At 47.2% G+C, this 258,359-nt stretch overlaps 2 protein-coding genes, 1 non-coding gene and 2 pseudogenes across 4 annotated transcripts; 2 read left to right on the forward strand and 3 right to left on the reverse strand.

The window, feature by feature from the left end:
* The first annotated feature begins 1,336 nt into the window (after positions 1–1,336).
* Positions 1,337–184,725, forward strand: Megf11 (multiple EGF like domains 11). 2 transcript variants are annotated; one of them, XM_042687634.1, is made up of 25 exons: positions 1,419–1,436; positions 6,702–6,803; positions 13,296–13,396; positions 42,368–42,460; positions 124,622–124,868; positions 126,359–126,479; positions 132,707–132,843; positions 136,109–136,321; positions 142,581–142,755; positions 154,056–154,176; positions 155,382–155,545; positions 157,424–157,526; positions 159,544–159,690; positions 160,844–160,978; positions 164,854–164,982; positions 166,058–166,186; positions 166,556–166,684; positions 167,604–167,732; positions 168,911–169,147; positions 170,275–170,393; positions 172,402–172,468; positions 173,048–173,149; positions 176,360–176,416; positions 183,745–183,951; positions 184,565–184,725. In XM_042687634.1, exons 3-25 carry the CDS (start codon positions 13,336–13,338, stop codon positions 184,723–184,725), a joined length of 3,183 nt encoding a protein of 1,060 aa, XP_042543568.1. In that variant the 5' UTR covers positions 1,419–1,436; positions 6,702–6,803; positions 13,296–13,335. The 2 variants fall into 2 exon arrangements, with proteins under 2 accessions (XP_042543567.1, XP_042543568.1); XM_042687633.1 differs by lacking the exons at positions 170,275–170,393; positions 172,402–172,468; positions 173,048–173,149 and having other exon boundaries at positions 1,337–1,436.
* Positions 56,078–56,902, reverse strand: LOC122114400 (annotated as a pseudogene).
* On the reverse strand, positions 89,066–89,581 carry LOC122114461 (annotated as a pseudogene).
* An 8,250-nt stretch (positions 184,726–192,975) lies between the features above and the next one.
* Rab11a (RAB11A, member RAS oncogene family) lies at positions 192,976–218,754 on the reverse strand. The gene is made up of 5 exons (XM_042687632.1): positions 218,592–218,754; positions 208,724–208,919; positions 207,420–207,613; positions 206,500–206,580; positions 192,976–193,367 (listed from the first exon to the last, which is right to left on the reverse strand). Exons 1-5 carry the CDS (start codon positions 218,629–218,631, stop codon positions 193,228–193,230), a joined length of 651 nt encoding a protein of 216 aa, XP_042543566.1. The 5' UTR covers positions 218,632–218,754; the 3' UTR covers positions 192,976–193,227.
* A 346-nt stretch (positions 218,755–219,100) lies between these two features.
* On the forward strand, positions 219,101–219,172 carry Trnaq-cug. Its single transcript has one exon. It is a non-coding gene; the product is annotated as a tRNA-Gln (tRNA).
* Positions 219,173–258,359: the final 39,187 nt, after the last annotated feature.

Raw genomic sequence — 258,359 nt, forward strand, 5'->3', positions numbered from 1 at the left:
GCATTCTACCACTTGAGCCACAGCGCCACTTCCAGCCTTTTCTGTTTATGTGGTGCTGAGGAATCGAACCCAGGGCCTCCTGCACACAAGGCAAGCACTCTACCACTGAGCCAACTTCCCAGCCCAGGTCTCAGTCTTTTGAGTAACTAGATTTACAGGCATGAACCCATAATTTTTTCAAATCTCTGGGTTTTTGTTTTTGGTCGGTCATTGGGCTTGAACTCAGGGCCTGGCCTCTATCCCTGAGCTTGAGGGTGGGGGTCTACCACTTTGAGCCACAGCAGTCATTTCCTGTTTTCTGGCAGTTAATTGGAGATAAGAGTCTCATGGACTTTTCTTGCCCAGGCTGGCTTCAAACCACGATCCTCAGATCTCAGCCTCTTGAGTAGCTAAGATGACAGGCTTGAGCTACCAGCTCCTGGCTTAGAACTTGTTGTCTGAGCTGGGGCCACAGGATGCTAGAGTCTTCAGTCACTGCCACTCAAATAATGCTCTGTCCTCTTTGAGGAGTCCTGTGGCAGCGATCCCCCTTTTAGTGAACAGGGTTGGCATGGGTGTGTGCACATTGAACATCTGCCGCATGCTGGCACTAAAAGGAATTGCAGCCGATGGGAGGAGACCTTTTCCAGGCTGTGGGGATGGTACTTGGTTCCATCATCCTGAGTATAGGTGGTTGATACCTTACAGGAGGCAGCAAAGACAGTGACTAGCCTTTTGGGCAGCTAGCAATTGGCACCTCCTGGAAGGGGCCCGGATGCCCTTCTACTCTTGTTTGTGGCAAGATAGAGCAAGGAGAGGAAGTGGATGGTCAGGCTTGTCAAAGATCGGGGAGCCGAACAGGAGAAGGCTCTGGGTTTCTGGGTCAAGGCTAAGCTCAGAGCCTGTGCTGATGGCTCCTGCCTGTAATCCCAGCTACTCAGGAGGATCTGAGGATCAAGGTTGGGAGCTAGCCTGGACAGCAAAGTCTCAGCAACTCTGATTTCCAATTAGCCAAAAGCCAGAAGTAGAGCTGTGGCTCAAATGGTAGAGTGCTAACTTTTTTGAGCACAAAAGCACAGGGGCAGTGCCCAGGTCCTGAGTTCAAGCCCTGGGACTGGAATTCCTGCCCTACCCCCTCCCTGGCCCCACTGATCCCCCCTACCCAAGCTTTCTCCTGTGCAGTTCATTACTCAGAACTGGTGAGTGAGCAGATGTAAAAAAGTAAATGTGTATTATACCTCAGGGATGGGAGACTTTGTGAGCATGCTTCCCCTTACCCCAGTACCCAACAGCTGCCCCTATACAAGTCTGGGTTTGAAGTAAGACACCATCTTTCTTTCTCCTTCCCTACAGGCCCTGATGGCGCTCCCCGTGGCCAGCCTGCTGGTTGTCTCTTTCCTGCAAACTGTCTTCACCCTAAACCCCGAGGACCCCAATGTGTGCAGCCACTGGGAGAGGTAAGCTGTGGGCTTCAACTAGGCATCCCTAGGGAGCTTGCCTGGGTATGGCAGACGCAGAATCTGCAGAGACAGCAGCCAGCAGTCTGGCTGTGGCACAGCTCAGATGCTAAAGGACAGGGCCAGGCTGAGATGGAGAGTTGTATTTACTCACTGAACTTGACCTTGACACCGTGCTGTCCTTGCCTGTGTCTGTGATTGTGCTGGTAACTAGGGCTTGCCCTCAGGGCCTAGGTGCGCTGGTGTTCTACCACCGGAGCCACAATTCCATTTCTGCCTTTTTGCTGGTTGATTGGAAACAAGAGTCTCACAGACCGTTTTTTTTTTTTTTTTTCCTGCTTAGATTGAATTCCAACCATGATTCTCAGCTCTCAGCCTCCTGAGTAACTAGGACTATAGGCATGAGCCACCTACGCCTGGCAGCTTCCTACCCCTTTTACAGATGAAGAAATACAGGCCCAGAGGAGCTTTATCCATACTCATGGTCAAATAAGGATCAGAGGGTGGGGGGATGAGGACTCTGGTGTCAAATGTTCCCTGATGCTGGGACCCCCGTCCCTCACTTGTGGGACTGGCATCCACATGGCAGCTGGGCTGAGGCCTGAAGGAGGCTGGATGAGGGCTCTGCTGCTTCATCTGCTAGGGACTGGGGACTGGTTGAGGAAGGGGTCGCTGAGGCCACAGCAGCAGAAGGAATCCCTGCATTCTGGCTGCAGCACTTTGTCCTGTGGGGAGGAGAATGGCTGGGTCCTTGCGGCTGGTCTGACTTTGAAGCACAAGGTGAAAGTATTGATTTTTGGTGAGCAAGAAAGACAGTGACCAGAGATCCAATCAGAATAAAAAAAAAGGGGGGAACACCCCCCCCCCCCAATCAAACCCTGGAATTGATTGGCCATGCTGACCAGGACGACTCTGCCACTTAGATGCTAATAAATCAAATGAATAAAATTAAGTGAAGCCTTGATTCAGGGGTGGGGGAGGGTCACAGAGGAGGGAGGCAAGGGGGGGGGTGGTCATATATCATTCCCCAGAAGGTAAGTGGCTGACCCCATGACAGAGAAAACACCTCACCCAATCAGAGCTGCCTCTGGGGGAGGGAGGGGAGGGGCCTGGACTCTTGTAGACATTGCCTACACTGGTGTGGTCTCTAGTGACTTTTTTTTTTTTGATGCTGGACTTGCACTCTGGGCTTGAGTTCTGTCCCTGAGTGTTTGTGTTCTAGGCCAGTAACTCTACCACTTGATTTCCAGTTCTACTTCTGGCTTTTTGATGATTTAATTAAAGATAAGAGTCTCATGGACTCTTCTGGGCTGGCTTTGAATCTTGATCCTCAGAGCCTGGATCCTCTGATCTCAGGCTCGTGAGTAGCTAGGATGAAAGGCGTGAACCTCTGGCTTCCAATTTAACCCAGCTTGGAAATCCAATGTGAGTAAGTGTGGGACATAAAATGTTGGGGGCAAGCTGATTATTCTGGGGGCTGGGGCCTTCAGCGGAGGTTGTATTTGAGATAGAGGACCAAGAATGAAGAGACAGTAAAACCAAGATCCGGGATCCTTCAGGCTCCCCCTGAGGCCTACTGATGCCAGCTTCCTCCTCCTGCTTGGGTCTTCTAAAGGAATTCCTCTGCAAGTTGTGCATGGGTGGATCTATCTTTCACCATTCACGGCCAGTTTCAGAGACCCCATAGGGCGGCTCTCCCAGCTAGATTAGCACCACTATGGTGGGCTCCTTGTTAATTATTCCCTGCTACCATCAAACCCAGTGCAGCACCCATTGTAGGGTGGTAAAGCCTAGCTCTACAGGCTTCATGGGCTCCTCATTAGCATGTTGGCAAATGAGCAGTGTTAATCCACCCAGCTGTGAAATCAGGGCCCAGGCTACAGGTCACAGACTTGCAAGTTGGTACAAGGCCTTATTGGCAGAGTTGCTCAACCCAGGGAATCCTATGGAAGTGGGGTCCACCCTCAGGACCCCGCCACCCCTTGTTGATGGACTGCTGCCTTTTCTAGGCACCCACTGTCCTTGCCAATGCCAGAAGTGGAGACTGAACCCCCTGCTGCTTAGCAAAGGTGGGGAATCCATTCTACATATAGATCTTGCTTTACTTTCCCTGCCCCCTCCTTTCCTTCCCCTCTCTTTCTCTCCCTGCCTACATGGTTAGGAGGAAAACACATTCAGTGCCGAGATGGCAGGTGACAATGGCCAGCATCTATTAGATACCTACTGTATGCCGGACAAGCACTTGATATGCATGTTTGGTCTTCCCACCACTCTGAGAGGTGTCTTAATCCTTATGATAGCTACGAGAGTCACTGGTATTTATCCTAGATCTGTGTGCAGGGACACAGAGGCTTATAGGAGTTAAATAGCACATATTAAGCCAGGTGCCAGTGGCTCACACCTGTAATCCTAGCCATTCAGGAGAACGAGATCTGAGGATTGCAGTTCAAAGCCAGCCAGGGCAGGAAAGCCCATGAGACATCTCCAATGAACCAGCAAAAGCTAGAAGAAGAGCTGTGGCTCAAGTGGTAGAGCACCAGCCTTAAGCAAAAAAGGTAAGGGACAGTGCCCAGGCCCTGAGTTCAAGCCCCAGTACTGGTACACATACACACACTGAGAAAAATTACACATCTCAAGCCGGGCGCTGGTGGCTCATGCCTGTAATCCTAGCTACTCAGGAGGCTGAGATCTGAGGATCGCGGTTCAAAGCCAGCCCGGGCAGGAGAGACCGTGAGACTCCTATCTCCAATAAACCACCAGAAAACCAGAAGTGGCACTGTAGCTCAAGTGGTAGAGCGCTCGCCTTGAGCTGAAGAGCTGAGGGACAGCGCCCAGGCCCAGAGTTCAAGCCCCACGACCGACGACAAAAAAAAAAAAAAAAAAAGAAAAATTACACATCTCAAGTCATGCTAATAAATGACAAGCTTCTAAGTTGGTCTTGTGCTTTTGTATTCCAGAGCCTGGGTACTCTGATGAACAGGCTTTTGGGCCCTACCTGTGTTTCTGGGGTTCATCTCTAGTGTACTTATTAATGGGGGTACACCCAGAGCCCTGTATCCATCCTCAGCATCTCAGACAGAATTCCCCAAGACCTGGGTCCCTGAGCACCGTTGATGGTGCCTGGCTTGCTACTGGTTTACAGGCTTTTGACCTTACAGACTTCTGAGAACCAGCGTGGACCCACGCATGCGCAGCTGCCTTGCCATTGAACCAACCGCTTCTCCAGGCAAAGCAGATGGGCTTTTATGGCCTGGACCAGACCATCTGGCTCAGGTCAGCCAGACAGCCTTGTGGGGGAAACAGAGCCAAGCCAATAAGAAAATTAATTCCCGAGACCGCAGCTGAGGTGCTATTGAGTGTCCGTGGGGGATGAGGGTGGGAGGGGGCGTGTCCCCCACGTTTCAGCCTTGCCCAGGTCTCTGCCATCGCTCACCTCCCTGCCAGGACACAGAGGGAGACTTTCACTGCCGCAGCTGAGCTCTGGTACCCCAACAATGCTCCCTGCTGGGTCAGGTTCCCAGCCAATAGGCAGGAGCATAATTATCCCCTCTGGGTTTTGTTATTTATTTATTTTTTAACTTGGACTCAAATTCAGTAACGGATGCTTTCATTCATTGGCTGGTGCTCTACCACCTGAGCCACGCCTCCAACCCCTAAAAGGATGGCTATTATTTATTATTATTATTGTTTGCCAGTCCTGGAGCTTGAACTCAGGGCCTGGGAACTGTCCCTGAGCCTCTTTGTGCTCAAGGGTAGTGCTCTACCACTTGAGCCACTGTGCCACTATGGCTTTTTCTGAGTAGTTTATTGGTGATAAGAATCTCATGGACTTCTGGGCTGGCTTCGAACCTCAAATCCCAGCTCTCAGCCTCCTGAATAGCTAGGGTTACAGGCACAAGCCACCAGCCCGCAGCTTGATCTTTTGTTTTGCCAGTTCTGAGGCTTGAACTCAGGGCCTGGGCACTGTCCCTGAGCTTCTTTTGTTTAAGGCTAGAGAGGCAAGCACATTACCACTACACCACATTCCCAGCCCTTTGTTTTTATTTGTTTGTTTTTTAAGTAATTGCGCTTTCTACCACGAGGTCCAGGGCACATCCTCCATGTACCCCAAGAAGCAGAGCAGATTAGAAGGTTCTGGGTGGGATGAGCTTAGGGAAGTCATTTATTCTATCTGACGCTCCATTTCCTCATGGATAAAGTGAGCATAGCAATCCCATGACTTTATGAGACAGGCTGCAAATTAAAAGGAATTAGACAGGAGATACCGGCCAGCTACCTCTCTCAGCCTCAGGTTCTTCATTCTTCATCTGTAAAATGGGACTACTTCTTCTTCTTATTTTTATTTTTATTGATCTTGGGGCTTGAACTCTGGGCCTGGACGCTGTCCCTCAGCTCTTCAGTTCAAGGCTAGCGCTCTACCACTTGAGCCACAGCACCACTTCCAGTTTTCTGGTGGTTTATTGGAGATAAGAGGCTCACAGACTTTTCTGCCCAGGCTGGCTTTGTACCATGATCCTCAGATCTCAGCCTCCTCAGTAGTTAGGATTACAGGCGTGAGCCACCAGTGCCCGGCTTACTTCACTTCATTTGAAAACCATTAAGATATAAACAAAGCTGTATTCTGGTAGTGCATACCTGTAATCTCAGCTACTTGGGAGACTTAGAGTGGGAAGATCATGGTTCTAGGATAGCCTGGGCAGAAGAGCCCTCATCTCAATGGAGGGAAGCTGGACATGGTAACATGGGTCTGTCATCTGAGCAGCCAGGAAAAGCTTAAAATTAATATACTTATAGGCAGGAAGACAAACCCTATCCAGTAATAACCAGCAAAAAGTTGGGGCTGGAGGCATGGCTTAGTGGGAGAGTACCTGCCTAAGTTGTCCAGGTTTACCTTGACTCCTGAGTTCACGATGTTTTCTCTGAGTAGAAGAGACTATAGGAATGTACTGCCGTCCTGGGCTAACAGAAATATTTTTAAACTTACTGACTGTACCTTCAGAACCACACAGCAGAAACTTAAATCCTCCTTTATTTCCTCTCTGGTAAATAAGGGATTTCAGGAAATTAGCAAGCCAGTGTCCTGGGGCCAGCCTGGGGCCAGGGAGGTCTTTGGGCTTGGGTGTCTAGGGCAGGAGGTCGGCATTGTGGAAGAAGAGGACAGAGCGTGGTCTCAGGGCTGTGTACCTGGGGAGGGGAGTGTGTCTTGCTGACCAGGTTGGTCTGTCTAGTGCTGACTGTGATTTCTGTCTCCTCTCTGGTCCTCAGCTATGCGGTGACGGTCCAGGAGTCCTACGCACACCCCTTCGATCAGATCTACTACACAAGATGCACGGATATCCTCAACTGGTTTAAGTGCACCCGGCACCGGTCAGTACCTGTGTCTAAAGATGGGGTGGAAGGGCTGGGAATGTGGCTTAGTGGTAGAGTGCTTGTGTAGCATGCATGAAGCCCTGGGTTCAATTCCTTAGTACCACGTAAACAGAATAAACCAGCATTGGAGCTGTGGCTCAAGTAGAAGAGAGCTAGATTTGAGCAAAAGAAGCTCAGGGACAGTGCCCAGGCCCTGAGTTCAAGCCCCACGACTGGCAAAAAAAAAAAAAAAAAAAGATGGGATGGAGGATTTTGGCTGTAGGGCTGGGCTTGGTAGGGGTCAGGACAAGGCCTTCGTAGCACAGTGCTGGAGCTAGTATCATTGGGGTATCGTCATCCGGTGACAGATGGGGAGTTGGTAGATGAGCACTCTACCTTCCTTATCCTTAAAGTGAGAGGATTTTGTTTTTGGACTTTCCTGCCCAGGCTGGCTTTGAACTGTGATCCTGACATCTCAATCTCCTAAGTAGCTAGGATGGCAGGTGTGAGCCACTGGTGCTCAACTGTGAGTCATGTTCTGCAGTGTGTCCCCAGTGGATGGGTCACACAAGTAATCTGCTCACTAACCCACCCACACTCCTGGCTCCACATCCGTGTCATGGAATGCTTCCCAGAGTCCCCTCCTGAATAGACTGCTCATTTTGCTCCCTTGTCTCCTGGAGGAAAACAGAATCCAGCACGAGCCAATTCTGAACAGATAGAGACCCATCTGGCTTAGAGAACAGAGTTCAGGCTAGAATGGAGCAAAACCTCATGGCACCTTGACCAGGGCGCTCTTAACAATGGCCATTGTGAACAGTGGCATATGGTCATGCTGTACCTTTGTCTGCAGCTCTCCTGAAAATCATGACATATTGTCACAGGGGTAGGGGGCAGGAAGAGAGGACATGTCCTGAGGGATGACCCTGGATAGGTCATTGTGTGTATATGTGTGTGTGCATACATGTGTGTGTTCACGTGTGCACACACGTGTGTGTGTATGTGTGTGTGTATGTGTGTGTGTGTGTGTGTGTGTGCTGATGAACTCAGTGTCTACATGCTGTCCTTGAGTATTTTTGCTCAAGCCTGGTGCTCTACCACCTGAGCCACACCTCTCCTTCCAGCTTTTTACTGGTTAATTGGAGATAATAATCTCAATATTCCTGCCCACACTAGTTTGGAAATGTGATCCTCAAATCTCAGCCTGCTGAGTTGCTAGGATTACAGCTCTGAGCTACCAGTGAGAGGCCAGATTTCTCATTTGCTTTCTTCTTGTCAATTCAGATCCTTTCTGCGGGCTTAGGTGGGGTTCCTGGTGGAAATTTTCTCTGCCCTGTGAGACCGAAACAGTGGTTTTCTTTGATATTTTCTACTAGCTGTCTGTGAGACATTGTCATGGCTATTATATTCTACTTTAAAATTCTTGCCTGCTAATTCCAGCATCTGGGTCATGAGTTGTCATAGACTTCCTTTTTCTCTTGTGTAGGTAATATTTTCCACTTGCTTCATGTGTTCAGTAATTTTGGATTGTATTCTAGGCATTGTAATATGAAATACGCAGTTCATAGGACACTGTCATGTTCCTCCAAAATGTTTTTTTTTTCTTTCTGCTTATGTAGTGCTGAGGAATTGAACCCAGAGCCTCATGCATGCAAGGCAAGCGCTCTACCACTGAGCCACCTTCCCAGTCCCCCTCCAAAATGTTTTAACTTTTTAAAGAAATTATTGTTTTAGCAGCTAGTTAACTTGACTAAACTCAAATTACAAACAGAGGATTCAGGAATTTTAATTAATTAATTAATTTTTTTAGCTGTAGCTGGTGGGCTTGTGATCTGTCCCTCAAGCATGTAATTCAGAGTTTTGGAGTTTGGGGGCATATTTTTTTTTTTTTTTGGAAGAATTTGGAGTTTTCTCTTCGTGGCTTTCTGCTTTTTTTAGATTTCCTTTCTACTTGACAATTATTGGGTCCAGCCTCGGCTCTTCAAAACAGGATGCTTGACTTTTTATTTTATTTATTTTTTTAATTCTAATTAAGTGGTGTGGTGTGGTGTGGTGTGGTGTGGGGTGTGTGTGTGTGTGTGTGTGTGTGTGTGTGTGTGTGTGTGTCTGCCACTACTAGGAGTTGAATTCAGGACCTCGTGTTCTCACTCAAGGCTGGTGCTCTACCACTTGAGCCACAGCTCCATATCTGGCTTTTTGCTTGTTCATTCAATGTAAGAATTTCACAGACTTTTCGGTCTGGACTGGCTTTGAATTGTGATTCTCAGATCTTAGCCTTCCAGAATAGCTGGGATTACAGATATGGGCTACCAGCACAGCTTGTTTATGTTTTCTCTGAATTTCATCTACCCAGGGTGTTGTTGGGTAAGTCTGTCAGGGCCATCCCTTCTTTTACATACTTACTTCTCCCTGCTACCTGTCCATGGTAATTCCTTCTCTGCTGCCCGAGGGAATTACAGTTTGTACTTTGCTCCAAGTTTTCATAGTTATTCTTGGAAGAGCTACTCAGGCATCATTTCATCCTCCTCCTCTTCCCCTGGTGAAGAGCAGAGGTGGGGCCAGATCTTCCCTTCTCCTCTCCCCTGATTTTGCCAGTGTTACTAGCCTGTGTCCCTGGCTAGTGATGTCGGAAGTAAATAGGAATGCTACCAGATGTGGGTAGTTTATGTTTGTAATCCTAGCTGCTTAGGAGGCTGAGATCTGAGGATCATAGTGTAAAGCCAGCCTGGGTAGGAGAGTCAGTGAGACTCTAATCTCCAATTAACTACCAGAAAACCAGAAGTGGATCTGTGGCTCTAGGGGTAGAGTGCTAGCCTTGAGCAAAAAAGCTACAGGACACAGGGTCACAACAAGTTGGAGAGAGACTCGACAAATGGGACTACCTTAAAATAAAAAGCTTCTGCACAGCTAAATCTATCGCAACTAAGCTAGAAAGACAACCAACTAATTGGGAAAAAATATTTACCAGCAATATATCAGACAAGGGGTTAACATCCTGTATATACAGGGAACTCAAGAAACTAATCCCTCCCAAACCTAACAAACCAATTACTAAATGGGCAAGGGAACTAAAGAGGGACTTCTCAAATGAAGAAATAAAAATGGCAAAGAAACACATGAGGAAATGTTCATCATCCCTGGTGGTGAAGGAAATGCAAATAAAGACAACCCTGAGATACCACCTTACCCCAGTCAGAATGTCCCACATCCACAAATCAGCCAACGACAAATGCTGGAGGGGATGTGGAGAAAGAGGAACCCTATTACACTGCTGGTGGGAATGTACACTTATACAACCACTTTGGAAAGCAGTCTGGAGGGTCCTTAGAAAGCTAAAGATTGACCTCCCTTACGACCCAGTCATACCACTTCTAGGCATCTACCCTGAACAACAGGAACCAATATACAAGGACACGTGCACCTCCATGTTTATTGCAGCACTGTTCGCAATAGCTAGGATATGGAAACAACCTAGGTGCCCCACCACAGATGAATGGATCCAAAAATTGTGGTATCTATACACAATGGAATATTATGCAGCCATTAGAAATGACAAAATAATGGCATTTGCAGGGAAATGGATGGAGCTAGAAGGAATCATGTTGAGCGAGGTAAGCCAAGAACGAAGAGACAAACGGTACATGGTCTCCCTCATAAGTGGATGCTAAATCCAAAAGGTTAGTGATACGACAAAACTAACAGGACTTAAGAAACAAAGAACTCCCGCTCATCTGGTTGAACCACTACTAAATATCCTCATGCTGCTGATCACAAATATGGTATATAACATGTGAACACTGTTATATATTACAGACTGTGGTAGACAATTTGCTCCAGGGAAGTTAGAATGAACTTGTGACTTTGAAATTATGTAATCATTTAATCACAATCAAAAAAAAAAAAAAAAAAAAGAACCTCGGGGAAGGGAGGGAGGGAGGGGATGGTAGGGGGAAAACAATGGAGGGGGTAACAATGTTCAAGAGGAAGTGTACTCATAACCTCACTCATGTAACTGTGACCCTCTGTATAGTAGCTTTACAATAAAAAAATAAAATAAAAAAAAAAAAAAAAAAAAAAAAAGCTACAGGACAGTTCCCAGGTCCTTAGTTCAAACCCTAGTTCTGGCACCAAAAATAAAGAAATGAATAGAAATGAGGATGCTGCTTTTCTCTGCCCCTGAGTCCTGGCATCTCTGTGTCAGTGTGCAGTTTGTTTCTGAGGTATGACTACATTGTTTTTTGGAGGTGCCAGCTGCCGTCCATCATCCCTGCATTGGGAGAGTGCCTGGGCTGCTTATTAAAATACACTGTATTCCTGGAACATGAATTATTGGACTAAATTATTGAGTCGGTGCCACTTTCTTGATGACCCAGGGAGAGCATTGCTGACAGCGCCACCATCCGTCAGCTGCGGGTGGACTAGCTTTTTTTTCAGCATCTTTCTCCCTAGAGCAGACCTGGCCCCACCCAGCCTCCTTCTGCTTCTTGTACTTGGGGTCCGGGGTGGGGAACAAGACTAGGTGAGCCAGAGCAGGGTGGGTACCATCTCTCTTTTGAAAGATGCTTGGGATGCAAAGCCTACCTCCCCCGCTTGGAACACTTGGGGTCAATCCTGTGTTGCGCAGAGAATGGACGGATGACCTCCACGTCAACTTGGAGTCATTCTTCACCTGGGAGAGGCTAACAGACTCCCCGTGAACTGCTGGGACTGCCTTCCTGGGCACAGGAAATAGCATCTCAGCCCAGCCAGCCTACCTCTCATCACGGGCTTTTGATGAAGTAGAATGACCTTCGCTTCCTTGACAGCATCTGGGAGGCAGGTGCAGTCCCTCAGGGCCCAAGCTGCTCTCTCGGCGGAGGGGCCACAGAGCTGGTGTGTTGGGTGAGTGGAAAGAAAGAGCTTTGCCTTCAAGACAGAGGATTATGGGCTGGGAAGGTGGCTCAGTGGTAGAGCGCTTGCTTTGCATGCATGAGGCCCTGGGTTCGATTCCTCAGCACCACATGAGCAAAAGAGAAAAAAGCCAGAAGCGGCGCTGTGGCTCAAGTGTAGAGCGCTAGCCTTGAGCTGAAGAGCTGAGAGACAGCGTCCAGGCCCAGAGTTCAGGCTCCACGACCGGACCCAAAAAAAAAAAAAAAAAAAGAAAGAAAGAAAGACAGAGGATTATTTGCTGAGCATGCCGGCTCACACCTGGAATTCTAGCTTCTCAAGAGGCTGAGATCTGAGGATCAAAACCAGCCTGGACAGGAAAAGTCCATGAGACTTTCATCTTCGATTAGCCAGCAAAAAAAGCCAGAAGTGGAGGTGTGGCTCAACCAGAAGAGACTCAGCCTTGAGTGACAAAGAGACAGGGCTCAGGCCCTGAGTGTAAGCCCCAGAAGCAGCACCAATACAAAACAGTACAAACAACAACAACAACAAAACACAAAGGGGGAGAGGGGAAGACAAGGATGTGGAGAAATAATAAGAAAAATGCAATAAAAGATAATGGAATCCTGGGCTGGGAAGGTGGCTCAGTGGTAGAGCACTTGCCTTGCATGCCTGAGGCCCTGGGTTCGATTCCTCAGCACCACACAAACAAAAAGAAAAAAGCGGGAAAGTGGAGCTGTGGCTCAAGTGGTAGAGCGCTAACCTTGAGCTGAAGAGCTGAGGGACAGTGCCCAGGCCCAGAGTTCAGGCCCCACGACCGGACCCCCGCCCCCCCCCCCCCAAAAAAAAAAGAAAAGATAATGGAATCCACAGAGCATACCAGTGGAGATTTCTAGGAGAACTTTTTCTTTTTCTTTTTTTTTTGTCAGTTATGGGACTTGAACTTGAGGCCTGGATGCTGTTTCTGACCTCTTTTGTTCAAGGCTAGCGCTCTACTGCTTTAAGCCATAGCACCACTTCTGGTTTTCTGGAGATTAATTGGAGATAAGAGTCTCACGGGCTTTCCTGCCTGGGCTGGCTTTAATCAGAGATCTTCAAATCTCAGCCTCCTGAGTAGCTAGGATTACAGGAGTGAGTCCCCAGTGCCTGGCAGGAGCCATTATTTTTGGTAAGTGGAAGATTACTCTAGGATCACATCAACTCAGAGATTCTCTTCCTGTCTCTGTACCCCATCTTCAAGTGGGCAGCTAACACCCCAGACTGGAAGTGGCATCTTGGTGGGAAATACCAGGGGTGAGCACAGAGCTCTCTACCCCATACCTTGGCCATTCTAAGGACAGACTGAAACCCATAGCGCTCACCCCACTATGTTACTTACCCCAGCTGGAATCTCCCAGAACCCTTCTATCTTGGAAGAGATTGGAAGTCAGCAGATTTCTCAAACCCCACGTTGGGTAATACATTCTGTGTCACAGCAGCCCACATTGATTTTTCTTTATTGTGGTCCTCCAAATTCAAAGGCGCCATGCATTTTCAAGTAATTATTGAATGGCATCCTCGATAGAGCTTAACACAAATATCATTCTAAACGGGACAGATTGATTTTTCAATATTTTCAAGTGCCTCTCTCCCTTGTGTCTGTAGGATCAGCTATAAGACAGCATATCGGCGCGGGCTTCGGACCATGTACCGGCGGCGGTCCCAGTGCTGCCCGGGCTACTATGAGAATGGAGACTTCTGCATTCGTATGTAGGGGCTTGTCCCAGCTTTTGGCGGGGGTGGGGAGGGCGGGGGAGGGAGTGGGGGGTGGGGGGAGGGGGGAAGGGCAATGGGAGAGGTAGAATAGGGTGCAAGTGATATAATTCCAGCAGGCCTCAGCTCACCCCAGATGTCTCTGCTCTTCCTGTGCTCAGATGGAATCATGGGTTTGGGGTTGGAGGCGTGGCTCAGGTGGTAGAGCACCAGCCAATGAGTGAAAGCATCAAATTAAGAATTTGAGTCCAAGACAAAAAAAAAAAGGAATCATGGGTTTGGTACAAACACGTTAGCGGGGTGGGTAGAAGCTGCAGTCCTAGGGCCTGATGGGGTTGGGGAGACTTGGACATGTGCCTGGATTGGAGCTAGCCCATAGGGGCTGTTCTGGCAGGCTTGGCTGGATGGAGGTGTGGGGAGATGGATGGAGACAGAAGGAGGAAGGCAGGCAGGCTGAGTTGCTGGGTGATGAAGCCACACTCCTTGTAAAAGGAATATATGCGGAGCAAGGCCCTGCCTGGCAAGCAAGGCAGTTCCATGAGATTGGTAAGCTGAGTTGCTGATGGCTGTAGATCCTGTAGTCAGGGGTGGGGGTGGGTACAGATGGGGGAAGGGAAGCAGTGGGGTCCAGCAGGAGGCACCCAGGGACTCTAGTCTTGCTCACTGTGGGCAAGTCACTTAGCCTCCTGTGGAGGATGACTGTGGAGGCCCTATTGGAATCCACGAGGCCCCACTCACCTTAGATGCGTGGAATTAGGCCCATTGGGACTTTGCTCTGGACATTTTTGTTATTTTTCAGGTGTGTGTGTGTGTGTATATGTGTGTGTGTATAGACATGCGCATAGTGGGGCTTGAACTCAGGGCCTTTTTTTGCTTACCTTAGTTCTGTCATTTGAGCCACAGCTGCACTTTTGGCTTTTTGCTGGTTAATTGGAAAGTCTCAGATCTTGTGGACTTTCCTGCTAGGCTGGCTTTGAACTGGGATTCTCAGATCTCAGCCTTCTGATTGGCTAGGATTACAAGTGTGAACTACCAATGCCCAGCGAATATAGGAAAAATATAAAGAGACTCTCAGAAAAGCTAATCCCAAAGGCTGTGGGGTCTTGGGAAGGATGAGGTCTTAGGCACTGAGTAGCTAGGATTACAGGATTACAGGTGGACTCTGGGCACCTGGAATGGAAACAAGGTCACACACTGAGCTTGCTGGCTTCCTTTCTCTGCCCCCTCCCCTTTTTTTTGTTGGTTGTGGGGCTTGAACTGAGGGCCTGGCCACTCTCCATGCTCAAGGCTAGCACTCTACCACTTTGAGCCACAGTGCCACTTCTGATTTTCTGGTGGTTAGAGGTAAGAATCTCACAGACTTTCTTTCCCAGGCTGGCTTTGAACCGCCATCCACGGATCTCAGCCACCTGAGTAGCCAGGATGATAGACATGAGCCACCGGCGCCTGGCAAGCACTGAGTTTTCTGTGGCTCTGTCTACACAGGGTGAGAGAGTCAGGTGACCCTGGGGTCATAGCACCTGTACAGGGCAGGGTGTGGCATCCAAGCCTGAGTGATGGATGCAGTGGGGACATGAATACAAGGCTCTGGGAGGAGGAGAATGAACTCTTTCTAATTCTACCACTGGACTGTCTGCAAACAAAGAGCAGGAGGAAGTGATGAGTGTTCCAGCCTGGAAGGGTTACCCTCACCCCCAACTCCTTATGCAGTAGTCAGGCACCATCTGCCAAGTGGCTGACCACAGGCCAGACCCCAGGATGCCAAGCCTAAAAAAGTTTCTTTCAGTGCTGGGAAGGTGGCTCAGTGGTAGAGTGCTTGTCTAGCATGCATGAAGCCCTGGGTTCCATTCCTGGGTACCACATACACAGAAAAAGCTGGAAGTGGCACTGGGGCTCAAATGGTAGAGTGCTAGCCTTGAGCAAAAACAAAAAGAAGCTTAGGGACAATGCCCAGACCCCGAGTTCGAGCCCCAGGACTGGCAAAAAGAAAAAAAAAGTTTTCTTTCAGACCAAGTGCTGTTGGCTCATACTTGTAATTCTAGCTACTCAAGAGGCTGAGATCTGAGGGTCTTGTTTGAAAGCTTGACCAGACAGAAAAGTCTATGAGACTTATTTCTAATTAATCACTAAAAAGCCAGAAGTAAAGGTGTGGTCCACATGGTAGAAAAAGGTAAGGGACAACACGTAGGCCCTGAGTTTAAGCTCTAATATGAGCAAACACTAAAAAAAAAAAAAGTTACCTTTTCCATGGCATTGACTTTGCATAATTTTATTTCAGTCATGGCTTTTTTTGGGGGGCCATTCAGGACCTGGGCACTATCCCTGAGCATTTTTGCTTAAGAACAGGACTCTAAGCTGGGCGCTGGTGGCTCATGCCAGTAATCCTAGCTACTCAGGAGGCTGAGATCTGAGGATCGCGGTTCAAAGCCAGCCCGGGCAAGAAAGACCGTGAGACTCCTATCTCCAATAAACCACCAGAAAACCGGAAGTGGCGCTGTAGCTCAAGTGGTAGAGCGCTCGCCTTGAGCTGAAGAGCTGAGGGACCGTGCCCAGGCCCAGAGTTCAAGCCCCACGACCGACAAAAAAAAACAAAAAAAAAAAAAACAGGACTCTACCACTTGAGCCACAGTTCCACGTTTGGCTTTGTTGGTAGTTAATTAGAGATTAAAAAAAAAACAAACCTCATAGACTTTCCTACCCGGGTTGGCTTTGAACTATGATCTTCAGATCTCAACTTCCTGAGTAGCTAGCATTACAGGTGTGAACCACTGGCTCCTAGCTCTCAGTCATGGCTATTAATTGCTCAAAGATATCCATGAATGCTTTTCCTGGGATAATGCACACTGTGTATATGAATCTACACACCGGCATATGTATGCACGTGCATGCATGCGCAGAGTCCTCTGCACTCAATATATTTTCAGTGAGCTCATGGATCTCTTGAAACCCTTACGAGGTCCTTGGGCCCTGGTGAGTAATTTGTGCCAGATGCTGGTGTTGCCTACTCAGCATATATTTACTGCTCCCTCTGTAGACCAGCAAGGGAAGAGCTTTATTGTAAAGCATGCTTAAACCAGAAACAGAAAGATGCGCATGTGTGTTTGCACACATGCGCACGCACTCATTACCAGTCTTGGTGCTTGAACTCAAGGCCTGGACACTGTCCCTGAGCTTTTTAGCTTAAAGCTAGCGCTCTACCCCTTGAGCCACACCTCTACTATTAGTTTTTTTTGCTGGTGCTGAGTCTCATGGGCTTTCCTTTCTGGGCTGGCTTTGAATCACAATCCTCAGATCTTAGCCTTTTTAGTAGCAAGGATTACAAGTGGCTGTGGGCTCAGAAGGCTGTTTTAACCCAGTATTCCAGAAACAACAATTATGGCCCACTGAAGAATGGCTGCTACTTGTGTGGCATCAGCATCTTTGTTGGGAAGGGGAGACTAACTTTCTAGAAAGTCATCCCACAGGAGCCCAGAGATGGCAGGAGAAAGATAAGACAGGCAAGGGAGAACTGTCACCTGTGCTTACTCAGGAAGTGTGTCACTTTGGGCAGGGCTATACATGGACATCTTTGGGGTAGGAGAGAAAACCTTTCCCACAAAACTATGGAGATGGGCAGGCATGTGAGAGGTGTGAGCTGGAAGGGACCAAGGCAGCGGAGTTAACATGGTATACGTACTTCTCAGGGCAGCTGTTATGCAGTACTATAGGCTGGTGGCTTCACCAAGTTTATTACCTCACAGTAAACTGGGAGTTAGAAATCTTAGGAGCAAGAAATTAGAGGACTAGTTCCTTGTGAGGGCTGTGAGGTAGGACTCAGTCTTTGGATCAGAGACTCTCTCTCTCTCTTTCTGCATGTGTGTGTCTGTATGCACCTTATACGTTTAACATCTTTAAAAGAGCTTTTTGGTGGTCCTCGGGTTTGAACTCAGGGCCTTAAGCTTGCTAGGTGGGTACTCTAATGCTTATGCTATAGCCCCAGTCCTAAAGTTCTTTTTCTTCTTTTTGTGCTGGAACTGGGGCTTGGGCTCAGGGTCTTGGTGCTGTCCTTGAGCTTTATTTATTTATTTGTTTATTTATTTATCTATTTATTTTTGCTCAAGGCTAGTTCTCTACCACTTGAGTTATAGCTCCACCTCCATCTTTTTGGTGGTTAATTGTAGATGTGTCTCTTAGATTTGTCTGCTGTGGTTGGCTTTGACCCTTGATCCTCATATCTTAGCCTCCTGAGTAGCTAGGATGACAAACATGAGCTACTACCAGCACCCAGCTTACAATAATAGATTTTTAAATGGTGCTCTTGCCATAGAACACATAGTTCATTTATTCACTTATTCACATTTATTGCATACCTATACCAGACACTGGTCTAGGAATTGAGGTACCAGCTGTGAACCCATCGAAGTTCAGGCCCTAAATATTAGGGTGAACACACACACAGGTTAGGGGACTTTGCTGGGGGAGGGACGCTCTGTGGGAACTGGGTCACTGTCTGAAATCCTGAGGCTGTGTTTCTGGGGGTGGTGCTGAGCTTTGGGCTGTGCAGTGAGTAGGGTGGGTAGAAAGAGGATTCCTCAGGCTGTGCAGGCTGGAGCACCATCCTTGGCTCTGGCCTTTGTAGCAGAGATGATTCTAAAGAACTGCCATTAGCAGGGCTGTGTGGTGGATGGACACATCAGACCCTAAATCGCCACTAATGCTTGCTCTTTGATTAAGGGCTGGCTGAGTGGCTCCAGAAGGGAGACAATGCCGGTTATGAGCCTCCCTCTGCCTCCTGCTGGCCCTTTCAGTGTCTTTGAAGAGCCATCAATGAAAGGCCTTGATCAGCTGCTCCCCTTCCCCAGACGTGGGGGTGAGGCCCAGTTGGGAGAGCAGATGCCCTGATGTCCTGCACACCAGGCGTTGCCAGGACTTATGGAGAGCCAGGTTGCTTGTTACAGGCACACATCCCATGGTATCCATTTTGAAAAAGGTTCAACTTCTGGTTTGGCCAGGAAGTTCGAGGGGTCTGGGGGCGGGAGGTCCCTGGGATGTTGGATAATGGGGAAGGGTGGGCAGGCTGGGAATCACTCAGCAAGGAGAATTTTCACACTTGAACACATAGATAGCATTCTTCTACCCTTAGCATTCTTCTAAACTTTAGCTGAGCCAGGGACTGCCAGTGGCTCACGCCCGTAATCCTAGCTACTCAGGAGGCTGAGATCTGAGGATAGTAGTTCAAAGCCAACCTGGGCAGGAAAGTCTGTGAGGCGCTATCTCCAAATAACCACCACAAAGCTGGCAGTGGAGGTGTGGCTCAAGTGGTAGAGTACCAGCCTGGAGCGATAAAGCTAAGGGACAGCTCCAAGCCTTGAATTTAAGATTCCAGTACTGACACCCCTCAAAAACAAACAGACCTTAGTGAAATGGAATCCGTGGGTCTTGCTGATCCTCTGAGGAAAGGCAGTCTTGTTCCAGGTCTGGCGTGTGTGTACCTGTGTGTGGACGTGGGGTGGAGGTACCTCTATGCATGCAGGTCATGTCAGATTATACAAAGGCACGTAGCATAGCTACTCACTGTCTGTGTGACTTTGGGCAAATCACTAAGCCTCTCTGTACCTCAGTGTCCTCAACTGTAAAATGGGGTAGCAGAAGAACCTCCCCAGCATTGGGGATGTGTGATGACCGAATGAGGGAACGCAGGAGAAGAGCTCAGGGCCAGGCACATGCGCCAGGGTGGGCATTCAGAATCACACACGTATATCTGTGGGTACTGGTGTTGGCAGTGTAGAAGGAGCTTCTCCTACCTCCCTATGCTTTCTGTGTTGTTTGCCGTGTATGTCTATTGCATGCCCTCCTATGTGAAAGCTGCTGGTCGGGTGCCCATAAACAGGCTGGAGTATTCAGAGAGTCTCCTCCAGTTCAATGAATTCACTGAATTATCACCAAGGGAGCCATGTTAATTCTCTTGCTCCTGGGGGGAGAAGAGCAAAGAGCAGAAATCCATCTCTTTCCCCAGGATGGCACCCTGGGCTAAGGCTAGACAGGAGGAGAGTTGCTCCTGCTGTTCACCTCTGCCCTGCTCTGAACAGAAAAGACAGGGAAACTCCCAAAGCCGGGGAACAGTGTTCCCAAGCTTTCCCTCCCTTTGGTGTGGCCAGGTGGACCCAGGCTTTGGCCTCTGTTTATTCACAAGATTCCATCTGCCAAACAAACTGTGGAAACCTGATAGTAAATCAGCCTGATTTAGAGCTCTCTGTTTGTTTGCTCAGCTAAGCCTTTGGCAAGGTAAATGCATAAGCTGCAGAAATCTCTTTGAAACAGCCTTAAAAGTTCAAACGCCCTTCAGTCCCTCTATAAAGGGTTCTCAAAATTATATGGACTAGATTAGTATCTCTATTCCATAAAACCATTTTGGTACCTGCTCGGGGCTTTGAGAATAGAGTTGCCAGGATGGAGCTTTTGTCCTGGTGGTCTTGCCCGTACATCGTAATGGAAGATTTCCCTTTAAAAGTGTGTCAGGTGGAAAGGCCTCCTAATTTACTAAGTGGAAAAGCCTTTGTTAGGGAGATGGATGCTTTGTTCTGCCTGTCCCTTTTAATCTTGTTTCTGCACAATGGACTGGCAGAAAGCACTATCAGTGGATGGATGTTGGGGGAGGAAGCAAAGGTACCCCCCCACCCCCCCCTCCCATCCCCCTACCCCTGCCTAGCAGAGAAGGCCCAAGGCGGCCTCTACCTCTCCCATCTGCCTCTCTCTTCCTCTCCTGTTTTCCATCTCCTATCTACCTGGGTTCTATCCTCTTACTGGGTTCTAGAACTACAGGTCAGGTATAAGCCCTAGAGCAAACTGTGCAGCTGGGTACACATGGTCCCCTTCCACCTTGTTACTTTGTTTCTAATCAGGGCACCTGTGTCTGGAAGCCCTGGAGGTTGGATTTAGGTTTGGGGCTCCATTCTCTGCCAGTTGCCAGATTTGGATCGAGCCTGCAAAGTCAAATGCCATCTGGTGCCTGGCAGGACAGTTTGGGGGTGCAGTGGAGCAGGAGCTTCAATGGTTCTGTCACGGGCTCTAGGTGAGGATTTGTGAAGTTGCACCCATGTTTATCTTTTGAGATAATAACCACTTTTTGTGCCAGCAGGAGCCATTTTTCTGAGTATTTGCTTCTCTAGGATTTTTTATTTTTTGGTCAGTCATGGGGCTTGAACTCAGGGCCTGGGCACTGTCCCTGAGCTGTTTTGTTCAAGGCTAGTGCTCTATCACTTTTGAGCCACAGCTCCACTTTTGGTTTTCTGGTGGTCATTGGAATCAGAGTCCCTAGGACTTTCTTTTCTGGGCTGGCTTTGAACTGCAATCCTCAGATCTCAGCCTCCTGAGTAGCTAAGATTATAAGTATGAGCCACTAGTACCTGGCAATATATTTTGGAGGTGGGGGTGGGGGCTGGTCCTGGGGCTTGAATTCAGGGACTGGGTGCTATCCCTGAGCCTCTTTGTATTCAAGGCTAGTGCTCTACCACTTGAGCCTTAGCGTCACTTCTGGCTTTTTCTGAGTGGTTTATTGGAGGTAAGAGTCTCACAGACTTTGCTGCCCAGGCTGGCTTTGAACTGTGATCCTCAGCTCTCAGCCTCCTGAATAGCTAGGATTACAGGTGTGAGTCACAGGAGCCCGGCCAATGTATCTTTTTTTAAAAAAATCATATTATCCTTTCTCAGTTTTCAGCCCACTAATTGGGGCCTGCAGGCAAGGTCAGATGGAGAAAGCTGCTCTTGTTCTTTTTTTCTTTTCCCCTTGTGTTAATGCTGCAGCAAGGGTTAAAACAAAGAAGATAGTGCTCCTGTGTTTCTGAATACACTGTTTCTAAATTCCTGGCTGCTTGTTCACCAGGCCTTATTTCCCCCAATCTGTCCTGCCTCATTTTCCCTAAAAACAAACTTCAGTCCCTTAATCTTAAGGGCAGTTGATGGGTGAAGAGCAATCATCTGTGTTTGCATTAAGCTGAGTTTTGGAACTTTTGGCTGCTGCTGCTCATGCCTCATTTCCCCTCATCCATCCGCTTCAGTCCTGGGCCAGGCCTGGCTTTTGTGGGTCTGACAGTGTCTACTTCGGGTTTTGAGGTATGAGGAGGGCCCCTAGCACCCTCAATGAAAGGACTTGGCTTTTGCCTCTGGCAGAGAGCCACCCAGTTGGGCTTGAGGCCATGGTGACGCTGTTAGCTGTGAGCTCTGGGCTGGCTGAGGGAGAGGTTGTTCATTCCTGCAGCTGGCTGTGGTCTCATGGAACTAATGTACGATCCCCGCTCTGGGCCTCTGTTTCTCATCTATAAAGGGAAAAGACCTTGGGTTCCGATGTTCTGGGAAACAAGCCAGGTATTCACTCTTGCAATGCCAAACTAGTCAGGAGGCTAAGCTCTGAGCAGACCATGGTTCAAAGCCAGCCTGGGCAGGAAAATCTGTGTGGCCACTATCCCCAATTAACCAGCAAAAAATCAAACAGAACTGGAGGTGGTGGTTCAAGTGGTAGAGTACTTTCCTTGAGCTAAAAACCTAAGGGATAGCATCTAGGCCTTCAAGCCCCTGGCCGTAGCACATGTATACAAAATGTTCTGGGGGCTGGGAATGTGGCTTAGTGGTAGAGTACTTGCCTAGGATGCATGAAACACTGGGTTTGAGTCCTCCATACCACATACACAGAAAAAGCCAGAAGTGACGCTGTGGCTCAAGTGGTAGAGTGCTAGCCTGGAGCAAAAGAAGCTCAGGGGCAGTACCCAGGCCCTGTATTCAAGCCCCAGGACTGGCCAAAAAAAAAAAAATAAATAAAATAGAAAACAAATGTTCTTGGAAATGCTTTCAAAGTATGGTTCCACTGTTGAGGACAGTGGAAAAGGTCATAGGAACCCAAGATGAGTGGCATGCTTCAGTGAAAAGCTGACTTGCGGATCTTGTGGAATGAGTGGGAAGAGCCCAGAGATGGAAAAAACGCAGAGAAGCATGCGTGTGTGTGTGTGTGTGTGTGTGTGTGTGTGTGTGTGTGTGTGTCTGTCTGTCTGTCTGTCTGTCTGTCTGTCTGTCTAGGAACTGCCTTTAGTTTTCCTCTAGGTGGCACTGTGCAGATCCAAAGCGTTATCTTCATTAAGTGTCCTGAGCTACCCTGGCCAGACCCACTACTTCCAGGCCTAAATTCTTGAATGGAATCACCATGCATAGCCAACCCTTGGCTTGTATGGTACACAGATCCAAATGTCTACCTGCCAGGAGGGAGTGGAAGAGACCCCCTCATGGAGGGGTGCTTTTTTTTTTTTTTTTTTGCTTCCGGTCGTGGGGCCTGAACTCTGGGCCTGGGCGCTGTCCCTCAGCTCTTCAGCTCAAGGCTAGCGCTCTACCACTTGAGCCACAGCGCCACTTCCGGCTTTTTTTCCTTTTTGTTTATGTGGTGCTGAGGAATCGAACCCAGGGCCTCATGCAGATGAGGCAAGCGCTCTACCACTGAGCCACCTTCCCAGCCCTCCTTTTTTTTTCAAAATGGTGCCTGTTCTAAGGCTTGTATTCAGGGCCTGGGCACCATCCCTGAGCTTTTATGCTGAAGGCTAGTGTTTTACTACTTGAGCCACATGTCCACTTGTAACTTTTTTGGTAGTTCATTGGAGATAAGAGTCTCACAGACTTTTCCTGCCCAGGCTGGCTTCAAACCACAATTCTCGGATCTTAGCCCGCAGAGTAGCTAGTAACTATAGGCATGACCCACCAGTGCCTGGCTCATTCTTTTATCCTTAATATGACCATACTGTGAAATGGGGATAAGTAAGTCAGAAACAGCAGATGAATGGTCCAAGGAGAGCTCACAGATGGGAAGTGGTGGCAATATTTGTGTGTGTGTGTGTGTGTGTGTGTGTGTGTGTGTGTGTGTATGCACATGCCCTCGGACCTTTCTTGTTTGGCTTTTTCACTCAAGGCAGGTGCCATACCATGTGAGCCACGCCTCCACATCTGCTTTTTGCTGGTTGGAGATAAAAGAGTCTCCCAAATTTTCTGCCTCGACTAGCTTCAAATGATGATCTTCAGATCTCAGCCTCCTGAGTAGCTAGGATTACAGGCATGAGCCACCAGCTCCTGGCTGAGACATATTCTTATAAGCCAGTCGAACAGGATCACACAGATTTGTCACTACTGGGAAGGAGGCAGTTGTGGGAAGGGTTCTTGAACAAGCAGAAGTTAGAAGGAGGCACTTACCGGCTCCTCTCTGCCTTCCTAAAGAAATGCTCAGAATGGAGCAAATAAGTAAGACACAGCTTGTAAGCAGCCTGAGCCCTTGACTTTCCACTACAGGTCAATGTTCTGAGGGTTTTTCTTCATAGTATTACCTTCATTGAACAGATGTGTGTGGGATTTATCCATCTCAGTTTGGAGATGTGGCCCAGTGGGTAGAGTACCAGCCAATGAGTGAAGGCATCAGGTACTGAGTTCAAGTTCTCAAACCTAAAATACACAAACAAAAAGTTTTATTCATCTGTCTGAGAAGCCAGGAATGTGGGGTGTGTCTGGCTGAAAGCAGACATCTGGCTAACTCATAAGGCTCTGCAATGCCAGAAAGCAGAGCCAGCTAGCCAACCTCCTTACGGGTGCCCTGCCTGGGTGTACAGACGGAGCTTTAAAACAGGGCTTCTGATGTGTGGACAAACCCCAGAGCAAGCAGTGTCACAGCTGGAGCTCTTAATTACCTGCTGAGAACACAGAGTTGGGTTCTGCTGGTAGGAAGTGGTTTTATTTCTCAGGGTGGGGGTGCAGAGCAAGGGGAGCCATATGGCCCAGCGGTGGTACAGCTGTCTCTGGAGGAGGAATGATGGGGGGGAGCAACCAGGGAGGTTCCCACCATCTGGGTGAATTACAAGGCTTACAATTTTCATGCATGTGTTACAGCAAATTAACCATCCAGCAGTAGAGTAAGTCTGAGATGGAAGGTCCCCTGCTCCCCCACTCCCCAACTCCCTCCCCCATTATGCCTGGTATCCCGATTCCCCTTCTTCCAGGCTATTCCTGACCAGATCGCCAGCCTCGGGGTTCACCTCTTGAGCCTGTCTGCTCAGATCAGGGCTTGGCTGTATCCAGTATCCTGGGACTAGCTGGGGTGGGGTGGGAGGGGCTTTCATTTCCTCTGGGAAATTGACTTGTTATTCTATGAATTGCAGCCTCTTTGGCAGCACTGGGGGAAGTGGAGTTGAAGAGCGCTTTGGTGGTTTGGGGCTGTTATATTTTCTCTGCTCTGTGATCCGTGCTGGGTTCAAAGGACCAGAGCAGCATTTCCTCCCCAGGGAAGATAACTCAGGCTGGACAGCCTCCCTCTGGGAGAGTTAAAGGTGACGAGGACTCCTATTTCCCTGTCATTGTTCCTCCCGCCATGTCCCCCTCCCAGCTACGGGGATGGATGGAGAGATTCTAGCCAGCTCCCATGGCAAATGAGAGTGTTTTCTCCTTGGTGGGTTGGTGGTGATGGTCTGGCAGGGTAAGTTAATATCCAGGAAAGCAAGAAGAGTGCAATGTGGATGGACTGAAGTACCAGGCTCCTGGGGGGGGTGTCACTGTTTGTTTGTTTTTTGGGTGTTCTCCCCCCGCCCCGGAATTTTATAGTAGTGCTTTCTGGTGGGTCTGTGAGTCTCCATCCTCAAGTAAGAAAGCAAAACACAGATCGAGAAATCAGCTTAAACTGGGTGCTGGTGGCTCATGTCTGTGAGCCTAGCTACTCGGGAGGCTTGAGAGCTGAGGATTGCGATTCAAAGCCAGCTGGGGCAAAAAAGTCTGGGAGACTCTTGTCTCCAATAAACTATTCAAGGGACAAAACCCCCACAAAGCTGGAAGCAGAGCCTGTGGCTCAAATGGTAGAGGACGAGCCTTGAGTAAAAGAAGTTCAAGGACAGCACCCAGGCCCTGAGTTCTAGCTTCACCCAGGACTGGCACTGAAAAGAAAAAAGAAAAGAAAGAGGGCTGGGAAAGAGGGCTTAGTGGTAGAGTGCTTGCCTAGCATGCACAAAGCCCTGGGTTTGATTCCTCAGTACAGAAAAAGCTGAAAGTGGAGCTGTGGCTCAAGTGGTAGAGTGCTAGCCCTGAAGTTCAGGGACATTGCTCAGGCCCTGACAAAGAAAAAAGGACCTGCAAAAGGAAGGAAGAAAAGAGAAAGAAAGAAAGAAAAGAAAGAAAGAAAGGAAAGGAAGGAAGGAAGGAAGAAGGAAGGAAGGAAAGAAGGAAAAGAGGCATTTGTTTCTTTTGTCTTTTTGTCAGTCATGGGGCTTGAACTCAGGGCTTGGGTACTGTCCCTGAGCTCTTTTGCTCAAAGCTAGTGCTCTACCACTTGAGTCACAGCTCCATTTCCATTTTTCTGGTGCTTAGTTAAGAGATAAGAATCTCATGGAATTTCCTGCCTGGGCTACCTTTGAACCGTGATCCTTAGATCTCAGCCTCCTGAATGGCTAGGATTACAGGCATGAGCCACCGGTGCCTGGCTTGAGGTGCAGTTTTCTGATCTCCAGAAAGGTTGAATTTGGCAGAGCCAGGGCCAAAAGTCAAAACTTAGTGCTGAGTTATGAGGCCAGCTGCTCTAGAACTCCAAGCCATGAATCATAAGATGTGGTGCTGGATCTCGATTCTTCTCTGTGCCTCTGTTCTTGGGGTTAGGTGGGGCCCTGCTTATCAGTGACCCTGCACTCAGCACCCTTCTTCGGGTGCTCATCTCTACCTGAGACTTTGTGTGGCCATTTCCATTCTTGGTATATGAGCCGTGGCTTATAGAGCTGTGCCACATGGAGACTCTGATGCTGTCACAGCCTCAGCTCAGTTGACAAGGAACTTACTACCCGTAAGGGCATCCAGGTGGGTTTGGAGTACTTTCATCAGATGAACAACTCTTTGTCTTCTTCAGAACAGTTTTAAAGGCATTTAAAGAATGGAATCCCTGGGGCTGCGAAGGTGGCTCAGTGGTAGAGCGCTTGCCTTGCATGCCTGAGGCCCTGGGTTCGATTCCTCAGCACCACATAAGCAAAAAGAAAAAAGCTGGAAGTGGCGCTATGGCCCAGGCCCAGAGTTCAGGCCCTATGACCAGACCCCCCCCCAAAAAAAAAATGGAATCCCTTTTTTCTTGCCCTCCAAAGAATATTCTCCTACTGTCTTAGCAGTTGATTTCCAACTACCTCTATGTACCAATGTCTGGACTTGTGTGCGGGAGAGATAGGACCAATACAATAGCTATTTCCCTTCCCTCAGGTTACTCACAATCTAGTAAAACCCCCCACTTTCCTCTTCAGTACAGGAAGGGCTGCAGGTCGGGCTTGATCCAGGCAGATGATGACAACCCTGCTTTGATTTCCATACTTCTATTCATGTCTTGTGAAACTGGACAAATCCCTTAACTTTCCTGGGACTCCCGAGGCTAACCCTTGCCCACTTATTCACGTGGGCTATGATGGCATCTCACATGGCCTGGATTTTCACTGTGTCACAGCGCATGCTGTCCCACGGGAGCTGAGCGCAGGGAAAGAAAGGTGCTTATTTTGGTGGTGTTCCTATGACAGTAATTACTGTCCCTTTCTATCCATTCAGCAAATACACACAAGAGGCTAAGCAAAGGTTCATTTATTTTTTTTGTTTGGGCAACATATTGAGTGATTGCTGTCCTCCGGCTCAGTGCTGGGGTTGGAAAGGAATAACACATTAGAGATCAACAAACCAGATAGGTTTGTTGATAGCTGCTAGCTCATAGAGACACAGCTTTCAATAATTCTCTCCAAATAAATTTTATAAATGAACGGTTCCTAGTCCTAGTACTTGAAATTAGGGTCTTATATTCTCACTTGGCTTTTGTGCTAAAGGCTGGGTGCTCTACCACTTGAGCCGCATCGCCACTTCCAGCTTTTTGCTGAATAGCTCTAAGAACCTCACAGATTTGTCTGCCCAGGCTGGCTTTGGACTTTGATCCTCAGATCTCAGCATGCTGAGTAGCTCAGATTTTGACAGGAACCACTGACACCTGGCTAAGAGTAACTTTTTTTTGTTTTTTGTTTTTGTTGGTTGTGGGGCTTGGGCCTGAGCGCTGTCCCTGAGTTCTTCAGCTCCAGGCTAGTGCTCTACCGCTTGAGCCACAGCACCATTTCTGGTTTTCTGGTGGTGAACTGGTATTAAGAGTCTCATGGACTTTCCTGTCCTGGCTGGCTTTGAACTGTGATCTTCAGATCTCAGCCTCCTGAGTAGCTAAGATTACAGACGTGAGCCACCAGTGTCCAGCAAGAATGACATTTTTGATAGATGCCATAAGAGAAAAGAACACAGGGTACTACTGAGAGCTAATATCGGGGAGACCTCCCCCGCCTTAGATGGAGGACTCAGCAAAGAGCTATGGAGCTGAGGCTCCCAGAATTCATAGGTGAGGGCAACCAGGCATGGTAGTGCATACCTGTAATCCTAGCTACTTAGGAGGCAGAGATGGGAGGATCATGGTTCAAGGCCAGTGTGGGCAAAGGTAGCTCTCAGATTATCCCCTGCCTTCTTCCCTTGTCTTCTTTTCCCTACAAAACCACTTATGTGGGGGTGGGGAGGGGATAACAATGAGGCACCCACAATAGTGAGGTGCTCTGGTAACTACTTGCAAGTCACCAAGCTCCTAAGAGGTGGATCAAAATGTGCCCTCTGGCTACTCAGGAGGCTGAGGTCTGAGGATAGCAGTTGGAAGGCAGCCCAGGCAGGAAAATCCATGAGATTCTTAGCTCCAAGTAACCAGCCAAAAGTCGAACCACAAGTAGAGATGTGGCTCCAGTGGTAAAGCGCCAGCCTGGAGTACAAAAGCCAATCGAATTGAAGGCCCTGAGTTCAAGTCTCAGTACTGACATTTACACATACACATCAATACAACTTGAACCTGGGAATCCCAGCTCCTGAACTCCTGATCTAACCATTTGATCACCTGCCGACACGTGTGAGGCTCACTGTGTGCCTGTGGCTGCCAATGGCACATTCTCCACTCCCAGGTGGTGACTTAGGTCCAGGCAAGGCAGCCTGGGGGCTGCTTAGCCAGTTCTCTGCTTGAGGGCTGTGATCTTTCTTGCCTTAGTTCTGGGCCTGGACGAGGCTGATTGGGGTTCTGGATGCAGTGGTTACACGAGAGGGTGGACAGTCTTCAGAAGCTCGGACTGCAGCGATGGCTAGTTTCTAGGATGTTCTCTGTGGCAGCGGGGGTGGTGGGGGGAAAGAAGCAATAGCGTTTGGGTTAAAGGGGTTCATTTACTTGTCACTTTGATTGTTTTGTCCTCCAGGGGAAAAATAGAGGAGCTTTTTCTAGACTTTCTGGTTCTTGGGGCCATGGCTGCCCATTGGAGTGCCCTCTCCACAGGCTGGGGGTGGGGGGGGGGGTTAGGCTGGTGCCCCTAACCCAGCACTCAGCAGCTAGCAGGCTGCAGATGGTGTGCAGTGATGGGGAAGGGGGGGTCTGGGCCAAATTCCTCACATGAGGAATAGGAGCCTGAGCCTCAGTGACCCCATCTGTAAATGGGGATAATGACAAGTTTAGAGAACTTGGGAAAGCCAAAGGATAAATATGCTTTAGGTCTTCTAAAATATCACATGAATCGTAATTAGCATATGCTCAGAAAAATGGGGGGCAGAAATCTAGTTTGGTCTTTCTTTTGTTAAAAAAAAAATTAACTGGGTGCTAGTGGCTCATGGCTGTAATCCTACCTATCCAGGAGGCTGAGATCGGAGGATCAGGATTCAAAACCAGCTAAGGCAGGAAAATCCATGAGACTCTTTTCTCCAATTAGCCACCAGAAAACCAGAAGTGGTGCTATGGCTCGAATAGTACAGTGCTGGCCTTGAGCTGAAGAGCTCAGGGACAGAGCCCAGGCCCAGAGTTCAAGCCCCACAAGTGACCAAAAAAAAAATATAATAAAGGTAGTGGACAGGTCTGGGAAGGTGGCTCAGTGTTAGAGTACTTGCCTTGCATACATGAGGCCCTGAGTTTGATTCCTCAGCACCACATAAACAGAAAAGGCTAGAAGTAGTGCCGTGGCTCAAGTGGTAGAGCTCTAGCCTTGAGCTGAAGAGCTGAGGGACAGCGCCCAGGCCCAGAGTTCGAGCCCCACAACTGAACAACAACAAAAAAGGTAGTGGACCAGAGGGGTGACAGTTACATAAGTCAGGTAAAGAGTATATTTCTTTTTTTTTTTTGTCGGTCGTGGGGCTTGAACTCTGGGCCTGAACACTGTCCCTCAGCTCTTCAGCTCAAGGCGAGCGCTCTACCACTTGAGCTACAGCGCCACTTCCGGTTTTCTGGAGGGTTTATTGGAGATAGGAGTCTCACGGTCTCTCCTGCCCGGGCTGGCTTTGAACCGCGATCCTCAGATCTCAGCCTCCTGAGTAGCTAGGATTACAGGCGTGAGCCACCAGCGCCCGGCTAGGAGTATATTTCTTTCTAGACAATTTGTCATCCTCTGTCATCAGTGTCCCTTCCTCTCTCCCAGTTTTTCCCTCCCATCCCCACCCACAAGTTGTATAGTTCATTTTCAATACAGTGTCTAGTGAGTACCACTGCTATATTTGTTTACTCTTTGTCCCTCCATTTCTGTGCCCCCCCCATCCTCCCAAAGACAGAGAAATGAACAAACAAGATGAAAAGAAAAACAGCAACAAAGGAAAAAAACCCTCTTGTTTCCATTTCCTGGAGTTCATCTTGATAAATATTATTTTATATGATCAGATGTACGTAGGCATTGCACCTTTGTGTTCATTCCTCTCTGGAGAGTGTGATTTGGCCTTCTTCTATCCTTTTTTTTTTTTGTTGTTGTTGGTTGTGGGCCTGAACTCTGGGCCTGGGCACTGTCCCTCAGCTCTTCAGCTCAAGGCTAGCACTCTACCACTTGAGCCACAGTGCCACTTCCGGCTTTTTCTGCTTATGTGGTGCTGAGGAATCAAACCCAGGGCCTCATGCATGCAAGGCAAGCACTCTACCACTGAGCCACCTTCCCGGTCCTTCTTCTATCCTTTCTTCTACCTCCTTCCTTTCCTCCCTTCTTCCCCTCCCTCCTTCCCTCTGTTCTTTCCCTCCCTCTCTTCCCTCCCTCCCTCCCTGCCTGTCAAAGCTAGGAGGTTTGGTGGCTACATTGCCAGGATCACCCCAGAGCCAGGCCATGGTTAGAGGTCTCTGATTCATAGCCAGGGGTGGTAAAGGGACTTTCCAAAGATTGCTTGTAAACTCTGAAGGCAGGGCACTCCTAAACACAGCATGGTAAGAAACCAGGGCAACCTATGCTGGTAATTTGGAGGATCCGTCCATAAATACAGACCCTCCGAGACCCTGGGCTGAGCAATGGTACTGAGAAGGATCATAGAGACCTCTTCTCATCCGCTTTATTTTATTTTATTTTTTGGCACCAGCACTGGGACTTGATTGAACTCAGAGCTTCTAGCTCTCACTTGGCTTTTGGTGCTCAAGGTTTGAGCCACACCTTTACTTCAAGCTTTTTTTTTGCTGGTTAATTGGAGATAAGACTATGTTGGATTTGTCTGCCTGGACTGGCTTTGGAATAGCGGTCCTCAGATCTCAGCCTCCAGAGTGGCTGGGATTACAGGTGTGAGCCACCAGCCCTCAGTTTCACATGTTATTATTTGATTAGAGCCCTAAATCAGTGGGGCTTAGAAGCTTCTGATGTTGCATCTCCCGGGTATGAGATTGAGAGCCTGTGGGCACATGGATGCTCGGGGCAGTGCTCGTAAACCCTGGGGTGGCTTTCATTGCCAGGTGAGGCAGCGGTCCTGCATCATACCCAGGAGGCTGAGTTGGAAGGAAGGAAACTTCACTGATGGGTACCATGTTTCCCAGCCACCCCTTGCTCAAAGCTGAAGCTTCCTGTCTCTGAGACTTGCTTCACATCCTAAGTCTTCTGGAGGCTCAAAATCAAAGCCAACAGTGGTGGCTCATGCCTATAATCCTGCCTACTCAAGAAGCTGGGCTATGAGGATCATGGTTTGAAGCAGCACCTTTCTTTGGTGGTGGTACTGGGCTTGAACTCAGGGCTTGGGCGCTGTCCCTAAGCTGCTTTTGCTCAAGGCGAGTGCTCTACCACTTGAACCACAGTACCATTTCCAGTTTTCTGGGGGTTCATTGGAGATAAGAGTCTTATGGACTTTCCTGCCCGGGCTGGCTTTGAACCTCGATCCTCAGATCTCAGCCTCCTGAGTAGCTAGGATGACAGGTGTGAGCCACGGGCGCCCGGCTTGAGGCTGAGTTTTTAAATCAAAGCATTACAGGAAAGCTTGGCAGGCCTCATGTTTTGCTTTCCTTGTAGGTGGTAAGGATAAATTTTCCAAAGGAGGAGAGGGGGAAAGACAATCAATCAGTTGGAATGTATCTTTCTGGAAAATGTCTGGCATCTGTCAAATGGGAGGGGAAAAAAAAAAAGCCCTAGAAAGAGATTTTTTTTGGGTCGTGTGCTGCGGGCTGCTGACTCAGGCCGTATGTTCCAGCATCATTAACAAGTTGAAAAGCTGTTGCTCGCAGGAGCATGGGATTGCTGGTTTGGTTTGAACAGCTCAGCTGGGGTACAGGGAACAGAGCTGAGGCCTACCACATTGATTCAGGGAATTGACAGCAACTTGGGGCTTTTATCAGGTCCCATGGTCCGAAGGATTGCTTTATGAGGGAGCCTGATAGGAAGGTTCTGATGCGTTGGCACTTTTAATTGGCAAACAATGATTACCAGTTAATCTTTGCTGTGGCAAGTCAGGCAGCAAGGAATACAAAGGGGACCTCCCCCTAACTGTCAGCTGTCACTAGCATTTGATAACAGATAATCTACCTGGCCTGGCCACATTTTTGGGGGGTGGAAAGGCCCAAACATGGGTGGGTGAGGGGCTTCCTATTGGGTTCTACCAGCTTGGGGAAGATACTGGTATCTTTTTTTGGCCAGTCCTGGGGCTTGAACTCAGGGCCTGGGCATAGTCCCTGAGCTGCTTTTGCTCAAGGCTAGCACTCTACCACTTGAGCCACAGGGCCACTTCTGGCTCTTTTCTGTTTATGTGGTACTGAGGCACCGAACCCAGCGCTTCCTGCATGCAGGGGAAGCATTCTACCATGAAGCCACCTTCCCAGCCAGATACTGGTATCCTTCTAAAGAGAATTTTTCTGTCCCACCATGGAGGGCAGTGGGGTTGCTTAGCTGAATTATGCGTTCAGGCTCTGGATGGGGCTGGGGAGGGGAGAGAGTACCTTTGCAGCTTCATGCATGTTCAAAATACACAAATACAGGCTTCGGTGGAATTTAGGAGAGATTGGCTATGACCCCGTGAGGCACCCCAGATATTGTGGAAGTCGGAAGGAACTGGGGTGTACCTAGGTGGGGGAAAGGGCTCGTGCAGTCAGGGATTGCTTCCTGGAGGAAGTGATGTGTGAGCGTGAACACCCAAATAAATGGCAGATGATGGGAGGGTCCAGACAAGTATGGAGGCCCAATGTGAGGAGGCCATGGGCTCATTTACAGTAGAACCCAGTGGTCCAAGGGGAAGGGAAGGCTGGGTCTGTGCCTGACGTGTGGGTAAACTGAGCGTCACAAGCTCCTTGAAGTCCTTTCGGTGTCTATTTTTTGTTTGTTTAGTTGGTTGTGGGGCTTGAACTCAAGGCCTGGGTGCTGTCCCTGAGCTTTTTCTGCTCAAGGCTAGCACTCTACCGCTCTCGGCTAGCCACAGAACCACCCTTGGTTTTCTGGGGGCTCACTGGAGATAAGAGTCTCATAGACTTTCTGGCCTGGGCTAAACTTTGAACGGTGAACCTCAGATCTCAACCTCTGGAGTAGCTAGTAGGATTATAGGCGTGAGCCACCGGCATCCGGCCTTTCTGTGTCCTTTTCTATCACCCCAACAGAGGGGAGAATTGCCTGCCCTCCCTTTCCCCCTGTCCCCCCCTCCCCAGGCCCTTTCTGCTCTGGACTGGCTGGAAGTTGTCAGATCTGTGCTGGATGGTTCACCGAGGAATGGTGATTAATCTGCTTCTGGGATCCTCAGCCTCTAGCACGCATAGTAGAGGCTTACTAAATGTCTCTGGAGTTGAGTGACTGCTTAGACTTAGGAGACTAGATGAGGGAGAAAAGCAAGGATCCCTGCCCACACGCTATTCTAAGAAGCAGATGTGTGTGTGTGTGTGTGTGTGTGTGTGTGTGTGTGTGTGTGTATGTGTGTGTATGTGTGTGTGTGCGTGGTGAAATTTTACAGCAGCTTGGGAAATAGGGGACCATTCTCCCCATTTCACCGCTGAAGACACTGAGATCTAGAGAAATACCCTTTTTGTGTGTATGTTGGTGCTGGTACTCAGGCTTTTGGTAGGCTTTTTCACTTAAGACTGGAGCTCTCCCATTTGATCCATAGCACCACTTCCAGCTTTTTTGGTGGCTAATTGGAGATGAGAGTCTCACAGACTTCCTGCTGGCGAATACCTCCTCTCACATCTCAGCCTCCTAAGCAGTGAGGATTACAGGCGTGAGCCATCAGCACCCAGCAATTTATTATCTTTACTTATACAAAAGGGTTTCACTCAACATGTTGGTTGATGAGGGCAATGTATTTTGATCAACTGCACCCCTTTCAGCAAAAGGTTTTTCTTTTTTTCTTAAAGTCAACAATTCATGAGGTAGAAGCCAGTGGCTCACACCTGTAAGCCTAGCTACTTAGTAGGCTGAGATCTAAGGGTCGAGGTTCAAAGCCAGCCCAGGCAAGGGAGTCTCTGAGTCTCTTATCTCCAATTAACCACCAATTAACCATAAGTAGAGTTGTGGTTTAAGTTTACAACACTAATTTACTATAGCTAAGATATGGAACCAACCCAGATGGCCCTCAGTAGATGAATGGATCAAGAAAATGTGGTGTATATACACAATGGAATTCAATACCTCCATCAGAAAGAATGACATTGCCCCATTTGTTAGGAAATGGAAAGACTTGGAAAAAATTATATTAAGTGAAGTAAGCCAGACCCAAAGAAACATAGATCCCATGGTTTCCCTTATTTGCAATATCTAGTATATGTATGAGTCAAGCAGAAAAGATCAGATAAGGTGATGTTAGGGAAATGAACCCTAAGATATGTATTCAAATGTTTTTTTTTTCTTTCATGCATTTGTTTTTATTGCATTTATAAGATTATTTCTTTGTTGCTGGGTATGTCCCTCCTCCACAGTATAACCCCTGCTTTCACTGTATTTGATGTCGGTATAATTTGTGGAGGGGAAGGGGAAAAACAAGTCGTTTAAATAAGAATACAGGTGGACCCGTTGCAACAATGAGAAGTACAAGTTGTCATGTCGAAAACGAACTTTACAACTTTGGTGGGGAGGGGAGGATTGGGTGGGGGGACAGGGGGAGGCTGGGAAGGGGAAACAAAGGAGGAGGCTACAATGCTTGATAAGAAATGTACTCATTTTCTTGCCCATGTAATTGTAACCCCTCTGTACAGTATTTTCACAATAAAAATAAAAAAAATTAAAAAAAAAAAGTTTACAACACTAGCCTTGAGCAAATAGCTAATGAATGTTGCCCAGGCTGGAATTCAAGCCTAAAGACTCCAGTGTAACACACACACACACACACACACACAGTTAACAATTGCAATGGATCTCTGGTTCTAGAGCTTTGTGCAACTTAACTTAGAACTAAATCTGTGGGTGTTTTACAGATGAGGAAATGGAAGAGGAGAGGTTGCTTGAGGAAATGAGCTAATAAGCTTATAGCATGCTTCTAGTGCTGTGTTGTTAGGGTAGCAAGGAGCAGCTCTGGGTCTGCTCTGCAGGCCGGGTCCAGTGGTACCTGCAGACCCTCAAACCCTAGACCAGGAGTGTGTGAGGTCCTCTGTATCCTTCCACTATTTAGGCCCGTAATGAAACACTGCTCCCTTTAGCTTGATTATTCATATCTTAGAGCCAGAAGTGTGACCAGTTGAAACTCAATTAAAAGCCAATTCTATACTGGATACTGGTGGCTCATGCCTGTAATCCTCTACTCAGGAGGCTGAGATCTAAGAATGGTGGTTCAAAGCCAGCCAGTCTATGAGACTCTTATCTCCAGTTAACCACCAGAAAACTGGAAGTGGATCTGTGGCTCAAGTAGGAGAGCGATAGCCTTAAGCAAAAAAGCTCAGGGACAGTGCTCAGACCCTATGACCAACAGCAACAACAAAAGTCAATTCTAAGTGGGGTACCAGTGGCCCACATCTGTCTCAAGAGGCTGAGATGTGGAGGATTGCAATTTGCGCCCCCCCCCCCAGCCTTTGCGAAGAGCCCCTGAATCATTTCTTCCTTCTATTAGCATTCCACACAAGACGACCCTCAAATCCCTGAGGGCTCAGGGTACTATATTTTGCCTGGCAGCTTGCAAATGGCCTCACTAGTTAATGGAACTATAAAAATTACTCACATGAAAAGGTCAGGATAAATAAAAATGACGATACATGCTCCCCAGTCAACAGGGAGACAGAAGATGGGCTGGGATCTGGAGGGGGTGGAGCCTCCCTGTGCCCGCCCCTCACTTCCTGTGGCGGTGGGTCAGCTGGCTTAAGTCAGCCACAAAGTCATCGATTTGCCCAGAACAGATGGGGACATTCTCATTGTGTCACTTAGCCCCCCCCCCCTTTTTTTCCAGATGAAGAAACTGAGGCTCAGAATGGGGAGGGGCAAGTCAGTGGCAGACCTGACTTTATGATCTGGGTGGCAAGGCAGGTCATTTAGCATCAAGCACTCATGGGTTCAAACCTCCATGAGGCCCTGGATCAGTGAGAATTCCAGCAAGAAATGAATACACTTCAGAAAGGCTTGAGTTTAATAATAAAATGCTCATTTATAAAGGCAAAGACAGGGCTGGGAAGGTGGCTCAGTGGTAGAGCGCTTGCCTTGCATGACTGAGGCCCTGGGTTTGATTCCTCAGCACCACATAAGCAAAAAGAAAAAAGCTGGAAGTGGCGCTGTGGCTCAAGTGGTAGAGCACTAGACTTGAGCTGAAGAGCTGAGGGACAGCGCCCAGGCCCAGAGTTCAGGCCCTACGACTGGACCCCCCCAAAAAATAAAATAAAGGCAAAGACACACAGTGTATTTGTGGTATATGATTTTTTTTTCTTTTTAATTTTTGTGCCATTCCTGGGACTTGAACTCAGGGCCTAGGGGCTGTCCCCTAGGTTTTTTTTTCATTTAAGGCTAGTGCTCTACCACTTCAGCCACAGCTCCACTTCCTGTTTCTTGGTAGTTTATTGGAGATAAGAGTCTCATGGACTGTCTTGCCTGAGCTGGTTTTGAACTGCAATCCTCAGATTTCAAATTTGTTCCTGTGAGGCCCTATATGATTTCTCTGAGGAAATAGGACACCAATGTTCTCTAGGGTGACATGAAAAATCAATAACGCTGGCTTTGATTGCATTCAAATCCTTTTTTATTTTTTAAATTTAATACCACTACTGGGGTTTGAGCTCAGGGCCTTGTGCTACGCTCCAGCTGTTACTGCTGAAGGCTGGAACTTTACTGTTTGAGCCACAGCTTCACTTCTGGCTTTCCATTGGTTAATTGGAGATAGGGTCTCACAGACGTTTCTGCCTTGGTTGGCTTTGACCCACGATCCCCGGATCTCAGCCTTCGGAGTAGCTAGGATGACAGGTGTGAGCCACCAGAGCCTGGTGGTATTTGAATTCCATAGGGAGTTAGTTATGCTAAGACAAAAATGCCTCAAAAGAATTCCAGGCCTCTTATTAGCGGTGGATTTGTACTTGTTGCCTAGGCCTGGCTGAGGCCCATTCCCCCAGCACAGGCACCAGTAGAGAACTGATCTCCAGAATGTTCCTCCATGCTGGGTGAAGTAGAAAGACTTCTCATGTGGCCTCCTTTCCGTTTTTAGTCACCATTGTTCCTAGTGTCACCTGAGCAGCTCATCGATTGGAGTATGGCATGCTCTGAATCCCTCTGCCTGGTCCTTGTCCCTGTTCCCAGGGAGGAAAAGTAGCTGAAACGAAGTGCTGAGTCGGCATCGTGGCTGCTGCAAGGTTCGAGACCCAGCTGGACCCCAGGTGGACTGGAGGCACCCCAGGCAGGACTGGCACATTTGGGGCCTGGTCATACTGGAGAGCGAGTAGATGACAGAAAAAGTGACAGGAAGACACTTTGCATGTCCTTTGTCTACTCTTCTCCAGTCCAGGAATAATCCATAGTGGGGGCCGGGGGGGCACATGTCTCCCCAAAGCACCAGGAGAAGGTGTTTTGGACTTTGTTGGCCCTCAGTCTCTGGGGTTCTCTGCCCTGTCCTTGTAGTACAAAGGCTGCCTGAGGTGATATAGAAATGAATGGGAATGGCTGTGTGCTGATAAAACTTTATTTATAAAAATAAGCAGCCAGCTGGTTTTGCTGTGAGACTCATAGTTTACAGGCCCTTGCCCTGTAGACTTATAGGTAAGTCCTCTTGTCCTCTGCTTTGTGTATCAGAGTGGGTGGTTGCTTTACACCGTGGGAACAGCTCCTGGAGCTGTGGAGCCTGCCCAGAATTAGAACTCATGGTCTGTGTTCCAGACTTAGAATCCCGTGCTGGGTTCAAAGAGACAGAGGGAAGAAAGCAGGTCTCTGGGAGGTCAAGAGGACCTTCCTTCTTTCCTTCCTTCCTTCCTGCCTTCCTTCCTTCCTTCCTTCCTTCCTTCCTTCCTTCCTTCCTTCCTTCCTTCCTTCCTTCCTTCCTTCCTTCCTTTTTCTCTTTCTCTCTTCTTTTTTTCTCTTTTTCTCCTTTCTTCCATCTTTCCTTCCTCCCTCCCTACTTTGCCCTCTCCTTCTTCCAAGACCAGAACTTGAACTCTGTATCTGACAATCTGGCGCTTTCACTCATTGGCTACTGCTTAACCAATTGAACCACACCTCTAACCCCAAAAAGTGTTGGTTTTTTTCTTTCTCTTTTTTGGTCTCTCTCCCTCTCCCTCTCCCTTTCCTTCTCCCTCTCCCTCTCCCTCTCCCTCTCTCTCTCTCTCTCTCTCTCTCTCTCCCTCTCTATTCCTCCCTCCCTCCCCCCTCCTCTCTCTCTCTGTTACTCGCTTTCCTCCTCCCTCCCAATACTGAGGCTTGAACTCAGGGCATGGATGCTGTCTCAACTTTTTCCTCTCAAGGCTGGGGCTCCATTGCTTGAGCTACAACTCCACTTCTAGCTGATTTTGTTTGAAGATACTTTCCTTCCCAGGCTGGATTTGAAACCTGATCCTTATTTCCTGAATATCTAGGATTATGGGCACGAACTCTCCCTCCTGTGTTTGACTGCCCGACCCCATCCTGCTGGACACTCCTTTACTTCTTTTTTTTTGTGGGGGGGGGTCTGGTCGTGAGGCCTGAATTCTGGGCCTGGGCACTGTCCCTCAGCTCCTCAGCTCAAGGCTAGCGCTCTACCACTTGAGCCACAGTGCCACTTCCGGCTTTTTTTCTTTTTGCTTATGTGGTGCTGAGGAATCGAACCCAGGGCCTCAGGCATGCAAGGCAAGCGCTCTACCAACTGAGCCACCTTCCCAGCCCCACTCCTTTACTTCTAAGTTGCTCTCTGGCCCTCACAAGCCCTCCCCCAGACCCTGCATCACATGGGCCAGGCACCATTGTCATCTAAAGACATCCATCCTGGACACACCAAGACCCCACAGTCTGGGCTCTCTCCTAGTCCATGCCTTCAGCAACTGCTGTCCCCTACAGCCTCATCCTCAAGCTTCCCCCTTCCTAGCTATGGGCCCCATGTTGCATACGAGGTTTCTAGTCTCAGTTTCTCTGTGCATAAAGTAAAGGAATTGGATGTGAGGTCTCTTCCAGCCCTGACATTTTGCTCTGCTCTTTCATCTTGGCACACACACACACACACACACACACACACACACACACACACACACACACACACACACAAGGTCTTACAGTCAGAAAGTGAGCAGTTGGAGTTGTCACTAACTGGGTTAATCTAATAAGCTGTAATGCAGCTAGACCTAGCTGGAGCATGCAGGGGCTGGTGGGAGGGGGGCAGGCCAGGGCTGTTGCTGATAGACCAAGACGCTGGCCTCTGGTGGGAAAGAGAAAGTGGACAACTAGTGTCCAGCATGTCCTGGGGGCAGTGGCCCGCATGAACTTATTTGCAAAGTCCAGTGGGAAGAAGGGAAACCAGGGGTTTCTGGTTAGGGTCTTGCTAGCACAAAGTAAGTATTTTATTGTGGCCCCAGGTTCGAGACCAGGACTTGGTATCTGTCAGCCCCTTTCATTCATTGGCTAGCGCTCTACCAGTTGAGCTACACCTCCAATCCCAGTGCTGTGTTCTTTGACAAAGCCCTCCCTCGCAAAGTATTTGGATCAATGGCATATCTTTGTTTATGTGTGTGCCTGGACTAGGGCTTGAACTCATGACTTCCCACTCTTTCTTTTTCACTCAAGGCAGACACTCTACCACTGGAGATACAGCTCTACTTCTGACTTTTTGGTTGGCTCAGTGGAGATAGGAGTCTCATAGATTTGTCTGCCAGGGCTGGCTTTGAACCACGATCCTCCCATCTCAGCCTCCTGAGTAGCTGGGATTATAGGTGTGAGCCACTGGTACCTTTGCTATACAGCTTCATGCTCTTTTAGATACCACCTGCCATAGACCGACTGACTTCAGACCCCTGACTGGTACGTCTGAAGTGGCTTGGGGTGTCAGTTCATCTGGGGGCCGGCATAAAGCTCAGGCAGCGGCTACAGGGGCTGCTGCCATGTGGAGGAGCAACTGGAGGACGCCACGCCACCCACACACAGGGCTGAGGTCTCGCTTGACAAGTGCCATCCCCGGGGACATTTCAAGCAAGCAGGTGCACTTTGGCACTGAAGTAGCCCTTCCAAACTCCCTCCGGGGGGCCAACTGCTCCCCAGTCCAGGCCACAATGGGCAGAAAAAAGGTCTCTAGATGCTTCATTAATATATATATATATATATATATATATATAATTAATATATATTTGTATATATATATATATATATATATATATATATATATATATATATATATATATATATATATATATATATCTCCTTGTTGGAGATCCCAGCTAAGAAACTGATAGGGTTTAGCTGGGACCAGCAGCTCATACCTGTCATCCTAGCTACTCAGGAGGCTGAGGTCTGACCCTTGTGATTCAAAGGCAGCCTGGGCAAGAAAATCCTAGACCCTCTTAGCTCCAATGAGCCACCAAAAAGCCAGAAGTAGAGCTGTGCCTCAAGTGGTAGAGTGCTAGCCTTGAGCACAAAACCTCGGGGAAAGTGCGCAGGCCTAGAGTTCAAGCCCCAGTATTGGCCAAACAAAACAACAACAACAAGGCAAAATAAAAACCTGGACAGGGTTAATGGGAGATGCCAATATCTTGAGTTCCTAAAGTTGTTGCGGGTAGAGAGTTGCCGTAATCCTTCTAGACGGTAGGGGAGATCTCTCAGGAGCAAGGATGACCTTGAGAAAATGTGGATTCTGTCAAAAGAAGAGAAATAATCTCCCTTCTTCACCCTGCTGTCAATAATACCTTCTCCAGGAGCGCGTGCGCTAGCCAGCCAGCCAACGAGGTGCGGGTGGATGGGAGCTTTGCTCATTGCTTAGCCTCCTGGCTTTGGGAGGCTGTAGCATTTGACTGCATGATAAGAAATTGCCAGACGCTTTCTAATTACAATTATCATCATCATGGATGTCTCTCTTAATTACTTTCTTATAATTAGCTATGCCTTTCCCCTCAGCATTTGTATACTTTGCAGATTTGCTGACATTTACAAGCCCTAAAATAGGGACATTTTGGGGAGGAGGGAGGGGGGCAAAGTGCCTGTTCTTTTAAGGGAGGCTGGCACATTTTGTGGGGAGCGGGGCACGGGGGGGGCTTTGCAGAAGGAAATTAGGGTAAGCAAAAGATGGGACAAGAGCTTGTGAATATAGATGTGGGAGCTGTGGCTTACAGGGTGGGGGAATGCAGGTTTAAACATTGGTGGCAGTTTCTGTGTGTGTGTGTGTGTGTGTGTGTGTGTGTGTGTGTGTGTGTGTGTGTGTGTATGCACGCTGCTACTGGGTCTTGAACTTAAGGCCTGGGTGCCATCCCTTAGCGTTTTCCACAAAAGGCTGGTGCTCTACCACTGGCATCATAGGTCTGGCTTTTTGGTTTTTGCTGGTTCATTGGAAATATGAATCTTTTGAACTTGTCTGCCTGAGTTAGCTTTGAACTGTGATTGTCAGCTCTCAGGCTTCTGAGTATTTAGGATTACAGGTATGAGCCACTGGTGTGAGGTAGTTGGGTTTTGTTTTTAGGATGTGAAACTGGGATATAATACTTCTTTTTGTTTTTTGTTTTTTTTGCCTGTCCTAGGACTTGAGCTCTGGGCCTGGGCACTGTCCTTGAGCTTCTTTTGCTCAAGGCTAGTGGTCTCCCATTTGAGCTACAGGGCTACTTTTGGCTTTTTCTGTGTATGTGGTACTGAGGAATCGAACCCTGGGTTTCATGCATGCTAGACAAGCGCTCTGCCACTAAGCCACATTCCCAAGCTCGTAATACATTCTTTTTTGTCGGTCGTGGGGCTTGAACTCTGGGCCTGGGTGCTGCCCCTGCGCTCTTCAGCTCAAGGTGAGCGCTCTACCACTTGAGCCACAGCACCACTTCTGATTTTCTAGTGGTTTTTTTATTGGAGATAAGAGTCTCTCAGACTTTCTTGCCCAGGCTGGCTTTGAACCGCGATCCTCAGATCTCAGCCTCCTGAGTAGCTAGGATTACAGGCGTGAGCCACCCGGCTCGTAATACATTCTTATCAGATCTATTTCAGAGTGAATTGAGTTTCACATACCTCCTCCCACACCCACACAGGTCTTGGGTCCTGATCAGCCTTAGCAAGAAGGGGATCTGTAATAAAAAGGGGGATCTCCTTACTGCCCAAATGGTTTGTTCTCACTGTTGGCTCTGTCTCTTCCTCCTGCCCTCCCTACCTCCCCTTCCTTAGCCCTGTGCACGGAAGAGTGCATGCACGGCCGCTGCGTTTCACCGGATACCTGCCACTGTGAACCAGGCTGGGGAGGTCCCGACTGCTCCAGCGGTGAGTTTTGGGAACTGGATTCTTTGGGAGTGGGGAGAGGGGGTGGTCCATGGACCACTGGCTCTGACTTGGCAGGGATTATGACATACACATTGACCTATCATGGCCACCTTCGGGCACTGTGCGATGGTGCTTGCAGTACACAGGTGGGGATGGGTATACGTGAATGGTTCATGGGAATTGTGGGATTTCCGCTGGCAGACATGTCGATCGGGTCTTTGTGAGTTGACCGTGAACTTGACAATACCACCCCTGGCTTGGAACTGAAGGTTATTGTGGGTAGGTCTGGTTCTTTGCTCAGTTTCACCCATAGAGGCCCAAGGGGGACTGCTGTCCCCCAAGCCAAGAGAGTGGGACACTTCTGGGGACAGGGTGCTGCATCCCTACATCTCTGGGCATGAATGTTCTCCAAAGGAGCCTTCCTGGTGTGCGCAGGTATGCGTATGTTGAGGGTGGGGGAACATCTACTCTGGACCGAGTCAGGGGGTGTCATCTTTACTATGGGGCTGGTGAGCGTGAGGGACCAGCTGGTAGCTGCAGGGAATTCTTTGCCAAATCCTTTTTCTCTAGCTCATTTTCTCCAAATATTCTCAGGTTTGACCCCTTCGTGCAGGTAAGTTCTGGCCTGTTCCAGAGATGTTAGAGTGACATTTTTGGGAGGGAAGAGGGTGCCATTCAAGTCCTAGGACTGAACTTATGGGCTAGAAGAGTGGCTCAAATGGTAGAACGTTTGCCTAGCAAACAAGGGGGTGAGTTCAATCCCCAGAACCACTAAAAAGCAAAGCAAAATAAAAGGACCACCATTACTTCCCTTCCAAACCCTTCTCTTCTGAGTTCTTTTTTCTTTTTTTCAGTCATGGAGCTTGACCTCAGGGCCTGGGAGCTGTCCCTGAGCTCTTTTTGCTCAAGGCTAACACTCTACCACTTGAGCCACAGCTCCACTTCCGGTTTTCTGGTGATTAATTGGAGACACTAAGTCTCACAGACTTTACTTTCCGGGCCAGGCTTTGAATCCTGATCCTCAGCTCTCAGCCTCCTGAGTAACTAGGATTACAGGAGTGAACCGCCATACCCAGCTTCTTTCTCTGATTCTTAAGTTATACCTGTTCATGTTAAAAAGAAAAGTCAAAGAATACCAAGAGTATAGACAAAAACGTTGGGGATCCTTCCTCACCCTCAGATGATCCCTGTGGCCTTGGATCTTTGGTCTTCTGTCATTGCTCTGCACAGTTCAAAAGGAGCTGGCTTTGGAGTAAACATGCTTGCCATAACTAGTTTCTCAGTTTTCTCATCAATGCACTTTAATCTCCTTTAAGTATTTCATGGCCTGTAGAATTTCATTTTGTAGATTACCAAATACATTTCACTAACCCTTGGTTGGTGAGCATTTAGGTTGTTTCTGAGTCTTCCCTATTGTTGTTGTTATGATTATATTGCCAGCACTGAGGTTCGAACACAGAGCCTTGGCCCTGTCTCTTAGCTTTTTCACTGAAGGCTGCTACTCTACTGCTGGAGCTACAGCTCCATTTCTGGCTTTTTGGTAATTAGTTGGAAATGAGGGTTTCACAGACTTTCCGGTCCCAGCTGGTGTTGAACCACAAACCCTCGGATCTCAGCCTCCTGAGTAGCTAGGATTACAGGCATCCGGCTGAGTCTTCCCCCTTATGAGCCCATACCATCCTTTATCCAAGACTCTGGGGGTCTGTGGCTTTTGGAATTTGGGATGTGTCACACTTCAAAGTGCACGTGGAAACAGTAACAAAGATCTGGTCTGCCCCAGGGGTAAAGCAGTAATATTTTCTTTTCTTTTCTTTTCTTTTAAATCATATTAGGCTTTAAGTTTGTTTGTTTGTTTGTTTTTGGGTCCGGTCGTGGGGCCTGAACTCTGGGCCTGGGCGCTGTCCCTCAGCTCTTCAGCTCAAGGCTAGCGCTCTACCACTTGCGCCACAGCGCCACTTCCGGCTTTTTTCTTTCTGCTTATGTGGTGCTGAGGAATCGAACCCAGGGCCTCAGGTGCAAGGCAAGCGCTCTACCACTGAGCCACCTTCCCAGCCCCAGCAGTAATATTTTCAAGTGGCATGGGATGATGTCTAGTGACACAATGACAGTACATAGCCCCACAGCTACTCTTTGCAGATTTACTTCCTAAACGGCACAGATATCTTTTTTGGACTTTTCCACAACTTTTGGGTTACAGATGTGGGAAGGGGGAGCCAGTGACCCTGAGTGAAAATGTGTCAGTCATTCTTCTTCTGCATAGATCTTTCCTTGCTTGCTCCAGTTTCTCCTGAGGATAAATTCCTGGAAGTGGAAGGATCTATCATCCCGTTACCTGCCTGCCCTGCCCTTTGTAGCTGCCAACGGATTTATAACTTGGACAGTCCTACGTAAGGGAACTTTCTGTTCTTTTAAAGAAATCCCAAGCCAGGTGCCAGTGGCTCATTCCTATAATCATCACGACTTAGGAGGCCCAAATCTGAGGATCTTGGTTTGAAGCCAGCCCAGGCAGGAAAGTTTGTGAGATTCTTATGTCCAAATAATCGCTAGGAAGCCGGAAGTGGTGCTGGGGCTCTAAGTGGTAGAGCACTAGTCTGAGTGAAAAAGCTCAGGGACAGCACCCAGGCCCTGAGTTCAAGCCCCACAACTGACAAAACGAAACTAATCAACACCCTTAAATCCTGTAGCCTAATTTCTTTAAGGCTGTGACTGATTGCTTTCTGTTCAATAAAGGCAGGATATACTGGCTTTGTGGATAGTTCTGAGCTTTTTCCCTGCGCAATATGGGAAAATGGAATAGTTGTATGTTTGGTCGTAAACCTTCCTCCATCCCATAGAATAATAAAGAGTAAAAAGGATGAAATGTCAGTTTATACTGAATAAAGATGAGAGTGACTCTTATTAAATTGCCCTCATCTCACAAGTGGAGATAAAAAGGCAAAAAAAAAAAAGTTTCGTATATTGAATATCTAGCTTTTTAAAGTAATTAGGGATATTAAAACGCTGACAATGATTGAGATGGAAACATTATTCATAACTTTTATTTCCGTCCCGGGCAACGATCCAGTATATTTCATTTATGAGGTTTGAGCTGTAAGGGGGACGGGAGCCAATTCCTAAATTAAATATGCCCTGTTAACTTTTATAAATGATACCCAGGAATTAACTTGGAAAATTTAAGCTTTCATTGTATTATTTAATTAGTGTGTTTCCTGGTTCTGCTTCTTCTGCCCTCGTGGGCCTTGGTTGGACAGGATTTTGGGTTTGGTCTCAGGACCCCCCAGAAACGGTGGAGTTGACCTTAGTGAGGATACATCCCTCCCACCCCCATACTCCTTCCATTCTCCATATTCTCTTAGAGCCCCCCCCCCAACCAGGCCTGATACATTCATGTGCACCGGAGGAAGTGGGGGTCCCTGCTTAGCATACAACACCCACTGTCTGCTGAGCCCCTCCCTGACTCCCAGGAGCTGGGCTCCTGCCAGATGACAGCAGGGCCTGGCTGAGGCCACCACCAAGTCCAACCCCTCCCTCCCTCCCCCTACCTCATGCCCTCGCTCTCTAATATTGGTACTGGGCCTTGAACTTAGGACCTAGATACTGTCCCTTAGCTTTTTCACTCAAGGCTGGCGCTCTACCACTTGCCCCATAGCTCCACTTGTGATTTTTTTTTTGCTGGTCAAATGGAGATAAGAGTCTCAGGGATTCTCTTGCCCAGGCTGGCCTCAAACTGTGATCCTCAGATCTCAGCCTCCTGAGTAGCTAGGATTACAGGCGTGAGCCACTGATCCAGCATAGAGATGTCTTTAAAACTTGTGAAGCTTCACATGAACTTTCTTTCTTAGCCATTGTTAGGTATAGACTTCTGGTAACTTTGTGTTGTTGTGTGGCTGCCCACTACTTTTCATTCTTCCCCAACTGAAACTCTGAATTCCTTAAACATGAACCACCCCCCCCCCCATCTTTCTAGCCCCAACTCTCAGCAATGAATTTTCTACTTTTTGTCTTTATGAATTTGAATACTCTGAACTTCACAGAAATGGAGTCGTTTATCCATCGGTGACTGGCAGGTTTCACTTGCATGAGCTGTTACAGGTTCATCCATGTGGTAGCCTGGGTCAGAAATTCCTTCCTTTTACAGGCTGGGTAATATTCCTTATCAGCTTATCTGGCAATGGATGCTTGAGCTGTTTTTCCTTTGGGCTATGGTGAATAATGCTGCTGTGAACATAGGTGCACAAATGGTTTATTTGCTGGACATAGGATAATTCTGTGGGTTTTTTTTTTTTTTTTTTGCCAGTCATGGGGCCTGAACTCTGGGTCTAGGCGCTGTCCCTCAGCTCTTCAGCTCAAGGCTAGTGCTCTACCACTGGAGCCACAGCGCCACTTCCTGCATTTTCTGTTTATGTGGTGCTGAGGAATCGAACCCAGGGCCTCATGCTTGCAAGGCATGCACTCTACCGCTGAGCTACCTTCCCAGCCCCAGGATAATTCTGTGTTTAACTATTAGGAATCCACTATATGGTTTTCCACCAAGGCCATGCATTTTATTTTCTTACCCACAATGCATGAGGATTCAGATTTCTCCATATTTTCTCTAACACTTCCTATTTTTGTGTTAATTTGTGTGTGTGTGTGTGTGTGTGTGTGTGTGTGTGTGTGTGCGCCAGTGTGCTAGTGCTAAGGTTTGAACTCAGAGCCTCACACTTTTTACTTATTTGGCTTAAAAAAAATTGTTATGAGCTGGCCATGTGGCTTAGTGGTAGAGTGCTTGCCTAGCATGCATGAAGCCCTGGGTTCAATTCCTCAGTACCACATAAACAGAAAAAGCCAGAAGTGGTGCCATGGCTCAAGTGGTAGAGTGCTGGCCTTGAGCAAAAGCAGCTCAGGGATAGTGCCCAGGTCCTGAGTTCAAGCCCCAGGACTGATTAACTAACTAACTAACTAAATAAATAAATAAATAAAAATTGTTATTATGAAGGTGATTCCAGAGGAGTTATACAGTTACATAAGTCAGGTACTGAGTCCATTTCTTTGTGGACAATGATCCCCTACTTGGCTTTTTTGCACAAGACTCTACTACTTGAGCCACGCTCCACTTGTAACTTTTTGCTGGGAATTGGAGGAGAAAATGAGTCTTTCAGGGGTTGGAGGTGGGGCTTAGTCGGTAGTGCATCAGCCAGTGAATGAAAGCATTAGATTAAGAGTTCAGAATCATGGCCTCAGTTGGAAAAAGACAAAACAAAAAACAACCCAATCTCTCAGATTTGTGTGCTTCAAACCTTGATCTTCAAATCTCTCCTTTCCGAGTAGCTAGGATTACAGGCATGAGCACCAGCACCTGACAGCCTGTCCATTGGATAGACATAGTAGAATGTTAAGAAGCAAGGTGTGGGTTCTAAGTCACCAAGATCTCAGCAGCTGGGCTTGAGTGGGGAACCTCAGGCCAACATTACTTACAAATAGCAAACTGAAGCCCATGGGGGGAAGGGAATTTCCTGCAATCAGCCACATAGCCAGGGAGCAGTGGAGCTGGAAGTAGATCCAGACAGACATTTATGCTGCTGATCTGAGGCTCTTCCGGTCCTATACTCATGGTTGCCACTTAAGCCACAGAATGAGGATTAGAGATTTCAGGGGGCCAATCCTGCTGTCTGCCCACAGCCCATGAGGGGAGGACCCCTGTCTCAGACTCCTGGGAACCTCTTTGAGGACAGAGGCTCACCTTATCTTGGAAGCAGAGCCCAGCCCTTCCTGCAGCTCCCTGCAGCCTCTGAGAAGTGGGTAGTTGTCCATTTACAATGCGGTAGCAAAAGCCCCACAGACTGAGTGGCTGGAACAACAGAAGGTTATTCTTCATAGTTCTAGGGGCCAGAAGGTTAAGGTCAAAGTCAAGGTCCAGCTAGTTCTGTTTCTGGTGAGGGTCCGATTCTAGTACCCTCCTAAGGGTACTAAAACCATCACCAAGGCTTCACCCTCTTGGGCATTATGACCTCCCAGAGGCCTTGGCTCCATACACCACCCAGTTGAATAGGGCTTCAGGGTATTTACTTGGAGACCAAACTTTCAGCCCTGTATTGGAACACACTGGGTCCACCTCTTATCTGTGTGACTGTAACTAAGATCTTCCTTTATCCACAGGTGTTAGTTTTCTCTTTTGTGAAATGGGAAGTCTAAAACTGGATAATCCGTAGCTGGGCGGCTCAGTAGCTCACCCCTGTAATGCTAGCTACTCAGGAGGTTGAGATCTAAGAATGTGGTTCAAAGCCAACCCTGGGCAGGAAAGTCTGTAAGACTGTCACCTCCAATGAACCACCAGAAAACCAGAAGTGGTGCTGTGGCTCAAGTGGTAGAGCGCTAGCCTTGAGCTGAAGAGCTGAGGGACAGTGCTCAGGCCCAGAGTTCAAAACAAAACAAAACTGGATAGTCCAACTTTAAAATTCTCTGTGATTCAGGTACTAGTGGCTCACACCTGTAATCCTAGCTACTCAGGAGGCTGACATCTGAGGCCAGCATGGGGAAAGTGAGCCCACAAGACTATGTACAGTTAACCAGCAAAAAGGCAGAAGTGGAGCTGTGGCTTCCTTGTGTGGCCCTTCCTGTGGTCCTGTCTTTATCCTTAATCAGAAAGTGGGTGGGGCTTTTGTGGCGAGTCATAGGACACATTCTTACCTCCCCAAGGTCGGGGCTCCCAGGAGGCCCTTTATGGCCTGAGCATAGTCTGGTGCTTGCCTGGGAAACATGCGGAGGACACGGTGTCACCAGGAGGCCACGGCCCTCTCCTGGGTTGTGTTTCTCATCTCACCGAGCTGCTGTCAAGGTTAAAGCAACTTCAGATAAATCACTGCAAAGCAATTATGCTTGGTGTTGCTCAGGCTGCTCTACCCAGCCCGCGGCCCCTCGCAGACCCGCCTGGGCAGCCTTCTGCTGGGCATCTGGTATGCCTGGGGGCCTCCTTGGGATGGTGGGCTCCACGGTGGCCCCCCCATACTAGGGCGCAGCCACTGTAACGAGGACAGAAGGGAGCTGCGGATGCCTGGTAAATGCTTTTTCAAGGTCTGTGAGCAAGAGGCGCACGCTTCACCCCCTACCCTCACCCCTTCCCCCTGCGAATCTCAATGTGGAACCAAAAAGGATTCAGGTCTTGACAGCATGGCGTGTTCCACCCTATAGTTCCATTGAATCCACAGCTGCTGAGTGCAGGCCAGCAAGCAGGGCTGGGGGGCGAGGGATGAGGGAGGTGTAGCTTTCATCATCATCATCAGAGAGAGGAGGGGGGAGGGAAAGGGGAGAGAGAGAATATGCCTGGAGCTGAAGCAGAGCCCCCTGCATAGAGACAGGAAGGGAGAGTAGACCAGAGTTTCTGACTTGTACGATCGTGGGGATGTGGCTTAGTGGTAGAGTGATTGCCTAGCATGCATGAGGTCCTGGGTTCGATTCCTTGGTACCATATAAACAAAAAATAAAATTTAAACCAAAACAAAAACATCACGGGAAGCAGAAGGAAGTAGAGGATAGAAGGATCCAGGCACATACGAGAGTCTCCATTTTGTTCTTTTTTAAATTCTATTTTTTATTGTAAAGATACTGTACAGAGGGGTTACAGTTACATGAGAAAGGTAATGAGTACATTTCCTCTTCAGCATTGTTACCCATTTTGTTCTGTTTCATTATGTATTTATTTTGTGCCGGTACTAGGGCTTAAACTCAGGGCCTTGCACTCTTCCCTTGGTTTTTGTTATTCGTTGTTTGTTTTCACTCCAGGCCTGCTCTCTCCCAGTTGAGCCACAGCTCCACTTCCAGCTTTTTTTTTTTTCTTTTTTTCTGGTTAATGGGTGGAAAGAGTCTCATGGACTTTTCTGCTTGGCCTGGCCTTGTCTGGTGATCCTCAGATCTCAGCCTCCTGAGTAGCAAAGATCACAGACATGAGCCACCAGCACTGCCAGGCAATCTAGTTCCCATTTTAGAAGCTCAAACTAAGGCACAGAGCGGCCAGAAGCCCCCACAGTTGGAGCATGTCTCCACCCCCGTTACCCCCCCCCCAAGCTGTGAGTAAGAAAAGGAGAAGGAACTTAGGAGAAGAGTAAGTCAGAGCCAGAGGACCCCTTGAAGAAGGCTAAGAAAGCCCAGCCCTGTCCTGAGTCCTGGGAACCTGGGATTGCAGGACAGCGGGAAGACGGGTCCACCGGCCGCCTTGTCCATCTTTTTGCTCTTAGCCATCACCTCCCGCAGTCCGGCCTCCCTTTTTCTGAGCCACCCAGCCTCTAGAAAGTCCTTTCATAGATGGCTTCCAGGGATAACCGGAAATGACCAGGAGTGGGTGAAGAGTGTCCCACTATTAGGGGCTGTCTCCTTCTAGGATGAGGGTGAGACTGGGTGGGGGGGGGGAAAGGGGAGGGAAGGGGAGAGGAAGCTCACGGAGACCCCAGGACTGAAGCAGCCCCCTACTGCATGTCTATACTCTGAGCCATAGACCTCTGATGTCCCCCCAACACCCCAAGAAGAATGGGAGACCTTCCCAGAATCCTCAGCTGCCCCCGGGACCAGCTCTGTGCCTCACTGTTTACCCTTCCAGGGTTACTCTGCACCCCTAGACTAGAAAGGTCCTGAGATGAATAGGCTCTCAATGTGGCCACACCTGCCTCTCCTGTATCTCGAGAGCCACAGAAGCTGCCAGCCATCTCTGGGTTGTGTGTGGAAAGGGGGGGTGTTGCCAGATGCCAGTGGCTCATGCCTGTAATCCTAGCTGCTCTGGAGGCTGAGATCTGAGGATCCTGATTCGAAGCCAGCCGGTGCAGGAAAGTCTATAAGACTCTTAGCTTGTTAACTACAAAGCTATGGCTTAATGTTAAGAGTACTAGCTAGTGCCCAGGTCCTGGGTTCAAGCCCCAGGACACACACACACACACACACACAAGCCCCAGGACACACACACACACACACACACACACACACACACACACACACACACACACACACACACACACACACACACACAGTGTTGTTGATAGAGGAGGGGAATATATTCTGCCCAGCTCAGCTTTAGCCATCTGCTCCCTAAGGATAGAAATCATAAATGGCACGCAGACAGGCTCAAGAATTGGCCAGGGGGCGGGCGGGGGGGGGGGCGGGGATGCTTGCCTAGAAGGTGACAGAAACAGACTGGCAGGGGCTGAGCTGGCATCGTCATGTAGGGCTGGCAGCCATGCCAGCATCGCCCCTCCCTGCACTGGGTGGGCAGCAAAAGGGCACGGTACTCCCAACACGCTGTGCACCCAGCGTGGCGTGGGCAGGACGCTGTGGGAAACATTATTCCTCCGGGGCCGGGAGTCACGAGCCAATACTTGCGTCTGCCAGCCTGGCATTGCCAAAAGGGAGAGGCGTGTTGGTTCTCTCTGCCAGGCCTGGAGGATGGCACTGTCCCCAAAAGTAGCGTACAGATGGATGGGAAAAACCCTACTGCACCCCCAAAGAGTAGATCCTGGGATTCCTTTTGTTTTTGTTTTTTTTTCTGGACCTGGTGCTCGAACTCTGGGCCTGGATGCTGTCCCTGAGCTGCTTTTGCTCAAGGCTAGCGCTCTCTACCACTTGAGCCACAATGCTACTTCCAGTTTTTTATTGAGTAGTTTATTGGAAATAAGAGTCTCACAGACTTTCCTGTCTGGGCTGACTTTGAACCGCAGCAATCCTCAGATCTCAGCCTCTTGAGTAACTGGGATTACAGGCGTGAGCCACTTGCATCTGCTCCTGGGACACCCCCCCCCCCCCCGCCCCCATGCTAAGCATATCCAGGCCCCAGGAAGACTTGGCCATTATCCAGGTGCTTGGGTTCCAAGAGGTGAGTTCTTTGGGTGTATTTTGGCCAGAATGAAAGGAGAAAGGTTGACAGGTTGGGCTCTACCCTACTCCCACACTGTCAAGGTAACTCATCCCTGATACCCCTATCTTTTAGACGCGGGACTGAGATCTGAGGTCATGATAGCTCGTACGTAGCAGAGCCAAGATTTGAACCAGGTATCTGTCTCACACATGACTCTCATGTCAATGCTCACTTGCTTGTCGCACGTTCTGTAAGTCCTTCCTCAATCACTAGACCCCTTTGTCCATTGACTCATTACTCCTGTGTTCTCTGCTGGGAAGAGCCCTCCTGACTCCCGCAGGCCTCCGCTTTGCACATGGCTCCTTTGGTCCTCTCCACCCCCAGAGGGAAGTTGTTTGGTCACAGTTGCTCTCCTGCATCCTCTCCCACTGAGACCTTCTCCATGGCAGGTCCAGATCTTACCTGGCTCTGTGATGCTGAACTCCCTCGTATGCCTGGCACCTGGGGGTAACTCAGTATGAAACCAGGTTTTTAGATTCCAGGCTTAAAGTCCAGGAGTCCCAAGTTAGGTCTGACCATTCATTCCCACATACCAAATATAAACAGACATGGTGCAGGGCAGAGAATGGAGATTGATGAGCCTGGTAGCCATGTTTGGGAAGACAGCACTTCAGTACATCTTCAGCCATCTTTAGGGGTTCAGGCATTGGCTTTAGATTAAACAGGGTGAGTTGAGGGCAGGGATGAGGAAGGTACATAGAGTTAAAACAGTCTCAAATCACAGGTGAGGCCTGGTGGACCATTTGCTTAGTCTTGGTCCCTGGAGGAATTCCAGGGAAGTGATCACTTTATTACTGGAACAGACCAAGAACCAAGATGGTCTCCTGAGTTTTTGCTGTTTGCTTTAGGATGATAAGAGGAAGGCATTGCTGGCTTGAGGAGCAGTTTGTTTTCCACAGGAGATGGTTCTCTCACTGAATCTGTAGTCTTGGTGATCACAATGCTGACTGTATCAGAGAATTGTTCAAATGAAGACACAGATAAAGCTCAGTGCTTAAGCACTGAATTCCAGCCCCAGGACCAGCACTCCCTTCCCCACCCCCAGAAAAAAGGCACAGATACAAAGTTGGGGGGAGTTTTAGTTCATTCACAGGACCCAGCAGAAGCATCTTTTCAGTGGCCTTTTATAAGCACAGGGTTATCTGGGATCAGGCAATTTTGCTGTCCTGTCCAATCATGCCTTTTGATCCTCCTTGATGGTGTCCTCATGGTAGGCTGGTACTGGGGGGGAGAGGCTGGGTACAACTCAGAGTCACGATGCTTGATCTTCTAAAGCTTTGCAACTTGATGCCCCAAGGTTGTAATGCGAGCTACAGTCAAATTGATCTTTCAGAAGAAGCAGAGATCGCAATCATCTGGAGGGTTGAGAAAGATGCCAGGAAGGTGGGGGAGGAAGGAGGCAGTTGAAGGATGCTGTAGCCAGAGATTGCAAGGAGTGAGAGGGGCTGTCCTTGCAGGTAGACCATAGAAACAAAGGTGCTGAGTCGGGCTCACATCAGTGTGGATGGAGCAGGAGGTGCCAAAGGCCTGGGAGCCAAGTTGGAGAGGCAGGCCAGGCCCGACCAGATGGTATGGCTCTCTTAAACTGGGAGCTTGGACATGACTCCATGGGCCACCAGGCAGCCCCGATAGGTGCATTTTACATTCGTCATTGTTCCCTGATGGGTCAAGCCCCTCTTTCTTCTCCCAAGTAACCTGTGATCAGATCTTGACCCAGGTATGAGCAAAGGAGACTGCTAACACCTCTGATCTATGCGCATCCCCCCTCCCCCCCCCCCCCCCCCCCCCCCGCCTCCCCACACACACACTGTAGCCCTGGCCTGTCCTTTGGGGCCAGCTAGGCTGTGTTCACTCACTTCAGTTCCCAATTGGAGGTAACTAAAGGACATATAGCAGGCTCTCTTGGCCTTTGTCAGGCAGCAGATTGGATGAGGGGAGCCCATTGTAATTAAGAGTTGGTGAATGGTTCTGGGCAGGGGGTGACCTGCAGAAGCCAAGTGGGCATATCCTGGCCTTGACATCCTTTTCCCTCCCTCGCAGGACCAAGGAAGGCAGACGTGACTGGCAGTAAGATGGCTAGGGGAGGGCTTAGAGCAGCTCACTTTGGGGGGTCAGCCCTGTCCTTTACCCCCAGGCTTCAGATCATAGTGGGTCTCCTTAGAGACCTACTAATCCACTCAGAGACCTAGAAGCTGCCTAGCTTCTTCCCAAAAGTGCTATGGCAGCTGAGGCAGCCATAGCACTGGGGAATCTGTCACCCTCTAATAAGAGATGCCCATTCTGGCAGGCTGGGTAATAGGCCTCAAATGGAATAATTAATAAAGTTATAAAAATATGTCTACTGTATGGCCAGAATGATTCAGTCCAATTAGAAGCAATTATTTCTTGCCGTTCTGCCACTTAGAACTTTTTGTATGAATAATTCTAGTACCCAAGATAAGATTGTCGGGGTTGGCTCTCTGCTTGCAAAGTTGTACTGAAACCAACTCTTCCCCTAGGGCCTTATCTAATTGGGAAACAGCCATCTACCCATCTATTATCCCAAACATCATTTCAGCCAGCTATCTGCCTGTCTGATCATGTATCATTTTATTCACCCACATGCCCATCATTCTGTCTGTCCATCCTTTGATCCATCATCCATCTACTTATCCATCCATCTTCTCACTAATCGCGCCATCTATCCATCCATCTAATTATCCATTCATCTATCCACTTATCCATCCATTCATCTATCCATCCACTCATCCATCCATCTACCCATCTATCCATCCATTTACACACCCACCCACCTATCCATCCATCCATGCCTTCATCCATTCATCCATCCATCTAGACGTTTTTTGAGTCCTTGCAGAAGTATGCTAGGTTCTGGACACTAGGAGATGCATGAGACCTGTCCCTTCCCTTTTTCAAGGAGACTGCAGCCCATGCAAGTGACCTTTGAGTCACAGGAGCTTGTTTCTGATCCCTTTTGACAGATCCTGCTAAAAGTGGCTTTTTTGCCCTTCATCTATTCCCTTTCATTTCTCAAATACGTAAGCAAATATTCAAGTTAAACCTGACCTTAAGCTAAAGAATAAGCCACCTGTTCTTGAGATGTCAGAGAGCTTCAAAACACCTACTGGGGTTGGGTGCTGGTGGCTCACGCCTGTAATCCTAGCTACTCAGGAGGCTGAAATCTGAGGATTGTGGTTCAAAGCCAGCCCAGGCAGGAAAGTCCATGAGACTCCTCAGTGAACCACCAGAAAACCAGAAGTGAAGCTGTGGCTGAAAATGGTAGAGCAGCAGCCTTGAGCAAAAGAGCTCAGGGATAGCACCCAGGTCCTGAGTTCAAGCTCCACAGCTGACAAAACAAACAAAAATACTCAGTGTTCTGGACTTCAACTTTTTGTCAGGTGGTAATCAGGAGATGTAGGATCTGCCTCCACCCTGGTCAGAGAAAAGACATTTCCTTTTTCTTTTAATAAGTTTTTTTTTTTTTTAATTGTGAAAATACTGTACAGAGGGGTTACAGTTACATGAGCAAGGTAATGAGTGCATTTCTTTTTTTTTTTTTTTACATTTCTTTTTTGTATATACATAAAGCTTTTGTTTTAATAAATAAAGAATTTGGGTGGCGTAGGTTTTAAGTCACACTTACAGACCAAGAAAAGTGAAGCTACTACGACCCTGGGAGATGTGCATTCTGCATGCATGTTACACCGCAGCAGGGGGGGAAATAGACATTCCGGACATGCCTACGTGAGACACAGGAGCAGCAGGACAGCAGAAGCTGTCCTGGTGTCCACAGGGCACCATCTGATTCCACCTCCCTGCTGCCGAAGCCACGGAGAGCTGGGATACAGCAGAGGAGCTGGGAGTGGAGGCCCCGCCCAGTGAGCCTCCCGCTGCTGGGCTATGAGGTCCAGCCGGCTTTCCAGGTGTTGGACACCTTTATCTTGCAGTCCCCATTGTAGATCTCAACTCCACCAGCTACGTCCTCAGGCAGGTAGGCCTCCTGATCCATCTGGACATCAGCATCTTTTTTGGTGGCAGTCTTATACATCGGAATTGCTTTCTGCACTGCAGCCTTAACCAGAGGGAAGTCTTGCTTCCTGCAGCACACAAACATCCAGGGCTCCAACAGCCGGTACAGGCCCTGTAAGACCAGCCCATCCAGCAGCACTTGGTATCTGTTTGTATCCTTCACCACCTTGCTGAGTCTCTGTTTTGCCTCATTCAGCAGATCAGTGATAAGGTCGTCTCTAGCTCAGAGGACCTTCAGCCTTGCTTGATTCATCAAATTGGACATCTGAATTTTCCTTTGCTGCTCGATCTGCTTTTCTTTCTTCTCATAGTACTCCATAATCTTCAGTCTCTGGGTCTGCACAAGACGCCCTTTCTCAATGTTGAATTCTTCTTCGGCCTTTGCATCGATTTCTTCTGCTTTCTCATTGGCTTCTTGTTCAATAAAAGCCATCATGTGCTTCATCTGCTTCTGCACGTCAGCATGGCTGAGGGCCATGGCGGAAGCGAGGCGAGGTCAGTCGGGCGAATGACCGAATTCAAGACCGAAGGCCGGACAGGACGGGATGGGACAAGAGACGCAAACCCCAGTGCATTTCTTATCAAGCATTGTTGCCTCCTCCATTGTTTTTCCCCTACCATCCTTTCTCTCCCCACCTCCACAACTACATTTCCCCCTCCCCCTGACATTTCCTTTTTCTTGGCCAATCTATAAAATATAAATAACCACTGCTTCCACGGCTGATGAGAATCAAGAGGCTTTGGGCTACTTGTGGGACACCCGTAATTGCTTCTAGAACATTGGATAGAAGTCTAATTCTGACTTAAGTAGGCATCCCGAATGAAATTCTCATCTGTGCTGGCCTCATCTGACAGAATGTTTTCGTGAGCTATTTTATGGTTACCAAATATGTATCAAGAGACAATCTAGTAAAATGTGTTTGTGATACTTTAAGTGTCACTATTGCACAATACTGTGAAATATGTACAATTTATGTAATGACCTAATATCAATTTTTTAAAAAAAGAAGAAAGGTAAAATGAGAGAAGGGGTGGGTTAGGAGCCATGAGTAACAATGTTATCAGACACTTTGTATTGATATACTGCTTTGTAGAATGGGAACTTCCTTGTACAACCGCTTAAAGATAATACATTTTGTTTGAAAAGAAATGATCTAGGCCCATGTTTGGTGAGTCAGGAGATCAGAGCTGACCAAAGCTCTTTGACTCTGTGCAAAGTGAAAAGAGAAATCACAGACTGGGAGATGATATTTGCAACATGCATGCTATTTAAGGGTTACTGTTCAGAATATATATTTTAATTCCTGTACACTAATATGATCAAATACTGGTTAAAAATATTGACAGCTGGATATTGGTGGTTCACACCTGTAATCCTAGCTACTCATGAGGCTGAGATCTGAGATCCCTGTTTGTCACTAGCCTGGGCAAGAAAGTCCATGAAACTTTTATCTTCAATTAACCAGCAAAAAAAAAGCCGGGCGGGCTGGGAAGGTGGCTCAGTGGTAGAGCGCTTGTCTTGCATGCATGAGGCCCTGGGTTCGATTCCTCAGCACCACATAAGCAAAAAGAAAAATGTCGGAAGTGGCGCTGTGGCTCAAATGGTAGAGCGCTAGCCTTGAGCTGAAGAGCTGAGGGACAGCGCCCAGGCCCAGAGTTCAGGCCCCACGACTGGACCCAAAAAAATAAAATAAAATAAAAAAAGCCGGGCATGAAGATGTGGCTCAAATGGTAGAGCATCAGCCTTGAGTGAAAAAGCCAAGTGAGAATGTAAGGCCCTGAGTTCAAGTCCTGGTATTAGCACGCATACACACACACAAAGATTATTAACATACGGCTCCCAGGAAAAGAATAATTTTGATAAGCAATAAACAGATATATTCACCTCTCTTATAAACATGAAGTGGAGGTGTGGCTCCAATGGTAGAGCACCAGCCTTGAGCAAGAAAGCTAAAGAATAGCGCCCAGGCCCTGAGTTCAAGCCTCATATAAGGGCATTCTCTCTCTCTCTCATACATGCGCGTGCACGTGCACGCACACGCACACATACACATACACACACAGAATCTCTTTAAGTTTTCAAATGGTTGTTTTTACCTATGATATATTTTTTATGACTTTCCTCTGGGTTAGAACCTGAAATTTGTTCAGAGACCCTCTCTCCCTCCCCAACACACGCAGCCCCGAATCACAATTCATAGTGGGGAGATCTGCAGTAACACCGCGGTCCCTTCAGAGGGAAATGGATAAGTTGTAATGTATTCCCACGATGGCGTCTCCAGAGCTGTTACATAAATGAAGAAGTGCTGTACCTGTCTTGCGGGCTGAATCTCAAATATATCACAGTTGGTGGGAGCAAGCAGAGGGCTGTGATCATTTCATACAGTTCCGTCTGGGTATGTTTACAAGCATGCAAAATAAGGAACATGGTGTTTATGGGTATGTCTGTGTGTAGTATACACAGCAGACCCCCCAAGTCAGAGAGAGAGAGACAGACAGACAGTGAAGCTGGAAGTTCTGAATTTCTGTCTATCCAGGGGAGGAGGATGAAATGGACCTTGGGCAGATGAATAGAGATTGATATGTTAGAGACATGGGAAGAATTAGAACCTGGAGCTCCCTGGTATGCTGGGAGAAAAGAGGACCAGGCAGTCCAAGTCTCCAAGCTGATGAAGCATTAGAGTCAGACACATCTGGACAGCCGTGCCCACGAGAAGAGCTGATAGAGCAGGGTGGGTCTAACAGAGATGAATCTAATTCATCACGAACACTTAGAGGCGCTGGGTTCCCAGAAACGGCAAGACAGGAGAGACAACCCGCCTGCCCAGGAAGCGCATGGCCTGTCTCCTCGCTAATACCTTCCCTCACCCACCCTCACCCCACAGAGAGGCGAGGTGACAAAGGTTTGCTCAGACACCAGCCTGCACATTTATCTGACCAGCTCCCAATAAATTCCTCATGCCAGAGGCCTCGCCATCCATCTTGGGGGGCAGGGCGGAGGCAGCGATGGGGTAGCGAGCAGAGGAGCTGTCTGTCTTCCATTGCTTGGGGACATGGCCACATGTCTTGCTGGGAGGCAAGCCCCTAAATCCTCCTCTGACTTGCTTCCCTCCTAGTAAATCTGAATAGTTTAAAATAACTCCTTCTGACCTTGAGGCTGGTGCCAACTTTCTGCCATCCATCAGCCCCGGCCGGCTTCTTATTAAAGTTCTGCTGTTGCCTGGGAAAAAGTCGCCACCTTAAATCAAGGGGCCGAGAGGGCGATGGAGAGACAGAGGATCTGGAGACAGTGGGGCGACAGCAAGTCAGGAAGATGAGGTCCCAGCATGCTGCCTGGGTGAGCCAGGTGACCTTTGGGGGCTCGATCTGCAGAGCTGGCCCCAGGGGTGGCGGGTAAGATGCAAAGCCCAGAGGCTGGATGCTCAAGGTGAGATTTTTTTCCCCAGGTCAGGGTAGCCTCAGTACTGACAGCATCATTCATTTCCCTCAGTTACTCACCCTGGGGATTGCAGACTACTGATTATAAGCTTTGGTCATCAGCCTTCCTCCATCCCTTGCAAGTTCCCTCTCTTCCTCCCTCCCTTCCCTTCCAATCCCCCTCTCTCCCTTCCTTCCTCTCTTCCCTCCACCCTCCCTCCCTCTCTCTTTCTCTTTCTCTCTCTTACTCTCTTCCTTTCTTTCTCCCTTTCTTCTTCCATCCCTCCCTCCCTCTCTCTTTCTTTCATTCCTTCTGCGTCTTTCTTTCTTTCTTTTCTTCCTCCCTCCCTCCCTTCCTTCCTTCCTCCTTCCCTCCCTCTCTTCCTCCCTCTCTCCCTCCCTCCCTCCCTCACTTCCTTCCTTCCTTCCTTCTTTCCTTCCTTCCTTCCTTCCTCCCTCCCTCCCTCTCTCTCTCTCCCTTCCTTTCTTCCTTCCTTTCTTCCTTCTTCCCTTCCTTCCTTCCTTCCTTCTTCCCTCCCTCCCTCCCTCCTTCCCTTTCTCTCTCTCTTTCTCTCTCTCTTTCTTTCTCTCTTTCTTTCTTTCTCTCTCTCTTTCTTGCTTTCTTCTACCCATCCTAGGGCTTGAACTCAGAGCCTGGGCACTGCTCAAGGCTAGTGCTCTACCACTTGAGCTACAGCTCTCTCTTCTTGGGTTTTTTCTTTTCCTTTTGGTGGTTAATTGGTGAGAAGAGTCTCATGGACTTTCCTGCCCCAGGCTGGCTTTGAATGGTGATCCTCAGATCTCAGACTCCTGAGTAGCAAGGATTACAGGGGTGAGCGACTCAGATACCACTGGAGTTGGGAAAGAGAAGGTAGTGCTCAGACAGTGCTCCCGATTGGTAAGAAGAGCAGGCGATTATCAAGCATCCTGTCAGTGATGTAAGTGCTGGGGAGCAGACAAGACTGACAGTGGCAGCGTAGAGTGAATGACTTGGGCCTGGGGACTTTCCCTCCCCTCCCCTCCCTTCCTCTTCCCTCCTCTCCTCCTCCCTCCTCTCCACCCTTTCTCCTTTCCTTCTCTCCCTCCTTTCCCCTGCCTTCTTCCCCCTCCTCCTGTCTCCTCCCTTCCCCTCTCCCCTCCTCTCCCTACCCCTCCACCCTCCCCTCCTTTCCTTTCCTCTTCCCTCCCCTCATTTGAATCCACACCTGGGTGGCCAACATTCATTTTCCCCACATTTTTTATTTCACAGAACAAAATTAGGTTTGTGTGGGGTGGGGGTGGGGTAGGGAGTGGGTTGTTGTTAAGCCAGACTCTGAGGATTTAGAGATGAATAACCCAAGGTCAAGTTCCCGCCTCCAGCGTGCATTCACAGGATAGGTGTGACCCAGGATCGTGCTGGAAATGCAGGGAAGACACAGGTCAGGCTCCCCAGTGTGGCCCATCCAGAAGGATCCACGCCGGGTCCCATGGTGGTCATTTATTTGGGCAGATACTAGTCCTGGGAGAGCGTGTGGAGTGTTCCTTACCAAAGTGAGCTGGGCCATTTCTTGGAGTAAAAGAGTGAAGATGACGAATGTTACTTCAGCAGAAGTACAGGGCAGGGAGAGATATGGAGCAGGAAACAGCTTTCTGTTAATACCTGTAATCCTAGCTCTTCAGGAGGCTGCGATCTGAGGATCATGATCTGAAGCCAGCCCGGGCAGACATATTTGGCAGACTCTTATCTCCACATAGCAAGCAAAAAGCCAGAAAGGGAGCTGTGACTCAAGTGGTAGAGCACCAATCTTGAGTAAAAAAGCCACATGTGAATGGTAGGTAGGTCCTGAGTTCAAGTCCCAGCACACACGCACCAAGAGGCTTCTTCTCTCTCCTGAACTGTGTGTCTCTCTGCTCTGGGTCTCAGTTTGCAGAGGAAGCAGGGCCCTCGGGTGTACAGGTGACAGGAGTGACAGATCCCTGATGCCACTCAGGGTGTCTTCCAGGGAGGACATACACTGGCATAGACCTGAAAAGAGCAGACTTCCTCCATGAGTCAATACAATTTGCTTAGCAAATCAAGATTAGCAGGGCTGACTTCTCCGGGCTTGCCCTCAGCTTGAAACATCTCTCGATGTCAATCGCAGCCAGCAGGGCCAGAGAATGATGAAGAAATGCAGTGACGTTGCATGCTTTGGGAGCTGGGTACCTGTTGTGTTCCTGTGGGGGGGAATGGGGGGATGGGGGTGGGGGGGGGTAGGGCTGTGGCCTTGGGCTGTGGGCATAGCTGGCACTGGGGAGGGAAGGAGAGCCCCTGCCCACAAGGAAGGAAGGTCAGAACTGGTGGCTCACACCTACAATCCCAGCTACTCAGGAGGCTGAGATCTTGAGGATTGAGATTCAAAGCAATCCCAGGTGGGAAAGTCTATGACATTCTGATCTTTAATTAACCAGAAAAAAAATAAGTGGGAAGTGGCGCTGTAGCCATGAGCATAAAAGCTCAGAGACAGTGTCCAGGCCCTGAGTTCAAGCCTCAGGCCCACACAAACAAGCAAACAAAAACCAAACAAGGAATGGAAGGCACTATAGAGAAGCAGGCAGGCAAGTGAGATACTGTTCTGAGTGCTGGGCAGAATCGAGGCCGGGGCAAGGGGATCTTCTCTCAAGCGGATTTTTTGTGGATTTCTATTCTCTCTCCATGCCTGTGCAATGCTGGGCACAGACCAGAATCAAGAATGTAGGTGCCATGGTCACTAAGCTGGACCAAGAGAGCCTGAAATGAGTAACTCCATCTTAGTTCTTCGGAGTAGGGAAATTGCTCTGAAGCCAACACAAGGTTTCTCTCAATTCTGTTTATCTTTCTAAAACCTTCCTATAACCTTTGATTTCTGTAACTACGTAACTATTTTGGAACATAGGGAAGGGGATGGCATTTTACGAAGCACCTACTATATGGCAGAGTATGGGCTGGGCACTAGGGTGTTGGCTTTATTTTATCCTCCCAATGTCCTGGCTGTTTTTTAAAATTTTATTTACTTACTTGTGTTTATGTATGTGCACGTGTATGCACTCACATACATACATGCCAGTACGAGGCTCTGAACTCAGGGCCTGGGTGCTGTCCCTTAGCTTTTCTGTTCAAGGCTGGTGTTCTACCATTTGAGCCATACCTTCACTTCCAGCTATTTGCTGGTTAATTGGAGCTGAGCATCTCAAGGACTTTTCTGGCTGGCCTGGCTTCAAACCCTGATCCTCAGCTCTCAGCCTCCTTGAGTGGCTAGGATTATAGGTGCCCAGCCAAGGTTAACAATTTTTAAAGTGCAATACATGTATAATGAGATTGAACAAAGAAGTCCATGAATGTCAGATGGTTAATTGGAGGTAAGAGTCTCCATGGACTTTCTTGCTCAGGCTAGCTTTGAACCCCAATCCTAAAATCTCAGCCTCCTGAGTGAAGTTACACTGGTGCCAGATAGAACTTGTTTTGTTTTTGTTTGTTGTTTTTTTTTACTTAGAGCCACACCTTCCCTCCACATCCTGCCACACACGGGAAGACAGGGCCAGGCAGCATGGATGGCTTGGCCCTGTGGACTCTTTATCATTGGAACCATTTAGCGCACTGGAAAAGGGCCTCATGACTATAAACTAGCTGGTAATGACCTGACAGGCAGAGGGGGCTGAAGAAGTGTTAGGGCTACGGAGACATTAATCTGCTTCTAACTGCTGCTGCTTACAGACATTTGTTAGTGCAGTTCTGGGAGCCATAAAAGACAATTTGACCAGGTCCCTCTCAACACAGGCCCCTGGGCGAGGAGGAAGGGGCTGCCGGGGGCTCAGGTGTTGGGACTTTTACTGACGTATATAAAATCTTCCACCTCAGGTAAGATGAAAGTGGGGCTGCAGCAGGAGGGCTGGATTCTGCTGCCCCTTTGCTAAAACAGTCCCCAAGATCTCCCACAAGTCCCACAATTACTCTGGACCTCAGTGTATTCAACTGTAAAATGGAGCTATTGATGTGTATTTCCTAGGGCTGTTTGGAGGCTCTGTCTTCTGGGGAGCTGTTAAGCATTATTACCATTTGTGGCCACCAAGAGAGGAAGAGGGATTCATTCATTCATTCATTCATTCATTTAATGTTGGGCTTAGTGTGTGTGTATGTGTGTGTGTGTGTGTGTGTGTGTGTGTGAAGCCTGGGGCTTGAACACTGGGCCTCATGCTTTCCCTTAGTTTTTTCACTCAAGGCTGGGACTCTACCACTTGAGCCACAGCTCCACTCCCAGCTTTTTTGCTGATTGGAGATAAGAGTCTCATGGACTTTTCTGCTTGGACTTTCAAACCTTGACCTCAGATCTCAGCCTTCTGAGTGTCGAGGATTATAGGTATGAGTCTTCAGCACCTGGCTTGCAGAGCCTGGTGCTCTCTCTCTCTCTCTCTCTCTCTCTCTCTCTCTCTCTCTCTCTCTCTCTCTCTCTCTCCCTGCTCAAGGTTGGCATCTACCGCTTGAGCCACACTTCAAACGTGTGCTCTGCCCACACTCATCCGTGGGAACTGGAGTGCGTTGCGGAGTGGCCGGCAGATGGCACAGCTCCACTGCCCTCCAGATTAGGAGACATGAGGGTCTCTGCTGTTCCGGGGGCTTCCTCCAAGGAAATGGTATCCTGCTTATGTCTGGGGAACTTCCCTTTGGGGGCTAACTTCAAGCCCTGGTTCAAGTAGTGGTGGAATCCCCATGGGATTCCTAGTAAGGGAACATTCAGGTGACATCCAGAGGAGACAACGCAGCCCCACAGAGACCCAGCCAGGAGATGCAGGATCTCACTGCCTAGACACCTGGAGCTCAGAGAAACCAAGGCCGCATGGTGGCGAAGTTCCCCACTAGGAGCAGATGGATGCTGGACAGCTCCTGGGTAGATCTCCCATAATCCTCCAGATTGGGTGTCCCTATATCAGATGTGTCATGTTGAAGATGATCACTGTAGATGGGCAAGTGGCTCACACCTGTCATCCTAGCTACTCTGAAGGCTGAGATCTGAGGATCGTGGTTTGAGGTCAGCGCAGGCAGGAAAGTTCATGAGACTCTTATCCCCAAGTAAGCACCAAAAAGGATGGAAGTGGATCTGTGGCTCAAGCGGTAGAGTGTTAGTCTTGAGCAAAAAGAGCTCAGGCACAGAGCCCAGACCCCTGAGTTCAAGCCCAGGACTGGCACACACACACACACAAAAGATTATCAATGAGATAGTTTTAGAATTCTAGATTGTTCTAGTCCCACCACAGACGTGCTGTCTCAGGTGAGTCCTGGTCCTGAGGGTCATGAGGAGGCCTGTGTGGAGGGAGGGGAAGAGCCAGCACCCGACTGGGGGCTCTGAGGTAGAATTAAGGGTCTTAGATGTACCCCTCCACTCCGCGTCTCAAGGCCCTGGCAGCTCAGGGCCTCCTCTTCTGTCCCCAAAGAAACATCCCTCCTCAGGCTTTTCTTCTAGCATTCAGAAAGTTCTTCGGCCAAGGCTTTCCCTTCAACTTCGCTGTCCATTCCGATTCTGCTCAGAACCTTCTGGAATGAGCATTGGATGAAATGGCTTCTGTAGCCCTCCTCCTGTGAACTTGGTGTGTCTGCAAAACAAAAGCCTCTTCCCTTCAACACCCAAAGCAGGGTCCTAAGCCCTAGCCCAAGAAAGAAGAGGAGGGGACCCCCACATGCTCCTCCATCTTACTTGGGCTTCTCTTCAGTCTCCTCCAGCAGTGAACCATGAGCGGAGATCTTGGTGTTTGCCTAGTAGAAAAGATGGGGAAATCAATAGGGCAGGGGCGGGGGAGGGGGGAAAAGGCGGGGGGGGGGGGGGGGGGGGGGGGGGGGAAGATGATCTCATTTTCAGGCTTCTAAGCAGGGATTGCAATCAATAATACAAAGATCAGTGGGAAGCCATTAAGCCACATGGCAGCATGGTGGTGGGCTGGGGAGGGGGGAGACAGGATTTGTGTGCACAGGAACAGGACCCCAAAGTGCTTAGCACCCCTAAGAGCTCCCTACCCCCCACCACAGTGTGGACAGGGCTTCTCTGGGGAACCAGCCGGGGAAGAGAGTTAGCCAGCCCTGAACTCCAGCGGGGCTGCTGCTGGCATAGGGCAAATTGGGGTCCAGACCTGGGTGGGTCCTTTACCAAACCTCTGTGTCCCATACCTACTCTCTATCCCCTGCCACTTTTCTGTCCCTTGTCCTATCTCTCTGATTCTTGTCCAGATCTACGCTGTCTCCTCCCCCATTTCTCTGCCCTCTCTCTCTGGCCCCTACCCTGGCTCTCTGCCCTTTACCCCGTTTCTCTGTCTCCAATGCCATCTGGTGATCCTTCTCCCATTTCTATGCATCCCCGCTCTTGATCCTCTGCCACATCTCTCTGTCCTATCTTCGTGCTAGGGACCAAAACCCCAGGACCCCACTACCTGCCCCACCCCTAGCCATGTCTCCTGGGACATCCTCCCTCAGATTCCCCAAGCCCAACTTCCCCTGTGCCCCCGGCAGGGTGGAGTGACTCCTTGGTGAATAAGAGAACCGATCTGCCTGCTTCCAGCCTGTTTGTTTTGCTCTAATTAGGTAAATAAATCAGCACTTTCGTTCCCCTGCTTGGGAACCTGGTGTCTTCTAGAAGGATTTGCTCTGACATACACACAGGGGACTGGGTGTCAGGTGGTCCATGGAGGTCTGGGGCTCCCAGCCCTCTCTCAGGCCTGCTGGGTGGCTAACACTGGGGTGGGGTCTCCCTCCCCCACCCCTACCACTCGGAGCCTGTGCAGTTCTCCAAGGGCTTGGGGTTCACTTCATCCTGGACTGCTGTGGAACTGAGCAAGGTGAGCAGGTAATGAGGGGCAGGTGTTGTTCATTATGTCTCCACCTAGAGTGGGGAGCATACATGGCATCCCGTCTCCCCTGCCCAGGGCTATTAAAACCCAATTATCAGAATGAGGTCTGCCAGGCAGAGCTATGCCTTCCTTCATCAGAAAGCGGGGGTCGCTTTCAGAAGGGGTGGCGGGGCTCTAATGAGATTGGCAAGATTGGATCCACGGAGAAAGAGGAGCCCAGAAGCAGCAAACACTTGGGTTAGAGCAGGGGAGGACTTCCTGGAGGTGAAGACTTGGTGGCAGAGAAAGGGAACCGTTCTGGTTTGGGCTCACCAGGCTGGGCCTCCCTTGGCCACGCCCTCCACATGAAGGGGGAGGAGCCAAGTCCGAAGCAGTTCCTCCAAGGTCACTCAAGGTGATGGGCCTATAATGGGGGGGGGGGGGGATGAGGGATTCTGACCCACCCAAAGTCAAACCCCTTAGGTAAAGGGTGCAGTTCTGGAGGGGACGGCCTAGGGAAGGGACAGGCTGGCCCTGTCATGGGGCGATGGCACTGGAGAACTCTGGGCAATGGTTCTTTGCAGCTAGGATGGGAGTCATTTAGGATGGTACCATGGACCAGAGTGAAGCACTACTAAAAGTACCCCACAGGATCCGAAGCGGCCACTGTCCCCTCCTCCTTGGCTGGGGATATTACAGAACCAGAGCTCGCCACTGGGCAGGGGACTAGAGGGGGTGAGTTCTGCAAAGATGGAGAGGTAGCTAGATACTCAGAGGTACTTCCCACCCTTCCCCAGGGCCTCTGGGACAGCAGAAAAGGTGCTGGGGGTGTAGGGGAGCAGCACACCCCAATCCTATAATCCAGACCCCACATCTGTCACCACCCGGCTGCACTTGGAGCTCTAGGAGCCCAGCCTAGAGCTGCCCCTCACACCCGTCCGTCCCGGGGCTGTTTGCATCGGCTCCCGAAACTGCCTTGTCAGCGACTAGCTTGTCTTCACCTAAGTGGGCCTTTGGATTTATTAGTTCTGGTGGGGAGAGTGGTGGAAAGAAAACAGCTTCTTGCAGAAGTAGGTTTAATGCTACATTTCAGACTTGCAGGCTTGATTGAAATGGTAGTTAAAACATTTCAAGGCTCTTAGGGAAAGTTGCGTTTACCTTCAGTACAGCTTAGATCCCGATAGTCTCCCGTTATTGTAGTGGCCCTGCGAAGACTGCTAGAAGAAATGCTTTATTGAGATTTGCGGGGATGGGAGCCTGTCAGTGAACCTAATGCATCAAACCCACCAGGACGGAAGAATAATGTGCTTTGTTATTGTGCCAGTACTGGGGCTTGAACTCAGGCCCCGGTTTGCTCTTGCTTATTTGTTCAAGGCTGATGCCCTATCACTTGGTTGACATCTTCACTTATGGCTTTTTTTTATTTTTTCTGGTTTATTGGAAATAAGTACCTCTCCGATTTATCTGCTCAGGCTGGTTTTGAACCACAGTCCTTAGCTCTCAGCCTCCTGAGCAGCTTTGATGACAGCACCCTGCCTACCTGTGCATTTTAATTAAGCCGCTGCACACACCGTTGTAAAGACGCTGATATTAAAAATTCTTCGTGGGAAGCTGGGATGTGTGTTTCCCACGTCATTTTTATATTCCTTTCATGCAGCAATTAATATTTAAACTCCTGGGAAATAAAGCTGCCACCTGATACCATTTTTTATGGCCTTGCATTAAAACAACTGTTCCTGATAAACTCTTGTAATAAAGTCTTGGGAAGATCCTGCTGGAAGGAGGTTTTACACAGGTATTAATTCTACTCAATAGGTTCTCAATGGGTCTTTTTTGTTGTTGTTGTTCTACCAGTACTGGGGCTTGAACTGCAGGCGTGGGCATTGTCCCTGAGCATTTTTGCTCAAGGCTAACACTCCACCGCTTGAGCCACAGCTCTCCTTCTGGCTTTTTGGTGGCTAATTGGAGATTTAAAAAAAATCTCACAAACTGTCTCCACCAAGCTGACTTTGAACTGCAGGCCCCAGATCTCAGCCTCCTGAGTAGCTAGGATGACAGGCGTGAACCACCAACATTCAGTGAGTCTTTCTTTTTTTTATTCTGACATTTCTTCCCTCCCTCCATCCCTCCCCCTCTCTCTCTCCTTCCTTCCTTCCTTCTTGCCCTTCCCTCCCTCCCTCCTTCCCTCCCTCCCTCCTTCCCTTCCTTCCTTCCTTCCTTCCTTCCTTCCTTCCTTCCTTCCTTCCTTTCTTCCTTTCCTCTCTTTCTCTCTTCCTTCCTTCCTTTTTCTCTATCTCTCTCTTCTTTCTCTCTTTTCTTTCTTCCTTCCTTTCTTTCTTTCTTTTGTTCTTTCTTTCTTTCCTTCCTTCCTTCCTTCTTCCCTCCCTCTCTCTCTCTTCTTTCTTTGTTTCTTTGTTTCTTCATTCATTCCTTTCCTTCCTTCCTTCCTTCCTTCCTTCCTTCCTTTCTTCCTTTCTTCCTTCCTTCCTTTCTTTCTTTCTTTCTTTCTTTCTTTCTTTCTTTCTTTCTTTCTTTCTTTCTTTCTTTCTTTCTTTCTTTCTTTCTTTTCTTTCTTTCTTTCTTTCTCCTGGGTCTTGAACTCAGGGCCTGGGTTCTATCCCTGAGCCTCTCTGTGCTCAAGGCTAGTGCTCTACCACTTGAGCCACAGTACCACTTCTTTTTCTGCTTGTGTGGTACTGAGGAATGGAACCCAGGGTTTCATGCATGCTAGGCAAGCACTCTACCACTAAGCCACATTCCCAGCCCCTGACATTTATTTCTTGATGATATATCACAGAGATGCCAAGGTATATGCATTTAAGGAGTTGGAGGACTTGACCATCTTCCTGTTTTACCCAGTTAGGTAGCTGCAGTTGGCATAATCACTGAGTAGCTATGGCACAAGAACTTGACCTTGTTCTGCTACCTCCCCTGGAGCCAGGATAGGTCTTTGAAGGTGGGGGGAAAAAACACATTTGTAGTCACTGGTAGCAGCCCAGTTCTACCTGTTCAACTGAAAGACCTAATTTGAGTTCACATGTGATTACAAGCAGGTCTCGTGGGACCCTGCTTACCGATAAATTCTCAAATACATTGCAGAAACAGTGACGAATGAACTTGTTATGCTGTCAAAATCAGTTAACGTGGAAGACAGCTTAACTTTCTTGGCTCCTTTGCAGGGCCCCTTGAGCCATCCTGGGCTGCCCTGTGCCCTAGAAGAGCTGACCAAGGTGACCTATGGGTCCCAGCCACCTGTTACCCATCCCCTGGGCACCCACCAGGTCTCCTAGCTTTGCTGAAATGTCTGGCTTGGTTTGGGAGAAAGTGAGTACTTGGGAGCATGGGATGGAGTCAGGCTGAACTCTGTCCCTCCTTCTCATGCCACTCCATGAAAGCTGGGGGGAGAGGGAGAGGAGATTGATTCTTGCTGTGGCTTTGAGTAAGATAAACATCTGAAGGCCTCCTGATCTTGATTTTTGCAGCATTGAATGGAAGGGACCATTTATAAATGTTCCCTTAATATTTCTGAAACAGATTGGCCGGTAATTTATAGACTGCAACAGTGAGGGCTGAAATAATTTTTCAGTGAGTAAAGTCTGGTACAGGCTTGGGATGAGAAAGTGCTTCTAGCATCTTGGAGCAGAATCAGAGTGGACAGAACCGGAGGTGGAGCTTTGCCTGCTCTGGGTCAAATGGGGAAAATGAAGCTCTCAGTCACACAGCCAGAACCCAGGCTGGAACCCCAATCTAGTGATCTTCATTGCCTCTGGAGATGGAGATCTCTTTGCCTTCAGCAGGAACTAGAAGCCTAATGCTCAAGATAAGAACCCCTGTTTCTAACTCATGGCTGTCTGTATGGGTGTGTTAAGTGCATGTGGGCTTGGAACACATTAGTAGAGACGCCAGACACAGAGCTCTCTTATTTATAATCTTGAGAATGGTCCCATGTGGGACATGTGTTGGATGTCCCATTTTATAGATGGGAAAAATAAGGCTCCACTGTTAAGTGCTTCCTCTCCTCTTCCCTTTTGCAGCCCTCCTTCACCTCCTCAGCCCAGAGCAACAAGAAATGGAATGAGCCGGGCACTGATGGCTCATGCCTGTAATCCTAGCTACTCAGGAGACTGAGATGTGAGGATCAGGGTTCGAAGCTAGCCCAGGCAGGAAAGTTTGTGAAGACTCCTATCTCCAATTACACACACACACACACACACACACACACACACACACACACACAGAGAGAGAGAGAGAGAGAGAGTAATAGAACTGAGTAAGACATTTCTAATGAGGGGAACACTGGATTGGGGTTGGGGGGAGCTGACTGGGCTGGTGCTTCTGACAGTGTATTGTGCCTATGAATTATCTAGGGATTTGCTAGAATGCAGAATCCCATTCATTGGTGGGGGCGGGGCTGAGTTTTATACTTCCTCTAAGCTCTGTTATGATGTTGACCCCACTGAAGGGTCACCCTATGAGCTGCCTGCCTTGGGTAGCTCCTCCCTGAGTCCTCTCTTCCCCCAGGTCCAGCCTTTACAAGCCTTGCTGCCAGCAGTGCCTTCTAAACCACCAGATTGCCATTCCCCCACTTTTGAGACTTGGAGCTGTTGTTGCCGCTGAGTCAGTGACTAGGGGAGAGAGAAAACTCTTCCCCAAAGCCTCCCAAACCGTGCTGAGGCTAGTCTGTTCCTACCACGGGAATTTAATAACCAGGAATTGAACAACCCATCAGTCCCTCCCATTTTCTCCCTCCTGGAACTTCAGAGCATGCTTAGGGCAACGCTCTTCCTTGTGAAAAATTAAGTTGTGATCTGTATGTTACCAAACATTATAAATTAGTGAGGCGCCAGTGGCTCACACCTGTCATCCTAGCTGCTCAGGAGGCTGAGATCTGAGGAGCCAATCCAGACAGGAAAGTTCATGTGACTCTTATCTTCTTCTAATAACCAGTAAAAAGCAGGAAGTGGAAGTATGGCTGAAGTGGAAGAGTGCCATCTATGAGCAAAAAAAAGCCAAGTGAGATCGTGAGCCCTGAGTTCAAATCCCAGTAACGACACCCCCCCCCCACACACACACACTAATTACTGCAGTGCACGCTTTCAAACTCTTGTCATTATGATTGTAGCTCACGTCTGAATATCTCCTTGTACATGACATTTACGAAGAAAAACACTTGCAAATTAAATGTTTGATTAACATTACATCTCGTGCAGTTTAAAATGGGCGAGCATAATTGAAAGCTGCATTAGCTAAAGAATATGAACTTTCTATGAGCTTTATCCTGGGCCCATGAATTTCGATAGTGTTATTGAATCTTTCGTGCCAGTGGCCCATGTATGTATTTATCACATTGCACACGATCCTCCACAGGCTCATTAGTTTGCAGGCTTATCGATGGAAATTGGTGCCGTTTGAGCATAAGCTTTGTCAAAGGGCAATGGGCAAGTCCTGTTGGAATTTTGAGTATGTTTTATGAAGACTGAGTGAAATTTACTCTTTCTTGTGTAGCTCAGTCTGGGAGGGTGCCTGCCCGGCTATCTATGTTTACCCTTGCCATATTTCCAGATTCTTGGTTTGTGCCAAAAATACATCTTGTTTGTTTGTTTTTTTTATTGCCTGCTTCTTTTCTTTGTTCTTCTCCTTTGTTCTTTTTCTTTTTGAGAATACTTTTTTCTTTTGCATACCTGCTCTTTTTTCGTGTGTGTGTGTGTGTGTGTGTGTGTGTGTGTGTGTGTGTGTGTGTGTGTGTGCATGTATTGGTTCTGGGGTTTGAACTCTAGCATGTCTCTCTGGACTAAAACTCTCAGCAGGTTAACCATCTGTCTCCTTGCTTGGTCCTGGGGCTTGAACTCAGGGCCTGGCCACTGTCCCTTAGCCTTTTCACTCAAGGCTAATACTACCAATGGAGCTATGACTTCGCTTCCAGCGTTCTGCTAGTAAGTTGGAGTTTCACTAACTTTCTTGCTGGCGTCAAATTGCGATCCTCAGATCTCAGCCTCCTGAGCAGCTGGGATTACAGATGTGAGCGCCTAGCTCCTGGCACATGAAGAAGAGTTTCAAATGACCACTTTGTTCTGATTAAGAAGGTAATGTGTCTCTTCGAAAAGGAGTGGTAATGCGAACGTGGGGATGACGGATGCCAGTTCCCCACGCGCATAAATCTCACCTGTGTGCCTCTGTTGTCTCCTCAAGATGCACGTATGAGATAAATTCTCCCAATCTATTTCTGTACGTTTGCCAGCAGCTTGCTGATGGAGTAAATAAGAGTTATAGACACCATAATGGCATCACTTATGAGAAGCCGGGGCGGGGTGGGGGGTGAGGGGAGAAGCAAACATGTCCACATGGTTCTTATAAATCTATTAGAAATGTGAGCTCGAGTTTTCCAAGGAAGTTCCACTACATTGCTCAACTTGATTCCTGGGAGTCTAAGTAGGGACTCCAGTAGGTAGGGACCACATGGTAGCCTAAAATGATCGGTGAGGCCTTCCTTGCATCCTTCTTTCCCTGAGTCCTGAGCTCCAGTCAGCCACATAGATCCAAGGAGCCTTGTCCCTAAGCTCCAGCCCTACTGGCCCCAGGCTATCCCTTAGCAACTGTGTGGTCTAGCTCTGGGCCTGGCACGGCAGAGAGTAGCCATCTTGTTTGCCTGTTGTGGGTGGGGCACCTGGGACTCTGTCAGTGATGGCCAATTCAGGAAAACCCAGCCTTCATCTTCCCTCTGCTTTTCTCAGTTTCTCAGCGGGGAAGTTGGGTCCTCTGTGGACAATGAGGGTTGAGCTATTGGTTCTGGGATGGCTTAGACCTGAGTCCGTGTCCTGAGAGTCTAGAGGTTCATGGCCTGTTCCTTTGCTTCCTGTCTCACTTAAAGGGAGAAGGGAATCCTTAATGTAGAGGCCAGGAGGCAGTGAGAATCAGATTCTCCTGTGTCCTGGGTCCTTTCCTGCCATGCTCATCTCCCAGCTGTTATTCCCTGTATTTGCTCTCTGGCCTGCAACAGAGGCCTTCATTTCTTTACCTGCAAAATGGGCATAGGAAAACAATACTGAGATCTAACCTGCTGGGTAGTTCCAAGACACCCTTGGGTAAATGCAGGTGACAGTACTGTGTCATTTTGCTCTCTAGTCTCTGTCCTCTGGGCTTATTATGATTACAGGGGGAATGCCTGAGCCCAGTTTCTGAGGACCTGAAGCCTCAGGGGTTCTGCTAGGGGACCCCACTGACTGGCAGGATAAGATAATACGCTGCTGCTGCTGCTGTTTCCTCCTCCTCCTCCTCCTTCTTCTTCTTTTCTTCTTCCTTCCTTCCTTCCTTCCTTCCTTCCTTCCTTCCTTCCTTCCTTCCTTCTCCTCCTCCTTCTTTCTTCCTTTCCACTTCCTCTTCCTCCTCCTCCTTCTTCTTCCTCCTCTTGCTCCTCTTCTTCCTTTTCTTCTTCCTCTTCTTCTTCTGTCATGGAGCCTGAACTCTGGGCCTGGACACTGTCTTTCAGCTCAAGGCTAGCACTCTACTACTTGAGCCACAGCGCCACTTCTGGCTTTTTCTGTTTATGTGGTGCTGAGGAACTAAACCCAGGGCCTCCTACATGCAAGGCAAGCACTCTACCACTGAGCCACCTTCCCAGCCTCCTCCTCCTCCTCCTCCTCCTCCTCCTCCTCCTCCTCCTCTTCCTCCTCCCCCTCCTCCTCCTCCTCCTCCTCTTCTTCCTCCCCCTCCTCTTCCTCCTCCCCCTCCTCCTCCTCCCCCTCCTCCCCCTCCTCCTCTCCTCCTCCTCTTCTTCCTCCTCCCCCTCCTCCTCCTCCTCCTCCTCCTCTTCTTCCTCCTCCCCCTCCTCTTCCTCCTCCTCCTCCTCCTCCTCCCCCTCCTCCTCCTCCTCCTCTTCTTCCTCCTCCCCCTCCTCCTCCTCCTCCTCCTCCTCTTCTTCCTCCTCCCCCTCCTCTTCCTCCTCCTCCTCCTCCTCCTCCCCCTCCTCCTCCTCCTCCTCCTCCTTCTCCTCCTCCTCCTCCTCCCCCTCCTCCTCTTCTTCTTCTTCTGTGTGCTGGTCCTGGGGCTTAAACTCAGGGTATGGGCACTGCCCCTTCAGCTATTGTGCTCAAGGATAATGCTCTACCACTAGAGCCACAGCTCCACTACCACCTTTTGTGCTGATTAATTGGAGAAAAGCGTCACATGAACTTTCCTGCCTGGCATGGCTTTGAACTGTGATTCCTTGAATTGAACACCTTATCCTAAGTAGCTAGGATTACAGTCGTGAGCCACCACCCTTGGCTTTGCTCAGGCATCTTCTAGCCCCAGGCAGCTTCAGGATTTGTCCAAGAGTCCTGGGATCAGCTGTTGACAAACTGGCTTCTCTCTGATGGTCAGCCTGGACCCTGATGAGGACTTGGACTCAGCTTTTCCAGACTGCTGCAATGACTGTTCACCTGGACTCCACCTCAGGCTCCTCACTGTTCTCCATCCTTTCTCAGTAAAGTCCTAAATCTTTCTCTTCAGCTGCCAGAGCGGGCCTTTCAAAGCACTGGCAGATCCTGCCAAGCCTTGGGGCTCCCTGTCAATGCTCAGAGCAAGCACCAAGGGTTGGATGGAGACACCTAATATCCCGAGGGCTTACTTGGTCATCACCAGCAGCCCTGACTTCCTTCCTGTCCCTGCGCATGGCAGGTTCTCTTGGGAAGCTCAGAGTCTCTCCCTGGCTGTTTCCCCTAGCTTCCTATGGCTCACTACTTTTTGCTTCAAGTCTTGATTCAAATGTGGCTCTTGCTAAGGCTTTTCCTGTGACTATATCACAGTACAAGTCCTCCTCCCCAGCACTCTGCCTTTCCTGCTGTGTCATTCCCCTAAGCACATTGTATAATCCATACTGCACACTGTATTTGGTGATTTTGCTTATTCTCTGTCTTCTCCACTAAAAAGGGGCTCTGTGCAGGCTGAGATGGGGTCTGTCATATTCTCTGCTGAATCCATGGTACCAGTGCCCAGCACATAGTCGGTCCTTGAGAAGTGTGAGTTCATGATGAACCGATGGCTAAATAGACGGGGAAATGGGTTTATGGGTAGAGGAATAAATGCATAAATGGATGGGTAGATAAGAGGATGGATGATGAATATATAGCTAAATAGGTGGGTAGAGGGGTGGATGGATGGATGGATAGATAGATGAATGGATAAATGAATGGATGGATAGATGATTAGATGAGTAAATAGATGATGGATAATGGATAAATGAGTAGGTAGATGAGTGGATGGATGATGGATGGATAGATAGATGAGTAAATGGGTGAATGGATGAAGAATGATGAATAGATAGGTAGATGAGTGGATGGCTATCTGGCTGGCTGGATAATGAATTATTATTATTATTATTACTACTATTGCTGATCCTGGGGCTTGAACTCTGAGCCTGGACATTGTTCCTGAGCTCCTTTCATCCAAGATTAGCATCTACCACTTGAGCCACAGTGCCACTTCTGGCTTTTTCTGAGATTAATTGGAGATAAGTCTCACAGATGAGGCTGGGAAGGTGGCTCAGTGGTAGAGTACTTGCCTTGCATGCATGAGGCCCTGGTTTCGATTCCTCAGCACCACATAAGCAAAAAGAAAAAAGCCGGAAGTGGCGCTGTGGCTCAAGTGGTAGAGCGCTAGCCTTGAGCTGAAGAGCTGAGGGACAGTGCCCAGGCCCAGAGTTCAGCGCCCAGGCCCAGAGTTCAGGCCCCATGACTGGACCCCCCCCCCCCCCAAAAAAAAAAAGTCTCACAGACTTTCCTGCCTGGGCTGGCTTCAAACCATGATCCTCAGATCTCAGCCTCCTGAGTAGCTAGGATTACAGGGATGAGCCATCAGTGCCTGGCTGATAATCAGTTATTGAACTCATGATAGAACAGTCTGAGAGGGACCAGGATGCTGGACATAGTAGCCATTGGAAAGCAAGGCCTGTCTAGGAGTAGGGTGGATTTCTGGCCATGAGGATGGCAGGGTTAAGGGAACCTTCTCTTCTACCCTTTAGATCCTAAGGGAGAAAAGCCCCGGTTTAACCCAGTTCTGAGCCTCTCTTTCTGCCTCCTCTGCAGGAGAGAATGCTAAAGCTGGAAAGCATATGTATACTAATTCACAGTCACTGACACTCACTTTCCCAGAAAGCCAACAGAGCTGTTCAAATGCAGCCGACCTACACTTGGTAAAGTATGCAAATGGCACTGAGGGGGCTGAGGAGCAGAGCTGGAACCCATTAAAAAAACATTGCCTCCCTTAACTGTGGCACTTGACTTGCAGGTTCCAAATGTCAGTGGTTCCCCCAGTGGTGGCAGGTAGAAGGTTGAAAGGTCAGCCCTTTTAAGACACTAATTGCCATCAGTAAATCAGAACTATGAACACACCAGCCCTTCTCCTCCATCACCTCTCCCCTGACCCTGGCCCTGAGTCTGGCCCACAGGCCCCAGGAACAACACAGTTTATACCCCAGAGCTGAAGCCTATATAAAGTCTTTTCTGTGATGAGGAAATAATGGGGAATAAATTTCCACTCTCTTTGGAATAAGTGGATACTGGTGTCATTTGCAGCCTGTCCAGGAACAAAAGGCCAATCTGGAAATCACCACTTACCCGTTCCAGGGGCAGGTGTCTCTGGCATGTGTTCTGTTGAGTGAAGGAGGCTTTCGGAGGGTGAGGGATGCTATTTGGGTGCTATGACTGTGTCCCCCAGAAACGCCTACCTTGCCATCCCTTTTCTGAGAGGAGTTGGCTCTTGAGACATACAAGTTGTTTGAATGGAAGGATGGATGATACATGGATGATGGATGGGAGGGAGAGAGGGAAGGAAGGAAGGAAGAAAAGAAGGAAAGGAAGGGAAGGGATGGGAAGGGAAGGGAAGGGAAGGGAAGGGAGGGAGGGAGGGTAAATGGGTAAAGATGGATGGATGAACAGATGACAAGAACAAAGAATCCCTCTCTGATCACAGACTTATTTAACCTCAGCTGTAAAATGGGGTGAGGACAGCACTCCCCACAAGGCTATCCGGAGGTCTTCAGAATACCCAGAAGTTCATCAGGGTCATTTATTAGGACTTACCTGCTCGTTCTGGTGCTGCCTGGAGAGGACAATGTCTGTTGTGAGATCAGTTAGCTTTCTGTGGCCTCTCTGCCTATCTGGGATGCTCAGAAGGGGTCAGTTTGCCATCCTTCCCATCAGGCCAGACACTGGGCACCAGTAGATCCAGCCTATCAACGGTCTCTGCTCTGTTGTTGTATGGATCATGGTAGTGAATTGAGGAAGGTTCGTAGGGGTTCAGAGGCAGGTGGCTCAGGTTTAGAAACCGATCCCCATGGTCACGTGGCTGCCAGGCCTCTAGTCTGCAGAAAGGTTTCTCTCTCTGGTTGTCTGCCTTTTCACCTCTCAGAGCCAGAGACCCTCCAGTCCCCATCACTGGTGGCTGAGCAGCGCCTCTGGCCTCTGTCACTAGGGGGCGCTGCGTGAGTGAATGGGGCAGGGAGAGACAGCAAGCATACTTTCATAGTGATGACTTAGATTCTCCTCAGGCAGCTCTGCCCAAGAACCAACATGGCGCCCTCTGCTTCACGTCCACTGGCTGGAGTGACCAAGGACCAGCCTGGATGAGGAGCAAGGATGTCCCTACCTGCCTTGGCCAGCCTGACTGGCATCAGGAGCCTCTCTGCTCCCCATCCAGCCCTGCCAAGCTCTCCACCTGCAGTCAGGCCTTTTGATTGTCAACTTTCCAAACAACCTTCCTTCCTTCCTTCCTTCCTTCCTTCCTTCCTTCCTTCCTTCCTTCCTTCCTTCCTTCCTTCCTTCCTTCCTTCCTTCCTTCCTTCCTTCCTTCCTTCCTTCCTTCCACACTGGGCCTTGAATGTGGGGCTTCATTATCTTGCCTGGCTTTTTCAGCTGAAGGTTAGCACTCTACCACTTGAGGCACACCTCCACTTTGAGTTTTTTTGCTGGTTAATTGGAAATAAGAGTCTCACAGACTTTTCCTGCCCTGGCTGATTTCCAACCATGATCCTCAGATCTCAGCTTCCTGACTAGCTCTGATTCCCAGGCGTGAGCCACTATTACCCAGCTCACTCTCTCTTCCTGAGAAGAGGATCGTGGCAGCTCTCTGGGGTGCAGGCCCTCAGTTACCCTCAGGATTATGCAAGTATACTCTTTCCTGTTGCCTTGAAGGCGGTCACAGGCAGCCTGAAGCAAGCCATGAACAGTGGCTGGATAGGTGAGGGATGGAGGGACCCGCCACTCCAAGTGGATCCATCGCATTATGGATGGATGTAAGAGTGAGATTTTCATTGATTCAGGGCCTACTATGTTGCCCCTTCTTTTCCATTATCTTCCTTAAGGTATGGATCAGTCTGTGAGATTTTGGGGTAGGATTGGAACTCAGGCCTTAGAGATCCCAGAAGATGAAAACCATCTTCCTCTCACATCACCTGGCTATGAGATGTCTGTTACTTTGCATGAGTCCTCACAGGGAGAAAAGTTCCTCTCCTTTCCCAGGTGAGCCCCAGATTGCAGTCTCCTCTGGGAAGCACTCTGTAAACTCTTCTTCCTCCCCATCCGCCACTAGACGTGATCATCTTTTCTTTTTAGTTTTTCTTTCTTAAAACTCTCACTGAACTGGGAGAAGTGGCTCACACCTGTAATTCTAGCTACTCAGGAGGCTGAGATCTGAGGGTTGAGGTTTGAAACCAGCCTGGGCAGGAAAGTCTGTGAGACTCTTATGTCCAATTAATCAGCAAAGAACCTGGAAGTAGAGCTGTGGCACAAGTGGTACAGCACCAGCCTTGAGTGAAAAAGCTCAGGGACATCACCCAGGCTCTGAGTTCAAGCCCTAGGATTGGTTAAATAAACAAACAAAACAATTAGAGCAAAACTGGGCTGAGGGTGTATATTTCAAATACAGTCATGTATCATCTGGTGACAGGGATAGGTACTGAGAAATGTCACAAGTTGAACATCACACACAGTAGGGTAGCTGTGACGTCACTAGGAGATGGGTTACCACCATGGCATGTGCCCTCTGCCGTCGACTTAATCCACATCCCATGAGAGGTGTGGGATGGTACCTACAAGAGTCACATGATCCATGCCGGGTGTTGGTGGCTCTCTCCTGAAATCCCAGCTACTCAGGAGGCTGAGATCTGAGGATCATGGTTCAAAGCCAGCCCAGGCAAGGAAAGTCCATGAGACTCTTATCTCCAACTAACCACCAGAAAACTGGAAGTGATGCTATGGCTCAACGTGGTAGAGCACTAGCCTTGAGCCAAAGAGCTGAGGAACAGCGCCCAGGCCCAGAGTTCAAGCCCCACAACTGACAACAACAACAACAACAACAAAGTCACATGGTCCAATAAATCCTATGCATTCACCCACAGCTTCCACAAGCCTCAACCTGCCCCCCCCCCCCCGCATTGTCTCTTCCCATCTTCTCTACTGCCAGGCAGAGTGGCCTCTCTGCTCAGGCTGGTTGTTAACTAAACAAATTAATAATAGGCCTTATGGGGCCCTGAATAGGTTCCTGGTACCAATGTCTGTCCCCCAAAACAGCTTCAGAAGGATCTGGCTTACTGGTGAAGCCAGTGCCCCTGGAGTGCTCATGTTGGGTGAACCTCTTTGGCACAGCCATGGAGGACTCTTTGGGTAGCTCATAAGACTTTCTCAAACATGGATTCTTTCGTGTCAGCATCCCGCGGGCATAATTACATTAGCTGTGCAAACACACAGTGAAGGCCACTGGGCTGAGTAGAAGCTGGCATCCGTGCGGCCTGAGCCCAGACGTCCCTCAGAAGCCCTGCCAGGATGGCAGATGGCACTGGTTTAGGGCCCTCCTCCTGCAGGATGCCCCCTGGCATCCCAGCTGCTTGGCAGCCTAGCTCATTTGCATGTGACTTCAGCCCCTCCCCTACCCCTCACCCCGAAAAGCTACTGCGCCCTCCAACCCTGGGGCTCCATGGCCCTGTGGCCCCTATGCATCTCCAACAGAAGCATGGAGGGACAGTTTGATGGGATCAATGGGTTACCAACCACTATTTTTTTTTTTAAATTGGTCATGGGGCTTGAACTCGGGGCCTGGGCGCTGTCCCTCAGCTCTTCAGCTCAAGGCTAGCACTCTACCACTGGAGCCACAGCACCACTTCCCGTTTTCTGGTGGTTTATTGGAGATAAGAGTCTCATGGACTTTCCTGCCCAGGCTGACTTTAAACCATGATCCTCAGACCTCAGTCTCCTGAGTTGCTAGGATTACAGGTATGAGCCACCGGTGCCTGGCTACCAACCACTATTGAGCACCTACTGTGTACCAACCCCAGCTGGAATCAGAAAGAAGAGGACTTAGTCCCAAAGAGCTCTCATTCTGGAGACAAGGAAAGTTCTAGAACAGTACATCTTCAGTGAGAACAATCCAGAGCTTGTTCCACCTGGGTTGACTTCTTTTTTTCTCTGCCTTTAGCTGGCTCCTGGATTCAGAGAAGGATCAATGGGGTAAGACAAGCCTAGTGGCTCACATCTGTAATCCTAGCTCTTCAGGAGGCTGAGATCTGTGGATTGTGGTTCCAAGCCAGCCTGGATAAGAAAGTCTGTGAGACTCTTACCTCCAATTAACCTCGATCCTCAGATCTCAGCTTCCAGAGTAGCTAGGATTATAGGCATGGGCCACTGGTGCCCCACACTTCAGTCACTTTGAGTTAGGTGTTCAACCTACTCTACTCTAATTGGACCTCATTTTAATTTAATTATGTCAGCAACAATCTTCTTTACCAATGAGGGCTAGGGATAATGCATCTTTTTTAGGAGCGACAGTTTATACTGGAACAGCAAATATCTACTCTGTTTTGTGGTTTTGTTCGTGTGTGTGTGTGTGTGTGTGTGTGTGTGTGTGTGTACTGGGGCTTGAACTCAGGGCCCTGGTGCTTTCTTTTACCATCTTTCTTTCAAGGCTGGTGCTCTACCATTTGGGCCACACCCCCCACTTTGAAGTAATTAATTGGAGATTAGACTCTGCTGCCCAAGCTGGCTTCCTTCTGCTGAAGGATCAAGTGCACCTCCAGTCCCAGTGTACCACATTTGCATTAATGTGTGTGATTAAAAGATAATTATAGAATGGGAAGGGGCTGGGAAGCATTGAGAAACATCTGGAATGGTCCTGACAAAAAGAGTCTGTCTGAAGTATCTCGTTTTCTGCAGCCACTGCTGCCCCAACACTACATCTGAACCCCAAAGGCATCCCTCTTCCCCATAACTTGCCAGCTCACCTGGAAGCCTGCCTACCCCACCCCCAGCTGCTCCAGCCACACTTTTCTTTGGCTTTCAGCTCTCTCCCCAATTGGCTGTAAGCCTCCTGACTCCCCATGGGGCACTATCAGCCAATAAAAACCTCAGTGAGTTTTACAGGCCAAGACCTCTCTCACCTGTCCTGCTACCAGGAGGCAGTTGGAGAGAACTCTGGTCTCCCAGGACCTTGGGCAGGTGGCTCAGCTCTACGCTCTCTGCAGACACCAGGCTCAAAAGAAGGGCTGGCTTCTTGGCTGCTGAAATCGGACGATTATGGTTCTAAGCCAGCCAGGGCAGGAAAGCCCATGAGACTCTTTATCATCAATAAGGCACCCAAAAGCAGGAAATGGAACTGTGGCTTAAGTGGTAGAGTGCTAGCCTTGAACAAAAAAAAAAGCTCAGAGACAGGCACCAGGTACACACACACACACACACACACACACACACAGAGTCATTCACACACACACACACACACATAAACACACAGAGTCATTGAGATCATGTTTCCTTGGACCACCCACTGAAGGGGTCTGCTTAAGGACATGTTTTTCAGTGGAGTGAATTTTTGCATCCCTAAAATCACATCCAAGGCGGCCACGCCATTATCTTGTAGTGTTTTTTTTTGCTGTTTATTACCGGGTACATAGCCGCAGACTTTGCCTTCTCAGCAAGCACATAGAAGCTGCTCATTCTGGCCCACGCTGTTGGTCTCTGTCCCACTCAACCTAGGCCACTTGGGCAGGAGTGTGCGCCATGGGCATACTGTCAGGTCCCATGGGTGCAGAGGGGTTAAAGCCTTCCCATTGTTCCTGCTTCTCCTCTCCCCGGTGTGGCATCCAGGTGCCAGTTGGCACAGGTGCCAGGGAGGCTAGGTGATTGGATTAGCTATCTTGGCTTAGCTACCTGTCATCTGCCCCCACAAACGGCATCTGGTGGGAAGAACACGAGCCTCAGAAGCAGAATTGGGGCAATCTGGCATGTACCCCACAGCAAGAGTGACCTTGGGCTACTCCTAGCTGTAACAGAAGCAAATAGCCTTGCTCACCTGGGCCTCAGTTTCTCCTCTGTGAAAGAGATAATGCCCATCTCTAGGCCCACTTCCCATGTGTTTATGGGAAGTTTGTATGTGTGTGCGTGTGCATGTACATATGCATGCTCGAACACATTCGCATCTGTCGGTACTGGGACTTGAACTCAGGGCCTGGCTCTTGTCCATTTGCTTTTTCACTCATGACTGGAGCTCTATCGCTTGAGCTGTACTTCCAGCGTTTTTGTTTTGGTGGTGAATTGGAGATAAGAGTCTCATGGACTTTTGTGCCCAGGCGAGCTTTGAACTCTGAGCCTCAGATATCTGCCTCTTAAGTAGCTAGGATTACAGATGTAAGCCGCCAGCCCTGGCTTGGAAGTTTCCATTAGCAATCATGTTCATTATGAGTCTCTTTCCTCCCTTTTGTTCTGGGCTTGTCTCCTTTTCTGCCTCTCCAAGCCAAGACTGAAACAATAAAAAAGTTTTATTACATCTAAAACTGCCTTGGTAAGTACTACCATTAGCTGATGATAAAACAGGTTTTGGGGGGTTTGCAACAAGTTGCCTTTATATTTCCTCTAGTCAAGAATCCACTGGGGCTGGGAAGGTACTCAGAGGTAGAGTGCTTGCCTTGCATACATGAGACTCTGAGTTCGATTCCTCAGCACCACTTAAGCAGAAAAATTTGGAAGTGGCGCTGTGGCTCAAGTGCTAGAGCATTGGCCTTGAGCTGAAGAGCTGAGGGACAGCGCCCAGGCCCAGAGTTCAGGCTTCATGACTGGCAAAAAAGAATCCACATCATGGGGTTAAAGAGCCTTTGTCCTTAGCCCCATGGCTGTCCCGGCTGGAATCTGGGGCTACAGCCAGGCTGCGAGGGACCATGCTCTTGGCTCTCACTCTGATAAGAAAGATGGTTTTTCCCTCTTCCCTATGGGTCTGCTTTTTGAAGGTCCCCAGGATGACAGGAGACACTGGGAAGGGGGCGGGATTGCCTGGCTGTCAGGGCCAGCTAGAACTCATTGCCTGCTGGAGCAGATCTCAGAGCTGGAGTGGCATTACTATCTTTGCCCTCACAATGCCCTGGAGGACATTAAGCGTCTTCATTCCTGTTCTGCCGCCGCCGAGGGAACTGAGTTATGAGGAGGTTGAGTCACCTTCCTGAGCCATTCACCCAAAAGCAGCAGAGCAGCCGGGCGCTGGTGGCTCACGCTTGTCATCCTAGCTACTCAGGAGGCTGAGATCTGAGGACCATGGTTCAAAGCCAGCCCGGGCAGGAGAGACCGTGAGACTCCTATCTCCAATAAACCACCAGAAAACCAGAAGTGGTGCTGTGACTCAAGCGGTAGAGCGCTCGCCTTGAGCTGAAGAGCGCAGGGACAGCGCCCGGGCCCTGAGTTCAAGCCCCACGACCAACAACAACAACAAAAAAAGCTAAGGGAGAGTGGCAGGGCCCTGAGCTCAAGCTCCAGGACAGCACTCAAGCCATGAGTTCAAGTCCCTGGACTAGCATTAAAAAAAGGAGGGAGGGGCTGCCTGATTGTTCACAGCTCTTGTCCCTTGCTAAGTTAGGATTGTCCCCAAGAAATCCATCTCCTTCCTCCCCCCTTCCCCCCACCCCCCTCTTAATGGCTGTGCCACTTCCTGGGACATAAGGCAGGAGAAAGCAGAGGCTGGTTTGTACAATTCCTGGGTTTGAACTCGTGGCATGAGTGTTGTCCCTGAGCCTTTTTGCTCAAGGCTAGCGCTCTACCACATGAGCCACAGCTCCACTTCTGGCTTTTTTTTTTTTTTTCTGATTAATTGGAGATGTCTCACAGCCGGCTTGGGGCTGGCTTTGAACCTTTAGCTCTCAGCCATCTGAATAACTAGGATGACGGGCATGAACTACCGTCACCCAGCCCTTCCTGTGTTTGTGCTATACTAGAACAGACAGACTGACAGACGGGGTGCAGAGTTACACTACAGAAAGCATCTGCCGGAGATCTCATGCACACACAAGGCTGCACATGCTCAGAGCCACAATGCCAGTCAGCATATGAATGTATGCCAGATAGGAACGGAAGGCAGCCATGACTTTGATAACCATGGTGTTCAGGACACTGCTTGTGTCTGGGAAGAACAGAAACTCCATTGAGGAGCAAGCCGCAGAGATGGCAGTGCACCATGGCTCAGCTTTTATCCATGAAGGGTCTGGATCGTTGTTGCTTCATTCCTTTTATTATGCCAGTCCTGGGTCTTGAACTCTGGGCGCTGTCCCTCAGCCTTTCAGCTCAAGGCTCACACTCTACCACTTGAGCCACAGCGCCACTATTAGTTTTCTGGTGTTAAATTGGAGATAAGAGTCTCACGGACTTGGCTGCCTGGGCTGGCATTCAACTGCCATCCTCAGATCTCAGCCTCCTAATTAGCTAGGATTACAGGTGTGAGCCACCAGCACCCGGCTTTCCCCCCTCCCCCCTCTCAAGGCTGGCACTCTACCACTTGAACCACAGCTCTGCTTCCAGCTTTTTGGTGATTAGCTGGAGACAAGAATCTCACAAGCTTTACTGCTTAGACTGGCTTCAAACCAAGATCCTCAGATCTCAGCCACCTGAGCAGGTGGGGTTCCAGGCATGAGCACCAGCACCCTTTGTTCCTTTATGTTGAAGACATTTCTTCCTCATCACAAACACCAGAGAAGTACACCTGGAGGGGTGTAGTAGTCCCATGGAGGGAGGGGCTGCTCAGGGGGAAAGTTGGATCAGGGTTTTGGCCTTGGTTGGAGAGAGGAGAAAGTAGGACTTCCTGGATGAGGCACAGCAGTGGAACAGAGCCCAATGGAGCCCTGACACCTGTACTGGGGAAATGAAAGGTAGATATGTAGGTAGGGCCATGGCTGCCAGGTGTCAAACACCACACTGAAGAGTTTGAACACAATCCCAATGTCTGAATGGCAGTAGCAGGGCAGAGGTTCGTAATGCCACATGAGAACCAAGAATGGGCTCTTCCCTCATCAACATAAGCTTCCTATACCAGGCACAGGCTCACACCTGCAATCGGAGCTACTTGGGAGGCTGAGAATGGGAGGATTGCATTTCAAGGCCAGCCTGGGCAGAATAGGTCATGAGACCACCCCCCTTCCCAACCCAGAGCTGGGCGTAGTGGTGCACAACTGTCATCCCAAGCTGTGGGGGAGGCTGAGATTCAGGTGGTTTGTGGTTCCAGGCCAGCCTACACAAGAAAAGTCCAAGAGACTTTTTCTTTGGGGTGCGTGCCAGTGATCTCAGTGACAAAGTCTGAAAGTAGGCGGATCACAGCTCAGGTACACGGTGGGTGGGGTGGGGGATGAGACCCTATCCTAAAACTAACCAGTAAAAATTAGGACTGGAGGCGTGGCTCAGCAGTCTTATACAAGCCTAGCAAGTGCAAGGTTCAACCCCTCAATACTGAAGAAGAAAGAGAAGGAGAGAAGGAGAAGGAGACAGACAGACATACACAAATGGATAGAGCCATCCTTACTCAGAGGATTTAGAGGCTCATAGGAAAGCCAGCTTCCTCCACCCAAACAAGACCTATGCCCGCCTCTCATCCACGGCTTTTAATCTGGGGACCACACAGACAGACATGAACATGTGGGCCCTAAGTCCTACGAGCTAGCACACAAGACCTATTAGCTTTGTATTTTATTTTCCCTGAATGGAAATTGGGTCCCGGGTCAGGTCCTCAGGCTGAACGTGGGAATTAATTAGGCATGTAATACTCATTAGCAATAATGGATGTTCCTCCCCGAAGTCCTTGCGCAGCGAGCGCAGCATAACTTGGTGGGGGAACATGACGTCTGGGGTGAGAATCGAGCATTTTTCTCTGAGTGGAATCTAGACATTGCTGGCTGGAGTCCCAGGGTACAAGGCTGTCAGATATAGGGGTGTTTTGTGGGGGTGTGTTTTGTGGATACGTAGTCTGAGATGCGTTAGATACTTGTATAGTACAGGTCATGTGTGGTCTCATAGGTCTGAAGGATGCTGGGTGATGACCTAGGCTGGACATGGAAGGGAAAGGCCTAGAATTCTTCATGTGGCCTGTGCCCCGCACATGGCTGGCAGAGGTAACGTGTGCATGTGTGTCTGAATCTACCCATGAGTGTGGGCTGGGGTGTCCAGGCCTGAAGGGCTTTTGTTACTGTCAGAGCGATAGATTCTTGAGAAATCTCACGGCGTAGGGCAGAATTATGATCCCGCTTAGCACTAAGATAACATTGGTTAGAGAGCAGACAGGTGACAAATGTTCTCAAGAACAAAGAGAGGAATTCCACAGGCTCCACAAAGCATGAGCTAGGGCCGGGAGACAGACTGATTAACATCTCAGCGGGGTGCTGGTGGCTCATGCCTGTCATCCTAGCTACTCAGGAGGCTGAGATCTGAGGGTCGCAGGTCGAAGCCAGCCAGGGCAGGAAAGGCCGTGAGACACACTTGTCTCCAATAAACGACTCAGAAAAAGCCTGAAGTGGTGCTATGGCTAGCCTTGAGCAAAAGAAGCTCAGGGACTGAGCTCAGGCCCTGAGTTCAAGCCCTAGGATCAGCAAGAAGGACAAAAAAAGGAAAATCTCCAAAGCTCAGTAGAGGGAAAGGAACAGCTCAGGGACAGGTATGGGAAGCAGGAAGCCCGGGGAGGGTTGCTCATATTGGTGGGAAGATTAAGGAAGAGTCAAGCCTGTGAAAGGAGAAGGGACCACAGTGGCCTCATGGGAGCTAGGATGTGGCTATAAATGGCCCAGGACCCATTGAGAGCATTCCTTTAGTGTGTGTGTGCCAGGACTGAGCCTTGAACTCAGGGCCTGGGTATTCTCCCTGAGCTTTTTTTGTGCAACACTAATTCTCTACCACTTGAGCCACTGGTCCACTTCAGGTTTTTTGGATTTGTTTGGTTTTTTTTGTTTTGTTTTGTGTGGGGTGTTTTGATGCTTAATTGGAGATAAGAGTCTCTCAGACTTTCCTGCCTGAGTTGGCTTCGAACCAACATCTCAAATCTCACCCTCCTGAGTTAACTAGAATTACAGGTGTGAGCCACCAGTGCATGGCCATTCTGAATTTTTTATTTCACTTTTTTTTTTTTAAATCTTAAGCACTTTGTTTTGTAACACAGTTTTCGTCAATATTTCAAATAGCCACAAAATAGTTCGTTGAATTTATATGCAGTCATTACTCCTCAATTCCCCTATTGTTTAACACTTAAGGTTGTTTTCTATTTGGGGCTGTTATAGGCAGTGATGCCATAGACATCTTCCTATACACATGACATGCGTCAGCCTTGTGAATGAAGTCTTCGGATACGAGGTTACCAGGGGAATTAATTGGGTCACAGTAAATGAGCATTTTTATAACCCTTGCCATGTGCTGCCATATTGCTTTTCAAATGATCATTGCAATTTTCAACATTATCAGTAACGTGTGTCCTGGTTTCAACATAACATTGTCAGTGATACTTCTTATCATTTTCCCCCTAAATTGCTAATTTAGGAGGCAGGCATAAAATAGGACCTCCACATTGCATTGATTTGCATTTATTAGCTTTCTGGCAAGGGCAGATGTTTTTTTCTATTTTACAAAAGACCTTTCGTTTGGTGTGTGTGTGTGTGTGTGTGTGTGTGTGTGTGTGTGTGTGTGTGTGTCTTTTCTTTTTTCTTCTTTTTTTTTGCCAGTCCTGGGGCTTGAACTCAGGGTTTGGGCACTGTCTCTGAGCTTTTTTAAAATTTAATTTAATTTAATTTTTTACTTCTTTATTAAGCATATATTAATTGTACAAAGATGATTTGTTGTAATGTTTCCATATATACATCTTCATTCTTAAAATCTAGGCTATGATAGCCCCCAAACAATTTTCATTTATCTTTGTAAAGGTACAATTACATGCCAAGGAAACACCGTAAACCTCCCTTTACAAAAATAAGCAGGGTATCTGTGTTGGTTCTTGTAGGATGACCATGAATGACAAAAGAAACATTGAAGTAGGCCAGTAACACTAGTTGGGAGCTTTGAAGTAAAAAAGACTTGGAAGACAACAAATTGTAAGGCTGCCTGTGGACCCGAAAGTCCAATCCTACCCACAAATACAGTTTTTCCCAAGATAAATGCAGAAAAACCTACTTAGTATCCACACAGAGCTTTTCTGTCAAACAAGAACAAATGTCTGCCTAGCCCTTGTTCAAGTTAGGCCAGAAGCGGATGGGTGACTTTCATTGACCTCCAAACCTAACACAATCAAGAGCTCTATACACAAGTACTTTAGAAGACTTTGACCTCGTAATCACTATGTTCACTGAAGTCAGCTTATTTCTGTTTCTGGAGCCTCAGCTTCTGTTTTCTGAGAAGCTAAGAAGACTTCACGCGCTCGTTTCCTTCGCAGTCTCTCAGCATTTGTAATCATAGGATGCAGAGGGAAAAAACCAGAAAGATCTAGAAGCTTCTCCATAGGTTCAGAGAAGTGCCCATCCAGTGCCCGATCCTGTCCAGGTTGAGGGCAATGAGTTTCTTTCCATGGCTGTTGGGCAGCGGGTCATAGGAGCCCAACTGCTCCATGAAAGGGCCATCCCCGGGACATTTGTTATGAGCAGCAACAATGTGGTAAAAGGGCCAGTTGGTGCAGCCTCTGGGAGCAAGGTGGATGGTCAGGTGGCCCCCGCAGTAGGTCTTGCAGAAAAGAGCGGTGAGGCGGACCATGGGCAGGGCGGGCAATCGGGGTGCCCGGCGCTCCACTGTTCCCCAAGATGAGCGCCACCATCTCACAGGAACCCAGGTTCCAGAATCTGAGCTTCTTTTGCTCCAGGCTAGCACTCTACCACTTAAGCCACAGCTCCACTTCTGGCTTTTTTTTTTTTTTTCTGAGGAATTGAACCAAGGCTTTATGCATACTAAGCAAGCACTCTACCACTGAACCACATTCCCAGCCTCTTGCCTCTTGCTTGGCTTTTCTGCTCAAGGCTGGAGCTTCACCACTTGTTCCACAGCTCTGCTTGTGGCTTTGTGCTGGTTCATGAGAGATAAAAGTCTCTCAAGATTTGTGTGTTTGGGCTGGCTTGGAACTCTGAGCCTCAGATCTCGGCCTTCTGAGTAGCTAGGATACCACACGTGAGTCATCAGTACCTGGCCACAAAAGGCCTTTTATTTGGGTACTTACTATTGCTTGGTTCTGCCTGACTGCAGGATGCTGGGAAGAGGCCCTGCCCTGTTTTTCAGGGGGTCTCATAGTCTGGTGCTATGGCTCTGTGGTTAGCCCAGGAGATTGGGTATACAGCAAGAGATCCTGGAAAAGCTGCCATTGGGTTGGCTACAGAAGGATGATGGGTGAATTTTGGATCTGAGAAGGGAGAAAGGACCACCCAGTCAGAGATAGCAGATGGAGGAGACAAAGTGGGAAAAATTGGCCCTGGGATCTGGGATTAAGGGTGTGGAGAGTCAGGTGCAAGCTGAGGCACAGCCAGCAGGGGGGGCAAGCACTGCCAGTCCACAGATTTCAATTCTGTCTTTTTTTGTGGGGGTGGGGGGAGTGGGGTGGGGTCGGTCGTGAGGCTTGAACTCTGGGCCTGGGCACTGTCCCTCAGCTCTTCAGCTCAAGGCAAGCACTGTACCCTTAAGCCACAGCACCACTTCCAGTTTTCTAGTGGTTTATTGGAGGTAAGAGTCTCACAGACTTTCCTGCCTGGGTTGGCTTTGAACTGTGATCCCCAGATCTCAGCCTCCTGCTTAGCTAGGATTACAGGCATGAGCCACCAGCTCCCGGCTTTAAACTTTTTTCTTTTCTTTGAGACTGGGACTTGTTATCTGACACTTTTCCTTCATTGGCTGGCATTCTACCACCTGAGCCATGCCTCCAGTCCCTGAATTTTTTTATACTATTTTTTTGGGGGGGTCTAGTCGTGGGGTCTGAACTCTGGGCCTGGGCGCTGTCCCTCAGCTCTTCAGCTCAAGGCTAGTGCGCTACCACGTGAGCCGTAGCAACACTTCCAGCTTTTTTTTTCCTGCTTATGTGGAACCCAGGGCCTCATGCATGCAAGGCAAGCGCTCTACCACTGAGCCACCTTCCCAGCCCCAGTCCCTGAATTTTTTTGACCAAGACAATTTATGTTCATCATTAGAGGTGAGGAAACAGAGGCTCATCTCTGCTGCTGAGCAACTCACCTTTGGCCATAGCTTTAGAAGCCTCAGAGCTAGAACTCAAGCCTGGGGCTTACGGTTCTAAGCTCAATGCTGTTAAATAGACACCAGGCCCCGAAGAAGGGAAGGGGCCAGTTCCCAGTCCAGACTGTCCCTGTTTAGAGCTTTAAAAAAATTGGGCTGGTGTAACTCAGTGGCAAAGTGCTGGCTCAGCAACATCCTAGGTTCAAACCCCAGTACCAAAAAGAAGAGACAAAAAAAAGTCAGCCAGGCACTGATGGCTTCCACCTGTAATCCTAGTTACTCCGGAAGCTGAGATCTGAAGATTGTGGTACAAGGCCAGCCTGGGCAGGAAAGTCTGTGAGACTCTTATCTCCAGTTAACCACCAGAAAACCGGAAGTGGTGCTGTGGCTCAAAGTGGTAGAGTTGGCTGAAGAGCTCAGGGATAGCGACCAGGCCCTGAGTTCAAGCCCACAACTGACCGAACAAACAACAGTCAACTCTTGCCAGCCTGGGCAGACAAATCTGTGAGGCTCTTATCGCCAATTAACTAGCAAAAACAGCAGAATTGAAGGTGTGACTTAAGTAGTAGGGGACCAGCCATGAGACCAAAAAAAAAAAGCCAATCAAAGTGTGGGGTCCTGAGTTGAAGATCTGAGGTGTGACTTTGGTGTCTCCAGCCTGCTGTGCTAGCCAGGTCTCTCCCGCCACTCCCTTCCCCCTCTCTTTTCTCCAAGGCTGGAGGCATGGTTGTTAATTAGCATATCCAGGAAGTAGATGGGCCAGAATTCCCTACCTGTGTGAGGTTCACAGAGATTAGGCCTGGTGCCTGGGAAGCAGGTACCCGGATGTAGGTCAGTTTAGGCCTGTGTAAGCCCAGCCTTGGCTCTGGGGAGAATTAGGGCAGAGAGGGGTGCACCAGTGAGGATTCCTACCGAGAGGCTGCGCCTAGATGTGTGGCAGGGTCCGTTTTCATTCCCATATTACAGATCTTAGAAATGGAGGCTTGCAGATTCTTAGGGTTTTGTTTATGGTCACTTAAGTCTATAAGATCTAGGACTTGATGCCAGGTCTCTAAGTGTGTTGGAGATAAAAGAGGACACCTAGCCGAGTGCCAGTGTTCATGCCTGCAAACCTAGCTACTCAGGAGACTGAGATCTGAGGATCACAGTTAGAAGCCAACAGGGCAAGAAAGTCTGTGAGACTTATCTCCAATAAACTACCAAAAAAACAAAACAAAAAAGCTGAAATTGGAGCTGTGGCTCAAGTGGTAGAGCACTAGCTTTGGGCTAAGAAATTCATAGATAGCCTTGAGTTCAAGCCCCAGGACTGGCACCAAACAAATCAAAATGGGGTGCAACCCATGGGATCAACCTTCCTCCATCCCAGGCCTCCTGCGCCCCGCTCAGCTCAAGTCTGGCCAAGATCCAACCCTGCCTGAGTGTCCATGAACCAGGCTAAGCTTCAATATGGAGACCAGGCTCCGGCCCAAGAGGCCTCTGGAGACCAGCCTCCCCTGTCCCCCTCCTAGTGGTAGCAGGGAGGAGGAGAAGGAGGAGGAGGAGGAAGGAAAGAGTGCCCAAGCGTGCACGTAGGCGTATGTGCCCCCTTTCTTGGGCACCAGCCCAGCTCTTTGCATCTACTTGGCTGGAAGACAGAGTTCCATTTGGCCCCAGTACAAACTCCCCAGTCACCAAACTGCCATCTTCATTTACTTAACGGTCTTTCTGGGCAGACCTGGCTGGGAGTCATCATCATTTTCAAGTGAGGAGGGGGTTTCGCCCCAGGCCAGGCTTTGATCTTCCAGCAGCAGAAAAATCACCTCTTGCAGACAGTTTTCCCAAAAGGCTGTTAGCAGGGGGTTGGGGAAGTGCATGTAAGGGGGTGGCTGTAACCATCGCCCACCAGCACGGGGCCCCAGCCCCAGCTCCGCCCAGCCCAGTGCCTGTCCACCTCCAACAAGCTTCCAAATCCCTTCTGGCCTTTGCTTGGCCGGGAGGGGCTGACGCCCAGATTCTTCCTCTTTCTTTCCCTATCGTGCGCCCTGCCCAGCCTGGGTACTGCTCAGCAGCCACCAGCTAAGCACTTCATAAAATCCCTTCTTCACATTTGATTTTGTACAAAGGCCAAGCCAGATTCACAGTGTTCAAACTGCCGCTTGATACTTACCCAGTGACCGCAGGCCATTGGCTTCGCCCCTCTCTGCAAAAGGGACGGGCGGCACCAGCTTCCGCCCTTCTTGAAATGAGTCCACAACATGATGTCTGCAAGGGCCTGACACCGTGTCCAGCCGTCATGGGCAGTAGCTGGCCTGACCACTTCCTCCCACACACACCCATGCAAGACTTCCAGACTGGACTCCATCCCTCATCCCTGCATCCCAGGCCCCAGGGCTGGCTGCCAGCCCAACCTTAGGCCTTTCTTTCTCTGTAGGCCTCACCCCCAGCTGGTTTTAATCCCCTGTGATTGGCACTCGCTGTCTGCCAGGGCTGGGGAAGGACATTTGGTGTGAGCCACTGGCCCTTTCATGCTATTATCTGCCCGGGGACGCGGGGTCTGTAATCCAGCCCATTGATTCCAACCGCTTTTCTTCTTCTGCACACTCTCCTGGGTGTGCTGACCCCACGTGGATTTGCCCACAGCCAGCAGAGACAGAGAGGCCTTTTCACAAGCGGGCTGTGAGTGTTTGAGAGGCTTGTCCCTTCCGAAAGGCCAGAGAGAAGGGATTCATAAAGTGCTTCAGAAACCCAAACAAATGCCTTGTGTTCCCCCAGCGTGGGGTTCTGGCTGGCTTCCTCGCACCTGACCACCCATTAATCTGCCTTTTAACTGGATCTGCTTGTGGCTGAGGCACAAGGTTCCTGTCTCCAGGCCCAGCTGGGCTTCCTAACAAACTGGGTCAACCCTGCAGGGCCAGCTTTAGCAGCAAGGAGATAAGAGTCCTGCTTTCTCCAGCCTGCCTCCAACCCCAGGCTCCTGACCTTGTCGGGCAGTTTCAGTTGCAACCTGGGATTGAGAATAAAGTAACTTCTGCTGCTGGCTAGCCAGAAGGTGAACGAAAAGATAGGATCTCTGTCCTGGCTTTTCTTTTAGTCCAGAAGATCTAGGAGGGGGGGAAAAAAGGATCAGACAAAAATCCTTGTAGGGTTTTGAAGTGGGGATTGAACTCAGGGCCCCCTTGCTTGGTAGGGCAAGTACTCTACTACCTCATTCAAATACCCAGTGCCCAAACAGAAATTTTCTCTTTCCCTCCCCTTCCCTCCATCTCTTCCTCCCTCCATCTCTCCCTCCCTCCCTTCCTTCCTTCCTTCCTTCCTTCCTTCCTTCCTTCCTTCCTTCCTTCCTTCCTTCCTTCCTTCCTTCCTTTTTTTCTAGTCCTGGGGCTTGAACTCAGGGCCTGGGCACTGTCCCTCAACTTCTTTTGCTAAAGGTTAGTGCACTTTCACTTGAGCCACAGCGCCACTTCCAGTTTTCTGGTGGTTAATTGGAGATAAGAGTCTCATGGACTTTCTTCCCTGGGCTGGCTTCAAACCAAATCCTCAGATCTCAGCTTCCTGAGTAGCTAGGATTACAGGAATGAGCCCCTGGTGCCTGACTTTGTGTGTGTGTGTATGTGTGTGTGTGTGTGTGCGTGACTGGAAATTGAACTCAGGCCATTGGACTCTCACTTAGCTTTTTGTTGTTGCTGTTATTGTTGTTGTTTGTTGTTTTGCTTTTGCCAGTCCTGGGGCTTGAACTCAGGGTCTGGGCACTGTCCCTGAGCTTCTTTTGCTCAAGGATAGCACTCTACCACTTGAGCCTTAGCACCACTTCTAGCTTTTTCTGTTTAAGTGGTACTAAGGAATGGAACCCAGCGCTTCATGCATGCTAGGCACTCTGCCACTAAGCCACATTCCCAGCCATTACTTAGCTTTTTTGTTGTTGTTGTTTTTGGTGCTGGTCCTGGGGCTTTAACTCAGGTCTTAGGCACTATCCCTGAGCTTTTGTGCTGAAGGCTAGTGCTCTACCACAGCTACACTTCCAGGTTTTTTTGGTGATTAATTAGAGATCAGATGCTCACAGACTTTCTTGCCCAGGATGGCTTTGAACTTTGATCCTCTGATGTCAGCCTCTTGAATTGCTAGGATTACAGGTGTGAGCCACTGGCACCCAGCTTCACTTAGCTTCTTTTACTCAAACCTGGCACTCTACCATTTGAGCCACGCCTCCACTACTGACTTTTAGGTGGTTAATTAGAGATCACAGTCTCATGGATTTTCCTGCCTGGGCTGGCTTTGAACCCTGATTGTCAGATCTCAGCCTCCTGAGTAACTGGGATTACAGGGCTGTTTACAGGTGCCTGGCTGCTTTTAACTTCTTAAACCTACCTCCAGGACAGAGTCGACTGGGACAAGTCAGCAGAAAGTTCCAGCATTTCTTCCACCCTGATGCCCCACTTTCTCTGGAGATTTCTCTGGGGAGGACCAAGGCCCTAATTTAATGTCATGAAAAGCCATGTTTCACATCCCAGGCTTTTAGGGGGACTTTTGTTTTTACAAATGACAGAAATCTAGCCTGAGGATGAGGCAGATAGTGGAAAGACTGGCTATGTCACTGTACAGCTTCGGGCACAGCTGTATCAGGGGGATGTGGTTCTGTCTTGCTTTGTGTTGGCTTCATCCTCCATGGCTCTTTTCCCAAGTAACAGTGGCTGCTTCAGCTTCCTATGCACCAGCCTAGTTGCTTGGCGGAGCATCGTGTATGCCTCACATTGCCATGGGCTTCAGCATCTCCTTGGTAAAGTGTGGAGAAACCCCTACCCAGCTATTCTGCACAGGTCCAGACCTGAATCTCTCACCAAGCACCAGTGACTCACGCCTGTAATCCTAGCTACTCAGGAGGCTGAGATCTGAGGATCACAGTTCAAAGCCAGCCCAGGCAGGAAAGTCCATGAGACTCTGATCGCCAACGAACCACCAAAAAGCCAGAAGCCGAGCTGTGATGCAATTGCTAGAGCACCAGCCTTAACCAACCAAAGCTAAGGGACAGAATCCAGGCCCTGAGTTCAAGCCCCACTAACTGGCACAAAACGAAAACAAAAGGATTATCACATGCTGGAGAGATGACACAGTCAAGACTCAAACCCAGTTCTCTGTCCTCAACCTTCATGCTTGAAGCAGTGCCAAGAGCTGGCTGATGACAGCTGGGAGATCTGAAGGGCCTGCCGTTTTCTTTCTGCTCTCCAAGCTGCTCAGGTGGCTGCGGTGGGGGCCTGCCCTTACTCCAGGGGAGGGGGAGGAGGACAAAATTGGCTTGGGCCCAGTACGCAGCCTGGCCATGTCTTGCCAATGAAATATTCATGATGGTTATTGAATCAGGTTTTATTGGAATAAAAATACACTTGCTGAATACATTTATTTCCCCTGGTTCCTTTCAACCCTCTTCCTTCCCAGAGTGATTTGATTTGGGGACCAGGGAAAGTTGTTCCCCCCCCCACACACACACACACACAAGTAAATTGCACTTAGGTCAGCAAAAGAAGGATGGAGTGAGACCAGAAAGAAACTCTCTGGGGCTGTGAATGGCCCCAGGGACTGGGAGGCAGGGCGTAGCGTGGCATAAACCCTGTCCCCCATATTGTCTGAGTAGTCACAATTGAGTGCTCTCCCCCGACCCATGCCCCTCTTTTTCCCTGGTTTCAGGCCCAAGGTAACCCTCCAATAATACAGGGCCATAATCCAGGGGAAATACAGCTGGTTTTAGCCAGGTGCTAGTGGCTCATGCCTGTAATCCCTGCTACTCAGGAGGCTGAGATCTGAGGATCGCGTTTCAAAGCCAGCCCAGGTAGGAAAGTCTGTGAGATGCCTCTTTCCACTTAAGTAGCAGTAAACTGTAAGTGGAAATGTTGCTAAAGGGGGAGAATGCCAACTTTGAGTGAAAAAGCTAAAGGACAATGCCCACGTTGATCTTCCTTCTGCTGAGATTCCATCTGTTCTAATCACAGTCTTTCTTCCTCCACCTAGCTCTGGGTCGTTTTTCTCTCCATCTCCACAGACCTCCATTTCTCTCAATCCTTCTTCTTCTTTTTTTTTTTCAGTTGGTCCTGGGGCTTGAACTCTGGGCCTGGGCACTGTCCCTGCGCTCTTCAGCTCAAGGCCAATGCTCTACCACTTGAGCCACAGCACCACTTCCTGTTTTCTGGTGGTTCATTGGAGATAAGAGTCTCATGGACTTTCCTGCCTGGGCTGGCTTTGAACTGTAATCCTCAGATCTCAGCCTCCTGAGTAGCTACGATTACAGGCGTGAACCACTGGCTCCTGGCTCCATTTCTCTCTCTCCCTCTCTCTCTCTCTTTCTTTTTGGTTGGTCAGGGGGCTTGACCTCTGGACCTGGGTGCTATCCCTTAGCTGAGTAGCTAGGATTACAGGCGTGAGCCACTGGCACCTGGCTCCATTTCTCTCTCTCTCTCTCTCTCTCTCTCTCTCTCTCTCTCTCTCTCTCTCTTTGCTTGACTTCTGGACCTGAGTGTTATCCCTCAGCTGAGTAGCTAGGATTACAGCATGAGCCACCGATGCCTGGCTTTCCATTTCTCCTTATTGTATAGAGTTCTCAGCCTCTTTGGGGCCTCCTGCCCTCCAGATATTTTTGTGGCCTCCCAATCTCTTGGGCTGTCTGTGATTGCCCAAGTGTCTGTCTATGAAGGTCTCTTTGTGTGTGTGTGTGTGTGTGTGTGTGTGTGTGTGTGTGTGTGTGTGTGCGCGTGCGCACGCATGCACGTATGTGCCAGTCTTGGGGCTTGAACTCAGGGCCTGAGTGTTGTCCTTGAGTTTTTTTTTTTCTTTACCACTTGACTCCACTTCTGGCTGTGTAGATCCTAAAGGAAGAAATGGGCTCAGCTCACCGAAGAGCACACTGAGTGGCAGTTACCATAGTTACCGCCACTCAGAGCATCCTGAGCATCCTTGGGTACCATCAGAGCCCACCAGCCAGGCTGTGTCTAGCAGGCCTGTACACCGCAGTCTGGCTTCCTGGGACAGCTCCATTGTAGTGCTCCCAGCCTGGCTGTTTATGATCATTGAATTGATCAAACACCCGTGGCTGTGCTTCAATTCTTGGCTTAATTCAAGAAGGAAAAGAAAAGAAATAAAGAACCCCTGGTGGGCATCCCTATAATTAGGAAGTTTGGCTTTTCCCTGAGTCAGGGACATCTCTAAGGGGTCTCCCCATGTTAGGGGTGTCAGGGAGGAGAGACCTCCTCCCCCTGCCCAACCCCAGGTCCCTCTTGGAAGTACTTCTGGTCTCTCTAGGCTTCCCTTTCCTTCTACACAGGGAGGAGCAGATAATTAAACCAGAGTAATGAAGATACCTTCACTGCTCATTCCTACATGTTGGAAGTGACTTTACATTCCTGTACAAAAGGGAGAGAATGAAAAAAAAAATTGGGGGGTATGTGAGGAGTAAGTAAAAGCTTAAATACTTGGCTAGGGCTTTCTGTGTACTAGACATGCTTTTGAGTCATTTTACAAATAATAACTCATTTAAACTTGTGGTTTTGAAGGTGATACTCGGCTGTCAGCTTGGATTTGTAGCTGGCGGCTTTGTAAAAGAAGGCAGCCAGGATCAGACACAATGTGTCAATGTTGCAGGTTGTCAAGGGCGTTGCTAAGCCGAGTTGCTGTGTTTAAATGTTGTTTAACTCTTTGCTTCCAGGAGAAGACATTTGGATAGGTAGAAAGGAGATGGTTCTTTGTACCGACAAGGCTGAGCCCAATACTCTGGTCATTGGTGGCCCACACCTGTCATCCTAGCTACTCAGGAGGCTGAGATCTGAGGATCTTGGTTTGAAGTCAGCCTGGGCAGAAAAGTCTGTGAGACTCTTATCTCCAAGACAAAAAGCCAGAAGTGGAGCTGTGGTCTAAGTGGTAAAGCCACCAGCATTTAGCCAAAAAACGCTATGATAGTTCAAGCCCCAATAGTGGTGCCACACAGGCACACAGAGTTCACTGGACTAAAACAATAATTATATCAATAAACTCCAAATTCTTTGCCCTGCCTCATTCTGTGCTTTAATACTACAAATGTGGAAGAGCTAGCCTCTCTCTTTTAAATTTTTTTATTGTTATTATAAAGGTGATGTTCAGAGGGCTTATAGTTATGTAAGTTAGGTAAAGAGTACATTTTTTTTTTTTTTTTTGGTCGGTCGTGGGGCTTGAACTCTGGGCCTGGCGCTGTCCCTCAGCTCTTCAGCTCAAGGTGAGTACTCTACCACTTCAGCTATAGCACCACTTCTGGTTTTCTGGTGTTTAATTGGAGATAAGAGTCTCACAGACTTTCCTGCCTGGACTGGCTTTGAACCACGATCCTCAGATCTCAGCCTCCTGAGTAGCTAGGATTACAGGCATGAGCCACCAGCGCCCAGCTAAGAGTACATTTCTTTTTGGGTATTGTCACCCCTTCCCTCTCTCTCTCTCTCTCTCTCTCTCTCTCTCTCTCGCTCTCGCTGTTTTTCCCCTCCTGTTCCCACCCACAAGTTGTACAGTTCATTTTCAACATGGTGTCCACGGCTGCAGCTCAGTCCTATAACACAAAGATGATCTCTTGCCTACACACCCCAAAAGAGCAGGCTCAGAGGAATATTCCAGAGTGACCTCCCTCCCTTACATCCCTGGGAAAGTAGATATTGTGAGGCTAACAGGGTTCTGGGCAGGGGACAGTAGGGGCTTCAACCCCGGGGCCACGTTGCAGCTCCCAGGTGCCTACATTAGTCTCTGCCCACAGCTGGCATGTATCCAGCCATACAGTGACTCAGTTCACCAGTCAGCCCTGCTTCCTCCATGTTGGGACTGCATAGTTGCTAGGCCCCTGTGTGTTGCGGATACTAAGTCGAACACTTTCCATGTGCTTTCGTTTGATTTTCTGGCGGTGAATCCCTTGCTCTATTCAGATGAGGAAACCACCGATGCTAATGTTTGAGCGGTGGCAGGTAATACATGTATGCCGGTCCTTGGAATTAAACTCAGGGCCTACGCACGGTTCCTGAGCTTTTGTGTTCATGTCTAGCACTGTAGCACTTGAGCCCTAGCTCTACTTCTGGTTTTCTGGTCGTTTATTGGAGATAAGAGTCTCACAGACTTTCCTGCCTGGGATGGCTTTGAATCTTGATCCTCAGATCTCAGCCTCCTGAGTAGCTAAGATGATAGGCATACAGCACCAGCACCTGGTCAAAATATTATTGTTTTTATGACTCCCTTCTCCATTGTTTCTTTTTTTCATCTGCATTTCTCCGTGCTAGATGGACAGTGTTAAATGACCGATGGCATGAGTGACCAATTATCCAGCAAGGGGTTACCAGGCTTATGTGGCTGTTACTGGGCTGATCTGGATTCCAGTGCAGCCCTTTTGATACATCCAGGCTGCCTACGTGGCCCTCACCTTCCTCAATTAAGAGGTTTTGCTTTTTTTTTTTTTTTTGTCAGTTGTGGGGCCTGAACTCTAGGCCTGGGCACTGTCCCTCAGCTCTTCGGCTCAAGGCGAGTGTTCTACCACTTGAGCCACAGCACCACTTCCAGCTTTTTCTGCTTATGTGGTGCTGAGGAATCGAACCCAGAGCCTCATGCATGTGAGGCAAGCGCTCTACCACTGAGCCACCTTCCCAGCCCCATCCATTAGGAGTTTTTACAGCTGGGCACTGGTGGCTCACACCTGTAATCCTAGCTGATACTCAGGAGGCTGAGATCTGAGGATTGTGGTTTGAAGCCAGCCTGGGCCAATAAACTACCAGAAGGAAAGAAAGAAAGAAAGAAAGAAAGAAAGAAAGAAAGAAAGAAAGAAAGAAAGAAAGAAAGAAAGAAAGAAAGGAAGGAAGGAAGGAAGGAAGGAAGGAAGGAAGGAAGGAAGGAAAAGCTGGATGTGGAGCTGTGGCTGAAGTAGTAGAGCAAAACCTTGAGCAAAAGAAACTCAGGGACAAGCACCCAGGCCCTGAGTCCAAACCCCAAGACTGCTCCGCGCATGCGCGCACCACCACCACCACCCCCAATCGGCAGTTTCTAAGTTTCTAAAAGCTACCTGATGGATCTAGTAGCATGCGCTGGTGGGGGGGACACAGGGCCTGCAGTGTAGGCCCTGCGGTCTGGTCCCCAGACACTTGTCTGCACCTCCTGAGAACTGAGTGTAACCACTCCATGTCAATGGCTTGAACCCCTTATGGTAGTGGCAGGAGTTACACCATGGGAATAGGCTGACACTACCGATCCAGACTTGAGCTGGTCTCTGGGCACTTACTATCACAGCTGGTAACTGGAAGTGTTTGATGTGCTACCATGCTCTTTGTACATGACCCTGAGGTGATCAGCTGTTGCTCAAAGGGCTGTCAACCTTTATTTCTTCCCTGACTAACACAGGTGCAGGTGTTGTAATGCTGAAGGCAATCCACGAAGGAAGAAGAGGAGAATTCCAGCTGTTCTTACTCATTTTTTCCCCTAGAAATTGGCATCTCTGTGCCGGGGAGGGTTTGTGGGGAGAGGAGACCATGATGCTTTCTGTTCTTGGAAGATGTATTTTCCCAGCATGCTTGTGGAGACATATAAACTGACAGGCACACCCTCCTCCCCCGCCCCTTATTTTTGTCGGTTGTAGGGCTTGAACTCAGGGCCTGGGCTCTGTCTCTGAGCCCTTTTGCTCAAGGCTAGCACTTTGGGCACCGGTTTCCTGGTGCCCTTCACTCTCAGGGACCAAAGTTCAGCTTGTCATATGAATCCTCACCCCTGCTCCATGATCTGGCCCAGCCTCCCTCTCTGGAGCCATCAGTGGCCAAACTGAAGCATTGCTACTCATTCCCTCTACCTTGCTAACTCTGTACAGTTCAGTTTCACTCTTCTGTGCATTGGCCGGGGGTCCTCTGAGAAGGGCCCAACCTATGGCACCGTGGCTGCCCCAATCTCCCTATTCCCTGCTTTTCAAAGAGGCCCAAATCAGTGTCCCTCATTTCCTCAGGCGCGCCTCCTTGATCCCTAGCTCTGCCATGAGCTGTGGAATTAGATTTGGTCCAGGATGTGAGGAGCCAGCCCAGAAAAGGTGGTCAGGAAATGGGGGCTTCCTCTGGACCATCTCCCCCCCCCCCCCCCGCCCCCCGCAGGACTCAGAATTACAGATGTGTCACAGAAGTCACCATGGTAAACAAATAAGTCACCATGGTCAACAAATACCTGGAAATGGAAACATGGTATTTAACGTATGTATGCGAAAATGGAATCAGGTGACCAGAGGGGGTGGGCGGGGTTGGGAGAGATGGAGAATGCTGGGAAGGGTGGCATCGATCAGGATGCATTGAACTCCTAAATTGCTATGTTGAAATCGAAACCCCCTTGTACAACTCCATCAAGGTAATTTTTAAAAGGAAAAAAAAAATAGCCAGATGCTGGTGGCTCACGCCTGTCATCCTAGCTACTCAGGAGGCTGAGATCTGAGGATCCAACTTTGAAACCAGTCTAGGCAGGAAAGCCCATGAGACTCCTCTCGCCAATTAACCACCAAGGAGTTGGAGTTGTGGCTTAAGTGATAGAATGTTAGCCTTGAGCAAAAAAAAAAAAGCTCAGGAAAAATGCCCAGGCCCTGAGTTCAAGCCCCAGGACCAGCACCCAAAAGAAAAAGAAAAAAAAAATAGAAGGAAAAAGTTAGATAATAAAAAGGGAGACCTGTTTCTCAAGACCAGGGAGGAAGATGCCCAGAGACAAGCACAGAGCCAGAAAGGAGGTGAAGACCAGACCAGGGCCATCTCATCCTGACCGCCGTCAATGTCCCCGCTTCGTGATGATCCCCATAGTATGGGACAGAGCTATGCCTCTAACCTCATCTTCCTCGGCTCAGCCTCCCCGTGGGTGGAAAAAGGCATGGGACACCAAAGACCAACATTTCAGTTCTAGCTACCATCTTGGGCAAGACCCTGCTTCTTCTTGGGCCTCAGTTTCCTTATCTGCAAAATGGCAAGACAAGAGAGGAGAATCCCTTAGGAATTTTTTGTCTACAAGGAAATGACAGTAATGGGTAAAGGCGCTCATGCCTGTAATCCTAGGTATTCGGGCCCCCAAATGACCCTGAATCAAATGACCCCTAGGAGGGCCAGAAAAAAACACAGGAAGATGGGAATGACTCCCCCACCCCATGAATCTATAACAGCAGATTCTAAACCCATGCTCAGACCTGCTGAAGGGTATTTTCTGCACAGACCCTGTACAGGGCCTGCCCACCTGTGTCACCGGGACTGCCATTCCAGGGCTCCCAGATGCAGCACTGCCACCTAGTGGCCATGGAGATGGTGGCCGCTGGGTGGGTGCTGAAGGGGTGGCAGAACTCTTCAAGGGCCCAGTTTAGGTCTCTTAGCATCAGGGGGCTGACAGCCGCATCTGCCCTCCGTGTGTTTTCTTATTTGTTCCCAGCAGGAAATCGATGGTGTCAGAAACTGTGGGATAACTCTGCAGCCCCAATCAATAGACCCTGATTAATTCAGTCACGGCTGTTGGGTAAATTTGCTGCATCATAATTAGAATTATTAATTAAAAATAGGAAATCGATTGACACAAATTAAGCAAAAGAGGAGTCAGCTGGACCGCTTTGACATTGCTGGGACAGGATTTGAGGACATTCGTGCTAAACTCTAGCTTAGTGGGGGGTCTGCTCTTCCCCACATACACAAAAACCACCAGAGCTCCCCCACACTGAGAGCTAGCCCTCAGGGCCTGGTACTAACAGGGGGCCGAGAGTGTCAGAGTTGGAAGTTCCCAGAAACCTTTGACCATTACTTTATGTGTGTGTGTGTATGTATGTATGCATGCATGCATATGTATATGCATGCATGTGTGCGTGCATGCATGTGTGTGCAAGTGTGCATGCCAGTCCTGGGGCCTGGGCCCTGTCTCTCAGCTTTTCTGTGCAAGCCTGGCATTCTACCGCTTGAGCCACAGCTCTACTTCCAGCTTTTTGCTGGTTAATTGAAGACCAGACTTCTGAGTAGCTAGGATTATAGGAAAGACACCTCCAACCCCTGGCTTCACCTTTATTTTTTATAACTGAACAAAGAGGGGTTTTCTTTTTTATTTTAAGAGGGGTTTTCTTTTAATGCATTTGTTTCTTCTCATTCTTTTACCTTCTCTCTCTTCACCAGCAAACCTTACTTTGTCATCATAATGTCTGCATAGGTATGTGACAGTGTGTCTTTCCCCCTCCCCCCTTAACAGCGGGGCATAATCATTCTTTCATTTGCTATATAATTACCTTTTTAATGGCTGCATAATATTCTGTGGATATGTCATAATCGGCCTAGGCAGTTCCCCGCTGTTGGCCATTTAGGCTGATTGAAGACGACAAGAATGATGATTGCTGCTTGCGTTCACTAGCGCTCTCCCCTCCCTGTTCACACTGTGGGGTCCACATGCAAAGTTTCCTGTGACACAGCACTCTTATTAACCCCTTCTGATGAGGAAACTCCGAGGGGATGACTTGTCCCTGGGACCTGTGGGTCGTATCATACGCTCCGGCTCTGGAGTGGGTTGTATGGGGCTCAAGTGTATACATAAGCAGGTGGTCGCACATCGCCTCCCATATTCTTTTCCAGGTTGGTTTCTCTTTTCCAAATGTCATTTTTCACACATGAGGAAATGAGCGTCTTTGGGAGGGGGAGGGCTGAAGAAATTTGGCCCAAGTCCTCCAGTGGGGCAGTGACCCACCCACCAACTTCCTCCTCATCCCCTCTCTCCTCATGTGTCCTCAGAGGTCACCTCTCGGCACGGCAATCCCTGAGAACATCTGTCCCCAGCTGGTTGCAGGGGTTGAAGCCATAAGAAGCACCCTGCCCTGTCTGGCATGCCTATACCATTCCTGCCAGCACCCCTCTTTACACGCACTGCACCCCCATATGGTACCAGGGAGCCGGAATGTCACCCAGAGAGCCCTGCCTTCCCCTGCCACTCTTCCCACTGCTATACCTGTCCTAAACCAGGAGCTAGAGGTGCACACCTGTAATCCTAGCTACAGAGGTGGTTGAGATGTGAGGATCGCAGTTTGAAGCCAGATCAAGAGACACTTATCCCCAATTAACCATCAAAAAGCCAGAAATGGAGCTGTGAGTCAAGTGGTAGAGCACTAGCCTTGAGTGAAAAAAGCCAAGCGAGAACATCAGGCCCTGAGTTCAAGTCCCAGTATTGGCTCACACACACACACACACACACACGTACACACACCAGCCGTCTGAGAACATCCATATAGGTGTTTTTCTCAGTCTTCCACTGAGATGCAGGAACACACTCTACCCACAGACTGGACCCCAATTCCGTGGATGACGGTTCGTGGTCCTGGAGTCCCATTCTTTCTCCTCTGCTTGGAAACACATTTGGGCACGCGCGTGCCAGCGGGAATTTACACACTTACACCACTTCTGCTATTTAGCAGGAAAATAAATTATTCGCCCGCGTGGCACTACATTAATAGCAAATCATTTGTGACAAACTTTACAGTCTATTGTGTTTGGTGGATAATGGTAATAATGATAATAATGAAATTACACACAGCAGCGGCCAAGAGCACTTAGGCTAAAACTATAGATTGTTCCACACTGGCACCCCAAATTATTTTCTAAAATAACTAGAGATGTGTACCAAGTCTTTCAAGCCTTCCCTCCCTCCTCCCCTCTTTGTTTAGAAAAATCAGACGTGACCAGCATTCTTTCTGGGCCCCAGTAATCCTGCTTCTGCTTTGGAACTGCCCACTTCCACCATGGGACAGAATCCGGGGGAACGTGGTACCCAGCCTTAGACCTGGGCCTGTCCAGCAATTCACCTACCCTACTCCATGTCCATCCTCTTCTTACTAACTCTTTCGGCATCCAATCCCTCACCATGCTCTGTCTTTGGATATTGAGCTTCTTGGTCCCCAGTGACCATGAGGAAGTATTGTTCAAGGATTGATGAGTGTGTGTGTGTGCACATACACACACACCAGTCCTGGGCTTGAAATCGGAGCCTGGGCACTGTCCCTGAGCTTTTTTGTTCAAGTCTGGCACGCTAGTACTTGAGCCACAGCTCTACTTCTGGCTTTGGGGTAAGCACTTAATTAGAAATAAGAGTCTCGTGGACTTCCCTGCTTGAGCTGGCTTTGAACCACCATCCTCTGATCTCAGCCTCCTGATTAGCTAGGATGACAGGCGTGAGCCACCGGGGCCCAGCAGGATTTCTCTTTCTTCCGCTGGTAATTTACAATACTTGTGTGCTGTTTAAAAATAAATAAATAAAGTTAGTTTGAAGTGTTCTTTAACCAACTTAATTACTGCTAGTCTCTTTCCAAAAGATCGTTCCAGCTAGTGGAATATTAATCTGTAATTCAAAGAGTCCCCAGGTGCAGATTGCAAGATCACGTACACGCAAATAATTAAGACCATGAGCAGAGAGACTCCAAAGAGCCAGGGGTTTTCTCAAAGAATCCAGGAGCAAAAACCACTCAGGAGCTTCAGGTTCTGGGGGTGGCTTTCCTGCCAGCCTTCTAGCTCTCCAGGCATGCTGGGCCAGGCTGGAAATTCAGGTTCTGATGTTTTATGAGGTCAGGATGACAGTAGGAGAGCACCGGTCTGAGAGTCCAGAAACCTGGTTTACAGCCCCAGTAATGGATCTTGTGCAAGTCACACTCCTCCACACACAACAGCATCCTTATCTATAAAAAAATCGAAGCTAGCTAGGTACCCGTGGTCACACCTGTAATCCTAGCTACTCAGAAGGCTGAGAACCTAGGATCAAGGTTCGAAGCCAGCCCAGGCTGGAAGTTTCAGGAGACTCTTTATCTCCAATTTAGCAGCAAAAAGCCAGAACTGGGGTGGCTCAGGTGGTAAAGTACTAGCCTTGAATGAAAAAGCTTAGGGATAGGGCAGAGCTCTGAGTTCAAGCCCTAGTACCAGCAGGAAGGAAAGGAAGGGAGAGGAGAGGGAAAGGAGAAGAGGAGAGGGGAGGAAGGAGGGGAGGAGAGGAAAGCCTCAAAGCAGGCTGGCACAACACTTGTGTCAGAGTGCATCCTGTATGAAAAGCGGGAGGGTGGCACCCCTTTCTTCCCAGAAAGCAGTTTCCTGGAGACCAGGCAGGCTGGGCTCCCTCCCAGCCTCAGTGCGCTCACTGGCTGCTTCAGTCTTTTTTTTACAAAGAGCTTTTATATACAGGTCATTTAATGTCGCTCAGATATCTTATTCCTGGGATATAGACTGGAACAAAAGGCAGAATGACAACAGCCATTAATTTTCCTGTCCAGGATGCCAGCAACAGACAGAGCGAGGCCAGGACCAAGATGCTCAGCAAAGTGCCAAGACTAGAAATGCGCAGCCGGCCTGCGCGCGGCTCAACCACACATTGTGGGACAGGTGTGTGTGTGTGTGTGTGTGTGTGTGTGTGTGTGTGTGTGTGTGTGTGTGTGTGTGTGTGTGTGTGTGTGTGTCTAGACCAGTGTGGGCCCACAGCACTCATTAGAGAAAGGCCTGGTGCTTGGGGACCTAGAGCTGGAGGTGACCAAGTCCCATCCTTTATTTTAGAAGTGTGGAAGCCAAGGAGAGTCATGCGCTCTACAGGGCACCCATTTTGAAAACTACAGCCCCATTTCTTGCCTTCCAGGCCATATCTCTGTATTGTCCCATGGGCCTCTTTCCTCTTTTTTTTTTTTTTTTAGTTGGAGACTACAACTCAAACTCAGTACCTGATGCTTTTGCTGATTGGCTAGTGCTCTACCAACTGAGCCACGCCTCCAACTCCCCCACCTCCACCCCCTTCACTCAGAGGGAAATACAAATTCTACATGCAGAGCTTTTCCCAGTCACCTATGAACGTCTCCATTCTGTAAATGCTAATGTACAGAAAGGTTCCAGAATGCAAGGTGCCAGTGACTCATGCCTTTAATCCTAGCTACTCAGGTGGCTGAGATCTGTGAGGATCAGAGTTCAAAAACACCCGGGGCAGAAAAATTCATGAGACTCTTTATTTCTAAGTACCTAGCCAAAAGCTGTAAATGGAACTGTGGCTCAGGTGGTAGAGAATTAGCCTTATACAAAAACAAAACAAAACAAAAGCTAAAGGAGAATACATGACCTTGAGTTCAAGTCCCAGTACTAGCACCGGAAGGAAGGAAGGAAGGAAGGAAGGAAGGAAGGAAGGAAGGAAGGAAGGAAGGAAGGAAGGAAGGAAGGAAAGAAGGAAGTATGTATGTATGTTAGGTTAAAAAACCAACAAGTGTTAGTGCCACAAGTAGACTACCTGTTTGTGTTGGACTCCATCCTTATGGGCAGGTTTTAATATATTCATCTTTCACTAGAGAAAACAGTTGGGGGCTGGGAAGGTGGCTCAGTGATAGAGCGCTTGCCTAGCACGCATGAAGCCCTGGATTTGATTCCTCAGTACCACATACACAGAAAAAGCCAGAAGTGGTGCTGTGGCTCAAGTGGTAGAGTGCTAGCCTTGAGCACAGAGAGGCTCAGGGACAGAGCCACAGCCCTGAATTCAAACCCCAGGACTGGCAAAAGAAAAAAAAAAAAGGAAGAAAGAAAAGCATATAGTTGGGGAAGTGAAATGACCATCCCAAGGTCGTCCAGCTAGTCAGTGGGTGGTTCGGACTTGAGCCCAGCTGCAGTTGGCCACGTGAGCAGGTGAATGGCTAAACCAGTACCAAAGATGGGCCTGACATTTAGCCTGCCTTTTGTTTGTTTGTTTATGTGCTGGTAGCTAGAACTCAGGGCCATAATGCTTCTCCCTTGGCTTTTTTGCTCAAGGCTGATGCTCTACCACTTGAGCTTTTTGTTATTCAAATAGAGATAAGAGTCTTACAGACTTTGCTGCCCAGGCTGGCTTTAAACCGTGATCCTCAGCTCACAGCAGCTAGGATTACAGGTGTGAGCTACTAGCACCCAGCTCTTCCCTTTAAACTGATGAGTGACCCCCATCTCCTGACTCTGAATCTGCCCCCAGCTCAATGAGGCCAACCACACCATGCCATCCTTCCTGCTGTCCACCTCCACGTGGAAAGCCTGTGGTGTTACAAAAGTCACCGAACACCATCTGCAAAAATGTTCATTTACCCACAGGGAAGCCAAGTAGACCTTTTCCCTGAGCATGTGCTCGTGGATTCATTCAGCTTAACATAACGCTCAGCATCTTCCTTGCTCCCCACCCTGAGAACTAATGCCACCCCCTTTTACTAGAGCAGAAGTCATGCTAGTATAACCCAGTAATGATATTGCACTTACGGTGTGTGTGTGTGTGTGTGTGTGTGTGTGTGTGAAAGAGAGAGAAAGAGAGAGAGAGAGAGAGAGAGAGACAGAGATGATCCTTGGGCTTGAACTCAGGGCCTGGGTACATCCCTGGGCTGTTCTACTCAAGGTTAGCACTGTACCACTTGAGCTAAGGCTCCACTTTTGGCCCTGTTTTTGGTCTGTCATGTGTCTTGAACTCTGGGCCCACTTGAGCCCCAGCACCACTTCCAGTTTTCTGGTGGCTTATTGGAGATGAGTCTCATGGACTACTTTCCTGCCCAGGCTGGCTTTGAACCAGGATCCTCACATCTCAGCCTCTTGAGTAGCTAGAATTACAGGCACGAGCCTCCAGTGCCTGGCACTTTTGGCCTTTTCATGGTTAATTGGAAATGTCTCAAGGACTTTCCTGTCCAGGCTTGGTTCAAACCACAATCCTCAAATCTTAGCCTCCTGAGTAGATAGAATTACAGGCATGAGCCACTGATACCAGGCCTTTTTTGTGTGTTTGCCGGGGTGTAGCGGGGTGTGGAGGGATGGGACCCTAACAAGAGGCAGAGGTGGGGGGCAGTCAGGCAAATGCCAGACTCTGTATATGAAGGTGTTTTACTGTAGTTTTGATCACTAAAATGCCCCAGGAAATAAGTATTTGTTTGCATCTTAGACACAAAGGGAAAGAAGCCAGGCACTGGTGGCTCACATCTGTAAGCCTTGAGCACAAAGAGGCTCAGAGACAGCGCCAGGCCCTGAGTTCAACCCCACAACTGACAAATACACACAAAAACAAAACCACCAAGTCTCGAAGGCTTGCTTTCTTGGTGGACTTTTTGTGCATTATCTTCTAGTGAATTTTATTCCAGTTTTTGTTTGGGGGTAGGACATGAGTTGATTGGCATTTGTGTCTTTAAAGTCTTGTGCGTCTATCTTTTTAGCTCTCTACTACAGAGTCCACAAAAATCAATCCACCAGAAAAGCCACAGCTGGAATAATTCCTGGGCTTACCTACATTCCACATGACAGATCTGAGTCATGGTCAGGGTTACTGAATAAAAAGAGAAATCAAGCTGGGTGCTGGTGGCTCACACCTGTAATCCTAGCTACTCAGGAGGCTGAGATCTGAGGATTGCAGTTCAAAGCCAGCCTGGGTAGGAAAGTCCGTGAGACTCTTCAGTTAACCAGAAAACTGGAAGTGGCACTATGACTCCAGTGGTAGAGCACTCACCTTGAGCTGAAATGCTGAGGGACAGCACCCAGGCCCAGAGTTCAAGCCCCACAACTGACTGCCCCCCTCCCCAATAAAAGATGCTCAGTGACTGCACCTGGGTCCTGAGTTCAAGGCCCAGGATTGGCACAGAGGGGGTGGGGAATCAAATTGATGAGCCTGGATGGAAAGTAATCTAGCATGAGACTGTAAAGGGGGAGAAAGGGCCAGGGGCATGGTGCTCAGGGACTTGAACCTGTGGAGCTCAAGGCAGGGCAATAGGTAGGCAGGGACCATATACCTAAGGTTGCTCATCGAGAAAAGTCACTCTGGAATTAGGCAGAGGAGGGATGGAGGCAGGCTAGTGTGCAGCTCTGCTTGGAAGCTCATTAGAACCATCTGCAACTTCCCATGGTTCCTCCCAGCGCTGTGGGACTTGGGGGGCAGATTGCAGCAACTCCTAGGCCCCTGTAGCTTCTCCTGGATCAGGCCCACCCCTTAGACCGCACCTGCCACTCTTGGGGGCAGAACATCTGTTTGTGTGAGTCTTGAGCAGATAAGAGGGAGCGGTCTAGAGCCTGCCAGAGAAGGCCAGGCATTCTGGATGATGGCTTTCTGGCTCAGCTCTGTTTCAGCGCAGATGCGGCAGTAGAGACAGCCCTGTGCCAGCCCCCATTTCACTTCCCCCACATCATCGTGTGCCTGGAAATCATCGCTTTCCCTTTCTGAGTCTTTGCTTCACCTTCAAGGAGAAAATGGGATATGCTGATCACAGAGGGGCCTGTGGTTCTAATGCTTTATACTTAGGTCCTCCTCTTCACCCTCTGCCAGTCATCTCTGGGACTGTTGTGTGAAGTGTGGGTACGAGTGTGTGGGTGTGTGCACGCATGCGTGTGCATGCTGTTACTGGGGCCTGGATGCTTTCTTTTAGCTTTTTCACTCTAGGCTGGTGCTCTACGACTTGAGCCATAGCTCCAGTCCTGGCATTTTGGAGATTCATTTGCAGATAAGAGTCTCATGGGGGGGTCGGGGGGCTGGGAAGGTGGCTCAGTGGTAGAGCGTTTGTCTTGCATGCCTGAGGCCCTGGGTTCGATTCCTCAGCACCACATAAGCAAAAAGAAAAAAAGCCGGAAGTGGCGTTGTGGCTCAAGTGGTAGAGCGCTAGCCTTGAGCTGAAGAGCTGAGGCACAGCGCACAGGCCCAGAGTTCAGGCCCCACTACCGGACCCCAAAAAAAAGAGTCTCATGGACTTTCCTGCCCAGATGGCTTTGAACCATGATCCTCAGGTCTTAGTCTCCTGAGTAGGTAGGATTACAAGTGTGAGTCATGAGCACCCAGCTATCTCTGGGACTCTAATTCTAAGGTCTACAAATCGTCTGCTCTGCTCATAATTGCTACAATTAATTGTGTCTTTTTTCATGTGTTTGGCTCTGAACTAAGTACTAATGTAATTTTATTTCCTTACAACAACTGCCCAGCCAGATGTGGTGTGTGTGTGTGTGTGTGTGTGTGTGTGTGTGTGTGTGTGTGTGTTCACACTGGGGACTGAACTCAGGGCTTGGACACTGTCACATCGCTTTTTGTTTGTAATTTTGCCAGTCCTGGGGCTTAAACTCAGGGCCTAGGTTCTGTCCCTTAGCCTCTCTGTGCTCAAGGCTAGCACACTACCACTTGAGCCACAGCATAACTTCTGGCTTTTTCTGTTTATGTGGTACTGAGGAATCGAATCCAAGGCTTCATGCATGCTAGAAAGTACTCTGCTACTAAGCTACATTCCTATCCTTGTCACATGGCTTTTTGTTCAAGGTTGGCACTTTACCACTTGAACCACACTTCACTTCTGGCTTTTTGGTGGTTAATTAGAGTTAAGGGTCTCTCACAAGCTTGGCTTTGACCCACGATCTTCAGTTTTCAGCCTCCTGACTAGCTAGAACGATAGATGTGAGACACTACCATCCTAGAAAGGGCTATTTCTAGGGGGGAAACTGAGGCACAGAAAATTCTAATAACTCACCCAAGGTGACTCTGAAGAACCAGGATCTGCAATTCGGTCTTTGGGTCTTTCTAGCCTTCAGTCTGCATTTCTACACTTTAATGAATGCTTTGCCCAACTTCAGTTTGGGCCTGGTGCCATGGGAGCACCTTCCAAATTTTCCTTGGCTCACATGAGAGGAAAAACAAATCTGGGGCCCCCCTGAGCTTTGTGGGTGACCAGAGCCATTCTGGAAAGCCCTGTGGAGGAGTCTGCCCACTCCCTTGTTTGCTCATTTTAGTAAGAACTATCTCTCTCCTGAGCCTGAATAATGACAGGTAGCCAGCTAGAACTAACGACAGTGTTAACTTTTTTCTTGAAATTCTCCCAGGTTCCCTAGCTAGAGACAGCGTGAGCCATGAGCTCATTAAGTACCAGAAGCTGGTCTTCCCGCCGCCCAGATACATACCAGAAAATCTGATCGGTTGCTTTTCCATCTCCAACAACTGGATTGCAAGTCCCCATTCCACTTCCCCTCTTTCCCGGTATCCAATTAGCTGCCAATTAGGTATCCAGGCGTTACCCACCCCTATCCCCGGCCAGCCCCCTGCCAGAGGATGAAGGAAGGACCACAGTGCTCCAGACCAGGTTCAAAGGCATTGTGCCTGGGTTTATCCCGGCTCCCTTCTGGGAGACATGGATTCCTTTGAAAGTGAAATATTAAAAAAAAAAAACCCCACACATGGGGGGAGGCCCACCTGGGACCCCATTTAATTCAATCACCCAGTTTAGAGGGCTGCCTGCCTCTTTTATGTCCCCGTCTGCCAGTCTGGACAGCCCAAACCTGCCCACCCAGCCCCCCAGGGACCAAACCACTTTGGGAGGGAGAAGAAAGAGCTGGGTGGGCCAGGGGAGAGAGGTGAAGGAAGAAAGAGACAGCAAGCAGGAGACTGAGAGGAGGAGGGAGACACACTAGCAGCAGCAGCAGCAGCTTCTGAGTCTCCTGTCTTCTCAGTGCACGACTGAGCTTTAGAATGACAATCATCTTTGTAGTCCTCCAGCCTCCTGGGAAGGCTGGTGGTGACAGCATCTTCTGTTGGGAAGGCTGGTCTTCTGAGGCCGGAGGGGATCCCAGTTTTTTTCTAGGCTGAGGAGGTACGCTTCCTTGTTTAATTTCTAAGCATCCATCTCTGTGATACCAGCTCCTCAGAATTGCTCTGTACAGATAGATGCTCAGGTTGGAAAGGTAGAGAAACTTTTATGGAGATAACAGGGGTGAGTTTGGGGGCTCCAGCCTCCCTACTAACCATGTCTGGAGGAACAGGAAGCCTCTCTTACATTCATATACACAACTATTTTTTTTGTGTGTGTATACATGGTCCTGAGGCTTGAACTCACAGCCTGGACACTGTTTCTGAGCTTTTGTGTTCAAGGCTAGCGCTCTGCCACTCGAGCCACAGCTCTACTTCTAACTTTTTGTTTTGTTTTGGGGTTTTTTTTTGGTCGTTAACTGGGGGTAAGAGTTTCATGGACTTTCCTGCCCAGGCTGACTTTGAACCTGTATCCTCAGATCTCAGCCTCCTGGGAAGTTAGGATTACAGGTCACCAACACCTGGCCCTCCTAGCCTTCTAGTGTGATTTATCCTTTATCTTTTGTCATGTGTCTGATACCTTTCTAGGGGAATGGGTTTGTTTCTCTACCAATTAATGAAGGAAAAGGCAGGAACGTGTTTAGAGCAGAGCAACTTTATTTGAAAGCAGAAATTTAGAGTCTGCTCAGGGAAGGGCCTCAGATCTGAAGATTCCATGGGGTCTGCCTAGAGCTGGGTTATTACAGTGATTGCTTGATGACTTTTCATTGGTTGAGCAGGCACCCCAGGGTATTATGGGAAGAAGAAGCACCACGATGGGGCCCATATTATTTGCCATGAGTTATGTCCGCCACTTCTAACAATTCCTTTTTCTTTCCCTCATGTTGTTGTACCATCTCTACCCCAAGTTATAAGGACCTGAGGGCAGAAACAATACAATTAGTATCCATTTTATCCTAGCTATGCTAATCATTTGTCTTTTTTTTTTCTTCCTTTTTGTGTGTGTGTGTGCCAGTGTCCAGGCTTGAACTCAAGTCCTTGCATTCTTGCTTGACTTTTTTTCCACTCAAGGCTGGCACTCTACCACTTGAGCCACACTTTCAGTTCTGGCTTTGGGGGGGCTAATTAGAGATCAGAGTTTCACAGACTTACCTACATGGACTACCTTTGAACTGGGATCCTCAGATCTCCACCTCCTGAGAAGCTAATATTACAGGCATGAGCCACTGGCACCTAGCCTCACGCCAGTTCTAAGTGAAGCTCATTCCATTCCCTCTGAAGGCCCAAACTCCACAGAGATTCCAGAAGCATTAAATGTGGATGTCCTGTTTAACGAAGCTGCTCCAGGCAGCAAGCCATGTGGTCACCAGAAATCCCAAGGGTCATTAACCCCACCTCCTACTCGAGCACTGTCCTGTTCCTGGCTGACTGGTGCAATGGGCCTCCCCCTCTCCCCCCACCCCCTCCCCCAGCCTTTAGTGATGGCGTACACAGAATCTGGGAATCATAAATAAGGAAGGGAGCTATATTTAGCAAGGGCCTCGCCTCTCCTAAAGAGGAGCTCTGTCATTTGTGAGGTCCTGGTTCAAGTGTCAGCATATTTTTGGAGTCACCTGGATGCCAAGGAGCCTGCAAGAAGCCTGCCCTGTGGGACTGCTTCCCTCTCCACAGTCTGCCCTCTGTGTTGGTCCTGCCACCCCACCCCCCACCCCTGCACCCCCAGGCAGTTCAATGGATCTAGGCATGCTAGGAGCAAACCTGAGACACAAAAGGACTGGGGCTTGTTTTTAGTCCTTCCCTGCTTCCCTCCCTCCCCTCCCCTCTCTCTCTGCTGTCCCTCCTCCTCCTCCTCCTCCTCCTCCTCCTCCTCCTCCTCCTCCTCCTCCTCCTCCTCTTCCTCCCTCTCTATTTTTCACTTTATCAGTTCTGGGGCTTGAACTCAGGTCTGTGCACTGTCCCTGAGCTTTTTCTGCTCAAGGCTAGCACTCTACCACTTTGACCCCAGCGCCACTTCCAGTTTTCTGGTGGTTACTTAGATATAAGAGTCTCACAGATTTTCCTGCCCAGGCTGGCTTCAAACCACAGTCCTCAGATCTCAGCCTCCTGAGTAGCTAGGATTACACGTGTGAGCCACCAGCATCCAGCCTTGATAATGTTTCATTAACTGAATGAACAAATAAATGATGAGCTGACCAGACCTCCCTGGCTGCCATAGATCTCAGGAGCAGCCAGATCCCGTCCTTGGATAATAAACTTTCAGGAGACAGGCTGGCCATTTGTCACTCACCCTCGAGCCTTTTCTCTGGGGAAGCCGCAGGTCACCACCATCAATGATGGATGGGGCATCCTCTGATGAGCAGGCCAGGTCCCTCTCCCACTCAGGGACAAATGGAGCATGACGCAAATGACATCAATAAGAAGACAGAGATGAGCAAGAAGTTGCATTAGGAAAGAGATTGCTTCCTGTCCTCCTTGCAGAAGTAGTGTCTGGAGAGTGGTGGGTAGGTTGACAACTGGAATCTCCACTCTTCAGCCAACTGAGCCAGGAATTGCTGCTTCAGTTCCCTGGCTCATTGAGAGCAATGGGAGCATCACACTTTTGCTTGGGGAGGGATAGGCAAGGGGGAAAGGGTGGTAGGTCAGAATTCCTCTATTGAGCTGGGTACTAGTGGCTTAAGTCTGTAATGCTAGCTGCTAAGGAGGCTGAGCTTCTGAGGATCGTGGTTGGAAGCCAACCTAAGCAGGAAAGTCCGTGAGACTCTTATCTTCAATTAACCACCAAAAAAGCTGGAAGTGGAGCTATAGCTCAAGTAGTAGAGCACTAGCCTTGAGCACTAAAGCTCAGGACACTGCCCAGGCTCTGAGTTCTTGCCCCAGGACTGGTGTGTGTGCAGACAGATACACACACACACACACACACACACACACACACACACACACACACACTATTGATATACAAGCTTGTTCCACATACCAAGTTTCCTGTAGAATCTAAAAGGTAATCTGAGTTGGTGGTGTAGTTCAAATCATAAGGGCAAAGTCCTGAGTTCAAACACCAGTAACACCAAAAAGAAAATTCAATAAGGTTTACACACACACACACACACACACACACACACACACACACACACACACAATGAATGGAGCCGGGCTTACGTCTGTAATCCTAGCTACTCAGGAGGCTGACATCTGAGGATCAAGGTTCAAAGCCAATTCAGGCCACATCTGAGATTGTCTTGTTTCCAATTAACCAGTTAAAAGCCGGACATTGCGGGTGTGGCTCAAATGGTAGAATGCCAGCTGTAAGCACATTGCCAAGGGAGAGACACACCTGACCCTCAACCCTGCTTTTGCAATTAGAGGTGACTCTGTCCCCAGGGGACATTTGTCACTATCTGGTTGTCTCTGGATGGTGCAGTGATGTCAGGAGGAGGCTACAGGCATGTAGTGGGTAGTGGTCTAAGGCTGCAGTACACAGGAGAGCCCTACAACAAACAAACAAACATGTTCTAGTTCAGTATGTGTCTGGAAGCAAGGTTGAGAACCCTTGCTTTGTTATTTAATGGGAAATGGGAGATGAGGTGGTCTTACTTGATCTTCGGAGGAGCCGGCTGGAGCTGAACACATAGCTTGGGGGACAGTAAGAAGAGTAGGTATGGAGGCCCAGGTGACGTGCACCAGCTCCCAAACAGGCACTCAGGGCTAGAATTAGTTCCCTCTGCCTTTAAGGGACCCCTCCCCTTGTTCCCTTTGCCCTAGAGGATGGAGGGACACGCTGCCTACTTGGGGGTTAAGGTAGCTATAGTTGATACTTAAGTAACTGCGGAGGGAAGAAGTGTAATAAAGAGATCACTAAGAGCTAATGATGCATCGCAGGAATTCTGAGTCGTCAGCATCTTGCAGACTTAGGCATGGTGTCAGGAGATTTGGGTTTTAATCTACAGCACCTTGGTCTATGAATATTTAATTCTGACCGTGGGAATAGGGGAGAGATAGGGAAGTGAGCGATGGCTCCGTTCAGAGCTTGGATAACTGCCTGGCATTCGTCTTTTCCACATAGACAAAACATTTGCCTCTCGCCCCCTGATCCTCTGGACCATTTCTCAAGTGGAGACAGAGCAGAGGCTCCCTGTATCAGCACCCCAGCAGGCCCTGCCTTGCCCTCCTTTGTGATGACCTGACCCTCCCTCCACTTCCAGGCTCCCTCTTGAGAAATGTCCCGTACTCCAGGCAAGAACAGAGGGACAGGGGCTGCCCAGGGATGGATAAGAGCTTCGGCCCAGCCACAGGGGCTCAGGGTGAGGGCTTTCCACTCAGCCTCTCAAACTTCACTGCCACAGGCCACCCCTCCTCCCCGTGGACTCCCGTGTCTATAATAGGGAAGAACTATCCTTCTTTTCCACTCCCTCATTGGCCCAACATCCTCCTACCCATTTCCCCATGAGGACCAATGAGAACCGAGGCTGTAGGGGGCAGGAGGTGGGGAGAAGCAGTAAGGGAAGGAAGTGCTGGCCTAGAACTTTTCTCTCTCTCTTTTTTTAATGTCAGTTGTAGGACTTGAACTCAGGGTGTGGTCTGGGTACTATCCCAGAGCTTTTTCTGCTCAAGGCTAGTGCTCTACCTTTGAGCCACAGTTTCACTTTTAGTTCTTGGGTGGTTAACTGGAGGTAAGAATATCTTCCTAGACTGGGGCTGGGAAGGTGGCTCAGTGGTAGAATGATTGCCTTGCATGCATGAGGCCCTGGGTTCGATTCCTCAGCACCACACAAGCAGTAAAAGCCAGAAGTGATGCTGTGGCTTGAGTGGTAGAGAGCTACCCTTGAGCTGAAGAGTTGAGGGACAGAACCCAGGTCCAGACTACAACCGACAAAAGGAAAAAAAAAGAATCTCACAGGACTGGCTTCAAACTACAATCCTCAAATCTCAGCCTGCTGAGTAGCCTGGGTTACAGGCATGAGCCACCATTGCCTGGCTGGCCTAGAGCTTTTCAAAGATCTTCTGCTCTTTCCCTACCACCTTTGGTCATTTGGTTTAAATCAGAATGGTTAACGCTGAGTCAAAAGGAATGCGTGCTGCTTTTTCTTTTTCTTTTCTTTTTTTTTCCTGTGCCAGATCTGGCACTTGAACTCAAGGTCTAGGCACTGTCCCTTAAGCTTTTATGATCAAGGCTAGCAGTCTAGCACATAAGCCATAGCTCCACAGACTTTCTTTCTTTTTTTGGGGGGGGGGGGGGTTTCAGTCGTGGAGCCTGAACTCTGGGCCTGGGCGCTGTCCCTCAGCTCTTCAGCTCAAGGCTAGCGCTCTACCACTTGAGCTACAGCGCCACTTCCGGCTTTTTTCTTTTTGCTTATGTGGTGCTGAGGAATCGAACCCAGGGCCTCAGGCATGCAAGGCAAGTGCTCTACCACTGAGCCACCTTCCCAGCCCCTCCACAGACTTTCTTGTCCAGGCTTCTAACCTCAGATCTCAACCCCTTAAGTAACTAGGATTACAGGCTTGAGCCCCTGGCACCTGGTCTTTGGAGACAAGGGGTCTCACTATGTCACCTAGGCTGACTTTGAACTCAAAATCACCCTCAGTACTGGGATTACAAGGGATATATCTTGATGTCCATCCAACTAAAGTATCAGATATGTATGAAGAAAGGTTTTGTTTTTCTTATGATGGTTTTTCTTGTTAGATCTTGGGATTGAACCCAAGGCCTTAAGCATGCTAGACAAGAATGTTACCACTGCGCTACCTCTCTAGCCATGTCTACAGGTTTTATTAGGTCCTTAAAAACATGTAACAGCAGCTCTGACCCAGTGGGAAGCCATGCAAATAAACAGAAAAACATTTGTAGATTGAAAAAGCAAAGCTACTTGGAGCTCATATCCAAATGGACAGGAAAAGGTCACACTCCATTTAAAATATTCTGATTAGGGAAGCAGGGAAGCGTGTAGTGCAACTGAAAGATATTTCTCCCCAGAGTGATCAAATGGGGGAAAATGTTAGGGTTCATGAGGATAAATGCCAATTATGTACAAAATTTACTTAAAGCATGATGGACACCAACGGGGGGGGGGGGGGGGGGGGGGCTTCTGCCTGTAATCCTAGCTATTCAGGAGGCTGAGATCTGAGGATCATGGTTTGAAGCATGGGCAGCAGTTGGTGAAACTGTCATCTGCAATTAACCAGTAAAAAGCCAGAAGTGGAGGTATGGCTCAAGTGGAAAAGTTTGAGACTTGAGACAAAAAAAAAAAGAGAAAGAAAGCTAAGTAATAGCTGGGAATGTGGCTTAGTGGTAGAGTGCTTATCTAGCATGCATGAAGCCCTGGGTTTGATTCCTCAGTACCATATACCAGAAAAAGCTGGAAGTGGCACTGTGGCTCAAATGGTAAAGTGCTAGTCTTGAACCCATAGAGGCTCAGGGATAGTACCCAGGCCCTAAGTTCAAGCCCCAGGACTGGCAAAAAAAAAAAAAAAAAAAAAAGCTAAGTGAGAGTATAAAGCTCTGAGTTCAAGCCCCAACTACCAAACACACACAGAGCTAGGCATTGGTGGCTTCTACCTGTAATCCTAGCTACTCAGAAGGCTGAGATCTGAGGATCATGGTTCAAAGCCAGCCCAGGCAGGAAATTCCATCAGACTCTTCTTTTTTTTTTGAGGGGTCTGGTTGTGGGGCCTGAACTCTGGGCCTGGGCGTTGTCCCTCAGCTCAAGGCTAGCGCTCTACCACTTGAGCCATAGCACCACTTCTGGCTTTTTTAAATTTTCTGCTTATGTGGTGCTGAGGAATTGAACCCAGGGCCTCATGCATGCAAGGCAAGCGCTCTACCACTGAGCCACCTTCCCAGCCCTCCATGAGACTCTTATCTCCAATAAACCATTAGAAAACCGGAAGTGGCACTGTGACTCAACTGGTAGAGCACTGGCCTTGAGCTGAAGAGCACAGGGACAGAGCCCAGGCCCAGAGTTCAAGCCCCATGACCAACAAAATAAATAAATAAGTAAATAAAATAAATAAATAAATGAAATCCCACTCACCAGCAATGACAAGAAAATGAGACAGAGCTACTTACCCACTGTCCTCAAGGTGAATGAAAGGGTCATGCCATGATTACAACAGGTCTTGATCTTCTCTCACAGATACAGTCATACACCCTGGCCAATTCTGCCTTGGACTGTCACCTCACACTATTGTGTCTTCCTGTCACACCTTTCCCCAATTATACGCGCCTTAGGCTGACCTCCAGGTACTTGCGTTTTCTCCGGGCAGCTGCTGGAGGATCCAGGGGCACCCAGACGCAAAGCCTGGCAACTCTTCACTTCCTCCTTGACCCTTCCAGGCTTCGGGATCCTGGCCTGTGTGCTCCTTGATCCTCATGAAGGAGCAAGACTTGACCATTCTCCTCCCCTCTGACCTCCCATGGACAGGTTTGTTGATTTGTAGCTAGGGTTGATTGACCAGTTATTACATACCAGGCCATAGGATAAAGGTATAAAGTGGATTTTCTCGTTTATTATAGAGGCTGCTGTTTTTATGAGGAAGAAAAGCACGAAGTTACAAAACTTACCCCAGTCCCACAGCGAGGAAGTGGCTGGAGCCCAAGCCACTAACACCTGCTGTCTTGCCAGTGATGGTGTGGTGTTGATGGGAGAGGGCCCAGGATGCTGGCAGGCAGCCTGGGCTTAAACAGCCATCCTTACTACTCCACGATGACACAGTACCTGATGGTTTTCCATTAGTGCCTGATTCAGGGGTTCGTTTATGTGTGAGATGTGGTCCCAGGTTACACAGAGTCGACTTGTATTTCCCATAACTTTTTCCTCTTGAGTTAATTTAGTTACTGATCTCTTCCATTTGGGGGAAAGATATATCACAAACCAGGCAGTTGGTTCTCAACGCCTGTAATCCTGGCTACTTAGGAGGCTGAGATCTGAGGATCATGGTTTGAAGCCAGCTCAGGCAGAAAAGTCTGAGATTCTTATCTCCAATTTAACCAGCAAAAACAGACAGACCAAGAAAAAAAGTGGAAGTATGGCTCAAGTGGTAGAACCTTAAGCAAAAAAGCTGAGCAAGAGTGTAAGGCCCTGAGTTCAAGCTCCATAGCCTGCACAAATAGAAAAATGTAGATCCCACCATACGAATGCGCCCATGCACATGCATGCACACACAGTATAAGGTACGAGAGAAGCCATTGGCATCAGGCTTTCTAGAAGTGTGTGTACATGAGTTCTCCAATGTCTGAAGTCACCCCCATTCCAGCACTTTCATACTGGTCTGTTCATCCCAAGAAGGAAGTCACCTCTCAACACGAGTAGGTGCTTGGGAAAAGGTGAGTGGACAAGTAGAGTAATGGAAGTTGCAGGAACCAGGAAGCATTTTTGTTTCCTACTGGGTCTGGCCAGGCCAGGTCAGGCAGGTCCATTGGCAAGACAGGTATAGCAATATTACTGGGTTGCACCGAGGACCAACTGGCTTCAGATTCTATTTTTCTTTTTCTTTTTTCTCATCATGGGGCTTGACCTCAGGGCCTGAGTTCTGTCCCTAAGTTCTTTTGCTCAAGGCACGTGCTCTACCACTTTGAGCTCCACTTCTGGTTTTTGAGTGATTAATTGGAAATAAGACTCTATCAGACTTTCCTGCCCAGGCTGGCTTTGAACTGGGATCCTCAGTCTTATGAATAGCTAGATTTACAGATATAAACCACTGGTGCCTGGCTGGCTTCAGATTCTTTTTTTTTTTTGGGGGGGGGGTCCGGTCATGGGGCCTGAACTCTGGGCCTGGGCGCTGTCCCTCAGCTCTTCAGCTCAAGGCTAGCACTGTACCACTTGAGCCACAGCACCACTTCCGGCTTTTTTCTTTTTGCTTATGTGGTGCTGAGGAATCGAACCCAGGGCCTCATGCATGCAAGGCAAGCGCTCTACCACTGAGCCACCTTCCCAGCCCCTGGCTTCAGATTCTTAATGCTTTCTAATAGCGCCAAGGCCTTGGCAGGAGCTGTGGTCCCAACAAACAAAATGGAGCCCGGTGTGCTTGATCCCAAGGTGTCCATGCTGGTGAAGTGTCTGGTCTTGGCAGAGTCCCTGCAGCCTGTGCCCTGTCCCCATGCTACCTTTAGGTCCCTCCTTTGGGATATTCTCTAGAAAGAGTCCCAGTTACCTGAAGTGGGAACTGGGAACCCAAAAACTTGGGCCTGCCCTGCTAGAACCTTCTCTGAGCCTTTGTCTCCCTGTCTATAAAATGAGGAAAGCAGATCTTAATCACATTTGAAAGGAGTAAGTTTCATTCCTGTATGTCAGAGGTTCATGCATGTATGATATCCATGTATGTTAGACATTCATATATGTAAGGTGGTACCTGGCCAGGAATTTGTTTTTATTATAGTCGAGTCACATCATAAACACACTAAACTCAGTGAATCAACTACATGTTCGTGGCAACAAAGGAGGTAGAGAAATGCCAGTGTGGCGGGGCGCTGGTGGCTCACGCCTGCAATCCTAGCTACTCAGGAGTGACCACATGACCCAGTCAGCCAGCAGGAGGGACTTCCAGGAGATTATGGAGCTGATGGAGTGATCCTACCACCGATCCTTTAGCTGCCAAAGTAGTTCCACTCTATCCATAATGAGCCTACTGACCCCAGTGACACTTTCCAGCCCCACCTCACCCCCATACCTGGCATTTCCTTTCTGAGTGCCTAAACCCTAGAAACCTGGAGCACAGAGAGCCACCCCAATCATCACCCCAGTGTACAGGTAGAAAAGTGACTAGCAGCTTTCTCCCTCCCGCCCCCAGGACTGATGGGCTTCAGGGAATGTGGGATGTTTTGTGCTGAAAGCTAGGTACCAGTAGCTCACACCTGTAATCCTAGCCACTCAGGAGGCTGAAATCTGAGGATCATGTTTTAAAAGTCAGCCCACAGCAAAGTCTGTGAGACTCTTATATACAATTACCCACCAAAAAGCTGGAAGTGGAGCTATGGATCAAGTGGTAGAGCATTAGTCTTGAGCAAAAAGCTAAGGGACAGTGCCCAGGCCCTGAGTTGAACACACATGTGCGTGCACGTGCGTGCGTGTGTGCGCGCACGCACACACACACACACACACACAGAGCAGTCACCTTATCAGACTTTGAAATGAGACAATCTTTAAAGCCCGTGGCCCTGCTTTCTCTCTTAGGAAGCTTGCCTAGTCTCTTTAGCTGGCTACAATACATTGGACCTCTTCTCCAATGGGTCCTTCAACCTGCCCTCCACCCTCCAACCCTATTCCAGAATTCCAGTGATTGAGGCCATAGTTTGCCACACCTATATGCATATATATATGTATCCTATATGCACATATATATATATATGTATCCTATATGTATATATATATGTATCCTATATGTACCAGGAGGAGGGCAGGGGGGGCAGATGACTGGGCAGCCCTCCCCTGGCACTGTCATTCCGTCCCTCTCTACAGCTGCCGAGTACTCTTGGAAACATTTAATTACAGGCAAAGATCTCAAAGGCTGGTCTATTAACTCCAGGGAAGCATTTCTTTCTCCTTCTCCTTGGGATGCTGGCTGCTTACACAGTAATGCAATTAAACTGAAGATCAGACAGCCTAAGGCCTGAGGTACTGGTGAAATGGAGAGACATGGGGGGGGGGGGGCTGGGATGGACTGAGCAGTAGGGTCACAGAAAACAGGGGGTGCCAGAAAGGATCCGGGCTAAGGGGAACAGAGAAAACCACCAACCATGAAAAGGGTGGTTGATGGGCCGACCTGGGGACTCCAGCATTGCAAACCTGCAGAGGAGGGGTCGGAGGCGTGGTTCAGGTGGTGGAAAGCCAGCTAGTGAGAGAAAGCATCAGATGTAGAGTTTTGAGTCAGACTCGCCCCCCCCCCCCCAAAAAAAAGGGAAAAGAAATAAACCTGGACCGGCACTTGGAGGTGGCGGCGGAATTACAGATGTGGGTTACAGGTGTCCACGCTGCCACGCAGACACCCCCGCACGCAGCCTTCTATCTGGTCGGAAGAGGGACGGGAAGATCGCGTGGACATGGGGTCCAGACTCCCCTCCCCCCTCATTCCAGGGGAACCCGCAAGCCCTGACTGCATCCTCCCTTGCAGGCTGCGACAGCGACCATTGGGGTCCCCACTGCAGCAACCGCTGCCAGTGCCAGAACGGCGCCCTGTGCAACCCCATCACCGGCGCCTGCGTGTGCGCCGCCGGCTTCCGAGGGTGGCGCTGCGAGGAGCTGTGCGCGCCGGGCACGCACGGCAAGGGCTGCCAGCTGCCGTGCCAGTGCCGCCACGGCGCCAGCTGCGACCCGCGCACCGGCGAGTGCCTCTGTGCTCCGGGCTACACCGGCGTCTAGTGAGTAGCGCGGAGGGGCGGGGCCTGGGGGCGGGGCCTGGGGGCGGGGCCTTGAGAGGGGGCAGGGCTTGGGTGGAGCCCGCGAATGGGCGGAACTTGTGTGAAGAGGTGACGATTGGTGGAGCCAGCAAAGGGGGCGGGGTTTGGGAAATGGGGGTGGGTGGATGGGGATAGGGCCTTGTGAGGGGCGGGGCTTGGGTGGAGCCTTTGAACGGGTGGGGCTTGGGCGAAGGGGCGGGGATTGGTGGTCAGTAAATGGGGCGGGGCCTTGCAAGGAGCTGGATCTGGGTGGAGTTTTGTGAATGGAGCCGGATTGGGGTGGAGTCAATGAATGGGACCGGGCCTTGTGAGGGGCGGGGTTTTGTGAAGGGGCGTGGTCTGGTCGCCCCTCACCGCGCCTTCTGAGTTCCCAGGGCCTTACCTCTGGGTGGTGGGAGCTAGAGGAAGGGCTAAATAATCTGGGCTGTCACGTCTGCATTCGGACCCCAAGCCTAGCAGTCTAACATGCCCAGGTTTGGCCCACACATGGGCTCAGATCTACGCCTCGGGGTCACTGGTGGTCCTCCAGAGACTGCATAGGTGGCAATTCTCAAGACCAGAGGAGCTCAGCGAACAACTCCCACGGGCCCTTTCCTGGCACACTGCCCAGACTTCAGCTTGAAATTCTTGACTTTAACCCCTGAACCACTGTGATCAGCTGTGCCTGATGGACCCTTCCGGATCTAGAAAGGGAAGGAGCGAGCCCTCCAATGGATGATGTGCAGATTAGAAGGTTACTGTGTTTGTTCCCCCTCCCCCGCCCGCCTCACCACCACCACACTTTCTCTGGTGAGACCCCCCAAGCAGCCCCAGTTCCCTGGAGAATCCTCATTGTCTGGGAACCTCCAAAGCACTTCAGCTGAACCCTGACTGAGGTTCTTCTAGGTCTTGTTTTTGGCCAGCTCCCAGGACAGTTTTGAGCCAAAGGTTCTAGCCTAAGACCAAGACCCAGGCAGATTGTCCCCCCACCCTTCAATAGGGTCCAGAGCTCACCACGGCAGCTAGCTAGGAACCTTCTGGAGCTTGGAGGGGACATCACTTAGATTGTTCCCATCTGGACATAGGAAGTCTTAAAGGCAAGACCCAGTGTCCTAGCTCATGCTGTTTCTTCTGCTGGATATGCCCTTCATTCTCAGTGAAATTAACTTTGCCTTCAAGGCCCAAGTGAAGTGTGTTCCTCTGAGGGAAGAATGCCTCAGCCTCCTCCACAGAAGACCATTATACTAAGGACATATGTGAGCTCATCTGTGTTGCCCCAAGCTCGCTGCACCTTAATATATTATCTCTAAGCTCTTCTGCCCCCTGCTGGCCTGAAGCAGTACTGCAACCTTCATTGACCCTGTTAGGGTTCTTGCCTGTGGGGTACACCAGTTCTTAGCTCTGGGCATGGGGATTGGCAGCAAGGGGCTGCAATGGGAATGTGGCTGTTTACACCTTGCTTCTCCATGTAGCTGCGAGGAGCTGTGCCCCCCTGGAAGCCATGGAGCTCACTGTGAGCTGCGCTGCCCCTGCCAGAATGGGGGCACCTGTCACCACATCACCGGCGAGTGTGCGTGTCCTCCAGGCTGGATGGTAAGTGGACCTTCAGGATCTGTGTGGGTGCTGTAAAAGGTCTGAGCATCTCTCACATATACCTTGAGAAGGTCAATTCCTTCCCCATCCTGAGTACTCCTACCCAGTGATAGTCACAAGGCCCCATTAAACACTGGCAGTAGCACCATGAATGGACACCGCTAGGTGCTGTGTTGCCTAAGGAAAGTGACTTAACCTCTCTGAGTCAACAAAAGAGTTGAACCTGTCTCATAAAACTGGCTCTGTCAAACCGGGCACCGGTGGTTCCCATCCGTAATCCTAACTACTTGGGAGACTGAGATCTGAGGATCAAGGTTCGAAACCAGTCAGGAAAGTCCCATGGATTTTTTTTAATCTCCAACTAACCACCAAGAATCTGGAAGTGGAGCTGTGGCTCAAGTGGTAGAGCTCTAGCCTTGAGCAAAAGGAGCTCAGAAACAGGGCCCAGGCCCAGAGTTCAAGGCCCAGGACTGACCAAGAAATTTTTTTAAAAAATGGCTCTGGAAGGTAGCTCAGTGGTAGAGTGCTTGCCTTGCATGCATGAGGCCCTGGGTTCGATTCCTCAGCACCATATAAGCAGAAAAAGCTGGAAATGGCGCTGTGGCTCAAGTGGTAGAGTGCTAACCTTGAGCTGAAGAGCTGAGGGACAGTGCCCAGGCCCAGAGTTCAGGCCCCACAACCGACAATAAATAAATAAATAAATAAATAAAATTTGACTACGTCTTTAGGCATAGGTACTCATCTGGGCTGCCAGATATGACCAAAAGGGCTGGGAAGGAGGAGACACCACCACAAAATACAATTCACTTGAACTTATAAAATGTCACCCTCTCCTCTCACACTCCTCTGGTTTTGTGAGGTTCAGAATCTGTATTTTCTCAACTTCTCCAAGTGCTTCTGAATGCAGACTTGAGCCGGCTGTCCCATAGAGGGGTGACCCATTGAGCGGGACTCATGGAGGAGAGGGGAGGAATCATAACTTCACATGAGGCCCAAAACTTTAGGACTTAATGTCCCATGATGACTCTGTCAGAAGCTTCCGTATCTTTGGTCTCTGCTTCTCCAGTTCAAACCAGATCTAGCTACAGCAAGCCCTGTCCTGTAGGGCTGCCTTGGTGGTTGGGAGCTCAGATAAGATAATGTGTGCCTGAAGTGCTCCAAAGACACAGTTTACAGCCAGGGACAGTGGCTCATGCCTGTAATCCTAGCTTCTCAGGAGGCTGAGATGTGAAGTTGGAGGTTCAAAACCAGCCCAGACAAGGAAAGTCCATGAGACTCTTATCCCCAATGAACCAACAGAAAACTGGAAGTGGTGCTCTCGCCTTGGGCTGAATTGCTCAGGGACAGCACCCAGGCCTAGAGTTCAAGCCCTACAACCGACCAAAAAAAAAAAAAAAAGACACAGTTTACAACTGTTGGTTTTTTATTTTTATTTTTGTCAGCCGGGGGCTTGAACTCAGGGCCTACGTGCTATCCTTGAGCCTTTTTTGCTCAAGGCTAGTGCTCTACCACTTGAGCCACAGCTCCAGTTGTGATTTTTCTGGTGGTTTATTGGAAATAAGAGTCTCACAGACTTTCCTGCTGGGGCTGGCTTTGAACCACGATCCTTAGATCTCAGCCTCCTGAGTAGCTAGAATTACAAGAATGAGCCACCAGCATACAATTGATTTGTATCTGTGGATACCACCTTCTACCCGTAGAGACACGCCTTGCCCCTACCCCCAGCCCTGTTCAGCCACCAAAGTCCTGTGTGTGCCTCTTCTGCAGACCTAAGATCCTCAAAGCTGGGCAGGCTCACCAAGGCTGCCTTTTAGGCTAAGGCTCTGTCTGTGTCTCCCATGATGTTCTTTATTGGAGGGCAGGTTCTGGGACACACCCGTCTCCCTCCCCAGCGTTGAGACCAGGCTGCTGAGCAAAGGATGGTATTTCTGGAGGCCGAGGACACCAGAGTCTGGGGCAGACAGGAGAGACACCTACAGCCATCTCAAACCCGGCAAGAAATGACCTTGGAGATCCTCTGACCCAGTATTGGCCAAACATGAATACAGAGGGGGCGGGGCAGCTCTCGCAAGCCCTTCTGGGATCTCTGTGTAATAAGCTCCCCAGATAACTTTGAGGAAGGCTATGCGTCTGCACTGGAAGTAATTGATCAAGACCAAAGGATTTCTTGTGTTCCCCGTGGAAGCCTATGGCTCCTTGGGGGTAAAGGTGGAAGTATGGAGCCTAATAATTAGCAGTCTGGCTCCCATCCCACCTCCACGGCTTCATTTTAATCAATTTTCTGCGTGGAGAACTTTAGGTAACAGTTCCCATAAAAAAAAAAAAAAACGAGATCCAGCTGGGAATGTGGCTTAGTGGTAGAGTGCTTGCCTACCATGCATGAAGCCCTGGGCTCCATTCCTCAGTATAAACAGAAGAAGCCAGAAGTGGTGCTGTGACTCAAGTGGTAGAGTGCTAGCCTGGAGCACAGAGAGGCTCAAGGGCAGTGCCCAAGCCCTGAGTTCAAGCTCTACCTCCTACTGCCAAAGCAGTTTAGATAGCACTGGTCTGTCATGACCTTTCTCAGATGAGGAATTTGAGGCCAGCAGAGACTAGTGACTTAGGTTAGACCAGTCTGCCAGTTAGAATGCAGTAGAGTTTGATCCAAATCTTTTTTTTTTTTTGGCTTGTTTTGAACTCAGGCCTGGGCGCTGTCCCTGAGCCTCTTTGTGCTCAAGGCTAGCACTCTACCCCTTGAGCCACAGCACTATTTCCAGTTTTCTGGTGGTTCATTGGAGATAAGAGTCTCCCAGAATTTCCTGCTCAGACTCGCTTTGAAATGTGGTCCTCAGATCTCAGCCTCCTGAGTAGCTAGGATTACAGGCATGAGCCACTGGTGCCCAGCTTGAATGCAAATCTTTGTTTCCTTAATGCCAGGCTTTTGGTATCTGGTTGTTTGTCTGTCTTTTTTATATTTGTGTGTGCTGGGGTTAGAACTCAGAGCCTGAATGCTATCCCTAGCTTTTTTTACTCAAGGCTAGCACTTTACCACTTGAGCCACACCTCCACTTCTGGCTTTCTGGTTAGTTGAAGATAAGAGTCTTACAGATTTTTCTGCCCAGGTTGGCTTTGAACTGTGATCCTCAGATCTCAGCCCCCTTTATAGCTGGGATTACAGGCGTGAGCCACTTGCACCTGACTCTTCTGAAGAGAACAGAGAGGCAGATGTCAGGTTTTTTTTTCTTCCCACCCTGAATAGCTCTGTGGAATGGTCCAGACATCTCCAGCCAGGTTCCAGTGATCCCCAGCTAGGCAGGCTGGGGTTTGGAGGTAGACAGTAAGGTGGGATGGGACGGTGCGGGGGAGCAGCAGCATGTGGCGGTGAACCTAGAAAGGTGTCTCTGGAGAGGATGCTGTGCACAGGTCTTGGTCAGAGAGGGAGGAGGCCAGATCAGAGAGGTATTTGTCACCCCCTACTCCAACGCAGCGAGAGATTTTTTTCTTGCAGAGGATGAGAAAGTCTGTCCATAGAAACCTTTGGATGTGAGGACTTTATATTTTTAATTTTATTGTAGACAACTGCATTTCTATTTCTGACATAGCATTTAACTTGCAAATTTGCATGAATTATTAATACCCCTGGTGCATGCCGAGTCATGGTATAATGAAGCAACAGCTTGGGCCTGAGGAACTTTCCAGGAAGGACTAGGGCCAGGGAGACAGCCAAGGAGGGGAAGGACTGGGAGCTTCTGTCATCTCCCGTGGTCTTATTTCACCCATGGCCTGCATGGGCTTCAACTCTACTCAGAGGCCTGGGGGAGTATGGTTGCTTCCTCCCACTGTGCAGCTCCCTAAGGATTGAGATACTGAAGAGATGGAGAAGAGTTGTTGGGAAGTCTTGTCTTCCAGTGTCTCCCGTGCCCCAGGATACCTCGGGCCATGCCCATTTGCCCAGCCATAGTGAGTCCTTGCTAGGAGGTCCTCTATCTAGAGCCTGAGCCAGGCACTAGTAGCGCACGCCTGTAATCCCAGCTACTCAGGAGGCTGAGACCCGAGGATCACAGTTGGAAGCCGGCTTGTGCAGAAAAGCCTATGAGAGTCTTAATCTTCAGTTAACCAGGAAAAGGCTGGAAGTACAGGCATGGCTCAGGTGGTAGAGTGCCTGCCTTGAGCAGAAAAAGCTAAGGGACAGTGCTTAGGCCCTGAGTTCAAGCTCCAGTACTAGTGCTTGCGTACACACACACACACACACACACACACACACACACGCAGTGTCTCAAGGTTTCTGATTTCTTGGGAATGCTAAATATGCTTTCCTCCTGGCATGATTCAGAAGTACTGGCTAGGCCAGGAATCTGCAGCCTTCTAGCCAGTCAAGATGGATGAGGAGGAAGAGGAGGAGAAGGAGGAGGAGGAGGAGGAGAAGGAGGAGGAGGAAGAGGAGGAGGAGGAGGAGGAGGAGGAGGAGGAGGAGGAGGAGATGTGCACAAGAGCTTTGTACTACTCAAGGATGGGGAGAGGAGGCATGAATATAACCCCCTCAAGTTGCCTTAAAATGTTTCCAGCGTTAGAATCTCCACGCAGCTCCAACAGACTTGAACAGTAGCTAAGAAAAGACTCATCCCTCACACCTCCTCAGGACTTGTGGTGTTCAGTGAGAGAGGTCTGTCCCCAGCACGCATCGCCACCCCCAAGAGGCTGAGAGGCCGCTCCTGGGATGTAGGCCCTCATGCAGCGGTCTGCTCTCCTGGGCCTGCCCCCAGCCCCGCCCCCAGCCTCACTGTCTGGTCTGTGTAGCTGAGCTGAAAACCTCCCATTCATCCATTCCAACTCAATTACCTGATGGTGACAGATGACTGGCCTGGCAGGCTTTCTCATCAAGGGTTGGCGGTTTATTGGTGCTTAATAATCATGTGTTGAACTGATGGATGAATTCATCAGAGGATGATCCTTGATCTCCATAAGAGAAATGATCATTACTGCTGAGGGAGGGAAGGAGGGTGGCGGAGGACCGGAGTGGACTCGATGTCTGATGAAGATCTAACACTCCTATGAACAGCGTAAGTTACAGAAAACTCCGGGCTAAGACTGGAGGGAGAGAGCAAGAGGAGAATAATCCTGTCCATCCCACACACTCCTCTAAGCAGCCACTTCCAAACCTTCTAGATGTTTCCTCTAGCATCCATTTTTCTACATGACAGGCATTCCATTTTTTATTTTTTTTCTTTGTGCCAGTGCTGAAGCTTCCACTCAGGGCCTGGGTGCTTAGCTTTTTTTCACTCAACGTTGGCACTCTACCGCTTGAAGCTCGGCTCCACTTCCCATATCTTGCTGGTTTAATCAGACATAAGAATCTAGCAGACATTCCTGCCCAGGTTGGTTGCAAACTGTGATCCTCAGATCTCAGCCTCCTAAGTAGCTAGGATTATAGATGTGAGCTGCCTGCCAGCGCCTGGGCCTCTGCTGTTCCTTGACTTTTTCGTTTTAGACATTTGTAGCATCTATTGACTTCGTGTCATAGAGGAAGATTTAGCACCACATGAACACACAAACAAAACACAAGCAAGCCTTCTCCTACAGACCCAATGGAATTATAATTCTAAGTTTAAGTTAAATGATTTTACATATTTATATAAATAGGCCCTAGATGTTTTGTTTAATTTATCCCTACAACTCTTGAACTGAAGTCCAAAAACTCATAGCAAATAGGTCAGTCTTTGGTTTTTGTTTTGTTGCCAGTCCTGGGGCTTGGACTCAAGGCCTGGGCTCTGTCCCTAAGCCTCTCTATGCTCAAGGCTAGCGCTCTACCACTTGAGCCACAGCGCCACTTTCGGCTTTTTTTTTTCTTTTTGCTTATGTGGTGCTGAGGAATCGAACCCAGGGCCTTGAGCATGCAAGGCAAGCGCTCTACCACTGAGCCACCTTCCCAGCCCCTTACTCATTTTTTTCTAACACCTCTAATCTCTAACACAGCACTTGGTATACAGCAGGCACTCACTAAATGAGTGCTGAGTCACTGATGAGCAAACTGGCCTTGGGGTTCCCATGTGGAAGATGAGGACTTGGGAGCCAGTGTGTGTGTATGGCTAGCTCTCTGTGTATAGGGGAAGCAGAGAGTGTGGTTGAGCCACCAGGGGTGTTTGAAGGGGCATGTTCTAGTGGGGGCGTGCGGTCAAGGAGTGTCCAACGGGCGTGGTTTCCAGGCCTGTGGAAGGAGGCGTGGCATCTGTGTTGTGTCTCTGTTCCAGGGAGCAGTGTGTGCACAGCCCTGCCCACCAGGCACGTTTGGCCAGAACTGCAGCCAAGACTGTCCTTGCCACCATGGCGGGCAGTGTGACCATGTGACTGGACAGTGCCACTGCACAGCCGGGTACATGGGAGAGAGGTAAGTTGGGATCAGCTGGCCTCCTCCCTGTTCACTGCTTCTATCTGAACCTCAGCTTTGCTGAGGTTTGTCAGCCCAGGAAGCTCTCCGCAAAGTGTTCTGAGGCCTCCTGTCTACCGCAACTCACCTTTCCTCATCCTGGGCAAACAGAGTTTAACCTCTTACATCCAGGCCTTGGATTTGTTTACCTGGGGAAGGAATTGAGCACCTGCCACCACGCTGTGCTAATAGAAGCAAATAGAGTGCAGAGCACCGTAGCTCCTGCCTGCAATCTCTGCTATTCAGGTAGGCGAGACAGGAAGGTGATAGTTACAGGCCAGCTCAGGCAAAAAAAAAAACAAAGTTCACAAGTCCCCATCACAACCCATAGCTGGGTGTGACCATGTATACCTGCCATCCCAGCTACATGGAAAACATAATTAGGAAGCTCAAGGCCCAAGCCAGCCTGGGCATCATAACTGAGACCCTGTTTGAAAAATAACTAAGGCAAAAACAATGGACAAGTCACCAGTGCCCAACTCAGCTTCTCTTCTTAGAATCTGGCAGATGATCATAAAACAGAGAAGCCTCCCGAACCAAGGAACGTTCTAGCAAGCTCTGCCAATCAACCACAGTAGAGTTCATTCCAAGGACCAGGTAGCCATGTGGGTTTTCCATTCTAAACGGGCTGCCTGGTGTTTAACATTTTGTAAAATTGCCTCCATTAATTTTGTGGGTGACAGCTGTATTAGACCACCCCCAAATCATCGCGAGCATATTACAGTTGAGCGGGTGTAATAACGCAGGCCTCTGTGGATAGGCAGAATCCAGTGCAAATTAAACACAAAATGTAACGAGGGTTTTTGCAGCTCATTTTGTAATTTAATTGAGCAATGTATCTGGTGGTTAATGGCAATATCGGACGCATTAGACTGATAGGTTGCGAAGGAAAGATGTTTAAGTAGAAACCTAATTCCTGCTGTGATTACCCTTCTGTTCCGTGGCTCTCGTGATTAGCATGCTTTGTGTAAAATTCATTAGCAGTCATTGCTTGATCTCTAAATAAATAAGTTGTTTAAATTGTGAGTCAGGGAAAAAAAAATAAAAAGAGGCTGATTATGTAAATGGATTAGGTTGTCGATATTTCATTTCTAGATGGCTTTCCAGGGGGCTGTGCATTCATAGCCCAAAACATGGCTAGGTATACATCCTGTGGAGGAATGTCCCTGTGAGAGGGAGGTGACTTCCTGTCCTGACATTGAAGACACTTGCAGCCAGCAGGGATGGATAGTGCAAACAGGGATTTGGCAGGTTTTCTTTTTTTTAAATTTGTTTGTTATGTGCCAGTCCTGAGGCTTGAACTCAGGGCTTGGGCGCTGTCCTTGAGCAAGTTTTGCCCAAGGCTAGCACTTGACCACTTGGAGCCACAGTTCCACTTCTGGATTTTTGGTGGTTCCTTGGAGATAAGAATCTCTTGGACTTTCCCACGTGGACTGGCTTCATATGGAGATCCTCAGATCTCAGCCTCCTGAGTAGCTAGGATGACAGACGTGAGCTATGGGGGCCTGGTTTCTATGAAGGCTAACTGGTCTTGGGCCTTCCTTTCTGCCTCAGTTTCCCTCCTGCCCTCCTCCTTCCTGATTCCTATCTTGTCCCCTTATCCACCATTCTCCTTTCTCTGTCTTGTCTGCCTGTTTTCTCTCCATGAGGCCTCTGATGCACGCACACACAAAATTGACGGGAAAAGATGTCTTCTGAGCCATTTGCCAGGATGGAAGCCTCTCCTTCACATCAGACTCTTCAATTTCACAATGAGACCATCTACTGCCTCCAAGGCTAAGGATGGGGCTGGGGTCGGAGGCCACTAGAATCTATGCAGGACACAAACAGGGGTTCACAGACTTCAGGGAGAGACCAGCCCTGCATCGAGCGGTTCGCTGCTCCCAGGAAGGAAGAGGAAATTAGCCCTTGTGTGGGGACCTCTCCCCTCCTGGGAGAGCAAACACATCACCCAGTAAGATGAGAGAGCCCAATGTGGCCAAAAAGTTTCCCCCAAAATAGTACATTGATGTGAAATCACCCCCCACTTTATCAAGCCTAAGATGCACCAGTGATAAGATGCCTTGTAATTTCAGATACGGCTGAGAATGAAAAACACCAATAATTAAACTGTGTCCTGCCATCCTTCTAAGACCTATCTGATTTCTGAGTGCTTAAAATGTATTTTTAAGCACATGGTTTATCGTTAATGGGTGGGGGAGATCCCGTTTTTGACAATGAGAACATTGTGGAGATGGATGGTGGCAATCGTTGCAGGACCGTCTGAATATATTTACTGCTACTCCACTGCGCTTAATGGATTCAAAATGATAAATTTTCTCTTGCGTATTGTCTTAGTCTTGTCTGTGCTACTATGACAGAATACCTGAGGCTGGATAATTTATAAACCCAGCTTTCCAATTTTCACAGCTCTGAAGCCTAGGGACCTTGGGCTCAAGGTCAAGGTGCTGGCAGGTGTGGTGACTGGTGAAGGCCTGGTCTCTGACTCCAACATGGAGCCTTAAACTCTGGGTCCTCAGGTGTGGGAAGGGATGGAAGGACCAAGAAAAAGCCTGTCTTAATTCCTTCCAACTCTTCTATAAGGGCTTTAACCCATGGCCTTTGAGACCCAATCATCTCCCCAAGAAGGTGCCTCTTTTTACTGTTGCATTGTGGTTAAGGCTTAATGGGAATTTTGGTGGAACCATCAAGATTCAAGCCAGAGCACATTTTTCTTTTTTGTGTGTGCCGGTCCTGGGACTTGAACTTAGTACCTCATGCCCTCATTTGGCTATTTTTCCCCTCGCTCTACCACTTGAGCCATAGCTCCACTTCCAGCATTGTCATTGATGAATGAAAGACAAGCATCCCAGGGTTTCTGCCCGGGCTGACTTTCAACCAAGATCTTCCTATCTCAGCCTCCTGAGTAGCTAGGCCAGCACCCAGCACCATAGCACATTTTGTTTTTCTTCAAAATGAAAGCAACAGATAAGTCTTTAGCATCACTGAAATCAAATAGCACACATTCATTGCTGCCTCCCCCCCTCCCCAAAACTGGGGAGACCTGGCAGGAGAGAGGCTTGACTGGAGTAAGCTTCCTAAAAGAGGGGAGGAATTGTGGAGGCTGCCCAGAGGTGTAGAACACATCAGGCCATGCCTGGAGGCCTGGAAGGTTGCATGCTGGGCAGAGGGAGAAGGGCAGAGATTGAGAGCCCACCCAGCCTTAGCCCAGTCTGCTGTCCCACAGGTGCCAGGAAGAATGTCCCCTTGGAACCTTCGGCTTCCAGTGCTCCCAGAGCTGCGATTGCCACAATGGAGGCCAGTGTTCACCCGCCACCGGCGCCTGCGAGTGTGAACTGGGCTACAAGGGTCCAAGCTGCCAGGAACGGCTGTGTCCCGAGGGCCTGCATGGCCCAGGCTGCGCCTTGCCTTGCCCCTGCCATCCGGACAACACCATCAGGTACAACCATGGACAGAAGCCCCTGGGACAAGGGACAGAGTGGACTGTGGTAGACAAGGCTTCCTCAGACCATTCAGACCGGTCCTCTATCCATTTCCTGCCTCCTCGGTGGCTCAGGGACACCTGAGCGGTAGCTGGAGCCCAAGCCTGGGAAGGAGAGGCGCAGGCTGCACCCCGATGCTTCTCCCAGCATCCTTCCCTGTCTGTTTCATAGCACCCACTGCCTTCCTTTAATAAATGGGTGGTTAGTGCCAAGCACTGGTGCCTCACGCCTGTAATCCTAGCTACTCAGGAGGCTGAGGTCTGGGATTACAGTTTGAAGCAGCCCAGGTAGGAAAGTCAGTGAGACTCCTATCTCCAATTCACCAGCAAAATGCTGCACATGGAGGTGCAGCTCAAAGTAGTAGAGCACTAGCATTGAGGGAAAAAGCCAACCAAGAAATAAATTCAAGGCCTTGTGTTCAAGCCCTTACACTCTCTCTCTTTCTCTCTCTCTCTTACACACACACACACACACACACACACACACACACACGGTCCCAATTGGCTGTTCAGTGGATTGGCAGCTGACTCACACTGCAGGGGTGGAGGCTAGCCCTGGGACAGCCCACCCCTGCTGCTGAGAAACTGAGGAAGGACCCTCCGAGGGTCAGGAAGTCCAGCAACTACTGGGGCCCAGTACAGGGAGAATCTCCATCACAGAGAGCCAAGCGAGCCCCAAATTAAAGAGCTATTGTTTTCCTCTGCGCCTGAGCCAGCGTGCCCTGCATAATTTATCTTCCTTGGAAGGAACCCTTGATGCATTATTAATCTGGACGGACTCCCTCCTCTCCGTCGCTAATCTCAGCCCATCCAATATTAATGGCTATTTGCTTTACTGTCTTTAACACTTGTCATGTTTCAGGGGCTGAAAGCCATAGTGGTTCTTAGGAGTGGGGGTTCAAGGGTGCCTGCCTAGCCCAGCCCCGGGTAGATTGCTCAGAATCTGCAGCCCGAGCCTCCTCCAGAGAGGCTGACCCCCCCAGCCTGGGGCCCTGAGGGTACAAATAGTCTCTGTCTCTCAGACTGGCACAGAGTAGGCCTTCAGCAAAACACATTCTTCTGTCTGTGTGTGTGTGTGTGTGCGCGCATGTGCGTGCATGTACGTGCAGTGCTGGGCTTGAACTCGGGGCCTCCAGTTCTCAATTAGCTTTTTAGCTCAAGACGGTAGCTTTGCCCCTTGAGCCAAAGCTTCACTTCCAGCTTTTTGGTGATTCACTGGAGATAAGAGTCTCACAGACTTTTCTGCCCAGGCTGACTTCAAAGCATGATCCTCCTGATCTCAGCCTCCTGAGTAGCTAGGATGGCAGGCATGAGCGGTCTAACTTGCATGGTAAGTCTCCAGAGACCAAATCACTGATTCACCCAGGACCTTTCCCCGCCCACCCAGCCCTGGCCACACTCCCTGCCCCTTCCCTCTGGCCACACTGCTCCACCGAGATGGAAGGGATCGAAGGAAGACATTCATCAGGTCGGTGCGGGACCCACACAAAGAAGCCATCTGCCTTCACAAAAGCGTAATCTTGGGACCGGTATTGGGGTGCCGGGCTGCTGCCACGTCCCTTCCAACAATTGCATTGTCATAGATGAGTTCCAGCAGCCGCGATTGTGGATTCCCTTTGAAAGATTTGACGCGGCCCACGGGATGCAGCCGTGATAGAAATCACCAAGCGGCCGACAGAAAGGCAGGAAAATGCTTTCGGAAAAAAGATTTCCTGCATTGTGCAGCTTTCAGCTTCTATCCACTTGTGATTAATCTGTGTCCGGGCAAGGCAGAGACTAATGAACCAGCCTCGACACCTGCCATTGAGATTCTGGCCTGAGCCAGCCCAGCATGACCCAAGGGAATTGGGAGCCTTGCTGGGAGCCAACGCTGCCTGGGCCAGGGTGGGGGCCATGTGTGGATGCCGGCATGATCATTTTCAAGGCACATCCAGCAGAAGAAAGGCTACTGTTGGACCCACAGGGAGGTGCCTGAGACATTTTAAAGAGACATTTTAGAAAGAGACCTGCTGGCTCTTTCTAGGGTAAACATGTCCTGTCTTTGTGACTGTTACTCAGTGGGTCCTTCTGACTCTAATCCTAAATCCCAGAAGAGGCCCCCTTGATAGTTGAGACCCAGAAAGGCTGTGGGGCACAGGAAGGCCAAGGGTGGGAGGAGAAAGTATGTCCCATGATGCACCCCTCCCAGTCCCACAGGACATGGGGCTCAGGGAGAAACATTTCCAGAACTGCCAAGGTTGGAAAGTTTGTAGCACTCATGATTCATACCCATGCTTCTTTGCTATCTACTTACCATTTCATTTGTTTGAGGTTTTTTTCTTTGCTTGAACTCAGGGCCTGGGCATTGTCCCTGAGCTTCTTTTGCTCAAGGCTAGCACTCTACCACTTGAACCACAGCACCCACTTTTGGCTTTTTCTGTGTATGTGGCACTGAGGAACGGAACCCAGGGCTTCCTGCATGCCAGACAAGCACTCTACCACTAAGCCATATTCCCAGCCCTCTACTTACAATTTTAATGCTTTACATCTGTTTAGAAATTAGGTAGACACTCAGTGGGGGAAGATTAGAGAAAACAGATTTTTTTTTCTTTCCTTTCCTGGCAGTATTAGGGCTTAAACTCAGGGCCTCATTCTCCTTCTCTGATTTCTTGCTCACAGATGGTGCTTTAGCCACTTGAGCCATGGCTCCAAACTGGTGGTATTCTTCTTTGTTTGCTGTTTAACTGGAAATAGAGTCTTCCAGACTTTTGTGTCCTTTGTTGGCTTTGAACCATGATCTTCAGATTTCATCCTCCTGAGTAGCTAGGATTACAGGTATAAACCACCAATGCCTGGCTAGACATAGGCATTTATTTATTTATTATGTTTGTACCAGTACTGGGACTTGAACTCAGGGTCTAAGCACTGTCCCTGAGCTTTATTGTGGCACTCTACCACTTGAGCCAAAGCTCCACTTGTAGCAGCTTTTTTTTTGGTAGTTAATTGGAAATAAGAGTTTCCAAGACTTTCCTGCCTGGGCTGGCTTTGAACTGCAGTCCTCAGATCATAGTCGCCTGAGTAGCTAGGACCAGAGTAAACCGCTGGTCTCTGGCTGTACATAGATATTTTTTTTTTTTTTTTTTTTTTTTTTTGGGTCCGGTCATGGGGCCTGAACTCTGGGCCTGGGCGCTGTCCCTCAGCTCTTCAGCTCAAGGCTAGCGCTCTACCACTTGAGCCACAGTACCACTTCCGGCTTTTTTCTTTTTGCTTATGTGGTGCTGAGGAATCGAACCCAGGGCCTCATGCATGCAAGGCAAGCGCTCTACCACTGAGCCACCTTCCCAGCCCTGTACATAGATATTTAAAGAAGTAATTTAGTCCCTCATAATTTCTCAACAAAACAGGCATTGTCTTGTAATTTGTTCATTCTTCATCAGTGTCTGTATTTTTTACATTTTGGATCTTGGCTGAATGTAGTTATTTTATTTCACATGGTATTATTAGATACTCTAGAAAATGATGAGCTTTCTTCCCTTTTACTTCCCTTCCTTTCCTTTTCTTTCTTCCCTCCCTTCCTTTCCTTCTCTTTTCTTTTCTTTCTTGTGCTGTCCGGGGCTTGAACTCAGGGCCTAAGCACTGTCTCTGTGCTTTTATCCTCAAGGCTAGTTCGCTACCACTTGAGTCATTGCTCCACTTCTGGCTTTTTGGTGGTTAATTGGAGTGATAAGAGTCTCATTAGCTGGCACCAGTGGCTCATGCCTGTAGTCCTAGCTACTTAGGAGGCTGAGTTCAAAGCCAGCCCAGGGAAGGAAAGTCTGTGAAACTCTTTATCTCCTATTAACCACCAGAAAACTGGAAGTGGTGCCATGGCTCAAGTGGTAGAGCGCTAGCCTTGAGCTGAAGAGCAGAGGGACAGCACCCAGGTCCAGAGTTCAAGCCCCATCACCGATCAAAAAAAAAAAAGGAATCTCATGGACTTTCCTCCTGGGGCTGGCTTCAAACTATAATCCTCAGACCTCAGACTCCTGAGTAGCTAGAATTACAGGCGTGAGCCTTTGGCACCTTGCTAGTATCTTTCTTCTATTTATCCATAATTCATATAACAAGGAATCTGTTGTTAAAAATGACACCGATGGGCAAGGAAGCAAATGTGGACAGACAGACCTGCATGTGACTTGAGTGTGTGACACTGGAGTTAGTCACATAACCTCCAAATGCCATTTATGACATAGAGGCTTAAATGACTAATTAATCGGCTTACTGAAGATTAGAAATATGTGTACACGATGCCTGGTGCTTTAATAGCCAGCTCACATATTATTTATTATTATTCAAATTGCTTCCATTTTCCACTGTTATAAATAATGCTTCAGGGAACATCTCTGTGCATAAATCTTTCTCTACAACTATGATTATTTCCTTAGGAGAGATTCTTAGAAATGGAATGACAAGACAAAGGAATCGGAATATTGTTAGGCCTCCTGATGCGTAACCCCAAGCTGCTTCAGAAACCTTGGCTGATGGTTTTTTAGATCTCCACTGTTTTTATAAAGCGTTTTCCAATTGTTGTTTAGACTCTGTGTGTGTGTGTGTGTGTGTGTGTGTGTGTGTGTGTGTGTGTGTGCGCGCGCGCGCGCTCGCTGATACTAAGGCTTGAACTTAGAACCTGGGCACTGTACCTGAGTTCTAATGCTCTACCACTTTGAGTCACAGCTCTACTTCCAGCTTTTCAATAGTTAATTGAAGATAAGAGTCACTTGGACTTTCCTGCTTAGGATGACTTTGAACCATGATCCTTAGATCACAGCCTCCCGAGTAGCTAGGATTTACAAGCATGAGCTACTTGCATCCAGCCCTTGGTTAGATTTGATGGTTCAGGAGACTAAACATTTTTCCAAATGGACTGCCAGCTTTTTGCACTTACTATTCAAGACTGATCTATTTCTGTCTACCTCCTCATTTGTTCTGAGAGAACCCCCACCAAAGAGAAGTTGTTTGGCTGGGCTGTGGACAATTAGTGTCCATTAATTCATCTGCCAAGCCAGCACTCGGCATCTTCCAGGTGCCACAGCCCTGCAGGGCCCTGCTGGTGACCATGGACAAGGGCCAGTCAGCCAGCAGGGCTGACAGGACAAACAAGTCAACAGACACCTAAACACACACACACACACACACACACACACACACACACACACACATCAGCGAAGGTGGCATGCACTCCCAAATAGGTACCTGCCTCCTCTTGGATCACCAGGCGGTCCCTCCCTCCAGCCAAATGGTCCATTCTGTGATTTAAACAAACTGGGATGGAGGAGAACTTGCTTCCTGGGCAGGCAGGGACTTAGGCTGTACATAGAGCGCCTCCCATTGGTAGAATCTCAGATGTCATTGTTTTCTTCCCCTGCCTGGCCTCATTAGTTATCTGTCTTGAGGGAGGCATGAGGAAAGCACCAAACCCCCAAGGACTAAACAGGCCACCCCTAGTTTGGTCTCTAGATTTGGAAAGAGCACAACAAGTTTTAGCCAGGCACCAGTGGCTCACTTCTGTAATCCTGACTACTCAGGAGGCTGAGAAGTGAGGATCATAGTTTGAAGCCAGCTCAGGTAGACAAATCTTAGAAGTTTTTAATCTCCAATGAGCCAGCAAAAAACTGGGAAGAGCAGTGTGAATTAAGTTAGAGTTCCAACCTTGAATTTAAAAAAAAAAAAAGCCAAGTGAGAGCTAGAAGCTCTGAGCTCAAGTCCCAGTACTGGCATCAAAAAAAATTAAAAAAAACACACAAAAAATGTGGGAATGAGAAGTTCTGGGTTCTAATTCTAATGTGTGACTTTACATTGCATAACCTCTCTGATCCTCTGTGGGGACTAACAAGATCACCTACATGCCAGGTGGTTCACACCTATCATCCTAGCTACTCAGGATGCTGCGGTCTGAGGATCATGGTTTGAAGCCAGCCCAAGCAGGAAAGTCCATCACACTCTTATCTTCAATTAACCTCCCAGGAAACCGGAAGTGGCATTGGGCTCAAAGTGGCAGTGATAAAGCTTAGGGATGTGGCCAGGCCCTTAGTTCAAGCCCTATGACCGGCCACACAAATAAAAAGATCATACACACGGGCATGTTCTGAGGTCCTGTGATCCTACCACCTAGGCAGACCAGCTTTGGGGCAGGCAGAAGGGAGGGACATGACTGCATCTATAACTATCTTGTCTCTCTACCTTTCTGTACGCTGCTCAGCTGCCACCCGGTAACCGGAGCCTGTACCTGCCAGCCGGGCTGGTCTGGCCACCACTGCAATGAGTCCTGCCCTGCTGGCTACTTTGGCGATGGCTGCCAGCTGCCTTGCACCTGTCAGAACGGCGCCGATTGCCACAGTGTCACTGGGAGCTGCACGTGTGCCCCGGGCTTCATGGTAAGGTGGGAGGAGGCTCCCGTGGCTTCTCTGGCCCTCACCAGGCCCCTTCTAAGACCCCCTGGCAGTCAGGAGTGTGGCAGCCCTATGTGCTCTGAGGACTGTGGTTATAACTAGGGTCTCCCCATTGTCCGCCTATACTGAAACACTGGCTGTCTTCTTGTGCTCAGCTCTGTCCCTGTACACATAGTACTTTCACATCATAATACCCACAGCACACTCAGCAATTTTGCAATCCGCTTTCTTCTGCATATACGTCTTGGGGGATAGAAGAAAGCAGAATGCAAAATAGAAGCTGCTGGGCTTCTCGTTTTAAATGGCTGCATGCCAGGCACTGGTGGGTGGCTCACACCTATCATCCTAGCTACTCAGGAGGCTGAGATTTGACGATTATGGTTCAAAGCCAGCCCAGGTTGGACTCTTATCTCCAATTAACCACCCCAAAGCTGGAAGTAGAGATGTGGATCAAGCACCAACCTTGAGTGAAAAAGCCAAGCAAAAGTACAGGCCATCCAGTGCTGGTGGCTCATGCCTATAATCCTAGCTACTCAGAAGGCTTAGATCAGAGGACCATGTTTGAAGCCAGCCCAGGCAGAAAAATCTGTGAGACCCTTATTTCCAATAAACTACTAGCCAGAAGTGGTGCTGTGGCTCAAGTGGTAGAGCACTAGCCTTGAGCACAAAGAGGCTCAGGGACAGCGCTCTTGCCAGCCAGGCTGTGCTGAGTTCAAGCTCCAGGACTGGCAAAAAAAAAAATTACAAGGCCCTGAGTTCAAGCCCCAGTACGGGTGCTCATGCGTGCACACATACATACACCTTAAGTGGCGTTTAACACAGAGGGAGCTGATAAATCGCATTTACCCAGCCATTCCCTCATTGCTAGGTAGAAAGTTGTCCCTATGTGTCCACTCAGTGCTACAGTGAGCATCTGTGCACAAACACCCCCCACCCAGCCCCTTCCTTACCATTGAATTATTTCCTTGGGGTGATTTGCGGGTCAGTGGGCACACCATATTCACAGCTCCTGATGGATGCTGCCGTCCTCAAGGGTTCTATAAATCCACTCTGCACGCACCAGCTCTCAACAATTTTGCTTTCTTCTTCTTTTTTTTTTAACATTTGCTAATGACTTAGGTAGGAAATGGCTCCTGGATGTTGCTCTAATTTGCATTTCTCTGATTACTACACTTCCCCCCATGTGTTTGTTTACTACTTGTCATTATTTCCTCGTAAATTATGTTGGTTTTAGTGAGGTCTGATTCTGAGGAACTTGACCCTGGGAGGGTGAATCCTGGTGAGAAATGGGGCCTGCCCTGTGGGTCCAAGCAACCCTACAGTCGGGGTTCCCCCTCATTCCCCAGGACTCTGTTTATTTGCTTTTTTTTTTTTTGCTGTGCTGTGGGAAGTGGTTTGTGCAGTTGAGAGTATGTGGCCTCTGAAACCAGATCTAGGACAGATCCTGGCTGATCTGTTCACTCCGTGTAGCCTGGGACCAGTAGCCTAAGCTCCCTGTGGATCCAGTATCCTTAAACTTCCATGGAATGGAACATTGCCTTTCAACATAGCTTCCAGGGCTGGGAATGTGGCTTAGTGGTAGAGTGCTTGCCTAGCATGCATGAAGCCCTGGGTTTGATTCCTCAGTACCACATAAACAGAAAAAAAAAACAGAAATGGCGCTATGGCTCAAGTGGTAGAGTGCTAGCCTTAAGCAAAAGAAGTTCAGGGACAGTGCATCAGCCCCAAGTTTAAGCCCCAGGACTCACAGAGAGAAAGAGGGAGGGAGAAAGATTGCTTCCAGGCTGGAGACTCACTGATGGCTCATGACTATTATTCTGGCTACTCAGTAGGTTGAGATGTTAGGATCAAAGTTCAAAATCAGCCTGGGTGGGAAACGCCACAAGACTCTTACCTCCACTAAAAAGCTGGTCGTGGAGCTGTGGCTCAAGTGGCAGAGTATCATCCTTGAGCAAAATTTAAGTCAAGCAAAAGTGCAAAGCCATGAATTTGAGCTCCGGTACTGTGGCACAATTTTTTTTTCAAAAATTATTTTAAAAACTGAGCAAGTTGGGTGGTGGTGGAAGCTCATGCCTGTAATTTTAGCTAGCAGGGAGCTGAGATCTTAGGATCACAGTTCAAAGCCAGCCCAGACAGGGAGACTCTTATCTCCAATAAACCACCAGAAAACTGGAATGAAGCTGTGGCTCAGAGTGGTTGAGGGCTAGCCTTGAGCGAAAAGAGCTCAGGGACTGAGTTCAAGCTTCACAACTGACAAAAAAGAAAGAGGGGGGAAGGGAAGGAGGGAGGGAGGGAGGGAGGAAGGGAGGAAAGAAGGAAGGAAGGAAGGAAGGAAGGAAGAAGAGCTGGGAGAAATGAGCAGAAACAATGGTTCTGGGTTGCCAGTTATTCCACTGGGAGTTTACAACTGTGAGACATTGCTTCAGCACCTTGGATAGAGCCAAGATGATGGTCAGTGCCTGAACCTTGTACTGAATCAGGAAACGCACTCCTCCTGGGTAAATAGCTGTGAGAAGGTGTGTGCATCCATAGTCTGTCAGGTCCTTGGGGGCTTTTTGATCCGGTTGTGTATATTGTCATGGCTCCCTTGAGAGCCCCAACTCACCTGACTGCCTGATTACCGCTCCTCAGCAAGGGGAGAATCAGAAGGCCCTGGGAAGGCTTAGAGAGGCTTGCAGCTACAGCTGAATATTTTCAGCCACCCATCTGCGATGTAAATGATTTCCTGTCCTTGAACTTCGGGGAAGAGGGGGTTGGGGCCGGTGGAGTCCTGCCTTCCTGAGGACCAGGACTAAGATAGATTGTGAGACACACTGCCCCCATTGACACCCCCACCAATTCTCACTCATTTTCCTTGCAAAGGCTTTTCCTGAGCCATCTTGGGTCAGCAGGATGCTGCTGGAGGTGATTACAGAATGGACAGTGAGCCTTGGGATCAGCCGTGGCTCCTGACCCCCAGCTTCTGAATGAAAGAGACTTCCTGCAATTAGCCAGTCCGGGTGAGGTAGGTGGGGCAACCAATCAGCAGAGCAGACTCAGCTGAGGCTCCCCACAGAGTGCTCCTTCCAGTCAGTAATAATTAGCAAGGCCTTGTCTGTTGGATGGTTTGCAAATTGATCTCTTTGCTCGTTTACTGCAAGGTTTTACGATAGGGAATTAGTGAAGGGCTAATTAGAAGAGCTGCTTTCTGAGTGTTCTGGAGACTTCATTCTGGGCTTTGTCACCTTGGACTTGATCCTTCACCCAGTTGGGCCTTACGATCCTCATCTGGGAGCTAGGTGGTCTTTTAGTCTTAGATGGATGTGAGTAGCCCACATGGGTGTCCTGCTGTCTCCTCTCTGCTCTCCTTCTCCACCAAGAGCTGTTGAGGGAACGTGTGGGAGAAGCTTTAAGAAAGCGGACTCTGGACAGACATCGTAGCACACACCTGTAATCCTAGCTACTCAGGAGGCTGAGATCTGAGGATTTTGGTTTGAGATCTGAGGATCACAGGCAGGAAAGTCCATTTTGAGACTCTTAGCCTCCAATTATCCACCAGAAAACCAGAAGTAGACCTGTGGCTCAAAGTGGTAGCATGCTAGCCTTGGGTAAAAGAGCTCAGGGACAGTGCTCAAGTCCTGAGTTTGAGCCCCACAACTAACAAAAATAAAGCCAGAACTAGAGTTTGTGATTCAAATGCAGAGCACCAGCCTTGAGTGGAAAAAAACCCAAATGAAAGTTCTAGACTCTGAATTCAAGCCCCAGTACTGGCACAAAACAAACAAAAATAAATATTAAGAATACTGGCCAAGGGCTGGGAAGGTGGCTTAGTGGTAGAGAGCTTGCCTTGCATGCATGAGGCCCTGGGTTTGATTCCTCAGCACCATATAAGCAGAAAAGGCCAGAGGTGGTGCTGTGGCTCAAGTGGTAGAGCGAGCACTAGCCTTGAGCTGAAGAGCTGAGGGACAGCGCCCAGGCCCAGAGTTCAGGCCCCACGACCGGACCAAAAAAAAAAAAAATTATACTGGCCAATTAAATTCATTAGTATATGCCAAGCACTTAGAATGCCTTGTGTATTAATAATCATCCAACAAGGCTTAGCTATTGTAACCATCTTTAAAATATGGATGCTGCACCCAGTGCTCGTGGCTCTTGCCTGTAATCCTTGCTACTCAGGAGGCTGAGATCTGAGGCTCGAGGTTCAAAGCCAGCCCCAGCAGAAACATCTGTGAGACTCTTATCTCCAATTAACCACCAGAAAACCAGAAGTGGCACTGTGGCTCAAGTGGTAGAGTGCTCACCTTGAGCTGAAGAGCTCTTCCTATTTGTCCCATTGGGTCTCTGGCTGGGGAGAGGGGGCCTGGTTTATTGGGGGCCCAAGTGGAAGTATGGTGAGAGGAAGAAGCAGAACAAGCTACATGTAGCCTTTTCTGAGCTGGGAACTGCAAGGTTACTGGGGCTCCTGGATTGCTCTGGGAGGTTGGGGCAAGTCCAATTTCTAGATCCCCCATAATCCTCTGCTGACCAGTGCCCTATCCCTTATTTAAAGCCTCACCTGGCAGCCAGCCTGATGGCACCCCTTGAACTGCTCTGGGACTAATTGCTGCCCCTGTGGTGCCTGCAATGAGAGTTCTGTGAAGTCACTGACCATGGTCTTCTTGGCCTCCTCCCAGCATGGAGCCCTTGTGGCTGGGAGATAAAGGGCCCTTGGACATCCTTTGGTCCAGATGCTCTCTTCCAGCCTTGGCTGTAATGGGGACAGGGAGTTCAGGAGGCGGGAGTGGAGGGGTGGGTGGGGGTAGGGAGGGAGGGAGGGGAAGGGCTCAGTGTCCCCTCCTGGGGGAGTAACAGAGGCCATATTTCTCCTCAGAACGACAGCATTTCTATTACCTTAAAGGGCTCATCTATTTATGCGGCAATTTTTTGTGAAGGCCTGTCTGCCATTATTGAACCCTGCTTGCTGGTGAGGGGGAGTGAGCACTCCATCACCCAAATGAACAAACTCCTTTCCACATTTTTTTTCCCCCTCTTCTTTCTCAGCTCCTGTCTGTCCATCCGTCATGTGCAAATCTGAGCTGGGAAAGGTGGGGTAGGGAGTCAGGAAAGCCAGGATCTATGGGGCAGGGATTGGATTTCTGACACACAAGGTTTCCAGTGTCCTTTAAAGACATTTCCCCTCCTACAGGCCTGCCGTGGTGGGTGGTGGGTGGTGGGTGGCGTGTGTGTGTGTGTGTGTGTGTGTGTGTGTGTGTGTGTGTGTGTGTGTGTGCGCGCGCGCGCGCGCTTCTCGGGTGGCTTTTGAACTGGAACCACAGACAGAAGGCCAGTCACAGCCAGGAGAGAAGGTGGGTGGAGAATGAGAGGCAGATGATGGGGATGGGATTTGTGGGCACTTCCTGTTGTCATTGTTCCATTCCTTCATATAACTGAGGTCTTTACACTATTAGCTCTAAGAGTGGAAAACCAGCTTCTCATTTCCTGCCCCTTCCCCGTCACCACACACCGATTTCCTAATTGTGATTGTAGATTTTCGTAGGTGCCGTGTTGGACATGCCACACAGAAAACAGAGCAAAATATACACAATATCCACATATGCACGTGTGTGTACAGACACACACAAACACATACACTAGGTTCTTTTAAAAAAATGTTATAGGCTGGGCACCAGTGGCTCATGCCTGTAATTGTAGCTACTCAGGAGGCTGAGATCTGAGGATTGAGGTTCAAAGCCAGCCTGGACAGGAAAGTCTGTGAGACTCTTATCTCCAGTTAACCACTCAAAAACTTGAAGTGGCGCTGTGGCCAAGTGGTAAAGCACTAGCCTTGAGCTAAAGAGTGGAAGGACAGTATGTAGGCCCAGAGTTCAAGCCCCATGACCAACAACAACAATTATAAAGGTAGCTTACAGAGAGGTTACTATTACATAAGTCATATAAAGAATGCATTTCTTTTTGGACATGTCATCCCTTCCCTCAGCTTCTCTGTTTTTCCCTCCTGTCCCATGGAGGCATGTGGAGAGGGAACTAGTGATGGAGATTGATAGATAGGGAGAAGGCAGGGAGGAGGTGTGGCCATAACAGATACAGATTGACTTCAGGGACTGGGGGGGGGCACCATCCCCAGGTGCATCAGTGACCTGGGTTACAGCTGCTGGGTGGGGACTTTTAGAGGAGAGTCCTGTGCCCAGAGGGGCCATTTCCCCCACCCCCTACCCCTGCAGACCTAACACTTAGGGAGTCTCAAATTTCAGAGATTTATTTATTTTTACTGCTCTGTTGGCCTTTTTCTTTTCTCTTTTCCTTCCTTCCTTCCTTCTTTCTTTCTTTTCTTTCTTTCTTCTTTGTCAGTCATGAGGCTTGAACTCAAGGCCTGGGCACTGTCCCTGAGCCTCTCTGTGCTCAAGGCTAGCACTCTACCATTTGAGCCACAGTGCCACTTCCAGCTTTTTCTGTTTATGTGGTACTGAGGAATTGAACCCAGGTCTTCATGCATGATAAGAAGGCACTCTATCTCTAAGCCACATTCCCTGCCCTCAGCCCAAATTTTACTTATGTGTAAGAGGTTTGTAGCATGAATGCTCTCCCAGGACCAGCCCAGTGTCCCAGCCTGGTTGTAGCCCAAAGCTAGGAGAGACTCAGTGAATTCTGTTTGATCTCTAGGGCATAGTGTACTGGTCTGGGTAGGTTAAACCTACCCAGCACTGATGGCACTGATGGCTCATACCTCTAATACTAGGTACTCAGGAGGTTGGGATCTGAAGATCATGGTTCAAAGCAAGCCTGGGCAAGAAAGGACTCTTATCTCCAATTAGCCACCAGAAAACTGGAAATGGAGCTGTGGCTCAAAGTGGTAGAGCTCTAGCCTTGAGCAGAAAATCTCAGGCCCAGACCCTAAGTTCAAGCTTCATGACAAAAAAAAAAAAAAAAGAAGAAATTAAAAAATAAAAACCTGTCATTCCAAGAACTATTATCTATCATTAACCTGGGATGAAATTTTATCATCGCAGACTTTGATTCCTATCATTAATCCTTAATGGGTGGAGCTGTGACTCAAGTGGTAGAGCATCAGCCTTGAATATAAAGAAACCTAAGGTACCACCACACAGGTTCTGAGTTCAAGCCCTAATACTGACACCAAAAAACCAAAAACATTCTACTGTGTTTGCTGGCAAACTGATGCTGTACGCAAATCTATACTGAGTGACAGCTCTAGAGTTGTGCAAATGCCCACCCTGTGGAACTGTCCAGGTACCGTCACTGGTGGCCTATTCATTTTGGACAGATGTGAGACTATGTTGCCGGTGTTTTCAGTTTTAACATCAGCCTCTTCTTTCTCTCTTATGGGTGGCAGGTGGCAGGCTTCAGCCCTACTGGCTCCCACGAGGAGGCAGGATGGGGGAATCAATGTGATAGTGGCCTCCATTTCTCCCCCTCTCTCTCTTATCCCCCTGGCTCCTCTCTGCTCCTCATGACTCATACAGAGCTTCTTTTCCCCAGCCTCGCAGCTGCTTTATCAGTGACACATTAATTAGGTCCAGTGAGGGTTGGTATGCATTGGAGAGGCCCCTATGCCTCCTGGTGGACCAAGCTTGTTCTTCCTTTTTGTGTTGTGCATCTCTTTCTCAGGAAACATCATAAATGAGGCTCCCTACCTGCGGTCCTGCTGTCTGCCGAGAATGGCAGAGAAGGGAGAGCAAGAGGAAGAACAACCCCACGGCTGCTGGATCAGGCCAGGGGGCTTTGCACACAGTAAAGCTCACCACACAGGTGCTGCTAGCACTGAGGTGACATTGGACCCCAAAGGTGCCCTCTGGTGGCCACAAAATTCCAGGAGTCAAAGGGGAGAGAGGCAATGGAAGCCACCAGACAGGGCTGCTCCCAGACCATTTCCAAGTAGTGAAGTCCCTTCACCCAGCTGGCTGTTAGTGAATCCGAGCTCTGTTCTCACCTGGTAGCTTCTGGACTTAGCATAGCATGTGATACATACTAGTGCTTTGATTTCCTACAGGGCACTAGTGGTTCACGCCTGTCATCTTAGCTACTCGGGAGGCTGAGATCTGAGGGTCACAATTCAATGCCAACCCCAGCAGACAAATCCATAAGACTCTTCAGTTAATCAGTCAAAAGCTGGAAATGGAGGTGTGGCTCAAGTGGTAGAGCAGCAGCTATGAGCCAAAAGGCTCAACAAGAGCACAAGGCTGTGAGTTCAAACTCCCAGTACGAACACACACACACAAAAGATTCCCTGATGTATGAATTAATCCAACATGCATGAACTGAACACAGGTTACAGGCAAAGACATTGCTACTTGGTAGGCTGGTTAAGCCCACCCTAGCCTCACCCGCACAGAACTTTCAAAGTGCTTCTTTTCCAAGAGTGGAAAGTGCCACACAGGGGTGTAAGAAGATGGGCAGAGTTGAGGAACAGGAAGAGAGCCTTGATCTATCATGGTCATTAGCAAGACCCGGGGTAGTGGTGATGCCTGGCCTGTTGTCAATGCTCAGCACATGTTTATGGGATAGAGGGATGACTGGATGAATGGATAGATGATGGGTAGGTAGGTGGGTAAAAAGATGGATGGATGAATAATGGATGGATGTGTGGAGGGAGGGAGGAAGGATTGGTAGGTGGATGGATGGATGGATGGGTGGGTGGGTGGATGGATGGATAGGTAAATGGATGGATGATGGATGAATGCAAAATAGATGGATGGGGTGGGTGGCTGGTGGTTGGATAGATGATAGATGGATGGATAGAAGGGTACGTAAATAAATAGATGAATGGGTGGATGGATATGGATGGATAGATGGGTAGGTACACAGATAGATGGATGGGTGGTGGATATGGATAGAGGATGAGTGAATGGATAGATTGGTAGGTAGATGAATGGATGCTGAAACCTATGTATTCTGACCCAGGCTCAGGACCGCTTCCTTTCTGACCTATTCTGCCTCTTCCTCACATCCTCTCTGCTGATCTCTTCTGGACTGGCAGGTTGCTGCCTTAGTTGGGACCTAGAGAACCAGATCTGCTTAAGCAGAGCACACTTAAGGGAGTCCAAAATAAACTTCCAGAATAGCCTCCTTTTGTGTGAAGAAGGGTCAAATGCTCTCCTCCTCCTCCTACTCTTCCTCTGCCCACTCCAAAAAAATCTGTCATTAACCTCCTGCCCACTGTAAGGGGCACAGTGATCAACAGAAGCCCAGCTGTTGATTAATTTTCCCAAACAGGAACAAACTACAAAGCAGCATATTGCAGAGGAGAAAATTCAATAAACAACATTTGAAACAAATTTAATAGAACATATAACTCATTACCCACCGGGCACTGCCTCACTGTGCAAGGAGGGAGGAAGGTGGAAGACTGGAAGAGAGATTTGCATCTCTTTACAAGGACTAGCTCCAAGGGTTCTGTGCTGCCAGTAGCTCCTTCAAATCAAGTTCAGGGTGTTAATAGCCAATGCTGCATCTATAATTAACAGGCCTTTGAAAGGGAGGAAGAGTTCACAGCCATCTCTTATTCACAGAATGAAGACACAGAGCAGGACTGGGAGGTGCAAGCCCCGCCTCCCTTTCCCAGCAGACATCCTCTCCTGGGATTTGTGGTGTTGGGCTGGGGAGATGGGATTGGGGTGGATATAGAAACAGCCAGACAAGCTGGGCTCTGGTGGCCCCCAAGCTACTGAGGGGCCTGGGATCTGAGGATCAAGGTTCAAAGCCAGTGTGGGCAGGCAAGTCCATGTGCCCTTTTGTTGTTGTTTGGTGGTGGTGGTTGTGGGCCTTGAACTCAGGGCCTGGACACTGTCCCGGAGCTTTTCCACTCAAGGCTAGCCCTCCACCACTTTGAGCCACAGCGCCACTTCTGGTTTCCTGGTGGTTCATTGGAGATGAGGAGAGTCTCATGGACTTTTCTGCCTGGGCTGGCTCTGAACCACGATCCTCAGATCTCATCTCCTGAGTAGCTAGGATTACAGGTATGAGCTGCTGGTGCCTGGCTTTAATTTCTCCTCTGTGAGCAACTAGTGCTTTTAGTTTGATGGTGTTTCCTGGAGGCGCAGCAGGTACTTAAGAGTCCCACGTCCCCTGGCAGGGAGGGGAAGAGTTCTCTAGGAGCTCCATTGGTAGACCCAAGGCTGGGCCCACAAGAGTGGGAGGGCACTGGGAAGGGGCTGGGAGATAAACCTGTTCTGTCTTCAGCAAACCCAAGTGGAAAGAGGCTTACACTGTGCCTACAGTTCAAACCCAGGCTGAGGCCCTGTGAGAAATGAGAGTTCTGCAGACAGCAGGGGAGCTGACAGACCACAGTCAGGCCTGGCAAGGGAAGGAGATGGGGCCTCTGGTGCAGGCCTGTGTGCTTGTTTGTCTATCCTCCTGGCCTAGCCTGTCTTTGTGGTCCTGGCACACAGGGATAACTTACTGTGTGTGTGTTATGGAGTTGTTGGTAAGAATTAAACAAGATTAGGAGGCAAAGAGTAAGCTCTATGCTGCTCGGACCTAACATGGACTCCTGGGGTCAGTTCCTTAGGTACTTCTGGTAAGGGCTATTGTATTAGCTTTCTACTGCTGCTATAACAAAGATTTAGTGGTATAAGACAACATAAGCTAGGACTTGAACTCAGGGCTTGTGCACTGTTCCTGAGCTTTTTTTAACCCAAGGCTGGCACTCTTAACACTTGAGCCACACTTCCACTTTTAGGCTTTTTGGTAGTTAATTGGAGATAAAGAGTCTCACGGACTTTGCTGCCTGGGCTGGCTTGGAACTGTGATCCTTAGACCTCAGCCTCCTGAGTAGCTAGGATTATAGGTGTGAGCTATTGATACCTGACTTTGTCTACTTTTTTTTTTTTTGGCTAGGCCTGGGGTTTTAATTCATGGCCTGGGAGATGTTCTTGAGCTTCTTTGTGCTCAAGGCTAGTGCTCTACCACTTGAGCCACAGAGCTACTTCTGGGCTTTCCTGAGAAGTTTATTGGAGTAAGAGTCTCATGGACTTTTTCTGCCTTGGCTGGCTTCGAACTACAATCCTCAGATCTCAGCCTCCTGAGTAGCTAGGATAACAGGTGTGAGTCACCAGCACCTGGCTGATCGTCTGCTTTAAGGACTCCTGTGATTGCATTAAGCCCACCTGGGAAATCCCAGCCACTCTCTCCATCAAGTTTTCTCATCTGCACATCTGCAGAGTCCTGTGTGCCATGTAAGGGACCATCCTGACAGTCTGGGAAGAGGACATGAGGACATCTTTTCTGCTTGCCACAGCACCCAGCGTGAGGCCACCTCTGATCCCCAAATTCATGCCTTCTCTTTCTAGGGAGAGATCTGTACAGTCCCCTGTGCAGCAGGGACCTATGGCCCCAACTGCTCCTCTGTCTGTAGCTGTAACAACGATGGCATCTGCTCCCCCATTGATGGCTCCTGCACTTGCAAGGAAGGTAAAGTGCCTGGCCCAAGCCCCGCCCCCAGGCCCAGGTGATTGGTCCACTTCAGGCTCTGGCAAGGCAGCTTCTTCCCACCCCCCCCACCCCCCACCCCTCCCATTTCTGTTCAGGGCCAGGAGACCTGTACAGGTTCCAGTTAAGGAAAGCCAGTGCCAGGAACCTGGATGGCAGGAATGTGTAAGGGAGAGACAAAAGGTGGAACTTCCAGATTCTGGGGGTGAGTGGGGGAGGGGGGAGGTTTAGGTGGTAAGAGTTTGACATGAACTGGGAAGAGGGGTTGGAGCAGTGTCTGTGTTCCAAAAAAGACACAGCCACTGCCATCAGACTGGGCCAAGCTGGGTGGAGTGGTATATACCTGGGATCTTAGTACAGGGGAGGCTGAGAGAAGGATCTGAGTTTGAGGCTAGCCTGGGCTACACAGTGAACAAAGCCTTGTCTCAAACCCGAAACAAAGCTGGTGCCAGTGGCTCATACCTATAATCCTAGCCACCGAGGAGGCTGAGATCTGAGGATCACAGTTCGAAGCCAGCCCCAGGCAGGAATGTCCATGAGACTCTTGTCTCTATTGAACCAGCAAAAAAAGAAAAAAAGAGTTGGAAGTGGAGGCGTAGCCCACATGATACAGCACCAGCCTTAAATGGAAAAAAAAGGTAGGAGGGGGCGGGGAAATAACGCACAGGCTTTGAGCTCAAACCCTAGTACTTATCCTCCCAAAAAAAGCGTAGTCCCAGCCAAAGAAATAGCAGGAGAACTTGCTGCCTGGCTTCTGTGCTGTCCCTGGTTCTTGGCCCAGGTTCTTGGGCTAATCTATCAGTGGCCAGCTTCCAGGAGCCAGGGAGCTGCAGGATGAGCCCCTGTGTGACAGGTAGAGGAGGGGAGGAGGGAAATACATGGAGGTGAGGGCAGCTGCCAGTGGCCACTTCAGAGAAGGGGCAGCTGCCTGTCACCAACCAGCACAGGGTCCTGATGAGCTCAGCTGAGCCCCCAAGGGAGAAGAAACCCCACCACTCTGTTCTGTGCTGGGACCCAGCTGCCTGCAGCAGAACAGACTCTTTACAAGAAGCCCTGGGCCCCAAGCTCTCCAGACCTCTGTGCTGTGTTCTCCATGGAACATGGGGAAAGAACAGCACACAGACAGAAAGCCCTGCAGAACCTGCAGAAGTGATGGTGTCCCCTTTCTGTTTCCCCCCTCCCCCCAGGATGGCAGGGCCTGGACTGTTCCCTGCCATGTCCCAGTGGGACATGGGGCCTGAACTGCAGCGAGAGCTGTACCTGTGCCCACGGGGCATCCTGTAGTCCCACCGATGGCTCCTGTGCCTGTACCCCAGGCTGGCTGGGGGAGAGCTGCGAGCTGCCCTGCCCGGTGAGTTCCCTCCCCCCCCTCTCCCCTGGGGTGATCCTGGGAAATGCACACAAGAGAGCACTGGACGAGGTGGCGATGTCGGCTTCAGGTTACAGCTGCTCCTTACCTCTGAGTGGGTTTTTGCTTTCCCTACCTTGGCCTCAACCTGCCCATCTGTAAAATGGCAAGTCTTGGGCAGACAGAGGTGCCGCTCTTCCCACTGTTCATGATCAGCATGGTTGTCAGCTGTGGCCCGGGGGTCATTCTCAGAAGGGCTCTGGACAGTCCCCAAGCCAGCAAAGACGCTGTGTCCTGACAGGCCATGTCCAAGTGATATCCTGGCAATGTCTGTTTCAAGGGTCTGTACTTCCCTGATCTGGTTTTGGGGGTATTGTCCAGCAAGAACCACCCAGACTTGCTCACTGCGGGTCTCCATCTTTTAAGCCAACTGCTGTGAAATTGAATGCAGATGGGCTCCTGCGTCCTGGATTCAGATCCTGACTTTGCACATCCTGTTACCTTATAAGCACATGACCAGTGATGGTTACCATTTTCTTCTCCCCCTCCCCCCCCAGGAGCAAAGAATAAGCCACAGTCGGCCCCCACAGTGGATGTGTGTCATAACCAACGACATGCGTTATCATTGACTGTTTATGATGCCAGTACTTGGGTCTGAACTCAGGGCCTGGACACTCTCCCTAAGCTTTTTCACTCCAGGCTGGCGTTCTACCACTTGAGCCATGCCTCTGCTTTTGGCATTTTGGTGGTTAATTAGAGACAAGCATCGCACTGACTTTCCTGCCTAAGTTGGCTTTGAACTGTCATCCTCAGACCTTAGCCTCCTAAGTAGCTAGGATTACAGGCGTGAGCCACCAGTGCCTAGCTTCATTGACAGTTTAATATTAACCAAATTGTCATCATTACATTACTAATAATCTTAGCCCTCTTAACCTAGCATTAAAAAGTGGGGTAAAGGCCGGGCGCTGGTGGCTCATGCCTGTAATCCTAGCTACTCAGGAGGCTGAGATCTGAGGATTGCGGTTCAAAGCCAGCCCGGGCAGGAGAGACCGTGAGACTCCTATCTCCAATAAAAACCACCAGAAAACCAGAAGTGGCGCTGTAGCTCAAGTGGTAGAGCGCTCGCCTTGAGCTGAAGAGCTGAGGGACAGCGCCCAGGCCCAGAATTCAAGCCCCACGACCGACAAAAAAAAAAAAAAAAGTGGGGTAAGACTATCATCTTCTTCTCCAGTCCCCATTCTCTTGTTAATATGACTAAATAGTTATTTGGAGTGACTTTATGCCCATTTTATTTTATTTATTCATTTTTTTTTGGGGTCCGGTCGTGGGGCCTGAACTCTAGGCCTGGGCGCTGTCCCTCAGCTCTTCAGCTCAAGGCTAGCGCTCTACCACTTGAGCCACAGCGCCACTTCCGGCTTTTTTCTTTTTGCTTATGTGGTGCTGAGGAATCGAACCCAGGGCCTCAGGCATGCAAGGCAAGCGCTCTACCACTGAGCCACCTTCCCAGACCCCTTATTTTATTTTTTGTGCCAGTGTTGGAGCCTCACACTCTCCCTTGTCTTTTTTTACACTCAAGGCTGGCACTCTACCACTTGAGCTTCACCTCCACATCCAGCTTTTTGCTAGTTAGGTAGAGATAAGAGTCTTCTCCGATTTGACTGTGCAAACTGGCTTGGAGCATGATTTTCCTATCTCAGCCTCCTGAATAGCTAGGATTATAGGAGTGAGCCACCAGCCCCGGGGGACATGACCCTCTTAATGCCCAGTTGTAAGAGGCCTTCCCACTGTGTTCCTCTTGTGGGGGTTGTGGCTCAGTTCTGTCATCCCAAACCAATAACAGCCTGGAACTTTCTGGTCATTTCTCTCCCCTCTGCTCCGCAGGATGGCACATTTGGGCTGAACTGCACCGAACGTTGTGACTGCAGCCATGCTGATGGTTGCGACCCTGTCACGGGCCACTGCTGCTGCCTAGCAGGATGGACAGGTAACCTCTGCCCAGCCAGAGGACCTGGGTCCTGTGGAACTGGACCCTTGCTCTTATACCTCTCGATAAACTTTTTGTTGTTATTGTTGATCGTGCTACTTGAACTAAGGGCCTGGGCTTTTGTGCTCAAGGCTAGTGCTTGGAGCCACAGCTCCACTTCCTCCTCTGATCCTTGGTTTTCTCATAAAGAAAATGGAAGTTAGACACCAGCGGCTCACACGTACATAATCCTAGCTACTCAGGAGACTGAGATCTGAGGATCATGGTTCAAAGGCAGCCAGGGCAGGAGAAAGTCTATGAGACTCTTATCTCCAATTAACCACCAGAAAACTGGAAATAGAGCTGTGGCTAAAAGGGGTCTCTACCACTTGAGGAAAAACAAAGTAAAAACAGAGCATGAGGCCCTGAGTTCAAGCCCCAGTACCAACATAACAAATAAAACAATGGCAAGGTACTAGTGGCAAATGCCTTTAATCCTAGCTTTAATTTTTCATTGTCTTCATTTTGAGGGAGCTGACCAGATTTTAATGACATTACACACAGTTTTTAAAGCACTAAACTTAAGTCAGCTACCAAAAACCCCACACAGACACAGACACCTCCATCACTGGAGATAGAACTGCCAGATTCTCACTGGGAAAGGGGGTCAATCCCTCCCTGCCGCATCCCTTACCCTGGGAAGCCCCTACCCTGTTTCCCAGAGAGCAGCAGCAAGTCTCAGCAAAACTGAGCCATTCCAGGGAAGGAGGGAAGCCTGGAGGGTAAGGAGAGCGAGCTGTGCCCCTCCCTGGCGGCCTCTTCCTCCCTTCCCCTCCTGGCCTGCCAGGTGGGCCTGTGCACTGGGCTTCAAATTGGTCCCACTGCTACTCTTCTTGCTACTGCTGCATGTGTGCTGGGATCTAAGTCTTTCTCCCTCTTTCTTTCTTGGGCCTCTGTTTCCTTGTAACAAGGCAGGCATGATTTTTAAACGAATTCTGCTCTTCTTAGAGCCTCAGATAGTCATCTTCCAAAGCCCCAGCTAGTCTCCTGAGTCTCTGTTCTGTTCATCTAATGCCTAGCAGACTAGGAGCCTTTCTACCTGGGAGGAAAGCCCGCCTCAGAGCTGGGCATCCAGCCTAGGGCCTTTAAAATTCTTTCTTAGCTTTCAGGCTGAGATTTCCTCTACTTAAGCTCAGAAGGACCATAGATCTTACCTTACCCCCTGACCCTCTCCCCCTCCCTCCCTCCCTCTTTTTCTTTCCCCCTTTCCCTTCCTCTCCCTTTCTTTCTCCCCTTTCTTTTCCCTCTCTAATTCTCCCCCTCCCTCCCTCTTTCTCTCTCCTTTCCTCCTCCCTTTCTCTCTCTTTCTCCTCCTTCCCCACCCAGGTACTGTGGCTTGAATTCAGGGCTTCACACTCTCATTTGGCATTTTTGTTCACAGCTGCTGCTCTACCACTGGAGCCCTACCTCTACTTCTGGCTTTTTGCTGCTCAATTGGAGATGAGTCTCCAGGATTTGTCTGTCCCAGCAAGCTCACAATACATTACACAATCCTCAGATTTCAGCCTTCTGAGTGGCTAGAATTACAGGTGTGAGTAACGGCACCTGACTTACTTTTCCTCCTTACTGGGATATTCTATCCAGGCCCTTAGACGCTACTAATTGTCAAACCGAGGCTCCTTAAAATCAGTTTGTTGGGTTCTGACCCATTTAAAACAAGTCAATAATAGTAGATTTCTTCTATACATAAGTGTATATATGATGCAACATATATGCATTATATTGAGGACTATGATCTAAAGAATCCGAAAGAGCCTACCCACTCTGCCCAGGTGACTGCAATGGGGCCCAGCAAGGCCCAGCAGCCCTGGGGCTAACACAGATGCGCCTCCTAAGGGCACTCACTACTCATGTCCACTTCTCCTGGGGCAGGTGAGGTGGAAAAGGCAAGGGCCACCATCATCTTCTGTCTGGTCACGGTGTCTTCTCCCTGCTCTCCTCCACTCACCACTGACTCATGGCTGCCTGTGACCCCCAGGCATCCGCTGCGACAGCACGTGTCCCCAAGGTCGCTGGGGCCCCAACTGCTCCATCTCCTGCAGCTGTGAGAATGGCGGCTCCTGCTCTCCGGAGGATGGGAGCTGCGAGTGTGCCCCTGGCTTCCGAGGACCCTTGTGTCAGAGAAGTAAGTCTGAGCCCCCCCCCCCCCCCATCGAGGGACCTCAAGACCTCACACAGTGCCTCATTCCCCAGCCCTTCCCAGTGGGAGCTAGTGCTGGCCTGGGGGCTGGGCTCCGGGGGCTAGTCCCCTTCTTTCTCTAGTCCTCTCCCTGCACAGGCTGCTGTTCATGGACCAGATAGCTCCTTGGTAGAAACAGGACCAAACTGCAGGGCCTGTCTAAATTACCAGGCCCAGTAGTGCATACCTGTAATCCTACCTTTTTTTTTTTCTTTTCCTTCTTCTGGTGTGTGTGTGAGTGCCGATACTGGGGCTTCAATTTTGGGCATCATGCTCTCCCTTAGCTGTTTCCCTCAAGACTAGTGCTGTATCACTTGTATCAGCCTCTACTTTTGGCTTTCTGCTAATTCACTGGAGACCAAGGACTCCTGGATTTGTCTGTCTAGGCTTGTTTTGAACAGTGATCCCCAGATCTCAGCTTCCTGAGTAACTAGGACTACAGGTGTGAGCCACCAGTGCCTGGCAATCCCAGTTACTTGGATGCAAAGGGAGGGGAGGGGAATCATGGCCAGAGGTAGCCAAGGACTAAATTGCAAGAGCTTGTCTGAAAAAGAAATTAAAGCAAACAGTGTGGCTCAAATGGTGAAATACTTGCAAACTTGAAATCTTCAAACCCCAATAACACCACAAGACAATAATAATAATAATAAAATAAATGAATTGGGCCTTCCAAGTAGAAGATACAACTCTTTACACTCTGTGTGTGTGTGTGTGTGTGTGTGCGCGCACACGCGCATGTTGTAGACATGTGTGTGTACACCAATACTGGCGCTTGAATTGAGGCCCTTGCACTCTTGCTCAAGTTTTCTTGGTGCTCAAGGCTGGTACTCTATTACACGAGCCACAGCTCCACTTCCAGCTTTGTTTGGTAGTTAATTGGAGATAAGAGTCCCAGACTTTCCTGCCTGGGCTGGCTTCAAACCTGGGATCCTCAGATCTCCAGCCTGAGCAGCTAGGATTACAGGTGTGAGCCACCAGCACCAGGCTTCTTCCCACATTTTTGAAGCCCTCCCTTTGTCGCAATGTGCAACAGAAGGGGTGGCCCGACTGCGTGGGGCTCCCATCGGGTTACTGATCACCCTCTCCCTTGCACCTTCAGTCTGCTCCCCCGGATTCTATGGCCATGGCTGCGCCCAGCCTTGCCCCCTCTGCGTGCACAGCAGCGGGCCTTGTCACCACATCAGCGGTGTCTGTGAGTGCCTCCCGGGCTTCTCTGGAGCCCTCTGCAATCAAGGTACTGTCACCAGCTGGGGAAAGCACAAGGCAGGTAGGGAGGGAAGATGATTGAGTACCACATGGCAGGAGACAGTGAATGCCATTATGTAGTGAAAGGGACAGGCACAGAGAGGTAAAATGACACCTGTGGTCTCAAGGCTAACAAGTAGCAGAAATGAATTTGGACTCTGAACACCCTTTGTCAGAAGCAGGGAAAATAAACTGGACAGTGGTGGCTTACACCTGTCATCCTAGCTATTCAGGAGGCTGAGATCTGAGGATCGAGGCTCAAAGCCAGCCATGGCAGGAAAGTCCTTGAGATTCTTAACTCCAATTAACCACCAGAAAACCAGAAGTGGCGCTGTGGCTCACGTAGGACAGTGCTAGCTTTGAGCAATAGAGCTCAGGCTTAACCCCCAGGTCCTGATTCAAGCCCCATGTCCCACCCAAAAAACAAAAGGCAGGGGAAAATGACATGAACAGGTACCCAGCAGAAGAGATACCAAGTGTCTGTGCTGAGTGTCAGGCACAAAGAAAGGCAAGAGAAGCTGTGGGAGCATGGGGACAGCTCTAGCATTGGCTGGAGACAGACTTCCCTGGAGCTCAGGATGCTGCCCTACCTCACCCTTGACTCCATACCGTCAAGTCCAGGCTGCCACCACCCTCAGCAGGAGTTGGATAGGGAGGTAAAGCTCACCAGTATTGGTTTGCCAACACACCAGCCATCTATATAGAAAAGCCATGCTTTGTTTTCTGTTTTGGGGGGAGGAGATGTTTATTATGTAAAGTAATTGTACAAAAACATGAGGGGTTTCAATTCAACATATCCGTTTATGAGGATAATGCATCTTGATCACTGTCGCCCTGGAAATGCCATGCTTTGTAATGTCTGCAGATTTCTGAACGATAAAATATTCCCGCCATGGCTTCAAAGTGCCAGTAGTTATTATTTGTTTATTTATTTTGTGCTGATACTGGGGCTTTTCACTCAAGGCTGGTGCTCTACCACTTGAGACACACAGCTCATCTTCTGGCTTTGTAGTAGTTAATTGGAGATAAGAGTCTCATGAATGTTTCCTGCCTGGGTTGGCTTCAAATGGTGATCATCAGATCTCAGCTTCCTGCATAGCTAGGATTATAGGTATGAACCAATGGCACCTGGCTATACTAGTGGTTTTTGTGTGTGTTTGTGCAGGTGTGCACATGTGCTGATCCTAGGCTTGAACTGAGGGCCTGGACTCTGTCCTTGAGTTTTTGTACTTAATGCTGGCACTCTACCACTTGAGCCACAGCTCCATATTTGGATTTTTTGGTGGCTATTTGAAGAATAGAGCCTTGCAGACTTTCCGGCCCAGACTGGCTTTGAACTAATCCTCCTATCTCAGCCTGCTGAATATCTAGGATTACAGGCATGACCAGCTCCCAGCTATGCCCCACTGGGTTTTTATGTTTGTTTGTTTTTGCTAGTCCTGGGGCTTGAACTCAGGTCTGGGCCTTGCCCCTGAGCTTCTTTTGCATAAGGCTAGCACTCTACCACTTGAGTCACAGCACTACTTCCAGCTTTTTCTGTGTATGTGGTACTGAGGAATGGAACCCAGGGCTTCATGCATGTGAGGCAAGTGCTCTACCACTAAGCCACATTTCCAGCCCAGTGTTTTAGTAACACCATTCACAAAGATTCCTCACCATTAGCAAGAAGTGGGGAGGCCAAGAGCTGGCCCCCAACACACACTGCTCACATGTGGCTACTTAGAGCCAGATCGTCACATGTGGATGGTCTGGGGAGGTGCAAGGCTGTGCAGGATTTTAGCTGGGCTCCAGGCCATGTAAGTGAAAGGTACAGCTTGGGAGAAGCACAGAGACTGGACCTGGACCTGCCCAGCCAGTCGTGAACGGCTGGAGATGGAAGGGGAAGGTGGCTGATAAAAGTAGGCTGGGGCCTTGAGAACATCTTTGGATATAACCTTGAACACCAGCTGGAAGAATTTAAGGGATCAGAGGTAAATGTAGAGCTTATGGCAACTTACAAGGTCACCTCAGCAAGGATCACATCTGGCCTCTGCTGAAATACTTCTCTTGATGGAGAGCTCACTACCTCTCAGGGGAAACCCATTCTTTTGATGAATTATCCCTGCTGAGCTTGGCTATTTGAGTCGGGGAGGCCTGTTAATATGTATGAGTGGAAAGTTGATTCCACGATGCATTGAGGTCATGAGAAGTTTAGACCCCAGGGAAACAGATGTGACAGTTTCATTTGCTTGAAACCCTCCTAGGAGAGTTTAATCATCACCCGACAGGCTGAGGTTTACTTATTAAACATCAGAGACTCAGCCCGTCAATATAGCTAGGCCCGGTCTAAATTAGGGCCCGGGCAGCCCGAGGAGTCTCTCTCGCATCCTCGTTGTCTGATTTATTGCCCATTGGCCTAATGAGTATTTTCCACATATAGATCTAATAGAGTTTGCTATTAATGGCAACTGCCCTGGTTAAGTCTCAAACCTTGTAAAAAATTGAACTGACACTTTTCTAATGACTGGCTTTCCACCGAGTTACAAATTACAGACACTACTTGTGCAGAATCATTAAACATAGATTAAATCTATAACCAGATGTTTTCTTTGCAAGAGACCTCTATTCCCAGCCATGCTGCCCACCCACCCCTGGCTCGCTCTTGATTCAACTAAGAAGTCGACCAATTAATGTATTAGACTGATCGCATTAGCAGCTCTGCGGGTGAATGTGTCAGTCTTGTGTATGTGAGAAAGACTTCAAAGAAAAGACTGTCCTGATAGAGAATCTTAAGAGTCTGTGTTGGGGGTGGAGATTTAGAGGAGTGGGGATAAGCTCCAGCATCCTGTTCCCCATGGAAATAAGTCTAGGGTTTGGTAGGTTCCCCCATACAAAGCATCTCCCAGAGGCAAGGAAAGGGGGATGGGTGATTTTTGATTTTTCTGCAAGCTTTGAAAGGTGAGTCTGAGCTGCAAACAAGGACGGCGTGGTCATCCTGCCCATGAGAACCTGGCTGGAAATTAGGGAAACCCTTAACCAGGTTTGGTTCCTCTCCCTGTTTCAAAGGCCAAGAAACAGACAGGCTGATGTAGTTGGCTCAAAGGTACTGAGCTGCCAAGGCACTGTTCTACTCCTAGCTACTCAGGAAGCTGAGATCTGAGGTTCAAAGCCAGCATGGGCAGGGGAAAAAAAATCCATGAGATTCTAATCTCCCATGAACCACCAAAAAGCCAGTAGAGCTGCAGCTCAAGTAGTAAAGTGTCAGCTTGGAATGAAGAAGCTAAAGAATAGCACCCAGGACCTGAGTTCAACACACACACACACACACACACACACACACACACACACACACACACACTGTATGAGCCAGTAAGTTGCTGAACATTTCCAGTGCCTCAGTTTCCCCATCTGTAAGGCGGTGTTAGCCACAGAATAATGAGGACATATAATAATGACAGCATTACAAAGTTAAGTGAATTAATGTTTGGGAAACATTTGCACAGTGTTGGGGTGAAGCTCAGGGCCTTGCCCAGAGTTGTACTGTCACTGAGCTATACCCCCAGCTTATGTGAAGCACTTCTATCCATCATGGCTTGGGTAGGGTACAGCAAGGGGCAATGGGAAGCAAAGGCACTGGACAGAGCACAGAGGAGCCACGCCCACCCCCACCACTTCCAGCCTGTCAAGTGATTCCACCCGCATGCCCAGCCCCTTCCTCTGTAAGAGCTCCTAACAGTTTCCTGCCGGCTACAAGGATGGATATGAGGGGCACAAAGCAGTTAGGTGCAGAAGGATGATCATGGCTGCGGCCCAGAAACCTCCGGGCACAGCTGTGGGTGGTGGCATGTGTGGGAGGGCAGGTGCCAGCATGTACTGTGCCCACAGTGTGTGCTGGAGGGCACTTTGGGCAGGACTGTGCGCAGCTCTGTTCCTGTGCCAACAACGGGACCTGCAGCCCCATCGATGGCTCCTGCCAGTGCTTCCCTGGATGGATTGGCAAGGACTGCTCACAGGGTAAGCCCCTCACCCTCACTGCCCACCCCGTGAATGCTCCAGACAGAACCTCTCTGCCCTGACACCTCCCACTTCAGGGCTGAAATCTCCCACTGCAGATAGCATTGCCACCTGATTCCCATTTTGCTCCCTAGCTAACGTTACTAAGACTGACCATGCATATTGTTAAATGATGGTGTTAAAGATATTGATATTGTTGACAGTCCCGTTAAAGATATTGATATTGTTGACAGTCCCATTAACGATATTAATCCCAAGAATTAATACTCCATTAGCATCTGTGCAAGGAGCAGTCTGAGTTAGTTTGTACTGGGGCAGAGGATCAAGGTCTGGCATGCTGGAATTGTGTGTGTGTGTGTGTGTGGCACGCACGTGTGCGTGCGTGCTGATTTAGGAGCTTGAACCCAGAGCCTGGGCATTGTCCCTAAGCTCTTTTGCTCAAGGCTAGCACTCTACCACTTGAGCCACTGAGTTCCACTTCTGGCTTTTTAGTGGTTCATGAGAGATAAAGAGTCTCATTTGCTGCCCAGGCTGGCTTTGAACTGAGATCATCAGATCTCCACCTCCTGAGGGGCTAGAATGACAGACATGAGACACCAGCACCCAGCCATGCTAGAATTTTTATGATGATATTGATAAATGATGTCCTGGCCATTCCAGGCCTGGATAGTGCATGTGTTCAGACTAGGTGAGCCCGGTCTGATGCACAGATAATAACCCCCCAGTTTAAGGGGGAAGGGACCTAGTCTCTGCGCTGTTGGATAACTTACCATCCTGATGGTGAGACCCCATCAGTCCCAGTTAGATGGCTGGGCCTGTGGGAAAGTTGGCACACACTGTAAGCTAGTGTTTACCCACATGCTTCAAATCAGCCGGTCCCTCTAGAGGGGACACACAGGAGGGCCCCCCCAGGCTGGGCCACCAAGAGGCAAATAAAGGAACTCTGGGATGACAGCCTCAAGCCCTTGACAGCCAGGAAAGGTCATCATGTCCATCCTGGCATCCTGGATCTGACGCCAGATTCCCCTTCCTTTCTCCACCTTGCCTTCCTCTTCTGCATCCCCATCCCCCACAGCATGCCCACCAGGCTTCTGGGGCTCTGCCTGTTTCCACACGTGCAGCTGTCACAATGGAGCCACCTGCAGCGCAGAGGACGGGACCTGCCACTGCACCCCGGGCTGGACGGGACTTTTCTGCACCCAGCGTAAGCCCCGCCTCCTGGCTTCAGCAACTCCCAATCCTGTGCTGCGACCTACTGGCCATCTTGGGCAGAGCCCTTGCCTATGGCCTGTCCTGAGGGAGGGAAGAGTCTGGACTCCAATGTGGGGAGTAGGGGCAGGACTAAGTACTCCAACCCTCAGCCAGACCAGACTCTCCATGCACAGCAAGGAGATGGGGCCTGGCCTTTGCTTCTGAAGCTCCACATACCCCACCAGCATGGTGTGGAGGGTTCAGAAGGCACTGATACAAGTTCTCACTGTAGCCCCTAGAGAAGCTGAGAGGGGCCCAACTGCACCCTACACTTGTTCCATCTTTCCTGCCGCCACTGTGACCTGAGATCTTGTTCCTCCAGGCTGTCCAGCAGCGTTTTTCGGAAAGGATTGTGGGCGTGTGTGTCAGTGTCAGAATGGTGCCAGCTGTGACCACATTAGTGGCAAGTGCACTTGCCGAACAGGCTTCACCGGGCGCCACTGTGAACAGAGTAAGCCAACCCAACCGGATCCCGGAGTTGGGACCTAGTCTTGACTTTTGTGGCTACTGCTAGGGAAAGACTGAAATCATGCCTGAAGAATCACTTCCTCTACTTGGGGCCATGGACCTTGAAGGCAGAGCAAGTGTGAAGAGGTGATGAAGGACTAGAGGAAGGCCAGATCTTGTTTTGTTTTTTGCCGTCCTGAGGCTTGAACTCAGGGCCTGGGCACTGTCCCTGAGCCTCTCTGTGCTCAAGGCTAGCATTCTACCACTTGAGCCACAGCGCCACTTCTAGGCTTTTCTGTGTATGTGGTACTGAGGAATGGAACCCAGGGCTTCGTGCATGCTAGGCAAACACTCTATCACTAAGCCATATTCCCAGAGCTCAGTCATCATTCTTTTGTTTCTTTTCAGGGGAGGGTATCGGTCCTGGAGCTTGAACTCAGCCTGGGCACTGTCTCTGTGGTTTTGTGCTCAAGGCTAGTGCTCTACCACTTGAGCCATAGCTCTACTTTTAACTTTTCTGGTGGTTAATTAGAGATAAATCTCATGGACTTACTTGCCTGGGCTGGCTTTGAACTTTGATCCTCAGATCTCAGCCTCCTGAGTAGCTAGGATGACAGGTGGGAGCCTCCGGTGCCTGGCTCTTGGGTTCTCTTTAAAGCCCTTGTGGCATCCAGTCCAGGGAGAGTGCTGGTTAGAGGTGCTGGAGGAAGGTGTAGGGAGAGGAAGCTCTGCCCTCTCCTCTGTTGCACCCTGCCCTACCAGGGCCATATACTCTGTCCATCCTCATATGCTGGGTGCAACACCGTTGGGCTATAGGTAAATAGGCTTTAACTCTGAGTTGGAATATACCTATGGCCGCCCCTCCACAGAGCAGGAGGGGAGGATGGTTGCATCTCACTGCCTGCCCTCTGCCTGCCACACAGGATGTGCCCCAGGAACCTTTGGCTACGGGTGTCAGCAGCTGTGTGAGTGCATGAACAACGCCACCTGTGACCACGTGACTGGCACCTGTTACTGCAGCCCTGGATTCAAGGGAATCAGGTGTGACCAAGGTAATATGCAGGGGGCAGAGTACCGGGGCAAGGGCTGTGGGAAAGGATCCCATGCGGACTCCAGAAGTTCCTACCACGTGAGTGGGTTTCTAAGGACTCCTCCCTCTATTCACTCAAGAAGGGAGGGTTGGGAGAGAGCAGAGTTTAGTGTCATGGCTTCCCTGTGCTCATCCCTGGTGAGCTTCCCCCTAAGACAAGCCAGGGCTGACTAGCTGTCAGGTTTTTCTTGTGCCTGTGAAGTGTTCTTGGGCAAGTCATTTCCTTGAAGATAGCCATGCCCATGCAGTCTGTGGCTGTGATCACTGAGAATAATGAGGTAGTTGCATAGCCCCACTCAGCCAGCTGCTGACGGCCAAGGAGGGGTCTGGCAGCTGGGGAGCCAGAAGGTGACCCCTACACTGGACCAAGCAGCAGCAGAGGGTCTAGGCCTATACACATATAGACACAGGCAGCACGCTAGCTAGTATTGGATGTTCATGACTTCTTGGTGGTGGTAGGTTATGGTCCCTTATTTATTTTTATTATGAAGGAGATATAGAGGGGTTACAGTTACATAAATCAGGTAATAAATACATTTCTTTTTGAGTAATGTCACCCCCTTATGGTCACCCCCTTATGGTCCTGATCTTACAATTTACCAGGTCCCACAGCTGGTAAGCAGAGGGGTAGATTCTGGTTTTTTCCTGACTGCCAATTATTTTATGATCTTGGATGAGTTACATTAACACATTGCTTTTTTTCATCAATGGAAAAAGAAATCATGAAGGCCTTTGTGTAAGCATGTGTGCCAAACCTGGGGCTTGAACTCAGGGCCTGGACACCATCCCTGAGCTGCTTTTGCTCAAAACTAGCTCTCTACCACTTCAGCCACAGCTCTACTTCTGGCTTTTTGATAGTTTACTGGAGATAGTCTCATGGACTTAACAACTGGGCTGGCTGTGAACTGTGATCCTCAGATCTCAGCCTCCTGAATAGGATTACAGGCATGAGCCACTGGCACCCAGCTGTAAAGGCTGTTTTCATTGTTTCACATACATACAACTTTCTCCCCTTGTTAAGAGTTTAAGCAACTGAGGCACAGTAAGGGTTGGGGTCACGTGGGTTTTCTAACTCCAGATCCAGGAGAGGGGAAGAGCGAGCAGGCTGGCCCTAGGCTCAGATCCTCCCTCTCCCCGCAGCTGCCCTCATGATGGAGGAGCTGAATCCGTACACCAAGATCAGCCCAGCTCTGGGCACAGAGCGGCACTCGGTAGGTGCCGTCACGGGCATCGTGCTGCTCTTGTTCCTAATCGTGGTGCTACTGGGCCTATTCGCCTGGCGCCGGAGGCGACAGAAAGAGAAGGGCCGGGACCTGGCTCCCCGTGTCTCCTATACCCCTGCCATGAGGATGACCAGCACCGACTACTCCCTGTCAGGTAAGCTGAGTGTGGTACTCCCCATGCCTCGTCCACACACATAATGCAGAAGGGCCACCTCGTGTGTGTGGAGGGGGGGCACTGGGGGTTACTGTGGATGGCACAGTTAACCTCTGCTGGATCATCATGAGGATAGGGAACAGGGTGTTTCCTGCAGCCTCAGCTGAGCAGCTGTCGTAGGAGGCCCTGGTAGTGGAATTAAGGTAGCAAAGTTTGACCAGCAGTAGGACAATGTGGGAGGAAGCTGGAGGGGGTCAGCCTGGGGCAGCTGGCCAGATGCTTCCTCTCCAGTGAGCCCTGGGCTGGTGCTGTGATGACAAAGACAGGCTTAATATAAACAGTAGAAGGCAAAATGCTCTGAACCCTAGAGTCTCTTGGTCACAGACGTCTGCATAGGCCAGCCTGGGTGAGCACAGGATGTTGGCTCTCCCTAGCTGGCTGGCTTCCAGCCTCCTGAACCATTCCTACTAAGTGATGCATGCGGAATGGCAGCACAGACGGAGGTGCCCCAAGTGCAGATCTTGTCCCCTGGGTTTCAGCCAAAGCCAACATCTGCTGTGTGTGTGTGTGTGTGTGTGTGTGTGTGTGTGTGTGTGTGTGTGTGTGTGTGTGTGTGTGTGTGTGTGTGTGTGTGTGTGTGTGTGTGTGTGTGTGTGTGTGTGTGTGTGTGTGTGTGTGTGTGTGTGTGTGTGTGTGTGTGTGTGTGTGTGTGTCTTGGAGGGTGTTCTTCTATAATGAGAACTGAAGGATGGGTTTTCCCATGCATTCCTTGGGCATTCCCCCAGGCCTGTGGAGGTTTTTTTCTGGACTCCTGAGGAACAGGAACAAGGTGCTTTGACCCTAGGAAAGAAGCAAGGGCAAGAGTTACCCCAGACCTAAATGAAAGCCCAGGGGCATGGAAGCCTGTGGAGCCCACATTCCTCCACAGGATGGAAGCATCCCAGGCTCTCTATAGACAGGGGCACAGTGAACTCCAGGAAGCTTGGGGGTAGGGGAGTTTCAGGTGTCACTTTGCAGGGTACAATCAATAAACATCCCAGCCCTTGTACTAATTTTTTTTTGGGGAGTGGGGTGTCTCATGCTAGGGCAGGTATATGATGGAATATGGCACCTTGTTCTCTTCCTAGATTTGTCTCAAAGTAGCAGCCAGGCCCAGTGCTTTTCCAATGCCAGCTACCACTCACTGGCGTGCGGGGGGCCTGCCACCAGCCAGGCCAGCACTCTGGACAGGAACAGCCCCACCAAGGTACCGGGTCCCTGATTCCCCAGCTTCCACTGTTCTTTGAGCCCTCCCCTTTGCTCAGGAAAGAAACGCACCCCCACTTACAAACAGGGAGTCCGGCAAGTATGCAGTCTCCTGGACAGGTCCTTCCCTGACAGCTCCCAGCATAACCTAGCTGATAATATAGCTAGATGTCCTTGGCCTAGTTGTCTCGGTCTGTATGTGAAGATAACGGAGTACACCGTGTAATGTGCCAGAATCTGTATCAAGATGATTGAGAGGCTGGGAAATTACTTTTGTAATCCTAGCTGCTACTTGGGAGGATCAGGGTTCAGAAGCCAGACGAGTAGTAAAGTTCATGAGATTCCCCCTTCTCAACGAATAACGGTGCAGTGACACATACCTAGCATTCTAGCTAAATGGAAGACTAAGATTGGTAGATCATAGTTCCAAGCCAGCGCAAGCACAAAAGTTCAAGAGATTCCATCTCAATGGAAAGAAAGAAGCTGGGCATGGTGGTACAGGCCTATCATCCTAGCTACAACGGGAAGCCTGCCCTCTGGGAGAAGAGATCAGATCTCACAAATAAGTAGGGGGGAAAAAGGCTGGAGCCAAGCGCTGGTGGCTCACACCTGTGCGCCTAGCTAACTCAAGAGGCTGAGATCTAAGGATCCAGTTCAAAGCCAGCCCAGGCAGAAATGTCTGTGAGACTCTTATCTCCATCACAAAAAGCCAGAAGGAAGCAGAGCCGTGGCTCAAGTGGTAGCCTTGAGCACAAAAGCTCAGGGACAGTGCCCAGGCCGAGTTCAAGCCCAGGACCAGCAAAATAAAAAGGCTTGGAGGCCTGGTTCAGTGTGCCTGCCTAGCAAGCACAAGGCCCAAGGCTGAAATCCCAGTACAATACTGCCAAAAACAGAAACAAACATGGCAAGGTGTAATGGATTCATGCTGCACACTCTTTGACATCTACCTACACACATCACACATGCACACACACTCCAAACAGCACGACCACTGGGGGAGTGGACAGACTGGCTTTCTAGAACATCTTTCCTGGGCTGGGGCATAGCATTCATACACCAGCAGCTCTTCAGCACCTTGTGTGCCCTCTGGAGAATGACTACCAGCACTACACATTACATTTCCTGCCAGAGACCTGGGATTATTACAGCCCAAACCCCACAGCAACAGTAACAGACTCAAGGACAGTGGTTGTGGCCACGGTCAGCCTAATCCCTATGAAAGAGGAGCACTGAGTGCCTAGAAGCCCTCAAGTGAGTGTGGCTGTCAGGCTCACTCCATGGCCCACAAACCAGGATTCAGGTCCCCAGGCAAGAAATGATAGCATCAGGCCTTATACAAAGGGCAGCTGTGAGAATGAATGCAAGGAGAGGAAGAACTGAACTGTAAGCCTCCAGACACCCCCCACCCTGGGGCTTGCCCTCCGCCATGGAAAGGGGATTCATACTGCCCAAGTCTCAATCTGGGCTCAGCTGACTTGCTTCCCCACTCAGAACCAGCTTGGTTCAGGCATTCTTGGCTCTTAAGAGGCCCTGCTGCCAGGCACCAGTGGCTCAACACCTGTAATCCTAGCTACTCAGGAGGCTGAGATCTGAGGATCAGGAAAAAGCCAGCTGGGGCAGAAACATCCAAGATTCTTATTTCTAATTAATCACACACAAAAAAAGCCAGAAGTAGAGCTGTAACTCAAATGATAAGAGTGCTAGCCTAAAGCAAAAGTAGCTCAGGGACAACATCCAGGCCCTGAGTTCAAGCCCCAGGGCTGGAACACACAAATATACACAAAGTGGCCTTGATCTTGTCCCTACCCCCTTGCCATACAAAGTCCTCTGGGAATCCCCTAACTGCAGCCTAACAGTTTGGTTGGCTCTGATGTCACTAGCCTCAGGCAACATCTGCTTCTCTTCCCTCAATGGTCCAGGGGTTGGTGATCTGGGGCTGGGCCGAGTGGCAGCTGGGGAGGAGCATTTGGGCCACTAGGTTATTAATGGCTCTCCTACTCTCCAAACAGCTGAGTAACAAGTCCCTTGACAGAGACACAGCAGGCTGGACCCCCTACAGCTATGTGAACGTGTTAGGTCAGTAGTGGTTTCAGTCTGGTCCTCCCTATCATGTCCTCCCCTGTTCTCCCCTGTTGGGAGGCCCTGTCCCAGCTCAAAGGAAGAGGGTTACAGGTTCTAAGCATGGGTTTCCCCCAGGAGAAGGGATATAGGGGGGGAAAAAAAAACCCAGGCCCATTTTGACTGTCATTAGCAACTGAAGCCCAGGGCTGCCTCTATTTCTTTAAGAGTATAGGGAATGGGTAGTTATGCCTGGGGAACTACAGGGGAGATGGCTAGGGCTGGGTTATAAGGACTCCAGATGGAAAAGGAATTCTAACCCAGGCCTTTCCAAGGTACCCCTTTCAAGGGGCTTCTTGCCCTGGTGGGCACCTGTTCTGGTGGAAGTGGAAGTGGCGGGAAGTAAAGGCAGATGGCCTCAGCTGTGGCAGACGCCACAGGCTCCTCCAGCCCAGACTCCTTTGAGTGCTTAGCCAGAGGCCTGGATTCCTTGCAGGCTGCCTCTCCCCTGACCCTGCCTCCTGACTCCTTCTCACCCCTCTCCAGCCATACCAGACCCTGGGAATAATGGCTCCTCCCTGTCATTCCTCTCACTAGACTCCCATTTCCAGATCAGTGCCCTGGAGGCCAGGTACCCGCCCGAGGACTTCTACATTGAACTTAGACACCTCAGCCGCCCCGCTGAGCCACTCTCACCAGGTCAGACCCCCCAGCCCTCCCCCTTACCCCACCCCCCACCCCCAGACCAGGCCCCAGCACCTGCTTTACTCTCCATCCCTGCCCTTTGGACCACCCCCATTGTCCCAGAACTCTTTGCTGTTGAGGCCTCCTTCCTAAAATGATCTAGTCGCCCACCAATGCCCCATCCAAAGAAGGCAGCCTGTATGAAAGCCCCCCATTCATCCTCTGCTCTCACCATGTAGGTGGGTGTGGATGAACTAAGCTACTTTTGGTAGAGGGCACAAGTCATAACTGCACGCCCTACAGCTCTCAAATTGTGACCTAGAAGCACTGAGAAATGACAGGGATGTCAACACCTTTGGGGTTTCTCTGGGCCCTGTTGGTATGGATAAGAGTTGGCTCTCTTGCCCCAAAGCCTAATATCCCCGCAGAGAGACCCCCTAGACCTACCAGTGTTCTAAACTGAGCTCTCTCTCAAACACTAGATTGGGTGGTTGGGTAAAGATCTGGAGAACCTGGGTTAGAATCTATCAATACTCCTTGAGCTCCAACTTGGTATCTTGAGAGAGACTCGGCAAGTCAGACTTGAAATCAGGGCAAGGAATTACAAAAGGAATGAATGCAGCCAGCACTGATGGCTTATGCCTGTAATCCTAGCTACTCAGGAGGCTGAGATCTGAGGATCGTGGTTCAAAGCCAGCACAGGCAGTAAAGTCTGTAAGACTTTAACCACCAGAAAACCAGAAGTGGTGCTATGGCTCAAAGTGGTAGAGAGTTAGCCTTAAGCAAAAGAACTTGCAGAGACAGTGCCCAGCCCGAGTTCAAGCCCTGTGACAAACAGAAAAAAAGAATGAACAAAGAACATGGCTTTTCTAGGTCATCAGCCTGAGCTGAGGCTCCCACTGGCTGTAAATCTCAAGGAGAAAGTGAGCATCTCTACTAATCCCTGAAGTTCCTTGGCACTGGTAGCACTGGGAATCAAGAGTCTGAATCATCTACTTTGGGGCAGGCATGGGAAGCAAGGAATTTAAGCCCAGGCCAAGCAGGCTGTGTTATTTGTTGTGGATCCCTTGAACAGTAAGGCACTCAATGAGGCGCCACCCCTCAACACTATATGGTATCTCTGGCCAGAATGGGAACATCCTTTGGACTCAGGCCAGATTCCTCTCTGCTTTACAGACCTCAGCCCACAACCACAGGAGCGAGAGTACCAGCCACTGTCATTTGTTAGCTCACACGCAGGCAGAATGCTAGTAGGGCAGCATACTTGGAGGAGATCTGAGCTTTAACTGCAACTCAACTTCACATTTGCTGGTATGGACTTGAACAAGTTTCTAACACTTGTTTCATAAAAAGGAAAAAAAAAAAAGTTAAGAGCTTGGTGCTGGTGGCTCACACCTATAATCCTAGCCATTCAGGAGGCTAGGATCTGAGGATGGTGGTTCAATGCCAGCTCAGACAGGAAAAGTCCAGGAGACTCATCTCCAATTAACCACTAGAAAGCCGGAAGTGGAGTTTTGCCTCAAGTAGGAAAGGACTAGCCTTGAGTAAAGCAGCTCTAGGGCAGTGCCCAGGCCCTGAGTTCAAGCCGCAGGACCAGTACACACACACACACACACACACACACACACACACACACAAAGTTAACAGCCTCACTGTTCTCCTTCAGGGAGGGCAAAGGAAGCCCTTGCCAACAATGAAGGGCCAAACAGATGGCAGCATTACAAACCATTGCAGTCATATTTCCAAAGGGTACAGGTAGCCTATAGCCCTTCTAGAAAAACCTGGGCCTTGTTCTGCTGTGTCACTCAGTAATATGTTGTATAAGGCAGATGCTCCGAGTGAACCCCTATAAACCAACTTGAGAGTCACATGGAAGAGGTATCCAGACAGCAGTGGTTGGTCTTCAGTGTCAGGAACCTGGGAAAATGCAGCCAAACTGTACTTTAGTAAGCACTTGCTGGATGCCTTTTTTGGTATCCTGTCCTCAGTTCAGCACTGGGGAATAAAGGAGGGAGGGACTTCGCTTTTTCTGAGCCACTCATTAATGTCTCAACCTGGGAATGTCAGACTGTTTTGTTTTTCTGGGATCACCAGTAGCAGAGAATACAAGCTTGGCTCAGGAAGCTTGAAAGCTCTGCTTCTTGGTGAAGCTCAAGACCAGGCATTGTGGGAGCCTGGGAAAAGATAGCACAGTACAGCACAGGGTAGAAACAAATTCTTGGAGTTGAAAACCATTGGCAGTAGGTGCCACTGGTTCACACCTATAATCCTAGCTACTCAGGAGGGTGAGATCTGAGGACTGGGATTCGGAGCCAACTTGGGCAGGAAAGTCTGTGAGACTCTTCTCTCCAGTTAACCACCAGAAAGCAGAAGTGGCGCTGTGCCTCAAAGTGGTAGGGTGCTAGCCGTGAGTGAAAAAACTCAGAGACAAGCAGGGCGCTGGTGGCTCACACCTGTAATCCTACCAACTGAGGAGGCTGAGATCTGAGAATCACAGTTCAAAGCCAGCCTGGACAGGAAAGTCCATGAGACTCTTATTTCCAATAAGCCACCAGAAACCGGAAGTGGCGCTAAGGCTCATGTGGTAGAGCACTAGCCTTGAGCTGAAGAGCTGAGGGACAGTGTTTAGGTCTAGAGTTCAAGCTCCATGACCGACAATAACAAAAACCTCAGGGACAGCACCCAGGCCCTGAGTTCATGCCCCACCCAAAAAAAAAAAAGTCTCAACTATATGCAAATAGTCTGCTCCTCTCCCCCTAAATGGCAAGTGAGTAAGCCGGCTATGGATGAGAATGAATGTATTTCCTATAAAGATGACTAATCAAGAACCTGGTGACATGTCTACCTCTCTTTTGAGCCAGGCAGGAGGAGACAGCTGAGGCAGGTGAGAAACTGTCCCCACTTCTATTCCTAAATCCAACAGGACAGAATTAGGAACATCATATCCTTCCCTAACGTTAGTAATTAACTAGTACAGCTGCATCCGTACTCTACAAGTGGAGCCTTGAACTTTGCCTTCGGTATTCCCCTAATGGGAAGGTTGTGTGTGCTAGGGGGCGCTGTAGCTTATGTTAAGAAGTGTTGTCTGCTCAAAATAATTCAGGTTTTCTAGCAATAAACTATTTTCTGGATAAGAGAAAAGGGAAATAAAAGGGGAGGGGAGGATCCCCAGGCAATCTAAAACCTCACCGCCCCATTTTCTTTCCTTATATGATTTGTATGCAGGTGCTTGTGGAATGGACAGACGTCAGAACACATACATTATGGACAAAGGCTTCAAAGGTACAGTATCCAAACCTGATGTCCTGTTACAAAGGGCTTAGCAAGACAAAGAGCACACATCTGGAAATGGCCAGAAATTCTACCTGAGAGACTGCGTATCCCAGTTCCATTTCTAAAAAACAAAACAAAAAAGCTCAAAGACCACAGGACCTGGGGCCACTGGGTAGCTCTGCCCATTAGGAACAATCATAATATTAATGAACTCATCTTTCGGTTTCAGTCGCACTTGCTTAGCAAACGCTTGTGGGGTTTCTTTTATAGATGCCAACTAAATGTCTGTGGAAATGTAGAACGTCATTATCCAACCAATTAGTATGAGTTAAATTGATTATAAAACCTGAAATAAAGTCAGTCTACTTGCCCCCTAAGGCCTCCTGTCATTGTGCTGCACCTGCTGCCTTCCTGGGGCACAAGAAATGAAAATGACACCCACTGTTAATAATGTGTGGCTCTCACCCTAGAGGAAGGCTGCTCCCAAGAGTAGAGAACCCAAGACAGACAACCTAACATTTACAGTAACTTCAAGTTGGATGGATCATCCTTCTAGAAAGTCTATAGGTGAATGAAGCCAAAATGAAAGATCAAGTCCTTCCCCAGTTTAGATCTTAGGTTTAAATGCCAGGAAAGAAACCAGAGGGCTTTGGAATTCTGTCACTTGCTAACAGTGGTTTAAGACCATCAACTCCATGAAATGGGAACCCTTCTGCACGACATCTTAACAATTATATTAAATTAAAACTGTCAGCCCTGGGACAGTCTTCTCACAGACAAGGTTGAGGTAATTTTGCCACTCTTACTCTACTGCCTGTCCTACAAAGTGCCCAATAAGATCAACCTTAGCCCAAGGTATAACCACTTCCCAACCAAGGAGAGCTAGTTGGCTATAACACTTGGGAAGACAGTTTTCAGAGGTAGATGAAGCCAAGCACTGTTGGCTCATGCCTGTAATCCTGGCTACTCAGGAGGCTGAGATCTGAGGATCATGGTTCAAAGCCAACCCAGACAGGAAGGTCCATGAGACTCTTATCTCCAACTAACCACAAAAAAGCCAGAAGTGGAGCTATGGCTCAAGTGGTAGAGAGCTATCCTTAAGCAAAAAAACCCAAGGACACAGTGCCCAGGCCCTGAGTTCAAATCCTTGGATACACACACACACACACACACACACACACACACACACACACACACACACACACACGCACACACACACACACGGGTAAATAAGGGACAGCTGTAGTAGTAAGTAATGTTTTCTCAGCATTTGGTAGGATATTTAAGCCCAAGAGAATTGTTTGAGGACAGGCAGTCACACATATGCCCCCAGCCAGCCTGTGGGCAGTTATTCCCTTGGCAATTTTCTGAGACTTTTGACTTAAACCATCCAAATTGAGACAAGCCCCCTTCCTGTATGTGAGGCTGCACACAGAGAAGACAGGTCTATTATTTCATCACCGTGACCTGGGATCTTAGTTTCTTTCTCCAAGAATGGAAGCCGGGTGTGATGGTACCTGCCTATAATCCCAGTAATTTAGGAGGCTGGAACAGAAGGATTGAGTTTGAGGCCAATCTATAATACAAGGCCAGCCTAGGCTACCTACCAAGACCCAGTTTCAAAACCACAAAACAACGAAGTAGGGATTTGTCCAAAAGATCTCTGAGGGCCTTCCCCGCTCTGAGAACGTACATGACTCAGATGTGGAATAAGCTCAGACAGGCCCAGACACCTAATAAATGAGCACACAACTTTCCTATGTATGTTGTCATCCTGTGATTGTGATTAGAATGGCTGCTTTTCAACTCAAAACCATAAATGTAAAACCAAGCTCAGGAAAGCAGTGCCCCTGCCTCAGCACCATCTCACTCCTGTTTTATAGGCCTGGGCATCTGAGCATCTGTGTGAGCAGGTAAGGCAGCCAGATTTCGTTTCACTATTCTGGCTATAATCATCCCTTAAATGAGAAAAGAGAACTGTGTACCCGAGTATTAAGGGCTAACACATCAGAACAAATGACTTTAAAAAGAAAAATGTCAGCCGGCACCAGTGGCTCACCCCTGTAATCCTACCTACTCAGGAGGCTGAGATCTGAGGATCGTGGTTCAAAGCCAGCCCGGGCAAGGAAAGAGACTTATCTCCAATAAACCACTAGAAAACTGGAAGTGGCACTGTGGCTCAAGTGGTAGAAGCACTCACTTTGAGCTGAAGAGCTCAGGAACAGAGCCCAGGCCCAGAGTACAAGCCCCACAACCACCAACAAAAAATGTCAGTGCCTTACAGAAGTACTTAGAAGACACAGTACAGATGCTGTTGTGTAATTGCTTTATACCACACATTAAACTATTTTCTGAAGTTTCAAAGACAAATCAACTCTTAGAATTGCTAAAAGAGTCCATAGCTGAAAGAGATCTGTGTGGCGTTGACACAGCGCTGTTTGGGGTTTTGGCTTCTTTCTCTTTAAAAAGGAAAATGTCTGGGCACCGAGGACTCGTACCTGTAATCCTAGCTACTTGTGGGGAGGCTAAAATCGGGAGGCTCTTGATTGAAGGCCAGCCTGGGGGAAAGGTGGCGGGCGAGTTCAGTATACCCCTTCTCAGCCAATAGCTGGGCGTGGTAACACACATTTGTCATCCTAGCTAAGACTGGGGTGGGGGTGGCAGGGGCGGATACAGTAGCTCTAGGCCAGCCAAGTCAGGAAAGTTTGTAACAGTCTCAACAAAAAGAAGTTGAGCATAATGATGCACAACAATCATGCCAGCTACAGAAAGAAAGAAACAATATAGGAACGTTGAGGTCCAGGCACATATCTGGAAATGAGATGTCCTCCCTTCCCTCCCTTCCCAATCTCAAAAACAACCAGTGTAAAAAGGGCTGGAGGTTTGGCTCAGCAGTAGAATCTCTGCCTAGCAGGCTCCAAGCTCAAACCTCATTACTTGGCCCCCACCCCCTACCCCCACCTCAAAGGAAGGCATTCCTAACACCATCTCTAAGGCCCTTTCCAGTTCTGACCATTTAAATGTTAGTCAGTGTCCACTCTTTTTCCTGGTACTTACTACTCTACTCACTGTCCTGCGGAGGCTGAGTGAGGCTATTTATTTACACACTAAAACACCCTCTGTCTCCCATTTCTCTACTTTAGCACAGTAAGCTGCTTCATGTTCAGCTTGTCCAGCAGGCATTTCCAAGTGCTCGAGAGGAAACCCTCCATTGTTCTCCAGCACCTTTTTTTGTTTGTTTGGCCAGTCCCGGGCCTTGAACTCAGGGCCTAGGCTCTGTCCCTGAACTTCTTTTTGCTCAAGGCTAGTACTCTACCATTTGAGCCATAGTGCCACTTCCGGTTCTTTCTGAGTATGTGGTACTGAGGAATCGAACCCAGTGCTTCATGCATGCAAGGCAAGCACTCTATCACTAAGCCACATTACCAGTCCTCTAGCATCTTTTCATAGGTGGCTGCCACTTTCCTCCCTGTATGTCTCTCCTTGAAATAACCTTGGGTTCTGAGCTAGGATCCCATAACTCTTTCATAGCCAGTATTCTCCTTCTGACCCCAGACTACCTCCTCCCTCTCCTCATGGCCTGACTCTCTATCTAGAGAAGAATGCTGATTTATGGCTCTGGAAAGGAAAAGGCAGTGTGGCCTCTAGTATCCTAGATGCAAGAGAAAGATGTGTCTGGGTTTCCCTCTACATTTAAGTAAGTGGGACCTTAACTGGGTATCAGTACATAATTTCAGATTTCCACTCACACGGTGGGTTGGGGAAGTCATTTCCTCTCAGGATTTGTGCTTCTTTATTAAGATGTTTGGGTTCATTTTAGGAGCCCCTTGGGTATAGAACTACCTGGTGTTTGCCAGGAAGTAGGAATTAATGTGAGCAAAATGCCAGGGACTTCATTGGACAAAGCCTTCAGATCTCATGCTAATTACAGGCCAACAAGAAGAGACTCCCTCCAACTAGGGTAGCTAGAGTGGAAGCTTCCCTTTCTTTGCACAATGCCCTGAAGGGCAGAGACTGGGGTGGGTATGGGCGGTAAGGATGAGGAAGTATCTAAGCCAGCTGGTTATTCCCCCACCCTCCCCCGCAGACTGGCAGGTGGCTGACTCAGCAGAGCAGAGAGTGGCTTCCAGAAGGTGGAGCTTTCCCACTGGCTAGGCCCTTCCCTGTCCTCTGGAACTTTTCTAAGCCATTCAGTCTCTCCACTAGCTCTTGAACCTAACCTCCATCCCCCACCTAGCTTTTTTTTTTTTTTTTTTTAAATCATTCAGGTGTATCTACTTCTCTAGATAAATACAATTTATGCTTCGTGTGTGTGTGTGTGTGTGTGTGTGTGTGTGTGTGTGTGTGTGTGTGTGTGTGTGTGTGTGTGTGTGTGTGTGTGTGTGTGTGTGTGTGTGTGTGTGTGTGTGTGTGTGTGTGTGTGTGTGTGTGTGTGTGTGTGTGTGTGTGTGTGTGTGTGTGTGTGTGTGTGTGTGTGTGTGTGTGTGTGTGTGTGTGTGTGTGTGTGGTGGGGCCTGAACTCTGGGCCTGGGCACTGTCCCTCAGCAATTCAGCTCAAGACTAGCACTCTACCACTTGAGCCACAGTACCACTTCCGGTTTTTTCTCCTTATGTGGTACATGAGGAATCGAACCCAGGGCCTCATGCATGCAAGACAAGCTCTGTACCACTGAGCCACCTTCCCAGCCCCTATGTTTCAAATCTTGAAAGCAGCCCTGGTGAATGCAAACAGAGTACCATCAGCTGACTGAGGGTCTTTTTTTAAGACTTTGATCTAGAGCTTTAAGGAGTCTCCACCACCATAGCTTACTCAATCCCAGGATAACGACAAGAAGGTGTAACTGAGGGCCCTCCCCCAGCAAGTGACCCATTCAGTGATAAGGAGCAGAGCTTTGGGTAACAAGATCCTCAGAGGGAAAAACATCTAGATTGTTTATCAGAGGAGACAGCAATAGAAGTCCTAACTCCACTCCTTCCTAACATACATTCTTATCAACATTCCTTCCTGCCCTGCCCAATTCAGACACAAGTTGCTGGTGACTCATTGAAGACTAAATACTATAAAAGAATAAGCTATCACTATTCTACAAATTTGAAAGAAAAAAGTAACTAACCAATCACCGCCTTTAAGTAACATAAGGCTTTCAAACAACAAGGCCTGAGCCATTACTTCTTGGCTGATGAGTGCAGAGAATCCAAATTGGGATCCGTGAGTACTCTAGATTTAAAATTACCACCACTTTCTGCCAACAAGAAACAAATTACCTACTGAGAAGCAGTCACTTGGCTTGGGGCAAGCAGGTGATCCCGGCCCCACGTGACCCTTCACCAGCAGCTGGCTTCTTGAGCCTCTTCCAGTCCTTGCTTGGAACTCTCTGAAACTACTGTCCCACAACAATGCTTTCTCCTCCTCTCCAGCACATGCTACAGAGGTCATAACCCAAGACCTGACCCAAGCCAACATCTCTCGTACTTGTGTGAAGAGAGCCTGTTCTAGAACTTGCTGTGACCTGAGCAAGTCAATTCTCTACTTATAAGCAATAAGGCAGGGAAAGGGGAAAATAATTACTGTTCTACTATAGTATTGAGCATTGTGAACACCTGGAAATACAAACAGGTAAAAACATTTTGTATAAGATTGAGGAAATGCTGCTTGCTAAAATAAATAGCCCAAGAGATACCTACATTAATAGAAACTAAAACCTCTCCCAACCAGTTATGACAGAAACTCAGACTCCTCATGGTAGCACACATCTCAAGCATTTCAGTCACACGGGGTGACACCCCCACGGCTCCCTGGCACATCTAGTTCCTCCCCATACTTTCACTTTTTAACATTTTCATCAGCCTCCCAAGCTGAGATTAAAAAGTACAGATAAGTTATCAACCCAAAATGTTCATCCATGATAGTTTTAGTGGAAGATGTCCAAAAATGTCCCCCAGTTACTCACTTTTACACATTTAGAGATGGGAAGCCTCTTAAATCACTCTTGACTGTCAAGCCCTTGTAATTCCGGGTCTGTTTTAGGAACCGTCTGCCAAGAGCCTCTTGGCTGAGGGTCAGAGCTGTCAGGCAAGTTTATTGCTTTTTCCAGGTAGGCCCTGATTCACCTGGGATGGTGTACAGGAGGCACGGACCGTCCTTAAAGAGGAAGGGTGTAGTGGTTGAAGAAGTCCCATTTCCCTCACTGACTCTAAGGGACCTTTGACTCATATTTAGAAACCAGTTTGCATCTCTTTGTACCCTGAAGCCTTGGATACGATGCTCAGAGAGGAGACAGGAGAGAAAGCAGAAGTTCCCAAACTCAAGGAGGCCACTGTTGAAAGGTTTCCGAGAGTGGTAATGAGAACTAGGGAGCAGTATGCTCCCCACACCCCAACTAGGTAACAGTAACTTCCCCAGGGCTAACTTGAGACTGAGAGGCCTTTTACATCTTTAATATGCTTCATTTGCTCCAACTTGTCCAGAGCTTCTATTAGCAGGTAGGGACAGCACTAATTTTGCCACCTAAAAGTTGCTAATTTCCTGACATCTGTTCTAACACACGTCTGCTAGCTTCCTCTGAACCAAAGCTTCCTTCCTAATCATCAGAAAACTCATTAAAATAGCACAGAAAACACAGGCCAAGGAGTCACAATGCGTGGGTTCAGGACTTGGCGCTGATATTTACTGCTATGTGCCTTTAGCCAATCACTTTATCTCTCTGGGTCTTTATCCCATAAAATACAAATTATCATTTGTAAAAATAAAAACCTATGGGCTGGGAAGGTGGCTCAGTGGTATGGGAAGGTGGCTCAGTGGTACAGTGCTATCCTTGCATGCATGAGGCCCTGGGTTCCATTCCTCAGCACCACATAAGCAGAAAAAGCTGGATGTGGCGCTATGGCTCAAGTGGCAGAGTGCTTGCCTTGAGCTGAAGAGTACAGGGACAGCACCCAAGTCCAGAGTTCAAGTCCTATGACTGACCAAAAAAAAACCTTAACAGTAGGGCTAGGAATGCAGCTCAAGTGGTAGAATGCTAGCCTTGACCAAAAAGCAGCTCAGGGACAGTGCCCAGGCCAGTGTTCAAGCCCCAGAACTGGCCAAAAACAAAAACAAAAAAAACAAAACAATCTATATGAAAGTACCATGAACATCTTGAATTTAAGTCTGTGGGAAAAGAGCTCTGCCTCTTTAAGCAAGTATTCCTTAAGACATTTAACAGGCAAATAAATCCTCCATTACCAGAGGCTCTTCAGGTCCCAGGAACCTAAAGATGTCTGAACTCAAAAGTCTCTAGTATTTAAGTGAAGACTTTTGTCCTGGCTTGTCCTAAGAAATCTCTCTTGCCTTGCAGATTACATGAAAGATTCCGCGTGCAGTTCTAGTACTTGCTCCTTGAATAGCAGTGAAAACCCTTACGCCACAATTAAGGACCCGCCCATCCTCACCTGCAAGCTTCCAGAAAGCAGCTATGTAGAAATGAAGTCACCTATGCACACGGGGTCTCCGTACACAGATGGGCCATCCTTGTCGACATCTAATAAAAATATATATGAAGTTGGTAGGTGTCTCGAATAAGTGACGCAGTGCAAATCAGGACAATAGTGCAGCATCACGTGCAAGCCAGCCCTTTACTCTCACCCTGCCTTGACATCACCTTTCCTCGGTTGCTTTCCTAAGGATCCCCCAGGTGAAACCTGTCTTGTCCAGGACTGCCCTCCCACTAATGCAGGAAATCAAAATTGTGTGCCAGCTCTGCTGGGAAAAACTACTGCAACTAATCTGAAGCAGAAATAGTGGGTGTGGGAAATAGTTACATACAATTGACAGAAATTCCGGTTTGAAAAAGAAAACAGTCAAAACTGGTATTTGCAAGTTTCTCAGTCACCTTTTTTCTACCTTCTCCCAATTTAAACTATGTTTCTGGGCATATTGAGAAGAGCCTGCCTCTAAGGCATCCTAATTCTCTTGGTGTTGACCTGGGGCTGGGATTCTGACAGCACAGTCCCTTCCCTTGGTTTTCCATCTCTTGAGCAAGCTTCACTCCAGTTTGTCATAGATTCATAAACCCTTAGCTCTTCTCCCCACCAGTTGAAAACAAAACTCTCTTCCCTCTCAACAAGGCAACCAAAGCTAATCTGTTCTCTGAACTCATTTTTCACTATATTCCTTAGAGCCCACAATCAGTGTGGTCCAAGAAGGCCTCGGTCATAACTCCAGCTATATCCAGAATCCATACGACCTACCTAAGAACAGCCATATTCCTGGTCATTATGACCTCCTCCCAGTAAGACAGAGCCCTGCCAATGGGTCCTCCCGGGACATGCAGTCGTAAGAGGGATGAGCTTCTCTCTTGCAGTGTGCTCTGCTGAACTTTCTCTGACTCACGAAAGAAGACAATCCCTTGACTTGAAATAACGGTGCAGATTGACTCCAGCTGCAGGTTAGTTATTATGTGCACCTGGAATAAAAGAAGAGCTTCCAAGTGGGACTGGGCTGATGGTTCAAAGACATACATTCAGAAGGGCAAATCCTCTCACCCATCTCCTGCCCACCCCCAAATGCCCTGGATTGTATGACTTTTTTTTTAAGCATATAAGGTACCGCTGCTTATCAACATCAGCTAAATATAGCTACTACATATATATATTTAATATTTGGAAACATGATGCTTATAAGCATGTATTAGAGGTTTTAGAAACCTTTCTAGAAGAAAAAAAGGTATGGGGGAGGAGACAGGATCATTTGAAAAGCACCCAAAATGTGTATGTGCTTTTGGTTTGTGACTATTAACACCTGTTTCACTGTAGTTGGCTAAAGCCAACGAGTATGTAGCTATGTAGTGTTGATCCTAAACTACCTGTACATTTGGGTCTCGTACATCAAATTACATTGGCCAAGATCAGAATTTAAGGCATAGTGTAATGTTGATCTCTTCTGTTTTAAAACAGGGTTTTAATAAATATGCCCCATCTGTGACAGTAAGAAAAACGAAAGGCCAGGGGGTAAAAGAGTAGGAACTTCAGGTACACCAGTTTCCTCCAGTCTACAATGATTTCTAGGCCAGCATTACCAAATTTTTCATTTACAGTTTCAGAATATTACAAGTCTATCTTGACCTTGTCACATGGACTTAGTTCATTCAACACCTGAGTCGTTCCAATGTGAAACAGAGCACTGAGATGGGAGGCGGTCCTGGCGTGATTAGGATTACCTCTGCCTAGAAACAAGAGATTTTGCCTCCCTAGTTTATTTAATAGGCCTCCTTGACTCAGAAAAGCACTTGCTTTCAGGCAATCTTCATCAGTTTTGAGCCTGATGTATACAAATATAGACACAGCAAGCTAGTTTATGTTGCTTAATGTATGTTATGCTTTTTGATGGAAATCAATGATCAAAGAAAGTATTATAACCAGTTGCTGGGATGCAATGTAAAAACTTTAAACAGCACATGAAAGTATGAAATGCTTCTACATTAAAGCCACCATCTTCTGAGCTAGCCAGATATGTATGTACTCTGTGGCTCTTAGGCTCCAGATCCCAGTGTTCAACATACATCTATGCCTATTGTTACATAAACTGAGGCCTGTATGATTCCAAACAGAGCCAACTCTTGAGTCTGAGAGGATCCCTTAGCAGAAATTTTTTAAAAAGCCGGGCGCCAGTGGCTCACACCAGTAATCCTAGGTACTCAGGAAGCTGAGAGCGGAGGATCAAGGTTCAAAGCCAGCCCTGGCAGAAAAGTCTGTGAGACTCTTATCTCCAATTAACCACTAGAAAACCAGAAGTGGTGCTGTGGCTCAAGTGGTAGAGCGCTCACCTTGAGCTGAAGAGCGCAGGGATAGCACCCAAGCCCAGAGTTCAAGCCCCACGACCAACAAAAAAAAAAAAGAAATTAAAAAAAAAAATAAAGGGCAGCCAGGCTTAGGTGGCTCACACCTATAATCCTAGCTACTTAGGAAGCTGAGATCTTAGGATCTCGGTTCAAATACAGCCTGGGCAGAAAAGTCTTAACCTCCAACTAACCTCCAGAAAACCAGAAGTGGTGCTGTGGTTCAGAGTGGTAGAGCGCTAGCCTTGAGCAAAAAAAATGCTCAGGGACAGTGCCCAGACCCTGAGTTCAAGCCTCACAATCAATCAACCAAAAATAAAGGGCAAACCAGAGAAGCTAATGGCCACTCTGGGCCATTCCTTTCTCTCATTAAGAATCCAGGCAGTGGAAAAACAAAAAACCACATACTGACACTTTTTAAGTCTATAGAAGATGAACTAAATGACTATAAAGCTGGAATACTGCTATAGGAAGTAGAGGAGTTCTGAAAGCCTTGTTACAAATTGGGTCAACCATAGAACTCCATTAGTTTGGGTAATAATCAGCAAAAGCAAGAAAATAAATTTAGCAAATCCTCACCCTACCCCTACACTTCACTCAAGGCATAAGGCAATGTTAGCTTTAGAGGAAACTATATAATGCTTACATGAATGCTGCATGTGTGCATGGAAGCGAGTGATCAACAATAGTGAATTTACTTTCCCCAAAATAAGCCTTATTAAAATATAAATACTAGAAAACTGCTTTATAGACCCAAGTAAATATTTCTCATACATATGTGGAAAGAATCTAGGTAAGAGACTTACCTCAGTATTTCAAGGCCGCAGTGAAACAGGGATCAGCAAGGAGAAAGGCCATCTTCAATCCCAGGTCTTATCTTCTTCCCTTATCCTGCATGAACATAACTGCTACTGGCAAACTATAAACACTCAGCATCACTCAAGTTTCACCTCTTGGCAACTGCCTTCAAGTAAAAAGTATCCAGAATCAAGAGGTAGAATAGCTAGAGTACTGTGTGTCTTAGATTTCACAGCTCTTTATCCCCCCCCCATGCATGAAAAAGGGGAAAAGCAGAGTGACAAGGAGCTCTCACACCCCTTCAGCTCTAGTGTTCCAAGAGTTTCAAAGTCATGTAATACAATTCAATTAGGCAACAGAAGGGAAAGGCAGAAGGTGTGGTTAATCTGTGGCTGCCTTCCCTTTGCCTAGGAGTTAGTGGTAAAAGACATTTCTATTTTACAGAACAACTGTTGGAAACTTCTGTTTAGCACTCACAAAGAGGGTGGTGGTCAGCCTAAGCTTGTGCACTGTGCTTTTTATTGGTGATATGGAAAGATTTACTCAATTATTTTTCAGAAATTAAATTTTCAACCAAATCAATATGCATACAATTCAAATAAATAAGGAAAACACAATGATTGTACAATAGCGTAAGAAGACATGGCAATACTTTTTTAAAACCACAGATTTGTAATATATTTGTTCACTTGCAGAGGGATGGTACCTGTACAAAAATAAAATGAATTTCTCAAATTTAAGAAGAATATCTATTGTTGTGCTACAAACTAAAATGTGTCTGTAATCTACACTTCAGGTTTAACCTGTATTTTTGTGTGATCAAGTGAAAATTATCCCAATAGAGGTTTGAAAATAAGGCGAAAAGGTTGATAAACAAAGGCCAAACACTGCAGTTTCTGCACTCAAGGAGATTCAAGAATGTACAGGGCACTGGTGGCTCACACCTATAATCTTTGCTACTCAGGAAACTGAGATTGAGGTTTAAAGCCAGTGTGAGCAGTAAAGTCCCGGTGACGCTGATCTCCAATTAACCACCAAAAAGGCGGGAAATGAAACTGTGGTTTAAGTAGTAGAGCACTAGCCTTGAGCACAAAAGGGATGAGATCCAGGCCAAGTTCAAGCCCCAGGACTGGCACACAAAAAAAGAAGATCCAAGAATAGGAAAGGGAAGGTGGAGGAAGCCATTTATACTGTTGCAACAGATGGGATGGACTGATGGCTATATGGGGCTTCACTATGCAGTTACTCACACTTTCATATGAGTAATGATTCTGACAGGATTGTGGAGGAATCAGTGATGTAAATATAAGCAAAGCATATTTCCTCTCCTTGTGGATCTTAAATGGAGGGCCCTGGTAATTAGTGAGTACTGACTATTTTCTTCCCTGACTTGCAGAGCTATAAAGACCAAGTAGTGGTCCAAGACAAACCCACAGAAGGTGAAAACTCTCATCTTCAGCTTCAATTGTCAGAGTCCTTTCTCATTCTGCCTTCCAAGCCACTGTTTACCGAGCAAAAATTGTCTATCCCAGAGTTTGTAAGAGCCAGCGGGGAGGATCTAAGATCTTAAAAACTACTATTATTTTAGGTGTCATTACAATGTAAACAACATGTAGTTATCTAAAGACCCTACCTATCTCTCCTCCAGAGTTGATTTCACATCAAAGCCCACAGAAACAGTATTGCTTCATTTCAGACATTTATCATACTCTTATAATATCCTTGGACCCATGTGACAAAAACCTTTGGCAGAGAGGGCAGCATAAAGGCTAGCAGACTCTCAAAGATATGACAAGGGACCACACCACTTCCCTAGAGACATCTGACAAATGCTGAGACCAGAGGTTATTGGGGAATGGGTGCTAAACACAGTACTCTTACTCTGTGGGATGGGGTCTGAGACACTATGGTTTGAAAGAAACAGGAAAGGAATCCTACTGGCTACGAATTTTTACTACCATAGTAGGGTACTAGAAAAAGAGTACTTAACAGCCAGAATACATAACATTTTATATTCACATCTGTGTCAAGCCTTCAGTTTAAACTGAATTCAAATACTGCTGGTACAATTAATTAGATTGCACGAACACTCCCAAACTGTACTGTATATGTGTGAGCACACATAAACTTGGGTTTAATCACTAATTCTATTGGATAGCTGGTTCTGTGGACTGATCTACCTTCTTGTAGATTCCTATTAAAGAGACCATTTAAAAAATGAAATACAATTTTTTTTTTAAGTTCTGTCCCAATATATTTTAAAGTACACATTAAAAGCCAGCAAAATTTTAACAGCTTTAACAGTCTTCTGTTGACAGTACTCCTCCTGGTCCAGTGCTCCCCCAGCACATCCCATACTTGGGTACATATTTTTTAAATTGGCATTTTGCAAATACTTTGAAAACTTTCATCTTATTTAATGGAAACAACATGGAAATAAAGAACATTTTAATCCACTTATTGTAACAAAACCAAAAGCATTTTACAAAGTGCATACTTATCTGTAAATTAAAAAACTGAGTTAGAAATTACAATTTGGCCTTAGACACCTGAAGAGGGCTCATTCAGATAATTACAGAAATTTAAGTTGGGATGTCCCCCCGCCATGATCTAACCCTGACTTGTCACTAGTTGGAAGAACAAGAGCTCAGAGATGACAAAAGCTGTGACTACAATCAGTATGTACTAGCTACTTTTCAATATTTTCAGTCACACAGAATTGAGCATATTGTCAGTGCATGCTTAGGATGCAACAGTCTTTCAAATATTCTTTTTCTTCAGCTCAATTTTCAGGAAAATGGACACCCGCTATTAAAACTATATCTGAGCCTAACAGTCTCTATACATAGGTAGAGCAACATTAACATGCCCAATCTACCACTTTATTATCGCCATCAGCCCACAGTTTGGGAGAACACAACCAGTTTAAATATTAGAATGACAACCGAGGTTTATCTGGCATACTGGACAGGCACGTGGGAAAGGTGGGACCTGTCCATCCTAAAAGGAGGCATGGAACCAGAACTGCCCCAACCAGGAGGAAAATGTGGTCTCTCTTACAGCACCAGTATCAGAGCACCGTCTGGTGCTCTGCTAACCCATTAATAACTCATGTGTTAGAAAGTGCGCCTTTCAGACTCTCTTCTGTTTCTTTTACATGGCAAATGGAGGACTTACACAATCCTAAACAAAATTTACATTTTGGCTTGAACTTTGTCAAATTTATGTTGTGTAAAGATACCAGATAATCATTTTTCATTTTCTACCAGGTTAAAATAATAACATTTAAAACTCTGTAAATCAAAAACCTAACAATCTAAATATGATAGTAAAGACAAAAACTAAGATGTTCTTTTTCCCAGTGGTGAAAGAAAATATGACTAGCTCTGATGCTAACCAAACTCTGAAGAAGTCTAACTTTTATGTGCATAACAAAACACTTTGGAACTTAAAAGACCTATGGAAAAAGTCACCAGCTGGTCCCTCGCTTTAAAATTTTGATGTACTCAATGCAATTTCCCTTACATAGTGGCAACCACTATTAAAGGAATACCACAGAGCACACTTAGAGAACTATGACACAAATTTAAGTAAAACTGTAAGGCTAACTGACTTTTCAGGAGAAGACAACAGGTTAGAAGAACTCAGAGCTAAAGTAACTGAAAAGCTGATGACTTATGCCTATAATCCTAGCCACTGAAGAGGCTAAGATCTGAAGATCATAGTTCAAGACAGCCTGGGCAGCAAAGTCCCTGAGACAATTCTCCAATTAACCACCAAAAAGCTGGAAGAGGAGATGTGGCTCATGTGGCAGAACACTAGCCTCCAGCACAAAAGCTCAGGGACAGTGCCCAGGCCCTGAGTTCAAGCCACAGGACCAGCGATAAGACAGACAGACAGACAGACAGAGTGGTTTTTTGTTTTTTGTTTGCCAGTCCTGGGGCTTGAACTCAGGGCCTAGGCACTGTCCCTGAGCTTCTTCTGCTCAAGGCTAGCACTCTACCACTTGAGCCACATGGCCTTCTGGCTTTTTCTGTTTATGAGGAACTGAACGCAAGGCTTTATGCATGCTAGGCAAACACTCTACCACCTTCCCAGCCCCAGGTAGATAAAATTATAAAACTGTTTCTAAGACAATTTGTCTTCTGAGGGACTACTCAAAAGAAAGACTTGTTGAAATGCAGTCATTTTCTATACCTAATGTTGTTTGGAATGCTAAAATCTAACCATGCTTAAGCAATATTTAAGTTTATCCCTGGTAAAAAGTAAAAGTTACTTTGTTCATTTGTGATTCATTACTTACTTTCTCTTTTTAAAGTAATTTTGTGGGGAAAAAAATACTAGCAATTTTGAATAAAACAGATGGAGCCTTTTCCTGGGTCTGAGAACATTTAACATACATAGACTTCTTCATTAATATTTCTAGTAATACTTTTCCCAAGAAAAGTGCACTTGAACTACAGGTCTAAAATCAAACCTGAATTCACACTGACACCTCCAACTCTTACGTTATCTCCATAATGCAATGACCTATGTTCTTACTCATCAGAATCAGTATTCCACAGCTGTACCCAATGTACTAGGAAAAATATAATCTGACAACGTAAGGAATAGTCAGTCCCCCTATAACTGTTTATTAGATGAGAATATATTCCAAATTAATAACTAAAAAAATTAAGTTACAGAGCATGCATAAAATACAAAGTGGCAATTTACAAACAGACAATAGTATCTTTATAACCAATACACTAAAATAATAAAAGGACTACAAAAGAAAGCAGGAATGACTGACTATAGCAATGCCTTCCGTGTGCCCTACACATCATGAGCACCGCAAAAGACAGGAGATTAATTAGGAAATGCAGCAATCTACGCAAGCCTACGTGTATATATTTTTTCCTTGGATATCCCATCATCCTGAATAGTATCCCTACAGGTGACAACTTATAGAAAACTGCAGATTAAGTGCTTAATACTATCCATAAGGAAGTAAAACTAAATGTTAGTGTGCATACTTCTGAATGAGAAACTAGTTACTCCATTGATTGCAATTATGTAGTGGAAAAAAATTATTCCAGGCCTCTATAATGCCTAAGTGCATTCTACTTAAACTCAAAGTACTATTTCATTTTACATACTAATACATGCCTTTAAGTGGTACCACTTAAGCATAAATTAACCTCTCACTAGATTCTTTAGACATACTAAAACCAAAGATCTAACTGGACTGTATCCCACAGTACACTGCAAACCTCAAATATTAGCATTGTTAAAATAACTATCCATGCTTGCTGGTGGATATAGTGATAAAAGTAGGTTGCATTTCACATACTGGAAAGGTTTTAAAAGAAAATTAACATCTCAAAATTTGATATTACCGGCATTAAGCCAGTTATTGTATGAGCAATAAAATGCCACATAATCTACTGCTGGGAAGTGAACTCAGATAAATTACTTGGGCTGCTTGAGCACTGCAGCAGTCACCTCGGATGGAATTTCCACCAGTCTCTCCAGTTCCCAGCCTGCTAGGCAGCATTGTTTGATTTTGGGTCCCATAACCATACCCCTATCATAACCACAACAGACTTTGTGTTTAAGGTAATTCTTGCTCAGAAAAAAAAAAAAAAAAGCCCACTCTTTAATCAGCTTTGATGCTTACAAGAATTAAAAACCAAAATTTACTACATAAACTTATTAAGGCATTTTAGAAAGTGACTTCTAGACTAATGGAAAATTTTCAAGCTCTCAAAATGCTGTTATGTTTATAGGGCAATTCTTATATTTGTCAAAATATACACTGCACTGAGAAAAGTGTATTACTCATAAGCTGCTTTGTGGCAAAATAATAATTTGTTTCTAAGATCTTCTTTGATTTCATCAAGACCAGTGGGTCTAAACTTCAAGTTCTATTATGTTCTACAGAGACAGGCTTCCATGATGAAAAGTAAACAATAATTGAGGAATTCAAACATTCAGTTTATTAAACTAAGGCTACTGAAGCCATAGCATGAAAAACAGCTGCAGTCATTCGGGACAAAGTGGATGATTTTATAAAGCTAAAATCAAGAGACGTAAGACATGGAGAAATCTATAAGTATGAGGAAGTAAGTAAGAACACAAAAGTGACCACAAGAATTACAAATATATTTAAATCTCAGACCTGGGAAATGGACTATACACAGCCTTCTAGGGGAGCAGAGGATCGCCTTAGATGTTCTGACAGCATTGCACCTTTGGCTTATTTTCAGTGGTTGGTGGGACATGAATAGGAACCACGTTGTTGCTTGGAGACATGTCATTTTCACGTCTGTCTGACATTTGCTTCTGAGAAACAATGCGGTATATCTCTGAATGAGAAGAAGAGAGAAAAATGCTTAGTCTGAATAAACCCATAAAGAGTTTGAATAAAAGAGAGATGATACACCAAATATAGAATATATATATATATATATATATATTTTCAAATAGTCACTACTTAGAATCAGCCTGTGATTTTAACAATTGTCCTGTTAAGAAGAGAACCTAAGGGTTTTACAGTTTCAGAGGGAAAGGATCACCACTTAATTAAAAAAATCTTGGTTTGAAGTGCATTACATAGTTTATAGATCTGAATTAAGTTACAAAACTGTTTACTTACACATAAAAAGGACCAGCTACACTGACATTGTGGAAAATAAATAAATCTACACTATCAAATAATTCAGTATCAGTAATGTAACAGGCTTTTGGTGAAAAAATACTGACTCCTCAGGTGGGCGTGCAAATGTCTGAAGGGTAATTAGAAAGATAAAGGTTGGCATCCTGCCTTCATTTTCTATCTCTTGTCTCCCTGCAGTTACCTTGCACCTGTGATAGGAATGGAAGCCCCCTGCCCTAATACACCCCACCCAGGTAACAAAGGCTTTCTTCAAATAAAAGGCCCAGTCTGACCAATCCTGAGATAATGAGCAACCAGACCACTTCTGACCAGACCATACTTGTGACTCAACTGTTTAATAATTACACATAACCCTTCCCCCCACCATTCTTCGTCACTTATACCTAAACCGCATGTCTGCACAGGGAAGAAGGGCTAAAGTACTTACTTCACCTCTCCCCACCGTTCCCCCTTCCCTGCCCTCCACTACAACTCATCTCTATTTCGGATTGGGGGCAAATGGCCAGATGTAACTTGTAGAAACCTCAAATTTGGACCAGTGGACTAAAACTCCAGCTACAGTGACTTAACATTTTATATGCAAACTCTATTTTGCTTTCATGACACTTTTTTTTTTCTTTTGCCAGTTCTGGGGCTTGAACTCAGGGCCTGGGCACTGTCCTTGAGCTTCTTTTTGCTCAAGGCTAGCACTCTACCACATTAGCCACTGCGCCACTTCTGGCTTTTTCTGTTTCTGTGGTGCTGAGGAATGGAGCCCAGGGCCTCATGCGTGCTAGGCGAGCGCTCTGCCACCGAGCCACATCCCAGCCCCTCATGACACTTCCTCAGTTTCTGCTCCCTTCCACTCAACAGTAAGCTTTAGGACTAAAACTCTATCTTGTCTTATTTACTACCCTATCTCCAGCACAGACAATATTTTGAAATTGCATTAAAGTCATTAAACTTCCCTACTGTGTAACACATTTTATTTGATTTTAATTTTTCATTGCCTGACTATAGATTATAAATGTTGTTGCCCTTGCTAGGCAGGCATTCTATGACTTCAGCCATATCTCCCCAACACCTCCAGTCCTATAAACTCCTTAAGGGCAGAGAAAATGTATCTTATTTATCTTTGAACTCCCAGTTCTTTTTACAAAAAAATAATGAAAATTGAAAAAGCAACTAAAAATCCTTCAAAAGGTGTTTGAATTCCAAAAACAAGACAAACTTAATTAAGCCTCCTACTATGATTTACTAAGAGAGACATAATACATTCCTATTCACAACACCATGTATTCTTGGCAATTAAAAGTGAATTATGAGAATACAAGTAAATCAAGAATGTTAGGATAGGGCTGGGAAGTTGGCTCAGTGGTAGAGCACCACATAAGCAAAAAGAAAAAAGCCGAAGTGGCGCTGTGGCTCAAGTGGTAGAGCGCTAGCCTTGAGCTGAAGAGCTGAGGGACAGCGCCCAGGCCCAGAGTTCAGGTCCCACGACCGGACCCCCCCCCCCCCCAAAACAAAAAAAGAATGTTAGGATAAATGTCTAAATCTGAGCTATCTGTGCTAGTTACCTATTTAAATAAAATAGCTTTAAAAAAAAACAACAAACTGGGGTTTGAAGTGCCTTGTGCTTGCTCAGCAGGTTCTTCACCTAGAGCTGAAACATACCTTCAGACCTTTCTTTTTCCTCTGGTTATTTTTGCTTCTGCCCAGGCACTGGCCTGGACCATAATCCCCTATTTTAGGCTTTCTGTCACAGCTGGGCTGGTTTCTTATGTTGAGATGGAATCTCCCAACCTGTTCTAAACAGGACTGTCCTGGAATCCTGAACCTCTCTAACTCAATCTCTCAATTAGCTATTATAATAGGAATGAGCCAATCGCCCAGCTTAAGTAAATAACATTTATAATCTAATTATTCAGCCATGGGTCATACTGCCTATGCTAAGTAGCAACCTGTGGCTAGTAGCAATTCTATGTGATACCTCAGATATAAAACATTACATCAATACAACCTGTGATCCTTGACTTGGCCTTGGATTTAAAATTAAGGAATAAATTTATGAAGGACATGAATACGCTTTGGAGAAATCTGAGTATGGACTACATATTACAAAATGCTGCATAAATACAACATCTGTTTAAGTAAGCGAATGCTTGGTTTTTATGACAACAAATAAATATTCAGTAAACTAATATTCAGTGCCTAAATACTTAGTTACAAAGTCTATAACTTACTTTCCAAAGCTGAAAAGGAATGGGGTGTATATATAAGCACGGAAAAATAAACCAAATGTGGTAAAAATCGAAAATGATTCTGGATAAAGGATACTTGTTCACTATATTATCTGTAATATTGTCTAAACTTTTAGGGAAGGAACAGAAATGTGTTTTCAAATGCTCCAATAACATATCAACCAACTTTAATATATGAATATTTCAATTAACTAAAATTTAAGAAAAATATGAGTCAGGACACTTATATGTTGCTTGGGTTACAGATGACAAAGGAATTACTGCCAAATTTTTTAATGGTGTTATGAGTTTAAGTCTTAATCTTTTATATATACATGCTGAAATTCATATAATCGAAATAGCTATCTGGCATTTATTTCACTATAATGGGGGAGAGATGAGGCTGTCAAAATGAGCAGTTGTTGACAGCTACATGAGAGATCACACCATTCCAATGGGTATGTTGGAAACTTTACATAACAAAAACTTAAAAGGAAACACATATGCCTAGGCAATGGTGGCTCATGCCTGTAATCTTAGCTACTGAAGAGGCTGAGATCTGAGGATCGTGGTTCAAAGCCAGCAAGAAACTCCCCCAGTCTCTTATCTCCAATAAACGACTCAGAAATCGGGAAGTGGAGCTGTGGCTCAAGTGGTAGAGCACTTGCCTTGAGCTGAAGAGCTGAGGGACAGCACCTAGGCCCAGAGTTCAAGCCCCATAACCACAAGAAAAAAGGAAGCACACGTTGATGGAATTACATTTTCTCTAAAGCAAGCATTAGTGAAATTAATATGTAAATTAACAAAAATACAGCTATGTACCATTTCCTGCGCTTGTTTGGAGGGAGGGAAAGCTAAACTTCATGGGTTTTTTGGTAATGTTTGGTTTTGTTTTGGGGCTTGAACTCTGGGCCCCAGCATTGGCCCTAAGCTTTTTGGCTCAAGGCCAGTGCTCTACCACTTAAGCCACAGCACCAGTTCCCATTTCTGGTGGTTAATTGGAGGTAAGAGTCTCAGAAACTTTCTTGCCTGGGCTGGCTTTGAACCTCCCTCCTCAGATCTCAGCCTCCAGAGTAGCTAGGATTACAGGCATGAGCCACCAGTGGCCAGCTTAAATTTTATGTCTTTATTTTTTTATTATTATAAAGGTGATGTATAGAGAGGTTACAGTGGCTTAAGTCAGGTAATGAGTAAATTTCTTTTTAGACAATGTCATTCCTTCTCTTGCTCTTTCCCAGTTTTCCCTTCCTGTCCCCAAGCACATGCTGTATAGTTCATTTTTTACGTATGTAAAAATACTGTACCGAGAGGTTGCAGTTACTTGAGTAAGGTAAGTACATATCCAATCGAGCATTGTTACCTCCTCCTTTGTTTGTCCCCTACCATCCGTTCTCTCTCTACCTCTCCCCTCCCCGCCCACCAAGTTGTAAAGTTCTTTTCCAACATAGTGTCTTGTACATCTCATTGTTACAATGGGTCAACCTGTATCTTTAAGCATTTTGCTAGTTCTCTTCTCCTCCCCAAATTAAAAAAATGTATATACTAAAGCTGGGCACCGGTGGCTCATGCCTGGCTCATGCCCGGGCAAGAAAGTATATGAGACTCTTATCTCCAATAAAAACCACTAGAAAACCGGAAGTGGCTCAAGCAGTAGAGTACTTGCCTTGAGCTGAAGAGCGCAGGGATAGCGCCCAAGCCCAGAGTTCAAGCCCCACGACCACCCCCCCCGCCCCCCCAAAAAATGTATATACTAGGATGCAGGGCACTGGAATCAAATACAGTGAAAATAAGGGTTATACCATGGGGGGAGAACATACAAAAGAAACAAAAAAATCACATTATAAAGAATAGCAAGAAAAAAAAACCACACTCGTGTCCCTATCTTGGGGTTCATTTCACTTAACATCATCTTATATGGTCATATATACATAGCTTTTGACCTTTTTTGCTTGTCCTAGACATACTAGTTATTGCAAATAAGGGAAACCATGGGACCTTTGTTTCTTTAGGCCTGGCTTACTTCACTTAAATATAATTTCTTCCAAGTCTATTTCCTAACCAATGGGGTGATGTCTTTCTTTCTGATGGAGGCATAGAATTCATATATATACATATGTATGTATGTATGTATGGCATTTTCTTGATCCATTCATCTACTGAGGGGCATCTGGGTTGGTTCCCTATCAGCTATGGTAAATAATGCTGCGATAAACATAGTTGTGCTGGTATAGCTCATTTTTAACATAGTGTCCAATGAGTGCTACTGCTGTATTTGTTCACCCTTTGTCCCTCCATTTCTGTGCCTCCTCTTACCCTCCCAAAGACAGATAAATAAACAAACTAAACTTCATGTCTAAGACGGTTGAGGACGGTTCAAATATCAAGAAGCACTAGTGGAAAAACTAGACTATACTCAAAATAAGCTACTGATCAAAGTCCAAAAAGAAAGCATACACACAAAGAATAGGGTCTCTAGGATCTTTTACATTAAAAAGCTGGATGGTAGTGGCGCTGTAGCTCAAGTGGTAGAGCGCTAGCCTTGAGTTGAAGAGCTGAGGGACAGCGCCCAGGCCCAGAGTTCAAGCCCCACGACCGACAAAAAAAAAAAAAAAAAACTATGTAGAGCACTCAGAACCTCGGCGATTTAAAAAAAAAAAAACATGGGGGCTGGGAAGTTGGCTCAGTGGTAAAGCGCTTGCCTTGCATGCCTGAGGCCCTGGGTTCAATTCCTCAGCACCACATAAGCAAAAAGAAGAAAGCCGGAAGTGGCGCTGTGGCTCAAGTGGTAGAGCACTAGCCTTGAGCTGAAGAGCTGAGGGACAGCGCCCAGGCCCAGAGTTCAGGCCCTGCGACCAGACCCCCCCCCCCGCCCCCCGCCAAAAAAAAAAAAAAAAAGCTGGATGGAGCTGGGTGCAGATGGCTCACGCCTGTAACCCTAGCTACTCAGGAGGCTGAGATCTGAGGATCATGGTTTGAAGCCAGCCTGGAGAGGACTCTTAGCTCGGGCTGGGAAGGTGGCTCAGTGGTAGAGCACTTGCCTTGCATGCAAGAGACCCTGGGTTCAAGTTCCAGGACCACACACACAAAAAAGCTGGATGGGAGTATATCAAGGGCAAAGAAAAGGATTTACCCTTCTATCAGGCCAGTGGCTAGGAACAAAGATGATCATCAGTGTGTGTAGTTAAACTATACCATTCTTTCCCCTCCTACCCTCTTTTGGTGCTACAGATAGAACCAAGGGCCTCACACATGCTAAGCACATTCTCCTCCACTAAGTTAGACCTGCCCCCCACCTCAGCTCTTTTGTTGTTGTTTTGAGGTACTGGTATTTAAACATTCATTCATTCTTTGTTTTCTAATATTAAACAGGTCATTTCAAGGGTAACTGATTAAATACGTGACTACTACAGGTATTAATTTTTTACAAGTTGTTTTGAGGATAAAGTAGAAGAACAAAATAATTACTAACAGAAAAAGCAAATACATATAAGAGAGGCAAAGTCAGGCCTCAGAGAATATAGAAGTAAATGATTAAAGAGATCTCATTACAAAGCAAGACATTTGAGCAGTGTTGTGAAACTCTGCAAGTACTGCATACTTTCAGAAATAGATTATTGCTGCACTTACTTTAGTTGCCAAAAGGATGTCTGCTCATTAGGAAAAGAAAAAGAGAAACACAAGCGGGGGAATAAAGAGGAAAATGCTGGTCAGAAAAATCAAAAACCTTTTATTCTTTTAGGTTTAAATACCTTTAAGAGTTTCCATAATTAAGTCTCCTAGCAAGTGTGTTTAAAAAAAAAGTGATAAGGAAATAGGAAGTGGGTACCTTCTAGTTGCTGTCTGATTACAGAAGGTTGTTTCATAACTTGCTAAATCAGAAGCAAGTACAGTATTTCCCTCTTTCAAAGCATGTTCTCCTGAACCAAGTAAATGTAATGATTCCTATGCTGTACTTTTTTCAAGATGTCCAAAGGTTAGCTATGGTTAGAAAGAAAAGGATCCTGCTTTATCATTCTTTTGTAAGAGATCTCTTTATCAGGATCTCTTGTAAGAGATTTAACTATAAAGTAAAACATTAATGCAAGACAGCTTTGAATATAACTAAAGCTAAATAAAAAGCATATATGCCTACTTCTCCTCTAATGGGAATGTGGATCAAAGAGCAAAGAAATTCTAAGGAGATGAAATGTAACTGTTTCAAATTAGGAAAGTTTTCTTTACAAACAAGAAAAGTTAAAATTGTTAGTCCCTCCAAAAACTGAGCAAATAGCATGAACATTAATTATTCCACTACAGCCTAGATAGAAACTCTTCATCTGTTAGATCTTTCTAATCCCACTGCTCATTTGTAGGTCAAAATATATTCCAGTTTGAAATTCACAATGTATTTGAAGGATTGTGCCAACAATAAAGCAACTACTATCCCTAATTAAAAGACTCACTACTGGAATAAAGTTAATTCCTAAAAACCTTACCAAGTTCTAAAATAGCCAAAAGGCTAGGTGAATTAAAACTATTTCAGCCACAACATACACCAGTGGCTCACACCTGTAATCCCAGCTACTCAGGAGGCTGAGATCTGAGGATTCCAGTTTGAAGCCAACCCAGGAGAAAAGTCCGTGAGACGCTTATATCCAATTAACTACCAGAAAATTGGAAGTAGCACTGTGGCTTAAAGTGGCAGAATGCTAGCCTTGAGTGAAAATGTTCAGAGCCAAGGCCCTTAATTCAAGCCCCATGTCCCACCAAAAATAAGTAAATAAATAAGTCTTCATACTAAAGAGTTACCTTGAACTTATGAAGTACCTGAGGAAAACTGTCTGATTTCACCTTAACCAAAAAAATCAGTTCTCACAGCCTAATAGGAACTGAAAATATTTTTATCACACTCCAAAAATGTATAATCTGAATTTAATCAAATTCAAACTAAGAAACACTACAGGCCTGTACCCTTCAACAATGTCAAGGGCAATAAACAAAAGAAAAGTGAAGGAACTCTCTCAGATTTAAGAAGACTAAAGAAACAGGACGGCTGAATGAAGCATGATGTGCTCCCAGACTTCTTTTCTTTTTAGCAAATAAGGACCTGAATCGAACAATTGCCAAAATCTGAGTGTGGTCCACAGATAAACACCGTTGTGGCAATATTATCTGTCTAATTTTGATGGTTATAAAAGAATATATCCTTGTTTTTAGAAAATATATCCTGAAAAATACTGAATGATGAAAGGGCAACAACGTTGTGTATGCCACTTATGCTTCCATGGTTCAAGTGCGAAAATGAACCTACTTAAAAGAGAAAAAAAGCAAATGGTAAAATAATACTAACATTTGAAACACATGGGTAAAGAGTATTTGTAAGTTCTTTGTACTATTACTGAAGTTTTCATTAACTCTGAGATTGTAAAAAAAAAAAAAAAAAACTAAGTTAAAAGAAAAAAAAAGAGAATATTGAAAATATAGATGAAAAAAATCTCTTAGGACTGAGGATGGAGGTGAGTTGATAGAGTAGTTACTAAACTTGCTCCAGGTCCAGGCTTTGATCTTTTCCACAAAACCAAACAGGCTAGGTACTGGTGGCTCACACTCCTAGCTACTCAGGAGGCTGAGATCTGAGGATCCAGGTTCAAAACCAGCCCAGACAGGAAAGTCCATGAGAGTATTATCTCCAATTAGCAACCAGAAAATTGGAAGTGGCACTGTGGCTCAAAGTGGCAGAGCTAGCCTTGAGCAAAAGAGCTCAGGGACAGCACTCGGTCTCTAGAGTTTAAGCCCCACAACCAACAAAAAATAAATAAAATTACATTAAATAACATAAATCTTCCAATACTAAATAATTTTGCATATTAAAAATTAAATGGGGCTGGGCACCAGGTGACTCACACATGTAATCCTAGCTACTAAAGAGGCTGAGAACTGAGGATCATGGTTCCAAGCCAGCCCGAGCAGGAAAATCAATGAGACTCTTATCGCCAATTAACCACCAGAAAAGGGCAGAAGTGGGGCTGTGGTTCAAGTGGTAGAGCACTAGCCTTTGGCAAAAGCAGCTCTGGGACAGTGCCCAGGCCCAGAGTTCAAGTCCCAGGATTGGGAAAAATAAATAATTTTTAAAAATTAAATGGTTGTGTTTTCTTCTAGCAACATCAAAACACAATGTAAATGTTCCCCTAATACTGTTAAAATTTAAGGTAGAATTAACTCCCTGGAATTAAGCCTTTTCCTGTCTTTTCTATGCATTAGTACTCACACACTGGCATATTAGAGGAAGAAATGTTTAGAGAAAACATCCTAACATCTGCACAACAACACAGAAGTGGGGGCTGGGAAGGTGGCCTTGCATGCATGAGACCCTGGGTTCGATTCCTCAGCACCATATCAGCAAAAAGAAAAAAGCCAGAAGTGGCGCTGTGGCTCAAGTGGTAGAGTGCTAACCTTGAGCTGAAGAGCTGAGGGACAGTGCCCAGGCCCAGAGTTCAGGCCCCACAACCGGACCCAAAAAAAAAAAAAAAACAACACAGAAGTGTGCTGCCATACATTGGAATTTATGAAGGAAGCACAAGCGACATTGAATAAAATAAGCAAAGTTGTCACTAAAAACCTTTGCTTTCAATCAACAGGAGGGAGGGAAGGGATGGTAGGGGATAAAAAGGAGGAGCTAACAATGCTCCATAGGAAATGTACTCATTACCTTATTCATGTAACTGAAACCCCTCTGTATAGTATTTTTACAATAAAAAACACATAAAAATTTAAAAAAAAAAAAAACCAGTAAGCAGAAACTAATCTTCAAGGACAGAAAAGCTCAAACTTAAACATGTATAACTGCTGTTTAGAGTTTATGTTTGAATGAACAAAAGTTTGTTGCTAAAACAATACACCATAGTTAACTAGGGATTTGACTTTATCGTAGTATCATAATAAATGGGCTAGAAATTTGATCAAAATAAATATGATAGAGCGAGAAGATTTGGTGGAACATTAAATATAATCCCAACAATGACTGGGTGCTAGAGGCTCACATCTGTAATCCTCGTTATTTTGGGGGTGAGAACAGGAGGATCACAGTTTGAGGACAGCTTGGACAGAAAATTCATACAACTTCTTCTCAACCCGTAACTGGGTACTATGGCACAACAGTGATTTGGGAGGCTGTGACTGGGAGGACTGTGGTCTGAGGCCAGCACGGGCAGAAAAACCTTTAAGACTGAACAGAAGGAAGGCTTGTCATAGAGACACAAACGTGTGACCCCACCAAGACTGTAAAAAGAAAGGCAGAGTGAAGCTCAGGCATGGCTCAGAAGTATTGTGGTAGCCTAGCAAGTATGAGGCCCTGAGTTCAAACCCCTATTATCACGATTAAAAAAAAAAAAAAAATCCAACACTGAGGACTTCCTAAAATATTCCCCTTTCCCTCCTTTTTTTTTTTTTTTGGGGGGGGTGGGGTGTGTTTTGGTGTTTTGTTTTGCCTTGAGATGGGCTCATGCTATACAACCTAGACTGGTCTTGGACCTGCTATCTTCCTTTTTGCCTCTTGAGTCCTAAAATAATAGGCATGAGCCACATTCCAAGTTTCTTTCTTCCACCATTCTTCCTTCCCTTTTTCTGTTCCACGTCTGTCTGTCTGTCTGTCTGTCTGTCTATCTATCTATCTTTTTTTAGTTAGTTTTATAGTGTTGGTGATCAATCACTAGAGCAAAAGCTCTATTTCTCCAGCTATACCCAGCCAGCCCTTTTGCTTTTGTTTATGAAACAAGTGTCTTATAGTCTCTACCCAAGATAGCATAAAGCTCTGCATCCTTCCTCTGCCACCCAAGTTCAAGGATTACAGGCATGCATCAACAATGCTTGCCTCAGTTTTTTTTTCAGGTGGGCCCATGACGCACGCCTGTAATCCTACAACTCAGGAGGCTGAGATCTAGGATCGAGGTTCGAAGCCAGCCTCTGTAGAAAAGTCCCTGAGAGACTCTCTCTCTTTTTTTTTTTTAATCTCCAATAAAACGTTCAAAAACCGGAAGTGGGGCTGTGGCTTAAAGTGATAGAGCACTAGCCTTGAGCAAAAGAGCTCAGGGATAGCAGCTCCCAAGCCCTGAGTTCAAGCCCCACAACTGACAAAAAAAAGTTTTCTTCAAGCAGCTTTCAGAAGCCTTCAACCACTCACAGACCTATACTGTAATGTAACTGTTGTATAGCACTGTGGGTGTGAAGACCTGGGGAGTTCAGCGACTTTAGTTACACAGAGAGTTGAGGCAAAATAAAACGGAAAAAAACCCAGCTGGTGCCAGAGGCTCATGCCTATAATCCCAGTTTGAAGCCAGCCGGGGAAAACAAAGTCCATGAGACTCCCTATCTCCAATAAACTATTCAGAAAAAGCCAGAAGTGGTGCTGTGAAGACTAGGGACAGTGCCCAGGCCCAAAGTTCAAGCCACAGGACCAGCAAAAAAATAATAATAAAACTTAAAAAAAAAGTAAAACCCTAGAAATGATACCACTTGTAGGCATGGACAGGAGGGAAAAACTGGGGGAGAGTGAAGGGTAACATTGCACCAAAAGAAAAGTGCTCATTTCCTGACTTATGAAACAGTACCCCTCTGTACAACACCTTAATAATAACAATAAAAATATTTTTTTAAAGAAAGTAAACCCCTAGAATTCCTGGATCTCAATTTACTACTCCACACATTGACTCAACCAAATCCACATTAGGGGTTACAAAGAAAAAACAGTAAGACTTGCAGAAACACTGCATGGTTTATCAAATCTGCCTTGCTTGAAACAATGCACAATGAAACTCCATAGAAAAAAGATTTCTAAAGAAAAGTTACTGTGTTCCAAAAACTCTTCATTTGAAAAACTCTAGTTCTTTTAGTTACTGTTCTGATAACAGAAAACAATTTTAGCTGGCTGCTATTGCCTCTAGCCTATAATCCTAGTTACTCAGAGGTTGAGATCTGAGGATTGGGATTTGAAGTCAGCCCAGCCCCAACAGAAAAGTCCATGAGACTCTTACCTCTGATCAACTATGAAAAAACCAGAAGTGGAGCTGTGGCTCAAGTGGTAGAGCATCAGTCTACGTAATAAAATAGGTATGCAATAGTTCTAACAAGGTTTTGTTTATGCTTTAACTATAATTTAGCCACTAATATCCAAACTGTGTAGGGAGAGTTAAGGACTTTATAGCCACTAATTCATAAATATGTTTGGAGTTTTGGAGGTTCTCAGTGTTAGGTCATTCTTTTCAGTGGATTTGAGACAAAAAAAAATCTTTAAGAAGGAACATAATATTTTCATCAAATCATATCTCAACACATAAGCCCTCTCCCAAAGTGGAAATAACAACTCCCAAAATATATTTGAATAAGGAAAGTGAGACCTCAAAAGAATAAGTAATGTATACAGGTAGGACTAGAACCCAGGCCAAGCTTAATTCCTAGGCTTTACTCCTGAGTCTCCTGTCTCATATCAGGGACTAACTTAAACTCAGGGCCTAGCTTGCTCACTTGGCTTGCTTGCTTGGTGTTCTACTACTTGAGTCACACCTCCAATCCAGCATTTTGCTGGTTGACTGCAGATGGGAGACTGAGCTGGTTTAACCTTAATCCTCTAAGTCTTAGCCTCCTGAGAAACTAGGATTACAACAGTGCCTGGCAATGTTTTCACAGTAAAATAAGAATTAAGTTTAAAAACAAATCTATTCACTAGTGCTACATACAAAAACTAAATTGAAATACATTTAATTATACTTGGAAGAACCAACAATTCTACATACAGAATTTTCAATTATGTTGACTATATTCTACCTGGAAAGTGCTTAAAAGTAATGCATACATTTAGATATGTGTAAAAACAATGTATCAAAGTACTTTTTGGGACTGGAATTGTGGTGGTTCAAATGGCAGCACACACGCCTTGCAAGCTCAAGGTCCTGAATATTAGCCCCAATATCACAAAAAATAGAACGACTTAAGTTTACTAATAATTTGGTCATTTCAATAAAGTAACGGTAAATATGGGTCAGAACAAAGAAAGCGTGCTCTTATCCAGAAGACTGACCTAGTTACACACATTCTACAACAGCATAACCTTTGACCCCTTCTCATTAATGATTAGAACCTTTTGGTGTGCGATCACAAGGTTTCTTTTTTTTTTTTCTCAAGGTTTCTATCTATATGGAACACTTTGCCTTTTCTATAATATATCATAGGAGAAATTCATTTTTTGTTTTCTTTAATATTTTAAAGTATTTATTTGCTAGTTTTTACTTATTTAATTTCAGAAGGACATTTAAATCTTTCTATAGCTGAGATCCCAAAAGCACATTAGAAAAATAAGAAGTAACTTGTGTCTCTGACAATGAAGTAGGGAATACATGTGGGACTAAATGTAAGCAAGCAAACTATTTTCAAAGACTCTTTCCCACTGTGTCAGGTGAATTAGAATGACTAAAGCACAAAGGTTGTATCTAATTTTACACTCTAAACTACTCTTATTATTGTAGCTTTAAGTCATTCTCAGAGGACATAGTCTCCTAAGTAATTTTATTTCCTAAAACTTCCCGTTCCTCAATTCCCACTGTTATAATAATCTAAACCTCTAAGTCTTACCTGTTAGAATTGTCTGAAAAGCAGCTTCTACATTTGTAGAGTCTAGAGCAGATGTCTCAATGAATGATAAACCATTCTTTTCTGTGGGAAGACACAAAAACTTTAGTCTTGTCAAATCTTGTAGTGGGGGGGGAGGGGGGAGGGGGCAGGTTTGCTGGAGCTGAGCCCCAGTACCTTGCACAAGCTAGCGAACACTCTATCACTGAGCTATATCCCCAGCTAAAGATCTGTATCCAGCAAGAAGTCAGTTTTACCCAAAGCAAAGCAGGTTCTCCTCTCACTGAGCTATTTCCCCATCTCTTTCAAAGTTTCTTTGTTTTTGTGCCGGTTCTGGGGTTCAAATTCTGAGCCTGGGTGCTGTCTGTGAGCTTTTTTGTGCTAGTGCTCTACTACTTGAGCCACAGCTCCATTTCTGGCTTTTTGGGTAGCAAATTGGAGATCAAAATTTCAGACTTTTGCTGCCCAGGCTAGCTCTAAACTATAATTTTCAGATCTTAGCCTGAGTAGCTAAGATTACAGGCATGAGCCACTGTGCCCTGCTTCTTGCCAAGTTTTAAAGCAGGGAATGTGATACACTCAAGACCACATGAGAGAGATAAAACTGTCAGTCACAGTGGTGCACATCTGTAATCCCAGCACATGGGAGGCTGAGAAAAGAGGGTCATAAGCTGGAAAGAAGCCTGGGCTACACAGCGAATCCAGATAAAACTGAGATATACAGTTAAGACTTGACTCCGTTCCTTATCTCCCCTTCCTCCCAAAGTAGATAACCTACGAAATCTTCAACTTCTAGGATAGTAAAGGCACTATTCTACTTACACTTGAACAGATTAAGAATACCCTCACTGGTGTATCAAAGCCATTAAGACATAGTAAGATACATAGAATCACTGTATTGTTATGGAACTCCAGTTACTGACCGGCAAAAGCTCTTGCTTCATCTGTTGGAACTGCCCTGAGATGACGTAGATCACTCTTATTGCCCACAAGCATAATGACAATGTTACTATCAGCGTGATCTCTCAGTTCTTTCAGCCATCGCTCCACATTTTCATATGTGAGATGCTTAGCAATGTCATAGACCAGTAAGGCACCTACAGCTCCACGATAGTATCTGAAAACAAAAACACAGTAGCTATCAGAAAACAACCATGATGAGATAGGCACAAACACCAGGAAGAAATCAAGACTTGGATCATGTATTTTTAAAAAACATGCTTATAGAGGCTGGGAAGTTGGCTCAGTGGTAGAGCGCTTGCCTTGCATGCCTGAGGCCCTGGGTTCGATTCCTCAGCATCACATAAGCAAAAAGAAAAAAGCCGGAAGTGGCGCTGTGGCTCAAGTGGTAGAACGCTAGCCTTGCGCTGAAGAGCTGAGTGACAGCACCCGGGCCCAGAGTTCAGGCCCCACCACTGGACCCCTCCCCCCCCCCCCCAAAAAAAAAAAAAAAAAAGAATTCCTAGCTGGTGTTAATAGCTCACACTTGTAATCCTAGCTACTCAGGAGGCTGAAATCTGAGGATCATGGTTCAAAGCCAGTTGGGGCAGGAAAGTCCATGAGACTTTCATCTCCAATTAACTACTAAAAAGCCGAAGTGGAGCTATGGCTCGAAGTAGTAGAGCACTAGCCTTGAGCAAAAGAGCTCAAGGACTGCCCAAACCTGAGTTCAAGCCCCATGACTGACCCCCCCCCCCACAAAAAAAAACCCTAATACTAGAATTCTTCAAAAGAAAAACATTTTTTAAATGGTACAGTAGTCCCCTTTATAAGCAGTTTTGCCACCACAGTCTACCATTCTTAGTCAGCCTCTACAAAAATATTCAATGAAAAATTCTAAAAAGAAGCAATTTCCCCCTTTTAAATAAGCACTGTTCTGAGCAGGATGAAACCTCTATTGAGGCCAGAATATGACTCTTCCCTCTGCATAGCCACACTGTATGAACACCTGTCCATTAGACACTTAGTTATCAGATTGTAGCGATGGTATCAAAGTGCTTGTCTTAAGTAACCCTTAAGTAATTAAGTAATCTGATAAGCACCTTACTTCACAAAACTTGCAAATTTAAGGTGGGCACAACTATACGTACCTATAACCCCAACACTTGGAAAGCTAAGGCATGAAGATCACAAGTTAGAGGCTAGCATGGGCTACATCATTTGAAGCCAGCCTGCATGACAGCGCAAGACTATCAAAACCTTTAAAAAAGAAAAACACAAGACTTACGCTGATGTTATAGCTCGGTATCGCTCTTGCCCTGCCGTGTCCCATATCTGTGCCTTTATTGTTTTCCCATCAACTTGGATGCTTCTTGTTGCAAACTCTACTCCAATGGTGCTCTTGCTTTCCAGATTAAACTCATTTCGAGTAAATCGAGACAAGAGGTTACTCTTTCCAACACCAGAATCTCCAATAAGAACAACTGAAAAGATAAAAGAAATTAATGTCCAATGAATGAAGCAAATACATTCAGCATACCATCAGAATGGTAGTTAGGCTTTAAAATGCATAAAAAAAAAAGAAAGGATGTTTGAGTTTTACAAAGAGATGAGAGCAGAATGTTGAACAGTCTATGCTTTTGACCTGTTAACCACTTATAAAACCAATTTATTCTTTAATCTGTTTCCACCTATATAATGACTTCCATACATCATCTGCTTAGCACAGAAATAGTACCCTGTCCTACCCTCTATTTTGGAGTGCTGGGATCAAACCTGGGGCCTTATCCATGCAAAGAAGTATTTTCTTACAAAGCTACTCCCCAGTCCTTAAAAGCACAAGTTTAATCAAAGGTACACTAGGGAACTTGATAAGACATTAATTACCTTCAATACTAACCTTATGACTTCAGAAGGTAGTAAGCTAAAAGATAAATCTTAAACTAGATGAAAAATTTGTAGTATTAAAATATATCAGAAAATAAAGGATGTTAGTGGGTTGAGAGAGAATAAATGTCCTAATTAGTTTCATCAAGCACTAAGTGTGATGTGAGGACTGATATAACAAGAAGAAACCCATTTAAAATATGAGGTATCTGGGGCTGGGAAGGTGGCTCAGTGGTAGAGCGCTTGCCTTGCATGCTCGAGGCCCTGGGTTCGATTCCTCAGCACCACATAAGCAAAAAGAAAAAAGCCGGAAGTGGTGCTATGGCTCAAGTGGTAGAGCGCTAGCCTTGAGCTGAAGAGCTGAGGGACAACGCCCAGGCCCAGAGTTCAGACCCCACGACCGGACCCAAAAAAAAAAAAAAAATAATAATAAAATAAAATATGAGGTATCTTAGGGGCTGGGAAGGTGGCTCAGTGGTAGAGCGCTTGCCTTGCATGCCTGAGCCCCTGAGTTCGATTCCTCAGCACCACATAAGAAAAAAAGAAAAAAGCCAGAAGTGGTGCTGTGGCTCAAGTGGTAGAGCGCTAGCCTTGAGCTGAAGAGCTGAGGGACAGCTCCCAGGCCCAGAGTTCAGGCCCAACGTTAAATAAAATATGAGGTATCTGGCCTATAAACTGTCTGGCTGGGATACAGAAATTTAAAACAACTTTTAACAGTTGTACATCTCATACTGGCATTAAGCTATATGCCCTTCCCAAAATGAAATCAGCTCCACCTCACTAAACAGGAACCCTAAGAAGCTAACTATTAATTGTACATACTGTTAGTTAAAGTCAATACAAGGAGGATTTATGCTTTCATTTATGACCATGAATTTTTAAAAAGACAAGCTGTGATAAAAATTTAAGTCCTGTGGTTTCTAGATGAGGTAGTTTACTATAAACTTTTTCTTCCAAGTAAGTAATGTTACACCTTTTTTGTGTGTGTGTATGCCAGTTCTGTTGCTCGAACTCAGGGCCTGGGTACTGTCCTGAGTAAATTTTTTTTGCTCAAGGCTAACATATTACCACTTGAGTCATAGCTCAAGTAGGGATAGTTAATTGGAAATAAAGAATATCTTGGATTTGTCTGCAGGCTGCCCTGGTTTTGAACTATAATCCCTAGGTCTCTGTCTCCTGATTAACTAAGATTACAGGCATGCGCCACTGGCGTCAGGTTGATATTACACTTTTAAGAATTTCAAGGGGCTGGGAAGGTGGCTCAGTGGTAGAGTGCTTGCCTCACATGCATGAGGCCCTGGGTTCGCTTCCTCAGCACCACATAAGCAGAAAAAGCCAGAAGTGGTGCTGTGGCTCAAGTGGTAGATACTAGCCTTGAGCTGAAGAGCTAAAGGACAGTGCCCAGGCCCAGAGTTCAGGTACCACAACTGACACACACACACACATACACATACACACACACACACACACACACACACACACACACACACACACAAATTTCAAACAGAGGGGATTATTCTGATTAAAACATAAATGTATGTAACTATATAATATGTGAACATATTATATATAATATATAAAACAAAATATATGTAACAAAAATGAAGGTTTCAAAAACATGTAAGTTGTTTTAAAGCATTTTCCATTTCTACCTTCTGATAATAACTAGTGCTTCTTCCTTATCTTAACTAGCTTTACTTAGATGCCAGGACTGGAAAATCAAACATGCCAGAGACTGTCTTACTCAGCAGATTGGGATGTGGTGGGGCAGTAGGAGAGGAAGGAAAAAAGTAGGATAACTCCCTGCAACTCTGACCAGAGGAAAAAGCAAGTCCATTATGTACTTCTTGTCACAGGAAGGGCTACAAGCTGGCTTCTGGAAGGGAAAGTACATTATCAAATGCATATCATTTCTGGCTTCCTCCATCAGCTGATTCAGCAAAAATAAATAAATAAAAATCATCAGGCAAGCAGTGCCTCCATGCAGCAAAAAAATGGTTCTTTCTAACTTTATATTCAATTAGAGGCTGTCAAGGATGTGGTAACAAAGAGAGATGTGGGATCTCAGTCAAGGCTAGACCTCCATCTCAACAGAAAAAGCTAGGCATAATGGTCATTTCCACTATAGTGACAAACAGAAATAAGAGGATCAAAGTTCAGGCATGCCCAGACAAAGAACAATAATAAGTGTGAGTGTCAGTGACTCATGCCTATAATCCTTGCTACTCAGGAGGCTGAGATCTGCCAGCCTGGGCAGAAAGGTCTGTGAGACACTTACCTCCAATTAACCACCAAAAAAGCCAGACATGGAGCTGTGGCTCAAATGGTAGAGCACTAGTCTTGAATAGAAAAGCTCAAAGACAGCCCAGGCCCTGAGTTCAAGCCCCAGGATCAGCACAATAAATAAAATTAATTAATGGGCTGACAGCACAGCTCAAGTGGCAAAGCCCCTGCTTAGCAAGTGTAACGCTACCAAAAAATAATCATCATCACAATAATACAATCAACCTATCAATAGATTACCTTCATTGCTACTCCTTAGGTGAGAAGATTTGTTTTAAATGACCTGTGGCTTCACCCAAGCACTGAATACTCACTGGAGGTATGAAAAGGTAGAAAGCCCAAAGGATTAGAACATAGCTACTTCAAAGGCACTCCCACATCAGTCAGCAATTCAGGAGCCAGTCATACTGAACACAAAGCACACAACAACTAAGCAAGACATCCAGAATGACACCACCTTTGGAATATTAAAAAAAAAAAAAAAAAAGACATACCCTCCTCCAAACACAAAAAATCTCCAGCACTTTCATGTTTTGATTTCCTTCCTTTTGACTCCCACTCCTTTTATTTAATATATCGAGGGGGTTATGGTTACATAGGTCAGGTAATGAGTACATTTCTTTTTGAACAGTATTAACCCCTCCTTCATTCTCTCCCACTTTTTCCCTTCCCTGCCCCCCTTGACTTCCACTCTTAATGATTAAGTTCATTATCTCACCAACCTCATCTTTATGCCATAACAAAAATACTAATCAGGGGCTGGGAAGGTGGCTCAGTGGTAGAGCGCTCGCCTTGCATGCATGAGGCCCTCAGTACCTGGATTCCTCAGCACCACATAAGCAAAAAGAGAAAAGCCGGAAGTGGTGCTGTGGCTCAAGTGGTAGAGCACTAGCCTTGAGTTGAAGAGCTGAGGGACAGCGTCCAGGCCCCACGACCAGACCCAAAAAAAAAAAAAAAAAAATACTAATCAGCAAAGTTTCTTGCATTTTATCTCAGTGTAATCAATTAATCTTAATAAGAAAGAAGCACTCAACTCAAAATTACTCAAATTGGCTGGGAAGGTGACTCAGTTGGTAGAGCGCTTGCCTTGCATGCCTGAGGCCCTGGGTTCGATTCCTCAGCACTACATAAGCAAAAAGGAAAAAAAAAAGCCGGAAGTGGCACTGTGGCTCAAATGGTAGAGCGCTAGCCTTGAGCTGAAGAGCTGAGGGACAGCGCCCAGGCCCAGAGTTCAGGCCCCACGACTGGACCCAAAAAAAACACTCAAATTTCATAGACGTTTTATACAGATTATAAATTACCTCAATAAATTACCTCATGGACCAGATCACCAAAACCAACCTATTAAAGGATATCAGAAATAACAGAAGACCCTAGTTCTGTAAGAATGAGACTCCTAGAGCTAGAAGTGGTATTGCATCTACCTAAGCAAGCATGAGGCCTGGAGTACAATCCCCCACCACCACAAAAAAAAACGAACAACAACAAATAAAAAAAAAACAGAAAAGAAGAATATTGCCAAAAACATGCTGAGAAGTGAGGCAATAAGGAAAGCTGCCTCTATCCATCTACCAAATTAGAGACCAGAACAGGTAGGCTGGCTAGATGAATGGATGGAATGAAAGTAAATGAAGTGCCTTAGCAACATAATTCACTTGGCTGTGTTTTTTTTTTTAAAAACTAAATTTCACAGCTTCAAATCAATAGCTTTCTCACAAAGTTGACAATATCGAGTTACTGTTATTCTTTTTCTTTCCTTTGTGATGCACGTGTGGTGCTCTCACCCAGGGCCCTGTATGTAGTAAGCCTCCACACTATCACTGAGCTGCACTTCCATTCTCTTAATGGCTTTTCTGAAACCCAAGAATCCTTATGATCATATCTTACAATTCAAGAAAGGAATCTAAAGTAACTTTCCTTTCCCTTTACTTTCTTTTTTTCCCCCCCCCCTCAGTCCTGGGGCTTGAACTCAGGGACTGTCCCTGAGCTTCATTAGCTGAAGGCTAGCACTCTACCACTTGAGCCTCAGTACCATTTCTGTTTATGTGGTACTGAGGAATGCAACCCAGGGCTTCATGCATGCAAGGCAAGCACTCTGCCACTAAGCCACATTCCTAGCCTTCATTTTACTTTCATCTGAAGACTAGCAAAGGTTTATTTAATAAAGCAGGGTAAAAGGAGAAGAGAAATGGAAAGGGAGAAAGGAACACCCCTGATATTCAAGGAGTACAAGTAGACTCTGCAAGTAACTTTTCTATATTATCCATAACTAATATCTCATTAAAAGTACTTCCATTTAAGCATTTTTACAATCACCACTATCTATATAAAATATATATGCCATTATAGATACTTAATAGCATACAACTGTAAGGTAAATAACAGCATCTACACATTGATCATTAGAATCGTTAACAAATAATCTGAAAACAGGGGCTGGGAGGGCGGCTCAGTGGTAGAGCGCTTGCCTTGCATGCATGAGGCCCTGGGTTCGATTCCTCAGCACCACATAAACAGAAAAAAAGCCAGACGTGGTGTTATGGCTCAAGTGGTAGAGTGCTAGCCTTGAGTTGAAGAGCTGAGGGACAGCACGCAGGCCCAGAGTTCAGGCTCCACGACCGGACCCCATCCTCCCCCAAAAAAGAAAAGAAAACTACACAGTATATCAGTATATTAACTGAAAGAATAACTGATCATTTTTATACTGGTTTTCAGAAGCTTGAAGGTATTCCTATTCTATATTATAGTCAAACTGCACCAAGTCTTTAAAACAAAATGTATTCAATAAGGCTAAAGTCTGGACAAGTTTTCCAGATTCAGCAAAATTCGAGTTGCTCAACCCCAAGTTGTAAAAGAAAAACTGACAAAACTCAAGATAGGGATGTTTCTACTGGCAATCAGCTGATGGTTGATTACTACTGACCTTCAATGCAACTCAAAAGAAAATGCCCTAAGCAATGGGCAATGCATCTAGACACTCAGAAAACAAGGCTCAGACTAGACTGGTATCCACCACAGCAAGAGCTACGATAATTGCTTACTTTACCTGTGCTCCACACAACACACTGTGCATAAATACAAAATTAAAAGTTGTCATCTATTTCAAAAAGAAATAAGTAAAGTTGTGTGCCGATGGCTCACCTCTGTAATCCTAGCTACTCAGGAGGCTGAAATCTGAGGATTACAGTTCAAAGCCAGCCAGGCAAGAAAAGCCGTGGAAATTCTTATCTCCAATTAACCACCAGAAAACCAGAAGTGGAGCTGTGGCCCAAGTAGTAGAGTGCTAGCCTTGAACAGAAGAGCTCAGGGACGGCACTCAGGCCCAGAGTTTAAGCCCTATGACCGACAAAATAACAATAGTAATAAGCCTCCATAACCCATCAAAAGTTAAAAGATTAAATGTGCAAGCTAGTATTGTGATACATGCCTATAATCCAGAGGCACTGGGAGACGGAAGTAGAATTGTGATGGGCTACATGAGACTCTGTCTCAAAACACAAACACACACACACACACACACACACACACACACAAACCGAAAAAAGATTTGCTCACTGGGCACCAGTGGCTCATGTTTATAATCTTAGCTACTCGGGAGGCTCAGATCTGAAGATCATAGTTTGAAGCCAGCCCCAGTAGGAAAGTCTGTGAGACTCTTATCTCTAATGAACCACCAAAACAGCCAGAAGTATAACTATGACTCAAACAGTAGAGTGCAAAAAATGTTGAAACCCAGAGCCTATGCCCTGAGTTCAAGCCCCAGAATAAGTATGCATGAGCATGCACTCACACACACACACACCCAAGATTTATTCAAGAACAAATTACATAATTTAGAATAGTCCTGTTCTCCCAACATTTACCCAATTTATACCACCCTATCTCATGTTAATAAAAAAAAAAATCCTTCAGGTGAGTAAATCTGTAGAAAGAGATTTTAAAATAAAAATGTTGTTGCTTCATTTTAAAATAACTGAATAACCCTAAAAACACTATATAAATAAGGAATCAAGTAAGTAATCTGCACTAAAGCTTAAAAATAAAGTGACTTGGCTGGGTGGTGGTGGCTCACACCTGTAATCTTAGCTACTGAGAAGGCTGAGATCTGAGGACTGGGCTTCAAAGCCAGCCCAGGTAGGCAAGTCTATGAGACTCTTATCTTCCACCGACTACCAAACAGCTCGAAATAGAGTTGCAGATTGAAGTGGTAGAACTCTAGCCTTGAACAGAAAAGCTCAGGGGCAGTGCCCTGGCTCTGAGTTCAAGCCCCAGGGCTGGCACAAAAAGTAAAATAAAGTGACTCATATCCTGGAGCCTTAAAAAAAAAAAAAAAAGTGGAAATTTCTTATACACCATATTTTAAATAGCAAAATGTGTAACAAAATAAAATCATAATCCATGTGTAAACAGACTTCAGAAGTTCTCTAGATTTAAGTTGCTTTACTTAACTGCTCTTGTAACTTATAAAGATTTAAAGCTAAAAATGCCTAATAAGAACTACTTGAACTTCTTTTACATTATTACCATATATTGAGTCATCTCACTCCTGCCAACAGTCCTGCAAAGCAGCTCACAGTACTTCCTTGTCTGAAGGAATTAAAACTCCAAAAAAAAAAAAGTCTCAAGGTCAAGAAACAAATATTTAGGGCTGGAAAGGTGGCTCAGTGGTCGAGTGCTTGCCTTGCATGCATGAGGCCCTGGGTTTGATTCCTCAACACCACATAAACAGAAAAAGCTGGAAGTGGTGCTATGGCTCAAGTGGTAGAGCACTAGCTTTGAGCTGAAGAGCTGAGGACAGTGCCCAGGCCCAGAGTTCAGGTCCATGATGGACCAAAAAAAAAAAATTAACATGAGTCAGGATTTGAACCCAGGTCTATGTAACTGCAAGGCTGTTAGGATGGGCTAAAGCCCAAAATTAAATTTAAATTCCTTAAGCCGGCCCAAGATGAATGTAACACACCCTTAGGAAAGAAAAAAAAAAAGTGATTTGCATTTGAGTTTTCAACAGGAGAAATACCTAACAGTCTATCTTGTTCAAACACCTGCCTTGGTGGAGCATACCCTGTACTTTGCAAGGCAGAGGCCAGAGGCAGTGTGGGGAGTGTAGCTCAGTAGTAGGGCACTTGCCTTGCATGCTAAGGCACTATGTTAGGTAGAGAGGTAGCTAGGAGGTAGAGAGGTAGGTAGATGCTGTCCACTGCCATTACACAGTATCAAAAAAAAATCTAAACTCCAAAGTTTCCCAAGAATAATTTCACATCACTTCAGTAAACAGTATGAAAATAACCAGATCTCCTTTTTGTACTTGTAAAATTAATTAGGTACTTTCTTAGCTGTGAATCACTTTCTAATATGGGGTTGGGGTTAGATACTGACCCTCAAGTACTCATCTTAGAGGAGTGTCAATGGAGTATATACATCAGTTAGTATAACAACACTTTCAAAGTATTGGTAAAGGAAAGCAATGCTTCCTGCCTTGTTTAATGAATCACCCAATGGCAGTCAGAAACATCCTCAAGTCTTTAAACTCCACCCTCTACAGTAGGGCTTTAATCGCAATGGCTTCTTCCTTCCTGGTAATGATCTTTGTTCAGGCACACTACTGGTGGCTGTCCTTCTCATTCAGTAGCAGAGAAAGACTGCCTAAGTGAGAGGACATTCACCCAACCAAAAGAAAAGAAAAAAGCGTTTACTGTACTCTCTTCTTACTGAAAGCTGTATCCTGTCTCTTTGTTGGTTAAAAAGGGGGGGGGAGGGGGAGGACTTGGATTCTTCCAAACTCAGTCAAAAAAGCAATTCTTTCCATCCACTCCCCATCCTCCAAGATGTTTTTGTTCAAGGGCACTACGTTTCCCTACCTTATAGTAAATGTTTAATTTGACCCGAGGAGCACACAATCCCCTCCCCCTTTCCACCGTCTGGGAAAGGTTTGTGGCCAACCAGAGCTCTTCCCTTCCTGTTGGATCCTCCCAATGTTGCAGCAGGAAGCAACCAGTCCGTAGTGATAAGCAAGCTAGTATTTGTGCAGCGCGCAACCTTTCCTGTTCAGGAACTGGGCCTTCAGGTCTGGCAAGGATAACAGCCACCACCCATCCGCAACCTCTTCTCCCAAGCCGAATAAATACAGAGTTATCCCGGGGTTGATGTAAGACGGCTGGGGGAGAGGCTAGGTGGGGGAAGTCATCGGCCTGTCGGGGTCACTGCGACAAGTGCGCGCGCGTGGGTGATGGACAGCCCTCCCTTGCCCTCCCTCCTTCCCTCCCGCCCTCCTTCCTTCCCTCCCTCCCACCAGCACTGGGAGCTCCCGAACACCATTTGAGGAGGGAAAAGGATAAGCCAAGAGTTGCCGATCGGCGGGGAGGGAGGGAAGGAGGGAGGGACAGTGCGAGGTCATTGACCTCGAGAGCGGTGGGGGAGGGGGGGAGGGGGGTAGAGCCCCGGCCCCCGGGACGGGACGGGACGGGAGTAAGGCCATAGAGGGGGGGGGGAGTGGGAGGGGGCGTCCACCTGCCCGGGACACGAGTGAAGGCCGAGAGGGGGGGGGCCTGGGGCCTTCGGGAGGGTTCAGGGCGAGGATGTGAGCAGAGGAGGGGCGCCGGGGCCTCAGGACACCGTCGGCGGGAGGAGCAGGAGAACCCCCCCAAAAAAAGCCCGGGGAAAGGGAAGACACGATTTTAGAGCCGGCGGCTACAAAGGCCTTGGGGGTGTGGGGGGGGGGGGAGGTTGGTGGGGTGCGGCTAAGAGACAAGCGTGAGGTGGGACCCCCCCCTCCTCCTCCCCGCCGCGTAGGGCGGAGACGAACTCCGTGACGGGGGACACCCCCCCCCCAAAGCGAAGGGCCGATCGCCGAGGCAGGTCCACACCTCAGTGCCGCGGCGGCCCGGCACCCGGGATCCCCCGGGCGAGTCCCGGGCCGCCCCACACCCCGCACCCCACGCCCCGAAGAACGGGGGTTCCGCGGCCCGTACGCCAGCCCGCGGCCTCACCTTTGAAGAGGTAGTCGTACTCGTCGTCGCGGGTGCCCATGGCGCGGCCGAGGAGCGAAGGGGCGGGAGCAGCGGCGGGACCGGGGGGACCAGGGGGCGTCGCTGCAGGGAGAAGCCGAGCGCCTAGCTTCAGCTGCCGGACCCGGAGGAGAGCCCCGCCCTGCCTCGGCGTCACTTCCGGAAAGCCCCAGCCCCTCACCGGGAGGTACTTCCGGAGACGCGATGCCCCGCCCCCCCGGAGCGTAAAAAAGGCTGCGTGCGCCGGCGCCGGGTGTCACTCCCTCCACCAGAAGGGAAACTCGGTGGGTGAACTTGTGGTTTACATTCTCAGTTCATCTCCGTGGTAGGGGACCCTGACTCTTCCTTGCACACGACCAGGCCCAGAAACAGAGCGCCGGAAGATTCCCCTCGCTTCTTAGTAGTGGGGTTTGCGGAGAGGGCTTGGGGAGTGGGGTGGGGACGGGTTCTTTAAGGATTAGAGAGTGGAAGGCGGCCTCCTCACGCGTGGTGGTTCCATGGTGTAATGGTTAGCACTCTGGACTCTGAATCCAGCGATCCGAGTTCAAATCTCGGTGGAACCTACTCCTTTTCCTCTCTCTTTCTGCCCCACCTTAATTCAGATATAATATTTACTTTAAAAAACGGTGTCATTTCTGGCTTTGAGTAAATACAACCGTTGAAGACTTCCCAAATTTCCCCCGTGAGTACGCTCTTCAATTCTAGAACCGTCTTCCACCTGGGGATCTAGTCGTTATACTCCACACGTGCTTTTTCTTTAAAGTTTAAGCAGAAGTTTCAACGCATTTCTTGCTTTTTTTGCTTCAGTCACAGACTCTTCCTGGGAAATCTCCCCTACTATTTCCAGATGTCAGCACAGAACTTCGCCCACCCTTCTCATCAAGATTCAAGAACTTCTTGAGTTCTGTTTGTTAGCCTCTAAACCAGGCTATTTACATAATTATTTAACATACAGATGCTGACAATTTTCAGAATTGACACTGATAAGACTTGATTTTTGACTGATTTGAGCTAATCATTCAAATGATTTGCTAAAGATCATTCTGCTCCTGGGGCCTCCTTGTACTTGAAGGGAATCTCTAATCCCCAAAAGCTTTTCTCCACTTAATGTCATATGCTAACTATGTGCTAACTCTCAATTTAGACTTTTGGGCAAGACTGTCTAGCAGGCAGAATTATGGCCCCATCAAGCCACCGCCACCACCATCACCACAATTTTGTCCACTTTCCACTTCCTGGAAAACAAATATTAGATTCCATGGCAAAGGGAAATTAAGCTTCCACATCAAATTAAGGTTGCTAATCATCTGACCTTAAATGAAGACATTATCCTTGATTATGTTATAAGTGTGAGCCCAGTATTTTTGTAAGGGTCCTTTAAAACAGGAGAAGGGGTGCTGAAGATACAGCTCAAAAAGTGAACCCCTGAGTTCAAACCCCTCTATGGGGGGAGGGGGGGGCGGCGGAGGAACCCACCTGTAAATGTGGGACAGAAAGGGTCAGTGGGATGAGATGGGAGAAAATCTCAACCAGCCATTCAAGCCTCCTTACAGACAGACAAGGAGGGGCAGGAGCAGAGGCTTCTGGAAGCTGGGGCAGGCACCCTAATGGAGTATTCCAAAAGACCTTTTGAAGGAGCTGTAGGAGTGAGAATATTTGTCAAAGGGGTTGATTGCCATTTTAAGGGTGGCTGCCATCTTATCAGAAGTTGTTTTACTTAAGCCATATCTCTTTATCCCAAACAAGTTCCTGCATTGGTTAGGAATCTTGGTTTCGGTTGTTTAATCAGAAAAAAGTTTAAAACCCTTTCAGACTAGCCAGTTTCACAAGATTGTGAACATATTCCAACAAGGGGCAATCACAAGTTAGAGATAAAACCTACTCAAGCTACTCCTCCAAGGGCATTTGCTTAGTTGGCTCCCAGTCAATAGTATAACCTTCTGCGGAAGTAAAATCCAGCTTTGCTGAGTTCCTTTCAAGTTGGTGCCCTTACACCCCAATATCCCAAGACATTGCCCTGATTTTAGCAGTGAACCCATATCAGGTTTTTAATCTATAGAGGTATAAATAATACATTTGTCACACATGTAATCCTAGCTACTCAGGAGGCTGAGATCTGAGGATCTCCGTTCAAAGCCAGACTGAGAAGGAAACTTAAGAAACTTAAGAAATTAAGAAACTTAATTCCGGGGCTGGGAAGGTGGCTCAGTAGTAGAGTGCTTGCCTTGCATGCCTGAGGCCCTGGGTTTGATTCCTCAGCACCACATAAGCAAAAAGAAAAAAGCCGGAAGTGGTGCTGTGGCTCAAGTGGTAGAGCACTAGCCTTGAGCTGAAGAGCTGAGGGACAGAGCCCAGACCCAGAGTTCAGGCCCCACGACAGGATCAAAAAAAAAAAAGAAACTTAATTCCATTAGTAACAAAAAGCTGGAAGTTGAGTTGTGGCTCAAATAGTAGAGCACTAGGCTTGAGCATAAAAGCTCAGGGACAATACCCAGACACAGAGTTCAAGCCCCAGGACCAGCAAAAAATAAAAATTAAATTATTCTATTGGTTTATTTTCTTATTTTTTTTTTTATTTTTAATTTTTGGTCCGGTCATGGGGCCTGAACTCTGGGCCTGGGCACTGTCCCTCAGCTCTTCAGCTCAAGGTTTAGCACTCTACCACTTGAGCCACTGTGCCACTTCCAGCTTTTTTCTTTTTGCTTATGTGGTGCTGAGGAATCGAACCCAGGGCCTCAGTCATGCAAGGCAAGCGCTTTACCACTGAGCCACCATCCCAGCCCCAGCTTTTTTCTTTTTGCTTATGTGGTGCTGAGAAATTGAACCCAGGGCCTCATGCATGCAAGGCAAGCGCTCTACCACTGAGCCACCTTCCCAGCCCTATTTTCTTATTTTTATCAGTCCTGTGGTTTGAACTCAGAGCCTAAGTGCTGCCCCTGAGCTTTTTTGCTCAAAGCAAAAATCAAAAATAAGAAAATAAATAAACAGTGCCACTTCCAGTTTTCCAGAGGTTAATTGGAGATAAGAGTCATCATCCTTTCTGCTTTGGCTGGCTTTGAACTAAGTGCTTCAGATCTCAGCCTTCTGAATAGATAGGATCACAGGCATGAGCCACCTGCACCAGGCTTGTGTTCATTTTTATCACCAAGTTGGCGACCCTTTGTTATGGCACCCATAGGAAATTAATATAGTGTGCTTTTTCTGCCTACATGAAGTGATGGAAGATCTAAGATCCTCTGTGCTGGTATAAGCATTCAAACTGGGGCAGAAATGCAATGTTGCTAAAGCAGCCAGGTGTTTTTGGAATGCCTATGGGTGTCTACAGCTAATCAGACAATCCCAGTTCTCCTCAGACTATGGAGACTTAAATGGGCCTACAAAACAGAGATTCAATAACTAGACAGTTCAGGAGTCACTCAGTAGAGTTCTGGTTTATGTGCCATGCTCAGAGGGCCTGCAATAATTAGGAAGAGGAATTAATGCTGACTCCTGATGGAAGAAGCAAGGAAGGAAACTCATTTTAGGAAGTGGGAGAAATTAGAGTGTAAGAGCATGTTGAGCAAGGCCATTCATGGCTGAAGAATTAGTCTTCCCCTTAGCTTATGATTTCTCAATGTGTGTTCTCAGAAGGACAATAGGGTTCCTCAAAAGAAGGGCTGAATGGAAAATCAGTTGAGAGGGCAGGCCTATACACTGTCTCCTCTCTAAGAGGTTCCCACTTTAGAACATTGACATTTTATTTATTTTTTATTTTTTGGGTCCAGTCGTGGGGCCTGAACTCTGGGCCTGGGCGCTGTCCCTCAGCTCTTCAGCTCAAGGCTAGCACTCTACCACTTGAGCCACAGCACCACTTCCGGCTTTTTTCTTTTTGCTTATGTGGTAGCTGAGGAATCGAACCCAGGGCCTCATGCATGCAAGGCAAGCACTCTGCCACTGAGCCACCTTCCCAGCCCAACATTGGCATTTTAAAAAGTCTATAGAAACTGCAGTTTCTATAGTCCTGGGGCTTGAACTCAGGGCCTGGGCCTGAGCTTCTTTTGTCTAACACTTGAAACACAGTACCACTTCCCACTTTTTCTGTTGATGTGGTAATGAGGAATCAAACCCAGGGCTTCATGCATGCTAAGCAAGCACTCTACCACTAAGCCACATTCCTAACCCATAGTGATCCTTTTTGTTGTTGTTTGGTTGGGACTCGAGGCCAGTGCTCTAGCCCTTGAGCGCTCTACTTCTAGCTTTTTGGTAGTTCAGGGGAGATAAGAGTCTTACAAACTTTCCTGCCCAACCTGGCTTTGAACCCTGATCTGTAGCTCTCAGCCTCCTGATTAGCTAGGATTATAGGCATAAGCCATCCAGTACCTGGCTTCATTCCTTCTTTCCCTCTTTCTCATTCCCATTCCCCACTCCCTCTTTTTCTCTTCTATATCTCTAACAGTTCTCCCTTCTAATCGCATGTCTTTGCCTCTAAATTCCACATATAAGAGAAAACATGTTATACTGGTCTGAGTCTAGCTTGTTTCAATTAACAGACTGATCTCCGGTTCCAGTTTACTTTGTTTAAAAAAAAACAACAACTTATTTTTCTTCTTTATAACTGAATGAATTCCTTATGGAGCCAAATATGGGTGGCTCAGACCTGTAATCTTAGCTACCTAGGAGGTTGAGATTTGAAGACTGAAATTCAAAGACAACACCATCACACAAATCCAAGAGATTCTTCTCTAGCTAGCCAGCATAATGCCAGAAGTGGAGGCATGACAGAGTGGAAAAGCTAAGATTATGCATGAGGTTCCAAGTCCAAGTCCCGCACGCACGCGCAAGCACACACACACACACACACACACCCCTACCTTCATGTGCATATATATCTGCATATATACCATTTTCCTTATCCAGTCATCAGTCAATTATATAGATTGATTCCATCACTTGGTTATTTTGAATAGTGTGTAAAGTTACCTCTAGGTATATGTTGAACTTGATTTTTCTGGATATCTAAGCAGAAGTGAATCATATTGGAGGGTCTTCTGTTTGGTTAGTTGGTTAAGATAGGTTTGTTTTTGTTTTTTTGTATGGTATGAATGGGTCTTTTTAACTTAGAATCCCAAGCTCTCAGTTCATTTTGTTCAAGAGTCCTACCTTCCCGGAATTTCAGTAATTTTTTGGGGGGGTATATGCCAGTCCTGGGGCTTGAACTCAGGGCCTGGGTACTGTGCCTGAGCTTTTGTTTTGTTTTGTTTTTTTGTTTTTGTTTTGTCGGTCAAGGGGCTTGAACTCTGGGCTTGGGTGCTGTCCCTGCGCTCTTCAGCTCAAGGCCAGCGCTCTACCACTTGAGCCACAGCACCAGTTCTGGTTTATTAGTGGTTTATTGGAGATAGGAGTCTCACGGACTTTCCTACCTGGGCTGGCTTTGAACCATGATCCTCAGATCTCAGCCTCCTAAGTAGCTAGGATTACAGGCATAAGCCACCGGTGCGCGACTGAGCCTGAGCTTTTGTGCTCAAGGCTAGAGCTCTACCATTTAAGCAACAGCTCCATTTCTGGCTTTTTTGATGGTTAATTGGAGATAAGAATCTCACAAACTTTCCTGCCCAAGCTGGCTTCAGACAACAATCCTCAAATCTCAGCCTCCTCAGTTGCTAGGATTATAGGCAGGAGCCCCTAGTGCCTAGCTTGAAACCCATTTTTAATGTTATAAATATACAGAAATATAAGAAAAGCTTTGATGTCTTCTTTTTTTGGGGGGGGTCCGGTCGTGGAGCCTCAACTCTGGGCTTGGGCGCTGTCCTCAGCTCTTCAGCTCAAGGCTAGCGCTCTACCACTTGAGCCACAGCTCCACTTCCAGCTTTTTTCTTTTTGCTTATGTGGTGCTGAGGAATTGAACCCAGGGCCTCAGGCATGCAAGGCAAGCGCTCTACCACTGAGCCACCTTCCCAGCCCCTTGATGTCTTCTTATACTTAAATTCCTCTCTCAGTCCCAGAGATAGATGCTAGATACATATACATATATGTTTATATATACATATGTACACAATATCTAAAATATATAAGTAATATAAAATAATATATAATATATAAATTACGTAAATATATAATCATTGTATAAATTATATATATCATATAGATACATATATATATATGTATATATATATATATAAAATCAGTTCATTTGATGTGTTCCTCATCTTGGAAATCTTTTTATATTGATCCCTATAGATTTAGCTAATTTGCTGCACAGTGTTGCTTAACAAGAATGTATCAAAAGAACCCCCCCACCCCCCCCACCCCCCCCACTGGAAGTAGGGCATGAGCCCCTGGTGCCCACCCAACCCATTTCTTCTTTGCCTAGTCTCTGCAGAGACTAGAAAGGCTACAACTCTTCATTTTCCCAGAGAAATCCTGCTAGATGCTGCCATGTGGGACAGTCCTGCCAATAACAGACTAGCCTGAGTCTAAGGAATCTAGAATAGCATTGATTTAGCCAGAGAGATGAGAGGGGCTTCCCCTTAGTTTCTCTTTTTTTTCCAGCTGTAAACAGGATGTGGTCTCTACAGCTGTGACAGTGCCCTTCCCCCAAGAGGAACAGTCTAAAATAAATTGCTATGGTTGAGCTATAAACCAACGCCAATAACCACTTACCAGTGACTCATGGTGAATTCTAGCAGCATTTGTATTTTGTGCCCATCTAATGATTTGTCACTTCTGGAATAACTATTAAATAACTACTGAATGCGAACATTTTCATATATGTATATATATATATATATATATATATATTTCTTTAATTAATTAATTTGTGTGTTTGTGTGTGTGTCCCAGTCTTGGGGCTTGAACTCAGAGCTTGGACACTGTCCCTGCATATTTTTGCCCAAGGTTAGCGTTCTACAAATTCAGCCACAGTCTCACTTCCTCTCACTTCCAGGGCTTTTTTTTTTTTTAATTGTGAAAATACTGTACAGAGGGGTTACATTTACATGGGCAAGATAATGAATACATTTCTTATCAAGCATTGTAGCCTCCTCCTTTGTTTCCCTTCCCATCCCTTCCAATTCCCCCCCCCCCCCCTCCAGAGCTTTTTTTTTTTTTGGGGTCCGGTCGTGGGGCCTGAACTCTGGGTCTGGGCGCTGTCCCTCAGCTCTTCAGCTCAAGGCTAGCGCTCTACCACTTGAGCCACAGCCCCACTTCTGGCTTTTTTCTTTTTGCTTATGTGGTGCTGAGAAATCGAACCCAGGGCCTCGAGCATGCAAGGCAAGTGCTCTACCACTGAGCCACCTTCCCAGCCCCCTCCAGAGCTTTTTTGTTTGTTTGTTTGGTTTGTTTGTTTTTTGGTTGGTAGTGTGGCTTGAACTCTGAGCCTGGCCCTGTCCCTCAGTTCTTCAGCTCAAGGCTAGCGCTTTAGCAGTTGATCCACAGCGCCACTTCTGGTTTTCTGGTGGTTAATTTGAGATAAGAGTCTCATAAACTTTCCTTGCCCGGGCTGGCTTTGAACCACCATCCTCAGATCTCAGCCTCCTGAGTAGTTAGGGTTACAGGCATGAGACACCTAGACCTGGCTCAGCTTTTTTTTTTTTTTTCTAGTTAATTGAAGATAAGAATTGCTCAGACTTTCCTGCACAGATAGTTTCAAACTGATCCTCAGATCTCAGCTGCCTGAGATTATGTTTTTACGTTTTACCTTTTTATTTCATCAACTCTTCCTTAGTCATATCTTTGACAATTCTTGGATGTTGTATTTGACAGAAGAAGGCTTCTTTGTGTCAAGTTGACTTCAAAGTGTTAATTTATTATTATTATTTTATTTTTTTGTCAGTCATGGGGCTTGAACTCTGGGCCTGGGAGCTGTCCCTCAGCTCTTCAGCTCAAGGCTAGAATTCTACCACTTAAGCCACAGTGCCACTTCTACTTTTCTGAGTAGCTTAGTGGAGATAAGAGTCCCCTAGAGTTTCCTGCCTGAGCTGGCTTTGAACCTCGATCCTCAGATCTCAGCCTCCTGAGTAGCTAGGATTACAGGTGTGAGCCACCAGCACCCAGCTATTGATTTTTTTCCCTTCAACTTATTTATTTATTTATTTTTGGTCAGTCCTGGGGCTTGAACTCAGGGCTTGGGCACTGTCCCTGAGCTTCTTTTACCTCAAGGCTACCACTCTACCACTTGAGCCAGAGTGCTACTTCTGGCTTTTTCTGCTTATGTCATACTGAGGAATGGAACCCAGGGCTTCATGCATGGTAGACAAGTACTCTACCACTAAGCCACATTCCCAGCCCCTCTACAAATTTTTTTTTGGGTCCAGTCATGGGGCCTGAACTTTGGGCCTGGGCGCTGTCTCTCAGCTCTTCAGCTCAAGGCTAGCACTCTACCACTTGAGCCACAGCGCCACTTCTGGCTTTTTCCTTATGTGGTGCTGAGGAATTGAACCTAGGGCCTCAGGCATGCAAGGCAAGTGCTCTACCACTGAGCCACCTTCCCAGCCCTCTACAAATATTTTTTATAACCTTTTTTTCCAATCTGGATTTTACTTATAATCAGCATTGTCTGAAATTGGAATAGAAATTCTTTCTCAATGGATAGCCAATTATTTCAACATTGTTTTTCTGAATTGTCCCTTTGGCCCCACTGATTGGAAAGATCTAATTTATCATCAGTGAATTCAGGCATGTAACTGAGTATGCTTTTGAATCTTTCTGCCATTCCTCTGGTAGCATTCAAGGCACACTGCTCAGATGACCCTTCCAGAGATACCCAGATATGAGAAGCCCAGCTATGATTCATTGTCTAGGATTCACACTGAAGCCACGCCCTCTATGGGTTGTCCCCTGACACAGAGATTAAGCGTAGTGGCCATGCTAGTACTAGATCAGCTTTGCCCTGAGTGGTGGTTCTTTCTTTCCTTCAGTCCCAGGACTGGAATTCAGGACTTGGGTGCTGTCCCTGAGCCTCTTTGTGCTCACTCTACCACTTGAGCCACAGCACCACTTTCTGGCTTTTTCTGAATAGTTTATTGGAGATAGTTTCACGGACTTCCATTCCTAGGCTGGCTTTGAACTGTGATCCTCAGATCTTAACCTCCTGAGTAGCTAATATTACAGGCATGAGCCACCAGTGCCCAGCTTAAACTTTGATTATTTTTAAAAATAGTCTTTCTCTTTCAAATGAGCTGTAGAGTGAACCACCAGCCCCAGACATAGACTAAGCTTCTTAAGACCTATAAAACTCCAAGCTGGAACTTTAGGGTTTCATTACTAATCACTAAATACAGCTTTTTTCAAAAATAAAATGCAGATAATTGGACCCAATGTACAAAAATATGACATTGTACCTACGGAGATGTCACCACAGAAAGAGAAATCTGAAGTTTAACCTCTATTTGGGAGAATGATCAATAGAAAAAGGGAAGTGAAGATAAAAATAAAACAGAGAAAGATTAAAAATGCTGAAGGAACAAAAATGCTGACTTTAGTTTTAAGCACACTGAAGTTAAAGTCAATAGGAAAATCAAAAAGAAATATCCCCAAAAAGTATTAGAAATGGAGATTTAGAAATGTCCTAACCTTCACATATGTGGGAGAAGCAAGACCTTCACATATATGGGAGAAGCAAGATCTGGAACAGGTCTCACTATCTGCCTACTGGAGGCAAAGTTACCTGCTTGTTAAATGGTAGTTTTGGTTTCAAAGGTCACCTCAGCCATTCATTGAAGTTTTGACTGTTTTGTTTTTTTTTTTCCTAGTGCTGATCCTGGGGCTTGAACTCAGGGTCTAGGTGCTCTTCCTGACCACCGGAGTCAGCACTTCACTTCCAGCTTCTTGGTAATTGATTGGAGATAAGAGTCTCACGTTGGCTGGTTTCCAACTATAATCCTCAGATCTCAGCCTCCTGAATAGCTAGGATTCAGGTGTTAGTCACCAGCACACCTCACTGACTTTTTTTTTTTGGTACTGGGACTAGGACTTGAACTCAGAGCCTCAATCTTTTTGTTTTTCCCCCAGGCCTGGGGCTTGAACACAGGGCCTGGGCACTGTCCCTGAGCTTCTTTTGCTCAAGACTGGCACTCTACCATTTAAGCAGCAGCACCACTCCTGGCTTTTTCTGTTTATGTGGTCTGGAGGAATCAAACCCAGGGCTTTGTGCAGGCTAGGCAAGCACTCTACCACTAAGCCACATTCTCAGCCCAGCCTCATTCTTTTTTTGGGGGGGAGGGGGGGTCCAGTCATGGGGCCTGAACTCTGGGCCTGGGCGCTGTCCCTCGGCTCTTCAGCTCAAGGCTAGCACTACCACTTGAGCCACAGTGCCACTTCCGGCTCTTTTCTTTTTGCTTATGTGGTGCTGAGGAATCGAACCCAGGGCCTCGAGCAAGCAAGGCAAGCGCCCTACCACTGAGCCACCTTCCCAGGCCCAGCCTCATTCTTTTGCATAGCTATTTCACGTATGTGATCCCAACTACTCAGGAGGCTAGTACTCTACCACTTGAGCCATGACACCACTTCCGGCACTTTTTTAGGTAGTTATTTGGAGATAAGAGTCTTACAAACTTTCCTGCCCTAGCTGGCTTGAACCCTGATCCTCAGATCTTGAGTCTCTTGAGTAGCTAGAATTATAGGCATGAGTCACTGGTGCCCAGCTTAGCCTTCTTTGGAATAGCAAAAGACTAGCAGTAGCTCATATGCTCTATAACAGGTGAATGGATAAGTAAATTTTAATACAACCACATACTACTCAGCAATAAATAGAATTGCTATAAATATAACAAAATAGATAGCTCTCAAGACAATCATGCTGAGTAACTCAAACCAGAGGGAAGGAACATGAGCATGCCTGACTCCAGTTATATCAAATCCACAGAACTACAGCAATAGGAAGCAGACCAGTGATTGGGGACAGAGTGAAGAAAGGCAAAGGGATTAAATGGAACAAAGACATTTTCAGGGATGACAATATGTTTACTTTGTTGGAGGGGAGAGGGTTGTGTGATGTGCCCATGTGCACCATACAGGAGGATGGACTCAGGGCCTTGTGCTCCAACTTAATATTTTTCACGCAAAACTGGCATTCTGCCACTTGCGCCATTCTTTGGTAGTTTATTGGAGATAAGGGTCTCACAGATTTTCCTGTCTATGCTGGCTTCAAATTGGGATCCTCATAGCTTGGCTTTCTGAGTAGCTAGAATTACAGGCATCAGCCACTGGTGTCTGGTTATAAATTTCACTTTTTAAGCATGTACACTTTGTGGTTTGGAAATTGTGCAAGACTAAAGATGAGGGCTGGGAAGGTAGCTCAGTGGTAGAGTGCTTGCTTTGCGTGCTGGAGGCCCTGGGTTCAATTCCTCAGCACCACATAAGCAGAAAAAGCTGGAAGTGGCATTGTGTCTCAAGTGGTAGAGTGCTAGCCTTGAGCTGAAGAGCTCAGGAACAGAAATCAGGCCCAGAATTCAGGCCCCACGACTGCCAAAAAATATATAAATAAATAAATAAAAATAAAAAGTGGGGGCTGGGAAGGTGGCTCAGTGGTAGAGCACTTGTCTTGCATGCCTGAGGCCCTGGGTTCGATTCCTCAGCACCACATAAGCAAAAAGAAAAGAGCCGAAGTGGCGCTGTGACTCAAGTGGTAGAGTGCTAGCCTTGAGCTGAAGAGCTGAGGGACAGTGCCCAGGCCCAGAATTCAGGCCCCACGACTGGACCCCAAAAAAAAAAATTAAAAAAAATAAAATAAAAATAAAAAGTAAGGATGACCACCCCTCATTCCAATGTTGTATTTTCGGAGTTAAATCCTTATTATGTAGCCTCCAGTTATGATCTTCCTGCCTCAGCCTCCTGAGTGTTAGAGTTACTAATGTTTACTACCATGTCCAGCTTCTAATAGTCTAGCATGCAAAGTTGGAACATACAAATGCTAATAGTCATCACCACTACCACATTGTGTGTTGTGCACTTGTAATCCCAGCTACTCAGAAGGCTGAAATATGAAGATCATGGTTCAGAGCCATCCTTGGCAGGATGGCCCATGAGACTCTTTTTTTTGTTGTTGTTGTCAGTCATTGGGCTTGAACTCTGGGCCTGGGCACTGTCCCTTAGCTCTTCAGCTCAAGGCTAGCACTCTATCGCTTGAGCCACAGTGTCACTTCCGGTTTTCTGGTAGTTAATTGGAGATAAGAGTCTCACTGACTTTCCTGCCGAGGGCTTGGCTTGAAAGGCTGTCATCAGATCTCAGCCTCCTGAGTAGCTAGTATTACAGATGTGAGCCACCAGTGCCTGGCCCATGAAACTTTTAACTCCAAACTAACCACCAAGACAACATGTATGTAGCTCAAGTGGTACACTGCTAACCTTGAGCACAAAAGCTGAGGTAGCATCTGAGCACTGTGTTAAAGCCCCAGGACCAGCGAAAAAGAAGGAGGAGGAGGAGGAAGAAGAGGAAGAGGAGGAGAGAGAAGGAAGAGGAGAGGAGGAGGAAGAAAAGACAAAGAAGGCAGTTTACCAATATGTATATTTATATTAGTATTTATTTATATTTATATTAGTATATTTATATCAGTATTTTTCTGCATAATATATATTTGTGCACATATCAGTGGGTAGTGTCATGTATCCTTAGCAGGATACATGGATACATAGAATTGTCAGCACTTGGTCTTGAACTCAGGAGCTTACACTTTTACTTGGTGTTTACATTCAAGGCTGGTGCTCTACCATTTCAGCCACACCTCTACTTCCAGCTTCTTTGCTGGTCACAGGGAGACAAAAGTCTCATGGGCTTTCCTGCCCAGGCTGCCTTCAAACTTTGATCCTCAGATCTCAGCCTCCTTGAATAGCTAAGATTATAGGCATGAGTCACCAGTGCTCAGCTGAGCTGACCCAAATTTCAGAAGGAAAGCCTGGCTATCCTGTAAGAAGAGAGGAGTATGGGAAGGAGCAGGGAGACCAGTTGGGAAGTACTTAGAAGAATCTTGCAATAAATGAATGCAGCAGTTCCCACTGTAAACTAATATTCAGTAGCATACTTCACAGAAGCGGAGATGTCATTGATGATAGCAGGGTTGTTAAAATATGCAGTGCGAATCACATTATGTAGTGTGAGATCTTCAAGGCTGAATTAACGACTCTATCAAAAATGACGGCGGTTGAAGACAGTATTTGCTGAAATAGTAAGCCAACTCTTGGCCAACTTTTTTTTTATTAAGAAGTTTTTTTTGTTTTTGTTTTTTTGGGGAGGTCCGGTTGAGGGCCTGAACTCTGGGCCTGGGCGCTGTCCCTCAGCTCTTCAGCTCAAGGCTAGCGCTCTACCACTTGAGCCACAGTGCCACTTCTGGCTTTTTTTGCTGCTTATGTAGTGCTGAGGAATCGAACCCAGGGCCTCATGCATGCAAGGCAAGGGCTCTACCACTAAGCCACCTTCCCAGCCCCTTTTTTATTGTTAAAATACCGTACAGAGGGGTGAGCAAGGTAATGAGTACATTTCTTATCAGGCATTGTTGCTTCCTCCTTTGTTTCCCCTTACCATCCCTGCCCTTCCTTCCCCACCTCCCACCAAAGTTGTAAATAAAGTTCATTTTTTGATATAATATCTTGTACATCTCATTGTTGTAATGGGTACACCTGTCTATAACTTTTTTTTTTCCTGTCAGTCATGGGGCTTGAACTTGGGGCCTGGCTGCTGTCCCTGAGCTTTATTGCTCAGGGCTAGCACTCTACCACTTTGAGCCATAGCTTCACTTCCAGTTTTCTGGTGGTTTATTGGAGATAAGAGTCACAGACTTGGGGCTGGGAAGGTAGCTCAGCGGTAGAGTGCATGCCTTGCAAGCATGAGGCCCTGGGTTCGATTCCTCAGCACCACATAAACAGAAAATGCTGGAAGTGGCACTGTGGCTCCAGTGGTAGAACGCTAGCCTTGAGCTGAAGAGCTGAGGGACAGCGTTCAGACCCAGAGTTCAGGCCCCATGACTGGCAAAAAAAAAAAAAAGAGTCACAGACTTTCCTGCTAGGGCTGGCTTCAAACCACAATTCTCAGATCTCCAACTCCTAATTAGCTGGGATTACACGTGTGAGCCACCAGTGCCTAGCTTGGCCAACTTCTAGATGTAATAAAGGATTATTTCCTTTCAATTCATCCATTAAACTCAGATGTAAAAATTCAGTTTATGCTAAAACCACACAGCAGGATGCTTGTGGTTTATGTCTATGGAGATCTGAGGATGGCAGTTCTAAGCTAGCCAGGGCAGAGAAGTCTGTGAGATTCTTAGTGTGTGTGTGTGTGTGTGTGTGTGTGTGTGTGTGTGTGTGTGTGTGTGTGTGTGTGTGTGTGCATGCCAGTCCTGGGGCTTGAAAATAGTGCCTGGGCACTGTCCATGAACTTTTTTGTGCTCAAGGCTAGCACTCTGCCACTGGAACCACAGCTCTACATCCTGTTATTTGATGGTTATTTGAAGATAAGAGTCTCACAACAGACTTCCCTGCATGAGCTGGCTTTGACCTGGGATTCTCAGATCTCAGCCTGCTGAGTATCTAGGATTATAGGCATGAGCCACTGGCTTCAACTCTTATCTCAAATTAATCAGCAAAAAGCCGGAGGTGGACCTGTGGCTTCAGTAGTAGAGCAGCAGCTTTGAACAGAAAAGGCCACACAAGAAAACAGGACATCATGCCTGTAATCCTAACTATTCAGGAGGCTGATATCTGAGTATCAGAGTTCAAAGCCAGCCCAGTCAGGAGAGTCCATAAGACTCTTATCTCCAATTAACCACCAGAAAACCAGAAATGGGACTGTGGCTCAAAGTGGTAGAGTGCTAGCCATGAATGAAAAAACTCAGGGACAGTGCCACAGTCCTGAGTTCAAGCCCCAGGACCAACAAAAACAAAAACAAAAGAAGCCAAGCAAGAACATGAGACTGTGAGTTCAAGTCCTAGTACTGGCGCACACATACAGACACATAAACAGACACAGAAATAGTTCATATTGACATAAATTGGAGTTAGTCTAAATTTATTATAGACAGATTTATAAAAATCTACTTTAATGCACATTGGAAGTTATGGAGGATATATGAAAAATTCCATAATAGAATTTTGAAATGTTATATACAATGTCTCATACATTCTCAGAAATCTAGTCCTGTGGTTCCAGTTAATGCAGAAACAGAGGTAAAAGAATCTCATTTTAAGGCCATCCAGGGCAGAGTTGGCACAAGACTCTACCTGGAACACAAACTAAAAGTAAAATGAGGGCTGGGAATGTAGATCAGTGGTAGAGTGCTTGCTTAGCATGCAGAAGCCCTGGGTTTGATTCCTTGGTACCACATTCACAGAAAATGCCAGAAATGGCACTGTGGCTCAAGGGGTAGAGTGCTAGCCTTGAGCAAAAGAAGCTCAGGGACAGTGCACAGGCTCTGAATTCAAACCCCAGGACTGACACACACACACACACAAAGAGGTTAAATGACTGGGGTCAGGGACAGTGCTCAGGCTCTGAATTCAAACCCCAGGACACACACACACACACACACACACACACACACACACACACACACACACAGAGGTTAAAAGACTGGGGTCAGGGACAGTGCTCAGGCTCTGAATTCAAACCCCAGGACACACACACACACACACACACACACACACACACACACACACACACACACACACACACACACACACACACAGAGGTTGAATGACTGGGGTCATGGCTCCAGTAGGAGAACAAGGCCCTGAGTGCAATCCTTATACTGGGGGGTAGAGGGGAAGGAAGAGGAGGAGGAGGAAGAAGAGGAGATGAGTGAGGAGGGAGAGAAGGAAGAAGAGTAAGGAGGAGAGAGAGGAGGGAGAAGAAAAGAAAGAGTAGAAGGGAAGAAAGGGAAAAGGGAGGGAGGCCTGTTAACCCACATTCAGTAAATGCTCAATCATTTAACAACCAAAATTCCTCCTCAAATATTTAAGAAGCCCTAAGAATGAATTGTCAGATAGTGCGCATGACCATTCTGGCCATACTATGATCCAACTGATGGCACTAGCCAGGCCTGCTGTGTGAGGGGGAAAGAACCATTGGGAAGAAGCCTATTGTACAGCTGCAGCCCAAGCATGCTTCCACCCTCTCACCACTAGGTGGAGCCAGCCTTAGGGTGAGTCCTGTACCATTTAAAACAGTAAGTTTTTAAATTGTGCTACAAACCACACACAAACACACACCCCCTGCACACTAAAATGTCCGTCTTAACTTTTCACCTTTCCTTACTAGAACCCAAAAGTTCACACATACTTAACACACACTGTACCACAGAGTTACATCTCCAACTCTATCCCATCTTAACCATTTGTGTATGTGGACACTAGTCCTGGGTCTTGAACTCAGGGCCTGGGTGCTATCCTGAGCTTTTATGCTCAAGGATAGTGCTCTACCACTTGAGCTACTGCTACATTTCCAGCTATTTGCTGGTTAATTGGAGATAAGAGTCTCATGGACTTTCCAGTCCTTGCTGGCTTCCAAACTCAATCCTCACATCTCAACCTCCTCACTAGCTAAGATTATAGATATGAGCCACCAGTACCTAACAAATGTTGGTTTCTTTTTCTTTTTCTCTTTGGTCGGTCGTGGGGCCTGAACTCTGGGCTTGGGCGCTGTCCCTCAGTTCTTCAACTCAAGGCTAGAGCTCTACCATTTTGAGCCACAGTGCCATTTTCAGGTTTTTCTCCTTATGTGGGCTGAGAAATCGAACCCAGGGCCTCATGGATGCAAGGCAAGCACTCTACCACTGAGCCACCTTCCCAGCCCAAATGCTGGTTTCTTATCTTCAAAAACACATGGCAAAACAAGGAACCAGTAGCTCACGTCTGTAATCTTAGCTATTCGGGAGACTGAGATCTGAGGATCACAGTTCAAAGCCAACCTGGGCAGGAAAGTCTGTGAGACTCTTATCTCCAATAAACCACTAGAAAACTGGAAGTGGTGCTGTGGCTTAGTGCCCAGACCCAGAGTTCAAACTCCACGACCAACAGAAAAACAAAGACAAAAAACAAAAACAAAACAAACAAACAAAAAAAACCCCACAGAAACACATGCAACCAGGGCTCTGTTGTGTTGCTGCTGTCCAGCAGAAGAAATACCAGGGCCTCAGGGAAGATCCAGACCTGCGAAAAGATGGAAATTAAAAGTAGAGTTTCCACTGAATGAGTATCACTTTTTGTACATCTATAAAGTGAAAACAAAACAAAATGACAAGAACAAACCCACTCACATATGGATGTTGTACCTTGTAAGCGAGGGCTCTTCTCTATATAATATATATTTGTTAACTTTACTGAATTCTCGACCTAGGTTTTATTTCTTGAAGTTTTCTCAATAGATAATAAATCTCCAAATAATTTTTAAATCACTTTCAAAAGTTATACCTTTTAATTACTTTTCTTGTCTTATTGCATTTCTAGAAGTAAAAAACCATTTTAAAATGGAATAGTAGCTGACATCTTTGTTTCTTCTTCCTCTTCTTTCTCCTCCTCTTCCATTTCTTTCACTCCTTCCTTCTCCTCTTCCTCCTCCTGCTCCTCCTCCTCCACTGCCGCTGCTGCCGCCGCCGCTGCTGCTGCTGCTGCTCCTCCTCCTCCTCCTCCTCCTCCTTCTCCTCCTCCTCCTCCTCCTCCTCCTTTTCTTCTTCTTCTTCCTCTTCTTCTTTTCCTCTTCATCTTCTTCAATATAAGCTGGGCATCAGTGGCTCAGGCTTGTAATCCTAGCTACTTAAGAGGCTGAGATCTGATTTCTGTTCAAAGCCAGCCTGGGCAGACAAATCTATCTCCAAATAACTAGCAAAAAAGCTGGAAATGGATGTGTGGCTCAAGTGCTTACATGGATTACTAGCCTTGAGTAGAAAAGCTAAGCCAGAACATGAAGACCTGAGTTCAAGCTCCAGTACTGGCACACATACACAAGCACACACACAGATATATATATGTACATAAATATGTATATATATGAGATATAATTCACATAATATTTTTCTTTTTTTGGGGGGGGGTCTGGTCGTGGGGCCTGAACTCTGGGCCTGGGCGCTGTCCCTCAGCTCTTCAGCTCAAAGCTAGCACTCTACCACTTGAGCCACAGCACCACTTCAGGCTTTTTTCTTTTTGCTAATGTGGTGCTGAGGAATTGAACCCAGAGCCTCAGGCATGCAAGGCAAGCGTTCTACCACTGAGCCACCTTCCCAGCCCATATTTTTCTTTTTTTTTTTTTTTTTGTCGGTCGTGGGGCTTGAACTCGGGGCCTGGGCGCTGTCCCTCAGCTCTTCAGCTCAAGGCGAGCGCTCTACCACTTGAGCTACAGCGCCACTTCCTCATATTTTTCTTTTTTAAAGTGTACAACTTGGTGTCTTTAGAAGCCTGAGGTATATCAAAAGAGCACTAACTCTCAAGACCCAGGCCTGAGTTTTCAAGCCTTATGATTGACCACGCCCCCCCCTCCCCAAAAGAGCACTACCAGCTATAAACTGTCACCAATTACACTCCTTGTGGTTGAATTTTAATTCAATTAATTAACTTTTTATTGTTGTTGTTGTTAGTTGTGGGGCTTGAACTCAGGGCCTGGGCACTGTCCCTGAGCTTTTTTGTTCAAGACCACTTTGACCCACAGTGGCACTTCCGGTTTCCAGGTGGCTAATTGGAGGTAAGAGTCTCATGGGGTTTTCTGGATTCGAACTGAGATTTTCAGATCTCAACCTCATGAGTAGCTAGGATTACAGGCATGATCCACCAGCACCCAGCTTTTGCTTAGCTTTTTTCACTCAAGGCTGGCACTCTACCACTTGAGCCACCCCACAACTACGGGTTTCTTATTGGTTAATTAGGGACAAGAATCTTACAGACTTCCCTGCCTAGGCTGCCTTTGAACCACAATCCTCAGGTATCAGTTTCCTGAGTAGCAAGGACTACAGGTATACGCTAACAGCACTGACCATACACCTTTTAGATAGTTGTAATCATCCAGTTTTTTTTAAATATGGCATTGCCACAAACATATTTTAAATGTATACAAATAGACAACAAATGAACCTCAGATATTATTGACTAGTCCTTGTATCCTGTCAAGTCTTTGTTCACTGGCTACTTGCCCCACCTAGTTTTTGAAACAAATCCTAGATATCATATTCTTCCAACTGTAAATATTTTAGTAGTAGTCATTAAATTTTTCATTCAGCTTTTTCCCCCTTGTAGTCTAAAGAAGACAAAGACATAAATAATTCAACTAAGCATTTTTAAGTATTCTGATGGTGGCAGAGGTCGATTTGGGGATGATTGAATCTGGAGAACTTTCTTTTTTCTTTTCATTTCTTTTCCTTCCTCCCTCCCTCCCTCCCTCCCTCCCTCCCTCCCTTTCTTTCTTTTTTTGATCCATTCCTGGGGCTTGAACTCAGGACCCAGGTACTATCCCTAAGCTTCTTTCCCTCAAGGCTAGCACTCTACCATTTGAGCCACAGCACCACTTCTGGCTTTTTCTGTGATTGACTGGAGATAAGAGACTCGTGTACTTTCCTACTCTGGTTGGCTTCAAACCACTATTCTCAGATCTTTTTTTTTTTTTTTTGTTGGTCATGGGGCTTGAACTCTGGGCCTGGGTGCTGTCCCTCAGCTCTTCAGCTCAAGGCGAGCGCTCTACCACTTGAGCTACAGCACCACTTCCGGTTTTTCTGGTGGTTTATCGGAGATAGGAGCCTCACAGTCTCTCCTGCCCGGGCTGGCTTTGAACCGTGATCCTCAGATCTCAGCCTCCTGAGTAGCTAGGATTACAGGCGTAAGCCACCAGCGCCCGGCTATTCTCAGATCTTAAACTTCTGAGTAGCTAGGATTACAGGTATGAGTCACTAGCACCTGTCACTCAGAGAACTTTCTTACTGAGTCTGTTCATTTGTATTTTATTTTTTTGGGTCCGGTCATGGGGCCTGAACTCTGGGCCTGGGCGCTTGTCCCTCAGCTCTTCAGCTCAAGGCTAGCACTCTACCACTTGAGCCACAGCGCCACTTCTGGCTTTTTTCTTTTTGCTTATGTGGTGCTGAGGAATCGAACCCAGGGCCTCATGCATGCAAGGCAAGTGCTCCACCACTGAGCCACCTTCCCAGCCCTCATTTGTATTTTATTTTATTTACATTCATAAAATATAGAAGAAATGAATTAAAATTCCACATGTTATTATATACAGACCAATATAACATGGACTGAATCATGGGGGCGCTACACATGAAAAATAACAATCAAATTTGGTGGGTTTTTTTTTTTTTGTTTGTTTATGTGTGCCAATCCTAGGACTTGAACTCAGGTCTGGGTGCTGTCCCTGAGCTTTTTTGCTCAAGGTGAGTGCTCTACCACTTGAGCCACAACCTCACTTCCAGCTTTTTTGTTTAATTGGAGATAAGAGTCTCACAGACTTTCCTGCCTGGGCTGGCTTTGAACTGCTATCTTCAGATCTCAACTTCCTAATCACATTACAGGGGTGAGCCACCAACTCCTGGTTTTAAAGGATCTTTAACGTTCCCAAGGCATTTTTTTTTCTCCAGTGCCAACAACTTTAATAGCTTTGTTTACAACCCCTTCCCCCTTGGAACATTCTTTTTCTTTTTTTTTTTCCTGCATTTTTTTCCTTTGGTGATGGGTTTTTTTTTTTGTTTTGGGTTTTGTTTTGTTTTTTTGGTCAGTCGTGGGGCTTGAACTCTGGGCTTGGGCGCTGTCCCTGTGCTCTTCAGCTCAAGGTGAGCACTCTACCACTTGAGCCACAGCGCCACTTACGGTTTTCAAGTGGTTTTTTTTATTGGAGGTAAGAGTCTTACGGACTTTCCTGCCTGGGCTGGCTTTGAACTGCGATCCTCAGATCTCAGCCTCCTGAGTAGCTAGGATTACAGGTGTGAGCCACCGGCGCCTGGCGGTGGTGGTGTTTTTAGAGAGGTGTTATACTACTTGAGACATGCCCCTAAGTCAGATTTTCTTGCTCATTAATTTGAAATAGAGTCTCATGGGCTTTTCTGCCTGGGCTGGCTTCAAGATAAAATCTTCAGAGATGGGTGCCAGTGACTCACACCTATAATTATAGCTTCTTAGAAGGTTGAGATCTGTAGATCACAGTTGGAGCCAGCCTGGGTAACAAACATCTGTGAGATTCTTCTGGGGCTCGAACTCAGGGTCTGGGCACTGTCCCTGAGCTTTTTTTGCTCAAAGCTATTGCTATAGCACTTGAGCTACAGTGCCACTTCTGGTTTTTTTTCTGTGTATGTGGTACTGAGGAATTGAACCCTGGGCTTCATGCATGTTAGGCAAGCATTCTACCACTAAGCCACATTCCCAGCCCTGAGATTCTTGTTTCCAATAAAACTACCCCTATTCCCCCCCCCCCCCAATGCTTCAATTGGAGCTCTGGGCTCAAGTGGTAGAATGCTAGCCTTGAGCACTTAAGCTCAGGGACAGTGCCTAGGCTCTGAGTTCAATCCTCAAGACAGGTGCTCACATACACAAATGAAGACTAAGAAACTTTTATCTCCAATTAACTAGCAAAATCCCAGAAGTGGAGCTGTGGCTCAAGTAATAGAGCACCAGCCTTGAGCACAGAAAGCTCAGGGACAGAGCCTAGGCTCTGAGTTCAAGCCCTGGGACAGGCACAGAACATAGGAAGAGTCATACACTGGTGGCTCACACCTGTAATCCTAACTACTCAGGAGGCTGAGATGTGAGGATTGAGGTTCAAAGCCAAGCAGGGCAGAAAAATGTGGGCGAGTCCTACCTGCAATTAACCACCAAAAAGCCAGCAGTGGAACTGTGGCTTAAGGGTCGAGTGCTAGCCTTGAGTACAAAAAGCTAGCTTTGAGTACAAAAAGCCCTGAGTTCAAGCCCCAGGACTGGCTCAAACAAAAACATGAACTTCCCTTACAGAACCGAGGAAGATTTCCATGCATCCTAGAGTTCAAAGTAGGCCATTACTTGTTGGGAGAGAAGGCAACCCACACGGACACTTACACTGTGCCCTTAAGAGGGAGAAGTACCTCTTCAGGGACAGAGTGTGATCTGCTCCCAGTTTCCCAGCAAGCACTGGACTATGGTGCCTTCCCCGGGGTCATTCCCTGTGCATTCCAATCAGGTCCGTGCATCCTAGACAAAGAGGTCGGTTCTGCAAGGCTCAGCTAACAGGGAATGCATAGAAACAGTACCCAAGTGACCACACACACACACACATACACACACACACACACACACACACACACACACACACACACACAAGCAAATATAGACATATGCACACATATACAAACATGCATCCAGTCCTGCAAAAACAATTTTCATCTCATGAAGAAAAAAAAAATTGATGCTTGTACTAGGGCTTGAACTCAGGACCGTGCACTATTGTTTAGCAAGAAGCTAAGCCACTCAAGGCTGGAGCTCTACCACTTGAACCATACCCCTGCTTCTAGCTTTTTTGCTGTTGATTGGAGCTAAGCGTCTTTTAGACTGGTCTGGTTGGGCTGGCTCTAAACCTCCACTTTAAGGCCTCAGCCTCCTGAGTAGCTAGCGTTACAGATGTGAGCCACCAGCGCCTGGCTCACATGCCAAAATACAAATGCAGCATAAAAAAAAACTCAGAGGAGAGGAATACAAAAACATAATGCCTATGTACATCTGATTGTACAAAACAATATTTATTAAAATGAACTCCAGGAAATAGAAACAAATGTTTTTTTTCTTCTTTTTTTTTTTCTCTGTCTTTGTTATCTTTTATTTTTGTCCTGTTTGTTCCTTTATCTGTCTTTGGGAGTGTTAGGGGAGGCCCAGAAATGGAGAGACAAAGGGTGAACAAATGCAGCAATGGTACTCACTGGACACTATGTTGAAAATGAACTTTACAACTTGTGGGTGGGGATGGGAGGGAAAAACGAGGAGACCGAGGGAAGGGGTGACATTGTCCAAAAAGAAATGTACTCTTTACCTGACTTATGAAACTGTAACCCCTCTGTACATCACTTCTATGACTAATAAAATAAAATAAAGGCCTCCATAGTTGGCCTGTAATCGTAGCTACGCAGGAGGCTAAAATATGAAAACTGAGGTTCAAAGCCATCCCAAGCAGGGAAGTCCATGAGATTGTTATTTCCAATTAACCAAAGCTGTGGCTCAAGTGGTAGAGTGCTAACCTTGAGCACAAAAGTTCAGACACAACGCCCAGACTCACAGTTCAAGCCCAGGACCAGTAAAAATAAATTAACTAGTTAAAAAACAAAAAAGAACCACCTTCATAATTAGTGGTAGTCACAGAGCCTTGGCAGCTTGTGAAGTTGATCAATTGGAAACACTTTCAAATTTCATAGCACACAGAGCTCCATGGAAAAACAATCCTGCTATAGATAAACTAGAAGTGAAAAAAAACAACAACAACAGTCAAATTGCAGAAGGGGAAAAAAATCACTGAGAGAGATTGTAAGAGAAGGCCAAATAAGAAAAACATGTATCAACAATATGCAAGATAACAGAACAAACTAAGGACATTTTTGTGCTCTTTCCATAAAGTGCTAGAGGCTACACCCAGAGTCTTGTGCATGGTTAACAAGTGTTATACTGCTGAGCTATGTCATCAGCCTTTTAAAGACATGTTACAATAAATTGCTTTAAATGTTTAAGGAAGCCAAGCACAAGTGACTCATGCCTGTAATCTTAGATACTCCAGAAGCTGAGACCCAGAGAATCATGGTTTGAAGACAGCCAGAGTAGAAAAGTTCTTGTGACTTTATCTCTAATTAACCAGCAAATAGCAGGGCTGGAGGCATGGCTTAAGTGGTAAAGCATCAACCATGAGCAAGAAAACTGAGCAAGAGCAGTGCCTTGAGTTTAAATCCAGTTACCAGAACCCCTCTCCCCCCCCCCCCAAAAAAAGTTCAGGGAATAGATAGATACCTTGGGGCAAAATAAGACATTATATTAAAAGTACCAATATGGCTGAGTGTCAGTAGTTCATGTCTATAATCCCAGCTATTCAGGAGGCTGAGATATGAAGATTGTGTTTCAGAGCCAGTCTGGATGGACAGACAAATCCAAGATTTTCTTTTCTCTTTCTTTCTTTCTTTTTTTGTCAGTCATGGGCTTGAAATCTGGGCCTGGACACTGTCCTTCAGCTCTTCAACTCAAGGCCAGCACTCTACCACTTGAGCCACAGCTCCACTTCAGGTTTTCTGGTGGTTAATAGGAGATAAGAGTCTCACAGACGATTGTGTCCAGGCTGGCTTTGAACCACGATCCTCAGATCTCAGGCTCCTGAGGAGCTAGGAGTATAGGTGTGAGACACCGACACCCGGCTCCAAGATATTCTTGTCTCTTAATTAACCACCAAAAAACCCATACTGGAGGTGTGGTTCAAGTGGCAGAGCACCAGCTGGCAAACACACATAAAAGTACTAAGTAGCTGTTAGAAATTTAAGTAACAAACACATAATCATTGTGAAAAATACTGGGCAACTTATACTATACATTAATAACTAAAATGGAATCAATGAATTAAAAGATGAATATAAAGAAACCATGTACACAATGTATTTTTTTAAATCTTTTTTTTTTTTTTTTTGCCAGTTGTGGGGCCTGAACTCTGGGCCTGGGTACTGTCACTCAGCTCTTCAGCTCAAGGCTAGCACTCTACCACTTGAGCTACAGCACCACTTACGGCTTTTTCTACTTATGTGGTGCTGAGGAATTGAATCCAGGGCATCATACATGCAAGGCAAGCACTCTACCATTGAGCCACCTTCCCAGCCCTTTTTTTAAATCTTAAAGCCAGATGCCAGTAGCTCACTGTTTTTATCCTAGCTACTAAGGAGGCTGAGATCTGAGGATCATGGTTTGAAACCAGCCCAGCCACGAAAATCTGAGATTCCTATCTTCAATAAACACACACTCTCTGTCTCTTTGTCTCTCTCTGTCTTTCTGGGTTCAAGCCCCAAAACTGGTACACACACACACACACACACACACACACACACACACACACACACACACTCAGAGAAACTAGGAATTCATCTGAAGCCCTGATAGTTGGGTAGCTGAGGCAAAAGGATTGCTTGAGCCTAGGAATTCCAGACTAGACTGAGAAATATAGTGAGATGCCATCACTAAAATAAATAATCAAACACAAAACAATACAAAACAAAAAAAACAAACTGGGGCTGGGAAGGTGGCTCAGTGGTAGAGCGCTTGCCTTGAGCTGAAGAGCTGAGGGACAGCACCCAGACCCAGAGTTCAGGCCCCAAGACCGGACCCAAAACAAACAAACAAACAAACCAACAAAAACAAACTGTCAGGTTTGGGGTTTGTAGTTGTTTGGGTTTGGTGGTTTTAAATGAGCATGACTTGGTCAACAGGGGGCGCTGTTGTGCTCCACAAAGCAAGGAAGTGATTGCCCTGAGTGTTAACCCTATGAGGGTTCGGTCCTCAGATGTCAGAGCTCTTGTTTATAGGCATTAAAAGAAGGCCATGAAATAATCATAATCATGAAAACAGAAGCAAATGGATGTGCAAATGCTTAGATGAACATGAGGTGCTGCTGAAATCCTCTGGGTGCTGAGTAGGAAGCACTTAACAGACTCAGCCACAGTAAGGGTGAGGTAGTAGGACAGGGCACATAGAAGCAGTGTGTGGATTCTCTGGTTGGAAAGAGTGCACAGCTACCTTCTAGAACACTTATTTGTGTGTGTGTGTGTGTGTGTGTGTGTGTGTGCTTGCCCGTGCATGCATGTACATGCACCATTGGTGGGGCTTGAACTCAAGGCTTTGTACTCTTAAACTTTTAATGTTTTTCCTCAAAGCTAGAGCTCTACCACTTGAGCCACAGCTCCTCTTGCAGCTTTTTTGCTAGTTAATTGGAAATAAGAGTCTCATGAGACAGGTGCTGATGGCTCATGCCTGTAATCCTAGCTACGTAGGAGGCTGATATCTGAGGATCGAGGTTCAAAGCCAGCCTGGGCAGGAAAGGCCGTCAAGCTCTTATCTTCAATAAACCACCAGAAAACCGGGAATGATGCTACGGTTCAAGTGGTAGAGTGCTAGCTTTGAGCTGAATTGCTGAGGGAAAGCTCCCAGGCCCAGAGTTCAAATTCCACTACCAGAAAAAAAAAAAGTCTCATGAACTTTCCTTTCTGGGCTGGTTTTCCATCCATAATCATCAGAACTCAGCCTCCTGAGTAGTTAGGATGACAGGCATGAGTCACCAGTGTCTAGCCTAGCGTGTGTGTGTGTGTGTGTGTGTGTGTGTGTGTGTGTGTGTGTGTGTGTGTGTATGCAGGGCCTGGGGCTCAAACTCAGGGCCTGGGTGTTGTCCCTGAGATTTTTTTTGGGGGGGGTCCGGTCATGGGGCCTGAACTCTGGGCCTGGGTGCTGTCCCTCAGCTCTTCAGCTCAAGGCTAGCGCTCTACCACTTGAGCCACAGCGCCACTTCTGGCTTTTTTCTTTTTGCTTATGTGGTGCTGAGGAATCGAACCCAGGGCCTCAGGCATGCAAGGCAAGCGCTCTACCACTGAGCCACCTTCCCAGCCCCTGAGATTTTTTTTTGATCAAGCCTGGCACTCTACTACTAGAACCACAGCTCTCTACTTCCAGCTTTTTGGTGGTTAATTGGAAGTAAGTCTCTATCATGGACTCTCTTATCTTTCTGTTTGGGCAGCTTCGAATAGCAATCCTCAGATGTCAGCCTCCTGAGTAGCTAGGATTACAGGCATGAGTGAGCCACCAACACGCAGCTCTCTTGTTTTTTGTGACCCATTGGATACAAGTACAGATTGGAGGGATAGGCTTGAGAAGGGGCTGTATTGTACTACATGCAGCTATGAATCCATTTCTGCAGCCAAGGATAGAGTAGGAGTGGGCCCCAATGTACTGGGGGAGGGAGCCCTGTCTCGACTGTTTCCTCTTCAGTGAACATTTGGACACTTGTTTTCTTTTCTCTGAGTCTCTGTTTTCTCATTTGTAAAATCAAATCCATAAGTCTGCCCCGCCTGATTCTCAGAAAGAAAATGAAAGATTCCAATGAAAACATGGGAGAGGCAAACGTTTCTGTGAATGTAAGATCATGATACACATGTAGCTATTCTACCCTGCAGGCAGTCCACCCAGGGTTTCCTGTCTAGAGGCTCACATTCCCTGGGCATTTTATCCACCCTTTACCTGTGGCCAGTTTGAGTGACTGAGTCCATTGGCCAATGACCACCCATCCAAGTAGACATTACCAGCTGCATGAAAAAAGGTAGAGAAGCTAGATGCTGGTGACTCACATCTGTAATCCTTCCTAACCACTCAGAAGGCTGAGATCCAGAGGATCAAGGTTCAAAGCCAGTCAGGGAAGAAAAGCCTCCAAGACTCTATTTTTAATTTACCAGCAAAGAGAAGGACTAGAGGTGTGCCTCAAGTGGTAGAGCACCAACCACAAATAAGCAAATGAAGCCAAGTGAGCCTGAGTCCGTGCATTCAAACCCCCTACTACTGGCAAAAGAAAACAAGGTCCAATGGGATAAAATGTCCTTTTATATTATAAGCAAGTAACATAGAAAAATTGGGATATGATCCCAAAACTCCAGTATCAAGGTTTGTGCACCTATGATTCTCTGCTATCTTTGAAAACTACCGTGACTATGTGACATTTATTAATTGATTGATTCATCAATTGATTAATTGGTTGCAGGTACTGGGGCTTGAACTCAGGGCCATGCTCTCTCACTTCAGGTTATCATTCAAGTTTGGTGCACTTGAACGATAGCTATGCTTCCATTTTTTGCTGGTTAATTGCAGATAAGTGTCTCATAGACTTTCCTGTCCAGGTTGGCTTTGAACAACGATCCTCAGATCTCAGCTTCCTCAGTAGCTAAGATTACAGGCGTGAGCCACTGGTGTCCAGTGTATGATCTCATTTTGTTTTGTTTTATTTTGTTTTGTTTTGGGTCTGGTTGTGGGGCCTGAACTCTGGGCCTGGGCACTGTCCCTCAGCTCTTCAGCTCAAGGCTAGCACTCTACCACTTGAGCCACAGCACCACTTCCGGCTTTTTTTTCTTTTTGCTTATGTGGTGCTGGGGAATTGAACCCAGGGCCTCATGCATGCAAGGCAAGTGCTCTACCACTGAGCCACCTTCCCAGCCCATGATCTCATTTTGAATGTGCTCTCTAGTCCCCTCTGTCCTCCTCCTAATAAGCACATGCACAAAGTTGGCCTGCTGGCCCCACAGGGCACTCAGAATCCAGACAGAGATTTCAATGACAAGGACTGAGGCTAGCAATGTGCCTGAGCCCAGGAGACAGCCAGCCACAAGGCAATCTGCTGTTAAAGCAGCAGCAGGGCGGGAAGTGCACGCCTTCCTTCCGCAAAGCAGCTGTTCATTTGCCAGAACTGTCAGAAGTAGACAGAGGCAGGAGGGAAAGCAGAGAGAAAATAAGAAGTGAAGCAAAGGGTTGAGCAGAATGCAGCTAAGAACCACAGACCCTGGTGATTCAATTGTTTTCTTCTCCATTCTTCCAGGCACAGAAGTTTATCTTCTAAAAGAAGGAAGGAAAACCAGGTGCCAGTGGCTCACACCTGTAACCCTAGCTACTCAGGAGGCTGAGATCTGAGGATCAAGGTTTGAAGCCAGCCTGGAAAGGAAACTCATCTCCAATGAATCAGCAAAAAGGCTGGAATTGGAGCTGTGGCTCAAGTGCCAGCCCTAAGCAAATACAAACAACAACAACAACAAAAGAACAAGCAAGAGCTAGAGGCCCTGAGTTCCAGCCCTAGTACTGGCACTGGGAGAATGTAATAAAAAAAATTTCAATGCATATCCTATGAAACTACAAAAACTGAGGAGAGGGGTGGTTGGGTGGGTTGGGGGAAAATCATGGAAGGGTGATATCAAGCTGAGCACTAGTGGCTCACACCTGTAATCCTAGCTACTCAGAAGGCTGAGATCTGAGGACTGGGAACGTGGCTTTGTGATAGAGCGCTTGCTTAGCATGCATGAAGCCCTGCGTTTGATTCCTCTGTACCACATACACAGAAAAAGCCCGTGGCTCAAGTAGAGTGTTAGCCTTGAACAAAAGAAGCTCTGGGACAGTGCCCAGGTCCTGAGTTCAAACCCCAGGACTGGCAAACACACACACACACACACACACACACACACACACACACACACACACACACATAATTGTCACTGGATGCCTGGTTTGCAGTTTGAAATCTTTTGGAGCTGTTTCAGCACATTCCCAAGGACGGCCTGTGGCCTTAATTCCAAGGCTCTATAGCTTCTTCCTCTAAGTACCTAGGCTTGTTTTGCTTTCCTCTGTATTAACTGTCACTCTCTGGATGGCTGTGCGCACAGCCCTCTGGGAGGAAAACAAAAATGGTCACCTGGAGCACCATACACAGAGCCAAGGAACCTGGAAAGCCACTTGGAAGAGCAGCTGGGTGAGAATTGGCTGGCTACTCTGGGACTCTTAGCCACACCCTATGGAGAGGGACAGAAAGCTCGCTGGAAACCTGTGCTTAGAGTTTCTCTGGGGCTTGGCACTGTACTCTGTTTCCCTAGTGACTCACAGGATGAGTTTTCCAAGCTGGGGAAGTAGGCCAATGATTTGTTTGTCCATCTTGCTCCTCTGGGAGGCCAAGCTCAGGAAAGCAGGCTGCCTGGGGATGTTTGGCCAGGTGATTCTTTTTACTGGCTTTGAGCCTGAGGAAATATGACCAGGAATGGAACCAGGGGTTGGGAGAACTAAAAGCTGTCTAGCATCTGGCTAAATCAACACACCACACACAGTAACCACGCTGCTAATGATCACTCATGAACACATGACTTGGAGAGGCCCTAAACCAATATGTCCACTCCTTACAGATAAGAAAATGAGGAATCTGGGCTCAGAGGCCTAGAACTTGCTGAGTATGCACAAAATTCTTGGTCTGATTTGCTGCAAATAAAAAATAATATAATTTAATAACAATAAGATTCTGGTGGCTCATGACTGTAATCCTAGCCACTCAGGAGGCTGAGATCAGAGATCAAGGTTCAGAACCATCCTGGGCAGAAAAGTCCACGGCACTTTTATTTCCAATTAACCAGAAGTGAGTGGAGATGGCTCAAGTAGTAGGGTATTACCCTTGAGCAAAAAAGCCACAAGAATGAAAGGCCCTAGCCGGGCGCCGGTGGCTCATGCCTGTAATCCTAGCTACTCAGGAGGTTGAGATCTGAGGATCATGGTTCAAAGCCAGCCCAGGCAAGAAAGTCTGTGAAACTCTTATCTCCAATAAACCACCAGAAAACTGGAAGTGGCGCTGTGGCTCAAGTGGTAGAGAGCTCGCCTTGAACTGAAGAGCTGAGGGACAGCGCTCAGACCCAGAGTTCAAGCCCCACGATGGACAGGGGAAAAAAAAAGAATGAAATGCCCTGAGTTCACACACACACACACACACACACACACACACACACACACACACACACACACACACACACACACACACACACACGGAGCAAGCTTGAACCAGAAACTTTGTCATAGAAAGTTCCATTAATTCTGTGAGTGGTCCATATTGGTAGAGCCAACCTGGTTCAGTATTTCTGAAATTTGAGAAGTTACAGACCCCAAGAACCTGTCTGAAAAACTTGGAGACCTCAGGCTTTTAAACTTAGAGTTGAAAGCTTTGCATAGCAGTGTTATTCTTTTTTTTTTTTTTGTCAGTCATGGGGCCTGAACTCTGGGCCTGGGCGCTGTCCCTCAGCTCTTCAGTTCAAAGCTAGCGCTCTACCACATAAACCACAGCGCCACTTTCAGCTTTTTCTGCTATGTAGTGCTAAGGAATTGAACCCAGGGCCTCATGCATGCAAGGCAAGTACTCTATCACTGAGCCACCTTCGCAGCCCCAAGCAGTGTTATTCATAACAACAAAAAATAGAAACAAATCAAATATCTATCAAATGATGAATGAATTAATGATAGCATACAATGGAAAAGTATATATCCACAAAAAAGACTGAAGCCTGGCAAGGGGAACTCCTGCCTGCCATCCTTACTCCTCAGGAGGCTGAGATGCAGAAAACAGAGAGTCAAAGCCAGCCAAGGCAGAAAAGTCTGTGAGACTCAAAAGCAGGTTGTGTGGCTTAAGTTGCAGAGTACCAGCCCTGAGTTCAAAGCCGTGAGAGAGAGAGAGAGAGAGAGAGAGAGAGAGAGAGACAGACAGACAGACAGACAGACAGACAGAGACAGAGAGACAGAGAGACAGAAAGAGACAGAGAGAAACAGAGGTAGAGACAGAGACAGACAGAGAGGAACTGTGAAATACTGATAGCTGATAATGTTATAGCATGAATGAATCCTGAAAACACACTAAATAAGGGAAGCCAGACACAAAAGCCAGGCATCACACATCGTGATCTATATTAAAAGTCCAAAATCTAATTTTAAAAAGACAGAAAGCCGATTATTAGTTGAGAGGAGAGGAAAGGGGACAGTGGTTGTCAGTTTATGAAGATTTGGGGAAGGGATGATGAGAATACTCTGGACTTGTATAGTGGTGATGGTTGTATAACTTTGTGAGTGCACTAAAAGTCATTAATAAATTTATACCATGTGAATTATATCTAAGTGGAAAAATTACATGATAATATGTTAGATGATTTTTGGGTATGAGAAAGATGTACTTTTTCTTTCTTAAATAAAAATAATTCCTGGGTACAAGTAAGATGTGATTAATTTCTTTTCTTTTTCTTTCTTTCTTCCTTCTTATTTTTTAAGCAGTAATAATGTTTGAACTTAGGGACTTAAGCTTATTTGGCTTGCTTACTCATAGCTGGCACTCTACCACTTGAACCACACCTTCAGCCCTGTTTTTTGTTGGTTATTTTGGAGATGGAATCCATTGGATTTTTTCTGCCTGGGCTGATCTCAAATCCTCCGGATCTCAGCCTCCTGAGTAGCTAGGATTACAGGTGAGAATCACCTCACCTGGCTACTTGTAGGCCTAAGAACTCATCTATGGAGTCAATGAACTCCAGTTTAAGAAACATTGGTCCAGGGGCTGGGAAGGTGGCTCAGTGGTAGAGTGCTTGCCTCGCATGCCTGAGGCCCTGGGTTCGATTCCTCAGCACCATATAAGCAAAGAGGAAAAAATAAGCCAGAAGTGGGGCTGTGGCTCAAGTGGTAGAGCGCTAGCCTTGAGCTGAAGAGCTGAGGGACAGCGTCCAGGCCCAGAGTTCAGGCCCCATGACTGGACCACCCCCCCCAAAAAAAAGAAACATTGGTTCAGATAATCAGGGGGGTTTGGTAGCTATTACATGCTTCATGATGAAGGGAGAATGTTTCATAAGGTGCTTTCCAAGATAAAACCTGGCCAAAGACAACTTGAAATTGATGATTCCTTGGCTAAACTTCAGTAACATAAGCATATTACCCCACTGCTACTCTGGGTTCTTAATTAGGCACATGATCTATAGGGATAGAAATACATAAGCCTGTTATTAGAAACAGTGGAGAATGGGCTGGGCACCGTTGACTCACTTCTGCAATGCTGGTTACTCAGAAAACTGAGAACTGGAGGATTTTGGTTAGAGGCCAGCCTGGGCAGGAAAGTCCTAAAGATTCTATCTCCAAAATAACCAGCAAAAAGTTGGGCTGGCTGGGCACCAGTGGCTCCCACCTGTAGTCCTAGCAACTCAGAAGGCTGAGATTCAAAGCCAGTTCAGGCAGGGAGTTATCTCCAATTAACCAGCAAAACACAAGAAATGGAAGTGTGGCTCAAGTGGTAAAGCTACAGCCTTGAGAGAAAAAAGCAGAACAATGACTAGGCCCTGAGTTCAAGCCCTAGTACACACGAAAAGCTGGAAGTTTACCTCAATTGTGAGAGTACTAGCTGAGCAAGCACCCCAAACGAGCAAGAGAAGGAGTTCAAACTTTGATACCAGCCAGGGGCTGGGAAGGCGGCTCAGTGGTAGAGCGCTTGCCTTGCATGCATAAGGCCCTGGGTTTGATTCCTCAGCACCACATAAGCAAAAAGAAAAAAGCAGGAAGTGGCGCTGTGACTCAAGTGGTAGAGCGCTAGCCTTGAGCTGAAGAGCTGAGGGACAGCGCCCAGGCCCAGAGTTCAGGCCCCATGACCGGACCACCCCCCCCCCCCCGCAAAAAAAATAAACTTTGATACCAGCCAAAAGAAGGAGGAAGGAAGGGGAGGGAGGGAGGGAGGGAGGGAGGAAAGAAAAAGAAAGAAATAAAAGAAAGAAACAAAGAAAGAAAGAAAGAGAAAAAGAAAGAAAGAAGAAACAAGAGAGAGCCGGGTGCTGGTGGCTCACGCCTGTAATCTTAGCTACTTAGGAGGCTGAGATCTGAGGATCACGGTTCAAAACCAGCCTGGGTATGAAAGGCTGTGAAGCTCTTATCTCCAATAAACCACCAGAAAACCAGAAGTGATGCTGTGGCTCAAGTGGTAGAGTGCTAGCCTTGAGCTGAAGAGCTGAGGACAGCGCCCAGGCCCAGAGTTCAAGCCCCATGATGGACAAAAAGAAGAAGGAAGGAAGGAAAGAAAGAAAAAGAAAGAAAGAAAGAAAGAAAGAAAGAAAGAAAGAAAGAAAGAAAGAAAGAAAGAAAGAAAGAAAGAAAGAAAGAAAGAAAAGGAGGGAGCAAGGGAGGGAGGGAAGGAAAGAAAAAAGAAAGAAAAGAGAGAGAAAGAAAGAGAAAAGAGAGAAGGAAAAAAGAGAAAGAAGGAAGGAAGGAAAGGAGAGAAAGAAAGAGACCAAGAAAGAAGGGGAGGGGGAGGAGGGAGGGAGAGAGGAAAAGAAAAATGAGAGTGGAGGCTGGAATCGCATTAGTGTAACATGGAAGATCCTCTAAGAGAGGCCTCCTTCTGGAAACTTGCTTGGGCTAAGGATTTCCTGCCTCTAACTTAAGCCATATGTGACCATCCAAAACCTTCCCAGCTATGAAATTAAGACATATTGCTAACTTAAGGCAGAGGAAACAGTGGGCATTTATGTGAGCATGGGGGCTTTCCCACATGGTCTGTTTGGGCATATAGAGGTAGATATGATTGATTTTCATTTAACTGGAAGGCTATGCCTTGATCTTTGGTTTCTTCATTTGGGAAGGAATCAGAAACTATCCCCTCTCTAAGGGTAGTTGCTCAGATCAATTCATCCAGAGCTCTGTGTGTGTGTGTGTGTGTGTGTGTGCGTGTGCGTGCGTGCGTGTGTGTGTGTGTGTGTGTGTGTGTGTGTGTGACCATACTTGGGTTTGAACTCAGGGTTTCAAGCCCATTTAGTACTCTATCACTTGAACCAAGCCTCTAGGCCCAACTTTTTGCTGGTTAATTGGAAATAAGTCTAGCAGATTAGTGTGCCCAGGCTGGTTTTGAACTTCAATCCTTAAATCTCAGTCTCCCAAGTAGCTAGGCATGAGCCACAAGCACCCAGATGCATCTCTTCTTCATGTAGGACACAGAGCCTGTTCCAAGAAGAAGCAAGAGTGGTCCCCCTGCTCAGGAGCCACAGCTTGAGACTTGAGAGAGACTATAATACTGATTTGACAAATAGAAACTTCATATTGAAAGCACTGAAAACTATTGAGGGCTATAACATATATATTAATGCATCGAAGTTTTCCAGCATAAACCAATAGTTGGTCTGATTCCTGGCTGGTATCTCTCTGCTAACATGTTTCTGTACAGTTTGCCATTGAGGTAATTATTGAGTACCATGTGTCTGGATATTGAAGGAACTTACTACCATCACCTAGAAAGGTATTTTCATATTGTGCCCACTAAGTGTCTCATTATTTTGTCTATTTCTTAGAAAGTAGAAAAACAAAAAGTTTCCACTTGTGTCAGTGGCCATCTACTCTATAAATACAACTAGGCTAAAAACTTAGCTCCACTCCAGCACCCGGTATTGTGTAAAATAACAGGCAGTGCTTCTAATTTGAGAAGAATTAGGGGAAAAAAAAAAACATTTTTTTTTTTCTTCCTGGTGCTGATACTGAGTTTTGAACTCAGGGCCTGAGTAGTATTCCTTAGCTTTCTTGTTCAAGGCTGGCACTCTACCACTTGAGTCAAACCTCCACCTTTTGCTTTTTACTAGTTAATTGGAGATAAGTCTCTCTTAAGATTTGTCTGCCCAGGCTGGCTTCAAACTGAAATCCTTAGATCTCAGCCTCTTGAGTAGCCAGAATTATAGGTGTAAGCTACCATCTTGTTCTTTATGCTTCTCATGCAAGTAGGATGACAGGGGCACACCACCACACTCAAGCCTTTTCTGCTGAGATGGAGTCTTACAAACTTTTCATGCCATGGCCGGCCTGGAACTGCCATCTTCCTGATCTCAGATTCTCAAATAGCTAGGATTACAGGAGTGAGCCACTGACACCAACATTTTTTTTTGGGTCAGTCGTGGGGCTTGAACTCTGGGCTTTGGTGCTGTCCCTGCATTCTTCAGCTCAAGATGAGCGCTCTACTGGTTGAGCCACAATGTCACTTCGATTTTCTAGTGGTTTATTGAAGAGTCTCACAGACTTTCTTACCTGGGCTGGCTTTGAACCACGATCCTCAGATCTCAGCCTCCTGAGTAGCTAGGATTACAGGCGTGAGCCACCGGTGCCCGGCTTGACACCAAAATTTTGATTCTTGATATTTTTACTTTTTTTTGTTGGTTATGGGACTTGCAACTTTTGAAGATCCAAGAAGTGTTTATGATCTAAAAGGAGTTTTTTACATTAAAATAATATTCTTTCTTAGTGTTCAATATCAGTTATTTTTAACTATTTATTTTAAAGTAAGTCATGTAATACACAAATACATTCTTGTTTTAAGGACTCAAACTGCAAAAATGCAAACATTTCACTTGGCCACTTGCACAGTTGGTGTCCTTCCCCTAGGCAACCTGTCTTTAATTTATAAAACCTGAGGTATATTTGCATATCATTTACATATATGCATATGCATATGTGAAGGTATAGTTTTGCTTTCCACTTCTTTTTTTTTGATAGTCCTGGGGCTTGAACTCAGGGTCTGGGTTCTGTCCCTGAGCTTTTGTGCTCAAGACTAGTGCTCTACAACTTGAGCCACAGTGCCATTTCTGACTCTATTTTTATTTTATTTTTTTTTATTGTGAAAATACCGTACAGAGGGTTTACAATTACATGGGCAAGATAATGAGTACATTTCTTATCAAGCATTGTTGCCTCCTCCTTTGTTTCCCCTTCCCATCTCTTCCCATCTTCCCCCCCCCCCCCCCCCCCCCCGCCCCCACCTTTTTTATGTAGTTTAGTGGAGATAGGAATCTCGTTGACTTTCCTTCCTGAGCTGGCTTTGAATGGTGATCCTTAGATCTCACCCCCGAGTAGCTTGGATTAGAGCTACTGGCTTCTGGCTTGCTTTTCACTTTTAAGTCATGTTATATTACTTGTGTGGCCCTATAAACTTGCTTTTATTTTCTCATGTTGAAACTCTACTATTTGTTACCAGTTTGCAATGGCTTTCATATTGTAGTTTATCTGGCTACTCCTGTTGATGGTTATTTGTGTGTGTGTGTGTGTGTGTGTGTGTGTGTATGTGTGTGTGTGTGTGTCCTGGGTCTTGAACTCTGGGCCTGGGCGCTGTCCCTCAGCTCTTTAGCTCAAGGCTAGTGCTCTACCACTTGAGCCACAGCACCACTTCTGGCTTTTTCTGCTTCTGTGGTGCTGAGGAATCAAACCCAGGGCCTCATGCATACAAGACAAGCACTCTACCACTGAGCCACCTTCCTAGCCCTTTTCTGGCTTTTTGATAGTTTATTGGAGATAAGAGTCTTACAAACTTTCCTGCCTGGGTTGGATTCGAACCTGATCCTCAGATGTCAGCCTCCTGAGTACCTAGGATAATAGGCTTTAGCCACCAGTGCCTAGCTTGTTGATGGTTATTTAAGTTGCTTTTTAAAGTTATCTATTTCAGAAAATGCTCCAGTGAAAAACTTTGCCCTGCCTTTATGTGCATATATAGGTGAGCATTACATCCCTAAAGGAAGTTTTGGAAAATGGAATTTCTGGTTTTAAAGGAAAGTGCTCTCACTTTCATCTTTATTTGGTATTGCCCACTAGCCTTCCAAAAAGCGTTAGCAATTTCAACTTCCATTAAAGAGATGAAAAGCTGCCAGGCTTCACTTATAATTGAAAACATGCAAATAAAAAAAATAGGACAGTAGCTGGGCTCTGATAGCTCATGCCTATAATCTTGGTTACTCAGGAGGCTGAGATCTGAAGATTGAGGTTCAAAGCCAACCTGGGCAGGAAGTCTGTGAGAGTCTTTTTTTTTTGTTTTTGTTTTTGTTTTGGGTCTGGTCATGGGACCTGAACTCTGGGCCTGGGTGCTGTCCCTCAGCTCTTCAGCTCAAGGCTAGCACTCTACCACTTGAGCCACAGCGCCACTTCCGGCTTTTTTCTCTTTGCTTATGTGGTGCTGAGGAATCGAACCCAGGGCCTCTGGCATGCAAGGCATGCACTCTACCACTGAGCCACCTTCCCAGCCCCGTCTGTGAGAGTCTTATTTCCAATTAACCACCAAAAAGCAAAAAAGCTAAAAGCAGCACACAGGCCCTTTGTTCAAGCCTCAGTACTGTACATATAAACACAAAAAGTAGGGAGAACTGGAAAGAGAGCAGGAAACACTTCTTGCTCCACATGCAGGAAATGGAAATAAAGGACCCCACAGCACCCTTTTCTTTCTTTCCTTCTTTCCTTCCTTCCTTCCTTCCTTCCTCTTTCTTTCTTCTTTTCTTTTTTTCTTTCTTTCTTTCTTTCTTTTTTCTTTCTCTCTCTCTTCCTCCCTTCCTTTCTTTCTTCCTCCTTCTCTTCCTCTCTCCCTCTCCCTTTCTCTAGCCCTCTCTCTCCTTCTTTATTTCTGGAAGTATTGGGGTTTGAATTCAAGGCCTCCCACTCTCTTTGCATACCTGCTGGCACTCTTCCATTTGAGCCATACCATCAGCCCAGGTTTTTGTGCTAGTCCTGGGACTTGAACTCAGGGCCTGGGCATTGTCCCAGAATTGTTTTTTTTTCTTAAGGTTAGCACTCTACCACTTGAACCACAGCTCCATTTCCAGCTTTTCAGTTGACATTGGAGATAAAGAGTCTCATAGACTTTCCTGCCTGGGCTGGCTTCAAATATTGATCTTTACACCTCAGAATTCTGAGAAGTTAGCATTATAGCCATGGGTACTTGACTCATTTGTTATTTTGGATAGGAGTTTTCATGGAATTTTATGCCTTGGCTAACTTCAAACTGTGTTCCTCCAGATTTTAACCTCCTGAGTAGCTAAAATGACAGGCGTGAGCCATTGGCGCCCAGCTAACAGTTATTCATTAGAGTTCCAGTTTCCATAAGCCAAAAATTGTAAATGCTGGGAAGAGTTTTAGATTTCTTAAGCCTGCCTATATCTTTAACCAGCTACCTCCCTCCCCCCCGCCCCAATTTAACAGAGAAAGCAGCCGTTGTCCAGAAGACCTGAGTGAGAGTCTCTTAAATCTCAGCCGGTACTCCATGAGTACAATCCTTACAGCCATTTTCCTGTGGTACTATTTATTGGTGATCCTGGCTCTTCTAAAAATAGCAATAAAAGTCCAAAAGAGTAAACGATGTGATCAGTGCTTGTTTTCTTTTTATCACACATCATGAATTCTTCTAGTCCTGACCATATTTTGATGCATTATTTATGAGAGCCATCTGGTTGGTCACAGGTTCCCAGAGAGAATTCTGGAATTTTAAAGAGTGCTTTATTTTCACAGGAAACCCTCTAACTCATCTGTTTTCTACCTGCTCATCAATAGTATTCTGTGATGGGAAATGACATTTGCTAACTTACTTCCTTCTTTTCTCTTTCTTTCTTTCTGCTCTTCTTTCTTTCTTTTTTTTGGTGCTGGTACTAGGACTTGAACTCAGGACCTTGCTTAGCTTTTTCATCCAAGGTTAGCACTACCCCTAGAGCCACACCTCCTCTTCTAGCCTTTTTTGGTGGTAGAGTTAAGGGTCTCAGAGACTTTCTTACCTGGGATGGCTTTGATTCCCGATCCTTAGCTCTCGGCCTCGTGAGTAGCTAAGATTACAGGTATGAGACCCTGACATCTGTCAAGAATGTTTTTATATGACTGAACTTGAATGACCTGTATTGCTCTTGTCCCTTTCTATCTGGAACCATCAGCTCCTCTCTTCCTCCCTGCTTGTAAATGGGCTCTGATCCACCCAAGTCTTATTCTCTTCTCCTGCTAATGGATAAATAGCTTGTGTAATTTTCCCTGCTTATTTATACTCAGTATTCTCCATCCGTGCCCTGTCATTACTGGTCTAAAAGCTGGAAATGGCCTCAGGTCATTTTCATCAGCAAGAGAAGTATTCTCCTGCTCTATTTTCAGATTCAGCAGATATTTACTGAGCACAAATAATCTTTCATGTATTGTGCTTGGCAGTGCAGAGGGCTACAAAAATAACACAAGCATGCGTGGGCTCAACCATCACCACCTTCTAGTCTAGCAGAGAAGCAATGCAATGTGGATATCTACGTAAAAGATGGTTTTGTAAGTGAGAAAGTACCAAATGACACCATGAGTTCTGGTCAGGGCAGTGCTAAGCATGCTGGGTAGGGGCGAATTTGTACCTGGAAGATAAGAAATAAGATTCTATCTGGGTCCAGCACTGGTGGCTCATGCCTGTAATCCTAGCTATTCAGGAGGCTGAAATCTGAGGATCATGGTTCAAAGACAGCCCAGCCAGGAAAGTCCATTAGACTTTTTTTTTTTTTTTTTTGTCGG

The sequence above is a fragment of the Dipodomys spectabilis genome, unplaced genomic scaffold (genome assembly GCF_019054845.1).
Source record: "Dipodomys spectabilis isolate Male_0828 unplaced genomic scaffold, ASM1905484v1 ptg000108l, whole genome shotgun sequence".
NCBI classification, from domain to species: domain Eukaryota; kingdom Metazoa; phylum Chordata; class Mammalia; order Rodentia; family Heteromyidae; genus Dipodomys; species Dipodomys spectabilis.

What these genes read in the sequence shown, in the direction of transcription:
- Megf11 (XM_042687634.1), top strand. Translation starts at nt 13,336, where the DNA reads ATGTACCGGCGGCGGTCCCAGTGCTGCCCGGGCTACTATGAGAATGGA. An exon ending in GAATGGAGACTTCTGCATTC is followed by an intron (nt 13,397 to 42,367) that starts GTATGTAGGGGC and finishes CCCCTTCCTTAG; the next exon opens with CCCTGTGCACGGAAGAGTGC. An exon ending in CGTGTGCCCCGGGCTTCATG is followed by an intron (nt 142,756 to 154,055) that starts GTAAGGTGGGAG and finishes TTCTCTTTCTAG; the next exon opens with GGAGAGATCTGTACAGTCCC.
- Rab11a (XM_042687632.1), bottom strand. Translation starts at nt 218,631, where the DNA reads ATGGGCACCCGCGACGACGAGTACGACTACCTCTTCAAAG. An exon ending in TACCGAGCTATAACATCAGC is followed by an intron (nt 207,614 to 208,723) that starts GTAAGTCTTGTG and finishes TTTTGTTTTCAG; the next exon opens with ATACTATCGTGGAGCTGTAG. An exon ending in TGAAGCAAGAGCTTTTGCCG is followed by an intron (nt 206,581 to 207,419) that starts GTCAGTAACTGG and finishes GTCTTCCCACAG; the next exon opens with AAAAGAATGGTTTATCATTC.